Below are 288,358 nucleotides of genomic sequence, written 5' to 3' on the forward strand. Positions count from 1 at the left end.
AAATGGCGGCTAATGTAAAAATTCAAAGTGTCATAACTTTGCTAAATGAAATCCTACTGAAAAATGTCTAATGCAAAAAGTGTTTGGAATTTTAATTTGCATATAAAAGCAATTTTTAATTATTTTTTTTTTAATAAAAACCGAGTCTTACCATATATTGACCGAGACCTCGAACGAGCTTTTATGCGACTCTGCATACAGTTAACGCTCGTATGAGGTTTCTATTTAAGAAATCGACTTGAATTTTTTTAACAAAACAGAGCTTTCAACTATACTTACGATACTATAAAAAAAAATTAAAAATTAAAAAATAAAAGTATTTTTTTTTCAAAACACGTTTAGTGTGATGAGTCGATCGACCCACCATACATACGCTTATAAGATTTTCAATATTGTTAAGGTCAGTGTGAGCTTATTAATACATATTTGAATTTTAATTTTTGTGACAGTATAGAATTCTTAAGCATCCTGTGTATGTTTGTTAGCAAAATCCATTTTGTCAATTTTTTGCAAAATTGCGACAAGTATTAAAATTCAATCACTTATAACTCAGTAGTGTTGAATTTCGTCAAAAAAGTCTCTATACATGAAATGTTCAGAAGCCTAAAGTTCATCAGAATAAAATATAAAAAATATATATTTTTGCTTGAAAACAAGCGATGTATCAGTTCGATCGTACCCCCATACTAGCCATTTTGAGACTTTCGGAAGAGTTAACGCTCTTAACTGTTTGGTTTCGAAGATAAAAATTTAAATTTTGAGTATCGCATAGAACTAACGTGCAGCCCCTATACGTTATGTTTAAAAAAAATATATAAAATTTTTTTTCAAAATGGCGGCTAATGTAAAAATTCAAAGTGTCATAACTTTGCTAAATGAAATCCTACTGAAAAATGTCTAATGCAAAAAGTGTTTGGAATTTTAATTTGCATATAAAAGCAATTTTTAATTATTTTTTTTTTAATAAAAACCGAGTCTTACCATATATTGACCGAGACCTCGAACGAGCTTTTATGCGACTCTGCATACAGTTAACGCTCGTATGAGGTTTCTATTTAAGAAATCGACTTGAATTTTTTAAACAAAACAGAGCTTTCAACTATAGTTACGATACTATAAAACAAAATTAAAAATTAAAAAATAAAAGTATTTTTTTTTCAAAACACGTTTAGTGTGATGAGTCGATCGACCCACCATACATACGCTCATAAGATTTTCAATATAGTTAAGGTCAGTGTAAGCTTATTTATACATATTTGAATTTTAATTTTTGTGACAGTATAGAATTCTTAAGCATCCTGTGTATGTTTGTTAGCAAAATCCATTTTGTCAATTTTTTGCAAAATTGCGACAAGTATTAAAATTCAATCACTTATAACTCAGTAGTGTTGAATTTCGTCAAAAAAGTCTCTATACATGAAATGTTCAGAAGCCTAAAGTTCATCAGAATAAAATATAAAAAATATATATTTTTGCTTGAAAACAAGCGATGTATCAGTTCGATCGTACCCCCATACTAGCCATTTTGAGACTTTCGGAAAAGTTAACGCTCTTAACTGTTTGGTTTCGAAGATAAAAATTTAAATTATGAGTATCGCATAGAACTAACGTGCAGCCCCTATACGTTATGTTTAAAAAAAATATATAAAATTTTTTTTCAAAATGGCGGCTAATGTAAAAATTCAAAGTGTCATAACTTTGCTAAATAAAATCCAACTGAAAAATGTCTAATGCAAAAAGTGTTTGGAATTTTAATTTGCATATAAAAGCAATTTTTAATTATTTTTTTTTTAATAAAAACCGAGTCTTACCATATATTGACCGAGACCTCGAACGAGCTTTTATGCGACTCTGCATACAGTTAACGCTCGTATGAGGTTTCTATTTAAGAAATCGACTTGAATTTTTTAAACAAAACAGAGCTTTCAACTATACTTACGATACTATAAAAAAAAATTAAAAATTAAAAAATAAAAGTATTTTTTTTTCAAAACACGTTTAGTGTGATGAGTCGATCGACCCACCATACATACGCTCATAAGATTTTCAATATAGTTAAGGTCAGTGTGAGCTTATTTATACATATTTGAATTTTAATTTTTGTGACAGTATAGAATTCTTAAGCATCCTGTGTATGTTTGTTAGCAAAATCCATTTTGTCAATTTTTTGCAAAATTGCGACAAGTATTAAAATTCAATCACTTATAACTCAGTAGTGTTGAATTTCGTCAAAAAAGTCTCTATTCATGAAATGTTCAGAAGCCTAAAGTTCATCAGAATAAAATATAAAAAATATATATTTTTGCTTGAAAACAAGCGATGTATCAGTTCGATCGTACCCCCATACTAGCCATTTTGAGACTTTCGGAAGAGTTAACGCTCTTAACTGTTTGGTTTCGAAGATAAAAATTTAAATTTTGAGTATCGCATAGAACTAACGTGCAGCCCCTATACGTTATGTTTAAAAAAAATATATAAAATTTTTTTTCAAAATGGCGGCTAATGTAAAAATTCAAAGTGTCATAACTTTGCTAAATGAAATCCTACTGAAAAATGTCTAATGCAAAAAGTGTTTGGAATTTTAATTTGCATATAAAAGCAATTTTTAATTATTTTTTTTTTAATAAAAACCGAGTCTTACCATATATTGACCGAGACCTCGAACGAGCTTTTATGCGACTCTGCATACAGTTAACGCTCGTATGAGGTTTCTATTTAAGAAATCGACTTGAATTTTTTAAACAAAACAGAGCTTTCAACTATACTTACGATACTATAAAAAAAAATTAAAAATTAAAAAATAAAAGTATTTTTTTTTCAAAACACGTTTAGTGTGATGAGTCGATCGACCCACCATACATACGCTCATAAGATTTTCAATATAGTTAAGGTCAGTGTGAGCTTATTTATACATATTTGAATTTTAATTTTTGTGACAGTATAGAATTCTTAAGCATCCTGTGTATGTTTGTTAGCAAAATCCATTTTGTCAATTTTTTGCAAAATTGCGACAAGTATTAAAATTCAATCACTTATAACTCAGTAGTGTTGAATTTCGTCAAAAAAGTCTCTATACATGAAATGTTCAGAAGCCTAAAGTTCATCAGAATAAAATATAAAAAATATATATTTTTGCTTGAAAACAAGCGATGTATCAGTTCGATCGTACCCCCATACTAGCCATTTTGAGACTTTCGGAAGAGTTAACGCTCTTAACTGTTTGGTTTCGAAGATAAAAATTTAAATTTTGAGTATCGCATAGAACTAACGTGCAGCCCCTATACGTTATGTTTAAAAAAAATATATAAAATTTTTTTTCAAAATGGCGGCTAATGTAAAAATTCAAAGTGTCATAACTTTGCTAAATGAAATCCTACTGAAAAATGTCTAATGCAAAAAGTGTTTGGAATTTTAATTTGCATATAAAAGCAATTTTTAATTATTTTTTTTTTAATAAAAACCGAGTCTTACCATATATTGACCGAGACCTCGAACGAGCTTTTATGCGACTCTGCATACAGTTAACGCTCGTATGAGGTTTCTATTTAAGAAATCGACTTGAATTTTTTAAACAAAACAGAGCTTTCAACTATAGTTACGATACTATAAAACAAAATTAAAAATTAAAAAATAAAAGTATTTTTTTTTCAAAACACGTTTAGTGTGATGAGTCGATCGACCCACCATACATACGCTCATAAGATTTTCAATATAGTTAAGGTCAGTGTAAGCTTATTTATACATATTTGAATTTTAATTTTTGTGACAGTATAGAATTCTTAAGCATCCTGTGTATGTTTGTTAGCAAAATCCATTTTGTCAATTTTTTGCAAAATTGCGACAAGTATTAAAATTCAATCACTTATAACTCAGTAGTGTTGAATTTCGTCAAAAAAGTCTCTATACATGAAATGTTCAGAAGCCTAAAGTTCATCAGAATAAAATATAAAAAATATATATTTTTGCTTGAAAACAAGCGATGTATCAGTTCGATCGTACCCCCATACTAGCCATTTTGAGACTTTCGGAAAAGTTAACGCTCTTAACTGTTTGGTTTCGAAGATAAAAATTTAAATTATGAGTATCGCATAGAACTAACGTGCAGCCCCTATACGTTATGTTTAAAAAAAATATATAAAATTTTTTTTCAAAATGGCGGCTAATGTAAAAATTCAAAGTGTCATAACTTTGCTAAATGAAATCCAACTGAAAAATGTCTAATGCAAAAAGTGTTTGGAATTTTAATTTGCATATAAAAGCAATTTTTAATTATTTTTTTTTAATAAAAACCGAGTCTTACCATATATTGACCGAGACCTCGAACGAGCTTTTATGCGACTCTGCATACAGTTAACGCTCGTATGAGGTTTCTATTTAAGAAATCGACTTGAATTTTTTAAACAAAACAGAGCTTTCAACTATACTTACGATACTATAAAAAAAAATTAAAAATTAAAAAATAAAAGTATTTTTTTTTCAAAACACGTTTAGTGTGATGAGTCGATCGACCCACCATACATACGCTCATAAGATTTTCAATATAGTTAAGGTCAGTGTGAGCTTATTTATACATATTTGAATTTTAATTTTTGTGACAGTATAGAATTCTTAAGCATCCTGTGTATGTTTGTTAGCAAAATCCATTTTGTCAATTTTTTGCAAAATTGCGACAAGTATTAAAATTCAATCACTTATAACTCAGTAGTGTTGAATTTCGTCAAAAAAGTCTCTATTCATGAAATGTTCAGAAGCCTAAAGTTCATCAGAATAAAATATAAAAAATATATATTTTTGCTTGAAAACAAGCGATGTATCAGTTCGATCGTACCCCCATACTAGCCATTTTGAGACTTTCGGAAGAGTTAACGCTCTTAACTGTTTGGTTTCGAAGATAAAAATTTAAATTTGGAGTATCGCATAGAACTAACGTGCAGCCCCTATACGTTATGTTTAAAAAAAATATATAAAATTTTTTTTCAAAATGGCGGCTAATGTAAAAATTCAAAGTGTCATAACTTTGCTTAATAAATTCCTACTGAAAAACGTTTAATGCAAAAAGTGTTTGGAATTTTAATTTGCATATAAAAGCAATTTTTAATTATTTTTTTTTTAATAAAAACCGAGTCTTACCATATATTGACCGAGACCTCGAACGAGCTTTTATGCGACTCTGCATACAGTTAACGCTCGTATGAGGTTTCTATTTAAGAAATCGACTTGAATTTTTTAAACAAAACAGAGCTTTCAACTATACTTACGATACTATAAAAAAAAATTAAAAATTAAAAAATAAAAGTATTTTTTTTTCAAAACACGTTTAGTGTGATGAGTCGATCGACCCACCATACATACGCTCATAAGATTTTCAATATAGTTAAGGTCAGTGTGAGCTTATTTATACATATTTGAATTTTAATTTTTGTGACAGTATAGAATTCTTAAGCATCCTGTGTATGTTTGTTAGCAAAATCCATTTTGTCAATTTTTTGCAAAATTGCGACAAGTATTAAAATTCAATCACTTATAACTCAGTAGTGTTGAATTTCGTCAAAAAAGTCTCTATACATGAAATGTTCAGAAGCCTAAAGTTCATCAGAATAAAATATAAAAAATATATATTTTTGCTTGAAAACAAGCGATGTATCAGTTCGATCGTACCCCCATACTAGCCATTTTGAGACTTTCGGAAGAGTTAACGCTCTTAACTGTTTGGTTTCGAAGATAAAAATTTAAATTTTGAGTATCGCATAGAACTAACGTGCAGCCCCTATACGTTATGTTTAAAAAAAATATATAAAATTTTTTTTCAAAATGGCGGCTAATGTAAAAATTCAAAGTGTCATAACTTTGCTAAATGAAATCCTACTGAAAAATGTCTAATGCAAAAAGTGTTTGGAATTTTAATTTGCATATAAAAGCAATTTTTAATTATTTTTTTTTTAATAAAAACCGAGTCTTACCATATATTGACCGAGACCTCGAACGAGCTTTTATGCGACTCTGCATACAGTTAACGCTCGTATGAGGTTTCTATTTAAGAAATCGACTTGAATTTTTTAAACAAAACAGAGCTTTCAACTATACTTACGATACTATAAAAAAAAATTAAAAATTAAAAAATAAAAGTATTTTTTTTTCAAAACACGTTTAGTGTGATGAGTCGATCGACCCACCATACATACGCTCATAAGATTTTCAATATAGTTAAGGTCAGTGTGAGCTTATTTATACATATTTGAATTTTAATTTTTGTGACAGTATAGAATTCTTAAGCATCCTGTGTATGTTTGTTAGCAAAATCCATTTTGTCAATTTTTTGCAAAATTGCGACAAGTATTAAAATTCAATCACTTATAACTCAGTAGTGTTGAATTTCGTCAAAAAAGTTTCTATACATGAAATGTTTAGAAGCCTAAAGTTCATCAGAATAAAATATAAAAAATATATATTTTTGCTTGAAAACAAGCGATGTATCAGTTCGATCGTACCCCCATACTAGCCATTTTGAGACTTTCGGAAGAGTTAACGCTCTTAACTGTTTGGTTTCGAAGATAAAAATTTAAATTTTGAGTATCGCATAGAACTAACGTGCAGCCCCTATACGTTATGTTTAAAAAAAATATATAAAATTTTTTTTCAAAATGGCGGCTAATGTAAAAATTCAAAGTGTCATAACTTTGCTAAATGAAATCCTACTGAAAAATGTCTAATGCAAAAAGTGTTTGGAATTTTAATTTGCATATAAAAGCAATTTTTAATTATTTTTTTTTTAATAAAAACCGAGTCTTACCATATATTGACCGAGACCTCGAACGAGCTTTTATGCGACTCTGCATACAGTTAACGCTCGTATGAGGTTTCTATTTAAGAAATCGACTTGAATTTTTTAAACAAAACAGAGCTTTCAACTATACTTACGATACTATAAAACAAAATTAAAAATTAAAAAATAAAAGTATTTTTTTTTCAAAACACGTTTAGTGTGATGAGTCGATCGACCCACCATACATACGCTCATAAGATTTTCAATATAGTTAAGGTCAGTGTGAGCTTATTTATACATATTTGAATTTTAATTTTTGTGACAGTATAGAATTCTTAAGCATCCTGTGTATGTTTGTTAGCAAAATCCATTTTGTCAATTTTTTGCAAAATTGCGACAAGTATTAAAATTCAATCACTTATAACTCAGTAGTGTTGAATTTCGTCAAAAAAGTCTCTATACATGAAATGTTCAGAAGCCTAAAGTTCATCAGAATAAAATATAAAAAATATATATTTTTGCTTGAAAACAAGCGATGTATCAGTTCGATCGTACCCCCATACTAGCCATTTTGAGACTTTCGGAAGAGTTAACGCTCTTAACTGTTTGGTTTCGAAAATAAAAATTTAAATTTTGAGTATCGCATAGAACTAACGTGCAGCCCCTATACGTTATGTTTAAAAAAAATATATAAAAATTTTTTTCAAAATGGCGGCTAATGTAAAAATTCAAAGTGTCATAACTTTGCTAAATGAAATCCTACTTAAAAATGTCTAATGCAAAAAGTGTTTGGAATTTTAATTTGCATATAAAAGCAATTTTTAATTATTTTTTTTTTAATAAAAACCGAGTCTTACCATATATTGACCGAGACCTCGAACGAGCTTTTATGCGACTCTGCATACAGTTAACGCTCGTATGAGGTTTCTATTTAAGAAATCGACTTGAATTTTTTAAACAAAACAGAGCTTTCAACTATACTTACGATACTATAAAAAAAAATTAAAAATTAAAAAATAAAAGTATTTTTTTTTCAAAACACGTTTAGTGTGATGAGTCGATCGACCCACCATACATACGCTCATAAGATTTTCAATATAGTTAAGGTCAGTGTGAGCTTATTTATACATATTTGAATTTTAATTTTTGTGACAGTATAGAATTCTTAAGCATCCTGTGTATGTTTGTTAGCAAAATCCATTTTGTCAATTTTTTGCAAAATTGCGACAAGTATTAAAATTCAATCACTTATAACTCAGTAGTGTTGAATTTCGTCAAAAAAGTCTCTATACATGAAATGTTCAGAAGCCTAAAGTTCATCAGAATAAAATATAAAAAATATATATTTTTGCTTGAAAACAAGCGATGTATCAGTTCGATCGTACCCCCATACTAGCCATTTTGAGACTTTCGGAAGAGTTAACGCTCTTAACTGTTTGGTTTCGAAGATAAAAATTTAAATTTTGAGTATCGCATAGAACTAACGTGCAGCCCCTATACGTTATGTTTAAAAAAAATATATAAAATTTTTTTTCAAAATGGCGGCTAATGTAAAAATTCAAAGTGTCATAACTTTGCTAAATGAAATCCTACTTAAAAATGTCTAATGCAAAAAGTGTTTGGAATTTTAATTTGCATATAAAAGCAATTTTTAATTATTTTTTTTTTAATAAAAACCGAGTCTTACCATATATTGACCGAGACCTCGAACGAGCTTTTATGCGACTCTGCATACAGTTAACGCTCGTATGAGGTTTCTATTTAAGAAATCGACTTGAATTTTTTAAACAAAACAGAGCTTTCAACTATACTTACGATACTATAAAAAAAAATTAAAAATTAAAAAATAAAAGTATTTTTTTTTCAAAACACGTTTAGTGTGATGAGTCGATCGACCCACCACACATACGCTCATAAGATTTTCAATATAGTTAAGGTCAGTGTGAGCTTATTTATACATATTTGAATTTTAATTTTTGTGACAGTATAGAATTCTTAAGCATCCTGTGTATGTTTGTTAGCAAAATCCATTTTGTCAATTTTTTGCAAAATTGCGACAAGTATTAAAATTCAATCACTTATAACTCAGTAGTGTTGAATTTCGTCAAAAAAGTCTCTATACATGAAATGTTCAGAAGCCTAAAGTTCATCAGAATAAAATATAAAAAATATATATTTTTGCTTGAAAACAAGCGATGTATCAGTTCGATCGTACCCCCATACTAGCCATTTTGAGACTTTCGGAAGAGTTAACGCTCTTAACTGTTTGGTTTCGAAGATAAAAATTTAAATTTTGAGTATCGCATAGAACTAACGTGCAGCCCCTATACGTTATGTTTAAAAAAAATATATAAAATTTTTTTTCAAAATGGCGGCTAATGTAAAAATTCAAAGTGTCATAACTTTGCTAAATGAAATCCTACTGAAAAATGTCTAATGCAAAAAGTGTTTGGAATTTTAATTTGCATATAAAAGCAATTTTTAATTATTTTTTTTTTAATAAAAACCGAGTCTTACCATATATTGACCGAGACCTCGAACGAGCTTTTATGCGACTCTGCATACAGTTAACGCTCGTATGAGGTTTCTATTTAAGAAATCGACTTGAATTTTTTAAACAAAACAGAGCTTTCAACTATACTTACGATACTATAAAAAAAAATTAAAAATTAAAAAATAAAAGTATTTTTTTTTCAAAACACGTTTAGTGTGATGAGTCGATCGACCCACCATACATACGCTCATAAGATTTTCAATATAGTTAAGGTCAGTGTGAGCTTATTTATACATATTTGAATTTTAATTTTTGTGACAGTATAGAATTCTTAAGCATCCTGTGTATGTTTGTTAGCAAAATCCATTTTGTCAATTTTTTGCAAAATTGCGACAAGTATTAAAATTCAATCACTTATAACTCAGTAGTGTTGAATTTCGTCAAAAAAGTCTCTATACATGAAATGTTCAGAAGCCTAAAGTTCATCAGAATAAAATATAAAAAATATATATTTTTGCTTGAAAACAAGCGATGTATCAGTTCGATCGTACCCCCATACTAGCCATTTTGAGACTTTCGGAAGAGTTAACGCTCTTAACTGTTTGGTTTCGAAGATAAAAATTTAAATTTTGAGTATCGCATAGAACTAACGTGCAGCCCCTATACGTTATGTTTAAAAAAAATATATAAAATTTTTTTTCAAAATGGCGGCTAATGTAAAAATTCAAAGTGTCATAACTTTGCTAAATGAAATCCAACTGAGTAATGTCTAATGCAAAACGTGTTTGGAATTTTAATTTGCATATAAAAGCAATTTTTAATTATTTTTTTTTAATAAAAACCGAGTCTTACCATATATTGACCGAGACCTCGAACGAGCTTTTATGCGACTCTGCATACAGTTAACGCTCGTATGAGGTTTCTATTTAAGAAATCGACTTGAATTTTTTAAACAAAACAGAGCTTTCAACTATACTTACGATACTATAAAAAAAAATTAAAAATTAAAAAATAAAAGTATTTTTTTTTCAAAACACGTTTAGTGTGATGAGTCGATCGACCCACCATACATACGCTCATAAGATTTTCAATATAGTTAAGGTCAGTGTGAGCTTATTTATACATATTTGAATTTAAATTTTTGTGACAGTATAGAATTCTTAAGCATCCTGTGTATGTTTGTTAGCAAAATCCATTTTGTCAATTTTTTGCAAAATTGCGACAAGTATTAAAATTCAATCACTTATAACTCAGTAGTGTTGAATTTCGTCAAAAAAGTTTCTATACATGAAATGTTCAGAAGCCTAAAGTTCATCAGAATAAAATATAAAAAATATATATTTTTGCTTGAAAACAAGCGATGTATCAGTTCGATCGTACCCCCATACTAGCCATTTTGAGACTTTCGGAAGAGTTAACGCTCTTAACTGTTTGGTTTCGAAGATAAAAATTTAAATTTTGAGTATCGCATAGAACTAACGTGCAGCCCCTATACGTTATGTTTAAAAAAAATATATAAAATTTTTTTTCAAAATGGCGGCTAATGTAAAAATTCAAAGTGTCATAACTTTGCTAAATGAAATCCTACTGAAAAATGTCTAATGCAAAAAGTGTTTGGAATTTTAATTTGCATATAAAAGCAATTTTTAATTTTTTTTTTTTTAATAAAAACCGAGTCTTACTTATATATTGACCGAGACCTCGAACGAGCTTTTATGCGACTCTGCATACAGTTAACGCTCGTATGAGGTTTCTATTTAAGAAATCGACTTGAATTTTTTAAACAAAACAGAGCTTTCAACTATACTTACGATACTATAAAAAAAAATTAAAAAATAAAAGTATTTTTTTTTCAAAACACGTTTAGTGTGATGAGTCGATCGACCCACCATACATACGCTCATAAGATTTTCAATATAGTTAAGGTCAGTGTGAGCTTATTTATACATATTTGAATTTTAATTTTTGTGACAGTATAGAATTCTTAAGCATCCTGTGTATGTTTGTTAGCAAAATCCATTTTGTCAATTTTTTGCAAAATTGCGACAAGTATTAAAATTCAATCACTTATAACTCGGTAGTGTTGAATTTCGTCAAAAAAGTCTCTATACATGAAATGTTCAGAAGCCTAAAGTTCATCAGAATAAAATATAAAAAATATATATTTTTGCTTGAAAACAAGCGATGTATCAGTTCGATCGTACCCCCATACTAGCCATTTTGAGACTTTCGGAAGAGTTAACGCTCTTAACTGTTTGGTTTCGAAGATAAAAATTTAAATTTTGAGTATCGCATAGAACTAACGTGCAGCCCCTATACGTTATGTTTAAAAAAAATATATAAAATTTTTTTTCAAAATGGCGGCTAATGTAAAAATTCAAAGTGTCATAACTTTGCTAAATGAAATCCTACTGAAAAATGTCTAATGCAAAAAGTGTTTGGAATTTTAATTTGCATATAAAAGCAATTTTTAATTATTTTTTTTTTAATAAAAACCGAGTCTTACCATATATTGACCGAGACCTCGAACGAGCTTTTATGCGACTCTGCATACAGTTAACGCTCGTATGAGGTTTCTATTTAAGAAATCGACTTGAATTTTTTAAACAAAACAGAGCTTTCAACTATACTTACGATACTATAAAAAAAAATTAAAAATTAAAAAATAAAAGTATTTTTTTTTCAAAACACGTTTAGTGTGATGAGTCGATCGACCCACCATACATACGCTCATAAGATTTTCAATATAGTTAAGGTCAGTGTGAGCTTATTTATACATATTTGAATTTTAATTTTTGTGACAGTATAGAATTCTTAAGCATCCTGTGTATGTTTGTTAGCAAAATCCATTTTGTCAATTTTTTGCAAAATTGCGACAAGTATTAAAATTCAATCACTTATAACTCAGTAGTGTTGAATTTCGTCAAAAAAGTTTCTATACATGAAATGTTTAGAAGCCTAAAGTTCATCAGAATAAAATATAAAAAATATATATTTTTGCTTGAAAACAAGCGATGTATCAGTTCGATCGTACCCCCATACTAGCCATTTTGAGACTTTCGGAAGAGTTAACGCTCTTAACTGTTTGGTTTCGAAGATAAAAATTTAAATTTTGAGTATCGCATAGAACTAACGTGCAGCCCCTATACGTTATGTTTAAAAAAAATATATAAAATTTTTTTTCAAAATGGCGGCTAATGTAAAAATTCAAAGTGTCATAACTTTGCTAAATGAAATCCTACTGAAAAATGTCTAATGCAAAAAGTGTTTGGAATTTTAATTTGCATATAAAAGCAATTTTTAATTATTTTTTTTTTAATAAAAACCGAGTCTTACCATATATTGACCGAGACCTCGAACGAGCTTTTATGCGACTCTGCATACAGTTAACGCTCGTATGAGGTTTCTATTTAAGAAATCGACTTGAATTTTTTAAACAAAACAGAGCTTTCAACTATACTTACGATACTATAAAACAAAATTAAAAATTAAAAAATAAAAGTATTTTTTTTTCAAAACACGTTTAGTGTGATGAGTCGATCGACCCACCATACATACGCTCATAAGATTTTCAATATAGTTAAGGTCAGTGTGAGCTTATTTATACATATTTGAATTTTAATTTTTGTGACAGTATAGAATTCTTAAGCATCCTGTGTATGTTTGTTAGCAAAATCCATTTTGTCAATTTTTTGCAAAATTGCGACAAGTATTAAAATTCAATCACTTATAACTCAGTAGTGTTGAATTTCGTCAAAAAAGTCTCTATACATGAAATGTTCAGAAGCCTAAAGTTCATCAGAATAAAATATAAAAAATATATATTTTTGCTTGAAAACAAGCGATGTATCAGTTCGATCGTACCCCCATACTAGCCATTTTGAGACTTTCGGAAGAGTTAACGCTCTTAACTGTTTGGTTTCGAAAATAAAAATTTAAATTTTGAGTATCGCATAGAACTAACGTGCAGCCCCTATACGTTATGTTTAAAAAAAATATATAAAAATTTTTTTCAAAATGGCGGCTAATGTAAAAATTCAAAGTGTCATAACTTTGCTAAATGAAATCCTACTGAAAAATGTCTAATGCAAAAAGTGTTTGGAATTTTAATTTGCATATAAAAGCAATTTTTAATTATTTTTTTTTTAATAAAAACCGAGTCTTACCATATATTGACCGAGACCTCGAACGAGCTTTTATGCGACTCTGCATACAGTTAACGCTCGTATGAGGTTTCTATTTAAGAAATCGACTTGAATTTTTTAAACAAAACAGAGCTTTCAACTATACTTACGATACTATAAAAAAAAATTAAAAATTAAAAAATAAAAGTATTTTTTTTTCAAAACACGTTTAGTGTGATGAGTCGATCGACACACCATACATACGTTCATAAGATTTTCAATATAGTTAAGGTCAGTGTGAGCTTATTTATACATATTTGAATTTTAATTTTTGTGACAGTATAGAATTCTTAAGCATCCTGTGTATGTTTGTTAGCAAAATCCATTTTGTCAATTTTTTGCAAAATTGCGACAAGTATTAAAATTCAATCACTTATAACTCAGTAGTGTTGAATTTCGTCAAAAAAGTCTCTATACATGAAATGTTCAGAAGCCTAAAGTTCATCAGAATAAAATATAAAAAATATATATTTTTGCTTGAAAACAAGCGATGTATCAGTTCGATCGTACCCCCATACTAGCCATTTTGAGACTTTCGGAAGAGTTAACGCTCTTAACTGTTTGGTTTCGAAGATAAAAATTTAAATTTTGAGTATCGCATAGAACTAACGTGCAGCCCCTATACGTTATGTTTAAAAAAAATATATAAAATTTTTTTTCAAAATGGCGGCTAATGTAAAAATTCAAAGTGTCATAACTTTGCTAAATGAAATCCTACTTAAAAATGTCTAATGCAAAAAGTGTTTGGAATTTTAATTTGCATATAAAAGCAATTTTTAATTATTTTTTTTTTAATAAAAACCGAGTCTTACCATATATTGACCGAGACCTCGAACGAGCTTTTATGCGACTCTGCATACAGTTAACGCTCGTATGAGGTTTCTATTTAAGAAATCGACTTGAATTTTTTAAACAAAACAGAGCTTTCAACTATACTTACGATACTATAAAAAAAAATTAAAAATTAAAAAATAAAAGTATTTTTTTTTCAAAACACGTTTAGTGTGATGAGTCGATCGACCCACCACACATACGCTCATAAGATTTTCAATATAGTTAAGGTCAGTGTGAGCTTATTTATACATATTTGAATTTTAATTTTTGTGACAGTATAGAATTCTTAAGCATCCTGTGTATGTTTGTTAGCAAAATCCATTTTGTCAATTTTTTGCAAAATTGCGACAAGTATTAAAATTCAATCACTTATAACTCAGTAGTGTTGAATTTCGTCAAAAAAGTCTCTATACATGAAATGTTCAGAAGCCTAAAGTTCATCAGAATAAAATATAAAAAATATATATTTTTGCTTGAAAACAAGCGATGTATCAGTTCGATCGTACCCCCATACTAGCCATTTTGAGACTTTCGGAAGAGTTAACGCTCTTAACTGTTTGGTTTCGAAGATAAAAATTTAAATTTTGAGTATCGCATAGAACTAACGTGCAGCCCCTATACGTTATGTTTAAAAAAAATATATAAATTTTTTTTTCAAAATGGCGGCTAATGTAAAAATTCAAAGTGTCATAACTTTGCTAAATGAAATCCTACTGAAAAATGTCTAATGCAAAAAGTGTTTGGAATTTTAATTTGCATATAAAAGCAATTTTTAATTATTTTTTTTTTAATAAAAACCGAGTCTTACCATATATTGACCGAGACCTCGAACGAGCTTTTATGCGACTCTGCATACAGTTAACGCTCGTATGAGGTTTCTATTTAAGAAATCGACTTGAATTTTTTAAACAAAACAGAGCTTTCAACTATACTTACGATACTATAAAAAAAAATTAAAAATTAAAAAATAAAAGTATTTTTTTTTCAAAACACGTTTAGTGTGATGAGTCGATCGACCCACCATACATACGCTCATAAGATTTTCAATATAGTTAAGGTCAGTGTGAGCTTATTTATACATATTTGAATTTTAATTTTTGTGACAGTATAGAATTCTTAAGCATCCTGTGTATGTTTGTTAGCAAAATCCATTTTGTCAATTTTTTGCAAAATTGCGACAAGTATTAAAATTCAATCACTTATAACTCAGTAGTGTTGAATTTCGTCAAAAAAGTCTCTATACATGAAATGTTCAGAAGCCTAAAGTTCATCAGAATAAAATATAAAAAATATATATTTTTGCTTGAAAACAAGCGATGTATCAGTTCGATCGTACCCCCATACTAGCCATTTTGAGACTTTCGGAAGAGTTAACGCTCTTAACTGTTTGGTTTCGAAGATAAAAATTTAAATTTTGAGTATCGCATAGAACTAACGTGCAGCCCCTATACGTTATGTTTAAAAAAAATATATAAAATTTTTTTTCAAAATGGCGGCTAATGTAAAAATTCAAAGTGTCATAACTTTGCTAAATGAAATCCTACTGAAAAATGTCTAATGCAAAAAGTGTTTGGAATTTTAATTTGCATATAAAAGCAATTTTTAATTATTTTTTTTTTAATAAAAACCGAGTCTTACCATATATTGACCGAGACCTCGAACGAGCTTTTATGCGACTCTGCATACAGTTAACGCTCGTATGAGGTTTCTATTTAAGAAATCGACTTGAATTTTTTAAACAAAACAGAGCTTTCAACTATAGTTACGATACTATAAAACAAAATTAAAAATTAAAAAATAAAAGTATTTTTTTTTCAAAACACGTTTAGTGTGATGAGTCGATCGACCCACCATACATACGCTCATAAGATTTTCAATATAGTTAAGGTCAGTGTAAGCTTATTTATACATATTTGAATTTTAATTTTTGTGACAGTATAGAATTCTTAAGCATCCTGTGTATGTTTGTTAGCAAAATCCATTTTGTCAATTTTTTGCAAAATTGCGACAAGTATTAAAATTCAATCACTTATAACTCAGTAGTGTTGAATTTCGTCAAAAAAGTCTCTATACATGAAATGTTCAGAAGCCTAAAGTTCATCAGAATAAAATATAAAAAATATATATTTTTGCTTGAAAACAAGCGATGTATCAGTTCGATCGTACCCCCATACTAGCCATTTTGAGACTTTCGGAAAAGTTAACGCTCTTAACTGTTTGGTTTCGAAGATAAAAATTTAAATTATGAGTATCGCATAGAACTAACGTGCAGCCCCTATACGTTATGTTTAAAAAAAATATATAAAATTTTTTTTCAAAATGGCGGCTAATGTAAAAATTCAAAGTGTCATAACTTTGCTAAATGAAATCCAACTGAGTAATGTCTAATGCAAAACGTGTTTGGAATTTTAATTTGCATATAAAAGCAATTTTTAATTATTTTTTTTTAATAAAAACCGAGTCTTACCATATATTGACCGAGACCTCGAACGAGCTTTTATGCGACTCTGCATACAGTTAACGCTCGTATGAGGTTTCTATTTAAGAAATCGACTTGAATTTTTTAAACAAAACAGAGCTTTCAACTATACTTACGATACTATAAAAAAAAATTAAAAATTAAAAAATAAAAGTATTTTTTTTTCAAAACACGTTTAGTGTGATGAGTCGATCGACCCACCATACATACGCTCATAAGATTTTCAATATAGTTAAGGTCAGTGTGAGCTTATTTATACATATTTGAATTTAAATTTTTGTGACAGTATAGAATTCTTAAGCATCCTGTGTATGTTTGTTAGCAAAATCCATTTTGTCAATTTTTTGCAAAATTGCGACAAGTATTAAAATTCAATCACTTATAACTCAGTAGTGTTGAATTTCGTCAAAAAAGTTTCTATACATGAAATGTTCAGAAGCCTAAAGTTCATCAGAATAAAATATAAAAAATATATATTTTTGCTTGAAAACAAGCGATGTATCAGTTCGATCGTACCCCCATACTAGCCATTTTGAGACTTTCGGAAGAGTTAACGCTCTTAACTGTTTGGTTTCGAAGATAAAAATTTAAATTTTGAGTATCGCATAGAACTAACGTGCAGCCCCTATACGTTATGTTTAAAAAAAATATATAAAATTTTTTTTCAAAATGGCGGCTAATGTAAAAATTCAAAGTGTCATAACTTTGCTAAATGAAATCCTACTGAAAAATGTCTAATGCAAAAAGTGTTTGGAATTTTAATTTGCATATAAAAGCAATTTTTAATTTTTTTTTTTTTAATAAAAACCGAGTCTTACTTATATATTGACCGAGACCTCGAACGAGCTTTTATGCGACTCTGCATACAGTTAACGCTCGTATGAGGTTTCTATTTAAGAAATCGACTTGAATTTTTTAAACAAAACAGAGCTTTCAACTATACTTACGATACTATAAAAAAAAATTAAAAAATAAAAGTATTTTTTTTTCAAAACACGTTTAGTGTGATGAGTCGATCGACCCACCATACATACGCTCATAAGATTTTCAATATAGTTAAGGTCAGTGTGAGCTTATTTATACATATTTGAATTTTAATTTTTGTGACAGTATAGAATTCTTAAGCATCCTGTGTATGTTTGTTAGCAAAATCCATTTTGTCAATTTTTTGCAAAATTGCGACAAGTATTAAAATTCAATCACTTATAACTCGGTAGTGTTGAATTTCGTCAAAAAAGTCTCTATACATGAAATGTTCAGAAGCCTAAAGTTCATCAGAATAAAATATAAAAAATATATATTTTTGCTTGAAAACAAGCGATGTATCAGTTCGATCGTACCCCCATACTAGCCATTTTGAGACTTTCGGAAGAGTTAACGCTCTTAACTGTTTGGTTTCGAAGATAAAAATTTAAATTTTGAGTATCGCATAGAACTAACGTGCAGCCCCTATACGTTATGTTTAAAAAAAATATATAAAATTTTTTTTCAAAATGGCGGCTAATGTAAAAATTCAAAGTGTCATAACTTTGCTAAATGAAATCCTACTGAAAAATGTCTAATGCAAAAAGTGTTTGGAATTTTAATTTGCATATAAAAGCAATTTTTAATTATTTTTTTTTTAATAAAAACCGAGTCTTACCATATATTGACCGAGACCTCGAACGAGCTTTTATGCGACTCTGCATACAGTTAACGCTCGTATGAGGTTTCTATTCAAGAAATCTACTTGAATTTTTTAAACAAAACAGAGCTTTCAACTATACTTACGATACTATAGAAAAAAATTAAAAATTAAAAAATAAAAGTATTTTTTTTTCAAAACACGTTTAGTGTGATGAGTCGATCGACCCACCATACATACGCTCATAAGATTTTCAATATAGTTAAGGTCAGTGTGAGCTTATTTATACATATTTGAATTTTAATTTTTGTGACAGTATAGAATTCTTAAGCATCCTGTGTATGTTTGTTAGCAAAATCCATTTTGTCAATTTTTTGCAAAATTGCGACAAGTATTAAAATTCAATCACTTATAACTCAGTAGTGTTGAATTTCGTCAAAAAAGTCTCTATACATGAAATGTTTAGAAGCCTAAAGTTCATCAGAATAAAATATAAAAAATATATATTTTTGCTTGAAAACAAGCGATGTATCAGTTCGATCGTACCCCCATACTAGCCATTTTGAGACTTTCGGAAGAGTTAACGCTCTTAACTGTTTGGTTTCGAAGATAAAAATTTAAATTTTGAGTATCGCATAGAACTAACGTGCAGCCCCTATACGTTATGTTTAAAAAAAATATATAAAATTTTTTTTCAAAATGGCGGCTAATGTAAAAATTCAAAGTGTCATAACTTTGCTAAATAAAATCCTACTGAAAAATGTCTAATGCAAAAAGTGTTTGGAATTTTAATTTGCATATAAAAGCAATTTTTAATTATTTTTTTTAATAAAAACCGAGTCTTACCATATATTGACCGAGACCTCGAACGAGCTTTTTTGCGACTCTGCATACAGTTAACGCTCGTATGAGGTTTCTATTTAAGAAATCGACTTGAATTTTTTAAACAAAACAGAGCTTTCAACTATACTTACGATACTATAAAAAAAAATTAAAAATTAAAAAATAAAAGTATTTTTTTTTCAAAACACGTTTAGTGTGATGAGTCGATCGACCCACCATACATACGTTCATAAGATTTTCAATATAGTTAAGGTCAGTGTGAGCTTATTTATACATATTTGAATTTTAATTTTTGTGACAGTATAGAATTCTTAAGCATCCTGTGTATGTTTGTTAGCAAAATCCATTTTGTCAATTTTTTGCAAAATTGCGACAAGTATTAAAATTCAATCACTTATAACTCAGTAGTGTTGAATTTCGTCCTAAAAGTCTCTATACATGAAATGTTCAGAAGCCTAAAGTTCATCAGAATAAAATATAAAAAATATATATTTTTGCTTGAAAACAAGCGATGTATCAGTTCGATCGTACCCCCATACTAGCCATTTTGAGACTTTCGGAAGAGTTAACGCTCTTAACTGTTTGGTTTCGAAGATAAAAATTTAAATTTTGAGTATCGCATAGAACTAACGTGCAGCCCCTATACGTTATGTTTAAAAAAAATATATAAAATTTTTTTTCAAAATGGCGGCTAATGTAAAAATTCAAAGTGTCATAACTTTGCTAAATGAAATCCTACTGAAAAATGTCTAATGCAAAAAGTGTTTGGAATTTTAATTTGCATATAAAAGCAATTTTTAATTATTTTTTTTTTAATAAAAACCGAGTCTTACCATATATTGACCGAGACCTCGAACGAGCTTTTATGCGACTCTGCATACAGTTAACGCTCGTATGAGGTTTCTATTTAAGAAATCGACTTGAATTTTTTAAACAAAACAGAGCTTTCAACTATACTTACGATACTATAAAAAAAAATTAAAAATTAAAAAATAAAAGTATTTTTTTTTCAAAACACGTTTAGTGTGATGAGTCGATCGACCCACCATACATACGCTCATAAGATTTTCAATATAGTTAAGGTCAGTGTGAGCTTATTTATACATATTTGAATTTTAATTTTTGTGACAGTATAGAATTCTTAAGCATCCTGTGTATGTTTGTTAGCAAAATCCATTTTGTCAATTTTTTGCAAAATTGCGACAAGTATTAAAATTCAATCACTTATAACTCAGTAGTGTTGAATTTCGTCAAAAAAGTCTCTATACATGAAATGTTCAGAAGCCTAAAGTTCATCAGAATAAAATATAAAAAATATATATTTTTGCTTGAAAACAAGCGATGTATCAGTTCGATCGTACCCCCATACTAGCCATTTTGAGACTTTCGGAAGAGTTAACGCTCTTAACTGTTTGGTTTCGAAGATAAAAATTTAAATTTTGAGTATCGCATAGAACTAACGTGCAGCCCCTATACGTTATGTTTAAAAAAAATATATAAAATTTTTTTTCAAAATGGCGGCTAATGTAAAAATTCAAAGTGTCATAACTTTGCTAAATGAAATCCTACTGAAAAATGTCTAATGCAAAAAGTGTTTGGAATTTTAATTTGCATATAAAAGCAATTTTTAATTATTTTTTTTTTAATAAAAACCGAGTCTTACCATATATTGACCGAGACCTCGAACGAGCTTTTATGCGACTCTGCATACAGTTAACGCTCGTATGAGGTTTCTATTTAAGAAATCGACTTGAATTTTTTAAACAAAACAGAGCTTTCAACTATACTTACGATACTATAAAAAAAAATTAAAAATTAAAAAATAAAAGTATTTTTTTTTCAAAACACGTTTAGTGTGATGAGTCGATCGACCCACCACACATACGCTCATAAGATTTTCAATATAGTTAAGGTCAGTGTGAGCTTATTTATACATATTTGAATTTTAATTTTTGTGACAGTATAGAATTCTTAAGCATCCTGTGTATGTTTGTTAGCAAAATCCATTTTGTCAATTTTTTGCAAAATTGCGACAAGTATTAAAATTCAATCACTTATAACTCAGTAGTGTTGAATTTCGTCCTAAAAGTCTCTATACATGAAATGTTCAGAAGCCTAAAGTTCATCAGAATAAAATATAAAAAATATATATTTTTGCTTGAAAACAAGCGATGTATCAGTTCGATCGTACCCCCATACTAGCCATTTTGAGACTTTCGGAAGAGTTAACGCTCTTAACTGTTTGGTTTCGAAGATAAAAATTTAAATTTTGAGTATCGCATAGAACTAACGTGCAGCCCCTATACGTTATGTTTAAAAAAAATATATAAAATTTTTTTTCAAAATGGCGGCTAATGTAAAAATTCAAAGTGTCATAACTTTGCTAAATGAAATCCTACTGAAAAATGTCTAATGCAAAAAGTGTTTGGAATTTTAATTTGCATATAAAAGCAATTTTTAATTATTTTTTTTTTAATAAAAACCGAGTCTTACCATATATTGACCGAGACCTCGAACGAGCTTTTATGCGACTCTGCATACAGTTAACGCTCGTATGAGGTTTCTATTTAAGAAATCGACTTGAATTTTTTAAACAAAACAGAGCTTTCAACTATACTTACGATACTATAAAAAAAAATTAAAAATTAAAAAATAAAAGTATTTTTTTTTCAAAACACGTTTAGTGTGATGAGTCGATCGACCCACCACACATACGCTCATAAGATTTTCAATATAGTTAAGGTCAGTGTGAGCTTATTTATACATATTTGAATTTTAATTTTTGTGACAGTATAGAATTCTTAAGCATCCTGTGTATGTTTGTTAGCAAAATCCATTTTGTCAATTTTTTGCAAAATTGCGACAAGTATTAAAATTCAATCACTTATAACTCAGTAGTGTTGAATTTCGTCAAAAAAGTCTCTATACATGAAATGTTCAGAAGCCTAAAGTTCATCAGAATAAAATATAAAAAATATATATTTTTGCTTGAAAACAAGCGATGTATCAGTTCGATCGTACCCCCATACTAGCCATTTTGAGACTTTCGGAAGAGTTAACGCTCTTAACTGTTTGGTTTCGAAGATAAAAATTTAAATTTTGAGTATCGCATAGAACTAACGTGCAGCCCCTATACGTTATGTTTAAAAAAAATATATAAAATTTTTTTTCAAAATGGCGGCTAATGTAAAAATTCAAAGTGTCATAACTTTGCTAAATGAAATCCTACTGAAAAATGTCTAATGCAAAAAGTGTTTGGAATTTTAATTTGCATATAAAAGCAATTTTTAATTATTTTTTTTTTAATAAAAACCGAGTCTTACCATATATTGACCGAGACCTCGAACGAGCTTTTATGCGACTCTGCATACAGTTAACGCTCGTATGAGGTTTCTATTTAAGAAATCGACTTGAATTTTTTAAACAAAACAGAGCTTTCAACTATACTTACGATACTATAAAAAAAAATTAAAAATTAAAAAATAAAAGTATTTTTTTTTCAAAACACGTTTAGTGTGATGAGTCGATCGACCCACCATACATACGCTCATAAGATTTTCAATATAGTTAAGGTCAGTGTGAGCTTATTTATACATATTTGAATTTTAATTTTTGTGACAGTATAGAATTCTTAAGCATCCTGTGTATGTTTGTTAGCAAAATCCATTTTGTCAATTTTTTGCAAAATTGCGACAAGTATTAAAATTCAATCACTTATAACTCAGTAGTGTTGAATTTCGTCAAAAAAGTCTCTATACATGAAATGTTCAGAAGCCTAAAGTTCATCAGAATAAAATATAAAAAATATATATTTTTGCTTGAAAACAAGCGATGTATCAGTTCGATCGTACCCCCATACTAGCCATTTTGAGACTTTCGGAAGAGTTAACGCTCTTAACTAATTGGTTTCGAAGATAAAAATTTAAATTTTGAGTATCGCATAGAACTAACGTGCAGCCCCTATACGTTATGTTTAAAAAAAATATATAAATTTTTTTTTCAAAATGGCGGCTAATGTAAAAATTCAAAGTGTCATAACTTTGCTAAATGAAATCCTACTGAAAAATGTCTAATGCAAAAAGTGTTTGGAATTTTAATTTGCATATAAAAGCAATTTTTAATTATTTTTTTTTTAATAAAAACCGAGTCTTACCATATATTGACCGAGACCTCGAACGAGCTTTTATGCGACTCTGCATACAGTTAACGCTCGTATGAGGTTTCTATTTAAGAAATCGACTTGAATTTTTTAAACAAAACAGAGCTTTCAACTATACTTACGATACTATAAAAAAAAATTAAAAATTAAAAAATAAAAGTATTTTTTTTTCAAAACACGTTTAGTGTGATGAGTCGATCGACCCACCACACATACGCTCATAAGATTTTCAATATAGTTAAGGTCAGTGTGAGCTTATTTATACATATTTGAATTTTAATTTTTGTGACAGTATAGAATTCTTAAGCATCCTGTGTATGTTTGTTAGCAAAATCCATTTTGTCAATTTTTTGCAAAATTGCGACAAGTATTAAAATTCAATCACTTATAACTCAGTAGTGTTGAATTTCGTCAAAAAAGTCTCTATACATGAAATGTTCAGAAGCCTAAAGTTCATCAGAATAAAATATAAAAAATATATATTTTTGCTTGAAAACAAGCGATGTATCAGTTCGATCGTACCCCCATACTAGCCATTTTGAGACTTTCGGAAGAGTTAACGCTCTTAACTGTTTGGTTTCGAAGATAAAAATTTAAATTTTGAGTATCGCATAGAACTAACGTGCAGCCCCTATACGTTATGTTTAAAAAAAATATATAAAATTTTTTTTCAAAATGGCGGCTAATGTAAAAATTCAAAGTGTCATAACTTTGCTAAATGAAATCCTACTGAAAAATGTCTAATGCAAAAAGTGTTTGGAATTTTAATTTGCATATAAAAGCAATTTTTAATTATTTTTTTTTTAATAAAAACCGAGTCTTACCATATATTGACCGAGACCTCGAACGAGCTTTTATGCGACTCTGCATACAGTTAACGCTCGTATGAGGTTTCTATTTAAGAAATCGACTTGAATTTTTTAAACAAAACAGAGCTTTCAACTATACTTACGATACTATAAAAAAAAATTAAAAATTAAAAAATAAAAGTATTTTTTTTTCAAAACACGTTTAGTGTGATGAGTCGATCGACCCACCATACATACGCTCATAAGATTTTCAATATAGTTAAGGTCAGTGTGAGCTTATTTATACATATTTGAATTTTAATTTTTGTGACAGTATAGAATTCTTAAGCATCCTGTGTATGTTTGTTAGCAAAATCCATTTTGTCAATTTTTTGCAAAATTGCGACAAGTATTAAAATTCAATCACTTATAACTCAGTAGTGTTGAATTTCGTCAAAAAAGTCTCTATACATGAAATGTTCAGAAGCCTAAAGTTCATCAGAATAAAATATAAAAAATATATATTTTTGCTTGAAAACAAGCGATGTATCAGTTCGATCGTACCCCCATACTAGCCATTTTGAGACTTTCGGAAGAGTTAACGCTCTTAACTGTTTGGTTTCGAAGATAAAAATTTAAATTTTGAGTATCGCATAGAACTAACGTGCAGCCCCTATACGTTATGTTTAAAAAAAATATATAAAATTTTTTTTCAAAATGGCGGCTAATGTAAAAATTCAAAGTGTCATAACTTTGCTAAATGAAATCCTACTGAAAAATGTCTGATGCAAAAAGTGTTTGGAATTTTAATTTGCATATAAAAGCAATTTTTAATTATTTTTTTTTTTAAAAAAACCGAGTCTTACCATATATTGACCGAGACCTCGAACGAGCTTTTATGCGACTCTGCATACAGTTAACGCTCGTATGAGGTTTCTATTTAAGAAATCGACTTGAATTTTTTAAACAAAACAGAGCTTTCAACTATACTTACGATACTATAAAAAAAAATTAAAAATTAAAAAATAAAAGTATTTTTTTTTCAAAACACGTTTAGTGTGATGAGTCGATCGACCCACCATACATACGCTCATAAGATTTTCAATATAGTTAAGGTCAGTGTGAGCTTATTTATACATATTTGAATTTTAATTTTTGTGACAGTATAGAATTCTTAAGCATCCTGTGTATGTTTGTTAGCAAAATCCATTTTGTCAATTTTTTGCAAAATTGCGACAAGTATTAAAATTCAATCACTTATAACTCAGTAGTGTTGAATTTCGTCAAAAAAGTCTCTATACATGAAATGTTCAGAAGCCTAAAGTTCATCAGAATAAAATATAAAAAATATATATTTTTGCTTGAAAACAAGCGATGTATCAGTTCGATCGTACCCCCATACTAGCCATTTTGAGACTTTCGGAAGAGTTAACGCTCTTAACTGTTTGGTTTCGAAGATAAAAATTTAAATTTTAAGTATCGCATAGAACTAACGTGCAGCCCCTATACGTTATGTTTAAAAAAAATATATAAAATTTTTTTTCAAAATGGCGGCTAATGTAAAAATTCAAAGTGTCATAACTTTGCTTAATAAATTCCTACTGAAAAATGTTTAATGCAAAAAGTGTTTGGAATTTTAATTTGCATATAAAAGCAATTTTTAATTATTTTTTTTTTAATAAAAACCGAGTCTTACCATATATTGACCGAGACCTCGAACGAGCTTTTATGCGACTCTGCATACAGTTAACGCTCGTATGAGGTTTCTATTTAAGAAATCGACTTGAATTTTTTAAACAAAACAGAGCTTTCAACTATACTTACGATACTATAAAAAAAAATTAAAAATTAAAAAATAAAAGTATTTTTTTTTCAAAACACGTTTAGTGTGATGAGTCGATCGACCCACCATACATACGCTCATAAGATTTTCAATATAGTTAAGGTCAGTGTGAGCTTATTTATACATATTTGAATTTTAATTTTTGTGACAGTATAGAATTCTTAAGCATCCTGTGTATGTTTGTTAGCAAAATCCATTTTGTCAATTTTTTGCAAAATTGCGACAAGTATTAAAATTCAATCACTTATAACTCAGTAGTGTTGAATTTCGTCAAAAAAGTCTCTATACATGAAATGTTCAGAAGCCTAAAGTTCATCAGAATAAAATATAAAAAATATATATTTTTGCTTGAAAACAAGCGATGTATCAGTTCGATCGTACCCCCATACTAGCCATTTTGAGACTTTCGGAAGAGTTAACGCTCTTAACTGTTTGGTTTCGAAGATAAAAATTTAAATTTTGAGTATCGCATAGAACTAACGTGCAGCCCCTATACGTTATGTTTAAAAAAAATATATAAAATTTTTTTTCAAAATGGCGGCTAATGTAAAAATTCAAAGTGTCATAACTTTGCTAAATGAAATCCTACTGAAAAATGTCTAATGCAAAAAGTGTTTGGAATTTTAATTTGCATATAAAAGCAATTTTTAATTATTTTTTTTTTAATAAAAACCGAGTCTTACCATATATTGACCGAGACCTCGAACGAGCTTTTATGCGACTCTGCATACAGTTAACGCTCGTATGAGGTTTCTATTTAAGAAATCGACTTGAATTTTTTAAACAAAACAGAGCTTTCAACTATACTTACGATACTATAAAAAAAAATTAAAAATTAAAAAATAAAAGTATTTTTTTTTCAAAACACGTTTAGTGTGATGAGTCGATCGACCCACCACACATACGCTCATAAGATTTTCAATATAGTTAAGGTCAGTGTGAGCTTATTTATACATATTTGAATTTTAATTTTTGTGACAGTATAGAATTCTTAAGCATCCTGTGTATGTTTGTTAGCAAAATCCATTTTGTCAATTTTTTGCAAAATTGCGACAAGTATTAAAATTCAATCACTTATAACTCAGTAGTGTTGAATTTCGTCAAAAAAGTCTCTATACATGAAATGTTCAGAAGCCTAAAGTTCATCAGAATAAAATATAAAAAATATATATTTTTGCTTGAAAACAAGCGATGTATCAGTTCGATCGTACCCCCATACTAGCCATTTTGAGACTTTCGGAAGAGTTAACGCTCTTAACTGTTTGGTTTCGAAGATAAAAATTTAAATTTTGAGTATCGCATAGAACTAACGTGCAGCCCCTATACGTTATGTTTAAAAAAAATATATAAAATTTTTTTTCAAAATGGCGGCTAATGTAAAAATTCAAAGTGTCATAACTTTGCTAAATGAAATCCTACTGAAAAATGTCTAATGCAAAAAGTGTTTGGAATTTTAATTTGCATATAAAAGCAATTTTTAATTATTTTTTTTTTAATAAAAACCGAGTCTTACCATATATTGACCGAGACCTCGAACGAGCTTTTATGCGACTCTGCATACAGTTAACGCTCGTATGAGGTTTCTATTTAAGAAATCGACTTGAATTTTTTAAACAAAACAGAGCTTTCAACTATACTTACGATACTATAAAAAAAAATTAAAAATTAAAAAATAAAAGTATTTTTTTTTCAAAACACGTTTAGTGTGATGAGTCGATCGACCCACCATACATACGCTCATAAGATTTTCAATATAGTTAAGGTCAGTGTGAGCTTATTTATACATATTTGAATTTTAATTTTTGTGACAGTATAGAATTCTTAAGCATCCTGTGTATGTTTGTTAGCAAAATCCATTTTGTCAATTTTTTGCAAAATTGCGACAAGTATTAAAATTCAATCACTTATAACTCAGTAGTGTTGAATTTCGTCAAAAAAGTCTCTATACATGAAATGTTCAGAAGCCTAAAGTTCATCAGAATAAAATATAAAAAATATATATTTTTGCTTGAAAACAAGCGATGTATCAGTTCGATCGTACCCCCATACTAGCCATTTTGAGACTTTCGGAAGAGTTAACGCTCTTAACTGTTTGGTTTCGAAGATAAAAATTTAAATTTTGAGTATCGCATAGAACTAACGTGCAGCCCCTATACGTTATGTTTAAAAAAAATATATAAAATTTTTTTTCAAAATGGCGGCTAATGTAAAAATTCAAAGTGTCATAACTTTGCTAAATGAAATCCTACTGAAAAATGTCTGATGCAAAAAGTGTTTGGAATTTTAATTTGCATATAAAAGCAATTTTTAATTATTTTTTTTTTTAAAAAAACCGAGTCTTACCATATATTGACCGAGACCTCGAACGAGCTTTTATGCGACTCTGCATACAGTTAACGCTCGTATGAGGTTTCTATTTAAGAAATCGACTTGAATTTTTTAAACAAAACAGAGCTTTCAACTATACTTACGATACTATAAAAAAAAATTAAAAATTAAAAAATAAAAGTATTTTTTTTTCAAAACACGTTTAGTGTGATGAGTCGATCGACCCACCATACATACGCTCATAAGATTTTCAATATAGTTAAGGTCAGTGTGAGCTTATTTATACATATTTGAATTTTAATTTTTGTGACAGTATAGAATTCTTAAGCATCCTGTGTATGTTTGTTAGCAAAATCCATTTTGTCAATTTTTTGCAAAATTGCGACAAGTATTAAAATTCAATCACTTATAACTCAGTAGTGTTGAATTTCGTCAAAAAAGTCTCTATACATGAAATGTTCAGAAGCCTAAAGTTCATCAGAATAAAATATAAAAAATATATATTTTTGCTTGAAAACAAGCGATGTATCAGTTCGATCGTACCCCCATACTAGCCATTTTGAGACTTTCGGAAGAGTTAACGCTCTTAACTGTTTGGTTTCGAAGATAAAAATTTAAATTTTAAGTATCGCATAGAACTAACGTGCAGCCCCTATACGTTATGTTTAAAAAAAATATATAAAATTTTTTTTCAAAATGGCGGCTAATGTAAAAATTCAAAGTGTCATAACTTTGCTTAATAAATTCCTACTGAAAAATGTTTAATGCAAAAAGTGTTTGGAATTTTAATTTGCATATAAAAGCAATTTTTAATTATTTTTTTTTTAATAAAAACCGAGTCTTACCATATATTGACCGAGACCTCGAACGAGCTTTTATGCGACTCTGCATACAGTTAACGCTCGTATGAGGTTTCTATTTAAGAAATCGACTTGAATTTTTTAAACAAAACAGAGCTTTCAACTATACTTACGATACTATAAAAAAAAATTAAAAATTAAAAAATAAAAGTATTTTTTTTTCAAAACACGTTTAGTGTGATGAGTCGATCGACCCACCATACATACGCTCATAAGATTTTCAATATAGTTAAGGTCAGTGTGAGCTTATTTATACATATTTGAATTTTAATTTTTGTGACAGTATAGAATTCTTAAGCATCCTGTGTATGTTTGTTAGCAAAATCCATTTTGTCAATTTTTTGCAAAATTGCGACAAGTATTAAAATTCAATCACTTATAACTCAGTAGTGTTGAATTTCGTCAAAAAAGTCTCTATACATGAAATGTTCAGAAGCCTAAAGTTCATCAGAATAAAATATAAAAAATATATATTTTTGCTTGAAAACAAGCGATGTATCAGTTCGATCGTACCCCCATACTAGCCATTTTGAGACTTTCGGAAGAGTTAACGCTCTTAACTGTTTGGTTTCGAAGATAAAAATTTAAATTTTGAGTATCGCATAGAACTAACGTGCAGCCCCTATACGTTATGTTTAAAAAAAATATATAAAAATTTTTTTCAAAATGGCGGCTAATGTAAAAATTCAAAGTGTCATAACTTTGCTAAATGAAATCCTACTGAAAAATGTCTAATGCAAAAAGTGTTTGGAATTTTAATTTGCATATAAAAGCAATTTTTAATTATTTTTTTTTTAATAAAAACCGAGTCTTACCATATATTGACCGAGACCTCGAACGAGCTTTTATGCGACTCTGCATACAGTTAACGCTCGTATGAGGTTTCTATTTAAGAAATCGACTTGAATTTTTTAAACAAAACAGAGCTTTCAACTATACTTACGATACTATAAAAAAAAATTAAAAATTAAAAAATAAAAGTATTTTTTTTTCAAAACACGTTTAGTGTGATGAGTCGATCGACCCACCATACATACGCTCATAAGATTTTCAATATAGTTAAGGTCAGTGTGAGCTTATTTATACATATTTGAATTTTAATTTTTGTGACAGTATAGAATTCTTAAGCATCCTGTGTATGTTTGTTAGCAAAATCCATTTTGTCAATTTTTTGCAAAATTGCGACAAGTATTAAAATTCAATCACTTATAACTCAGTAGTGTTGAATTTCGTCAAAAAAGTCTCTATACATGAAATGTTCAGAAGCCTAAAGTTCATCAGAATAAAATATAAAAAATATATATTTTTGCTTGAAAACAAGCGATGTATCAGTTCGATCGTACCCCCATACTAGCCATTTTGAGACTTTCGGAAGAGTTAACGCTCTTAACTGTTTGGTTTCGAAGATAAAAATTTAAATTTTGAGTATCGCATAGAACTAACGTGCAGCCCCTATACGTTATGTTTAAAAAAAATATATAAAATTTTTTTTCAAAATGGCGGCTAATGTAAAAATTCAAAGTGTCATAACTTTGCTAAATGAAATCCTACTGAAAAATGTCTAATGCAAAAAGTGTTTGGAATTTTAATTTGCATATAAAAGCAATTTTTAATTATTTTTTTTTTAATAAAAACCGAGTCTTACCATATATTGACCGAGACCTCGAACGAGCTTTTATGCGACTCTGCATACAGTTAACGCTCGTATGAGGTTTCTATTTAAGAAATCGACTTGAATTTTTTAAACAAAACAGAGCTTTCAACTATACTTACGATACTATAAAAAAAAATTAAAAATTAAAAAATAAAAGTATTTTTTTTTCAAAACACGTTTAGTGTGATGAGTCGATCGACCCACCATACATACGCTCATAAGATTTTCAATATAGTTAAGGTCAGTGTGAGCTTATTTATACATATTTGAATTTTAATTTTTGTGACAGTATAGAATTCTTAAGCATCCTGTGTATGTTTGTTAGCAAAATCCATTTTGTCAATTTTTTGCAAAATTGCGACAAGTATTAAAATTCAATCACTTATAACTCAGTAGTGTTGAATTTCGTCAAAAAAGTTTCTATACATGAAATGTTCAGAAGCCTAAAGTTCATCAGAATAAAATATAAAAAATATATATTTTTGCTTGAAAACAAGCGATGTATCAGTTCGATCGTACCCCCATACTAGCCATTTTGAGACTTTCGGAAGAGTTAACGCTCTTAACTGTTTGGTTTCGAAGATAAAAATTTAAATTTTGAGTATCGCATAGAACTAACGTGCAGCCCCTATACGTTATGTTTAAAAAAAATATATAAAATTTTTTTTCAAAATGGCGGCTAATGTAAAAATTCAAAGTGTCATAACTTTGCTAAATGAAATCCTACTGAAAAATGTCTAATGCAAAAAGTGTTTGGAATTTTAATTTGCATATAAAAGCAATTTTTAATTATTTTTTTTTTAATAAAAACCGAGTCTTACCATATATTGACCGAGACCTCGAACGAGCTTTTATGCGACTCTGCATACAGTTAACGCTCGTATGAGGTTTCTATTTAAGAAATCGACTTGAATTTTTTAAACAAAACAGAGCTTTCAACTATACTTACGATACTATAAAAAAAAATTAAAAATTAAAAAATAAAAGTATTTTTTTTTCAAAACACGTTTAGTGTGATGAGTCGATCGACCCACCATACATACGCTCATAAGATTTTCAATATAGTTAAGGTCAGTGTGAGCTTATTTATACATATTTGAATTTTAATTTTTGTGACAGTATAGAATTCTTAAGCATCCTGTGTATGTTTGTTAGCAAAATCCATTTTGTCAATTTTTTGCAAAATTGCGACAAGTATTAAAATTCAATCACTTATAACTCAGTAGTGTTGAATTTCGTCAAAAAAGTTTCTATACATGAAATGTTCAGAAGCCTAAAGTTCATCAGAATAAAATATAAAAAATATATATTTTTGCTTGAAAACAAGCGATGTATCAGTTCGATCGTACCCCCATACTAGCCATTTTGAGACTTTCGGAAGAGTTAACGCTCTTAACTGTTTGGTTTCGAAGATAAAAATTTAAATTTTGAGTATCGCATAGAACTAACGTGCAGCCCCTATACGTTATGTTTAAAAAAAATATATAAAATTTTTTTTCAAAATGGCGGCTAATGTAAAAATTCAAAGTGTCATAACTTTGCTAAATGAAATCCTACTGAAAAATGTCTAATGCAAAAAGTGTTTGGAATTTTAATTTGCATATAAAAGCAATTTTTAATTATTTTTTTTTTAATAAAAACCGAGTCTTACCATATATTGACCGAGACCTCGAACGAGCTTTTATGCGACTCTGCATACAGTTAACGCTCGTATGAGGTTTCTATTTAAGAAATCGACTTGAATTTTTTAAACAAAACAGAGCTTTCAACTATACTTACGATACTATAAAAAAAAATTAAAAATTAAAAAATAAAAGTATTTTTTTTTCAAAACACGTTTAGTGTGATGAGTCGATCGACACACCATACATACGTTCATAAGATTTTCAATATAGTTAAGGTCAGTGTGAGCTTATTTATACATATTTGAATTTTAATTTTTGTGACAGTATAGAATTCTTAAGCATCCTGTGTATGTTTGTTAGCAAAATCCATTTTGTCAATTTTTTGCAAAATTGCGACAAGTATTAAAATTCAATCACTTATAACTCAGTAGTGTTGAATTTCGTCAAAAAAGTCTCTATACATGAAATGTTCAGAAGCCTAAAGTTCATCAGAATAAAATATAAAAAATATATATTTTTGCTTGAAAACAAGCGATGTATCAGTTCGATCGTACCCCCATACTAGCCATTTTGAGACTTTCGGAAGAGTTAACGCTCTTAACTGTTTGGTTTCGAAGATAAAAATTTAAATTTTGAGTATCGCATAGAACTAACGTGCAGCCCCTATACGTTATGTTTAAAAAAAATATATAAAATTTTTTTTCAAAATGGCGGCTAATGTAAAAATTCAAAGTGTCATAACTTTGCTAAATGAAATCCTACTGAAAAATGTCTAATGCAAAAAGTGTTTGGAATTTTAATTTGCATATAAAAGCAATTTTTAATTATTTTTTTTTTAATAAAAACCGAGTCTTACCATATATTGACCGAGACCTCGAACGAGCTTTTATGCGACTCTGCATACAGTTAACGCTCGTATGAGGTTTCTATTTAAGAAATCGACTTGAATTTTTTAAACAAAACAGAGCTTTCAACTATACTTACGATACTATAAAAAAAAATTAAAAATTAAAAAATAAAAGTATTTTTTTTTCAAAACACGTTTAGTGTGATGAGTCGATCGACCCACCATACATACGCTCATAAGATTTTCAATATAGTTAAGGTCAGTGTGAGCTTATTTATACATATTTGAATTTTAATTTTTGTGACAGTATAGAATTCTTAAGCATCCTGTGTATGTTTGTTAGCAAAATCCATTTTGTCAATTTTTTGCAAAATTGCGACAAGTATTAAAATTCAATCACTTATAACTCAGTAGTGTTGAATTTCGTCAAAAAAGTCTCTATACATGAAATGTTCAGAAGCCTAAAGTTCATCAGAATAAAATATAAAAAATATATATTTTTGCTTGAAAACAAGCGATGTATCAGTTCGATCGTACCCCCATACTAGCCATTTTGAGACTTTCGGAAGAGTTAACGCTCTTAACTGTTTGGTTTCGAAGATAAAAATTTAAATTTTGAGTATCGCATAGAACTAACGTGCAGCCCCTATACGTTATGTTTAAAAAAAATATATAAAAATTTTTTTCAAAATGGCGGCTAATGTAAAAATTCAAAGTGTCATAACTTTGCTAAATGAAATCCTACTAAAAAATGTCTAATGCAAAAAGTGTTTGGAATTTTAAATTGCATATAAAAGCAATTTTTAATTATTTTTTTTTTAATAAAAACCGAGTCTTACCATATATTGACCGAGACCTCGAACGAGCTTTTATGCGACTCTGCATACAGTTAACGCTCGTATGAGGTTTCTATTTAAGAAATCGACTTGAATTTTTTAAACAAAACAGAGCTTTCAACTATACTTACGATACTATAAAAAAAAATTAAAAATTAAAAAATAAAAGTATTTTTTTTTCAAAACACGTTTAGTGTGATGAGTCGATCGACCCACCATACATACGCTCATAAGATTTTCAATATAGTTAAGGTCAGTGTGAGCTTATTTATACATATTTGAATTTTAATTTTTGTGACAGTATAGAATTCTTAAGCATCCTGTGTATGTTTGTTAGCAAAATCCATTTTGTCAATTTTTTGCAAAATTGCGACAAGTATTAAAATTCAATCACTTATAACTCAGTAGTGTTGAATTTCGTCAAAAAAGTCTCTATACATGAAATGTTCAGAAGCCTAAAGTTCATCAGAATAAAATATAAAAAATATATATTTTTGCTTGAAAACAAGCGATGTATCAGTTCGATCGTACCCCCATACTAGCCATTTTGAGACTTTCGGAAGAGTTAACGCTCTTAACTGTTTGGTTTCGAAGATAAAAATTTAAATTTTGAGTATCGCATAGAACCAACGTGCAGCCCCTATACGTTATGTTTAAAAAAAATATATAAAATTTTTTTTCAAAATGGCGGCTAATGTAAAAATTCAAAGTGTCATAACTTTGCTAAATGAAATCCTACTGAAAAATGTCTAATGCAAAAAGTGTTTGGAATTTTAATTTGCATATAAAAGCAATTTTTAATTATTTTTTTTTTAATAAAAACCGAGTCTTACCATATATTGACCGAGACCTCGAACGAGCTTTTATGCGACTCTGCATACAGTTAACGCTCGTATGAGGTTTCTATTTAAGAAATCGACTTGAATTTTTTAAACAAAACAGAGCTTTCAACTATACTTACGATACTATAAAAAAAAATTAAAAATTAAAAAATAAAAGTATTTTTTTTTCAAAACACGTTTAGTGTGATGAGTCGATCGACCCACCATACATACGCTCATAAGATTTTCAATATAGTTAAGGTCAGTGTGAGCTTATTTATACATATTTGAATTTTAATTTTTGTGACAGTATAGAATTCTTAAGCATCCTGTGTATGTTTGTTAGCAAAATCCATTTTGTCAATTTTTTGCAAAATTGCGACAAGTATTAAAATTCAATCACTTATAACTCAGTAGTGTTGAATTTCGTCAAAAAAGTCTCTATACATGAAATGTTCAGAAGCCTAAAGTTCATCAGAATAAAATATAAAAAATATATATTTTTGCTTGAAAACAAGCGATGTATCAGTTCGATCGTACCCCCATACTAGCCATTTTGAGACTTTCGGAAGAGTTAACGCTCTTAACTGTTTGGTTTCGAAGATAAAAATTTAAATTTTGAGTATCGCATAGAACTAACGTGCAGCCCCTATACGTTATGTTTAAAAAAAATATATAAAATTTTTTTTCAAAATGGCGGCTAATGTAAAAATTCAAAGTGTCATAACTTTGCTAAATGAAATCCTACTGAAAAATGTCTAATGCAAAAAGTGTTTGGAATTTTAATTTGCATATAAAAGCAATTTTTAATTATTTTTTTTTTAATAAAAACCGAGTCTTACCATATATTGACCGAGACCTCGAACGAGCTTTTATGCGACTCTGCATACAGTTAACGCTCGTATGAGGTTTCTATTTAAGAAATCGACTTGAATTTTTTAAACAAAACAGAGCTTTCAACTATACTTACGATACTATAAAAAAAAATTAAAAATTAAAAAATAAAAGTATTTTTTTTTCAAAACACGTTTAGTGTGATGAGTCGATCGACCCACCACACATACGCTCATAAGATTTTCAATATAGTTAAGGTCAGTGTGAGCTTATTTATACATATTTGAATTTTAATTTTTGTGACAGTATAGAATTCTTAAGCATCCTGTGTATGTTTGTTAGCAAAATCCATTTTGTCAATTTTTTGCAAAATTGCGACAAGTATTAAAATTCAATCACTTATAACTCAGTAGTGTTGAATTTCGTCAAAAAAGTCTCTATACATGAAATGTTCAGAAGCCTAAAGTTCATCAGAATAAAATATAAAAAATATATATTTTTGCTTGAAAACAAGCGATGTATCAGTTCGATCGTACCCCCATACTAGCTATTTTGAGACTTTCGGAAGAGTTAACGCTCTTAACTGTTTGGTTTCGAAGATAAAAATTTAAATTTTGAGTATCGCATAGAACTAACGTGCAGCCCCTATACGTTATGTTTAAAAAAAATATATAAATTTTTTTTTCAAAATGGCGGCTAATGTAAAAATTCAAAGTGTCATAACTTTGCTAAATGAAATCCTACTGAAAAATGTCTAATGCAAAAAGTGTTTGGAATTTTAATTTGCATATAAAAGCAATTTTTAATTATTTTTTTTTTAATAAAAACCGAGTCTTACCATATATTGACCGAGACCTCGAACGAGCTTTTATGCGACTCTGCATACAGTTAACGCTCGTATGAGGTTTCTATTTAAGAAATCGACTTGAATTTTTTAAACAAAACAGAGCTTTCAACTATACTTACGATACTATAAAAAAAAATTAAAAATTAAAAAATAAAAGTATTTTTTTTTCAAAACACGTTTAGTGTGATGAGTCGATCGACCCACCATACATACGCTCATAAGATTTTCAATATAGTTAAGGTCAGTGTGAGCTTATTTATACATATTTGAATTTTAATTTTTGTGACAGTATAGAATTCTTAAGCATCCTGTGTATGTTTGTTAGCAAAATCCATTTTGTCAATTTTTTGCAAAATTGCGACAAGTATTAAAATTCAATCACTTATAACTCAGTAGTGTTGAATTTCGTCAAAAAAGTCTCTATACATGAAATGTTCAGAAGCCTAAAGTTCATCAGAATAAAATATAAAAAATATATATTTTTGCTTGAAAACAAGCGATGTATCAGTTCGATCGTACCCCCATACTAGCCATTTTGAGACTTTCGGAAGAGTTAACGCTCTTAACTGTTTGGTTTCGAAGATAAAAATTTAAATTTTGAGTATCGCATAGAACTAACGTGCAGCCCCTATACGTTATGTTTAAAAAAAATATATAAAATTTTTTTTCAAAATGGCGGCTAATGTAAAAATTCAAAGTGTCATAACTTTGCTAAATGAAATCCTACTGAAAAATGTCTAATGCAAAAAGTGTTTGGAATTTTAATTTGCATATAAAAGCAATTTTTAATTATTTTTTTTTTAATAAAAACCGAGTCTTACCATATATTGACCGAGACCTCGAACGAGCTTTTATGCGACTCTGCATACAGTTAACGCTCGTATGAGGTTTCTATTTAAGAAATCGACTTGAATTTTTTAAACAAAACAGAGCTTTCAACTATACTTACGATACTATAAAAAAAAATTAAAAATTAAAAAATAAAAGTATTTTTTTTTCAAAACACGTTTAGTGTGATGAGTCGATCGACCCACCATACATACGCTCATAAGATTTTCAATATAGTTAAGGTCAGTGTGAGCTTATTTATACATATTTGAATTTTAATTTTTGTGACAGTATAGAATTCTTAAGCATCCTGTGTATGTTTGTTAGCAAAATCCATTTTGTCAATTTTTTGCAAAATTGCGACAAGTATTAAAATTCAATCACTTATAACTCAGTAGTGTTGAATTTCGTCAAAAAAGTCTCTATACATGAAATGTTCAGAAGCCTAAAGTTCATCAGAATAAAATATAAAAAATATATATTTTTGCTTGAAAACAAGCGATGTATCAGTTCGATCGTACCCCCATACTAGCCATTTTGAGACTTTCGGAAGAGTTAACGCTCTTAACTGTTTGGTTTCGAAGATAAAAATTTAAATTTTGAGTATCGCATAGAACTAACGTGCAGCCCCTATACGTTATGTTTAAAAAAAATATATAAAATTTTTTTTCAAAATGGCGGCTAATGTAAAAATTCAAAGTGTCATAACTTTGCTAAATGAAATCCTACTGAAAAATGTCTAATGCAAAAAGTGTTTGGAATTTTAATTTGCATATAAAAGCAATTTTTAATTATTTTTTTTTTAATAAAAACCGAGTCTTACCATATATTGACCGAGACCTCGAACGAGCTTTTATGCGACTCTGCATACAGTTAACGCTCGTATGAGGTTTCTATTTAAGAAATCGACTTGAATTTTTTAAACAAAACAGAGCTTTCAACTATACTTACGATACTATAAAAAAAAATTAAAAATTAAAAAATAAAAGTATTTTTTTTTCAAAACACGTTTAGTGTGATGAGTCGATCGACCCACCACACATACGCTCATAAGATTTTCAATATAGTTAAGGTCAGTGTGAGCTTATTTATACATATTTGAATTTTAATTTTTGTGACAGTATAGAATTCTTAAGCATCCTGTGTATGTTTGTTAGCAAAATCCATTTTGTCAATTTTTTGCAAAATTGCGACAAGTATTAAAATTCAATCACTTATAACTCAGTAGTGTTGAATTTCGTCAAAAAAGTCTCTATACATGAAATGTTCAGAAGCCTAAAGTTCATCAGAATAAAATATAAAAAATATATATTTTTGCTTGAAAACAAGCGATGTATCAGTTCGATCGTACCCCCATACTAGCTATTTTGAGACTTTCGGAAGAGTTAACGCTCTTAACTGTTTGGTTTCGAAGATAAAAATTTAAATTTTGAGTATCGCATAGAACTAACGTGCAGCCCCTATACGTTATGTTTAAAAAAAATATATAAATTTTTTTTTCAAAATGGCGGCTAATGTAAAAATTCAAAGTGTCATAACTTTGCTAAATGAAATCCTACTGAAAAATGTCTAATGCAAAAAGTGTTTGGAATTTTAATTTGCATATAAAAGCAATTTTTAATTATTTTTTTTTTAATAAAAACCGAGTCTTACCATATATTGACCGAGACCTCGAACGAGCTTTTATGCGACTCTGCATACAGTTAACGCTCGTATGAGGTTTCTATTTAAGAAATCGACTTGAATTTTTTAAACAAAACAGAGCTTTCAACTATACTTACGATACTATAAAAAAAAATTAAAAATTAAAAAATAAAAGTATTTTTTTTTCAAAACACGTTTAGTGTGATGAGTCGATCGACCCACCATACATACGCTCATAAGATTTTCAATATAGTTAAGGTCAGTGTGAGCTTATTTATACATATTTGAATTTTAATTTTTGTGACAGTATAGAATTCTTAAGCATCCTGTGTATGTTTGTTAGCAAAATCCATTTTGTCAATTTTTTGCAAAATTGCGACAAGTATTAAAATTCAATCACTTATAACTCAGTAGTGTTGAATTTCGTCAAAAAAGTCTCTATACATGAAATGTTCAGAAGCCTAAAGTTCATCAGAATAAAATATAAAAAATATATATTTTTGCTTGAAAACAAGCGATGTATCAGTTCGATCGTACCCCCATACTAGCCATTTTGAGACTTTCGGAAGAGTTAACGCTCTTAACTGTTTGGTTTCGAAGATAAAAATTTAAATTTTGAGTATCGCATAGAACTAACGTGCAGCCCCTATACGTTATGTTTAAAAAAAATATATAAAATTTTTTTTCAAAATGGCGGCTAATGTAAAAATTCAAAGTGTCATAACTTTGCTAAATGAAATCCTACTGAAAAATGTCTAATGCAAAAAGTGTTTGGAATTTTAATTTGCATATAAAAGCAATTTTTAATTATTTTTTTTTTAATAAAAACCGAGTCTTACCATATATTGACCGAGACCTCGAACGAGCTTTTATGCGACTCTGCATACAGTTAACGCTCGTATGAGGTTTCTATTTAAGAAATCGACTTGAATTTTTTAAACAAAACAGAGCTTTCAACTATACTTACGATACTATAAAAAAAAATTAAAAATTAAAAAATAAAAGTATTTTTTTTTCAAAACACGTTTAGTGTGATGAGTCGATCGACCCACCATACATACGCTCATAAGATTTTCAATATAGTTAAGGTCAGTGTGAGCTTATTTATACATATTTGAATTTTAATTTTTGTGACAGTATAGAATTCTTAAGCATCCTGTGTATGTTTGTTAGCAAAATCCATTTTGTCAATTTTTTGCAAAATTGCGACAAGTATTAAAATTCAATCACTTATAACTCAGTAGTGTTGAATTTCGTCAAAAAAGTTTCTATACATGAAATGTTCAGAAGCCTAAAGTTCATCAGAATAAAATATAAAAAATATATATTTTTGCTTGAAAACAAGCGATGTATCAGTTCGATCGTACCCCCATACTAGCCATTTTGAGACTTTCGGAAGAGTTAACGCTCTTAACTGTTTGGTTTCGAAGATAAAAATTTAAATTTTGAGTATCGCATAGAACTAACGTGCAGCCCCTATACGTTATGTTTAAAAAAAATATATAAAATTTTTTTTCAAAATGGCGGCTAATGTAAAAATTCAAAGTGTCATAACTTTGCTAAATGAAATCCTACTGAAAAATGTCTAATGCAAAAAGTGTTTGGAATTTTAATTTGCATATAAAAGCAATTTTTAATTATTTTTTTTTTAATAAAAACCGAGTCTTACCATATATTGACCGAGACCTCGAACGAGCTTTTATGCGACTCTGCATACAGTTAACGCTCGTATGAGGTTTCTATTTAAGAAATCGACTTGAATTTTTTAAACAAAACAGAGCTTTCAACTATACTTACGATACTATAAAAAAAAATTAAAAATTAAAAAATAAAAGTATTTTTTTTTCAAAACACGTTTAGTGTGATGAGTCGATCGACCCACCATACATACGCTCATAAGATTTTCAATATAGTTAAGGTCAGTGTGAGCTTATTTATACATATTTGAATTTTAATTTTTGTGACAGTATAGAATTCTTAAGCATCCTGTGTATGTTTGTTAGCAAAATCCATTTTGTCAATTTTTTGCAAAATTGCGACAAGTATTAAAATTCAATCACTTATAACTCAGTAGTGTTGAATTTCGTCAAAAAAGTTTCTATACATGAAATGTTCAGAAGCCTAAAGTTCATCAGAATAAAATATAAAAAATATATATTTTTGCTTGAAAACAAGCGATGTATCAGTTCGATCGTACCCCCATACTAGCCATTTTGAGACTTTCGGAAGAGTTAACGCTCTTAACTGTTTGGTTTCGAAGATAAAAATTTAAATTTTGAGTATCGCATAGAACTAACGTGCAGCCCCTATACGTTATGTTTAAAAAAAATATATAAAATTTTTTTTCAAAATGGCGGCTAATGTAAAAATTCAAAGTGTCATAACTTTGCTAAATGAAATCCTACTGAAAAATGTCTGATGCAAAAAGTGTTTGGAATTTTAATTTGCATATAAAAGCAATTTTTAATTATTTTTTTTTTAATAAAAACCGAGTCTTACCATATATTGACCGAGACCTCGAACGAGCTTTTATGCGACTCTGCATACAGTTAACGCTCGTATGAGGTTTCTATTTAAGAAATCGACTTGAATTTTTTAAACAAAACAGAGCTTTCAACTATACTTACGATACTATAAAAAAAAATTAAAAATTAAAAAATAAAAGTATTTTTTTTTCAAAACACGTTTAGTGTGATGAGTCGATCGACCCACCATACATACGCTCATAAGATTTTCAATATAGTTAAGGTCAGTGTGAGCTTATTTATACATATTTGAATTTTAATTTTTGTGACAGTATAGAATTCTTAAGCATCCTGTGTATGTTTGTTAGCAAAATCCATTTTGTCAATTTTTTGCAAAATTGCGACAAGTATTAAAATTCAATCACTTATAACTCGGTAGTGTTGAATTTCGTCAAAAAAGTCTCTATACATGAAATGTTCAGAAGCCTAAAGTTCATCAGAATAAAATATAAAAAATATATATTTTTGCTTGAAAACAAGCGATGTATCAGTTCGATCGTACCCCCATACTAGCCATTTTGAGACTTTCGGAAGAGTTAACGCTCTTAACTGTTTGGTTTCGAAGATAAAAATTTAAATTTTGAGTATCGCATAGAACTAACGTGCAGCCCCTATACGTTATGTTTAAAAAAAATATATAAAATTTTTTTTCAAAATGGCGGCTAATGTAAAAATTCAAAGTGTCATAACTTTGCTAAATGAAATCCTACTGAAAAATGTCTAATGCAAAAAGTGTTTGGAATTTTAATTTGCATATAAAAGCAATTTTTAATTATTTTTTTTTTAATAAAAACCGAGTCTTACCATATATTGACCGAGACCTCGAACGAGCTTTTATGCGACTCTGCATACAGTTAACGCTCGTATGAGGTTTCTATTCAAGAAATCGACTTGAATTTTTTAAACAAAACAGAGCTTTCAACTATACTTACGATACTATAAAAAAAAATTAAAAATTAAAAAATAAAAGTATTTTTTTTTCAAAACACGTTTAGTGTGATGAGTCGATCGACCCACCATACATACGCTCATAAGATTTTCAATATAGTTAAGGTCAGTGTGAGCTTATTTATACATATTTGAATTTTAATTTTTGTGACAGTATAGAATTCTTAAGCATCCTGTGTATGTTTGTTAGCAAAATCCATTTTGTCAATTTTTTGCAAAATTGCGACAAGTATTAAAATTCAATCACTTATAACTCAGTAGTGTTGAATTTCGTCAAAAAAGTCTCTATACATGAAATGTTCAGAAGCCTAAAGTTCATCAGAATAAAATATAAAAAATATATATTTTTGCTTGAAAACAAGCGATGTATCAGTTCGATCGTACCCCCATACTAGCCATTTTGAGACTTTCGGAAGAGTTAACGCTCTTAACTGTTTGGTTTCGAAGATAAAAATTTAAATTTTGAGTATCGCATAGAACTAACGTGCAGCCCCTATACGTTATGTTTAAAAAAAATATATAAAATTTTTTTTCAAAATGGCGGCTAATGTAAAAATTCAAAGTGTCATAACTTTGCTAAATGAAATCCTACTGAAAAATGTCTAATGCAAAAAGTGTTTGGAATTTTAATTTGCATATAAAAGCAATTTTTAATTATTTTTTTTTTAATAAAAACCGAGTCTTACCATATATTGACCGAGACCTCGAACGAGCTTTTATGCGACTCTGCATACAGTTAACGCTCGTATGAGGTTTCTATTTAAGAAATCGACTTGAATTTTTTAAACAAAACAGAGCTTTCAACTATACTTACGATACTATAAAAAAAAATTAAAAATTAAAAAATAAAAGTATTTTTTTTTCAAAACACGTTTAGTGTGATGAGTCGATCGACACACCATACATACGTTCATAAGATTTTCAATATAGTTAAGGTCAGTGTGAGCTTATTTATACATATTTGAATTTTAATTTTTGTGACAGTATAGAATTCTTAAGCATCCTGTGTATGTTTGTTAGCAAAATCCATTTTGTCAATTTTTTGCAAAATTGCGACAAGTATTAAAATTCAATCACTTATAACTCAGTAGTGTTGAATTTCGTCAAAAAAGTCTCTATACATGAAATGTTCAGAAGCCTAAAGTTCATCAGAATAAAATATAAAAAATATATATTTTTGCTTGAAAACAAGCGATGTATCAGTTCGATCGTACCCCCATACTAGCCATTTTGAGACTTTCGGAAGAGTTAACGCTCTTAACTGTTTGGTTTCGAAGATAAAAATTTAAATTTTGAGTATCGCATAGAACTAACGTGCAGCCCCTATACGTTATGTTTAAAAAAAATATATAAAATTTTTTTTCAAAATGGCGGCTAATGTAAAAATTCAAAGTGTCATAACTTTGCTAAATGAAATCCTACTGAAAAATGTCTAATGCAAAAAGTGTTTGGAATTTTAATTTGCATATAAAAGCAATTTTTAATTATTTTTTTTTTAATAAAAACCGAGTCTTACCATATATTGACCGAGACCTCGAACGAGCTTTTATGCGACTCTGCATACAGTTAACGCTCGTATGAGGTTTCTATTTAAGAAATCGACTTGAATTTTTTAAACAAAACAGAGCTTTCAACTATACTTACGATACTATAAAAAAAAATTAAAAATTAAAAAATAAAAGTATTTTTTTTTCAAAACACGTTTAGTGTGATGAGTCGATCGACCCACCATACATACGCTCATAAGATTTTCAATATAGTTAAGGTCAGTGTGAGCTTATTTATACATATTTGAATTTTAATTTTTGTGACAGTATAGAATTCTTAAGCATCCTGTGTATGTTTGTTAGCAAAATCCATTTTGTCAATTTTTTGCAAAATTGCGACAAGTATTAAAATTCAATCACTTATAACTCAGTAGTGTTGAATTTCGTCAAAAAAGTCTCTATACATGAAATGTTTAGAAGCCTAAAGTTCATCAGAATAAAATATAAAAAATATATATTTTTGCTTGAAAACAAGCGATGTATCAGTTCGATCGTACCCCCATACTAGCCATTTTGAGACTTTCGGAAGAGTTAACGCTCTTAACTGTTTGGTTTCGAAGATAAAAATTTAAATTTTGAGTATCGCATAGAACTAACGTGCAGCCCCTATACGTTATGTTTAAAAAAAATATATAAAAATTTTTTTCAAAATGGCGGCTAATGTAAAAATTCAAAGTGTCATAACTTTGCTAAATGAAATCCTACTAAAAAATGTCTAATGCAAAAAGTGTTTGGAATTTTAAATTGCATATAAAAGCAATTTTTAATTATTTTTTTTTTAATAAAAACCGAGTCTTACCATATATTGACCGAGACCTCGAACGAGCTTTTATGCGACTCTGCATACAGTTAACGCTCGTATGAGGTTTCTATTTAAGAAATCGACTTGAATTTTTTAAACAAAACAGAGCTTTCAACTATACTTACGATACTATAAAAAAAAATTAAAAATTAAAAAATAAAAGTATTTTTTTTTCAAAACACGTTTAGTGTGATGAGTCGATCGACCCACCATACATACGCTCATAAGATTTTCAATATAGTTAAGGTCAGTGTGAGCTTATTTATACATATTTGAATTTTAATTTTTGTGACAGTATAGAATTCTTAAGCATCCTGTGTATGTTTGTTAGCAAAATCCATTTTGTCAATTTTTTGCAAAATTGCGACAAGTATTAAAATTCAATCACTTATAACTCAGTAGTGTTGAATTTCGTCAAAAAAGTCTCTATACATGAAATGTTCAGAAGCCTAAAGTTCATCAGAATAAAATATAAAAAATATATATTTTTGCTTGAAAACAAGCGATGTATCAGTTCGATCGTACCCCCATACTAGCCATTTTGAGACTTTCGGAAGAGTTAACGCTCTTAACTGTTTGGTTTCGAAGATAAAAATTTAAATTTTGAGTATCGCATAGAACCAACGTGCAGCCCCTATACGTTATGTTTAAAAAAAATATATAAAATTTTTTTTCAAAATGGCGGCTAATGTAAAAATTCAAAGTGTCATAACTTTGCTAAATGAAATCCTACTGAAAAATGTCTAATGCAAAAAGTGTTTGGAATTTTAATTTGCATATAAAAGCAATTTTTAATTATTTTTTTTTTAATAAAAACCGAGTCTTACCATATATTGACCGAGACCTCGAACGAGCTTTTATGCGACTCTGCATACAGTTAACGCTCGTATGAGGTTTCTATTTAAGAAATCGACTTGAATTTTTTAAACAAAACAGAGCTTTCAACTATACTTACGATACTATAAAAAAAAATTAAAAATTAAAAAATAAAAGTATTTTTTTTTCAAAACACGTTTAGTGTGATGAGTCGATCGACCCACCATACATACGCTCATAAGATTTTCAATATAGTTAAGGTCAGTGTGAGCTTATTTATACATATTTGAATTTTAATTTTTGTGACAGTATAGAATTCTTAAGCATCCTGTGTATGTTTGTTAGCAAAATCCATTTTGTCAATTTTTTGCAAAATTGCGACAAGTATTAAAATTCAATCACTTATAACTCAGTAGTGTTGAATTTCGTCAAAAAAGTCTCTATACATGAAATGTTCAGAAGCCTAAAGTTCATCAGAATAAAATATAAAAAATATATATTTTTGCTTGAAAACAAGCGATGTATCAGTTCGATCGTACCCCCATACTAGCCATTTTGAGACTTTCGGAAGAGTTAACGCTCTTAACTGTTTGGTTTCGAAGATAAAAATTTAAATTTTGAGTATCGCATAGAACTAACGTGCAGCCCCTATACGTTATGTTTAAAAAAAATATATAAAAATTTTTTTCAAAATGGCGGCTAATGTAAAAATTCAAAGTGTCATAACTTTGCTAAATGAAATCCTACTGAAAAATGTCTAATGCAAAAAGTGTTTGGAATTTTAATTTGCATATAAAAGCAATTTTTAATTATTTTTTTTTTAATAAAAACCGAGTCTTACCATATATTGACCGAGACCTCGAACGAGCTTTTATGCGACTCTGCATACAGTTAACGCTCGTATGAGGTTTCTATTTAAGAAATCGACTTGAATTTTTTAAACAAAACAGAGCTTTCAACTATACTTACGATACTATAAAAAAAAATTAAAAATTAAAAAATAAAAGTATTTTTTTTTCAAAACACGTTTAGTGTGATGAGTCGATCGACCCACCACACATACGCTCATAAGATTTTCAATATAGTTAAGGTCAGTGTGAGCTTATTTATACATATTTGAATTTTAATTTTTGTGACAGTATAGAATTCTTAAGCATCCTGTGTATGTTTGTTAGCAAAATCCATTTTGTCAATTTTTTGCAAAATTGCGACAAGTATTAAAATTCAATCACTTATAACTCAGTAGTGTTGAATTTCGTCAAAAAAGTCTCTATACATGAAATGTTCAGAAGCCTAAAGTTCATCAGAATAAAATATAAAAAATATATATTTTTGCTTGAAAACAAGCGATGTATCAGTTCGATCGTACCCCCATACTAGCTATTTTGAGACTTTCGGAAGAGTTAACGCTCTTAACTGTTTGGTTTCGAAGATAAAAATTTAAATTTTGAGTATCGCATAGAACTAACGTGCAGCCCCTATACGTTATGTTTAAAAAAAATATATAAATTTTTTTTTCAAAATGGCGGCTAATGTAAAAATTCAAAGTGTCATAACTTTGCTAAATGAAATCCTACTGAAAAATGTCTAATGCAAAAAGTGTTTGGAATTTTAATTTGCATATAAAAGCAATTTTTAATTATTTTTTTTTTAATAAAAACCGAGTCTTACCATATATTGACCGAGACCTCGAACGAGCTTTTATGCGACTCTGCATACAGTTAACGCTCGTATGAGGTTTCTATTTAAGAAATCGACTTGAATTTTTTAAACAAAACAGAGCTTTCAACTATACTTACGATACTATAAAAAAAAATTAAAAATTAAAAAATAAAAGTATTTTTTTTTCAAAACACGTTTAGTGTGATGAGTCGATCGACCCACCATACATACGCTCATAAGATTTTCAATATAGTTAAGGTCAGTGTGAGCTTATTTATACATATTTGAATTTTAATTTTTGTGACAGTATAGAATTCTTAAGCATCCTGTGTATGTTTGTTAGCAAAATCCATTTTGTCAATTTTTTGCAAAATTGCGACAAGTATTAAAATTCAATCACTTATAACTCAGTAGTGTTGAATTTCGTCAAAAAAGTCTCTATACATGAAATGTTTAGAAGCCTAAAGTTCATCAGAATAAAATATAAAAAATATATATTTTTGCTTGAAAACAAGCGATGTATCAGTTCGATCGTACCCCCATACTAGCCATTTTGAGACTTTCGGAAGAGTTAACGCTCTTAACTGTTTGGTTTCGAAGATAAAAATTTAAATTTTGAGTATCGCATAGAACTAACGTGCAGCCCCTATACGTTATGTTTAAAAAAAATATATAAAATTTTTTTTCAAAATGGCGGCTAATGTAAAAATTCAAAGTGTCATAACTTTGCTAAATGAAATCCTACTGAAAAATGTCTAATGCAAAAAGTGTTTGGAATTTTAATTTGCATATAAAAGCAATTTTTAATTATTTTTTTTTTAATAAAAACCGAGTCTTACCATATATTGACCGAGACCTCGAACGAGCTTTTATGCGACTCTGCATACAGTTAACGCTCGTATGAGGTTTCTATTTAAGAAATCGACTTGAATTTTTTAAACAAAACAGAGCTTTCAACTATACTTACGATACTATAAAAAAAAATTAAAAATTAAAAAATAAAAGTATTTTTTTTTCAAAACACGTTTAGTGTGATGAGTCGATCGACCCACCATACATACGCTCATAAGATTTTCAATATAGTTAAGGTCAGTGTGAGCTTATTTATACATATTTGAATTTTAATTTTTGTGACAGTATAGAATTCTTAAGCATCCTGTGTATGTTTGTTAGCAAAATCCATTTTGTCAATTTTTTGCAAAATTGCGACAAGTATTAAAATTCAATCACTTATAACTCAGTAGTGTTGAATTTCGTCAAAAAAGTCTCTATACATGAAATGTTCAGAAGCCTAAAGTTCATCAGAATAAAATATAAAAAATATATATTTTTGCTTGAAAACAAGCGATGTATCAGTTCGATCGTACCCCCATACTAGCCATTTTGAGACTTTCGGAAGAGTTAACGCTCTTAACTGTTTGGTTTCGAAGATAAAAATTTAAATTTTGAATATCGCATAGAACTAACGTGCAGCCCCTATACGTTATGTTTAAAAAAAATATATAAAAATTTTTTTCAAAATGGCGGCTAATGTAAAAATTCAAAGTGTCATAACTTTGCTAAATGAAATCCTACTGAAAAATGTCTAATGCAAAAAGTGTTTGGAATTTTAATTTGCATATAAAAGCAATTTTTAATTATTTTTTTTTTAATAAAAACCGAGTCTTACCATATATTGACCGAGACCTCGAACGAGCTTTTATGCGACTCTGCATACAGTTAACGCTCGTATGAGGTTTCTATTTAAGAAATCGACTTGAATTTTTTAAACAAAACAGAGCTTTCAACTATACTTACGATACTATAAAAAAAAATTAAAAATTAAAAAATAAAAGTATTTTTTTTTCAAAACACGTTTAGTGTGATGAGTCGATCGACCCACCACACATACGCTCATAAGATTTTCAATATAGTTAAGGTCAGTGTGAGCTTATTTATACATATTTGAATTTTAATTTTTGTGACAGTATAGAATTCTTAAGCATCCTGTGTATGTTTGTTAGCAAAATCCATTTTGTCAATTTTTTGCAAAATTGCGACAAGTATTAAAATTCAATCACTTATAACTCAGTAGTGTTGAATTTCGTCAAAAAAGTCTCTATACATGAAATGTTCAGAAGCCTAAAGTTCATCAGAATAAAATATAAAAAATATATATTTTTGCTTGAAAACAAGCGATGTATCAGTTCGATCGTACCCCCATACTAGCCATTTTGAGACTTTCGGAAGAGTTAACGCTCTTAACTGTTTGGTTTCGAAGATAAAAATTTAAATTTTGAGTATCGCATAGAACTAACGTGCAGCCCCTATACGTTATGTTTAAAAAAAATATATAAATTTTTTTTTCAAAATGGCGGCTAATGTAAAAATTCAAAGTGTCATAACTTTGCTAAATGAAATCCTACTGAAAAATGTCTAATGCAAAAAGTGTTTGGAATTTTAATTTGCATATAAAAGCAATTTTTAATTATTTTTTTTTTAATAAAAACCGAGTCTTACCATATATTGACCGAGACCTCGAACGAGCTTTTATGCGACTCTGCATACAGTTAACGCTCGTATGAGGTTTCTATTTAAGAAATCGACTTGAATTTTTTAAACAAAACAGAGCTTTCAACTATACTTACGATACTATAAAAAAAAATTAAAAATTAAAAAATAAAAGTATTTTTTTTTCAAAACACGTTTAGTGTGATGAGTCGATCGACCCACCATACATACGCTCATAAGATTTTCAATATAGTTAAGGTCAGTGTGAGCTTATTTATACATATTTGAATTTTAATTTTTGTGACAGTATAGAATTCTTAAGCATCCTGTGTATGTTTGTTAGCAAAATCCATTTTGTCAATTTTTTGCAAAATTGCGACAAGTATTAAAATTCAATCACTTATAACTCAGTAGTGTTGAATTTCGTCAAAAAAGTCTCTATACATGAAATGTTCAGAAGCCTAAAGTTCATCAGAATAAAATATAAAAAATATATATTTTTGCTTGAAAACAAGCGATGTATCAGTTCGATCGTACCCCCATACTAGCCATTTTTAAACTTTCGGAAGAGTTAACGCTCTTAACTGTTTGGTTTCGAAGATAAAAATTTAAATTTTGAGTATCGCATAGAACTAACGTGCAGCCCCTATACGTTATGTTTAAAAAAAATATATAAAATTTTTTTTCAAAATGGCGGCTAATGTAAAAATTCAAAGTGTCATAACTTTGCTAAATGAAATCCTACTGAAAAATGTCTAATGCAAAAAGTGTTTGGAATTTTAATTTGCATATAAAAGCAATTTTTAATTATTTTTTTTTAATAAAAACCGAGTCTTACCATATATTGACCGAGACCTCGAACGAGCTTTTATGCGACTCTGCATACAGTTAACGCTCGTATGAGGTTTCTATTTAAGAAATCGACTTGAATTTTTTAAACAAAACAGAGCTTTCAACTATACTTACGATACTATAAAAAAAAATTAAAAATTAAAAAATAAAAGTATTTTTTTTTCAAAACACGTTTAGTGTGATGAGTCGATCGACCCACCATACATACGCTCATAAGATTTTCAATATAGTTAAGGTCAGTGTGAGCTTATTTATACATATTTGAATTTTAATTTTTGTGACAGTATAGAATTCTTAAGCATCCTGTGTATGTTTGTTAGCAAAATCCATTTTGTCAATTTTTTGCAAAATTGCGACAAGTATTAAAATTCAATCACTTATAACTCAGTAGTGTTGAATTTCGTCAAAAAAGTCTCTATACATGAAATGTTCAGAAGCCTAAAGTTCATCAGAATAAAATATAAAAAATATATATTTTTGCTTGAAAACAAGCGATGTATCAGTTCGATCGTACCCCCATACTAGCCATTTTGAGACTTTCGGAAGAGTTAACGCTCTTAACTGTTTGGTTTCGAAGATAAAAATTTAAATTTTGAGTATCGCATAGAACTAACGTGCAGCCCCTATACGTTATGTTTAAAAAAAATATATAAAATTTTTTTTCAAAATGGCGGCTAATGTAAAAATTCAAAGTGTCATAACTTTGCTAAATGAAATCCTACTGAAAAATGTCTAATGCAAAAAGTGTTTGGAATTTTAATTTGCATATAAAAGCAATTTTTAATTATTTTTTTTTTAATAAAAACCGAGTCTTACCATATATTGACCGAGACCTCGAACGAGCTTTTATGCGACTCTGCATACAGTTAACGCTCGTATGAGGTTTCTATTTAAGAAATCGACTTGAATTTTTTAAACAAAACAGAGCTTTCAACTATACTTACGATACTATAAAAAAAAATTAAAAATTAAAAAATAAAAGTATTTTTTTTTCAAAACACGTTTAGTGTGATGAGTCGATCGACCCACCATACATACGCTCATAAGATTTTCAATATAGTTAAGGTCAGTGTGAGCTTATTTATACATATTTGAATTTTAATTTTTGTGACAGTATAGAATTCTTAAGCATCCTGTGTATGTTTGTTAGCAAAATCCATTTTGTCAATTTTTTGCAAAATTGCGACAAGTATTAAAATTCAATCACTTATAACTCAGTAGTGTTGAATTTCGTCAAAAAAGTCTCTATACATGAAATGTTCAGAAGCCTAAAGTTCATCAGAATAAAATATAAAAAATATATATTTTTGCTTGAAAACAAGCGATGTATCAGTTCGATCGTACCCCCATACTAGCCATTTTGAGACTTTCGGAAGAGTTAACGCTCTTAACTGTTTGGTTTCAAAGATAAAAATTTAAATTTTGAGTATCGCATAGAACTAACGTGCAGCCCCTATACGTTATGTTTAAAAAAAATATATAAAATTTTTTTTCAAAATGGCGGCTAATGTAAAAATTCAAAGTGTCATAACTTTGCTAAATGAAATCCTACTGAAAAATGTCTAATGCAAAAAGTGTTTGGAATTTTAATTTGCATATAAAAGCAATTTTTAATTATTTTTTTTTTAATAAAAACCGAGTCTTACCATATATTGACCGAGACCTCGAACGAGCTTTTATGCGACTCTGCATACAGTTAACGCTCGTATGAGGTTTCTATTTAAGAAATCGACTTGAATTTTTTAAACAAAACAGAGCTTTCAACTATACTTACGATACTATAAAAAAAAATTAAAAATTAAAAAATAAAAGTATTTTTTTTTCAAAACACGTTTAGTGTGATGAGTCGATCGACCCACCATACATACGCTCATAAGATTTTCAATATAGTTAAGGTCAGTGTGAGCTTATTTATACATATTTGAATTTTAATTTTTGTGACAGTATAGAATTCTTAAGCATCCTGTGTATGTTTGTTAGCAAAATCCATTTTGTCAATTTTTTGCAAAATTGCGACAAGTATTAAAATTCAATCACTTATAACTCAGTAGTGTTGAATTTCGTCAAAAAAGTCTCTATACATGAAATGTTCAGAAGCCTAAAGTTCATCAGAATAAAATATAAAAAATATATATTTTTGCTTGAAAACAAGCGATGTATCAGTTCGATCGTACCCCCATACTAGCCATTTTGAGACTTTCGGAAGAGTTAACGCTCTTAACTGTTTGGTTTCAAAGATAAAAATTTAAATTTTGAGTATCGCATAGAACTAACGTGCAGCCCCTATACGTTATGTTTAAAAAAAATATATAAAATTTTTTTTCAAAATGGCGGCTAATGTAAAAATTCAAAGTGTCATAACTTTGCTAAATGAAATCCTACTGAAAAATGTCTAATGCAAAAAGTGTTTGGAATTTTAATTTGCATATAAAAGCAATTTTTAATTATTTTTTTTTTAATAAAAACCGAGTCTTACCATATATTGACCGAGACCTCGAACGAGCTTTTATGCGACTCTGCATACAGTTAACGCTCGTATGAGGTTTCTATTTAAGAAATCGACTTGAATTTTTTAAACAAAACAGAGCTTTCAACTATACTTACGATACTATAAAAAAAAATTAAAAATTAAAAAATAAAAGTATTTTTTTTTCAAAACACGTTTAGTGTGATGAGTCGATCGACCCACCATACATACGCTCATAAGATTTTCAATATAGTTAAGGTCAGTGTGAGCTTATTTATACATATTTGAATTTTAATTTTTGTGACAGTATAGAATTCTTAAGCATCCTGTGTATGTTTGTTAGCAAAATCCATTTTGTCAATTTTTTGCAAAATTGCGACAAGTATTAAAATTCAATCACTTATAACTCAGTAGTGTTGAATTTCGTCAAAAAAGTCTCTATACATGAAATGTTCAGAAGCCTAAAGTTCATCAGAATAAAATATAAAAAATATATATTTTTGCTTGAAAACAAGCGATGTATCAGTTCGATCGTACCCCCATACTAGCCATTTTGAGACTTTCGGAAGAGTTAACGCTCTTAACTGTTTGGTTTCGAAGATAAAAATTTAAATTTTGAGTATCGCATAGAACTAACGTGCAGCCCCTATACGTTATGTTTAAAAAAAATATATAAAATTTTTTTTCAAAATGGCGGCTAATGTAAAAATTCAAAGTGTCATAACTTTGCTAAATGAAATCCTACTGAAAAATGTCTAATGCAAAAAGTGTTTGGAATTTTAATTTGCATATAAAAGCAATTTTTAATTATTTTTTTTTTAATAAAAACCGAGTCTTACCATATATTGACCGAGACCTCGAACGAGCTTTTATGCGACTCTGCATACAGTTAACGCTCGTATGAGGTTTCTATTTAAGAAATCGACTTGAATTTTTTAAACAAAACAGAGCTTTCAACTATACTTACGATACTATAAAAAAAAATTAAAAATTAAAAAATAAAAGTATTTTTTTTTCAAAACACGTTTAGTGTGATGAGTCGATCGACCCACCATACATACGCTCATAAGATTTTCAATATAGTTAAGGTCAGTGTGAGCTTATTTATACATATTTGAATTTTAATTTTTGTGACAGTATAGAATTCTTAAGCATCCTGTGTATGTTTGTTAGCAAAATCCATTTTGTCAATTTTTTGCAAAATTGCGACAAGTATTAAAATTCAATCACTTATAACTCAGTAGTGTTGAATTTCGTCAAAAAAGTCTCTATACATGAAATGTTCAGAAGCCTAAAGTTCATCAGAATAAAATATAAAAAATATATATTTTTGCTTGAAAACAAGCGATGTATCAGTTCGATCGTACCCCCATACTAGCCATTTTTAAACTTTCGGAAGAGTTAACGCTCTTAACTGTTTGGTTTCGAAGATAAAAATTTAAATTTTGAGTATCGCATAGAACTAACGTGCAGCCCCTATACGTTATGTTTAAAAAAAATATATAAAATTTTTTTTCAAAATGGCGGCTAATGTAAAAATTCAAAGTGTCATAACTTTGCTAAATGAAATCCTACTGAAAAATGTCTAATGCAAAAAGTGTTTGGAATTTTAATTTGCATATAAAAGCAATTTTTAATTATTTTTTTTTAATAAAAACCGAGTCTTACCATATATTGACCGAGACCTCGAACGAGCTTTTATGCGACTCTGCATACAGTTAACGCTCGTATGAGGTTTCTATTTAAGAAATCGACTTGAATTTTTTAAACAAAACAGAGCTTTCAACTATACTTACGATACTATAAAAAAAAATTAAAAATTAAAAAATAAAAGTATTTTTTTTTCAAAACACGTTTAGTGTGATGAGTCGATCGACCCACCATACATACGCTCATAAGATTTTCAATATAGTTAAGGTCAGTGTGAGCTTATTTATACATATTTGAATTTTAATTTTTGTGACAGTATAGAATTCTTAAGCATCCTGTGTATGTTTGTTAGCAAAATCCATTTTGTCAATTTTTTGCAAAATTGCGACAAGTATTAAAATTCAATCACTTATAACTCAGTAGTGTTGAATTTCGTCAAAAAAGTCTCTATACATGAAATGTTCAGAAGCCTAAAGTTCATCAGAATAAAATATAAAAAATATATATTTTTGCTTGAAAACAAGCGATGTATCAGTTCGATCGTACCCCCATACTAGCCATTTTGAGACTTTCGGAAGAGTTAACGCTCTTAACTGTTTGGTTTCGAAGATAAAAATTTAAATTTTGAGTATCGCATAGAACTAACGTGCAGCCCCTATACGTTATGTTTAAAAAAAATATATAAAATTTTTTTTCAAAATGGCGGCTAATGTAAAAATTCAAAGTGTCATAACTTTGCTAAATGAAATCCTACTGAAAAATGTCTAATGCAAAAAGTGTTTGGAATTTTAATTTGCATATAAAAGCAATTTTTAATTATTTTTTTTTTAATAAAAACCGAGTCTTACCATATATTGACCGAGACCTCGAACGAGCTTTTATGCGACTCTGCATACAGTTAACGCTCGTATGAGGTTTCTATTTAAGAAATCGACTTGAATTTTTTAAACAAAACAGAGCTTTCAACTATACTTACGATACTATAAAAAAAAATTAAAAATTAAAAAATAAAAGTATTTTTTTTTCAAAACACGTTTAGTGTGATGAGTCGATCGACCCACCATACATACGCTCATAAGATTTTCAATATAGTTAAGGTCAGTGTGAGCTTATTTATACATATTTGAATTTTAATTTTTGTGACAGTATAGAATTCTTAAGCATCCTGTGTATGTTTGTTAGCAAAATCCATTTTGTCAATTTTTTGCAAAATTGCGACAAGTATTAAAATTCAATCACTTATAACTCAGTAGTGTTGAATTTCGTCAAAAAAGTCTCTATACATGAAATGTTCAGAAGCCTAAAGTTCATCAGAATAAAATATAAAAAATATATATTTTTGCTTGAAAACAAGCGATGTATCAGTTCGATCGTACCCCCATACTAGCCATTTTGAGACTTTCGGAAGAGTTAACGCTCTTAACTGTTTGGTTTCAAAGATAAAAATTTAAATTTTGAGTATCGCATAGAACTAACGTGCAGCCCCTATACGTTATGTTTAAAAAAAATATATAAAATTTTTTTTCAAAATGGCGGCTAATGTAAAAATTCAAAGTGTCATAACTTTGCTAAATGAAATCCTACTGAAAAATGTCTAATGCAAAAAGTGTTTGGAATTTTAATTTGCATATAAAAGCAATTTTTAATTATTTTTTTTTTAATAAAAACCGAGTCTTACCATATATTGACCGAGACCTCGAACGAGCTTTTATGCGACTCTGCATACAGTTAACGCTCGTATGAGGTTTCTATTTAAGAAATCGACTTGAATTTTTTAAACAAAACAGAGCTTTCAACTATACTTACGATACTATAAAAAAAAATTAAAAATTAAAAAATAAAAGTATTTTTTTTTCAAAACACGTTTAGTGTGATGAGTCGATCGACCCACCATACATACGCTCATAAGATTTTCAATATAGTTAAGGTCAGTGTGAGCTTATTTATACATATTTAAATTTTAATTTTTGTGACAGTATAGAATTCTTAAGCATCCTGTGTATGTTTGTTAGCAAAATCCATTTTGTTAATTTTTTGCAAAATTGCGACAAGTATTAAAATTCAATCACTTATAACTCAGTAGTGTTGAATTTCGTCAAAAAAGTCTCTATACATGAAATGTTCAGAAGCCTAAAGTTCATCAGAATAAAATATAAAAAATATATATTTTTGCTTGAAAACAAGCGATGTATCAGTTCGATCGTACCCCCATACTAGCCATTTTGAGACTTTCGGAAGAGTTAACGCTATTAACTGTTTGGTTTCGAAGATAAAAATTTAAATTTTGAGTATCGCATAGAACCAACGTGCAGCCCCTATACGTTATGTTTAAAAATATTATATAAAATTTTTTTTCAAAATGGCGGCTAATGTAAAAATTCAAAGTGTCATAACTTTGCTAAATGAAATCCTACTGAAAAATGTCTAATGCAAAAAGTGTTTGGAATTTTAATTTGCATATAAAAGCAATTTTTAATTATTTTTTTTTTAATAAAAACCGAGTCTTACCATATATTGACCGAGACCTCGAACGAGCTTTTATGCGACTCTGCATACAGTTAACGCTCGTATGAGGTTTCTATTTAAGAAATCGACTTGAATTTTTTAAACAAAACAGAGCTTTCAACTATACTTACGATACTATAAAAAAAAATTAAAAATTAAAAAATAAAAGTATTTTTTTTTCAAAACACGTTTAGTGTGATGAGTCGATCGACCCACCATACATACGCTCATAAGATTTTCAATATAGTTAAGGTCAGTGTGAGCTTATTTATACATATTTGAATTTTAATTTTTGTGACAGTATAGAATTCTTAAGCATCCTGTGTATGTTTGTTAGCAAAATCCATTTTGTCAATTTTTTGCAAAATTGCGACAAGTATTAAAATTCAATCACTTATAACTCAGTAGTGTTGAATTTCGTCAAAAAAGTCTCTATACATGAAATGTTCAGAAGCCTAAAGTTCATCAGAATAAAATATAAAAAATATATATTTTTGCTTGAAAACAAGCGATGTATCAGTTCGATCGTACCCCCATACTAGCCATTTTGAGACTTTCGGAAGAGTTAACGCTCTTAACTGTTTGGTTTCGAAGATAAAAATTTAAATTTTGAGTATCGCATAGAACTAACGTGCAGCCCCTATACGTTATGTTTAAAAAAAATATATAAAATTTTTTTTCAAAATGGCGGCTAATGTAAAAATTCAAAGTGTCATAACTTTGCTAAATGAAATCCTACTGAAAAATGTCTAATGCAAAAAGTGTTTGGAATTTTAATTTGCATATAAAAGCAATTTTTAATTATTTTTTTTTTAATAAAAACCGAGTCTTACCATATATTGACCGAGACCTCGAACGAGCTTTTATGCGACTCTGCATACAGTTAACGCTCGTATGAGGTTTCTATTTAAGAAATCGACTTGAATTTTTTAAACAAAACAGAGCTTTCAACTATACTTACGATACTATAAAAAAAAATTAAAAATTAAAAAATAAAAGTATTTTTTTTTCAAAACACGTTTAGTGTGATGAGTCGATCGACCCACCATACATACGCTCATAAGATTTTCAATATAGTTAAGGTCAGTGTGAGCTTATTTATACATATTTGAATTTTAATTTTTGTGACAGTATAGAATTCTTAAGCATCCTGTGTATGTTTGTTAGCAAAATCCATTTTGTCAATTTTTTGCAAAATTGCGACAAGTATTAAAATTCAATCACTTATAACTCAGTAGTGTTGAATTTCGTCAAAAAAGTCTCTATACATGAAATGTTCAGAAGCCTAAAGTTCATCAGAATAAAATATAAAAAATATATATTTTTGCTTGAAAACAAGCGATGTATCAGTTCGATCGTACCCCCATACTAGCCATTTTGAGACTTTCGGAAGAGTTAACGCTCTTAACTGTTTGGTTTCGAAGATAAAAATTTAAATTTTAAGTATCGCATAGAACTAACGTGCAGCCCCTATACGTTATGTTTAAAAAAAATATATAAATTTTTTTTTCAAAATGGCGGCTAATGTAAAAATTCAAAGTGTCATAACTTTGCTAAATAAATTCCTACTGAAAAATGTTTAATGCAAAAAGTGTTTGGAATTTTAATTTGCATATAAAAGCAATTTTTTATTATTTTTTTTTTAATAAAAACCGAGTCTTACCATATATTGACCGAGACCTCGAACGAGCTTTTATGCGACTCTGCATACAGTTAACGCTCGTATGAGGTTTCTATTTAAGAAATCGACTTGAATTTTTTAAACAAAACAGAGCTTTCAACTATACTTACGATACTATAAAAAAAAATTAAAAATTAAAAAATAAAAGTATTTTTTTTTCAAAACACGTTTAGTGTGATGAGTCGATCGACCCACCATACATACGCTCATAAGATTTTCAATATAGTTAAGGTCAGTGTGAGCTTATTTATACATATTTGAATTTTAATTTTTGTGACAGTATAGAATTCTTAAGCATCCTGTGTATGTTTGTTAGCAAAATCCATTTTGTCAATTTTTTGCAAAATTGCGACAAGTATTAAAATTCAATCACTTATAACTCAGTAGTGTTGAATTTCGTCAAAAAAGTCTCTATACATGAAATGTTCAGAAGCCTAAAGTTCATCAGAATAAAATATAAAAAATATATATTTTTGCTTGAAAACAAGCGATGTATCAGTTCGATCGTACCCCCATACTAGCCATTTTGAGACTTTCGGAAGAGTTAACGCTCTTAACTGTTTGGTTTCGAAGATAAAAATTTAAATTTTGAGTATCGCATAGAACTAACGTGCAGCCCCTATACGTTATGTTTAAAAAAAATATATAAAATTTTTTTTCAAAATGGCGGCTAATGTAAAAATTCAAAGTGTCATAACTTTGCTAAATGAAATCCTACTGAAAAATGTCTAATGCAAAAAGTGTTTGGAATTTTAATTTGCATATAAAAGCAATTTTTAATAATTTTTTTTAATAAAAACCGAGTCTTACCATATATTGACCGAGACCTCGAACGAGCTTTTATGCGACTCTGCATACAGTTAACGCTCGTATGAGGTTTCTATTTAAGAAATCGACTTGAATTTTTTAAACAAAACAGAGCTTTCAACTATACTTACGATACTATAAAAAAAAATTAAAAATTAAAAAATAAAAGTATTTTTTTTTCAAAACACGTTTAGTGTGATGAGTCGATCGACCCACCATACATACGCTCATAAGATTTTCAATATAGTTAAGGTCAGTGTGAGCTTATTTATACATATTTGAATTTTAATTTTTGTGACAGTATAGAATTCTTAAGCATCCTGTGTATGTTTGTTAGCAAAATCCATTTTGTCAATTTTTTGCAAAATTGCGACAAGTATTAAAATTCAATCACTTATAACTCAGTAGTGTTGAATTTCGTCAAAAAAGTCTCTATACATGAAATGTTCAGAAGCCTAAAGTTCATCAGAATAAAATATAAAAAATATATATTTTTGCTTGAAAACAAGCGATGTATCAGTTCGATCGTACCCCCATACTAGCCATTTTGAGACTTTCGGAAGAGTTAACGCTCTTAACTGTTTGGTTTCGAAGATAAAACTTTAAATTTTGAGTATCGCATAGAACTAACGTGCAGCCCCTATACGTTATGTTTAAAAAAAATATATAAAAATTTTTTTCAAAATGGCGGCTAATGTAAAAATTCAAAGTGTCATAACTTTGCTAAATGAAATCCTACTAAAAAATGTCTAATGCAAAAAGTGTTTGGAATTTTAATTTGCATATAAAAGCAATTTTTAATTATTTTTTTTTTAATAAAAACCGAGTCTTACCATATATTGACCGAGACCTCGAACGAGCTTTTATGCGACTCTGCATACAGTTAACGCTCGTATGAGGTTTCTATTTAAGAAATCGACTTGAATTTTTTAAACAAAACAGAGCTTTCAACTATACTTACGATACTATAAAAAAAAATTAAAAATTAAAAAATAAAAGTATTTTTTTTTCAAAACACGTTTAGTGTGATGAGTCGATCGACCCACCATACATACGCTCATAAGATTTTCAATATAGTTAAGGTCAGTGTGAGCTTATTTATACATATTTGAATTTTAATTTTTGTGACAGTATAGAATTCTTAAGCATCCTGTGTATGTTTGTTAGCAAAATCCATTTTGTCAATTTTTTGCAAAATTGCGACAAGTATTAAAATTCAATCACTTATAACTCAGTAGTGTTGAATTTCGTCAAAAAAGTCTCTATACATGAAATGTTCAAAAGCCTAAAGTTCATCAGAATAAAATATAAAAAATATATATTTTTGCTTGAAAACAAGCGATGTATCAGTTCGATCGTACCCCCATACTAGCCATTTTGAGACTTTCGGAAGAGTTAACGCTCCTAACTGTTTGGTTTCGAAGATAAAAATTTAAATTTTGAGTATCGCATAGAACTAACGTGCAGCCCCTATACGTTATGTTTAAAAAAAATATATAAATTTTTTTTTCAAAATGGCGGCTAATGTAAAAATTCAAAGTGTCATAACTTTGCTAAATAAATTCCTACTGAAAAATGTTTAATGCAAAAAGTGTTTGGAATTTTAATTTGCATATAAAAGCAATTTTTAATTATTTTTTTTTTAATAAAAACCGAGTCTTACCATATATTGACCGAGACCTCGAACGAGCTTTTATGCGACTCTGCATACAGTTAACGCTCGTATGAGGTTTCTATTTAAGAAATCGACTTGAATTTTTTAAACAAAACAGAGCTTTCAACTATACTTACGATACTATAAAAAAAAATTAAAAATTAAAAAATAAAAGTATTTTTTTTTCAAAACACGTTTAGTGTGATGAGTCGATCGACCCACCATACATACGCTCATAAGATTTTCAATATAGTTAAGGTCAGTGTGAGCTTATTTATACATATTTGAATTTTAATTTTTGTGACAGTATAGAATTCTTAAGCATCCTGTGTATGTTTGTTAGCAAAATCCATTTTGTCAATTTTTTGCAAAATTGCGACAAGTATTAAAATTCAATCACTTATAACTCAGTAGTGTTGAATTTCGTCAAAAAAGTCTCTATACATGAAATGTTCAGAAGCCTAAAGTTCATCAGAATAAAATATAAAAAATATATATTTTTGCTTGAAAACAAGCGATGTATCAGTTCGATCGTACCCCCATACTAGCCATTTTGAGACTTTCGGAAGAGTTAACGCTCTTAACTGTTTGGTTTCGAAGATAAAAATTTAAATTTTGAGTATCGCATAGAACTAACGTGCAGCCCCTATACGTTATGTTTAAAAAAAATATATAAAATTTTTTTTCAAAATGGCGGCTAATGTAAAAATTCAAAGTGTCATAACTTTGCTAAATGAAATCCTACTGAAAAATGTCTAATGCAAAAAGTGTTTGGAATTTTAATTTGCATATAAAAGCAATTTTTAATTATTTTTTTTTTAATAAAAACCGAGTCTTACCATATATTGACCGAGACCTCGAACGAGCTTTTATGCGACTCTGCATACAGTTAACGCTCGTATGAGGTTTCTATTTAAGAAATCGACTTGAATTTTTTAAACAAAACAGAGCTTTCAACTATACTTACGATACTATAAAAAAAAATTAAAAATTAAAAAATAAAAGTATTTTTTTTTCAAAACACGTTTAGTGTGATGAGTCGATCGACCCACCATACATACGCTCATAAGATTTTCAATATAGTTAAGGTCAGTGTGAGCTTATTTATACATATTTGAATTTTAATTTTTGTGACAGTATAGAATTCTTAAGCATCCTGTGTATGTTTGTTAGCAAAATCCATTTTGTCAATTTTTTGCAAAATTGCGACAAGTATTAAAATTCAATCACTTATAACTCAGTAGTGTTGAATTTCGTCAAAAAAGTCTCTATACATGAAATGTTCAGAAGCCTAAAGTTCATCAGAATAAAATATAAAAAATATATATTTTTGCTTGAAAACAAGCGATGTATCAGTTCGATCGTACCCCCATACTAGCCATTTTGAGACTTTCGGAAGAGTTAACGCTCTTAACTGTTTGGTTTCGAAGATAAAACTTTAAATTTTGAGTATCGCATAGAACTAACGTGCAGCCCCTATACGTTATGTTTAAAAAAAATATATAAAATTTTTTTTCAAAATGGCGGCTAATGTAAAAATTCAAAGTGTCATAACTTTGCTAAATGAAATCCTACTAAAAAATGTCTAATGCAAAAAGTGTTTGGAATTTTAATTTGCATATAAAAGCAATTTTTAATTATTTTTTTTTTAATAAAAACCGAGTCTTACCATATATTGACCGAGACCTCGAACGAGCTTTTATGCGACTCTGCATACAGTTAACGCTCGTATGAGGTTTCTATTTAAGAAATCGACTTGAATTTTTTAAACAAAACAGAGCTTTCAACTATACTTACGATACTATAAAAAAAAATTAAAAATTAAAAAATAAAAGTATTTTTTTTTCAAAACACGTTTAGTGTGATGAGTCGATCGACCCACCATAAATACGCTCATAAGATTTTCAATATAGTTAAGGTCAGTGTGAGCTTATTTATACATATTTGAATTTTAATTTTTGTGACAGTATAGAATTCTTAAGCATCCTGTGTATGTTTGTTAGCAAAATCCATTTTGTCAATTTTTTGCAAAATTGCGACAAGTATTAAAATTCAATCACTTATAACTCAGTAGTGTTGAATTTCGTCAAAAAAGTCTCTATACATGAAATGTTCAGAAGCCTAAAGTTCATCAGAATAAAATATAAAAAATATATATTTTTGCTTGAAAACAAGCGATGTATCAGTTCGATCGTACCCCCATACTAGCCATTTTGAGACTTTCGGAAGAGTTAACGCTCTTAACTGTTTGGTTTCGAAGATAAAACTTTAAATTTTGAGTATCGCATAGAACTAACGTGCAGCCCCTATACGTTATGTTTAAAAAAAATATATAAAAATTTTTTTCAAAATGGCGGCTAATGTAAAACTTCAAAGTGTCATAACTTTGCTAAATGAAATCCTACTAAAAAATGTCTAATGCAAAAAGTGTTTGGAATTTTAATTTGCATATAAAAGCAATTTTTAATTATTTTTTTTTTAATAAAAACCGAGTCTTACCATATATTGACCGAGACCTCGAACGAGCTTTTATGCGACTCTGCATACAGTTAACGCTCGTATGAGGTTTCTATTTAAGAAATCGACTTGAATTTTTTAAACAAAACAGAGCTTTCAACTATACTTACGATACTATAAAAAAAAATTAAAAATTAAAAAATAAAAGTATTTTTTTTTCAAAACACGTTTAGTGTGATGAGTCGATCGACCCACCATACATACGCTCATAAGATTTTCAATATAGTTAAGGTCAGTGTGAGCTTATTTATACATATTTGAATTTTAATTTTTGTGACAGTATAGAATTCTTAAGCATCCTGTGTATGTTTGTTAGCAAAATCCATTTTGTCAATTTTTTGCAAAATTGCGACAAGTATTAAAATTCAATCACTTATAACTCAGTAGTGTTGAATTTCGTCAAAAAAGTCTCTATACATGAAATGTTCAGAAGCCTAAAGTTCATCAGAATAAAATATAAAAAATATATATTTTTGCTTGAAAACAAGCGATGTATCAGTTCGATCGTACCCCCATACTAGCCATTTTGAGACTTTCGGAAGAGTTAACGCTCTTAACTGTTTGGTTTCGAAGATAAAAATTTAAATTTTGAGTATCGCATAGAACTAACGTGCAGCCCCTATACGTTATGTTTAAAAAAAATATATAAAATTTTTTTTCAAAATGGCGGCTAATGTAAAAATTCAAAGTGTCATAACTTTGCTAAATGAAATCCTACTGAAAAATGTCTAATGCAAAAAGTGTTTGGAATTTTAATTTGCATATAAAAGCAATTTTTAATTATTTTTTTTTTAATAAAAACCGAGTCTTACCATATATTGACCGAGACCTCGAACGAGCTTTTATGCGACTCTGCATACAGTTAACGCTCGTATGAGGTTTCTATTTAAGAAATCGACTTGAATTTTTTAAACAAAACAGAGCTTTCAACTATACTTACGATACTATAAAAAAAAATTAAAAATTAAAAAATAAAAGTATTTTTTTTTCAAAACACGTTTAGTGTGATGAGTCGATCGACCCACCATACATACGCTCATAAGATTTTCAATATAGTTAAGGTCAGTGTGAGCTTATTTATACATATTTGAATTTTAATTTTTGTGACAGTATAGAATTCTTAAGCATCCTGTGTATGTTTGTTAGCAAAATCCATTTTGTCAATTTTTTGCAAAATTGCGACAAGTATTAAAATTCAATCACTTATAACTCAGTAGTGTTGAATTTCGTCAAAAAAGTCTCTATACATGAAATGTTCAGAAGCCTAAAGTTCATCAGAATAAAATATAAAAAATATATATTTTTGCTTGAAAACAAGCGATGTATCAGTTCGATCGTACCCCCATACTAGCCATTTTGAGACTTTCGGAAGATTTAACGCTCTTAACTGTTTGGTTTCGAAGATAAAAATTTAAATTTTGAGTATCGCATAGAACTAACGTGCAGCCCCTATACGTTATGTTTAAAAAAAATATATAAATTTTTTTTTCAAAATGGCGGCTAATGTAAAAATTCAAAGTGTCATAACTTTGCTAAATGAAATCCTACTGAAAAATGTCGTATGCAAAAAGTGTTTGGAATTTTAATTTGCATATAAAAACAATTTTTAATTATTTTTTTTTTAATAAAAACCGAGTCTTACCATATATTGACCGAGACCTCGAACGAGCTTTTATGCGACTCTGCATACAGTTAACGCTCGTATGAGGTTTCTATTTAAGAAATCGACTTGAATTTTTTAAACAAAACAGAGCTTTCAACTATACTTACGATACTATAAAAAAAAATTAAAAATTAAAAAATAAAAGTATTTTTTTTTCAAAACACGTTTAGTGTGATGAGTCGATCGACCCACCATACATACGTTCATAAGATTTTCAATATAGTTAAGGTCAGTGTGAGCTTATTTATACATATTTGAATTTTAATTTTTGTGACAGTATAGAATTCTTAAGCATCCTGTGTATGTTTGTTAGCAAAATCCATTTTGTCAATTTTTTGCAAAATTGCGACAAGTATTAAAATTCAATCACTTATAACTCAGTAGTGTTGAATTTCGTCAAAAAAGTCTCTATACATGAAATGTTCAGAAGCCTAAAGTTCATCAGAATAAAATATAAAAAATATATATTTTTGCTTGAAAACAAGCGATGTATCAGTTCGATCGTACCCCCATACTAGCCATTTTGAGACTTTCGGAAGAGTTAACGCTCTTAACTGTTTGGTTTCGAAGATAAAACTTTAAATTTTGAGTATCGCATAGAACTAACGTGCAGCCCCTATACGTTATGTTTAAAAAAAATATATAAAATTTTTTTTCAAAATGGCGGCTAATGTAAAAATTCAAAGTGTCATAACTTTGCTAAATGAAATCCTACTAAAAAATGTCTAATGCAAAAAGTGTTTGGAATTTTAATTTGCATATAAAAGCAATTTTTAATTATTTTTTTTTTAATAAAAACCGAGTCTTACCATATATTGACCGAGACCTCGAACGAGCTTTTATGCGACTCTGCATACAGTTAACGCTCGTATGAGGTTTCTATTTAAGAAATCGACTTGAATTTTTTAAACAAAACAGAGCTTTCAACTATACTTACGATACTATAAAAAAAAATTAAAAATTAAAAAATAAAAGTATTTTTTTTTCAAAACACGTTTAGTGTGATGAGTCGATCGACCCACCATACATACGCTCATAAGATTTTCAATATAGTTTAGGTCAGTGTGAGCTTATTTATACATATTTGAATTTTAATTTTTGTGACAGTATAGAATTCTTAAGCATCCTGTGTATGTTTGTTAGCAAAATCCATTTTGTCAATTTTTTGCAAAATTGCGACAAGTATTAAAATTCAATCACTTATAACTCAGTAGTGTTGAATTTCGTCAAAAAAGTCTCTATACATGAAATGTTCAGAAGCCTAAAGTTCATCAGAATAAAATATAAAAAATATATATTTTTGCTTGAAAACAAGCGATGTATCAGTTCGATCGTACCCCCATACTAGCCATTTTGAGACTTTCGGAAGAGTTAACGCTCTTAACTGTTTGGTTTCGAAGATAAAAATTTAAATTTTGAGTATCGCATAGAACTAACGTGCAGCCCCTATACGTTATGTTTAAAAAAAATATATAAAATTTTTTTTTAAAATGGCGGCTAATGTAAAAATTCAAAGTGTCATAACTTTGCTAAATGAAATCCTACTGAAAAATGTCTAATGCAAAAAGTGTTTGGAATTTTAATTTGCATATAAAAGCAATTTTTAATTATTTTTTTTTTAATAAAAACCGAGTCTTACCATATATTCACCGAGACCTCGAACGAGCTTTTATGCGACTCTGCATACAGTTAACGCTCGTATGAGGTTTCTATTTAAGAAATCGACTTGAATTTTTTAAACAAAACAGAGCTTTCAACTATACTTACGATACTATAAAAAAAAATTAAAAATTAAAAAATAAAAGTATTTTTTTTTCAAAACACGTTTAGTGTGATGAGTCGATCGACCCACCATACATACGCTCATAAGATTTTCAATATAGTTAAGGTCAGTGTGAGCTTATTTATACATATTTGAATTTTAATTTTTGTGACAGTATAGAATTCTTAAGCATCCTGTGTATGTTTGTTAGCAAAATCCATTTTGTCAATTTTTTGCAAAATTGCGACAAGTATTAAAATTCAATCACTTATAACTCAGTAGTGTTGAATTTCGTCAAAAAAGTCTCTATACATGAAATGTTCAGAAGCCTAAAGTTCATCAGAATAAAATATAAAAAATATATATTTTTGCTTGAAAACAAGCGATGTATCAGTTCGATCGTACCCCCATACTAGCCATTTTGAGACTTTCGGAAGAGTTAACGCTCTTAACTGTTTGGTTTCGAAGATAAAAATTTAAATTTTGAGTATCGCATAGAACTAACGTGCAGCCCCTATACGTTATGTTTAAAAAAAATATATAAAATTTTTTTTCAAAATGGCGGCTAATGTAAAAATTCAAAGTGTCATAACTTTGCTAAATGAAATCCTACTGAAAAATGTCTAATGCAAAAAGTGTTTGGAATTTTAATTTGCATATAAAAGCAATTTTTAATTATTTTTTTTTTAATAAAAACCGAGTCTTACCATATATTGACCGAGACCTCGAACGAGCTTTTATGCGACTCTGCATACAGTTAACGCTCGTATGAGGTTTCTATTTAAGAAATCGACTTGAATTTTTTAAACAAAACAGAGCTTTCAACTATACTTACGATACTATAAAAAAAAATTAAAAATTAAAAAATAAAAGTATTTTTTTTTCAAAACACGTTTAGTGTGATGAGTCGATCGACCCACCATACATACGCTCATAAGATTTTCAATATAGTTAAGGTCAGTGTGAGCTTATTTATACATATTTGAATTTTAATTTTTGTGACAGTATAGAATTCTTAAGCATCCTGTGTATGTTTGTTAGCAAAATCCATTTTGTCAATTTTTTGCAAAATTGCGACAAGTATTAAAATTCAATCACTTATAACTCAGTAGTGTTGAATTTCGTCAAAAAAGTCTCTATACATGAAATGTTCAGAAGCCTAAAGTTCATCAGAATAAAATATAAAAAATATATATTTTTGCTTGAAAACAAGCGATGTATCAGTTCGATCGTACCCCCATACTAGCCATTTTGAGACTTTCGGAAGAGTTAACGCTCTTAACTGTTTGGTTTCGAAGATAAAAATTTAAATTTTGAGTATCGCATAGAACTAACGTGCAGCCCCTATACGTTATGTTTAAAAAAAATATATAAATTTTTTTTTCAAAATGGCGGCTAATGTAAAAATTCAAAGTGTCATAACTTTGCTAAATGAAATCCTACTGAAAAATGTCTAATGCAAAAAGTGTTTGGAATTTTAATTTGCATATAAAAGCAATTTTTAATTATTTTTTTTTTAATAAAAACCGAGTCTTACCATATATTGACCGAGACCTCGAACGAGCTTTTATGCGACTCTGCATACAGTTAACGCTCGTATGAGGTTTCTATTTAAGAAATCGACTTAAATTTTTTAAACAAAACAGAGCTTTCAACTATACTTACGATACTATAAAAAAAAATTAAAAATCAAAAAATAAAAGTATTTTTTTTTCAAAACACGTTTAGTGTGATGAGTCGATCGACCCACCATACATACGCTCATAAGATTTTCAATATAGTTAAGGTCAGTGTGAGCTTATTTATACATATTTGAATTTTAATTTTTGTGACAGTATAGAATTCTTAAGCATCCTGTGTATGTTTGTTAGCAAAATCCATTTTGTCAATTTTTTGCAAAATTGCGACAAGTATTAAAATTCAATCACTTATAACTCAGTAGTGTTGAATTTCGTCAAAAAAGTCTCTATACATGAAATGTTCAGAAGCCTAAAGTTCATCAGAATAAAATATAAAAAATATATATTTTTGCTTGAAAACAAGCGATGTATCAGTTCGATCGTACCCCCATACTAGCCATTTTGAGACTTTCGGAAGAGTTAACGCTCTTAACTGTTTGGTTTCGAAGATAAAAATTTAAATTTTGAGTATCGCATAGAACTAACGTGCAGCCCCTATACGTTATGTTTAAAAAAAATATATAAAATTTTTTTTCAAAATGGCGGCTAATGTAAAAATTCAAAGTGTCATAACTTTGCTAAATGAAATCCTACTGAAAAATGTCTAATGCAAAAAGTGTTTGGAATTTTAATTTGCATATAAAAGCAATTTTTAATTATTTTTTTTTTAATAAAAACCGAGTCTTACCATATATTGACCGAGACCTCGAACGAGCTTTTATGCGACTCTGCATACAGTTAACGCTCGTATGAGGTTTCTATTTAAGAAATCGACTTGAATTTTTTAAACAAAACAGAGCTTTCAACTATACTTACGATACTATAAAAAAAAATTAAAAATTAAAAAATAAAAGTATTTTTTTTTCAAAACACGTTTAGTGTGATGAGTCGATCGACCCACCATACATACGCTCATAAGATTTTCAATATAGTTAAGGTCAGTGTGAGCTTATTTATACATATTTGAATTTTAATTTTTGTGACAGTATAGAATTCTTAAGCATCCTGTGTATGTTTGTTAGCAAAATCCATTTTGTCAATTTTTTGCAAAATTGCGACAAGTATTAAAATTCAATCACTTATAACTCAGTAGTGTTGAATTTCGTTAAAAAAGTCTCTATACATGAAATGTTCAGAAGCCTAAAGTTCATCAGAATAAAATATAAAAAATATATATTTTTGCTTGAAAACAAGCGATGTATCAGTTCGATCGTACCCCCATACTAGCCATTTTGAGACTTTCGGAAGAGTTAACGCTCTTAACTGTTTGGTTTCGAAGATAAAAATTTAAATTTTGAGTATCGCATAGAACTAACGTGCAGCCCCTATACGTTATGTTTAAAAAAAATATATAAAATTTTTTTTCAAAATGGCGGCTAATGTAAAAATTCAAAGTGTCATAACTTTGCTAAATAAAATCCTACTGAAAAATGTCTAATGCAAAAAGTGTTTGGAATTTTAATTTGCATATAAAAGCAATTTTTAATTTTTTTTTTTTTAATAAAAACCGAGTCTTACCATATATTGACCGAGACCTCGAACGAGCTTTTATGCGACTCTGCATACAGTTAACGCTCGTATGAGGTTTCTATTTAAGAAATCGACTTGAATTTTTTAAACAAAACAGAGCTTTCAACTATACTTACGATACTATAAAAAAAAATTAAAAATTAAAAAATAAAAGTATTTTTTTTTCAAAACACGTTTAGTGTGATGAGTCGATCGACCCACCATACATACGCTCATAAGATTTTCAATATAGTTAAGGTCAGTGTGAGCTTATTTATACATATTTGAATTTTAATTTTTGTGACAGTATAGAATTCTTAAGCATCCTGTGTATGTTTGTTAGCAAAATCCATTTTGTCAATTTTTTGCAAAATTGCGACAAGTATTAAAATTCAATCACTTATAACTCAGTAGTGTTGAATTTCGTCAAAAAAGTCTCTATACATGAAATGTTCAGAAGCCTAAAGTTCATCAGAATAAAATATAAAAAATATATATTTTTGCTTGAAAACAAGCGATGTATCAGTTCGATCGTACCCCCATACTAGCCATTTTGAGACTTTCGGAAGAGTTAACGCTCTTAACTGTTTGGTTTCGAAGATAAAAATTTAAATTTTGAGTATCGCATAGAACTAACGTGCAGCCCCTATACGTTATGTTTAAAAAAAATATATAAATTTTTTTTTCAAAATGGCGGCTAATGTAAAAATTTAAAGTGTCATAACTTTGCTAAATGAAATCCTACTGAAAAATGTCTAATGCAAAAAGTGTTTGGAATTTTAATTTGCATATAAAAGCAATTTTTAATTATTTTTTTTTTAATAAAAACCGAGTCTTACCATATATTGACCGAGACCTCGAACGAGCTTTTATGCGACTCTGCATACAGTTAACGCTCGTATGAGGTTTCTATTTAAGAAATCGACTTGAATTTTTTAAACAAAACAGAGCTTTCAACTATACTTACGATACTATAAAAAAAAATTAAAAATTAAAAAATAAAAGTATTTTTTTTTCAAAACACGTTTAGTGTGATGAGTCGATCGACCCACCATACATACGCTCATAAGATTTTCAATATAGTTAAGGTCAGTGTGAGCTTATTTATACATATTTGAATTTTAATTTTTGTGACAGTATAGAATTCTTAAGCATCCTGTGTATGTTTGTTAGCAAAATCCATTTTGTCAATTTTTTGCAAAATTGCGACAAGTATTAAAATTCAATCACTTATAACTCAGTAGTGTTGAATTTCGTCAAAAAAGTCTCTATACATAAAATGTTCAGAAGCCTAAAGTTCATCAGAATAAAATATAAAAAATATATATTTTTGCTTGAAAACAAGCGATGTATCAGTTCGATCGTACCCCCATACTAGCCATTTTGAGACTTTCGGAAGAGTTAACGCTCTTAACTGTTTGGTTTCGAAGATAAAACTTTAAATTTTGAGTATCGCATAGAACTAACGTGCAGCCCCTATACGTTATGTTTAAAAAAAATATATAAAAATTTTTTTCAAAATGGCGGCTAATGTAAAAATTCAAAGTGTCATAACTTTGCTAAATGAAATCCTACTAAAAAATGTCTAATGCAAAAAGTGTTTGGAATTTTAATTTGCATATAAAAGCAATTTTTAATTATTTTTTTTTAATAAAAACCGAGTCTTACCATATATTGACCGAGACCTCGAACGAGCTTTTATGCGACTCTGCATACAGTTAACGCTCGTATGAGGTTTCTATTTAAGAAATCGACTTGAATTTTTTAAACAAAACAGAGCTTTCAACTATACTTACGATACTATAAAAAAAAATTAAAAATTAAAAAATAAAAGTATTTTTTTTTCAAAACACGTTTAGTGTGATGAGTCGATCGACCCACCATACATACGCTCATAAGATTTTCAATATAGTTAAGGTCAGTGTGAGCTTATTTATACATATTTGAATTTTAATTTTTGTGACAGTATAGAATTCTTAAGCATCCTGTGTATGTTTGTTAGCAAAATCCATTTTGTCAATTTTTTGCAAAATTGCGACAAGTATTAAAATTCAATCACTTATAACTCAGTAGTGTTGAATTTCGTCAAAAAAGTCTCTATACATGAAATGTTCAGAAGCCTAAAGTTCATCAGAATAAAATATAAAAAATATATATTTTTGCTTGAAAACAAGCGATGTATCAGTTCGATCGTACCCCCATACTAGCCATTTTGAGACTTTCGGAAGAGTTAACGCTCTTAACTGTTAGGTTTCGAAGATAAAAATTTAAATTTTGAGTATCGCATAGAACTAACGTGCAGCCCCTATACGTTATGTTTAAAAAAAATATATAAAATTTTTTTTCAAAATGGCGGCTAATGTAAAAATTCAAAGTGTCATAACTTTGCTAAATGAAATCCTACTGAAAAATGTCTAATGCAAAAAGTGTTTGGAATTTTAATTTGCATATAAAAGCAATTTTTAATTATTTTTTTTTTAATAAAAACCGAGTCTTACCATATATTGACCGAGACCTCGAACGAGCTTTTATGCGACTCTGCATACAGTTAACGCTCGTATGAGGTTTCTATTTAAGAAATCGACTTGAATTTTTTAAACAAAACAGAGCTTTCAACTATACTTACGATACTATAAAAAAAAATTAAAAATTAAAAAATAAAAGTATTTTTTTTTCAAAACACGTTTAGTGTGATGAGTCGATCGACCCACCATACATACGCTCATAAGATTTTCAATATAGTTAAGGTCAGTGTGAGCTTATTTATACATATTTGAATTTTAATTTTTGTGACAGTATAGAATTCTTAAGCATCCTGTGTATGTTTGTTAGCAAAATCCATTTTGTCAATTTTTTGCAAAATTGCGACAAGTATTAAAATTCAATCACTTATAACTCAGTAGTGTTGAATTTCGTCAAAAAAGTCTCTATACATGAAATGTTCAGAAGCCTAAAGTTCATCAGAATAAAATATAAAAAATATATATTTTTGCTTGAAAACAAGCGATGTATCAGTTCGATCGTACCCCCATACTAGCCATTTTGAGACTTTCGGAAGAGTTAACGCTCTTAACTGTTTGGTTTCGAAGATAAAAATTTAAATTTTGAGTATCGCATAGAACTAACGTGCAGCCCCTATACGTTATGTTTAAAAAAAATATATAAATTTTTTTTTCAAAATGGCGGCTAATGTAAAAATTCAAAGTGTCATAACTTTGCTAAATGAAATCCTACTGAAAAATGTCGTATGCAAAAAGTGTTTGGAATTTTAATTTGCATATAAAAGCAATTTTTAATTATTTTTTTTTTAATAAAAACCGAGTCTTACCATATATTGACCGAGACCTCGAACGAGCTTTTATGCGACTCTGCATACAGTTAACGCTCGTATGAGGTTTCTATTTAAGAAATCGACTTGAATTTTTTAAACAAAACAGAGCTTTCAACTATACTTACGATACTATAAAAAAAAATTAAAAATTAAAAAATAAAAGTATTTTTTTTTCAAAACACGTTTAGTGTGATGAGTCGATCGACCCACCATACATACGTTCATAAGATTTTCAATATAGTTAAGGTCAGTGTGAGCTTATTTATACATATTTGAATTTTAATTTTTGTGACAGTATAGAATTCTTAAGCATCCTGTGTATGTTTGTTAGCAAAATCCATTTTGTCAATTTTTTGCAAAATTGCGACAAGTATTAAAATTCAATCACTTATAACTCAGTAGTGTTGAATTTCGTCAAAAAAGTCTCTATACATGAAATGTTCAGAAGCCTAAAGTTCATCAGAATAAAATATAAAAAATATATATTTTTGCTTGAAAACAAGCGATGTATCAGTTCGATCGTACCCCCATACTAGCCATTTTGAGACTTTCGGAAGAGTTAACGCTCTTAACTGTTTGGTTTCGAAGATAAAACTTTAAATTTTGAGTATCGCATAGAACTAACGTGCAGCCCCTATACGTTATGTTTAAAAAAAATATATAAAAAATTTTTTCAAAATGGCGGCTAATGTAAAAATTCAAAGTGTCATAACTTTGCTAAATGAAATCCTACTAAAAAATGTCTAATGCAAAAAGTGTTTGGAATTTTAATTTGCATATAAAAGCAATTTTTAATTATTTTTTTTTTAATAAAAACCGAGTCTTACCATATATTGACCGAGACCTCGAACGAGCTTTTATGCGACTCTGCATACAGTTAACGCTCGTATGAGGTTTCTATTTAAGAAATCGACTTGAATTTTTTAAACAAAACAGAGCTTTCAACTATACTTACGATACTATAAAAAAAAATTAAAAATTAAAAAATAAAAGTATTTTTTTTTCAAAACACGTTTAGTGTGATGAGTCGATCGACCCACCATACATACGCTCATAAGATTTTCAATATAGTTAAGGTCAGTGTGAGCTTATTTATACATATTTGAATTTTAATTTTTGTGACAGTATAGAATTCTTAAGCATCCTGTGTATGTTTGTTAGCAAAATCCATTTTGTCAATTTTTTGCAAAATTGCGACAAGTATTAAAATTCAATCACTTATAACTCAGTAGTGTTGAATTTCGTCAAAAAAGTCTCTATACATGAAATGTTCAGAAGCCTAAAGTTCATCAGAATAAAATATAAAAAATATATATTTTTGCTTGAAAACAAGCGATGTATCAGTTCGATCGTACCCCCATACTAGCCATTTTGAGACTTTCGGAAGAGTTAACGCTCTTAACTGTTTGGTTTCGAAGATAAAAATTTAAATTTTGAGTATCGCATAGAACTAACGTGCAGCCCCTATACGTTATGTTTAAAAAAAATATATAAAATTTTTTTTCAAAATGGCGGCTAATGTAAAAATTCAAAGTGTCATAACTTTGCTAAATGAAATCCTACTGAAAAATGTCTAATGCAAAAAGTGTTTGGAATTTTAATTTGCATATAAAAGCAATTTTTAATTATTTTTTTTTTAATAAAAACCGAGTCTTACCATATATTGACCGAGACCTCGAACGAGCTTTTATGCGACTCTGCATACAGTTAACGCTCGTATGAGGTTTCTATTTAAGAAATCGACAAGAATTTTTTAAACAAAACAGAGCTTTCAACTATACTTACGATACTATAAAAAAAAATTAAAAATTAAAAAATAAAAGTATTTTTTTTTCAAAACACGTTTAGTGTGATGAGTCGATCGACCCACCATACATACGCTCATAAGATTTTCAATATAGTTAAGGTCAGTGTGAGCTTATTTATACATATTTGAATTTTAATTTTTGTGACAGTATAGAATTCTTAAGCATCCTGTGTATGTTTGTTAGCAAAATCCATTTTGTCAATTTTTTGCAAAATTGCGACAAGTATTAAAATTCAATCACTTATAACTCAGTAGTGTTGAATTTCGTCAAAAAAGTCTCTATACATGAAATGTTCAGAAGCCTAAAGTTCATCAGAATAAAATATAAAAAATATATATTTTTGCTTGAAAACAAGCGATGTATCAGTTCGATCGTACCCCCATACTAGCCATTTTGAGACTTTCGGAAGAGTTAACGCTCTTAACTGTTTGGTTTCGAAGATAAAAATTTAAATTTTGAGTATCGCATAGAACTAACGTGCAGCCCCTATACGTTATGTTTAAAAAAAATATATAAAATTTTTTTTCAAAATGGCGGCTAATGTAAAAATTCAAAGTGTCATAACTTTGCTAAATGAAAGTCTACTGAAAAATGTCTAATGCAAAAAGTGTTTGGAATTTTAATTTGCATATAAAAGCAATTTTTAATTATTTTTTTTTTAATAAAAACCGAGTCTTACCATATATTGACCGAGACCTCGAACGAGCTTTTATGCGACTCTGCATACAGTTAACGCTCGTATGAGGTTTCTATTTAAGAAATCGACTTGAATTTTTTAAACAAAACAGAGCTTTCAACTATACTTACGATACTATAAAAAAAAATTAAAAATTAAAAAATAAAAGTATTTTTTTTTCAAAACACGTTTAGTGTGATGAGTCGATCGACCCACCATACATACGCTCATAAGATTTTCAATATAGTTAAGGTCAGTGTGAGCTTATTTATACATATTTGAATTTTAATTTTTGTGACAGTATAGAATTCTTAAGCATCCTGTGTATGTTTGTTAGCAAAATCCATTTTGTCAATTTTTTGCAAAATTGCGACAAGTATTAAAATTCAATCACTTATAACTCAGTAGTGTTGAATTTCGTCAAAAAAGTCTCTATACATGAAATGTTCAGAAGCCTAAAGTTCATCAGAATAAAATATAAAAAATATATATTTTTGCTTGAAAACAAGCGATGTATCAGTTCGATCGTACCCCCATACTAGCCATTTTGAGACTTTCGGAAGAGTTAACGCTCTTAACTGTTTGGTTTCGAAGATAAAAATTTAAATTTTGAGTATCGCATAGAACTAACGTGCAGCCCCTATACGTTATGTTTAAAAAAAATATATAAAATTTTTTTTCAAAATGGCGGCTAATGTAAAAATTCAAAGTGTCATAACTTTGCTAAATGAAATCCTACTGAAAAATGTCTAATGCAAAAAGTGTTTGGAATTTTAATTTGCATATAAAAGCAATTTTTAATTATTTTTTTTTTAATAAAAACCGAGTCTTACCATATATTGACCGAGACCTCGAACGAGCTTTTATGCGACTCTGCATACAGTTAACGCTCGTATGAGGTTTCTATTTAAGAAATCGACTTGAATTTTTTAAACAAAACAGAGCTTTCAACTATACTTACGATACTATAAAAAAAAATTAAAAATTAAAAAATAAAAGTATTTTTTTTTCAAAACACGTTTAGTGTGATGAGTCGATCGACCCACCATACATACGCTCATAAGATTTTCAATATAGTTAAGGTCAGTGTGAGCTTATTTATACATATTTGAATTTTAATTTTTGTGACAGTATAGAATTCTTAAGCATCCTGTGTATGTTTGTTAGCAAAATCCATTTTGTCAATTTTTTGCAAAATTGCGACAAGTATTAAAATTCAATCACTTATAACTCAGTAGTGTTGAATTTCGTCAAAAAAGTCTCTATACATGAAATGTTCAGAAGCCTAAAGTTCATCAGAATAAAATATAAAAAATATATATTTTTGCTTGAAAACAAGCGATGTATCAGTTCGATCGTACCCCCATACTAGCCATTTTGAGACTTTCGGAAGAGTTAACGCTCTTAACTGTTTGGTTTCGAAGATAAAAATTTAAATTTTGAGTATCGCATAGAACTAACGTGCAGCCCCTATACGTTATGTTTAAAAAAAATATATAAAATTTTTTTTCAAAATGGCGGCTAATGTAAAAATTCAAAGTGTCATAACTTTGCTAAATGAAATCCTACTGAAAAATGTCTAATGCAAAAAGTGTTTGGAATTTTAATTTGCATATAAAAGCAATTTTTAATTATTTTTTTTTTAATAAAAACCGAGTCTTACCATATATTGACCGAGACCTCGAACGAGCTTTTATGCGACTCTGCATACAGTTAACGCTCGTATGAGGTTTCTATTTAAGAAATCGACTTGAATTTTTTAAACAAAACAGAGCTTTCAACTATACTTACGATACTATAAAAAAAAATTAAAAATTAAAAAATAAAAGTATTTTTTTTTCAAAACACGTTTAGTGTGATGAGTCGATCGACCCACCATACATACGCTCATAAGATTTTCAATATAGTTAAGGTCAGTGTGAGCTTATTTATACATATTTGAATTTTAATTTTTGTGACAGTATAGAATTCTTAAGCATCCTGTGTATGTTTGTTAGCAAAATCCATTTTGTCAATTTTTTGCAAAATTGCGACAAGTATTAAAATTCAATCACTTATAACTCAGTAGTGTTGAATTTCGTCAAAAAAGTCTCTATACATGAAATGTTCAGAAGCCTAAAGTTCATCAGAATAAAATATAAAAAATATATATTTTTGCTTGAAAACAAGCGATGTATCAGTTCGATCGTACCCCCATACTAGCCATTTTGAGACTTTCGGAAGAGTTAACGCTCTTAACTGTTTGGTTTCGAAGATAAAAATTTAAATTTTGAGTATCGCATAGAACTAACGTGCAGCCCCTATACGTTATGTTTAAAAAAAATATATAAAATTTTTTTTCAAAATGGCGGCTAATGTAAAAATTCAAAGTGTCATAACTTTGCTAAATGAAATCCTACTGAAAAATGTCTAATGCAAAAAGTGTTTGGAATTTTAATTTGCATATAAAAGCAATTTTTAATTATTTTTTTTTTAATAAAAACCGAGTCTTACCATATATTGACCGAGACCTCGAACGAGCTTTTATGCGACTCTGCATACAGTTAACGCTCGTATAAGGTTTCTATTTAAGAAATCGACTTGAATTTTTTAAACAAAACAGAGCTTTCAACTATACTTACGATACTATAAAAAAAAATTAAAAATTAAAAAATAAAAGTATTTTTTTTTCAAAACACGTTTAGTGTGATGAGTCGATCGACCCACCATACATACGCTCATAAGATTTTCAATATAGTTAAGGTCAGTGTGAGCTTATTTATACATATTTGAATTTTAATTTTTGTGACAGTATAGAATTCTTAAGCATCCTGTGTATGTTTGTTAGCAAAATCCATTTTGTCAATTTTTTGCAAAATTGCGACAAGTATTAAAATTCAATCACTTATAACTCAGTAGTGTTGAATTTCGTCAAAAAAGTCTCTATACATGAAATGTTCAGAAGCCTAAAGTTCATCAGAATAAAATATAAAAAATATATATTTTTGCTTGAAAACAAGCGATGTATCAGTTCGATCGTACCCCCATACTAGCCATTTTGAGACTTTCGGAAGAGTTAACGCTCTTAACTGTTTGGTTTCGAAGATAAAACTTTAAATTTTGAGTATCGCATAGAACTAACGTGCAGCCCCTATACGTTATGTTTAAAAAAAATATATAAAATTTTTTTTCAAAATGGCGGCTAATGTAAAAATTCAAAGTGTCATAACTTTGCTAAATGAAATCCTACTGAAAAATGTCTAATGCAAAAAGTGTTTGGAATTTTAATTTGCATATAAAAGCAATTTTTAATTATTTTTTTTTTAATAAAAACCGAGTCTTACCATATATTGACCGAGACCTCGAACGAGCTTTTATGCGACTCTGCATACAGTTAACGCTCGTATGAGGTTTCTATTTAAGAAATCGATTTGAATTTTTTAAACAAAACAGAGCTTTCAACTATACTTACGATACTATAAAAAAAAATTAAAAATTAAAAAATAAAAGTATTTTTTTTTCAAAACACGTTTAGTGTGATGAGTCGATCGACCCACCATACATACGCTCATAAGATTTTCAATATAGTTAAGGTCAGTGTGAGCTTATTTATACATATTTGAATTTTAATTTTTGTGACAGTATAGAATTCTTAAGCATCCTGTGTATGTTTGTTAGCAAAATCCATTTTGTCAATTTTTTGCAAAATTGCGACAAGTATTAAAATTCAATCACTTATAACTCAGTAGTGTTGAATTTCGTCAAAAAAGTCTCTATACATGAAATGTTCAGAAGCCTAAAGTTCATCAGAATAAAATATAAAAAATATATATTTTTGCTTGAAAACAAGCGATGTATCAGTTCGATCGTACCCCCATACTAGCCATTTTGAGACTTTCGGAAGAGTTAACGCTCTTAACTGTTTGGTTTCGAAGATAAAAATTTAAATTTTGAGTATCGCATAGAACTAACGTGCAGCCCCTATACGTTATGTTTAAAAAAAATATATAAAATTTTTTTTCAAAATGGCGGCTAATGTAAAAATTCAAAGTGTCATAACTTTGCTAAATGAAATCCTACTGAAAAATGTCTAATGCAAAAAGTGTTTGGAATTTTAATTTGCATATAAAAGCAATTTTTAATTTTTTTTTTTTTAATAAAAACCGAGTCTTACCATATATTGACCGAGACCTCGAACGAGCTTTTATGCGACTCTGCATACAGTTAACGCTCGTATGAGGTTTCTATTTAAGAAATCGACTTGAATTTTTTAAACAAAACAGAGCTTTCAACTATACTTACGATACTATAAAAAAAAATTAAAAATTAAAAAATAAAAGTATTTTTTTTTCAAAACACGTTTAGTGTGATGAGTCGATCGACCCACCATACATACGCTCATAAGATTTTCAATATAGTTAAGGTCAGTGTGAGCTTATTTATACATATTTGAATTTTAATTTTTGTGACAGTATAGAATTCTTAAGCATCCTGTGTATGTTTGTTAGCAAAATCCATTTTGTCAATTTTTTGCAAAATTGCGACAAGTATTAAAATTCAATCACTTATAACTCAGTAGTGTTGAATTTCGTCAAAAAAGTCTCTATACATGAAATGTTCAGAAGCCTAAAGTTCATCAGAATAAAATATAAAAAATATATATTTTTGCTTGAAAACAAGCGATGTATCAGTTCGATCGTACCCCCATACTAGCCATTTTGAGACTTTCGGAAGAGTTAACGCTCTTAACTGTTTGGTTTCGAAGATAAAAATTTAAATTTTGAGTATCGCATAGAACTAACGTGCAGCCCCTATACGTTATGTTTAAAAAAAATATATAAAATTTTTTTTCAAAATGGCGGCTAATGTAAAAATTCAAAGTGTCATAACTTTGCTAAATGAAATCCTACTGAAAAATGTCTAATGCAAAAAGTGTTTGGAATTTTAATTTGCATATAAAAGCAATTTTTAATTATTTTTTTTTTAATAAAAACCGAGTCTTACCATATATTGACCGAGACCTCGAACGAGCTTTTATGCGACTCTGCATACAGTTAACGCTCGTATGAGGTTTCTATTTAAGAAATCGACTTGAATTTTTTAAACAAAACAGAGCTTTCAACTATACTTACGATACTATAAAAAAAAATTAAAAATTAAAAAATAAAAGTATTTTTTTTTCAAAACACGTTTAGTGTGATGAGTCGATCGACCCACCATACATACGCTCATAAGATTTTCAATATAGTTAAGGTCAGTGTGAGCTTATTTATACATATTTGAATTTTAATTTTTGTGACAGTATAGAATTCTTAAGCATCCTGTGTATGTTTGTTAGCAAAATCCATTTTGTCAATTTTTTGCAAAATTGCGACAAGTATTAAAATTCAATCACTTATAACTCAGTAGTGTTGAATTTCGTCAAAAAAGTCTCTATACATGAAATGTTCAGAAGCCTAAAGTTAATCAGAATAAAATATAAAAAATATATATTTTTGCTTGAAAACAAGCGATGTATCAGTTCGATCGTACCCCCATACTAGCCATTTTGAGACTTTCGGAAGAGTTAACGCTCTTAACTGTTTGGTTTCGAAGATAAAAATTTAAATTTTGAGTATCGCATAGAACTAACGTGCAGCCCCTATACGTTATGTTTAAAAAAAATATATAAAATTTTTTTTCAAAATGGCGGCTAATGTAAAAATTCAAAGTGTCATAACTTTGCTAAATGAAATCCTACTGAAAAATGTCTAATGCAAAAAGTGTTTGGAATTTTAATTTGCATATAAAAGCAATTTTTAATTATTTTTTTTTTAATAAAAACCGAGTCTTACCATATATTGACCGAGACCTCGAACGAGCTTTTATGCGACTCTGCATACAGTTAACGCTCGTATGAGGTTTCTATTTAAGAAATCGACTTGAATTTTTTAAACAAAACAGAGCTTTCAACTATACTTACGATACTATAAAAAAAAATTAAAAATTAAAAAATAAAAGTATTTTTTTTTCAAAACACGTTTAGTGTGATGAGTCGATCGACCCACCATACATACGCTCATAAGATTTTCAATATAGTTAAGGTCAGTGTGAGCTTATTTATACATATTTGAATTTTAATTTTTGTGACAGTATAGAATTCTTAAGCATCCTGTGTATGTTTGTTAGCAAAATCCATTTTGTCAATTTTTTGCAAAATTGCGACAAGTATTAAAATTCAATCACTTATAACTCAGTAGTGTTGAATTTCGTCAAAAAAGTCTCTATACATGAAATGTTCAGAAGCCTAAAGTTCATCAGAATAAAATATAAAAAATATATATTTTTGCTTGAAAACAAGCGATGTATCAGTTCGATCGTACCCCCATACTAGCCATTTTGAGACTTTCGGAAGAGTTAACGCTCTTAACTGTTTGGTTTCGAAGATAAAAATTTAAATTTTGAGTATCGCATAGAACTAACGTGCAGCCCCTATACGTTATGTATAAAAAAAATATATAAAATTTTTTTTCAAAATGGCGGCTAATGTAAAAATTCAAAGTGTCATAACTTTGCTAAATGAAATCCTACTGAAAAATGTCTAATGCAAAAAGTGTTTGGAATTTTAATTTGCATATAAAAGCAATTTTTAATTATTTTTTTTTTAATAAAAACCGAGTCTTACCATATATTGACCGAGACCTCGAACGAGCTTTTATGCGACTCTGCATACAGTTAACGCTCGTATGAGGTTTCTATTTAAGAAATCGACTTGAATTTTTTAAACAAAACAGAGCTTTCAACTATACTTACGATACTATAAAAAAAAATTAAAAATTAAAAAATAAAAGTATTTTTTTTTCAAAACACGTTTAGTGTGATGAGTCGATCGACCCACCATACATACGCTCATAAGATTTTCAATATAGTTAAGGTCAGTGTGAGCTTATTTATACATATTTGAATTTTAATTTTTGTGACAGTATAGAATTCTTAAGCATCCTGTGTATGTTTGTTAGCAAAATCCATTTTGTCAATTTTTTGCAAAATTGCGACAAGTATTAAAATTCAATCACTTATAACTCAGTAGTGTTGAATTTCGTCAAAAAAGTCTCTATACATGAAATGTTCAGAAGCCTAAAGTTAATCAGAATAAAATATAAAAAATATATATTTTTGCTTGAAAACAAGCGATGTATCAGTTCGATCGTACCCCCATACTAGCCATTTTGAGACTTTCGGAAGAGTTAACGCTCTTAACTGTTTGGTTTCGAAGATAAAAATTTAAATTTTGAGTATCGCATAGAACTAACGTGCAGCCCCTATACGTTATGTTTAAAAAAAATATATAAAATTTTTTTTCAAAATGGCGGCTAATGTAAAAATTCAAAGTGTCATAACTTTGCTAAATGAAATCCTACTGAAAAATGTCTAATGCAAAAAGTGTTTGGAATTTTAATTTGCATATAAAAGCAATTTTTAATTATTTTTTTTTTAATAAAAACCGAGTCTTACCATATATTGACCGAGACCTCGAACGAGCTTTTATGCGACTCTGCATACAGTTAACGCTCGTATGAGGTTTCTATTTAAGAAATCGACTTGAATTTTTTAAACAAAACAGAGCTTTCAACTATACTTACGATACTATAAAAAAAAATTAAAAATTAAAAAATAAAAGTATTTTTTTTTCAAAACACGTTTAGTGTGATGAGTCGATCGACCCACCATACATACGCTCATAAGATTTTCAATATAGTTAAGGTCAGTGTGAGCTTATTTATACATATTTGAATTTTAATTTTTGTGACAGTATAGAATTCTTAAGCATCCTGTGTATGTTTGTTAGCAAAATCCATTTTGTCAATTTTTTGCAAAATTGCGACAAGTATTAAAATTCAATCACTTATAACTCAGTAGTGTTGAATTTCGTCAAAAAAGTCTCTATACATGAAATGTTCAGAAGCCTAAAGTTCATCAGAATAAAATATAAAAAATATATATTTTTGCTTGAAAACAAGCGATGTATCAGTTCGATCGTACCCCCATACTAGCCATTTTGAGACTTTCGGAAGAGTTAACGCTCTTAACTGTTTGGTTATGAAGATAAAAATTTAAATTTTGAGTATCGCATAGAACTAACGTGCAGCCCCTATACGTTATGTATAAAAAAAATATATAAAATTTTTTTTCAAAATGGCGGCTAATGTAAAAATTCAAAGTGTCATAACTTTGCTAAATGAAATCCTACTGAAAAATGTCTAATGCAAAAAGTGTTTGGAATTTTAATTTGCATATAAAAGCAATTTTTAATTATTTTTTTTTTAATAAAAACCGAGTCTTACCATATATTGACCGAGACCTCGAACGAGCTTTTATGCGACTCTGCATACAGTTAACGCTCGTATGAGGTTTCTATTTAAGAAATCGACTTGAATTTTTTAAACAAAACAGAGCTTTCAACTATACTTACGATACTATAAAAAAAAATTTAAAATTAAAAAATAAAAGTATTTTTTTTTCAAAACACGTTTAGTGTGATGAGTCGATCGACCCACCATACATACGCTCATAAGATTTTCAATATAGTTAAGGTCAGTGTGAGCTTATTTATACATATTTGAATTTTAATTTTTGTGACAGTATAGAATTCTTAAGCATCCTGTGTATGTTTGTTAGCAAAATCCATTTTGTCAATTTTTTGCAAAATTGCGACAAGTATTAAAATTCAATCACTTATAACTCAGTAGTGTTGAATTTCGTCAAAAAAGTCTCTATACATGAAATGTTCAGAAGCCTAAAGTTCATCAGAATAAAATATAAAAAATATATATTTTTGCTTGAAAACAAGCGATGTATCAGTTCGATCGTACCCCCATACTAGCCATTTTGAGACTTTCGGAAGAGTTAACGCTCTTAACTGTTTGGTTTCGAAGATAAAAATTTAAATTTTGAGTATCGCATAGAACTAACGTGCAGCCCCTATACGTTATGTATAAAAAAAATATATAAAATTTTTTTTCAAAATGGCGGCTAATGTAAAAATTCAAAGTGTCATAACTTTGCTAAATGAAATCCTACTGAAAAATGTCTAATGCAAAAAGTGTTTGGAATTTTAATTTGCATATAAAAGCAATTTTTAATTATTTTTTTTTTAATAAAAACCGAGTCTTACCATATATTGACCGAGACCTCGAACGAGCTTTTATGCGACTCTGCATACAGTTAACGCTCGTATGAGGTTTCTATTTAAGAAATCGACTTGAATTTTTTAAACAAAACAGAGCTTTCAACTATACTTACGATACTATAAAAAAAAATTAAAAATTAAAAAATAAAAGTATTTTTTTTTCAAAACACGTTTAGTGTGATGAGTCGATCGACCCACCATACATACGCTCATAAGATTTTCAATATAGTTAAGGTCAGTGTGAGCTTATTTATACATATTTGAATTTTAATTTTTGTGACAGTATAGAATTCTTAAGCATCCTGTGTATGTTTGTTAGCAAAATCCATTTTGTCAATTTTTTGCAAAATTGCGACAAGTATTAAAATTCAATCACTTATAACTCAGTAGTGTTGAATTTCGTCAAAAAAGTCTCTATACATGAAATGTTCAGAAGCCTAAAGTTAATCAGAATAAAATATAAAAAATATATATTTTTGCTTGAAAACAAGCGATGTATCAGTTCGATCGTACCCCCATACTAGCCATTTTGAGACTTTCGGAAGAGTTAACGCTCTTAACTGTTTGGTTTCGAAGATAAAAATTTAAATTTTGAGTATCGCATAGAACTAACGTGCAGCCCCTATACGTTATGTTTAAAAAAAATATATAAAATTTTTTTTCAAAATGGCGGCTAATGTAAAAATTCAAAGTGTCATAACTTTGCTAAATGAAATCCTACTGAAAAATGTCTAATGCAAAAAGTGTTTGGAATTTTAATTTGCATATAAAAGCAATTTTTAATTATTTTTTTTTTAATAAAAACCGAGTCTTACCATATATTGACCGAGACCTCGAACGAGCTTTTATGCGACTCTGCATACAGTTAACGCTCGTATGAGGTTTCTATTTAAGAAATCGACTTGAATTTTTTAAACAAAACAGAGCTTTCAACTATACTTACGATACTATAAAAAAAAATTAAAAATTAAAAAATAAAAGTATTTTTTTTTCAAAACACGTTTAGTGTGATGAGTCGATCGACCCACCATACATACGCTCATAAGATTTTCAATATAGTTAAGGTCAGTGTGAGCTTATTTATACATATTTGAATTTTAATTTTTGTGACAGTATAGAATTCTTAAGCATCCTGTGTATGTTTGTTAGCAAAATCCATTTTGTCAATTTTTTGCAAAATTGCGACAAGTATTAAAATTCAATCACTTATAACTCAGTAGTGTTGAATTTCGTCAAAAAAGTCTCTATACATGAAATGTTCAGAAGCCTAAAGTTCATCAGAATAAAATATAAAAAATATATATTTTTGCTTGAAAACAAGCGATGTATCAGTTCGATCGTACCCCCATACTAGCCATTTTGAGACTTTCGGAAGAGTTAACGCTCTTAACTGTTTGGTTATAAAGATAAAAATTTAAATTTTGAGTATCGCATAGAACTAACGTGCAGCCCCTATACGTTATGTATAAAAAAAATATATAAAATTTTTTTTCAAAATGGCGGCTAATGTAAAAATTCAAAGTGTCATAACTTTGCTAAATGAAATCCTACTGAAAAATGTCTAATGCAAAAAGTGTTTGGAATTTTAATTTGCATATAAAAGCAATTTTTAATTATTTTTTTTTTAATAAAAACCGAGTCTTACCATATATTGACCGAGACCTCGAACGAGCTTTTATGCGACTCTGCATACAGTTAACGCTCGTATGAGGTTTCTATTTAAGAAATCGACTTGAATTTTTTAAACAAAACAGAGCTTTCAACTATACTTACGATACTATAAAAAAAAATTTAAAATTAAAAAATAAAAGTATTTTTTTTTCAAAACACGTTTAGTGTGATGAGTCGATCGACCCACCATACATACGCTCATAAGATTTTCAATATAGTTAAGGTCAGTGTGAGCTTATTTATACATATTTGAATTTTAATTTTTGTGACAGTATAGAATTCTTAAGCATCCTGTGTATGTTTGTTAGCAAAATCCATTTTGTCAATTTTTTGCAAAATTGCGACAAGTATTAAAATTCAATCACTTATAACTCAGTAGTGTTGAATTTCGTCAAAAAAGTCTCTATACATGAAATGTTCAGAAGCCTAAAGTTCATCAGAATAAAATATAAAAAATATATATTTTTGCTTGAAAACAAGCGATGTATCAGTTCGATCGTACCCCCATACTAGCCATTTTGAGACTTTCGGAAGAGTTAACGCTCTTAACTGTTTGGTTTCGAAGATAAAAATTTAAATTTTGAGTATCGCATAGAACTAACGTGCAGCCCCTATACGTTATGTTTAAAAAAAATATATAAAATTTTTTTTCAAAATGGCGGCTAATGTAAAAATTCAAAGTGTCATAACTTTGCTAAATGAAATCCTACTGAAAAATGTCTAATGCAAAAAGTGTTTGGAATTTTAATTTGCATATAAAAGCAATTTTTAATTATTTTTTTTTTAATAAAAACCGAGTCTTACCATATATTGACCGAGACCTCGAACGAGCTTTTATGCGACTCTGCATACAGTTAACGCTCGTATTAGGTTTCTATTTAAGAAATCGACTTGAATTTTTTAAACAAAACAGAGCTTTCAACTATACTTACGATACTATAAAAAAAAATTAAAAATTAAAAAATAAAAGTATTTTTTTTTCAAAACACGTTTAGTGTGATGAGTCGATCGACCCACCATACATACGCTCATAAGATTTTCAATATAGTTAAGGTCAGTGTGAGCTTATTTATACATATTTGAATTTTAATTTTTGTGACAGTATAGAATTCTTAAGCATCCTGTGTATGTTTGTTAGCAAAATCCATTTTGTCAATTTTTTGCAAAATTGCGACAAGTATTAAAATTCAATCACTTATAACTCAGTAGTGTTGAATTTCGTCAAAAAAGTCTCTATACATTAAATGTTCAGAAGCCTAAAGTTCATCAGAATAAAATATAAAAAATATATATTTTTGCTTGAAAACAAGCGATGTATCAGTTCGATCGTACCCCCATACTAGCCATTTTGAGACTTTCGGAAGAGTTAACGCTCTTAACTGTTTGGTTTCGAAGATAAAAATTTAAATTTTGAGTATCGCATAGAACTAACGTGCAGCCCCTATACGTTATGTATAAAAAAAATATATAAAATTTTTTTTCAAAATGGCGGCTAATGTAAAAATTCAAAGTGTCATAACTTTGCTAAATGAAATCCTACTGAAAAATGTCTAATGCAAAAAGTGTTTGGAATTTTAATTTGCATATAAAAGCAATTTTTAATTATTTTTTTTTTAATAAAAACCGAGTCTTACCATATATTGACCGAGACCTCGAACGAGCTTTTATGCGACTCTGCATACAGTTAACGCTCGTATGAGGTTTCTATTTAAGAAATCGACTTGAATTTTTTAAACAAAACAGAGCTTTCAACTATACTTACGATACTATAAAAAAAAATTAAAAATTAAAAAATAAAAGTATTTTTTTTTCAAAACACGTTTAGTGTGATGAGTCGATCGACCCACCATACATACGCTCATAAGATTTTCAATATAGTTAAGGTCAGTGTGAGCTTATTTATACATATTTGAATTTTAATTTTTGTGACAGTATAGAATTCTTAAGCATCCTGTGTATGTTTGTTAGCAAAATCCATTTTGTCAATTTTTTGCAAAATTGCGACAAGTATTAAAATTCAATCACTTATAACTCAGTAGTGTTGAATTTCGTCAAAAAAGTCTCTATACATGAAATGTTCAGAAGCCTAAAGTTCATCAGAATAAAATATAAAAAATATATATTTTTGCTTGAAAACAAGCGATGTATCAGTTCGATCGTACCCCCATACTAGCCATTTTGAGACTTTCGGAAGAGTTAACGCTCTTAACTGTTTGGTTTCGAAGATAAAAATTTAAATTTTGAGTATCGCATAGAACTAACGTGCAGCCCCTATACGTTATGTTTAAAAAAAATATATAAAATTTTTTTTCAAAATGGCGGCTAATGTAAAAATTCAAAGTGTCATAACTTTGCTAAATGAAATCCTACTGAAAAATGTCTAATGCAAAAAGTGTTTGGAATTTTAATTTGCATATAAAAGCAATTTTTAATTATTTTTTTTTTAATAAAAACCGAGTCTTACCATATATTGACCGAGACCTCGAACGAGCTTTTATGCGACTCTGCATACAGTTAACGCTCGTATGCGGTTTCTATTTAAGAAATCGACTTGAATTTTTTAAACAAAACAGAGCTTTCAACTATACTTACAATACTATAAAACAAAATTAAAAATTAAAAAATAAAAGTATTTTTTTTTCAAAACACGTTTAGTGTGATGAGTCGATCGACCCACCATACATACGCTCATAAGATTTTCAATATAGTTAAGGTCAGTGTGAGCTTATTTATACATATTTGAATTTTAATTTTTGTGACAGTATAGAATTCTTAAGCATCCTGTGTATGTTTGTTAGCAAAATCCATTTTGTCAATTTTTTGCAAAATTGCGACAAGTATTAAAATTCAATCACTTATAACTCAGTAGTGTTGAATTTCGTCAAAAAAGTCTCTATACATGAAATGTTCAGAAGCCTAAAGTTCATCAGAATAAAATATAAAAAATATATATTTTTGCTTGAAAACAAGCGATGTATCAGTTCGATCGTACCCCCATACTAGCCATTTTGAGACTTTCGGAAGAGTTAACGCTCTTAACTGTTTGGTTTCGAAGATAAAAATTTAAATTTTGAGTATCGCATAGAACTAACCCTATACGTTATGTTTAAAAAAAATATATAAAATTTTTTTTCAAAATGGCGGCTAATGTAAAAATTCAAAGTGTCATAACTTTGCTAAATGAAATCCTACTAAAAAATGTCTAATGCAAAAAGTGTTTGGAATTTTAATTTGCATATAAAAGCAATTTTTAATTATTTTTTTTTAATAAAAACCGAGTCTTACCATATATTGACCGAGACCTCGAACGAGCTTTTATGCGACTCTGCATACAGTTAACGCTCGTATGAGGTTTCTATTTAAGAAATCGACTTGAATTTTTTAAACAAAACAGAGCTTTCAACTATACTTACGATACTATAAAAAAAAATTAAAAATTAAAAAATAAAAGTATTTTTTTTTCAAAACACGTTTAGTGTGATGAGTCGATCGACCCACCATACATACGCTCATAAGATTTTCAATATAGTTAAGGTCAGTGTGAGCTTATTTATACATATTTGAATTTTAATTTTTGTGACAGTATAGAATTCTTAAGCATCCTGTGTATGTTTGTTAGCAAAATCCATTTTGTCAATTTTTTGCAAAATTGCGACAAGTATTAAAATTCAATCACTTATAACTCAGTAGTGTTGAATTTCGTCAAAAAAGTCTCTATACATGAAATGTTCAGAAGCCTAAAGTTCATCAGAATAAAATATAAAAAATATATATTTTTGCTTGAAAACAAGCGATGTATCAGTTCGATCGTACCCCCATACTAGCCATTTTGAGACTTTCGGAAGAGTTAACGCTCTTAACTGTTTGGTTTCGAAGATAAAAATTTAAATTTTGAGTATCGCATAGAACTAACGTGCAGCCCCTATACGTTATGTATAAAAAAAATATATAAAATTTTTTTTCAAAATGGCGGCTAATGTAAAAATTCAAAGTGTCATAACTTTGCTAAATGAAATCCTACTGAAAAATGTCTAATGCAAAAAGTGTTTGGAATTTTAATTTGCATATAAAAGCAATTTTTAATTATTTTTTTTTTAATAAAAACCGAGTCTTACCATATATTGACCGAGACCTCGAACGAGCTTTTATGCGACTCTGCATACAGTTAACGCTCGTATGAGGTTTCTATTTAAGAAATCGACTTGAATTTTTTAAACAAAACAGAGCTTTCAACTATACTTACGATACTATAAAAAAAAATTAAAAATTAAAAAATAAAAGTATTTTTTTTTCAAAACACGTTTAGTGTGATGAGTCGATCGACCCACCATACATACGCTCATAAGATTTTCAATATAGTTAAGGTCAGTGTGAGCTTATTTATACATATTTGAATTTTAATTTTTGTGACAGTATAGAATTCTTAAGCATCCTGTGTATGTTTGTTAGCAAAATCCATTTTGTCAATTTTTTGCAAAATTGCGACAAGTATTGAAATTCAATCACTTATAACTCAGTAGTGTTGAATTTCGTCAAAAAAGTCTCTATACATGAAATGTTCAGAAGCCTAAAGTTCATCAGAATAAAATATAAAAAATATATATTTTTGCTTGAAAACAAGCGATGTATCAGTTCGATCGTACCCCCATACTAGCCATTTTGAGACTTTCGGAAGAGTTAACGCTCTTAACTGTTTGGTTTCGAAGATAAAAATTTAAATTTTGAGTATCGCATAGAACTAACGTGCAGCCCCTATACGTTATGTATAAAAAAAATATATAAAATTTTTTTTCAAAATGGCGGCTAATGTAAAAATTCAAAGTGTCATAACTTTGCTAAATGAAATCCTACTGAAAAATGTCTAATGCAAAAAGTGTTTGGAATTTTAATTTGCATATAAAAGCAATTTTTAATTATTTTTTTTTTTAAAAAAACCGAGTCTTACCATATATTGACCGAGACCTCGAACGAGCTTTTATGCGACTCTGCATACAGTTAACGCTCGTATGAGGTTTCTATTTAAGAAATCGACTTGAATTTTTTTAACAAAACAGAGCTTTTTGTGACAGTATTGAATTCTTAAGCATCCTGTGTATGTTTGTTAGCAAAATCCATTTTGTCAATTTTTTGCAAAATTGCGACAAGTATTAAAATTCAATCACTTATAACTCAGTAGTGTTGAATTTCGTCAAAAAAGTCTCTATACATGAAATGTTCAGAAGCCTAAAGTTCATCAGAATAAAATATAAAAAATATATATTTTTGCTTGAAAACAAGCGATGTATCAGTTCGATCGTACCCCCATACTAGCCATTTTGAGACTTTCGGAAGAGTTAACGCTCTTAACTGTTTGGTTTCGAAGATAAAAATTTAAATTTTGAGTATCGCATAGAACTAACGTGCAGCCCCTATACGTTATGTTTAAAAAAAATATATAAAATTTTTTTTAAAATGGCGGCTAATGTAAAAATTCAAAGTGTCATAACTTTGCTAAATAAAATCCTACTGAAAAATGTCTAATGCAAAAAGTGTTTGGAATTTTAATTTGCATATAAAAGCAATTTTTAATTATTTTTTTTTTAATAAAAACCGAGTCTTACCATATATTGACCGAGACCTCGAACGAGCTTTTATGCGACTCTGCATACAGTTAACGCTCGTATGAGGTTTCTATTTAAGAAATCGACTTGAATTTTTTAAACAAAACAGAGCTTTCAACTATACTTACGATACTATAAAAAAAAATTAAAAATTAAAAAATAAAAGTATTTTTTTTTCAAAACACGTTTAGTGTGATGAGTCGATCGACCCACCATACATACGCTCATAAGATTTTCAATATAGTTAAGGTCAGTGTGAGCTTATTTATACATATTTGAATTTTAATTTTTGTGACAGTATAGAATTCTTAAGCATCCTGTGTATGTTTGTTAGCAAAATCCATTTTGTCAATTTTTTGCAAAATTGCGACAAGTATTAAAATTCAATCACTTATAACTCAGTAGTGTTGAATTTCGTCAAAAAAGTCTCTATACATGAAATGTTCAGAAGCCTAAAGTTCATCAGAATAAAATATAAAAAATATATATTTTTGCTTGAAAACAAGCGATGTATCAGTTCGATCGTACCCCCATACTAGCCATTTTGAGACTTTCGGAAGAGTTAACGCTCTTAACTGTTTGGTTTCGAAGATAAAAATTTAAATTTTGAGTATCGCATAGAACTAACGTGCAGCCCCTATACGTTATGTTTAAAAAAAATATATAAAATTTTTTTTCAAAATGGCGGCTAATGTAAAAATTCAAAGTGTCATAACTTTGCTAAATAAAATTCTACTGAAAAATGTCTAATGCAAAAAGTGTTTGGAATTTTAATTTGCATATAAAAGCAATTTTTAATTATTTTTTTTTTAATAAAAACCGAGTCTTACCATATATTGACCGAGACCTCGAACGAGCTTTTATGCGACTCTGCATACAGTTAACGCTCGTATGCGGTTTCTATTTAAGAAATCGACTTGAATTTTTTAAACAAAACAGAGCTTTCAACTATACTTACAATACTATAAAACAAAATTAAAAATTAAAAAATAAAAGTATTTTTTTTTCAAAACACGTTTAGTGTGATGAGTCGATCGACCCACCATACATACGCTCATAAGATTTTCAATATAGTTAAGGTCAGTGTGAGCTTATTTATACATATTCGAATTTTAATTTTTGTGACAGTATAGAATTCTTAAGCATCCTGTGTATGTTTGTTAGCAAAATCCATTTTGTCAATTTTTTGCAAAATTGCGACAAGTATTAAAATTCAATCACTTATAACTCAGTAGTGTTGAATTTCGTCAAAAAAGTCTCTATACATGAAATGTTCAGAAGCCTAAAGTTCATCAGAATAAAATATAAAAAATATATATTTTTGCTTGAAAACAAGCGATGTATCAGTTCGATCGTACCCCCATACTAGCCATTTTGAGACTTTCGGAAGAGTTAACGCTCTTAACTGTTTGGTTTCGAAGATAAAAATTTAAATTTTGAGTATCGCATAGAACTAACGTGCAGCCCCTATACGTTATGTTTAAAAAAAATATATAAAATTTTTTTTCAAAATGGCGGCTAATGTAAAAATTCAAAGTGTCATAACTTTGCTAAATAAAATCCTACTGAAAAATGTCTAATGCAAAAAGTGTTAGGAATTTTAATTTGCATATAAAAGCAATTTTTAATTATTTTTTTTTTAATAAAAACCGAGTCTTACCATATATTGACCGAGACCTCGAACGAGCTTTTATGCGACTCTGCATACAGTTAACGCTCGTATGAGGTTTCTATTTAAGAAATCGACTTGAATTTTTTAAACAAAACAGAGCTTTCAACTATACTTACGATACTATAAAAAAAAATTAAAAATTAAAAAATAAAAGTATTTTTTTTTCAAAACACGTTTAGTGTGATGAGTCGATCGACCCACCATACATACGCTCATAAGATTTTCAATATAGTTAAGGTCAGTGTGAGCTTATTTATACATATTTGAATTTTAATTTTTGTGACAGTATAGAATTCTTAAGCATCCTGTGTATGTTTGTTAGCAAAATCCATTTTGTCAATTTTTTGCAAAATTGCGACAAGTATTAAAATTCAATCACTTATAACTCAGTAGTGTTGAATTTCGTCAAAAAAGTCTCTATACATGAAATGTTCAGAAGCCTAAAGTTCATCAGAATAAAATATAAAAAATATATATTTTTGCTTGAAAACAAGCGATGTATCAGTTCGATCGTACCCCCATACTAGCCATTTTGAGACTTTCGGAAGAGTTAACGCTCTTAACTGTTTGGTTTCGAAGATAAAAATTTAAATTTTGAGTATCGCATAGAACTAACGTGCAGCCCCTATACGTTATGTTTAAAAAAAATATATAAAATTTTTTTTCAAAATGGCGGCTAATGTAAAAATTCAAAGTGTCATAACTTTGCTAAATAAAATTCTACTGAAAAATGTCTAATGCAAAAAGTGTTTGGAATTTTAATTTGCATATAAAAGCAATTTTTAATTATTTTTTTTTTAATAAAAACCGAGTCTTACCATATATTGACCGAGACCTCGAACGAGCTTTTATGCGACTCTGCATACAGTTAACGCTCGTATGCGGTTTCTATTTAAGAAATCGACTTGAATTTTTTTAACAAAACAGAGCTTTCAACTATACTTACAATACTATAAAACAAAATTAAAAATTAAAAAATAAAAGTATTTTTTTTTCAAAACACGTTTAGTGTGATGAGTCGATCGACCCACCATACATACGCTCATAAGATTTTCAATATAGTTAAGGTCAGTGTGAGCTTATTTATACATATTCGAATTTTAATTTTTGTGACAGTATAGAATTCTTAAGCATCCTGTGTATGTTTGTTAGCAAAATCCATTTTGTCAATTTTTTGCAAAATTGCGACAAGTATTAAAATTCAATCACTTATAACTCAGTAGTGTTGAATTTCGTCAAAAAAGTCTCTATACATGAAATGTTCAGAAGCCTAAAGTTCATCAGAATAAAATATAAAAAATATATATTTTTGCTTGAAAACAAGCGATGTATCAGTTTGATCGTACCCCCATACTAGCCATTTTGAGACTTTCGGAAGAGTTAACGCTCTTAACTGTTTGGTTTCGAAGATAAAAATTTAAATTTTGAGTATCGCATAGAACTAACGTGCAGCCCCTATACGTTATGTTTAAAAAAAATATATAAAATTTTTTTTCAAAATGGCGGCTAATGTAAAAATTCAAAGTGTCATAACTTTGCTAAATGAAATCCTACTGAAAAATGTCTAATATAAAAAGTGTTTGGAATTTTAATTTGCATATAAAAGCAATTTTTAATTATTTTTTTTTTAATAAAAACCGAGTCTTACCATATATTGACCGAGACCTCGAACGAGCTTTTATGCGACTCTGCATACAGTTAACGCTCGTATGAGGTTTCTATTTAAGAAATCGACTTGAATTTTTTAAACAAAACAGAGCTTTCAACTATACTTACGATACTATAAAAAAAAATTAAAAATTAAAAAATAAAAGTATTTTTTTTTCAAAACACGTTTAGTGTGATGAGTCGATCGACCCACCATACATACGCTCATAAGATTTTCAATATAGTTAAGGTCAGTGTGAGCTTATTTATACATATTTGAATTTTAATTTTTGTGACAGTATAGAATTCTTAAGCATCCTGTGTATGTTTGTTAGCAAAATCCATTTTGTCAATTTTTTGCAAAATTGCGACAAGTATTAAAATTCAATCACTTATAACTCAGTAGTGTTGAATTTCGTCAAAAAAGTCTCTATACATGAAATGTTCAGAAGCCTAAAGTTCATCAGAATAAAATATAAAAAATATATATTTTTGCTTGAAAACAAGCGATGTATCAGTTCGATCGTACCCCCATACTAGCCATTTTGAGACTTTCGGAAGAGTTAACGCTCTTAACTGTTTGGTTTCGAAGATAAAAATTTAAATTTTGAGTATCGCATAGAACTAACGTGCAGCCCCTATACGTTATGTATAAAAAAAATATATAAAATTTTTTTTCGAAATAGCGGCTAATGTAAAAATTCAAAGTGTCATAACTTTGCTAAATGAAATCCTACTGAAAAATGTCTAATGCAAAAAGTGTTTGGAATTTTAATTTGCATATAAAAGCAATTTTTAATTATTTTTTTTTTAATAAAAACCGAGTCTTACCATATATTGACCGAGACCTCGAACGAGCTTTTATGCGACTCTGCATACAGTTAACGCTCGTATGAGGTTTCTATTTAAGAAATCGACTTGAATTTTTTAAACAAAACAGAGCTTTCAACTATACTTACGATACTATAAAAAAAAATTAAAAATTAAAAAATAAAAGTATTTTTTTTTCAAAACACGTTTAGTGTGATGAGTCGATCGACCCACCATACATACGCTCATAAGATTTTCAATATAGTTAAGGTCAGTGTGAGCTTATTTATACATATTTGAATTTTAATTTTTGTGACAGTATAGAATTCTTAAGCATCCTGTGTATGTTTGTTAGCAAAATCCATTTTGTCAATTTTTTGCAAAATTGCGACAAGTATTAAAATTCAATCACTTATAACTCAGTAGTGTTGAATTTCGTCAAAAAAGTCTCTATACATGAAATGTTCAGAAGCCTAAAGTTCATCAGAATAAAATATAAAAAATATATATTTTTGCTTGAAAACAAGCGATGTATCAGTTCGATCGTACCCCCATACTAGCCATTTTGAGACTTTCGGAAGAGTTAACGCTCTTAACTGTTTGGTTTCGAAGATAAAAATTTAAATTTTGAGTATCGCATAGAACTAACGTGCAGCCCCTATACGTTATGTTTAAAAAAAATATATAAAATTTTTTTTAAAATGGCGGCTAATGTAAAAATTCAAAGTGTCATAACTTTGCTAAATAAAATCCTACTGAAAAATGTCTAATGCAAAAAGTGTTTGGAATTTTAATTTGCATATAAAAGCAATTTTTAATTTTTTTTTTTTTAATAAAAACCGAGTCTTACCATATATTGACCGAGACCTCGAACGAGCTTTTATGCGACTCTGCATACAGTTAACGCTCGTATGAGGTTTCTATTTAAGAAATCGACTTGAATTTTTTAAACAAAACAGAGCTTTCAACTATACTTACGATACTATAAAAAAAAATTAAAAATTAAAAAATAAAAGTATTTTTTTTTCAAAACACGTTTAGTGTGATGAGTCGATCGACCCACCATACATACGCTCATAAGATTTTCAATATAGTTAAGGTCAGTGTGAGCTTATTTATACATATTTGAATTTTAATTTTTGTGACAGTATAGAATTCTTAAGCATCCTGTGTATGTTTGTTAGCAAAATCCATTTTGTCAATTTTTTGCAAAATTGCGACAAGTATTAAAATTCAATCACTTATAACTCAGTAGTGTTGAATTTCGTCAAAAAAGTCTCTATACATGAAATGTTCAGAAGCCTAAAGTTCATCAGAATAAAATATAAAAAATATATATTTTTGCTTGAAAACAAGCGATGTATCAGTTCGATCGTACCCCCATACTAGCCATTTTGAGACTTTCGGAAGAGTTAACGCTCTTAACTGTTTGGTTTCGAAGATAAAAATTTAAATTTTGAGTATCACATAGAACTAACGTGCAGCCCCTATACGTTATGTTTAAAAAAAATATATAAAATTTTTTTTCAAAATGGCGGCTAATGTAAAAATTCAAAGTGTCATAACTTTGCTAAATAAAATTCTACTGAAAAATGTCTAATGCAAAAAGTGTTTGGAATTTTAATTTGCATATAAAAGCAATTTTTAATTATTTTTTTTTTAATAAAAACCGAGTCTTACCATATATTGACCGAGACCTCGAACGAGCTTTTATGCGACTCTGCATACAGTTAACGCTCGTATGCGGTTTCTATTTAAGAAATCGACTTGAATTTTTTAAACAAAACAGAGCTTTCAACTATACTTACAATACTATAAAACAAAATTAAAAATTAAAAAATAAAAGTATTTTTTTTTCAAAACACGTTTAGTGTGATGAGTCGATCGACCCACCATACATACGCTCATAAGATTTTCAATATAGTTAAGGTCAGTGTGAGCTTATTTATACATATTCGAATTTTAATTTTTGTGACAGTATAGAATTCTTAAGCATCCTGTGTATGTTTGTTAGCAAAATCCATTTTGTCAATTTTTTGCAAAATTGCGACAAGTATTAAAATTCAATCACTTATAACTCAGTAGTGTTGAATTTCGTCAAAAAAGTCTCTATACATGAAATGTTCAGAAGCCTAAAGTTCATCAGAATAAAATATAAAAAATATATATTTTTGCTTGAAAACAAGCGATGTATCAGTTTGATCGTACCCCCATACTAGCCATTTTGAGACTTTCGGAAGAGTTAACGCTCTTAACTGTTTGGTTTCGAAGATAAAAATTTAAATTTTGAGTATCGCATAGAACTAACGTGCAGCCCCTATACGTTATGTTTAAAAAAAATATATAAAATTTTTTTTCAAAATGGCGGCTAATGTAAAAATTCAAAGTGTCATAACTTTGCTAAATGAAATCCTACTGAAAAATGTCTAATACAAAAAGTGTTTGGAATTTTAATTTGCATATAAAAGCAATTTTTAATTATTTTTTTTTTAATAAAAACCGAGTCTTACCATATATTGACCGAGACCTCGAACGAGCTTTTATGCGACTCTGCATACAGTTAACGCTCGTATGAGGTTTCTATTTAAGAAATCGACTTGAATTTTTTAAACAAAACAGAGCTTTCAACTATACTTACGATACTATAAAAAAAAATTAAAAATTAAAAAATAAAAGTATTTTTTTTTCAAAACACGTTTAGTGTGATGAGTCGATCGACCCACCATACATACGCTCATAAGATTTTCAATATAGTTAAGGTCAGTGTGAGCTTATTTATACATATTTGAATTTTAATTTTTGTGACAGTATAGAATTCTTAAGCATCCTGTGTATGTTTGTTAGCAAAATCCATTTTGTCAATTTTTTGCAAAATTGCGACAAGTATTAAAATTCAATCACTTATAACTCAGTAGTGTTGAATTTCGTCAAAAAAGTCTCTATACATGAAATGTTCAGAAGCCTAAAGTTCATCAGAATAAAATATAAAAAATATATATTTTTGCTTGAAAACAAGCGATGTATCAGTTCGATCGTACCCCCATACTAGCCATTTTGAGACTTTCGGAAGAGTTAACGCTCTTAACTGTTTGGTTTCGAAGATAAAAATTTAAATTTTGAGTATCGCATAGAACTAACGTGCAGCCCCTATACGTTATGTTTAAAAAAAATATATAAAATTTTTTTTCAAAATGGCGGCTAATGTAAAAATTTAAAGTGTCATAACTTTGCTAAATGAAATCCTACTGAAAAATGTCTAATGCAAAAAGTGTTTGGAATTTTAATTTGCATATAAAAGCAATTTTTAATTTTTTTTTTTTTAATAAAAACCGAGTCTTACCATATATTGACCGAGACCTCGAACGAGCTTTTATGCGACTCTGCATACAGTTAACGCTCGTATGAGGTTTCTATTTAAGAAATCGACTTGAATTTTTTAAACAAAACAGAGCTTTCAACTATACTTACGATACTATAAAAAAAAATTAAAAATTAAAAAATAAAAGTATTTTTTTTTCAAAACACGTTTAGTGTGATGAGTCGATCGACCCACCATACATACGCTCATAAGATTTTCAATATAGTTAAGGTCAGTGTGAGCTTATTTATACATATTTGAATTTTAATTTTTGTGACAGTATAGAATTCTTAAGCATCCTGTGTATGTTTGTTAGCAAAATCCATTTTGTCAATTTTTTGCAAAATTGCGACAAGTATTAAAATTCAATCACTTATAACTCAGTAGTGTTGAATTTCGTCAAAAAAGTCTCTATACATGAAATGTTCAGAAGCCTAAAGTTCATCAGAATAAAATATAAAAAATATATATTTTTGCTTGAAAACAAGCGATGTATCAGTTCGATCGTACCCCCATACTAGCCATTTTGAGACTTTCGGAAGAGTTAACGCTCTTAACTGTTTGGTTTCGAAGATAAAAATTTAAATTTTGAGTATCGCATAGAACTAACGTGCAGCCCCTATACGTTATGTTTAAAAAAAATATATAAATTTTTTTTTCAAAATGGCGGCTAATGTAAAAATTCAAAGTGTCATAACTTTGCTAAATGAAATCCTACTGAAAAATGTCTAATGCAAAAAGTGTTTGGAATTTTAATTTGCATATAAAAGCAATTTTTAATTATTTTTTTTTAATAAAAACCGAGTCTTACCATATATTGACCGAGACCTCGAACGAGCTTTTATGCGACTCTGCATACAGTTAACGCTCGTATGAGGTTTCTATTTAAGAAATCGACTTGAATTTTTTAAACAAAACAGAGCTTTCAACTATACTTACGATACTATAAAAAAAAATTAAAAATTAAAAAATAAAAGTATTTTTTTTTCAAAACACGTTTAGTGTGATGAGTCGATCGACCCACCATACATACGCTCATAAGATTTTCAATATAGTTAAGGTCAGTGTGAGCTTATTTATACATATTTGAATTTTAATTTTTGTGACAGTATAGAATTCTTAAGCATCCTGTGTATGTTTGTTAGCAAAATCCATTTTGTCAATTTTTTGCAAAATTGCGACAAGTATTAAAATTCAATCACTTATAACTCAGTAGTGTTGAATTTTGTCAAAAAAGTCTCTATACATGAAATGTTCAGAAGCCTAAAGTTCATCAGAATAAAATATAAAAAATATATATTTTTGCTTGAAAACAAGCGATGTATCAGTTCGATCGTACCCCCATACTAGCCATTTTGAGACTTTCGGAAGAGTTAACGCTCTTAACTGTTTGGTTTCGAAGATAAAAATTTAAATTTTAAGTATCGCATAGAACTAACGTGCAGCCCCTATACGTTATGTATAAAAAAAATATATAAAATTTTTTTTCAAAATGGCGGCTAATGTAAAAATTCAAAGTGTCATAACTTTGCTAAATGAAATCCTACTGAAAAATGTCTTATGCAAAAAGTGTTTGGAATTTTAATTTGCATATAAAAGCAATTTTTAATTATTTTTTTTTTAATAAAAACCGAGTCTTACCATATATTGACCGAGACCTCGAACGAGCTTTTATGCGACTCTGCATACAGTTAACGCTCGTATGAGGTTTCTATTTAAGAAATCGACTTGAATTTTTTAAACAAAACAGAGCTTTCAACTATACTTACGATACTATAAAAAAAAATTAAAAATTAAAAAATAAAAGTATTTTTTTTTCAAAACACGTTTAGTGTGATGAGTCGATCGACCCACCATACATACGCTCATAAGATTTTCAATATAGTTAAGGTCAGTGTGAGCTTATTTATACATATTTGAATTTTAATTTTTGTGACAGTATAGAATTCTTAAGCATCCTGTGTATGTTTGTTAGCAAAATCCATTTTGTCAATTTTTTGCAAAATTGCGACAAGTATTAAAATTCAATCACTTATAACTCAGTAGTGTTGAATTTCGTCAAAAAAGTCTCTATACATGAAATGTTCAGAAGCCTAAAGTTCATCAGAATAAAATATAAAAAATATATATTTTTGCTTGAAAACAAGCGATGTATCAGTTCGATCGTACCCCCATACTAGCCATTTTGAGACTTTCGGAAGAGTTAACGCTCTTAACTGTTTGGTTTCGAAGATAAAAATTTAAATTTTAAGTATCGCATAGAACTAACGTGCAGCCCCTATACGTTATGTTTAAAAAAAATATATAAAATTTTTTTTCAAAATGGCGGCTAATGTAAAAATTCAAAGTGTCATAACTTTGCTAAATGAAATCCTACTGAAAAATGTCTAATGCAAAAAGTGTTTGGAATTTTAATTTGCATATAAAAGCAATTTTTAATTTTTTTTTTTAATAAAAACCGAGTCTTACCATATATTGACCGAGACCTCGAACGAGCTTTTATGCGACTCTGCATACAGTTAACGCTCGTATGAGGTTTCTATTTAAGAAATCGACTTGAATTTTTTAAACAAAACAGAGCTTTCAACTATACTTACGATACTATAAAAAAAAATTAAAAATTAAAAAATAAAAGTATTTTTTTTTCAAAACACGTTTAGTGTGATGAGTCGATCGACCCACCATACATACGCTCATAAGATTTTCAATATAGTTAAGGTCAGTGTGAGCTTATTTATACATATTTGAATTTTAATTTTTGTGACAGTATAGAATTCTTAAGCATCCTGTGTATGTTTGTTAGCAAAATCCATTTTGTCAATTTTTTGCAAAATTGCGATAAGTAATAAAATTCAATCACTTATAACTCAGTAGTGTTGAATTTTGTCAAAAAAGTCTCTATACATGAAATGTTCAGAAGCCTAAAGTTCATCAGAATAAAATATAAAAAATATATATTTTTGCTTGAAAACAAGCGATGTATCAGTTCGATCGTACCCCCATACTAGCCATTTTGAGACTTTCGGAAGAGTTAACGCTCTTAACTGTTTGGTTTCGAAGATAAAAATTTAAATTTTGAGTATCGCATAGAACTAACGTGCAGCCCCTATACGTTATGTATAAAAAAAATATATAAAATTTTTTTTCAAAATGGCGGCTAATGTAAAAATTCAAAGTGTCATAACTTTGCTAAATGAAATCCTACTGAAAAATGTCTAATGCAAAAAGTGTTTGGAATTTTAATTTGCATATAAAAGCAATTTTTAATTATTTTTTTTTTAATAAAAACCGAGTCTTACCATATATTGACCGAGACCTCGAACGAGCTTTTATGCGACTCTGCATACAGTTAACGCTCGTATGAGGTTTCTATTTGAGAAATCGACTTGAATTTTTTAAACAAAACAGAGCTTTCAACTATACTTACGATACTATAAAAAAAAATTAAAAATTAAAAAATAAAAGTATTTTTTTTTCAAAACACGTTTAGTGTGATGAGTCGATCGACCCACCATACATACGCTCATAAGATTTTCAATATAGTTAAGTTCAGTGTGAGCTTATTTATACATATTTGAATTTTAATTTTTGTGACAGTATAGAATTCTTAAGCATCCTGTGTATGTTTGTTAGCAAAATCCATTTTGTCAATTTTTTGCAAAATTGCGACAAGTATTAAAATTCAATCACTTATAACTCAGTAGTGTTGAATTTCGTCAAAAAAGTCTCTATACATGAAATGTTCAGAAGCCTAAAGTTCATCAGAATAAAATATAAAAAATATATATTTTTGCTTGAAAACAAGCGATGTATCAGTTCGATCGTACCCCCATACTAGCCATTTTGAGACTTTCGGAAGAGTTAACGCTCTTAACTGTTTGGTTTCGAAGATAAAAATTTAAATTTTGAGTATCGCATAGAACTAACGTGCAGCCCCTATACGTTATGTTTAAAAAAAATATATAAAATTTTTTTTCAAAATGGCGGCTAATGTAAAAATTCAAAGTGTCATAACTTTGCTAAATGAAATCCTACTGAAAAATGTCTAATGCAAAAAGTGTTTGGAATTTTAATTTGCATATAAAAGCAATTTTTAATTATTTTTTTTTTAATAAAAACCGAGTCTTACCATATATTGACCGAGACCTCGAACGAGCTTTTATGCGACTCTGCATACAGTTAACGCTCGTATGAGGTTTCTATTTAAGAAATCGACTTGAATTTTTTAAACAAAACAGAGCTTTCAACTATACTTACGATACTATAAAAAAAAATTAAAAATTAAAAAATAAAAGTATTTTTTTTTCAAAACACGTTTAGTGTGATGAGTCGATCGACCCACCATACATACGCTCATAAGATTTTCAATATAGTTAAGGTCAGTGTGAGCTTATTTATACATATTTGAATTTTAATTTTTGTGACAGTATAGAATTCTTAAGCATCCTGTGTATGTTTGTTAGCAAAATCCATTTTGTCAATTTTTTGCAAAATTGCGACAAGTATTAAAATTCAATCACTTATAACTCAGTAGTGTTGAATTTCGTCAAAAAAGTCTCTATACATGAAATGTTCAGAAGCCTAAAGTTCATCAGAATAAAATATAAAAAATATATATTTTTGCTTGAAAACAAGCGATGTATCAGTTCGATCGTACCCCCATACTAGCCATTTTGAGACTTTCGGAAGAGTTAACGCTCTTAACTGTTTGGTTTCGAAGATAAAAATTAAAATTTTGAGTATCGCATAGAACTAACGTGCAGCCCCTATACGTTATGTTTAAAAAAAATATATAAAATTTTTTTTCAAAATGGCGGCTAATGTAAAAATTCAAAGTGTCATAACTTTGCTAAATGAAATCCTACTGAAAAATGTCCAATGCAAAAAGTGTTTGGAATTTTAATTTGCATATAAAAGCAATTTTTAATTATTTTTTTTTTAATAAAAACCGAGTCTTACCATATATTGACCGAGACCTCGAACGAGCTTTTATGCGACTCTGCATACAGTTAACGCTCGTATGAGGTTTCTATTTAAGAAATCGACTTGAATTTTTTAAACAAAACAGAGCTTTCAACTATACTTACGATACTATAAAAAAAAATTAAAAATTAAAAAATAAAAGTATTTTTTTTTCAAAACACGTTTAGTGTGATGAGTCGATCGACCCACCATACATACGCTCATAAGATTTTCAATATAGTTAAGGTCAGTGTGAGCTTATTTATACATATTTGAATTTTAATTTTTGTGACAGTATAGAATTCTTAAGCATCCTGTGTATGTTTGTTAGCAAAATCCATTTTGTCAATTTTTTGCAAAATTGCGACAAGTATTAAAATTCAATCACTTATAACTCAGTAGTGTTAAATTTCGTCAAAAAAGTCTCTATACATAAAATGTTCAGAAGCCTAAAGTTCATCAGAATAAAATATAAAAAATATATATTTTTGCTTGAAAACAAGCGATGTATCAGTTCGATCGTACCCCCATACTAGCCATTTTGAGACTTTCGGAAGAGTTAACGCTCTTAACTGTTTGGTTTCGAAGATAAAAATTTAAATTTTGAGTATCGCATAGAACTAACGTGCAGCCCCTATACGTTATGTTTAAAAAAAATATATAAAATTTTTTTTCAAAATGGCGGCTAATGTAAAAATTCAAAGTGTCATAACTTTGCTAAATGAAATCCTACTGAAAAATGTCTAATGCAAAAAGTGTTTGAAATTTTAATTTGCATATAAAAGCAATTTTTAATTATTTTTTTTTTAATAAAAACCGAGTCTTACCATATATTGACCGAGACCTCGAACGAGCTTTTATGCGACTCTGCATACAGTTAACGCTCGTATGAGGTTTCTATTTAAGAAATCGACTTGAATTTTTTAAACAAAACAGAGCTTTCAACTATACTTACGATACTATAAAAAAAAATTAAAAATTAAAAAATAAAAGTATTTTTTTTTCAAAACACGTTTAGTGTGATGAGTCGATCGACCCACCATACATACGCTCATAAGATTTTCAATATAGTTAAGGTCAGTGTGAGCTTATTTATACATATTTGAATTTTAATTTTTGTGACAGTATAGAATTCTTAAGCATCCTGTGTATGTTTGTTAGCAAAATCCATTTTGTCAATTTTTTGCAAAATTGCGACAAGTATTAAAATTCAATCACTTATAACTCAGTAGTGTTGAATTTCGTCAAAAAAGTCTCTATACATGAAATGTTCAGAAGCCTAAAGTTCATCAGAATAAAATATAAAAAATATATATTTTTGCTTGAAAACAAGCGATGTATCAGTTCGATCGTACCCCCATACTAGCCATTTTGAGACTTTCGGAAGAGTTAACGCTCTTAACTGTTTGGTTTCGAAGATAAAAATTTAAATTTTGAGTATCGCATAGAACTAACGTGCAGCCCCTATACGTTATGTTTAAAAAAAATATATAAAATTTTTTTTCAAAATGGCGGCTAATGTAAAAATTCAAAGTGTCATAACTTTGCTAAATGAAATCCTACTTAAAAATGTCTAATGCAAAAAGTGTTTGGAATTTTAATTTGCATATAAAAGCAATTTTTAATTTTTTTTTTTTTAATAAAAACCGAGTCTTACCATATATTGACCGAGACCTCGAACGAGCTTTTATGCGACTCTGCATACAGTTAACGCTCGTATGAGGTTTCTATTTAAGAAATCGACTTGAATTTTTTAAACAAAACAGAGCTTTCAACTATACTTACGATACTATAAAAAAAAATTAAAAATTAAAAAATAAAAGTATTTTTTTTTCAAAACACGTTTAGTGTGATGAGTCGATCGACCCACCATACATACGCTCATAAGATTTTCAATATAGTTAAGGTCAGTGTGAGCTTATTTATACATATTTGAATTTTAATTTTTGTGACAGTATAGAATTCTTAAGCATCCTGTGTATGTTTGTTAGCAAAATCCATTTTGTCAATTTTTTGCAAAATTGCGACAAGTATTAAAATTCAATCACTTATAACTCAGTAGTGTTGAATTTCGTCAAAAAAGTCTCTATACATGAAATGTTCAGAAGCCTAAAGTTCATCAGAATAAAATATAAAAAATATATATTTTTGCTTGAAAACAAGCGATGTATCAGTTCGATCGTACCCCCATACTAGCCATTTTGAGACTTTCGGAAGAGTTAACGCTCTTAACTGTTTGGTTTTGAAGATAAAAATTTAAATTTTGAGTATCGCATAGAACTAACGTGCAGCCCCTATACGTTATGTTTAAAAAAAATATATAAATTTTTTTTTCAAAATGGCGGCTAATGTAAAAATTCAAAGTGTCATAACTTTGCTAAATGAAATCCTACTGAAAAATGTCTAATGCAAAAAGTGTTTGGAATTTTAATTTGCATATAAAAGCAATTTTTAATTATTTTTTTTTTAATAAAAACCGAGTCTTACCATATATTGACCGAGACCTCGAACGAGCTTTTATGCGACTCTGCATACAGTTAACGCTCGTATGCGGTTTCTATTTAAGAAATCGACTTGAATTTTTTAAACAAAACAGAGCTTTCAACTATACTTACAATACTATAAAACAAAATTAAAAATTAAAAAATAAAAGTATTTTTTTTTCAAAACACGTTTAGTGTGATGAGTCGATCGACCCACCATACATACGCTCATAAGATTTTCAATATAGTTAAGGTCAGTGTGAGCTTATTTATACATATTTGAATTTTAATTTTTGTGACAGTATAGAATTCTTAAGCATCCTGTGTATGTTTGTTAGCAAAATCCATTTTGTCAATTTTTTGCAAAATTGCGACAAGTATTAAAATTCAATCACTTATAACTCAGTAGTGTTGAATTTCGTCAAAAAAGTCTCTATACATGAAATGTTCAGAAGCCTAAAGTTCATCAGAATAAAATATAAAAAATATATATTTTTGCTTGAAAACAAGCGATGTATCAGTTCGATCGTACCCCCATACTAGCCATTTTGAGACTTTCGGAAGAGTTAACGCTCTTAACTGTTTGGTTTCGAAGATAAAAATTTAAATTTTGAGTATCGCATAGAACTAACGTGCAGCCCCTATACGTTATGTTTAAAAAAAATATATAAATTTTTTTTTTAAAATGGCGGCTAATGTAAAAATTCAAAGTGTCATAACTTTGCTAAATGAAATCCTACTGAAAAATGTCTAATGCAAAAAGTGTTTGGAATTTTAATTTGCATATAAAAGCAATTTTTAATTATTTTTTTTTTAATAAAAACCGAGTCTTACCATATATTGACCGAGACCTCGAACGAGCTTTTATGCGACTCTGCATACAGTTAACGCTCGTATGAGGTTTCTATGAAAGAAATCGACTTGAATTTTTTAAACAAAACAGAGCTTTCAACTATACTTACGATACTATAAAAAAAAATTAAAAATTAAAAAATAAAAGTATTTTTTTTTCAAAACACGTTTAGTGTGATGAGTCGATCGACCCACCATACATACGCTCATAAGATTTTCAATATAGTTAAGGTCAGTGTGAGCTTATTTATACATATTTGAATTTTAATTTTTGTGACAGTATAGAATTCTTAAGCATCCTGTGTATGTTTGTTAGCAAAATCCATTTTGTCAATTTTTTGCAAAATTGCGACAAGTATTAAAATTCAATCACTTATAACTCAGTAGTGTTGAATTTCGTCAAAAAAGTCTCTATACATGAAATGTTCAGAAGCCTAAAGTTCATCAGAATAAAATATAAAAAATATATATTTTTGCTTGAAAACAAGCGATGTATCAGTTCGATCGTACCCCCATACTAGCCATTTTGAGACTTTCGGAAGAGTTAACGCTCTTAACTGTTTGGTTTCGAAGATAAAAATTTAAATTTTAAGTATCGCATAGAACTAACGTGCAGCCCCTATACGTTATGTATAAAAAAAATATATAAAATTTTTTTTCAAAATGGCGGCTAATGTAAAAATTCAAAGTGTCATAACTTTGCTAAATGAAATCCTACTGAAAAATGTCTAATGCAAAAAGTGTTTGGAATTTTAATTTGCATATAAAAGCAATTTTTAATTATTTTTTTTTTAATAAAAACCGAGTCTTACCATATATTGACCGAGACCTCGAACGAGCTTTTATGCGACTCTGCATACAGTTAACGCTCGTATGAGGTTTCTATTTAAGAAATCGACTTGAATTTTTTAAACAAAACAGAGCTTTCAACTATACTTACGATACTATAAAAAAAAATTAAAAATTAAAAAATAAAAGTATTTTTTTTTCAAAACACGTTTAGTGTGATGAGTCGATCGACCCACCATACATACGCTCATAAGATTTTCAATATAGTTAAGGTCAGTGTGAGCTTATTTATACATATTTGAATTTTAATTTTTGTGACAGTATAGAATTCTTAAGCATCCTGTGTATGTTTGTTAGCAAAATCCATTTTGTCAATTTTTTGCAAAATTGCGACAAGTATTAAAATTCAATCACTTATAACTCGGTAGTGTTGAATTTCGTCAAAAAAGTCTCTATACATGAAATGTTCAGAAGCCTAAAGTTCATCAGAATAAAATATAAAAAATATATATTTTTGCTTGAAAACAAGCGATGTATCAGTTCGATCGTACCCCCATACTAGCCATTTTGAGACTTTCGGAAGAGTTAACGCTCTTAACTGTTTGGTTTCGAAGATAAAAATTTAAATTTTGAGTATCGCATAGAACTAACGTGCAGCCCCTATACGTTATGTTTAAAAAAAATATATAAAATTTTTTTTCAAAATGGCGGCTAATGTAAAAATTCAAAGTGTCATAACTTTGCTAAATGAAATCCTACTGAAAAATGTCTAATGCAAAAAGTGTTTGGAATTTTAATTTGCATATAAAAGCAATTTTTAATTATTTTTTTTTTAATAAAAACCGAGTCTTACCATATATTGACCGAGACCTCGAACGAGCTTTTATGCGACTCTGCATACAGTTAACGCTCGTATGAGGTTTCTATTTAAGAAATCGACTTGAATTTTTTAAACAAAACAGAGCTTTCAACTATACTTACGATACTATAAAAAAAAATTAAAAATTAAAAAATAAAAGTATTTTTTTTTCAAAACACGTTTAGTGTGATGAGTCGATCGACCAACCATACATACGCTCATAAGATTTTCAATATAGTTAAGGTCAGTGTGAGCTTATTTATACATATTTGAATTTTAATTTTTGTGACAGTATAGAATTCTTAAGCATCCTGTGTATGTTTGTTAGCAAAATCCATTTTGTCAATTTTTTGCAAAATTGCGACAAGTATTAAAATTCAATCACTTATAACTCAGTAGTGTTGAATTTCGTCAAAAAAGTCTCTATACATGAAATGTTCAGAAGCCTAAAGTTCATCAGAATAAAATATAAAAAATATATATTTTTGCTTGAAAACAAGCGATGTATCAGTTCGATCGTACCCCCATACTAGCCATTTTGAGACTTTCGGAAGAGTTAACGCTCTTAACTGTTTGGTTTCGAAGATAAAAATTTAAATTTTGAGTATCGCATAGAACTAACGTGCAGCCCCTATACGTTATGTTTAAAAAAAATATATAAAATTTTTTTTCAAAATGGCGGCTAATGTAAAAATTCAAAGTGTCATAACTTTGCTAAATGAAATCCTACTTAAAAATGTCTAATGCAAAAAGTGTTTGGAATTTTAATTTGCATATAAAAGCAATTTTTAATTTTTTTTTTTTTAATAAAAACCGAGTCTTACCATATATTGACCGAGACCTCGAACGAGCTTTTATGCGACTCTGCATACAGTTAACGCTCGTATGAGGTTTCTATTTAAGAAATCGACTTGAATTTTTTAAACAAAACAGAGCTTTCAACTATACTTACGATACTATAAAAAAAAATTAAAAATTAAAAAATAAAAGTATTTTTTTTTCAAAACACGTTTAGTGTGATGAGTCGATCGACCCACCATACATACGCTCATAAGATTTTCAATATAGTTAAGGTCAGTGTGAGCTTATTTATACATATTTGAATTTTAATTTTTGTGACAGTATAGAATTCTTAAGCATCCTGTGTATGTTTGTTAGCAAAATCCATTTTGTCAATTTTTTGCAAAATTGCGACAAGTATTAAAATTCAATCACTTATAACTCAGTAGTGTTGAATTTCGTCAAAAAAGTCTCTATACATGAAATGTTCAGAAGCCTAAAGTTCATCAGAATAAAATATAAAAAATATATATTTTTGCTTGAAAACAAGCGATGTATCAGTTCGATCGTACCCCCATACTAGCCATTTTGAGACTTTCGGAAGAGTTAACGCTCTTAACTGTTTGGTTTTGAAGATAAAAATTTAAATTTTGAGTATCGCATAGAACTAACGTGCAGCCCCTATACGTTATGTTTAAAAAAAATATATAAATTTTTTTTTCAAAATGGCGGCTAATGTAAAAATTCAAAGTGTCATAACTTTGCTAAATGAAATCCTACTGAAAAATGTCTAATGCAAAAAGTGTTTGGAATTTTAATTTGCATATAAAAGCAATTTTTAATTATTTTTTTTTTAATAAAAACCGAGTCTTACCATATATTGACCGAGACCTCGAACGAGCTTTTATGCGACTCTGCATACAGTTAACGCTCGTATGCGGTTTCTATTTAAGAAATCGACTTGAATTTTTTAAACAAAACAGAGCTTTCAACTATACTTACAATACTATAAAACAAAATTAAAAATTAAAAAATAAAAGTATTTTTTTTTCAAAACACGTTTAGTGTGATGAGTCGATCGACCCACCATACATACGCTCATAAGATTTTCAATATAGTTAAGGTCAGTGTGAGCTTATTTATACATATTTGAATTTTAATTTTTGTGACAGTATAGAATTCTTAAGCATCCTGTGTATGTTTGTTAGCAAAATCCATTTTGTCAATTTTTTGCAAAATTGCGACAAGTATTAAAATTCAATCACTTATAACTCAGTAGTGTTGAATTTCGTCAAAAAAGTCTCTATACATGAAATGTTCAGAAGCCTAAAGTTCATCAGAATAAAATATAAAAAATATATATTTTTGCTTGAAAACAAGCGATGTATCAGTTCGATCGTACCCCCATACTAGCCATTTTGAGACTTTCGGAAGAGTTAACGCTCTTAACTGTTTGGTTTCGAAGATAAAAATTTAAATTTTGAGTATCGCATAGAACTAACGTGCAGCCCCTATACGTTATGTTTAAAAAAAATATATAAAATTTTTTTTTAAAAATGGCGGCTAATGTAAAAATTCAAAGTGTCATAACTTTGCTAAATGAAATCCTACTGAAAAATGTCTAATGCAAAAAGTGTTTGGAATTTTAATTTGCATATAAAAGCAATTTTTAATTATTTTTTTTTTAATAAAAACCGAGTCTTACCATATATTGACCGAGACCTCGAACGAGCTTTTATGCGACTCTGCATACAGTTAACGCTCGTATGAGGTTTCTATTTAAGAAATCGACTTAAATTTTTTAAACAAAACAGAGCTTTCAACTATACTTACGATACTTTAAAAAAAAATTAAAAATTAAAAAATAAAAGTATTTTTTTTTCAAAACACGTTTAGTGTGATGAGTCGATCGACCCACCATACATACGCTCATAAGATTTTCAATATAGTTAAGGTCAGTGTGAGCTTATTTATACATATTTGAATTTTAATTTTTGTGACAGTATAGAATTCTTAAGCATCCTGTGTATGTTTGTTAGCAAAATCCATTTTGTCAATTTTTTGCAAAATTGCGACAAGTATTAAAATTCAATCACTTATAACTCAGTAGTGTTGAATTTCGTCAAAAAAGTCTCTATACATGAAATGTTCAGAAGCCTAAAGTTCATCAGAATAAAATGTAAAAAATATATATTTTTGCTTGAAAACAAGCGATGTATCAGTTCGATCGTACCCCCATACTAGCCATTTTGAGACTTTCGGAAGAGTTAACGCTCTTAACTGCTTGGTTTCGAAGATTAAAATTTAAATTTCTAATGTCGCATAGAACTAACGTGCAGCCCCTATACGTTATGTTTAAAAAAAATATATAAAATTTTTTTTCAAAATGGCGGCTATCGTAAAAATTCAAAGTGTCATAACTTTGCTAAATAAAATCCTACTGAAAAATGTCGTATGCAAAAAGTGTTTGGAATTTTAATTTGCATATAAAAGCAATTTTTAATTATTTTTTTTTTAATAAAAACCGAGTATTACCATATATTGACCGAGACCTCGAACGAGCTTTTATGCGACTCTGCATACAGTTAACGCTCGTATGAGGTTTCTATTTAAGAAATCGACTTGAATTTTTTAAACAAAACAGAGCTTTCAACTATACTTACGATACTATAAAAAAAAATTAAAAATTAAAAAATAAAAGTATTTTTTTTTCAAAACACGTTTAGTGTGATGAGTCGATCGACCCACCATACATACGCTCATAAGATTTTCAATATAGTTAAGGTCAGTGTGAGCTTATTTATACATATTTGAATTTTAATTTTTGTGACAGTATAGAATTCTTAAGCATCCTGTGTATGTTTGTTAGCAAAATCCATTTTGTCAATTTTTTGCAAAATTGCGACAAGTATTAAAATTCAATCACTTATAACTCAGTAGTGTTGAATTTCGTCAAAAAAGTCTCTATACATGAAATGTTCAGAAGCCTAAAGTTCATCAGAATAAAATGTAAAAAATATATATTTTTGCTTGAAAACAAGCGATGTATCAGTTCGATCGTACCCCCATACTAGCCATTTTGAGACTTTCGGAAGAGTTAACGCTCTTAACTGCTTGGTTTCGAAGATTAAAATTTAAATTTCTAATGTCGCATAGAACTAACGTGCAGCCCCTATACGTTATGTTTAAAAAAAATATATAAAATTTTTTTTCAAAATGGCGGCTATCGTAAAAATTCAAAGTGTCATAACTTTGCTAAATAAAATCCTACTGAAAAATGTCGTATGCAAAAAGTGTTTGGAATTTTAATTTGCATATAAAAGCAATTTTTAATTATTTTTTTTTTAATAAAAACCGAGTCTTACCATATATTGACCGAGACCTCGAACGAGCTTTTATGCGACTCTGCATACAGTTAACGCTCGTATGAGGTTTCTATTTAAGAAATCGACTTGAATTTTTTAAACAAAACAGAGCTTTCAACTATACTTACGATACTATAAAAAAAAATTAAAAATTAAAAAATAAAAGTATTTTTTTTTCAAAACACGTTTAGTGTGATGAGTCGATCGACCCACCATACATACGCTCATAAGATTTTCAATATAGTTAAGGTCAGTGTGAGCTTATTTATACATATTTGAATTTTAATTTTTGTGACAGTATAGAATTCTTAAGCATCCTGTGTATGTTTGTTAGCAAAATCCATTTTGTCAATTTTTTGCAAAATTGCGACAAGTATTAAAATTCAATCACTTATAACTCAGTAGTGTTGAATTTCGTCAAAAAAGTCTCTATACATGAAATGTTCAGAAGCCTAAAGTTCATCAGAATAAAATATAAAAAATATATATTTTTGCTTGAAAACAAGCGATGTATCAGTTCGATCGTACCCCCATACTAGCCATTTTGAGACTTTCGGAAGAGTTAACGCTCTTAACTGTTTGGTTTCGAAGATAAAAATTTAAATTTTGAGTATCGCATAGAACTAACGTGCAGCCCCTATACGTTATGTTTAAAAAAAATATATAAAATTTTTTTTCAAAATGGCGGCTAATGTAAAAATTCAAAGTGTCATAACTTTGCTAAATGAAATCCTACTTAAAAATGTCTAATGCAAAAAGTGTTTGGAATTTTAATTTGCATATAAAAGCAATTTTTAATTTTTTTTTTTTTAATAAAAACCGAGTCTTACCATATATTGACCGAGACCTCGAACGAGCTTTTATGCGACTCTGCATACAGTTAACGCTCGTATGAGGTTTCTATTTAAGAAATCGACTTGAATTTTTTAAACAAAACAGAGCTTTCAACTATACTTACGATACTATAAAAAAAAATTAAAAATTAAAAAATAAAAGTATTTTTTTTTCAAAACACGTTTAGTGTGATGAGTCGATCGACCCACCATACATACGCTCATAAGATTTTCAATATAGTTAAGGTCAGTGTGAGCTTATTTATACATATTTGAATTTTAATTTTTGTGACAGTATAGAATTCTTAAGCATCCTGTGTATGTTTGTTAGCAAAATCCATTTTGTCAATTTTTTGCAAAATTGCGACAAGTATTAAAATTCAATCACTTATAACTCAGTAGTGTTGAATTTCGTCAAAAAAGTCTCTATACATGAAATGTTCAGAAGCCTAAAGTTCATCAGAATAAAATATAAAAAATATATATTTTTGCTTGAAAACAAGCGATGTATCAGTTCGATCGTACCCCCATACTAGCCATTTTGAGACTTTCGGAAGAGTTAACGCTCTTAACTGTTTGGTTTTGAAGATAAAAATTTAAATTTTGAGTATCGCATAGAACTAACGTGCAGCCCCTATACGTTATGTTTAAAAAAAATATATAAATTTTTTTTTCAAAATGGCGGCTAATGTAAAAATTCAAAGTGTCATAACTTTGCTAAATGAAATCCTACTGAAAAATGTCTAATGCAAAAAGTGTTTGGAATTTTAATTTGCATATAAAAGCAATTTTTAATTATTTTTTTTTTAATAAAAACCGAGTCTTACCATATATTGACCGAGACCTCGAACGAGCTTTTATGCGACTCTGCATACAGTTAACGCTCGTATGCGGTTTCTATTTAAGAAATCGACTTGAATTTTTTAAACAAAACAGAGCTTTCAACTATACTTACAATACTATAAAACAAAATTAAAAATTAAAAAATAAAAGTATTTTTTTTTCAAAACACGTTTAGTGTGATGAGTCGATCGACCCACCATACATACGCTCATAAGATTTTCAATATAGTTAAGGTCAGTGTGAGCTTATTTATACATATTTGAATTTTAATTTTTGTGACAGTATAGAATTCTTAAGCATCCTGTGTATGTTTGTTAGCAAAATCCATTTTGTCAATTTTTTGCAAAATTGCGACAAGTATTAAAATTCAATCACTTATAACTCAGTAGTGTTGAATTTCGTCAAAAAAGTCTCTATACATGAAATGTTCAGAAGCCTAAAGTTCATCAGAATAAAATATAAAAAATATATATTTTTGCTTGAAAACAAGCGATGTATCAGTTCGATCGTACCCCCATACTAGCCATTTTGAGACTTTCGGAAGAGTTAACGCTCTTAACTGTTTGGTTTCGAAGATAAAAATTTAAATTTTGAGTATCGCATAGAACTAACGTGCAGCCCCTATACGTTATGTTTAAAAAAAATATATAAAATTTTTTTTTAAAATGGCGGCTAATGTAAAAATTCAAAGTGTCATAACTTTGCTAAATGAAATCCTACTGAAAAATGTCTAATGCAAAAAGTGTTTGGAATTTTAATTTGCATATAAAAGCAATTTTTAATTATTTTTTTTTTAATAAAAACCGAGTCTTACCATATATTGACCGAGACCTCGAACGAGCTTTTATGCGACTCTGCATACAGTTAACGCTCGTATGAGGTTTCTATGAAAGAAATCGACTTGAATTTTTTAAACAAAACAGAGCTTTCAACTATACTTACGATACTATAAAAAAAAATTAAAAATTAAAAAATAAAAGTATTTTTTTTTCAAAACACGTTTAGTGTGATGAGTCGATCGACCCACCATACATACGCTCATAAGATTTTCAATATAGTTAAGGTCAGTGTGAGCTTATTTATACATATTTGAATTTTAATTTTTGTGACAGTATAGAATTCTTAAGCATCCTGTGTATGTTTGTTAGCAAAATCCATTTTGTCAATTTTTTGCAAAATTGCGACAAGTATTAAAATTCAATCACTTATAACTCAGTAGTGTTGAATTTCGTCAAAAAAGTCTCTATACATGAAATGTTCAGAAGCCTAAAGTTCATCAGAATAAAATATAAAAAATATATATTTTTGCTTGAAAACAAGCGATGTATCAGTTCGATCGTACCCCCATACTAGCCATTTTGAGACTTTCGGAAGAGTTAACGCTCTTAACTGTTTGGTTTCGAAGATAAAAATTTAAATTTTAAGTATCGCATAGAACTAACGTGCAGCCCCTATACGTTATGTATAAAAAAAATATATAAAATTTTTTTTCAAAATGGCGGCTAATGTAAAAATTCAAAGTGTCATAACTTTGCTAAATGAAATCCTACTGAAAAATGTCTAATGCAAAAAGTGTTTGGAATTTTAATTTGCATATAAAAGCAATTTTTAATTATTTTTTTTTTAATAAAAACCGAGTCTTACCATATATTGACCGAGACCTCGAACGAGCTTTTATGCGACTCTGCATACAGTTAACGCTCGTATGAGGTTTCTATTTAAGAAATCGACTTGAATTTTTTAAACAAAACAGAGCTTTCAACTATACTTACGATACTATAAAAAAAAATTAAAAATTAAAAAATAAAAGTATTTTTTTTTCAAAACACGTTTAGTGTGATGAGTCGATCGACCCACCATACATACGCTCATAAGATTTTCAATATAGTTAAGGTCAGTGTGAGCTTATTTATACATATTTGAATTTTAATTTTTGTGACAGTATAGAATTCTTAAGCATCCTGTGTATGTTTGTTAGCAAAATCCATTTTGTCAATTTTTTGCAAAATTGCGACAAGTATTAAAATTCAATCACTTATAACTCGGTAGTGTTGAATTTCGTCAAAAAAGTCTCTATACATGAAATGTTCAGAAGCCTAAAGTTCATCAGAATAAAATATAAAAAATATATATTTTTGCTTGAAAACAAGCGATGTATCAGTTCGATCGTACCCCCATACTAGCCATTTTGAGACTTTCGGAAGAGTTAACGCTCTTAACTGTTTGGTTTCGAAGATAAAAATTTAAATTTTGAGTATCGCATAGAACTAACGTGCAGCCCCTATACGTTATGTTTAAAAAAAATATATAAAATTTTTTTTCAAAATGGCGGCTAATGTAAAAATTCAAAGTGTCATAACTTTGCTAAATGAAATCCTACTGAAAAATGTCTAATGCAAAAAGTGTTTGGAATTTTAATTTGCATATAAAAGCAATTTTTAATTATTTTTTTTTTAATAAAAACCGAGTCTTACCATATATTGACCGAGACCTCGAACGAGCTTTTATGCGACTCTGCATACAGTTAACGCTCGTATGAGGTTTCTATTTAAGAAATCGACTTGAATTTTTTAAACAAAACAGAGCTTTCAACTATACTTACGATACTATAAAAAAAAATTAAAAATTAAAAAATAAAAGTATTTTTTTTTCAAAACACGTTTAGTGTGATGAGTCGATCGACCCACCATACATACGCTCATAAGATTTTCAATATAGTTAAGGTCAGTGTGAGCTTATTTATACATATTTGAATTTTAATTTTTGTGACAGTATAGAATTCTTAAGCATCCTGTGTATGTTTGTTAGCAAAATCCATTTTGTCAATTTTTTGCAAAATTGCGACAAGTATTAAAATTCAATCACTTATAACTCAGTAGTGTTGAATTTCGTCAAAAAAGTCTCTTTACATGAAATGTTCAGAAGCCTAAAGTTCATCAGAATAAAATATAAAAAATATATATTTTTGCTTGAAAACAAGCGATGTATCAGTTCGATCGTACCCCCATACTAGCCATTTTGAGACTTTCGGAAGAGTTAACGCTCTTAACTGTTTGGTTTCGAAGATAAAAATTTAAATTTTGAGTATCGCATAGAACTAACGTGCAGCCCCTATACTTTATGTTTAAAAAAAATATATAAAATTTTTTTTCAAAATGGCGGCTAATGTAAAAATTCAAAGTGTCATAACTTTGCTAAATGAAATCCTACTGAAAAATGTCTAATGCAAAAAGTGTTTGGAATTTTAATTTGCATATAAAAGCAATTTTTAATTATTTTTTTTTTAATAAAAACCGAGTCTTACCATATATTGACCGAGACCTCGAACGAGCTTTTATGCGACTCTGCATACAGTTAACGCTCGTATGAGGTTTCTATTTAAGAAATCGACTTGAATTTTTTAAACAAAACAGAGCTTTCAACTATACTTACGATACTATAAAAAAAAATTAAAAATTAAAAAATAAAAGTATTTTTTTTTCAAAACACGTTTAGTGTGATGAGTCGATCGACCCACCATACATACGCTCATAAGATTTTCAATATAGTTAAGGTCAGTGTGAGCTTATTTATACATATTTGAATTTTAATTTTTGTGACAGTATAGAATTCTTAAGCATCCTGTGTATGTTTGTTAGCAAAATCCATTTTGTCAATTTTTTGCAAAATTGCGACAAGTATTAAAATTCAATCACTTATAACTCAGTAGTGTTGAATTTCGTCAAAAAAGTCTCTATACATGAAATGTTCAGAAGCCTAAAGTTCATCAGAATAAAATATAAAAAATATATATTTTTGCTTGAAAACAAGCGATGTATCAGTTCGATCGTACCCCCATACTAGCCATTTTGAGACTTTCGGAAGAGTTAACGCTCTTAACTGTTTGGTTTCATAGATAAAAATTTAAATTTTGAGTATCGCATAGAACTAACGTGCAGCCCCTATACGTTATGTTTAAAAAAAATATATAAAATTTTTTTTAAAATGGCGGCTAATGTAAAAATTCAAAGTGTCATAACTTTGCTAAATGAAATCCTACTGAAAAATGTCTAATGCAAAAAGTGTTTGGAATTTTAATTTGCATATAAAAGCAATTTTTAATTATTTTTTTTTTAATAAAAACCGAGTCTTACCATATATTGACCGAGACCTCGAACGAGCTTTTATGCGACTCTGCATACAGTTAACGCTCGTATGCGGTTTCTATTTAAGAAATCGACTTGAATTTTTTAAACAAAACAGAGCTTTCAACTATACTTACGATACTATAAAAAAAAATTAAAAATTAAAAAATAAAAGTATTTTTTTTTCAAAACACGTTTAGTGTGATGAGTCGATCGACCCACCATACATACGCTCATAAGATTTTCAATATAGTTAAGGTCAGTGTGAGCTTATTTATACATATTTGAATTTTAATTTTTGTGACAGTATAGAATTCTTAAGCATCCTGTGTATGTTTGTTAGCAAAATCCATTTTGTCAATTTTTTGCAAAATTGCGACAAGTATTAAAATTCAATCACTTATAACTCAGTAGTGTTGAATTTCGTCAAAAAAGTCTCTATACATGAAATGTTCAGAAGCCTAAAGTTCATCAGAATAAAATATAAAAAATATATATTTTTGCTTGAAAACAAGCGATGTATCAGTTCGATCGTACCCCCATACTAGCCATTTTGAGACTTTCGGAAGAGTTAACGCTCTTAACTGTTTGGTTTCGAAGATAAAAATTTAAATTTTGAGTATCGCATAGAACTAACGTGCAGCCCCTATACGTTATGTTTAAAAAAAATATATAAAATTTTTTTTCAAAATGGCGGCTAATGTAAAAATTCAAAGTGTCATAACTTTGCTAAATGAAATCCTACTGAAAAATGTCTAATGCAAAAAGTGTTTGGAATTTTAATTTGCATATAAAAGCAATTTTTAATTATTTTTTTTTTAATAAAAACCGAGTCTTACCATATATTGACCGAGACCTCGAACGAGCTTTTATGCGACTCTGCATACAGTTAACGCTCGTATGAGGTTTCTATTTAAGAAATCGACTTGAATTTTTTAAACAAAACAGAGCTTTAAACTATACTTACGATACTATAAAAAAAAATTAAAAATTAAAAAATAAAAGTATTTTTTTTTCAAAACACGTTTAGTGTGATGAGTCGATCGACCCACCATACATACGCTCATAAGATTTTCAATATAGTTAAGGTCAGTGTGAGCTTATTTATACATATTTGAATTTTAATTTTTGTGACAGTATAGAATTCTTAAGCATCCTGTGTATGTTTGTTAGCAAAATCCATTTTGTCAATTTTTTGCAAAATTGCGACAAGTATTAAAATTCAATCACTTATAACTCAGTAGTGTTGAATTTCGTCAAAAAAGTCTCTATACATGAAATGTTCAGAAGCCTAAAGTTCATCAGAATAAAATATAAAAAATATATATTTTTGCTTGAAAACAAGCGATGTATCAGTTCGATCGTACCCCCATACTAGCCATTTTGAGACTTTCGGAAGAGTTAACGCTCTTAACTGTTTGGTTTCGAAGATAAAAATTTAAATTTTGAGTATCGCATAGAACTAACGTGCAGCCCCTATACGTTATGTTTAAAAAAAATATATAAAATTTTTTTTCAAAATGGCGGCTAATGTAAAAATTCAAAGTGTCATAACTTTGCTAAATGAAATCCTACTTAAAAATGTCTAATGCAAAAAGTGTTTGGAATTTTAATTTGCATATAAAAGCAATTTTTTATTATTTTTTTTTTAATAAAAACCGAGTCTTACCATATATTGACCGAGACCTCGAACGAGCTTTTATGCGACTCTGCATACAGTTAACGCTCGTATGAGGTTTCTATTTAAGAAATCGACTTGAATTTTTTAAACAAAACAGAGCTTTCAACTATACTTACGATACTATAAAAAAAAATTAAAAATTAAAAAATAAAAGTATTTTTTTTTCAAAACACGTTTAGTGTGATGAGTCGATCGACCCACCATACATACGCTCATAAGATTTTCAATATAGTTAAGGTCAGTGTGAGCTTATTTATACATATTTGAATTTTAATTTTTGTGACAGTATAGAATTCTTAAGCATCCTGTGTATGTTTGTTAGCAAAATCCATTTTGTCAATTTTTTGCAAAATTGCGACAAGTATTAAAATTCAATCACTTATAACTCAGTAGTGTTGAATTTCGTCAAAAAAGTCTCTATACATGAAATGTTCAGAAGCCTAAAGTTCATCAGAATAAAATATAAAAAATATATATTTTTGCTTGAAAACAAGCGATGTATCAGTTCGATCGTACCCCCATACTAGCCATTTTGAGACTTTCGGAAGAGTTAACGCTCTTAACTGTTTGGTTTCGAAGATAAAAATTTAAATTTTGAGTATCGCATAGAACTAACGTGCAGCCCCTATACGTTATGTTTAAAAAAAATATATAAAATTTTTTTTCAAAATGGCGGCTAATGTAAAAATTCAAAGTGTCATAACTTTGCTAAATGAAATCCTACTGAAAAATGTCTAATGCAAAAAGTGTTTGGAATTTTAATTTGCATATAAAAGCAATTTTTAATTTTTTTTTTTTTAATAAAAACCGAGTCTTACCATATATTGACCGAGACCTCGAACGAGCTTTTATGCGACTCTGCATACAGTTAACGCTCGTATGAGGTTTCTATTTAAGAAATCGACTTGAATTTTTTAAACAAAACAGAGCTTTCAACTATACTTACGATACTATAAAAAAAAATTAAAAATTAAAAAATAAAAGTATTTTTTTTTCAAAACACGTTTAGTGTGATGAGTCGATCGACCCACCATACATACGCTCATAAGATTTTCAATATAGTTAAGGTCAGTGTGAGCTTATTTATACATATTTGAATTTTAATTTTTGTGACAGTATAGAATTCTTAAGCATCCTGTGTATGTTTGTTAGCAAAATCCATTTTGTCAATTTTTTGCAAAATTGCGACAAGTATTAAAATTCAATCACTTATAACTCAGTAGTGTTGAATTTCGTCAAAAAAGTCTCTATACATGAAATGTTCAGAAGCCTAAAGTTCATCAGAATAAAATATAAAAAATATATATTTTTGCTTGAAAACAAGCGATGTATCAGTTCGATCGTACCCCCATACTAGCCATTTTGAGACTTTCGGAAGAGTTAACGCTCTTAACTGTTTGGTTTCGAAGATAAAAATTTAAATTTTGAGTATCGCATAGAACTAACGTGCAGCCCCTATACGTTATGTTTAAAAAAAATATATAAAATTTTTTTTCAAAATGGCGGCTAATGTAAAAATTCAAAGTGTCATAACTTTGCTAAATGAAATCCTACTGAAAAATGTCTAATGCAAAAAGTGTTTGGAATTTTAATTTGCATATAAAAGCAATTTTTAATTTTTTTTTTTTTAATAAAAACCGAGTCTTACCATATATTGACCGAGACCTCGAACGAGCTTTTATGCGACTCTGCATACAGTTAACGCTCGTATGAGGTTTCTATTTAAGAAATCGACTTGAATTTTTTAAACAAAACAGAGCTTTCAACTATACTTACGATACTATAAAAAAAAATTAAAAATTAAAAAATAAAAGTATTTTTTTTTCAAAACACGTTTAGTGTGATGAGTCGATCGACCCACCATACATACGCTCATAAGATTTTCAATATAGTTAAGGTCAGTGTGAGCTTATTTATACATATTTGAATTTTAATTTTTGTGACAGTATAGAATTCTTAAGCATCCTGTGTATGTTTGTTAGCAAAATCCATTTTGTCAATTTTTTGCAAAATTGCGACAAGTATTAAAATTCAATCACTTATAACTCAGTAGTGTTGAATTTCGTCAAAAAAGTCTCTATACATGAAATGTTCAGAAGCCTAAAGTTCATCAGAATAAAATATAAAAAATATATATTTTTGCTTGAAAACAAGCGATGTATCAGTTCGATCGTACCCCCATACTAGCCATTTTAAGACTTTCGGAAGAGTTAACGCTCTTAACTGTTTGGTTTCGAAGATAAAAATTTAAATTTTGAGTATCGCATAGAACTAACGTGCAGCCCCTATACGTTATGTTTAAAAAAAATATATAAAATTTTTTTTCAAAATGGCGGCTAATGTAAAAATTCAAAGTGTCATAACTTTGCTAAATGAAATCCTACTGAAAAATGTCTAATGCAAAAAGTGTTTGGAATTTTAATTTGCATATAAAAGCAATTTTTAATTATTTTTTTTTTAATAAAAACCGAGTCTTACCATATATTGACCGAGACCTCGAACGAGCTTTTATGCGACTCTGCATACAGTTAACGCTCGTATGAGGTTTCTATTTAAGAAATCGACTTGAATTTTTTAAACAAAACAGAGCTTTCAACTATACTTACGATACTATAAAAAAAAATTAAAAATTAAAAAATAAAAGTATTTTTTTTTCAAAACACGTTTAGTGTGATGAGTCGATCGACCCACCATACATACGCTCATAAGATTTTCAATATAGTTAAGGTCAGTGTGAGCTTATTTATACATATTTGAATTTTAATTTTTGTGACAGTATAGAATTCTTAAGCATCCTGTGTATGTTTGTTAGCAAAATCCATTTTGTCAATTTTTTGCAAAATTGCGACAAGTATTAAAATTCAATCACTTATAACTCAGTAGTGTTGAATTTCGTCAAAAAAGTCTCTATACATGAAATGTTCAGAAGCCTAAAGTTCATCAGAATAAAATATAAAAAATATATATTTTTGCTTGAAAACAAGCGATGTATCAGTTCGATCGTACCCCCATACTAGCCATTTTGAGACTTTCGGAAGAGTTAACGCTCTTAACTGTTTGGTTTCGAAGATAAAAATTTAAATTTTGAGTATCGCATAGAACTAACGTGCAGCCCCTATACGTTATGTTTAAAAAAAATATATAAAATTTTTTTTCAAAATGGCGGCTAATGTAAAAATTCAAAGTGTCATAACTTTGCTAAATGAAATCCTACTGAAAAATGTCTAATGCAAAAAGTGTTTGGAATTTTAATTTGCATATAAAAGCAATTTTTAATTATTTTTTTTAATAAAAACCGAGTCTTACCATATATTGACCGAGACCTCGAACGAGCTTTTATGCGACTCTGCATACAGTTAACGCTCGTATGAGGTTTCTATTTAAGAAATCGACTTGAATTTTTTAAACAAAACAGAGCTTTCAACTATACTTACGATACTATAAAAAAAAATTAAAAATTAAAAAATAAAAGTATTTTTTTTTCAAAACACGTTTAGTGTGATGAGTCGATCGACCCACCATACATACGCTCATAAGATTTTCAATATAGTTAAGGTCAGTGTGAGCTTATTTATACATATTTGAATTTTAATTTTTGTGACAGTATAGAATTCTTAAGCATCCTGTGTATGTTTGTTAGCAAAATCCATTTTGTCAATTTTTTGCAAAATTGCGACAAGTATTAAAATTCAATCACTTATAACTCAGTAGTGTTGAATTTCGTCAAAAAAGTCTCTATACATGAAATGTTCAGAAGCCTAAAGTTCATCAGAATAAAATATAAAAAATATATATTTTTGCTTGAAAACAAGCGATGTATCAGTTCGATCGTACCCCCATACTAGCCATTTTGAGACTTTCGGAAGAGTTAACGCTCTTAACTGTTTGGTTTCGAAGATAAAAATTTAAATTTTGAGTATCGCATAGAACTAACGTGCAGCCCCTATACGTTATGTTTAAAAAAAATATATAAAATTTTTTTTCAAAATGGCGGCTAATGTAAAAATTCAAAGTGTCATAACTTTGCTAAATGAAATCCTACTGAAAAATGTCTAATGCAAAAAGTGTTTGGAATTTTAATTTGCATATAAAAGCAATTTTTAATTTTTTTTTTTTTAATAAAAACCGAGTCTTACCATATATTGACCGAGACCTCGAACGAGCTTTTATGCGACTCTGCATACAGTTAACGCTCGTATGAGGTTTCTATTTAAGAAATCGACTTGAATTTTTTAAACAAAACAGAGCTTTCAACTATACTTACGATACTATAAAAAAAAATTAAAAATTAAAAAATAAAAGTATTTTTTTTTCAAAACACGTTTAGTGTGATGAGTCGATCGACCCACCATACATACGCTCATAAGATTTTCAATATAGTTAAGGTCAGTGTGAGCTTATTTATACATATTTGAATTTTAATTTTTGTGACAGTATAGAATTCTTAAGCATCCTGTGTATGTTTGTTAGCAAAATCCATTTTGTCAATTTTTTGCAAAATTGCGACAAGTATTAAAATTCAATCACTTATAACTCAGTAGTGTTGAATTTCGTCAAAAAAGTCTCTATACATGAAATGTTCAGAAGCCTAAAGTTCATCAGAATAAAATATAAAAAATATATATTTTTGCTTGGAAACAAGCGATGTATCAGTTCGATCGTACCCCCATACTAGCCATTTTGAGACTTTCGGAAGAGTTAACGCTCTTAACTGTTTGGTTTCGAAGATAAAAATTTAAATTTTGAGTATCGCATAGAACTAACGTGCAGCCCCTATACGTTATGTTTAAAAAAAATATATAAAATTTTTTTTCAAAATGGCGGCTAATGTAAAAATTCAAAGTGTCATAACTTTGCTAAATGAAATCCTACTGAAAAATGTCTAATGCAAAAAGTGTTTGGAATTTTAATTTGCATATAAAAGCAATTTTTAATTTTTTTTTTTTTAATAAAAACCGAGTCTTACCATATATTGACCGAGACCTCGAACGAGCTTTTATGCGACTCTGCATACAGTTAACGCTCGTATGAGGTTTCTATTTAAGAAATCGACTTGAATTTTTTAAACAAAACAGAGCTTTCAACTATACTTACGATACTATAAAAAAAAATTAAAAATTAAAAAATAAAAGTATTTTTTTTTCAAAACACGTTTAGTGTGATGAGTCGATCGACCCACCATACATACGCTCATAAGATTTTCAATATAGTTAAGGTCAGTGTGAGCTTATTTATACATATTTGAATTTTAATTTTTGTGACAGTATAGAATTCTTAAGCATCCTGTGTATGTTTGTTAGCAAAATCCATTTTGTCAATTTTTTGCAAAATTGCGACAAGTATTAAAATTCAATCACTTATAACTCAGTAGTGTTGAATTTCGTCAAAAAAGTCTCTATACATGAAATGTTCAGAAGCCTAAAGTTCATCAGAATAAAATATAAAAAATATATATTTTTGCTTGAAAACAAGCGATGTATCAGTTCGATCGTACCCCCATACTAGCCATTTTGAGACTTTCGGAAGAGTTAACGCTCTTAACTGTTTGGTTTCGAAGATAAAAATTTAAATTTTGAGTATCGCATAGAACTAACGTGCAGCCCCTATACGTTATGTTTAAAAAAAATATATAAAATTTTTTTTCAAAATGGCGGCTAATGTAAAAATTCAAAGTGTCATAACTTTGCTAAATGAAATCCTACTGAAAAATGTCTAATGCAAAAAGTGTTTAAAATTTTAATTTGCATATAAAAGCAATTTTTAATTATTTTTTTTTTAATAAAAACCGAGTCTTACCATATATTGACCGAGACCTCGAACGAGCTTTTATGCGACTCTGCATACAGTTAACGCTCGTATGCGGTTTCTATTTAAGAAATCGACTTGAATTTTTAAACAAAACAGAGCTTTCAACTATACTTACAATACTATAAAACAAAATTAAAAATTAAAAAATAAAAGTATTTTTTTTTCAAAACACGTTTAGTGTGATGAGTCGATCGACCCACCATACATACGCTCATAAGATTTTCAATATAGTTAAGGTCAGTGTGAGCTTATTTATACATATTTGAATTTTAATTTTTGTGACAGTATAGAATTCTTAAGCATCCTGTGTATGTTTGTTAGCAAAATCCATTTTGTCAATTTTTTGCAAAATTGCGACAAGTATTAAAATTCAATCACTTATAACTCAGTAGTGTTGAATTTCGTCAAAAAAGTCTCTAAACATGAAATGTTCAGAAGCCTAAAGTTCATCAGAATAAAATATAAAAAATATATATTTTTGCTTGAAAACAAGCGATGTATCAGTTCGATCGTACCCCCATACTAGCCATTTTGAGACTTTCGGAAGAGTTAACGCTCTTAACTGTTTGGTTTCGAAGATAAAAATTTAAATTTTGAATATCGCATATAACTAACGTGCAGCCCCTATACGTTATGTTTAAAAAAAATATATAAAATTTTTTTTCAAAATGGCGGCTATCGTAAAAATTCAAAGTGTCATAACTTTGCTAAATAAAATCCTACTGAAAAATGTCGTATGCAAAAAGTGTTTGGAATTTTAATTTGCATATAAAAGCAATTTTTAATTATTTTTTTTTTAATAAAAACCGAGTCTTACCATATATTGACCGAGACCTCGAACGAGCTTTTATGCGACTCTGCATACAGTTAACGCTCGTATGCGGTTTCTATTTAAGAAATCGACTTGAATTTTTAAACAAAACAACGCTTTCAACTATACTTACGATACTATAAAAAACAATTAAAAATTAAAAAATAAAAGTATTTTTTTTTCAAAACACGTTTAGTGTGATGAGTCGATCGACCCACCATACATACGCTCATAAGATTTTCAATATAGTTAAGGTCAGTGTGAGCTTATTTATACATATTTGAATTTTAATTTTTGTGACAGTATAGAATTCTTAAGCATCCTGTGTATGTTTGTTAGCAAAATCCATTTTGTCAATTTTTTGCAAAATTGCGACAAGTAATAAAATTCAATCACTTATAACTCAGTAGTGTTGAATTTCGTCAAAAAAGTCTCTATACATGAAATGTTCAGAAGCCTAAAGTTCATCAGAATAAAATATAAAAAATATATATTTTTGCTTGAAAACAAGCGATGTATCAGTTCGATCGTACCCCCATACTAGCCATTTTGAGAATTTCGGAAGAGTTAACGCTCTTAACTGCTTGGTTTCGAAGATTAAAATTTAAATTTCTAATATCGCATAGAACTAACGTGCAGCCCCTATACGTTATGTTTAAAAAAAATATATAAATTTTTTTTTCAAAATGGCGGCTATCGTAAAAATTCAAAGTGTTATACCTTTGCTAAATAAAATCCTACTGAAAAATGTCGTATGCAAAAAGTGTTTGGAATTTTAATTTGCATATAAAAGCAATTTTTAATTTTTTTTTTTTTAATAAAAACCGAGTCTTACCATATATTGACCGAGACCTCGAACGAGCTTTTATGCGACTCTGCATACAGTTAACGCTCGTATGAGGTTTCTATTTAAGAAATCGACTTGAATTTTTTAAACAAAACAGAGCTTTCAACTATACTTACGATACTATAAAAAAAAATTCAAAATTAAAAAATAAAAGTATTTTTTTTTCAAAACACGTTTAGTGTGATGAGTCGATCGACCCACCATACATACGCTCATAAGATTTTCAATATAGTTAAGGTCAGTGTGAGCTTATTTATACATATTTGAATTTTAATTTTTGTGACAGTATAGAATTCTTAAGCATCCTGTGTATGTTTGTTAGCAAAATCCATTTTGTCAATTTTTTGCAAAATTGCGACAAGTATTAAAATTCAATCACTTATAACTCAGTAGTGTTGAATTTCGTCAAAAAAGTCTCTATACATGAAATGTTCAGAAGCCTAAAGTTCATCAGAATAAAATATAAAAAATATATATTTTTGCTTGAAAACAAGCGATGTATCAGTTCGATCGTACCCCCATACTAGCCATTTTGAGACTTTCGGAAGAGTTAACGCTCTTAACTGCTTGGTTTCGAAGATTAAAATTTAAATTTCTAATATCGCATAGAACTAACGTGCAGCCCCTATACGTTATGTTTAAAAAAAATATATAAAATTTTTTTTCAAAATGGCGGCTATCGTAAAAATTCAAAGTGTCATAACTTTGCTAAATAAAATCCTACTGAAAAATGTCGTATGCAAAAAGTGTTTGGAATTTTAATTTGCATATAAAAGCAATTTTTAATTATTTTTTTTTTAATAAAAACCGAGTCTTACCATATATTGACCGAGACCTCGAACGAGCTTTTATGCGACTCTGCATACAGTTAACGCTCGTATGAGGTTTCAATTTAAGAAATCGACTTGAATTTTTTAAACAAAACAGAGCTTTCAACTATACTTACGATACTATAAAAAAAAATTAAAAATTAAAAAATAAAAGTATTTTTTTTTCAAAACACGTTTAGTGTGATGAGTCGATCGACCCACCATACATACGCTCATAAGATTTTCAATATAGTTAAGGTCAGTGTGAGCTTATTTATACATATTTGAATTTTAATTTTTGTGACAGTATAGAATTCTTAAGCATCCTGTGTATGTTTGTTAGCAAAATCCATTTTGTCAATTTTTTGCAAAATTGCGACAAGTATTAAAATTCAATCACTTATAACTCAGTAGTGTTGAATTTCGTCAAAAAAGTCTCTATACATGAAATGTTCAGAAGCCTAAAGTTCATCAGAATAAAATATAAAAAATATATATTTTTGCTTGAAAACAAGCGATGTATCAGTTCGATCGTACCCCCATACTAGCCATTTTGAGACTTTCGGAAGAGTTAACGCTCTTAACTGCTTGGTTTCGAAGATTAAAATTTAAATTTTGAATATCGCATAGAACTAACGTGCAGCCCCTATACGTTATGTTTAAAAAAAATATATAAAATTTTTTTTCAAAATGGCGGCTATCGTAAAAATTCAAAGTGTCATAACTTTGCTAAATAAAATCCTACTGAAAAATGTCGTATGCAAAAAGTGTTTGGAATTTTAATTTGCATATAAAAGCAATTTTTAATTATTTTTTTTTTAATAAAAACCGAGTCTTACCATATATTGACCGAGACCTCGAACGAGCTTTTATGCGACTCTGCATACAGTTAACGCTCGTATGAGGTTTCTATTTAAAAAATCGACTTGTATTTTTTAAACAAAACAGAGCTTTCAACTATACTTACGATACTATAAAAAAAAATTAAAAATTAAAAAATAAAAGTATTTTTTTTTCAAAACACGTTTAGTGTGATGAGTCGATCGACCCACCATACATACGCTCATAAGATTTTCAATATAGTTAAGGTCAGTGTGAGCTTATTTATACATATTTGAATTTTAATTTTTGTGACAGTATAGAATTCTTAAGCATCCTGTGTATGTTTGTTAGCAAAATCCATTTTGTCAATTTTTTGCAAAATTGCGACAAGTATTAAAATTCAATCACTTATAACTCAGTAGTGTTGAATTTCGTCAAAAAAGTCTCTATACATGAAATGTTCAGAAGCCTAAAGTTCATCAGAATAAAATATAAAAAATATATATTTTTTCTTGAAAACAAGCGATGTATCAGTTCGATCGTACCCCCATACTAGCCATTTTGAGAATTTCGGAAGGGTTAACGCTCTTAACTGCTTGGTTTCGAAGATTAAAATTTAAATTTCTAATATCGCATAGAACTAACGTGCAGCCCCTATACGTTATACTTAAAAAAATTATATAATTTTTTTTTTCAAAATGGCGGCTATCGTAAAAATTCAAAGTGTCATAACTTTGCTAAATAAAATCCTACTAAAAAATGTCGTAAGCAAAAAGTGTTTGGAATTTTAATTTGCATATAAAAGCAATTTTTAATTATTTTTTTTTTAATAAAAACCGAGTCTTACCATATATTGACCGAGACCTCGAACGAGCTTTTATGCGACTCTGCATACAGTTAACGCTCGTATGAGGTTTCTATTTAAGAAATCGACTTGAATTTTTTAAACAAAACAGAGCTTTCAACTATACTTACGATACTATAAAAAAAAATTAAAAATTAAAAAATAAAAGTATTTTTTTTTCAAAACACGTTTAGTGTGATGAGTCGATCGACCCACCATACATACGCTCATAAGATTTTCAATATAGTTAAGGTCAGTGTGAGCTTATTTATACATATTTGAATTTTAATTTTTGTGACAGTATAGAATTCTTAAGCATCCTGTGTATGTTTGTTAGCAAAATCCATTTTGTCAATTTTTTGCAAAATTGCGACAAGTATTAAAATTCAATCACTTATAACTCAGTAGTGTTGAATTTCGTCAAAAAAGTCTCTATACATGAAATGTTCAGAAGCCTAAAGTTCATCAGAATAAAATGTAAAAAATATATATTTTTGCTTGAAAACAAGCGATGTATCAGTTCGATCGTACCCCCATACTAGCCATTTTGAGACTTTCGGAAGAGTTAACGCTCTTAACTGCTTGGTTTCGAAGATTAAAATTTAAATTTCTAATGTCGCATAGAACTAACGTGCAGCCCCTATACGTTATGTTTAAAAAAAATATATAAAATTTTTTTTCAAAATGGCGGCTATCGTAAAAATTCAAAGTGTCATAACTTTGCTAAATAAAATCCTACTGAAAAATGTCGTATGCAAAAAGTGTTTGGAATTTTAATTTGCATATAAAAGCAATTTTTAAATATTTTTTTTTTAATAAAAACCGAGTATTACCATATATTGACCGAGACCTTGAACGAGCTTTTATGCGACTCTGCATACAGTTAACGCTCGTATGAGGTTTCTATTTAAGAAATCGACTTGAATTTTTTAAACAAAACAGAGCTTTCAACTATACTTACGATACTATAAAAAAAAATTAAAAATTAAAAAATGAAAGTATTTTTTTTTCAAAACTCGTTTAGTGTGATGAGTCGATCGACCCACCATACATACGCTCATAAGATTTTCAATATAGTTAAGGTCAGTGTGAGCTTATTTATACATATTTGAATTTTAATTTTTGTGACAGTATAGAATTCTTAAGCATCCTGTGTATGTTTGTTAGCAAAATCCATTTTGTCAATTTTTTGCAAAATTGCGACAAGTATTAAAATTCAATCACTTATAACTCAGTAGTGTTGAATTTCGTCAAAAAAGTCTCTAAACATGAAATGTTCAGAAGCCTAAAGTTCATCAGAATAAAATATAAAAAATATATATTTTTGCTTGAAAACAAGCGATGTATCAGTTCGATCGTACCCCCATACTAGCCATTTTGAGACTTTCGGAAGAGTTAACGCTCTTAACTGTTTGGTTTCGAAGATACAAATTTAAATTTTGAGTATCGCATAGAACTAACGTGCAGCCCCTATACGTTATGTTTAAAAAAAATATATAAAATTTTTTTTCAAAATGGCGGCTAATGTAAAAATTCAAAGTGTCATAACTTTGCTAAATGAAATCCTACTGAAAAATGTCTAATGCAAAAAGTGTTTGGAATTTTAATTTGCATATAAAAGCAATTTTTAATTATTTTTTTTTTAATAAAAACCGAGTCTTACCATATATTGACCGAGACCTCGAACGAGCTTTTATGCGACTCTGCATACAGTTAACGCTCGTATGAGGTTTCTATTTAAGAAATCGACTTGAATTTTTTAAACAAAACAGAGCTTTCAACTATACTTACGATACTATAAAAAAAAATTAAAAATTAAAAAATAAAAGTATTTTTTTTTCAAAACACGTTTAGTGTGATGAGTCGATCGACCCACCATACATACGCTCATAAGATTTTCAATATAGTTAAGGTCAGTGTGAGCTTATTTATACATATTTGAATTTTAATTTTTGTGACAGTATAGAATTCTTAAGCATCCTGTGTATGTTTGTTAGCAAAATCCATTTTGTCAATTTTTTGCAAAATTGCGACAAGTATTAAAATTTAATCACTTATAACTCAGTAGTGTTGAATTTCGTCAAAAAAGTCTCTATACATGAAATGTTCAGAAGCCTAAAGTTCATCAGAATAAAATATAAAAAATATATATTTTTGCTTGAAAACAAGCGATGTATCAGTTCGATCGTACCCCCATACTAGCCATTTTGAGACTTTCGGAAGAGTTAACGCTCTTAACTGTTTGGTTTCGAAGATAAAAATTTAAATTTTGAGTATCGCATAGAACTAACGTGCAGCCCCTATACGTTATGTTTAAAAAAAATATATAAAATTTTTTTTCAAAATGGCGGCTAATGTAAAAATTCAAAGTGTCATAACTTTGCTAAATGAAATCCTACTGAAAAATGTCTAATGCAAAAAGTGTTTGGAATTTTAATTTGCATATAAAAGCAATTTTTAATTATTTTTTTTTAATAAAAACCGAGTCTTACCATATATTGACCGAGACCTCGAACGAGCTTTTATGCGACTCTGCATACAGTTAACGCTCGTATGAGGTTTCTATTTAAGAAATCGACTTGAATTTTTTAAACAAAACAGAGCTTTCAACTATACTTACGATACTATAAAAAAAAATTAAAAATTAAAAAATAAAAGTATTTTTTTTTCAAAACACGTTTAGTGTGATGAGTCGATCGACCCACCATACATACGCTCATAAGATTTTCAATATAGTTAAGGTCAGTGTGAGCTTATTTATACATATTTGAATTTTAATTTTTGTGACAGTATAGAATTCTTAAGCATCCTGTGTATGTTTGTTAGCAAAATCCATTTTGTCAATTTTTTGCAAAATTGCGACAAGTATTAAAATTCAATCACTTATAACTCAGTAGTGTTGAATTTCGTCAAAAAAGTCTCTATACATGAAATGTTCAGAAGCCTAAAGTTCATCAGAATAAAATATAAAAAATATATATTTTTGCTTGAAAACAAGCGATGTATCAGTTCGATCGTACCCCCATACTAGCCATTTTGAGACTTTCGGAAGAGTTAACGCTCTTAACTGTTTGGTTTCGAAGATAAAAATTTAAATTTTGAGTATCGCATAGAACTAACGTGCAGCCCCTATACGTTATGTTTAAAAAAAATATATAAAAATTTTTTTCAAAATGGCGGCTAATGTAAAAATTCAAAGTGTCATAACTTTGCTAAATGAAATCCTACTGAAAAATGTCTAATGCAAAAAGTGTTTGGAATTTTAATTTGCATATAAAAGCAATTTTTAATTATTTTTTTTTTAATAAAAACCGAGTCTTACCATATATTGACCGAGACCTCGAACGAGCTTTTATGCGACTCTGCATACAGTTAACGCTCGTATTAGGTTTCTATTTAAGAAATCGACTTGAATTTTTTAAACAAAACAGAGCTTTCAACTATACTTACGATACTATAAAAAAAAATTAAAAATTAAAAAATAAAAGTATTTTTTTTTCAAAACACGTTTAGTGTGATGAGTCGATCGACCCACCATACATACGCTCATAAGATTTTCAATATAGTTAAGGTCAGTGTGAGCTTATTTATACATATTTGAATTTTAATTTTTGTGACAGTATAGAATTCTTAAGCATCCTGTGTATGTTTGTTAGCAAAATCCATTTTGTCAATTTTTTGCAAAATTGCGACAAGTATTAAAATTCAATCACTTATAACTCAGTAGTGTTGAATTTCGTCAAAAAAGTCTCTATACATGAAATGTTCAGAAGCCTAAAGTTCATCAGAATAAAATATAAAAAATATATATTTTTGCTTGAAAACAAGCGATGTATCAGTTCGATCGTACCCCCATACTAGCCATTTTGAGACTTTCGGAAGAGTTAACGCTCTTAACTGTTTGGTTTCGAAGATAAAAATTTAAATTTTGAGTATCGCATAGAACTAACGTGCAGCCCCTATACGTTATGTTTAAAAAAAATATATAAAATTTTTTTTCAAAATGGCGGCTAATGTAAAAATTCAAAGTGTCATAACTTTGCTAAATGAAATCCTACTGAAAAATGTCTAATGCAAAAAGTGTTTGGAATTTTAATTTGCATATAAAAGCAATTTTTAATTATTTTTTTTTTAATAAAAACCGAGTCTTACCATATATTGACCGAGACCTCGAACGAGCTTTTATGCGACTCTGCATACAGTTAACGCTCGTATGAGGTTTCTATTTAAAAAATCGACTTGAATTTTTTAAACAAAACAGAGCTTTCAACTATACTTACGATACTATAAAAAAAAATTAAAAATTAAAAAATAAAAGTATTTTTTTTTCAAAACACGTTTAGTGTGATGAGTCGATCGACCCACCATACATACGCTCATAAGATTTTCAATATAGTTAAGGTCAGTGTGAGCTTATTTATACATATTTGAATTTTAATTTTTGTGACAGTATAGAATTCTTAAGCATCCTGTGTATGTTTGTTAGCAAAATCCATTTTGTCAATTTTTTGCAAAATTGCGACAAGTATTAAAATTCAATCACTTATAACTCAGTAGTGTTGAATTTCGTCAAAAAAGTCTCTATACATGAAATGTTCAGAAGCCTAAAGTTCATCAGAATAAAATATAAAAAATATATATTTTTGCTTGAAAACAAGCGATGTATCAGTTCGATCGTACCCCCATACTAGCCATTTTGAGACTTTCGGAAGAGTTAACGCTCTTAACTGCTTGGTTTCGAAGATTAAAATTGAAATTTCTAATGTCGCATAGAAATAACGTGCAGCCCCTATACGTTATGTTTAAAAAAAATATATAAAATTTTTTTTCAAAATGGCGGCTATCGTAAAAATTCAAAGTGTCATAACTTTGCTAAATAAAATCCTACTGAAAAATGTCGTATGCAAAAAGTGTTTGGAATTTTAATTTGCATATAAAAGCAATTTTTAATTATTTTTTTTTTAATAAAAACCGAGTCTTACCATATATTGACCGAGACCTCGAACGAGCTTTTATGCGACTCTGCATACAGTTAACGCTCGTATGAGGTTTCTATTTAAGAAATCGACTTGAATTTTTTAAACAAAACAGAGCTTTCAACTATACTTACGATACTATAAAAAAAAATTAAAAATTAAAAAATAAAAGTATTTTTTTTTCAAAACACGTTTAGTGTGATGAGTCGATCGACCCACCATACATACGCTCATAAGATTTTCAATATAGTTAAGGTCAGTGTGAGCTTATTTATACATATTTGAATTTTAATTTTTGTGACAGTATAGAATTCTTAAGCATCCTGTGTATGTTTGTTAGCAAAATCCATTTTGTCAATTTTTTGCAAAATTGCGACAAGTATTAAAATTCAATCACTTATAACTCAGTAGTGTTGAATTTCGTCAAAAAAGTCTCTATACATGAAATGTTCAGAAGCCTAAAGTTCATCAGAATAAAATATAAAAAATATATATTTTTGCTTGAAAACAAGCGATGTATCAGTTCGATCGTACCCCCATACTAGCCATTTTGAGACTTTCGGAAGAGTTAACGCTCTTAACTGCTTGGTTTCGAAGATTAAAATTTAAATTTCTAATATCGCATAAAACTAACGTGCAGCCCCTATACGTTATGTTTAAAAAAAATATATAAAATTTTTTTTCAAAATGGCGGCTATCGTAAAAATTCAAAGTGTCATAACTTTGCTAAATAAAATCCTACTGAAAAATGTCGTATGCAAAAAGTGTTTGGAATTTTAATTTGCATATAAAAGCAATTTTTAATTATTTTTTTTTTAATAAAAACCGAGTCTTACCATATATTGACCGAGACCTCGAACGAGCTTTTATGCGACTCTGCATACAGTTAACGCTCGTATGAGGTTTCTATTTAAGAAATCGACTTAAATTTTTTAAACAAAACAGAGCTTTCAACTATACTTACGATACTTTAAAAAAAAATTAAAAATTAAAAAATAAAAGTATTTTTTTTTCAAAACACGTTTAGTGTGATGAGTCGATCGACCCACCATACATACGCTCATAAGATTTTCAATATAGTTAAGGTCAGTGTGAGCTTATTTATACATATTTGAATTTTAATTTTTGTGACAGTATAGAATTCTTAAGCATCCTGTGTATGTTTGTTAGCAAAATCCATTTTGTCAATTTTTTGCAAAATTGCGACAAGTATTAAAATTCAATCACTTATAACTCAGTAGTGTTGAATTTCGTCAAAAAAGTCTCTATACATGAAATGTTCAGAAGCCTAAAGTTCATCAGAATAAAATGTAAAAAATATATATTTTTGCTTGAAAACAAGCGATGTATCAGTTCGATCGTACCCCCATACTAGCCATTTTGAGACTTTCGGAAGAGTTAACGCTCTTAACTGCTTGGTTTCGAAGATTAAAATTTAAATTTCTAATGTCGCATAGAACTAACGTGCAGCCCCTATACGTTATGTTTAAAAAAAATATATAAAATTTTTTTTCAAAATGGCGGCTATCGTAAAAATTCAAAGTGTCATAACTTTGCTAAATAAAATCCTACTGAAAAATGTCGTATGCAAAAAGTGTTTGGAATTTTAATTTGCATATAAAAGCAATTTTTAATTATTTTTTTTTTAATAAAAACCGAGTATTACCATATATTGACCGAGACCTCGAACGAGCTTTTATGCGACTCTGCATACAGTTAACGCTCGTATGAGGTTTCTATTTAAGAAATCGACTTGAATTTTTTAAACAAAACAGAGCTTTCAACTATACTTACGATACTATAAAAAAAAATTAAAAATTAAAAAATAAAAGTATTTTTTTTTCAAAACACGTTTAGTGTGATGAGTCGATCGACCCACCATACATACGCTCATAAGATTTTCAATATAGTTAAGGTCAGTGTGAGCTTATTTATACATATTTGAATTTTAATTTTTGTGACAGTATAGAATTCTTAAGCATCCTGTGTATGTTTGTTAGCAAAATCCATTTTGTCAATTTTTTGCAAAATTGCGACAAGTATTAAAATTCAATCACTTATAACTCAGTAGTGTTGAATTTCGTCAAAAAAGTCTCTATACATGAAATGTTCAGAAGCCTAAAGTTCATCAGAATAAAATGTAAAAAATATATATTTTTGCTTGAAAACAAGCGATGTATCAGTTCGATCGTACCCCCATACTAGCCATTTTGAGACTTTCGGAAGAGTTAACGCTCTTAACTGCTTGGTTTCGAAGATTAAAATTTAAATTTCTAATGTCGCATAGAACTAACGTGCAGCCCCTATACGTTATGTTTAAAAAAAATATATAAAATTTTTTTTCAAAATGGCGGCTATCGTAAAAATTCAAAGTGTCATAACTTTGCTAAATAAAATCCTACTGAAAAATGTCGTATGCAAAAAGTGTTTGGAATTTTAATTTGCATATAAAAGCAATTTTTAATTATTTTTTTTTTAATAAAAACCGAGTATTACCATATATTGACCGAGACCTCGAACGAGCTTTTATGCGACTCTGCATACAGTTAACGCTCGTATGAGGTTTCTATTTAAGAAATCGACTTGAATTTTTTAAACAAAACAGAGCTTTCAACTATACTTACGATACTATAAAAAAAAATTAAAAATTAAAAAATAAAAGTATTTTTTTTTCAAAACACGTTTAGTGTGATGAGTCGATCGACCCACCATACATACGCTCATAAGATTTTCAATATAGTTAAGGTCAGTGTGAGCTTATTTATACATATTTGAATTTTAATTTTTGTGACAGTATAGAATTCTTAAGCATCCTGTGTATGTTTGTTAGCAAAATCCATTTTGTCAATTTTTTGCAAAATTGCGACAAGTATTAAAATTCAATCACTTATAACTCAGTAGTGTTGAATTTCGTCAAAAAAGTCTCTATACATGAAATGTTCAGAAGCCTAAAGTTCATCAGAATAAAATATAAAAAATATATATTTTTGCTTGAAAACAAGCGATGTATCAGTTCGATCGTACCCCCATACTAGCCATTTTGAGACTTTCGGAAGAGTTAACGCTCTTAACTGCTTGGTTTCGAAGATTAAAATTTAAATTTCTAATGTCGCATAGAACTAACGTGCAGCCCCTATACGTTATGTTTAAAAAAAATATATAAAATTTTTTTTCAAAATGGCGGCTATCGTAAAAATTCAAAGTGTCATAACTTTGCTAAATAAAATCCTACTGAAAAATGTCGTATGCAAAAAGTGTTTGGAATTTTAATTTGCATATAAAAGCAATTTTTAATTTTTTTTTTTTTAATAAAAACCGAGTCTTACCATATATTGACCGAGACCTCGAACGAGCTTTTATGCGACTCTGCATACAGTTAACGCTCGTATGAGGTTTCTATTTAAGAAATCGACTTGAATTTTTTAAACAAAACAGAGCTTTCAACTATACTTACGATACTATAAAAAAAAATTAAAAATTAAAAAATAAAAGTATTTTTTTTTCAAAACACGTTTAGTGTGATGAGTCGATCGACCCACCATACATACGCTCATAAGATTTTCAATATAGTTAAGGTCAGTGTGAGCTTATTTATACATATTTGAATTTTAATTTTTGTGACAGTATAGAATTCTTAAGCATCCTGTGTATGTTTGTTAGCAAAATCCATTTTGTCAATTTTTTGCAAAATTGCGACAAGTATTAAAATTCAATCACTTATAACTCAGTAGTGTTGAATTTCGTCAAAAAAGTCTCTATACATGAAATGTTCAGAAGCCTAAAGTTCATCAGAATAAAATATAAAAAATATATTTTTGCTTGAAAACAAGCGATGTATCAGTTCGATCGTACCCCCATACTAGCCATTTTGAGACTTTCGGAAGAGTTAACGCTCTTAACTGCTTGGTTTCGAAGATTAAAATTTAAATTTCAAATGTCGCATAGAACTAACGTGCAGCCCCTATACGTTATGTTTAAAAAAAATATATAAAATTTTTTTTCAAAATGGCGGCTATCGTAAAAATTCAAAGTGTCATAACTTTGCTAAATAAAATCCTACAGAAAAATGTCGTATGCAAAAAGTGTTTGGAATTTTAATTTGCATATAAAAGCAATTTTTAATTATTTTTTTTTTAATAAAAACCGAGTCTTACCATATATTGACCGAGACCTCGAACGAGCTTTTATGCGACTCTGCATACAGTTAACGCTCGTATGAGGTTTCTATTTAAGAAATCGACTTGAATTTTTTAAACAAAACAGAGCTTTCAACTATACTTACGATACTATAAAAAAAAATTAAAAATTAAAAAATAAAAGTATTTTTTTTTCAAAACACGTTTAGTGTGATGAGTCGATCGACCCACCATACATACGCTCATAAGATTTTCAATATAGTTAAGGTCAGTGTGAGCTTATTTATACATATTTGAATTTTAATTTTTGTGACAGTATAGAATTCTTAAGCATCCTGTGTATGTTTGTTAGCAAAATCCATTTTGTCAATTTTTTGCAAAATTGCGACAAGTATTAAAATTCAATCACTTATAACTCAGTAGTGTTGAATTTCGTCAAAAAAGTCTCTATACATGAAATGTTCAGAAGCCTAAAGTTCATCAGAATAAAATATAAAAAATATATATTTTTGCTTGAAAACAAGCGATGTATCAGTTCGATCGTACCCCCATACTAGCCATTTTGAGAATTTCGGAAGAGTTAACGCTCTTAACTGCTTGGTTTCGAAGATTAAAATTTAAATTTCCAATATCGCATAGAACTAACGTGCAGCCCCTATACGTTATACTTAAAAAAATTATATAAAATTTTTTTTCAAAATGGCGGCTATCGTAAAAATTCAAAGTGTCATAACTTTGCTAAATAAAATCCTACTGAAAAATGTCGTAAGCAAAAAGTGTTTGGAATTTTAATTTGCATATAAAAGCAATTTTTAATTATTTTTTTTTTAATAAAAACCGAGTCTTACCATATATTGACCGAGACCTCGAACGAGCTTTTATGCGACTCTGCATACAGTTAACGCTCGTATGAGGTTTCTATTTAAGAAATCGACTTGAATTTTTTAAACAAAACAGAGCTTTAAACTATACTTACGATACTATAAAAAAAAATTAAAAATTAAAAAATAAAAGTATTTTTTTTTCAAAACACGTTTAGTGTGATGAGTCGATCGACCCACCATACATACGCTCATAAGATTTTCAATATAGTTAAGGTCAGTGTGAGCTTATTTATACATATTTGAATTTTAATTTTTGTGACAGTATAGAATTCTTAAGCATCCTGTGTATGTTTGTTAGCAAAATCCATTTTGTCAATTTTTTGCAAAATTGCGACAAGTATTAAAATTCAATCACTTATAACTCAGTAGTGTTGAATTTCGTCAAAAAAGTCTCTATACATGAAATGTTCAGAAGCCTAAAGTTCATCAGAATAAAATATAAAAAATATATATTTTTGCTTGAAAACAAGCGATGTATCAGTTCGATCGTACCCCCATACTAGCCATTTTGAGACTTTCGGAAGAGTTAACGCTCTTAACTGTTTGGTTTCGAAGATAAAAATTTAAATTTTGAGTATCGCATAGAACTAACGTGCAGCCCCTATACGTTATGTTTAAAAAAAATATATAAAATTTTTTTTCAAAATGGCGGCTATCGTAAAAATTCAAAGTGTCATAACTTTGCTAAATAAAATCCTACTGAAAAATGTCGTATGCAAAAAGTGTTTGGAATTTTAATTTGCATATAAAAGCAATTTTTAATTATTTTTTTTTAATAAAAACCGAGTCTTACCATATATTGACCGAGACCTCGAACGAGCTTTTATGCGACTCTGCATACAGTTAACGCTCGTATGAGGTTTCTATTTAAGAAATCGACTTGAATTTTTTAAACAAAACAGAGCTTTCAACTATACTTACGATACTATAAAAAAAAATTAAAAATTAAAAAATAAAAGTATTTTTTTTTCAAAACACGTTTAGTGTGATGAGTCGATCGACCCACCATACATACGCTCATAAGATTTTCAATATAGTTAAGGTCAGTGTGAGCTTATTTATACATATTTGAATTTTAATTTTTGTGACAGTATAGAATTCTTAAGCATCCTGTGTATGTTTGTTAGCAAAATCCATTTTGTCAATTTTTTGCAAAATTGCGACAAGTATTAAAATTCAATCACTTATAACTCAGTAGTGTTGAATTTCGTCAAAAAAGTCTCTATACATGAAATGTTCAGAAGCCTACAGTTCATCAGAATAAAATATAAAAAATATATATTTTTGCTTAAAAACAAGCGATGTATCAGTTCGATCGTACCCCCATACTAGCCATTTTGAGACTTTCGGAAGAGTTAACGCTCTTAACTGCTTGGTTTCGAAGATTAAAATTTAAATTTTGAATATCGCATATAACTAACGTGCAGCCCCTATACGTTATGTTTAAAAAAAATATATAAAATTTTTTTTCAAAATGGCGGCTATCGTAAAAATTCAAAGTGTCATAACTTTGCTAAATAAAATCCTACTGAAAAATGTCGAATGCAAAAAGTGTTTGGAATTTTAATTTGCATATAAAAGCAATTTTTAATTATTTTTTTTTTAATAAAAACCGAGTCTTACCATATATTGACCGAGACCTCGAACGAGCTTTTATGCGACTCTGCATACAGTTAACGCTCGTATGAGGTTTCTATTTAAGAAATCGACTTGAATTTTTTAAACAAAACAGAGCTTTCAACTATACTTACGATACTATAAAAAAAAATTAAAAATTAAAAAATAAAAGTATTTTTTTTTCAAAACACGTTTAGTGTGATGAGTCGATCGACCCACCATACATACGCTCATAAGATTTTCAATATAGTTAAGGTCAGTGTGAGCTTATTTATACATATTTGAATTTTAATTTTTGTGACAGTATAGAATTCTTAAGCATCCTGTGTATGTTTGTTAGCAAAATCCATTTTGTCAATTTTTTGCAAAATTGCGACAAGTATTAAAATTCAATCACTTATAACTCAGTAGTGTTGAATTTCGTCAAAAAAGTCTCTATACATGAAATGTTCAGAAGCCTAAAGTTCATCAGAATAAAATATAAAAAATATATATTTTTGCTTGAAAACAAGCGATGTATCAGTTCGATCGTACCCCCATACTAGCCATTTTGAGACTTTCGGAAGAGTTAACGCTCTTAACTGCTTGGTTTCGAAGATTAAAATTTAAATTTCTAATGTCGCATAGAACTAACGTGCAGCCCCTATACGTTATGTTTAAAAAAAATATATAAAATTTTTTTTCAAAATGGCGGCTATCGTAAAAATTCAAAGTGTCATAACTTTGCTAAATAAAATCCTACTGAAAAATGTCGTATGCAAAAAGTGTTTGGAATTTTAATTTGCATATAAAAGCAATTTTTAATTTTTTTTTTTTTAATAAAAACCGAGTCTTACCATATATTGACCGAGACCTCGAACGAGCTTTTATGCGACTCTGCATACAGTTAACGCTCGTATGAGGTTTCTATTTAAGAAATCGACTTGAATTTTTTAAACAAAACAGAGCTTTCAACTATACTTACGATACTATAAAAAAAAATTAAAAATTAAAAAATAAAAGTATTTTTTTTTCAAAACACGTTTAGTGTGATGAGTCGATCGACCCACCATACATACGCTCATAAGATTTTCAATATAGTTAAGGTCAGTGTGAGCTTATTTATACATATTTGAATTTTAATTTTTGTGACAGTATAGAATTCTTAAGCATCCTGTGTATGTTTGTTAGCAAAATCCATTTTGTCAATTTTTTGCAAAATTGCGACAAGTATTAAAATTCAATCACTTATAACTCAGTAGTGTTAAATTTCGTCAAAAAAGTCTCTATACATGAAATGTTCAGAAGCCTAAAGTTTATCAGAATAAAATATAAAAAATATATATTTTTGCTTGAAAACAAGCGATGTATCAGTTCGATCGTACCCCCATACTAGCCATTTTGAGAATTTCGGAAGAGTTAACGCTCTTAACTGCTTGGTTTCGAAGATTAAAATTTAAATTTCTAATATCGCATAGAACTAACGTGCAGCCCCTATACGTTATACTTAAAAAAATTATATAAAATTTTTTTTCAAAATAGCGGCTATCGTAAAAATTCAAAGTGTCATAACTTTGCTAAATAAAATCCTACTGAAAAATGTCGTAAGCAAAAAGTGTTTGGAATTTTAATTTGCATATAAAAGCAATTTTTAATTATTTTTTTTTTAATAAAAACCGAGTCTTACCATATATTGACCGAGACCTCGAACGAGCTTTTATGCGACTCTGCATACAGTTAACGCTCGTATGAGGTTTCTATTTAAGAAATCGACTTGAATTTTTTAAACAAAACAGAGCTTTCAACTATACTTACGATACTATAAAAAAAAATTAAAAATTAAAAAATAAAAGTATTTTTTTTTCAAAACACGTTTAGTGTGATGAGTCGATCGACCCACCATACATACGCTCATAAGATTTTCAATATAGTTAAGGTCAGTGTGAGCTTATTTATACATATTTGAATTTTAATTTTTGTGACAGTATAGAATTCTTAAGCATCCTGTGTATGTTTGTTAGCAAAATCCATTTTGTCAATTTTTTGCAAAATTGCGACAAGTATTAAAATTCAATCACTTATAACTCAGTAGTGTTGAATTTCGTCAAAAAAGTCTCTATACATGAAATGTTCAGAAGCCTAAAGTTCATCAGAATAAAATATAAAAAATATATATTTTTGCTTGAAAACAAGCGATGTATCAGTTCGATCGTACCCCCATACTAGCCATTTTGAGACTTTCGGAAGAGTTAACGCTCTTAACTGCTTGGTTTCGAAGATTAAAATTTAAATTTCTAATGTCGCATAGAACTAACGTGCAGCCCCTATACGTTATGTTTAAAAAAAATATATAAAATTTTTTTTCAAAATGGCGGCTATCGTAAAAATTCAAAGTGTCATAACTTTGCTAAATAAAATCCTACTGAAAAATGTCGTATGCAAAAAGTGTTTGGAATTTTAATTTGCATATAAAAGCAATTTTTAATTATTTTTTTTTTAATAAAAACCGAGTCTTACCATATATTGACCGAGACCTCGAACGAGCTTTTATGCGACTCTGCATACAGTTAACGCTCGTATGAGGTTTCTATTTAAGAAATCGACTTGAATTTTTTAAACAAAACAGAGCTTTCAACTATACTTACGATACTATAAAAAAAAATTAAAAATTAAAAAATAAAAGTATTTTTTTTTCAAAACACGTTTAGTGTGATGAGTCGATCGACCCACCATACATACGCTCATAAGATTTTCAATATAGTTAAGGTCAGTGTGAGCTTATTTATACATATTTGAATTTTAATTTTTGTGACAGTATAGAATTCTTAAGCATCCTGTGTATGTTTGTTAGCAAAATCCATTTTGTCAATTTTTTGCAAAATTGCGACAAGTATTAAAATTCAATCACTTATAACTCAGTAGTGTTGAATTTCGTCAAAAAAGTCTCTATACATGAAATGTTCAGAAGCCTAAAGTTCATCAGAATAAAATATAAAAAATATATATTTTTGCTTAAAAACAAGCGATGTATCAGTTCGATCGTACCCCCATACTAGCCATTTTGAGACTTTCGGAAGAGTTAACGCTCTTAACTGCTTGGTTTCGAAGATTAAAATTTAAATTTTGAATATCGCATATAACTAACGTGCAGCCCCTATACGTTATGTTTAAAAAAAATATATAAAATTTTTTTTCAAAATGGCGGCTATCGTAAAAATTCAAAGTGTCATAACTTTGCTAAATAAAATCCTACTGAAAAATGTCGTATGCAAAAAGTGTTTGGAATTTTAATTTGCATATAAAAGCAATTTTTAATTATTTTTTTTTAATAAAAACCGAGTCTTACCATATATTGACCGAGACCTCGAACGAGCTTTTATGCGACTCTGCATACAGTTAACGCTCGTATGAGGTTTCTATTTAAGAAATCGACTTGAATTTTTTAAACAAAACAGAGCTTTCAACTATACTTACGATACTATAAAAAAAAATTAAAAATTAAAAAATAAAAGTATTTTTTTTTCAAAACACGTTTAGTGTGATGAGTCGATCGACCCACCATACATACGCTCATAAGATTTTCAATATAGTTAAGGTCAGTGTGAGCTTATTTATACATATTTGAAATTTAATTTTTGTGACAGTATAGAATTCTTAAGCATCCTGTGTATGTTTGTTAGCAAAATCCATTTTGTCAATTTTTTGCAAAATTGCGACAAGTATTAAAATTCAATCACTTATAACTCAGTAGTGTTGAATTTCGTCAAAAAAGTCTCTATACATGAAATGTTCAGAAGCCTAAAGTTCATCAGAATAAAATATAAAAAATATATATTTTTGCTTGAAAACAAGCGATGTATCAGTTCGATCGTACCCCCATACTAGCCATTTTGAGACTTTCGGAAGAGTTAACGCTCTTAACTGCTTGGTTTCGAAGATTAAAATTTAAATTTCTAATATCGCATAGAACTAACGTGCAGCCCCTATACGTTATGTTTAAAAAAAATATATAAAATTTTTTTTCAAAATGGCGGCTATCGTAAAAATTTAAAGTGTCATAACTTTGCTAAATAAAATCCTACTGAAAAATGTCGTATGCAAAAAGTGTTTGGAATTTTAATTTGCATATAAAAGCAATTTTTAATTATTTTTTTTTTAATAAAAACCGAGTCTTACCATATATTGACCGAGACCTCGAACGAGCTTTTATGCGACTCTGCATACAGTTAACGCTCGTATGAGGTTTCTATTTAAGAAATCGACTTGAATTTTTTAAACAAAACAGAGCTTTCAACTATACTCACGATACTATAAAAAAAAATTAAAAATTAAAAAATAAAAGTATTTTTTTTTCAAAACACGTTTAGTGTGATGAGTCGATCGACCCACCATACATACGCTCATAAGATTTTCAATATAGTTAAGGTCAGTGTGAGCTTATTTATACATATTTGAATTTTAATTTTTGTGACAGTATAGAATTCTTAAGCATCCTGTGTATGTTTGTTAGCAAAATCCATTTTGTCAATTTTTTGCAAAATTGCGACAAGTATTAAAATTCAATCACTTATAACTCAGTAGTGTTGAATTTCGTCAAAAAAGTCTCTATACATGAAATGTTCAGAAGCCTAAAGTTCATCAGAATAAAATATAAAAAATATATATTTTTGCTTAAAAACAAGCGATGTATCAGTTCGATCGTACCCCCATACTAGCCATTTTGAGACTTTCGGAAGAGTTAACGCTCTTAACTGCTTGGTTTCGAAGATTAAAATTTAAATTTCTAATATCGCATAGAACTAACGTGCAGCCCCTATACGTTATGTTTAAAAAAAATATATAAAATTTTTTTTCAAAATGGCGGCTATCGTAAAAATTCAAAGTGTCATAACTTTGCTAAATAAAATCCTACTGAAAAATGTCGTATGCAAAAAGTGTTTGGAATTTTAATTTGCATATAAAAGCAATTTTTAATTATTTTTTTTTTAATAAAAACCGAGTCTTACCATATATTGACCGAGACCTCGAACGAGCTTTTATGCGACTCTGCATACAGTTAACGCTCGTATGAGGTTTCTATTTAAGAAATCGACTTGAATTTTTTAAACAAAACAGAGCTTTCAACTATACTTACGATACTATAAAAAAAAATTAAAAATTAAAAAATAAAAGTATTTTTTTTTCAAAACACGTTTAGTGTGATGAGTCGATCGACCCACCATACATACGCTCATAAGATTTTCAATATAGTTAAGGTCAGTGTGAGCTTATTTATACATATTTGAATTTTAATTTTTGTGACAGTATAGAATTCTTAAGCATCCTGTGTATGTTTGTTAGCAAAATCCATTTTGTCAATTTTTTGCAAAATTGCGACAAGTATTAAAATTCAATCACTTATAACTCAGTAGTGTTGAATTTCGTCAAAGAAGTCTCTATACATAAAATGTTCAGAAGCCTAAAGTTCATCAGAATAAAATATAAAAAATATATATTTTTGCTTGAAAACAAGCGATGTATCAGTTCGATCGTACCCCCATACTAGCCATTTTGAGACTTTCGGAAGAGTTAACGCTCTTAACTGCTTGGTTTCAAAGATTAAAATTTAAATTTCTAATGTCGCATAGAACTAACGTGCAGCCCCTATACGTTATGTTTAAAAAAAATATATAAAATTTTTTTTCAAAATGGCGGCTATCGTAAAAATTTAAAGTGTCATAACTTTGCTAAATAAAATCCTACTGAAAAATGTCGTATGCAAAAAGTGTTTGGAATTTTAATTTGCATATAAAAGCAATTTTTAATTATTTTTTTTTTAATAAAAACCGAGTCTTACCATATATTGACCGAGACCTCGAACGAGCTTTTATGCGACTCTGCATACAGTTAACGCTCGTATGAGGTTTCTATTTAAGAAATCGACTTGAATTTTTTAAACAAAACAGAGCTTTCAACTATACTTACGATACTATAAAAAAAAATTAAAAATTAAAAAATAAAAGTATTTTTTTTTCAAAACACGTTTAGTGTGATGAGTCGATCGACCCACCATACATACGCTCATAAGATTTTCAATATAGTTAAGGTCAGTGTGAGCTTATTTATACATATTTGAATTTTAATTTTTGTGACAGTATAGAATTCTTAAGCATCCTGTGTATGTTTGTTAGCAAAATCCATTTTGTCAATTTTTTGCAAAATTGCGACAAGTATTAAAATTCAATCACTTATAACTCAGTAGTGTTGAATTTCGTCAAAAAAGTCTCTATACATGAAATGTTCAGAAGCCTAAAGTTCATCAGAATAAAATATAAAAAATATATATTTTTGCTTGAAAACAAGCGATGTATCAGTTCGATCGTACCCCCATACTAGCCATTTTGAGACTTTCGGAAGAGTTAACGCTCTTAACTGCTTGGTTTCGTAGATTAAAATCAAAATTTCTAATGTCGCATAGAACTAACGTGCAGCCCCTATACGTTATGTTTAAAAAAAATATATAAAATTTTTTTTCAAAATGTCGGCTATCGTAAAAATTCAAAGTGTCATAACTTTGCTAAATAAAATCCTACTGAAAAATGTCGTATGCAAAAAGTGTTTGGAATTTTAATTTGCATATAAAAGCAATTTTTAATTATTTTTTTTTTAATAAAAACCGAGTCTTACCATATATTGACCGAGACCTCGAACGAGCTTTTATGCGACTCTGCATACAGTTAACGCTCGTATGAGGTTTCTATTTAAGAAATCGACTTGAATTTTTTAAACAAAACAGAGCTTTCAACTATACTTACGATACTATAAAAAAAAATTAAAAATTAAAAAATAAAAGTATTTTTTTTTCAAAACACGTTTAGTGTGATGAGTCGATCGACCCACCATACATACGCTCATAAGATTTTCAATATAGTTAAGGTCAGTGTGAGCTTATTTATACATATTTGAATTTTAATTTTTGTGACAGTATAGAATTCTTAAGCATCCTGTGTATGTTTGTTAGCAAAATCCATTTTGTCAATTTTTTGCAAAATTGCGACAAGTATTAAAATTCAATCACTTATAACTCAGTAGTGTTGAATTTCGTCAAAAAAGTCTCTATACATGAAATGTTCAGAAGCCTAAAGTTCATCAGAATAAAATATAAAAAATATATATTTTTGCTTGAAAACAAGCGATGTATCAGTTCGATCGTACCCCCATACTAGCCATTTTGAGACTTTCGGAAGAGTTAACGCTCTTAACTGCTTGGTTTCGAAGATTAAAATTTAAATTTCTAATGTCGCATAGAACTAACGTGCAGCCCCTATACGTTATGTTTAAAAAAAATATATAAAATTTTTTTTCAAAATGGCGGCTATCGTAAAAATTTAAAGTGTCATAACTTTGCTAAATAAAATCCTACTGAAAAATGTCGTATGCAAAAAGTGTTTGGAATTTTAATTTGCATATAAAAGCAATTTTTATTTATTTTTTTTTTAATAAAAACCGAGTCTTACCATATATTGACCGAGACCTCGAACGAGCTTTTATGCGACTCTGCATACAGTTAACGCTCGTATGAGGTTTCTATTTAAGAAATCGACTTGAATTTTTTAAACAAAACAGAGCTTTCAACTATACTTACGATACTATAAAAAAAATTAAAAATTAAAAAATAAAAGTATTTTTTTTTCAAAACACGTTTAGTGTGATGAGTCGACCGACCCACCATACATACGCTCATAAGATTTTCAATATAGTTAAGGTCAGTGTGAGCTTATTTATACATATTTTAAATTTAATTTTTGTGACAGTATAGAATTCTTAAGCATCCTGTGTATGTTTGTTAGCAAAATCCATTTTGTCAATTTTTTGCAAAATTGCGACAAGTATTAAAATTCAATCACTTATAACTCAGTAGTGTTGAATTTCGTCAAAAAAGTCTCTATACATGAAATGTTCAGAAGCCTAAAGTTCATCAGAATAAAATATAAAAAATATATATTTTTGCTTGAAAACAAGCGATGTATCAGTTCGATCGTACCCCCATACTAGCCATTTTGAGACTTTCGGAAGAGTTAACGCTCTTAACTGCTTGGTTTCGAAGATTAAAATTTAAATTTCTAATATCGCATAGAACTAACGTGCAGCCCCTATACGTTATGTTTAAAAAAAATATATAAAAATTTTTTTCAAAATGGCGGCTATCGTAAAAATTCAAAGTGTCATAACTTTGCTAAATAAAATCCTACTGAAAAATGTCGTATGCAAAAAGTGTTTGGAATTTTAATTTGCATATAAAAGCAATTTTTAATTATTTTTTTTTTAATAAAAACCGAGTCTTACCATATATTGACCGAGACCTCGAACGAGCTTTTATGCGACTCTGCATACAGTTAACGCTCGTATGAGGTTTCTATTTAAGAAATCGACTTGAATTTTTTAAACAAAACAGAGCTTTCAACTATACTTACGATACTATAAAAAAAAATTAAAAATTAAAAAATAAAAGTATTTTTTTTTCAAAACACGTTTAGTGTGATGAGTCGATCGACCCACCATACATACGCTCATAAGATTTTCAATATAGTTAAGGTCAGTGTGAGCTTATTTATACATATTTGAATTTTAATTTTTGTGACAGTATAGAATTCTTAAGCATCCTGTGTATGTTTGTTAGCAAAATCCATTTTGTCAATTTTTTGCAAAATTGCGACAAGTATTAAAATTCAATCACTTATAACTCAGTAGTGTTGAATTTCGTCAAAAAAGTCTCTATACATGAAATGTTCAGAAGCCTAAAGTTCATCAGAATAAAATATAAAAAATATATATTTTTGCTTAAAAACAAGCGATGTATCAGTTCGATCGTACCCCCATACTAGCCATTTTGAGACTTTCGGAAGAGTTAACGCTCTTAACTGCTTGGTTTCGAAGATTAAAATTTAAATTTTGAATATCGCATATAACTAACGTGCAGCCCCTATACGTTATGTTTAAAAAAAATATATAAAATTTTTTTTCAAAATGGCGGCTATCGTAAAAATTCAAAGTGTCATAACTTTGCTAAATAAAATCCTACTGAAAAATGTCGTATGCAAAAAGTGTTTGGAATTTTAATTTGCATATAAAAGCAATTTTTAATTATTTTTTTTTTAATAAAAACCGAGTCTTACCATATATTGACCGAGACCTCGAACGAGCTTTTATGCGACTCTGCATACAGTTAACGCTCGTATGAGGTTTCTATTTAAGAAATCGACTTGAATTTTTTAAACAAAACAGAGCTTTCAACTATACTTACGATACTATAAAAAAAAATTAAAAATTAAAAAATAAAAGTATTTTTTTTTCAAAACACGTTTAGTGTGATGAGTCGATCGACCCACCATACATACGCTCATAAGATTTTCAATATAGTTAAGGTCAGTGTGAGCTTATTTATACATATTTGAATTTTAATTTTTGTGACAGTATAGAATTCTTAAGCATCCTGTGTATGTTTGTTAGCAAAATCCATTTTGTCAATTTTTTGCAAAATTGCGACAAGTATTAAAATTCAATCACTTATAACTCAGTAGTGTTGAATTTCGTCAAAAAAGTCTCTAAACATGAAATGTTCAGAAGCCTAAAGTTCATCAGAATAAAATATAAAAAATATATATTTTTGCTTGAAAACAAGCGATGTATCAGTTCGATCGTACCCCCATACTAGCCATTTTGAGACTTTCGGAAGAGTTAACGCTCTTAACTGTTTGGTTTCGAAGATACAAATTTAAATTTTGAGTATCGCATAGAACTAACGTGCAGCCCCTATACGTTATGTTTAAAAAAAATATATAAAATTTTTTTTCAAAATGGCGGCTAATGTAAAAATTCAAAGTGTCATAACTTTGCTAAATAAAATCCTACTGAAAAATGTCTAATGCAAAAAGTGTTTGGAATTTTAATTTGCATATAAAAGCAATTTTTAATTATTTTTTTTTTAATAAAAACCGAGTCTTACCATATATTGACCGAGACCTCGAACGAGCTTTTATGCGACTCTGCATACAGTTAACGCTCGTATGAGGTTTCTATTTAAGAAATCGACTTAAATTTTTTAAACAAAACAGAGCTTTCAACTATACTTACGATACTATAAAAAAAAATTAAAAATTAAAAAATAAAAGTATTTTTTTTTCAAAACACGTTTAGTGTGATGAGTCGATCGACCCACCATACATACGCTCATAAGATTTTCAATATAGTTAAGGTCAGTGTGAGCTTATTTATACATATTTGAATTTTAATTTTTGTGACAGTATAGAATTCTTAAGCATCCTGTGTATGTTTGTTAGCAAAATCCATTTTGTCAATTTTTTGCAAAATTGCGACAAGTATTAAAATTCAATCACTTATAACTCAGTAGTGTTGAATTTCGTCAAAAAAGTCTCTATACATTAAATGTTCAGAAGCCTAAAGTTCATCAGAATAAAATATAAAAAATATATATTTTTGCTTGAAAACAAGCGATGTATCAGTTCGATCGTACCCCCATACTAGCCATTTTGAGACTTTCAGAAGAGTTAACGCTCTTAACTGCTTGGTTTCGAAGATTAAAATTTAAATTTCAAATGTCGCATAGAACTAACGTGCAGCCCCTATACGTTATGTTTAAAAAAAATATATAAAATTTTTTTTCAAAATGGCGGCTAATGTAAAAATTCAAAGTGTCATAACTTTGCTAAATGAAATCCTACTGAAAAATGTCTAATGCAAAAAGTGTTTGGAATTTTAATTTGCATATAAAAGCAATTTTTAATTATTTTTTTTTTAATAAAAACCGAGTCTTACCATATATTGACCGAGACCTCGAACGAGCTTTTATGCGACTCTGCATACAGTTAACGCTCGTATGAGGTTTCTATTTAAGAAATCGACTTGAATTTTTTAAACAAAACAGAGCTTTCAACTATACTTACGATACTATAAAAAAAAATTAAAAATTAAAAAATAAAAGTATTTTTTTTTCAAAACACGTTTAGTGTGATGAGTCGATCGACCCACCATACATACGCTCATAAGATTTTCAATATAGTTAAGGTCAGTGTGAGCTTATTTATACATATTTGAATTTTAATTTTTGTGACAGTATAGAATTCTTAAGCATCCTGTGTATGTTTGTTAGCAAAATCCATTTTGTCAATTTTTTGCAAAATTGCGACAAGTATTAAAATTCAATCACTTATAACTCAGTAGTGTTGAATTTCGTCAAAAAAGTCTCTATACATGAAATGTTCAGAAGCCTAAAGTTTATCAGAATAAAATATAAAAAATATATATTTTTGCTTGAAAACAAGCGATGTATCAGTTCGATCGTACCCCCATACTAGCCATTTTGAGAATTTCGGAAGAGTTAACGCTCTTAACTGCTTGGTTTCGAAGATTAAAATTTAAATTTCTAATATCGCATAGAACTAACGTGCAGCCCCTATACGTTATACTTAAAAAAATTATATAAAATTTTTTTTCAAAATAGCGGCTATCGTAAAAATTCAAAGTGTCATAACTTTGCTAAATAAAATCCTACTGAAAAATGTCGTAAGCAAAAAGTGTTTGGAATTTTAATTTGCATATAAAAGCAATTTTTAATTATTTTTTTTTTAATAAAAACCGAGTCTTACCATATATTGACCGAGACCTCGAACGAGCTTTTATGCGACTCTGCATACAGTTAACGCTCGTATGAGGTTTCTATTTAAGAAATCGACTTGAATTTTTTAAACAAAACAGAGCTTTCAACTATACTTACGATACTATAAAAAAAAATTAAAAATTAAAAAATAAAAGTATTTTTTTTTCAAAACACGTTTAGTGTGATGAGTCGATCGACCCACCATACATACGCTCATAAGATTTTCAATATAGTTAAGGTCAGTGTGAGCTTATTTATACATATTTGAATTTTAATTTTTGTGACAGTATAGAATTCTTAAGCATCCTGTGTATGTTTGTTAGCAAAATCCATTTTGTCAATTTTTTGCAAAATTGCGACAAGTATTAAAATTCAATCACTTATAACTCAGTAGTGTTGAATTTCGTCAAAAAAGTCTCTATACATGAAATGTTCAGAAGCCTAAAGTTCATCAGAATAAAATATAAAAAATATATATTTTTGCTTGAAAACAAGCGATGTATCAGTTCGATCGTACCCCCATACTAGCCATTTTGAGACTTTCGGAAGAGTTAACGCTCTTAACTGCTTGGTTTCGAAGATTAAAATTTAAATTTCTAATGTCGCATAGAACTAACGTGCAGCCCCTATACGTTATGTTTAAAAAAAATATATAAAATTTTTTTTCAAAATGGCGGCTATCGTAAAAATTCAAAGTGTCATAACTTTGCTAAATAAAATCCTACTGAAAAATGTCGTATGCAAAAAGTGTTTGGAATTTTAATTTGCATATAAAAGCAATTTTTAATTATTTTTTTTTTAATAAAAACCGAGTCTTACCATATATTGACCGAGACCTCGAACGAGCTTTTATGCGACTCTGCATACAGTTAACGCTCGTATGAGGTTTCTATTTAAGAAATCGACTTGAATTTTTTAAACAAAACAGAGCTTTCAACTATACTTACGATACTATAAAAAAAAATTAAAAATTAAAAAATAAAAGTATTTTTTTTTCAAAACACGTTTAGTGTGATGAGTCGATCGACCCACCATACATACGCTCATAAGATTTTCAATATAGTTAAGGTCAGTGTGAGCTTATTTATACATATTTGAATTTTAATTTTTGTGACAGTATAGAATTCTTAAGCATCCTGTGTATGTTTGTTAGCAAAATCCATTTTGTCAATTTTTTGCAAAATTGCGACAAGTATTAAAATTCAATCACTTATAACTCAGTAGTGTTGAATTTCGTCAAAAAAGTCTCTATACATGAAATGTTCAGAAGCCTAAAGTTCATCAGAATAAAATATAAAAAATATATTTTTTTGCTTGAAAACAAGCGATGTATCAGTTCGATCGTACCCCCATACTAGCCATTTTGAGACTTTCGGAAGAGTTAACGCTCTTAACTGCTTGGTTTCGAAGATTAAAATTTAAATTTCTAATATCGCATAGAACTAACGTGCAGCCCCTATACGTTATGTTTAAAAAAAATATATAAAAATTTGTTTCAAAATGGCGGCTATCGTAAAAATTCAAAGTGTCATAACTTTGCTAAATAAAATCCTACTGAAAAATGTCGTATGCAAAAAGTGTTTGGAATTTTAATTTGCATATAAAAGCAATTTTTAATTATTTTTTTTTTAATAAAAACCGAGTCTTACCATATATTGACCGAGACCTCGAACGAGCTTTTATGCGACTCTGCATACAGTTAACGCTCGTATGAGGTTTCTATTTAAGAAATCGACTTGAATTTTTTAAACAAAACAGAGCTTTCAACTATACTTACGATACTATAAAAAAAAATTAAAAATTAAAAAATAAAAGTATTTTTTTTTCAAAACACGTTTAGTGTGATGAGTCGATCGACCCACCATACATACGCTCATAAGATTTTCAATATAGTTAAGGTCAGTGTGAGCTTATTTATACATATTTTAATTTTAATTTTTGTGACAGTATAGAATTCTTAAGCATCCTGTGTATGTTTGTTAGCAAAATCCATTTTGTCAATTTTTTGCAAAATTGCGACAAGTATTAAAATTCAATCACTTATAACTCAGTAGTGTTGAATTTCGTCAAAAAAGTCTCTATACATGAAATGTTCAGAAGCCTAAAGTTCATCAGAATAAAATATAAAAAATATATATTTTTACTTGAAAACAAGCGATGTATCAGTTCGATCGTACCCCCATACTAGCCATTTTGAGACTTTCGGAAAAGTTAACGCTCTTAACTGCTTGGTTTCGAAGATTAAAATTTAAATTTCTAATATCGCATAGAACTAACGTGCAGCCCCTATACGTTATGTTTAAAAAAAATATATAAAATTTTTTTTCAAAATGGCGGCTATCGTAAAAATTCTAAGTGTCATAACTTTGCTAAATAAAATCCTACTGAAAAATGTCGTATGCAAAAAGTGTTTGGAATTTTAATTTGCATATAAAAGCAATTTTTAATTATTTTTTTTTTAATAAAAACCGAGTCTTACCATATATTGACCGAGACCTCGAACGAGCTTTTATGCGACTCTGCATACAGTTAACGCTCGTATGAGGTTTCTATTTAGGAAATCGACTTGAATTTTTTAAACAAAACAGAGCTTTCAACTATACTTACGATACTATAAAAAAAAATTAAAAATTAAAAAATAAAAGTATTTTTTTTTCAAAACACGTTTAGTGTGATGAGTCGATCGACCCACCATACATACGCTCATAAGATTTTCAATATAGTTAAGGTCAGTGTGAGCTTATTTATACATATTTGAATTTTAATTTTTGTGACAGTATAGAATTCTTAAGCATCCTGTGTATGTTTGTTAGCAAAATCCATTTTGTCAATTTTTTGCAAAATTGCGACAAGTATTAAAATTCAATCACTTATAACTCAGTAGTGTTGAATTTCGTCAAAAAAGTCTCTATACATGAAATGTTCAGAAGCCTAAAGTTCATCAGAATAAAATATAAAAAATATATATTTTTACTTGAAAACAAGCGATGTATCAGTTCGATCGTACCCCCATACTAGCCATTTTGAGACTTTCGGAAGAGTTAACGCTCTTAACTGCTTGGTTTCGAAGATTAAAATTGAAATTTCTAATATCGCATAGAACTAACGTGCAGCCCCTATACGTTATGTTTAAAAAAAATATATAAAATTTTTTTTCAAAATGGCGGCTATCGTAAAAATTCAAAGTGTCATAACTTTGCTAAATAAAATCCTACTGAAAAATGTCGTATGCAAAAAGTGTTTGGAATTTTAATTTGCATATAAAAGCAATTTTTAATTATTTTTTTTTAATAAAAACCGAGTCTTACCATATATTGACCGAGACCTCGAACGAGCTTTTATGCGACTCTGCATACAGTTAACGCTCGTATGAGGTTTCTATTTAAGAAATCGACTTGAATTTTTTTAACAAAACAGAGCTTTCAACTATACTTACGATACTATAAAAAAAAATTAAAAATTAAAAAATAAAAGTATTTTTTTTTCAAAACACGTTTAGTGTGATGAGTCGATCGACCCACCATACATACGCTTATAAGATTTTCAATATAGTTAAGGTCAGTGTGAGCTTATTTATACATATTTGAATTTTAATTTTTGTGACAGTATAGAATTCTTAAGCATCCTGTGTATGTTTGTTAGCAAAATCCATTTTGTCAATTTTTTGCAAAATTGCGACAAGTATTAAAATTCAATCACTTATAACTCAGTAGTGTTGAATTTCGTCAAAAAAGTCTCTATACATGAAATGTTCAAAAGCCTAAAGTTCATCAGAATAAAATATAAAAAATATATATTTTTGCTTGAAAACAAGCGATGTATCAGTTCGATCGTACCCCCATACTAGCCATTTTGAGACTTTCGGAAGAGTTAACGCTCTTAACTGCTTGGTTTCGAAGATTAAAATTTAAATTTCTAATATCGCATAGAACTAACGTGCAGCCCCTATACGTTATGTTTAAAAAAAATATATAAAAATTTTTTTCAAAATGGCGGCTATCGTAAAAATTCAAAGTGTCATAACTTTGCTAAATAAAATCCTACTGAAAAATGTCGTATGCAAAAAGTGTTTGGAATTTTAATTTGCATATAAAAGCAATTTTTAATTATTTTTTTTTTAATAAAAACCGAGTCTTACCATATATTGACCGAGACCTCGAACGAGCTTTTATGCGACTCTGCATACAGTTAACGCTCGTATGAGGTTTCTATTTAAGAAATCGACTTGAATTTTTTAAACAAAACAGAGCTTTCAACTATACTTACGATACTATAAAAAAAAATTAAAAATTAAAAAATAAAAGTATTTTTTTTTCAAAACACGTTTAGTGTGATGAGTCGATCGACCCACCATACATACGCTCATAAGATTTTCAATATAGTTAAGGTCAGTGTGAGCTTATTTATACATATTTTAATTTTAATTTTTGTGACAGTATAGAATTCTTAAGCATCCTGTGTATGTTTGTTAGCAAAATCCATTTTGTCAATTTTTTGCAAAATTGCGACAAGTATTAAAATTCAATCACTTATAACTCAGTAGTGTTGAATTTCGTCAAAAAAGTCTCTATACATGAAATGTTCAGAAGCCTAAAGTTCATCAGAATAAAATATAAAAAATATATATTTTTACTTGAAAACAAGCGATGTATCAGTTCGATCGTACCCCCATACTAGCCATTTTGAGACTTTCGGAAAAGTTAACGCTCTTAACTGCTTGGTTTCGAAGATTAAAATTTAAATTTCTAATATCGCATAGAACTAACGTGCAGCCCCTATACGTTATGTTTAAAAAAAATATATAAAATTTTTTTTCAAAATGGCGGCTATCGTAAAAATTCTAAGTGTCATAACTTTGCTAAATAAAATCCTACTGAAAAATGTCGTATGCAAAAAGTGTTTGGAATTTTAATTTGCATATAAAAGCAATTTTTAATTATTTTTTTTTTAATAAAAACCGAGTCTTACCATATATTGACCGAGACCTCGAACGAGCTTTTATGCGACTCTGCATACAGTTAACGCTCGTATGAGGTTTCTATTTAGGAAATCGACTTGAATTTTTTAAACAAAACAGAGCTTTCAACTATACTTACGATACTATAAAAAAAAATTAAAAATTAAAAAATAAAAGTATTTTTTTTTCAAAACACGTTTAGTGTGATGAGTCGATCGACCCACCATACATACGCTCATAAGATTTTCAATATAGTTAAGGTCAGTGTGAGCTTATTTATACATATTTGAATTTTAATTTTTGTGACAGTATAGAATTCTTAAGCATCCTGTGTATGTTTGTTAGCAAAATCCATTTTGTCAATTTTTTGCAAAATTGCGACAAGTATTAAAATTCAATCACTTATAACTCAGTAGTGTTGAATTTCGTCAAAAAAGTCTCTATACATGAAATGTTCAGAAGCCTAAAGTTCATCAGAATAAAATATAAAAAATATATATTTTTACTTGAAAACAAGCGATGTATCAGTTCGATCGTACCCCCATACTAGCCATTTTGAGACTTTCGGAAGAGTTAACGCTCTTAACTGCTTGGTTTCGAAGATTAAAATTTAAATTTCTAATATCGCATAGAACTAACGTGCAGCCCCTATACGTTATGTTTAAAAAAAATATATAAAATTTTTTTTCAAAATGGCGGCTATCGTAAAAATTCAAAGTGTCATAACTTTGCTAAATAAAATCCTACGGAAAAATGTCGTATGCAAAAAGTGTTTGGAATTTTAATTTGCATATAAAAGCAATTTTTAATTATTTTTTTTTTAATAAAAACCGAGTCTTACCATATATTGACCGAGACCTCGAACGAGCTTTTATGCGACTCTGCATACAGTTAACGCTCGTATGAGGTTTCTATTTAAGAAATCGACTTGAATTTTTTAAACAAAACAGAGCTTTCAACTATACTTACGATACTATAAAAAAAAATTAAAAATTAAAAAATAAAAGTATTTTTTTTTCAAAACACGTTTAGTGTGATGAGTCGATCGACCCACCATACATACGCTCATAAGATTTTCAATATAGTTAAGGTCAGTGTGAGCTTATTTATACATATTTGAATTTTAATTTTTGTGACAGTATAGAATTCTTAAGCATCCTGTGTATGTTTGTTAGCAAAATCCATTTTGTCAATTTTTTGCAAAATTGCGACAAGTATTAAAATTCAATCACTTATAACTCAGTAGTGTTGAATTTCGTCAAAAAAGTCTCTATACATGAAATGTTCAGAAGCCTAAAGTTCATCAGAATAAAATATAAAAAATATATATTTTTGCTTGAAAACAAGCGATGTATCAGTTCGATCGTACCCCCATACTAGCCATTTTGAGACTTTCGGAAGAGTTAACGCTCTTAACTGCTTGGTTTCGAAGATTTAAATTTAAATTTCTAATATCGCATAGAACTAACGTGCAGCCCCTATACGTTATGTTTAAAAAAAATATATAAAATTTTTTTTCAAAATGGCGGCTATCGTAAAAATTCAAAGTGTCATAACTTTGCTAAATAAAATCCTACTGAAAAATGTCGTATGCAAAAAGTGTTTGGAATTTTAATTTGCATATAAAAGCAATTTTTAATTTTTTTTTTTTCAATAAAAACCGAGTCTTACCATATATTGACCGAGACCTCGAACGAGCTTTTATGCGACTCTGCATACAGTTAACGCTCGTATGAGGTTTCTATTTAAGAAATCGACTTGAATTTTTTAAACAAAACAGAGCTTTCAACTATACTTACGATACTATAAAAAAAAATTAAAAATTAAAAAATAAAAGTATTTTTTTTTCAAAACACGTTTAGTGTGATGAGTCGATCGACCCACCATACATACGCTCATAAGATTTTCAATATAGTTAAGGTCAGTGTGAGCTTATTTATACATATTTGAATTTTAATTTTTGTGACAGTATAGAATTCTTAAGCATCCTGTGTATGTTTGTTAGCAAAATCCATTTTGTCAATTTTTTGCAAAATTGCGACAAGTATTTAAATTCAATCACTTATAACTCAGTAGTGTTGAATTTCGTCAAAAAAGTCTTTATACATGAAATGTTCAGAAGCCTAAAGTTCATCAGAATAAAATATAAAAAATATATATTTTTGCTTGAAAACAAGCGATGTATCAGTTCGATCGTACCCCCATACTAGCCATTTTGAGACTTTCGGAAGAGTTTACGCTCTTAACTGCTTGGTTTCGAAGATTAAAATTTAAATTTCTAATATCGCATAGAACTAACGTGCAGCCCCTATACGTTATGTTTAAAAAAAATATATAAAATTTTTTTTCAAAATGGCGGCTATCGTAAAAATTCAAAGTGTCATAACTTTGCTAAATAAAATCCTACTGAAAAATGTCGTATGCAAAAAGTGTTTGGAATTTTAATTTGCATATAAAAGCAATTTTTAATTATTTTTTTTTTAATAAAAACCGAGTCTTACCATATATTGACCGAGACCTCGAACGAGCTTTTATGCGACTCTGCATACAGTTAACGCTCGTATGAGGTTTCTATTTAAGAAATCGACTTGAATTTTTTAATCAAAACAGAGCTTTCAACTATACTTACGATACTATAAAAAAAAATTAAAAATTAAAAAATAAAAGTATTTTTTTTTCAAAACACGTTTAGTGTGATGAGTCGATCGACCCACCATACATACGCTCATAAGATTTTCAATATAGTTAAGGTCAGTGTGAGCTTATTTATACATATTTGAATTTTAATTTTTGTGACAGTATAGAATTCTTAAGCATCCTGTGTATGTTTGTTAGCAAAATCCATTTTGTCAATTTTTTGCAAAATTGCGACAAGTATTAAAATTCAATCACTTATAACTCAGTAGTGTTGAATTTCGTCAAAAAAGTCTCTATACATGAAATGTTCAGAAGCCTAAAGTTCATCAGAATAAAATATAAAAAATATATATTTTTGCTTGAAAACAAGCGATGTATCAGTTCGATCGTACCCCCATACTAGCCATTTTGAGACTTTCGGAAGAGTTAACGCTCTTAACTGCTTGGTTTCCAAGATTAAAATTTAAATTTCTAATGTCGCATAGAACTAACGTGCAGCCCCTATACGTTATGTTTAAAAAAAATATATAAAATTTTTTTTTAAAATGGCGGCTATCGTAAAAATTCAAAGTGTCATAACTTTGCTAAATAAAATCCTACTGAAAAATGTCGTATGCAAAAAGTGTTTGGAATTTTAATTTGCATATAAAAGCAATTTTTAATTATTTTTTTTTTAATAAAAACCGAGTCTTACCATATATTGACCGAGACCTCGAACGAGCTTTTATGCGACTCTGCATACAGTTAACGCTCGTATGAGGTTTCTATTTAAGAAATCGACTTGAATTTTGTAAACAAAACAGAGCTTTCAACTATACTTACGATACTATAAAAAAAAATTAAAAATTAAAAAATAAAAGTATTTTTTTTTCAAAACACGTTTAGTGTGATGAGTCGATCGACCCACCATACATACGCTCATAAGATTTTTAATATAGTTAAGGTCAGTGTGAACTTTTTTATACATATTTGAATTTTAATTTTTGTGACAGTATAGAATTCTTAAGCATCCTGTGTATGTTTGTTAGCAAAATCCATTTTGTCAATTTTTTGCAAAATTGCGACAAGTATTAAAATTCAATCACTTATAACTCAGTAGTGTTGAATTTCGTCAAAAAAGTCTCTATACATGAAATGTTCAGAAGCCTAAAGTTCATCAGAATAAAATATAAAAAATATATATTTTTACTTGAAAACAAGCGATGTATCAGTTCGATCGTACCCCCATACTAGCCATTTTGAGACTTTCGGAAAAGTTAACGCTCTTAACTGCTTGGTTTCGAAGATTAAAATTTAAATTTCTAATATCGCATAGAACTAACGTGCAGCCCCTATACGTTATGTTTAAAAAAAATATATAAAATTTTTTTTCAAAATGGCGGCTATCGTAAAAATTCTAAGTGTCATAACTTTGCTAAATAAAATCCTACTGAAAAATGTCGTATGCTAAAAGTGTTTGGAATTTTAATTTGCATATAAAAGCAATTTTTAATTATTTTTTTTTTAATAAAAACCGAGTCTTACCATATATTGACCGAGACCTCGAACGAGCTTTTATGCGACTCTGCATACAGTAAACGCTCGTATGAGGTTTCTATTTAAGAAATCGACTTGAATTTTTTAAACAAAACAGAGCTTTCAACTATACTTACGATACTATAAAAAAAAATTAAAAATTAAAAAATAAAAGTATTTTTTTTTCAAAACACGTTTAGTGTGATGAGTCGATCGACCCACCATACATACGCTCATAAGATTTTCAATATAGTTAAGGTCAGTGTGAGCTTATTTATACATATTTGAATTTTAATTTTTGTGACAGTATAGAATTCTTAAGCATCCTGTGTATGTTTGTTAGCAAAATCCATTTTGTCAATTTTTTGCAAAATTGCGACAAGTATTAAAATTCAATCACTTATAACTCAGTAGTGTTGAATTTCGTCAAAAAAGTCTATATACATGAAATGTTCAGAAGCCTAAAGTTCATCAGAATAAAATATAAAAAATATATATTTTTACTTGAAAACAAGCGATGTATCAGTTCGATCGTACCCCCATACTAGCCATTTTGAGACTTTCGGAAGAGTTAACGCTCTTAACTGCTTGGTTTCGAAGATTAAAATTGAAATTTCTAATATCGCATAGAACTAACGTGCAGCCCCTATACGTTATGTTTAAAAAAAATATATAAAATTTTTTTTCAAAATGGCGGCTATCGTAAAAATTCAAAGTGTCATAACTTTGCTAAATAAAATCCTACTGAAAAATGTCGTATGCAAAAAGTGTTTGGAATTTTAATTTGCATATAAAAGCAATTTTTAATTATTTTTTTTTAATAAAAACCGAGTCTTACCATATATTGACCGAGACCTCGAACGAGCTTTTATGCGACTCTGCATACAGTTAACGCTCGTATGAGGTTTCTATTTAAGAAATCGACTTGAATTTTTTAAACAAAACAGAGCTTTCAACTATACTTACGATACTATAAAAAAAAATTAAAAATTAAAAAATAAAAGTATTTTTTTTTCAAAACACGTTTAGTGTGATGAGTCGATCGACCCACCATACATACGCTCATAAGATTTTCAATATAGTTAAGGTCAGTGTGAGCTTATTTATACATATTTGAATTTTAATTTTTGTGACAGTATAGAATTCTTAAGCATCCTGTGTATGTTTGTTAGCAAAATCCATTTTGTCAATTTTTTGCAAAATTGCGACAAGTATTAAAATTCAATCACTTATAACTCAGTAGTGTTGAATTTCGTCAAAAAAGTCTCTATACATGAAATGTTCAGAAGCCTAAAGTTCATCAGAATAAAATATAAAAAATATATATTTTTGCTTGAAAACAAGCGATGTATCAGTTCGATCGTACCCCCATACTAGCCATTTTGAGACTTTCGGAAGAGTTAACGCTCTTAACTGTTTGGTTTCGAAGATAAAAATTTAAATTTTGAGTATCGCATAGAACTAACGTGCAGCCCCTATACGTTATGTTTAAAAAAAATATATAAAATTTTTTTTCAAAATGAAGGCTAATGTAAAAATTCAAAGTGTCATAACTTTGCTAAATGAAATCCTACTGAAAAATGTCTAATGCAAAAAGTGTTTGGAATTTTAATTTGCATATAAAAGCAATTTTTAATTATTTTTTTTTTAATAAAAACCGAGTCTTACCATATATTGACCGAGACCTCGAACGAGCTTTTATGCGACTCTTTATACAGTTAACGCCCGTATGAGGTTTCTATTTAAGAAATCGACTTGAATTTTTTAAACAAAACAGAGCTTTCAACTATACTTACGATACTATAAAAAAAAATTAAAAATTAAAAAATAAAAGTATTTTTTTTTCAAAACACGTTTAGTGTGATGAGTCGATCGACCCACCATACATACGCTTATAAGATTTTCAATATAGTTAAGGTCAGTGTGAGCTTATTTATACATATTTGAATTTTAATTTTTGTGACAGTATAGAATTCTTAAGCATCCTGTGTATGTTTGTTAGCTAAATCCATTTTGTCAATTTTTTGCAAAATTGCGACAAGTATTAAAATTCAATCACTTATAACTCAGTAGTGTTGAATTTCGTCAAAAAAGTCTCTATACATGAAATGTTCAGAAGCCTAAAGTTCATCAGAATAAAATATAAAAAATATATATTTTTGCTTGAAAACAAGCGATGTATCAGTTCGATCGTACCCCCATACTAGCCATTTTGAGACTTTCGGAAGAGTTAACGATCTTAACTGTTTGGTTTCGAAGATAAAAATTTAAATTTTGAGTATCGCATTGAACTAACGTGCAGCCCCTATACGTTATGTTTAAAAAAAATATATAAAATTTTTTTTCAAAATGAAGGCTAATGTAAAAATTCAAAGTGTCATAACTTTGCTAAATGAAATCCTACTGAAAAATGTCTAATGCAAAAAGTGTTTGGAATTTTAATTTGCATATAAAAGCAATTTTTAATTATTTTTTTTTTAATAAAAACCGAGTCTTACCATATATTGACCGAGACCTCGAACGAGCTTTTATGCGACTCTTTATACAGTTAACGCCCGTATGAGGTTTCTATTTAAGAAATCGACTTGAATTTTTTAAACAAAACAGAGCTTTCAACTATACTTACGATACTATAAAAAAAAATTAAAAATTAAAAAATAAAAGTATTTTTTTTTCAAAACACGTTTAGTGTGATGAGTCGATCGACCCACCATACATACGCTTATAAGATTTTCAATATAGTTAAGGTCAGTGTGAGCTTATTTATACATATTTGAATTTTAATTTTTGTGACAGTATAGAATTCTTAAGCATCCTGTGTATGTTTGTTAGCAAAATCCATTTTGTCAATTTTTTGCAAAATTGCGACAAGTATTAAAATTCAATCACTTATAACTCAGTAGTGTTGAATTTCGTCAAAAAAGTCTCTATACATGAAATGTTCAGAAGCCTAAAGTTCATCAGAATAAAATATAAAAAATATATATTTTTGCTTGAAAACAAGCGATGTATCAGTTCGATCGTACCCCCATACTAGCCATTTTGAGACTTTCGGAAAAGTTAACGCTCTTAACTGTTTGGTTTCAAAGATAAAAATTTAAATTTTGAGTATCGCATAGAACTAACGTGCCCCTATACGTTATGTTTAAAAAAAATATATAAAATTTTTTTTCAAAATGGCGGCTAATGTAAAAATTCAAAGTGTCATAACTTTGCTAAATGAAATCCTACTGAAAAATGTCTAATGCAAAAAGTGTTTGGAATTTTAATTTGCATATAAAAGCAATTTTTAATTATTTTTTTTTTAATAAAAACCGAGTCTTACCATATATTGACCGAGACCTCGAACGAGCTTTTATGCGACTCTGCATACAGTTAACGCTCGTATGAGGTTTCTATTTAAGAAATCGACTTGAATTTTTTAAACAAAACAGAGCTTTCAACTATACTTACGATACTATAAAAAAAAATTAAAAATTAAAAAATAAAAGTATTTTTTTTTCAAAACACGTTTAGTGTGATGAGTCGATCGACCCACCATACATACGCTCATAAGATTTTCAATATAGTTAAGGTCAGTGTGAGCTTATTTATACATATTTGAATTTTAATTTTTGTGACAGTATAGAATTCTTAAGCATCCTGTGTATGTTTGTTAGCAAAATCCATTTTGTCAATTTTTTGCAAAATTGCGACAAGTATTAAAATTCAATCACTTATAACTCAGTAGTGTTGAATTTCGTCAAAAAAGTCTCTATACATGAAATGTTCAGAAGCCTAAAGTTCATCAGAATAAAATATAAAAAATATATATTTTTGCTTGAAAACAAGCGATGTATCAGTTCGATCGTACCCCCATACTAGCCATTTTGAGACTTTCGGAAGAGTTAACGCTCTTAACTGTTTGGTTTCGAAGATAAAAATTTAAATTTTGAGTATCGCATAGAACTAACGTGCAGCCCCTATACGTTATGTTTAAAAAAAATATATAAAATTTTTTTTCAAAATGAAGGCTAATGTAAAAATTCAAAGTGTCATAACTTTGCTAAATGAAATCCTACTGAAAAATGTCTAATGCAAAAAGTGTTTGGAATTTTAATTTGCATATAAAAGCAATTTTTAATTATTTTTTTTTTAATAAAAACCGAGTCTTACCATATATTGACCGAGACCTCGAACGAGCTTTTATGCGACTCTTTATACAGTTAACGCCCGTATGAGGTTTCTATTTAAGAAATCGACTTGAATTTTTTAAACAAAACAGAGCTTTCAACTATACTTACGATACTATAAAAAAAAATTAAAAATTAAAAAATAAAAGTATTTTTTTTTCAAAACACGTTTAGTGTGATGAGTCGATCGACCCACCATACATACGCTCATAAGATTTTCAATATAGTTAAGGTCAGTGTGAGCTTATTTATACATATTTGAATTTTAATTTTTGTGACAGTATAGGATTCTTAAGCATCCTGTGTATGTTTGTTAGCAAAATCCATTTTGTCAATTTTTTGCAAAATTGCGACAAGTATTAAAATTCAATCACTTATAACTCAGTAGTGTTGAATTTCGTCAAAAAAGTCTCTATACATGAAATGTTCAGAAGCCTAAAGTTCATCAGAATAAAATATAAAAAATATATATTTTTGCTTGAAAACAAGCGATGTATCAGTTCGATCGTACCCCCATACTACCCATTTTGAGACTTTCGGAAAAGTTAACGCTCTTAACTGTTTGGTTTCAAAGATAAAAATTTAAATTTTGAGTATCGCATAAAACTAACGTGCCCCTATACGTTATGTTTAAAAAAAATATATAAAATTTTTTTTCAAAATGGCGGCTAATGTAAAAATTCAAAGTGTCATAACTTTGCTAAATGAAATCCTACTGAAAAATGTCTAATGCAAAAAGTGTTTGGAATTTTAATTTGCATATAAAAGCAATTTTTAATTATTTTTTTTTTAATAAAAACCGAGTCTTACCATATATTGACCGAGACCTCGAACGAGCTTTTATGCGACTCTGCATACAGTTAACGCTCGTATGAGGTTTCTATTTAAGAAATCGACTTGAATTTTTTAAACAAAACAGAGCTTTCAACTATACTTACGATACTATAAAAAAAAATTAAAAATTAAAAAATAAAAGTATTTTTTTTTCAAAACACGTTTAGTGTGATGAGTCGATCGACCCACCATACATACGCTCATAAGATTTTCAATATAGTTAAGGTCAGTGTGAGCTTATTTATACATATTTGAATTTTAATTTTTGTGACAGTATAGAATTCTTAAGCATCCTGTGTATGTTTGTTAGCAAAATCCATTTTGTCAATTTTTTGCAAAATTGCGACAAGTATTAAAATTCAATCACTTATAACTCAGTAGTGTTGAATTTCGTCAAAAAAGTCTCTATACATGAAATGTTCAGAAGCCTAAAGTTCATCAGAATAAAATATAAAAAATATATATTTTTGCTTGAAAACAAGCGATGTATCAGTTCGATCGTACCCCCATACTAGCCATTTTGAGACTTTCGGAAGAGTTAACGCTCTTAACTGTTTGGTTTCGAAGATAAAAATTTAAATTTTGAGTATCGCATAGAACTAACGTGCAGCCCCTATACGTTATGTTTAAAAAAAATATATAAATTTTTTTTTAAAATGGCGGCTAATGTAAAAATTCAAAGTGTCATAACTTTGCTAAATAAAATCCTACTGAAAAATGTCTAATGCAAAAAGTGTTTGGAATTTTAATTTGCATATAAAAGCAATTTTCAATTATTTTTTTTAATAAAAACCGAGTCTTACCATATATTGACCGAGACCTCGAACGAGCTTTTATGCGACTCTTTATACAGTTAACGCCCGTATGAGGTTTCTATTTAAGAAATCGACTTGAATTTTTTAAACAAAACAGAGCTTTCAACTATACTTACGATACTATAAAAAAAAATTAAAAATTAAAAAATAAAAGTATTTTTTTTTCAAAACACGTTTAGTGTGATGAGTCGATCGACCCACCATACATACGCTCATAAGATTTTCAATATAGTTAAGGTCAGTGTGAGCTTATTTATACATATTTGAATTTTAATTTTTGTGACAGTATAGAATTCTTAAGCATCCTGTGTATGTTTGTTAGCAAAATCCATTTTGTCAATTTTTTGCAAAATTGCGACAAGTATTAAAATTCAATCACTTATAACTCAGTAGTGTTGAATTTCGTCAAAAAAGTCTCTATACATGAAATGTTCAGAAGCCTAAAGTTCATCAGAATAAAATATAAAAAATATATATTTTTGCTTGAAAACAAGCGATGTATCAGTTCGATCGTACCCCCATACTAGCCATTTTGAGACTTTCGGAAGAGTTAACGCTCTTAACTGCTTGGTTTCGAAGATTAAAATTTAAATTTCTAATATCGCATAGAACTAACGTGCAGCCCCTATACGTTATGTTTAAAAAAAATATATAAATTTTTTTTTCAAAATGGCGGCTATCGTAAAAATTCAAAGTGTCATAACTTTGCTAAATAAAATCCTACTGAAAAATGTCGTATGCAAAAAGTGTTTGGAATTTTAATTTGCATATAAAAGCAATTTTTAAATTTTTTTTTTTAATAAAAACCGAGTCTTACCATATATTGACCGAGACCTCGAACGAGCTTTTATGCGACTCTGCATACAGTTAACGCTCGTATGAGGTTTCTATTTAAGAAATCGACTTGAATTTTTTAAACAAAACAGAGCTTTCAACTATACTTACGATACTATAAAAAAAAATTAAAAATTAAAAAATAAAAGTATTTTTTTTTCAAAACACGTTTAGTGTGATGAGTCGATCGACCCACCATACATACGCTCATAAGATTTTCAATATAGTTAAGGTCAGTGTGAGCTTATTTATACATATTTGAATTTTAATTTTTGTGACAGTATAGAATTCTTAAGCATCCTGTGTATGTTTGTTAGCAAAATCCATTTTGTCAATTTTTTGCAAAATTGCGACAAGTATTAAAATTCAATCACTTATAACTCAGTAGTGTTGAATTTCGTCAAAAAAGTCTCTATACATGAAATGTTCAGAAGCCTAAAGTTCATCAGAATAAAATATAAAAAATATATATTTTTGCTTGAAAACAAGCGATGTATCAGTTCGATCGTACCCCCATACTAGCCATTTTGAGACTTTCGGAAGAGTTAACGCTCTTAACTGCTTGGTTTCGAAGATTAAAATTTAAATTTCTAATATCGCATAGAACTAACGTGCAGCCCCTATACGTTATGTTTAAAAAAAATATATAAAATTTTTTTTCAAAATGGCGGCTATCGTAAAAATTCAAAGTGTCATAACTTTGCTAAATAAAATCCTACTGAAAAATGTCGTATGCAAAAAGTGTTTGGAATTTTAATTTGCATATAAAAGCAATTTTTAATTATTTTTTTTTTTATAAAAACCGAGTCTTACCATATATTGACCGAGACCTCGAACGAGCTTTTATGCGACTCTGCATACAGTTAACGCTCGTATGAGGTTTCTATTTAAGAAATCGACTTGAATTTTTTAAACAAAACAGAGCTTTCAACTATACTTACGATACTATAAAAAAAAATTAAAAATTAAAAAATAAAAGTATTTTTTTTTCAAAACACGTTTAGTGTGATGAGTCGATCGACCCACCATACATACGCTCATAAGATTTTCAATATAGTTAAGGTCAGTGTGAGCTTATTTATACATATTTGAATTTTAATTTTTGTGACAGTATAGAATTCTTAAGCATCCTGTGTATGTTTGTTAGCAAAATCCATTTTGTCAATTTTTTGCAAAATTGCGACAAGTATTAAAATTCAATCACTTATAACTCAGTAGTGTTGAATTTCGTCAAAAAAGTCTCTATACATGAAATGTTCAGAAGCCTAAAGTTCATCAGAATAAAATATAAAAAATATATATTTTTGCTTGAAAACAAGCGATGTATCAGTTCGATCGTACCCCCATACTAGCCATTTTGAGACTTTCGGAAGAGTTAACGCTCTTAACTGCTTGGTTTCGAAGATTAAAATTTAAATTTCTAATATCGCATAGAACTAACGTGCAGCCCCTATACGTTATGTTTAAAAAAAATATATAAAATTTTTTTTCAAAATGGCGGCTATCGTAAAAATTCAAAGTGTCATAACTTTGCTAAATAAAATCCTACTGAAAAATGTGGTATGCAAAAAGTGTTTGCAATTTTAATTTGCATATAAAAGCAATTTTTAATTATTTTTTTTTTAATAAAAACCGAGTCTTACCATATATTGACCGAGACCTCGAACGAGCTTTTATGCGACTCTGCATACAGTTAACGCTCGTATGAGGTTTCTATTTAAGAAATCGACTTGAATTTTTTAAACAAAACAGAGCTTTCAACTATACTTACGATACTATAAAAAAAAATTAAAAATTAAAAAATAAAAGTATTTTTTTTTCAAAACACGTTTAGTGTGATGAGTCGATCGACCCACCATACATACGCTCATAAGATTTTCAATATAGTTAAGGTCAGTGTGAGCTTATTTATACATATTTGAATTTTAATTTTTGTGACAGTATAGAATTCTTAAGCATCCTGTGTATGTTTGTTAGCAAAATCCATTTTGTCAATTTTTTGCAAAATTGCGACAAGTATTAAAATTCAATCACTTATAACTCAGTAGTGTTGAATTTCGTCAAAAAAGTCTCTATACATGAAATGTTCAGAAGCCTAAAGTTCATCAGAATAAAATATAAAAAATATATATTTTTGCTTGAAAACAAGCGATGTATCAGTTCGATCGTACCCCCATACTAGCCATTTTGAGACTTTCGGAAGAGTTAACGCTCTTAACTGCTTGGTTTCGAAGATTAAAATTTAAATTTCTAATATCGCATAGAACTAACGTGCAGCCCCTATACGTTATGTTTAAAAAAAATATATAAATTTTTTTTTCAAAATGGCGGCTATCGTAAAAATTCAAAGTGTCATAACTTTGCTAAATAAAATCCTACTAAAAAATGTCGTATACAAAAAGTGTTTGGAATTTTAATTTGCATATAAAAGCAATTTTTAATTATTTTTTTTTTAATAAAAACCGAGTCTTACCATATATTGACCGAGACCTCGAACGAGCTTTTATGCGACTCTGCATACAGTTAACGCTCGTATGAGGTTTCTATTTAAGAAATCGACTTGAATTTTTTAAACAAAACAGAGCTTTCAACTATACTTACGATACTATAAAAAAAAATTAAAAATTAAAAAATAAAAGTATTTTTTTTTCAAAACACGTTTAGTGTGATGAGTCGATCGACCCACCATACATACGCTCATAAGATTTTCAATATAGTTAAGGTCAGTGTGAGCTTATTTATACATATTTTAATTTTAATTTTTGTGACAGTATAGAATTCTTAAGCATCCTGTGTATGTTTGTTAGCAAAATCCATTTTGTCAATTTTTTGCAAAATTGCGACAAGTATTAAAATTCAATCACTTATAACTCAGTAGTGTTGAATTTCGTCAAAAAAGTCTCTATACATGAAATGTTCAGAAGCCTAAAGTTTATCAGAATAAAATATAAAAAATATATATTTTTGCTTGAAAACAAGCGATGTATCAGTTCGATCGTACCCCCATACTAGCCATTTTGAGACTTTCGGAAGAGTTAACGCTCTTAACTGTTTGGTTTCGAAGATAAAAATTTAAATTTTGAGTATCGCATAGAACTAACGTGCAGCCCCTATACGTTATGTTTAAAAAAAATATATAAAATTTTTTTTCAAAATGGCGGCTAATGTAAAAATTCAAAGTGTCATAACTTTGCTAAATGAAATCCTACTGAAAAATGTCTAATGCAAAAAGTGTTTGGAATTTTAATATGCATATAAAAGCAATTTTTAATTATTTTTTTTTTAATAAAAACCGAGTCTTACCATATATTGACCGAGACCTCGAACGAGCTTTTATGCGACTCTGCATACAGTTAACGCTCGTATGAGGTTTCTATTTAAGAAATCGACTTGAATTTTTTAAACAAAACAGAGCTTTCAACTATACTTACGATACTATAAAAAAAAATTAAAAATTAAAAAATAAAAGTATTTTTTTTTCAAAACACGTTTAGTGTGATGAGTCGATCGACCCACCATACATACGCTCATAAGATTTTCAATATAGTTAAGGTCAGTGTGAGCTTATTTATACATATTTGAATTTTAATTTTTGTGACAGTATAGAATTCTTAAGCATCCTGTGTATGTTTGTTAGCAAAATCCATTTTGTCAATTTTTTGCAAAATTGCGACAAGTATTAAAATTCAATCACTTATAACTCAGTAGTGTTGAATTTCGTCAAAAAAGTCTTTATACATGAAATGTTCAGAAGCCTAAAGTTCATCAGAATAAAATATAAAAAATATATATTTTTGCTTGAAAACAAGCGATGTATCAGTTCGATCGTACCCCCATACTAGCCATTTTGAGACTTTCGGAAGAGTTAACGCTCTTAACTGTTTGGTTTCGAAGATAAAAATTTAAATTTTGAGTATCGCATAGAACTAACGTGCAGCCCCTATACGTTATGTTTAAAAAAAATATATAAAAATTTTTTTCAAAATGGCGGCTAATGTAAAAATTCAAAGTGTCATAACTTTGCTAAATGAAATCCTACTGAAAAATGTCTAATGCAAAAAGTGTTTGGAATTTTAATTTGCATATAAAAGCAATTTTTAATTATTTTTTTTTTAATAAAAACCGAGTCTTACCATATATTGACCGAGACCTCGAACGAGCTTTTATGCGACTCTGCATACAGTTAACGCTCGTATGAGGTTTCTATTTAAGAAATCGACTTGAATTTTTTAAACAAAACAGAGCTTTCAACTATACTTACGATACTATAAAAAAAAATTAAAAATTAAAAAATAAAAGTATTTTTTTTTCAAAACACGTTTAGTGTGATGAGTCGATCGACCCACCATACATACGCTCATAAGATTTTCAATATAGTTAAGGTCAGTGTGAGCTTATTTATACATATTTGAATTTTAATTTTTGTGACAGTATAGAATTCTTAAGCATCCTGTGTATGTTTGTTAGCAAAATCCATTTTGTCAATTTTTTGCAAAATTGCGACAAGTATTAAAATTCAATCACTTATAACTCAGTAGTGTTGAATTTCGTCAAAAAAGTCTCTATACATGAAATGTTCAGAAGCCTAAAGTTCATCAGAATAAAATATAAAAAATATATATTTTTGCTTGAAAACAAGCGATGTATCAGTTCGATCGTACCCCCATACTAGCCATTTTGAGACTTTCGGAAGAGTTAACGCTCTTAACTGTTTGGTTTTAAAGATAAAAATTTAAATTTTGAGTATCGCATAGAACTAACGTGCAGCCCCTATACGTTATGTTTAAAAAAAATATATAAAATTTTTTTTCAAAATGGCGGCTAATGTAAAAATTCGAAGTGTCATAACTTTGCTAAATGAAATCCTACTGAAAAATGTCTAATGCAAAAAGTGTTTGGAATTTTAATTTGCATATAAAAGCAATTTTTAATTATTTTTTTTCTAATAAAAACCGAGTCTTACCATATATTGACCGAGACCTCGAACGAGCTTTTATGCGACTCTGCATACAGTTAACGCTCGTATGAGGTTTCTATTTAAGAAATCGACTTGAATTTTTTAAACAAAACAGAGCTTTCAACTATACTTACGATACTATAAAAAAAAATTAAAAATTAAAAAATAAAAGTATTTTTTTTTCAAAACACGTTTAGTGTGATGAGTCGATCGACCCACCATACATACGCTCATAAGATTTTCAATATAGTTAAGGTCAGTGTGAGCTTATTTATACATATTTGAATTTTAATTTTTGTGACAGTATAGAATTCTTAAGCATCCTGTGTATGTTTGTTAGCAAAATCCATTTTGTCAATTTTTTGCAAAATTGCGACAAGTATTAAAATTCAATCACTTATAACTCGGTAGTGTTGAATTTCGTCAAAAAAGTCTCTATACATGAAATGTTCAGAAGCCTAAAGTTCATCAGAATAAAATATAAAAAATATATATTTTTGCTTGAAAACAAGCGATGTATCAGTTCGACCGTACCCCCATACTAGCCATTTTGAGACTTTCGGAAGAGTTAACGCTCTTAACTGTTTGGTTTCGAAGATAAAAATTTAAATTTTGAGTATCGCATAGAACTAACGTGCAGCCCCTATATGTTATGTTTAAAAAAAATATATAAAATTTTTTTTCAAAATGGCGGCTAATGTAAAAATTCAAAGTGTCATAACTTTGCTAAATGAAATCCTACTGAAAAATGTCTAATGCAAAAAGTGTTTGGAATTTTAATTTGCATATAAAAGCAATTTTTAATTATTTTTTTTTTAATAAAAACCGAGTCTTACCATATATTGACCGAGACCTCGAACGAGCTTTTATGCGACTCTGCATACAGTTAACGCTCGTATGAGGTTTCTATTTAAGAAATCGACTTGAATTTTTTAAACAAAACAGAGCTTTCAACTATACTTACGATACTATAAAAAAAAATTAAAAATTAAAAAATAAAAGTATTTTTTTTTCAAAACACGTTTAGTGTGATGAGTCGATCGACCCACCATACATACGCTCATAAGATTTTCAATATAGTTAAGGTCAGTGTGAGCTTATTTATACATATTTGAATTTTAATTTTTGTGACAGTATAGAATTCTTAAGCATCCTGTGTATGTTTGTTAGCAAAATCCATTTTGTCAATTTTTTGCAAAATTGCGACAAGTATTAAAATTCAATCACTTATAACTCAGTAGTGTTGAATTTCGTCAAAAAAGTTTCTATACATGAAATGTTCAGAAGCCTAAAGTTCATCAGAATAAAATATAAAAAATATATATTTTTGCTTGAAAACAAGCGATGTATCAGTTCGATCGTACCCCCATACTAGCCATTTTGAGACTTTCGGAAGAGTTAACGCTCTTAACTGTTTGGTTTCGAAGATAAAAATTTAAATTTTGAGTATCGCATAGAACTAACGTGCAGCCCCTATACGTTATGTTTAAAAAAAATATATAAAATTTTTTTTCAAAATGGCGGCTAATGTAAAAATTCAAAGTGTCATAACTTTGCTAAATGAAATCCTACTGAAAAATGTCTAATGCAAAAAGTGTTTGGAATTTTAATTTGCATATAAAAGCAATTTTTAATTATTTTTTTTTTAATAAAAACCGAGTCTTACCATATATTGACCGAGACCTCGAACGAGCTTTTATGCGACTCTGCATACAGTTAACGCTCGTATGAGGTTTCTATTTAAGAAATCGACTTGAATTTTTTAAACAAAACAGAGCTTTCAACTATACTTACGATACTATAAAAAAAAATTTAAAATTAAAAAATAAAAGTATTTTTTTTTCAAAACACGTTTAGTGTGATGAGTCGATCGACCCACCATACATACGCTCATAAGATTTTCAATATAGTTAAGGTCAGTGTGAGCTTATTTATACATATTTGAATTTTAATTTTTGTGACAGTATAGAATTCTTAAGCAGCCTGTGTATGTTTGTTAGCAAAATCCATTTTGTCAATTTTTTGCAAAATTGCGACAAGTATTAAAATTCAATCACTTATAACTCAGTAGTGTTGAATTTCGTCAAAAAAGTCTCTATACATGAAATGTTCAGAAGCCTAAAGTTCATCAGAATAAAATATAAAAAATATATATTTTTGTTTGAAAACAAGCGATGTATCAGTTCGATCGTACCCCCATACTAGCCATTTTGAGACTTTCGGAAGAGTTAACGCTCTTAACTGCTTGGTTTCGAAGATTTAAATTTAAATTTCTAATATCGCATAGAACTAACGTGCAGCCCCTATACGTTATGTTTAAAAAAAATATATAAATTTTTTTTTCAAAATGGCGGCTATCGTAAAAATTCAAAGTGTCATAACTTTGCTAAATAAAATCCTACTGAAAAATGTCGTATGCAAAAAGTGTTTGGAATTTTAATTTGCATATAAAAGCAATTTTTAATTATTTTTTTTTTAATAAAAACCGAGTCTTACCATATATTGACCGAGACCTCGAACGAGCTTTTATGCGACTCTGCATACAGTTAACGCTCGTATGAGGTTTCTATTTAAGAAATCGACTTGAATTTTTTAAACAAAACAGAGCTTTCAACTATACTTACGATACTATAAAAAAAAATTAAAAATTAAAAAATAAAAGTATTTTTTTTTCAAAACACGTTTAGTGTGATGAGTCGATCGACCCACCATACATACGCTCATAAGATTTTCAATATAGTTAAGGTCAGTGTGAGCTTATTTATACATATTTGAATTTTAATTTTTGTGACAGTATAGAATTCTTAAGCATCCTGTGTATGTTTGTTAGCAAAATCCATTTTGTCAATTTTTTGCAAAATTGCGACAAGTATTAAAATTCAATCACTTATAACTCAGTAGTGTTGAATTTCGTCTAAAAAGTCTCTATACATGAAATGTTCAGAAGCCTAAAGTTCATCAGAATAAAATATAAAAAATATATATTTTTGCTTGAAAACAAGCGATGTATCAGTTCGATCGTACCCCCATACTAGCCATTTTGAGACTTTCGGAAGAGTTAACGCTCTTAACTGCTTGGTTTCGAAGATTAAAATTTAAATTTCTAATATCGCATAGAACTAACGTGCAGCCCCTATACGTTATGTTTAAAAAAAATATATAAAATTTTTTTTCAAAATGGCGGCTATCGTAAAAATTCAAAGTGTCATAACTTTGCTAAATAAAATCCTACTGAAAAATGTCGTATGCAAAAAGTGTTTGGAATTTTAATTTGCATATAAAAGCAATTTTTAATTATTTTTTTTTTAATAAAAACCGAGTCTTACCATATATTGACCGAGACCTCGAACGAGCTTTTATGCGACTCTGCATACAGTTAACGCTCGTATGAGGTTTCTATTTAAGAAATCGACTTGAATTTTTTAAACAAAACAGAGCTTTCAACTATACTTACGATACTATAAAAAAAAATTAAAAATTAAAAAATAAAAGTATTTTTTTTTCAAAACACGTTTAGTGTGATGAGTCGATCGACCCACCATACATACGCTCATAAGATTTTCAATATAGTTAAGGTCAGTGTGAGCTTATTTATACATATTTGAATTTTAATTTTTGTGACAGTATAGAATTCTTAAGCATCCTGTGTATGTTTGTTAGCAAAATCCATTTTGTCAATTTTTTGCAAAATTGCGACAAGTATTAAAATTCAATCACTTATAACTCAGTAGTGTTAAATTTCGTCAAAAAAGTCTCTATACATGAAATGTTCAGAAGCCTAAAGTTCATCAGAATAAAATATAAAAAATATATATTTTTGCTTGAAAACAAGCGATGTATCAGTTCGATCGTACCCCCATACTAGCCATTTTGAGACTTTCGGAAGAGTTAACGCTCTTAACTGCTTGGTTTCGAAGATTAAAATTTAAATTTCTAATATCGCATAGAACTAACGTGCAGCCCCTATACGTTATGTTTAAAAAAAATATATAAATTTTTTTTTCAAAATGGCGGCTATCGTAAAAATTCAAAGTGTCATAACTTTGCTAAATAAAATCCTACTGAAAAATGTGGTATGCAAAAAGTGTTTGCAATTTTAATTTGCATATAAAAGCAATTTTTAATTATTTTTTTTTTAATAAAAACCGAGTCTTACCATATATTGACCGAGACCTCGAACGAGCTTTTATGCGACTCTGCATACAGTTAACGCTCGTATGAGGTTTCTATTTAAGAAATCGACTTGAATTTTTTAAACAAAACAGAGCTTTCAACTATACTTACGATACTATAAAAAAAAATTAAAAATTAAAAAATAAAAGTATTTTTTTTTCAAAACACGTTTAGTGTGATGAGTCGATCGACCCACCATACATACGCTCATAAGATTTTCAATATAGTTAAGGTCAGTGTGAGCTTATTTATACATATTTTAATTTTAATTTTTGTGACAGTATAGAATTCTTAAGCATCCTGTGTATGTTTGTTAGCAAAATCCATTTTGTCAATTTTTTGCAAAATTGCGACAAGTATTAAAATTCAATCACTTATAACTCAGTAGTGTTGAATTTCGTCAAAAAAGTCTCTATACATGAAATGTTCAGAAGCCTAAAGTTCATCAGAATAAAATATAAAAAATATATATTTTTGCTTGAAAACAAGCGATGTATCAGTTCGATCGTACCCCCATACTAGCCATTTTGAGACTTTCGGAAGAGTTAACGCTCTTAACTGCTTGGTTTCGAAGATTAAAATTTAAATTTCTAATATCGCATAGAACTAACGTGCAGCCCCTATACGTTATGTTTAAAAAAAATATATAAAATTTTTTTTCAAAATGGCGGCTATCGTAAAAATTCAAAGTGTCATAACTTTGCTAAATAAAATCCTACGGAAAAATGTCGTATGCAAAAAGTGTTTGGAATTTTAATTTGCATATAAAAGCAATTTTTAATTATTTTTTTTTTAATAAAAACCGAGTCTTACCATATATTGACCGAGACCTCGAACGAGCTTTTATGCGACTCTGCATACAGTTAACGCTCGTATGAGGTTTCTATTTAAGAAATCGACTTGAATTTTTTAAACAAAACAGAGCTTTCAACTATACTTACGATACTATAAAAAAAAATTAAAAATTAAAAAATAAAAGTATTTTTTTTTCAAAACACGTTTAGTGTGATGAGTCGATCGACCCACCATACATACGCTCATAAGATTTTCAATATAGTTAAGGTCAGTGTGAGCTTATTTATACATATTTGAATTTTAATTTTTGTGACAGTATAGAATTCTTAAGCATCCTGTGTATGTTTGTTAGCAAAATCCATTTTGTCAATTTTTTGCAAAATTGCGACAAGTATTAAAATTCAATCACTTATAACTCAGTAGTGTTGAATTTCGTCAAAAAAGTCTTTATACATGAAATGTTCAGAAGCCTAAAGTTCATCAGAATAAAATATAAAAAATATATATTTTTGCTTGAAAACAAGCGATGTATCAGTTCGATCGTACCCCCATACTAGCCATTTTGAGACTTTCGGAAGAGTTAACGCTCTTAACTGTTTGGTTTCGAAGATAAAAATTTAAATTTTGAGTATCGCATAGAACTAACGTGCAGCCCCTATACGTTATGTTTAAAAAAAATATATAAAATTTTTTTTCAAAATGGCGGCTAATGTAAAAATTCAAAGTGTCATAACTTTGCTAAATGAAATCCTACTGAAAAATGTCTAATGCAAAAAGTGTTTGGAATTTTAATTTGCATATAAAAGCAATTTTTAATTATTTTTTTTTTAATAAAAACCGAGTCTTACCATATATTGACCGAGACCTCGAACGAGCTTTTATGCGACTCTGCATACAGTTAACGCTCGTATGAGGTTTCTATTTAAGAAATCGACTTGAATTTTTTAAACAAAACAGAGCTTTCAACTATACTTACGATACTATAAAAAAAAATTAAAAATTAAAAAATAAAAGTATTTTTTTTTCAAAACACGTTTAGTGTGATGAGTCGATCGACCCACCATACATACGCTCATAAGATTTTCAATATAGTTAAGGTCAGTGTGAGCTTATTTATACATATTTGAATTTTAATTTTTGTGACAGTATAGAATTCTTAAGCATCCTGTGTATGTTTGTTAGCAAAATCCATTTTGTCAATTTTTTGCAAAATTGCGACAAGTATTAAAATTCAATCACTTATAACTCAGTAGTGTTGAATTTCGTCAAAAAAGTCTCTATACATGAAATGTTCAGAAGCCTAAAGTTCATCAGAATAAAATATAAAAAATATATATTTTTGCTTGAAAACAAGCGATGTATCAGTTCGATCGTACCCCCATACTAGCCATTTTGAGACTTTCGGAAGAGTTAACGCTCTTAACTGTTTGGTTTCGAAGATAAAAATTTAAATTTTGAGTATCGCATAGAACTAACGTGCAGCCCCTATACGTTATGTTTAAAAAAAATATATAAAATTTTTTTTCAAAATGGCGGCTAATGTAAAAATTCAAAGTGTCATAACTTTGCTAAATGAAATCCTACTGAAAAATGTCTAATGCAAAAAGTGTTTGGAATTTTAATTTGCATATAAAAGCAATTTTTAATTATTTTTTTTTTAATAAAAACCGAGTCTTACCATATATTGACCGAGACCTCGAACGAGCTTTTATGCGACTCTGCATACAGTTAACGCTCGTATGAGGTTTCTATTTAAGAAATCGACTTGAATTTTTTAAACAAAACAGAGCTTTCAACTATACTTACGATACTATAAAAAAAAATTTAAAATTAAAAAATAAAAGTATTTTTTTTTCAAAACACGTTTAGTGTGATGAGTCGATCGACCCACCATACATACGCTCATAAGATTTTCAATATAGTTAAGGTCAGTGTGAGCTTATTTATACATATTTGAATTTTAATTTTTGTGACAGTATAGAATTCTTAAGCATCCTGTGTATGTTTGTTAGCAAAATCCATTTTGTCAATTTTTTGCAAAATTGCGACAAGTATTAAAATTCAATCACTTATAACTCAGTAGTGTTGAATTTCGTCAAAAAAGTCTCTATACATGAAATGTTCAGAAGCCTAAAGTTCATCAGAATAAAATATAAAAAATATATATTTTTGCTTGAAAACAAGCGATGTATCAGTTCGATCGTACCCCCATACTAGCCATTTTGAGACTTTCGGAAGAGTTAACGCTCTTAACTGCTTGGTTTCGAAGATTAAAATTTAAATTTCTAATATCGCATAGAACTAACGTGCAGCCCCTATACGTTATGTTTAAAAAAAATATATAAATTTTTTTTTCAAAATGGCGGCTATCGTAAAAATTCAAAGTGTCATAACTTTGCTAAATAAAATCCTACTGAAAAATGTCGTATGCAAAAAGTGTTTGGAATTTTAATTTGCATATAAAAGCAATTTTTAATTATTTTTTTTTTAATAAAAACCGAGTCTTACCATATATTGACCGAGACCTCGAACGAGCTTTTATGCGACTCTGCATACAGTTAACGCTCGTATGAGGTTTCTATTTAAGAAATCGACTTGAATTTTTTAAACAAAACAGAGCTTTCAACTATACTTACGATACTATAAAAAAAAATTAAAAATTAAAAAATAAAAGTATTTTTTTTTCAAAACACGTTTAGTGTGATGAGTCGATCGACCCACCATACATACGCTCATAAGATTTTCAATATAGTTAAGGTCAGTGTGAGCTTATTTATACATATTTGAATTTTAATTTTTGTGACAGTATAGAATTCTTAAGCATCCTGTGTATGTTTGTTAGCAAAATCCATTTTGTCAATTTTTTGCAAAATTGCGACAAGTATTAAAATTCAATCACTTATAACTCAGTAGTGTTGAATTTCGTCAAAAAAGTCTCTATACATGAAATGTTCAGAAGCCTAAAGTTCATCAGAATAAAATATAAAAAATATATATTTTTGCTTGAAAACAAGCGATGTATCAGTTCGATCGTACCCCCATACTAGCCATTTTGAGACTTTCGGAAGAGTTAACGCTCTTAACTGCTTGGTTTCGAAGATTAAAATTTAAATTTCTAATATCGCATAGAACTAACGTGCAGCCCCTATACGTTATGTTTAAAAAAAATATATAAAATTTTTTTTCAAAATGGCGGCTATCGTAAAAATTCAAAGTGTCATAACTTTGCTAAATAAAATCCTACTGAAAAATGTCGTATGCAAAAAGTGTTTGGAATTTTAATTTGCATATAAAAGCAATTTTTAATTATTTTGTTTTTAATAAAAACCGAGTCTTACCATATATTGACCGAGACCTCGAACGAGCTTTTATGCGACTCTGCATACAGTTAACGCTCGTATGAGGTTTCTATTTAAGAAATCGACTTGAATTTTTTAAACAAAACAGAGCTTTCAACTATACTTACGATACTATAAAAAAAAATTAAAAATTAAAAAATAAAAGTATTTTTTTTTCAAAACACGTTTAGTGTGATGAGTCGATCGACCCACCATACATACGCTCATAAGATTTTCAATATAGTTAAGGTCAGTGTGAGCTTATTTATACATATTTGAATTTTAATTTTTGTGACAGTATAGAATTCTTAAGCATCCTGTGTATGTTTGTTAGCAAAATCCATTTTGTCAATTTTTTGCAAAATTGCGACAAGTATTAAAATTCAATCACTTATAACTCAGTAGTGTTAAATTTCGTCAAAAAAGTCTCTATACATGAAATGTTCAGAAGCCTAAAGTTCATCAGAATAAAATATAAAAAATATATATTTTTGCTTGAAAACAAGCGATGTATCAGTTCGATCGTACCCCCATACTAGCCATTTTGAGACTTTCGGAAGAGTTAACGCTCTTAACTGCTTGGTTTCGAAGATTAAAATTTAAATTTCTAATATCGCATAGAACTAACGTGCAGCCCCTATACGTTATGTTTAAAAAAAATATATAAAATTTTTTTTCAAAATGGCGGCTATCGTAAAAATTCAAAGTGTCATAACTTTGCTAAATAAAATCCTACTGAAAAATGTGGTATGCAAAAAGTGTTTGCAATTTTAATTTGCATATAAAAGCAATTTTTAATTATTTTTTTTTTAATAAAAACCGAGTCTTACCATATATTGACCGAGACCTCGAACGAGCTTTTATGCGACTCTGCATACAGTTAACGCTCGTATGAGGTTTCTATTTAAGAAATCGACTTGAATTTTTTAAACAAAACAGAGCTTTCAACTATACTTACGATACTATAAAAAAAAATTAAAAATTAAAAAATAAAAGTATTTTTTTTTCAAAACACGTTTAGTGTGATGAGTCGATCGACCCACCATACATACGCTCATAAGATTTTCAATATAGTTAAGGTCAGTGTGAGCTTATTTATACATATTTTAATTTTAATTTTTGTGACAGTATAGAATTCTTAAGCATCCTGTGTATGTTTGTTAGCAAAATCCATTTTGTCAATTTTTTGCAAAATTGCGACAAGTATTAAAATTCAATCACTTATAACTCAGTAGTGTTGAATTTCGTCAAAAAAGTCTCTATACATGAAATGTTCAGAAGCCTAAAGTTCATCAGAATAAAATATAAAAAATATATATTTTTGCTTGAAAACAAGCGATGTATCAGTTCGATCGTACCCCCATACTAGCCATTTTGAGACTTTCGGAAGAGTTAACGCTCTTAACTGCTTGGTTTCGAAGATTAAAATTTAAATTTCTAATATCGCATAGAACTAACGTGCAGCCCCTATACGTTATGTTTAAAAAAAATATATAAAATTTTTTTTCAAAATGGCGGCTATCGTAAAAATTCAAAGTGTCATAACTTTGCTAAATAAAATCCTACGGAAAAATGTCGTATGCAAAAAGTGTTTGGAATTTTAATTTGCATATAAAAGCAATTTTTAATTATTTTTTTTTTAATAAAAACCGAGTCTTACCATATATTGACCGAGACCTCGAACGAGCTTTTATGCGACTCTGCATACAGTTAACGCTCGTATGAGGTTTCTATTTAAGAAATCGACTTGAATTTTTTAAACAAAACAGAGCTTTCAACTATACTTACGATACTATAAAAAAAAATTAAAAATTAAAAAATAAAAGTATTTTTTTTTCAAAACACGTTTAGTGTGATGAGTCGATCGACCCACCATACATACGCTCATAAGATTTTCAATATAGTTAAGGTCAGTGTGAGCTTATTTATACATATTTGAATTTTAATTTTTGTGACAGTATAGAATTCTTAAGCATCCTGTGTATGTTTGTTAGCAAAATCCATTTTGTCAATTTTTTGCAAAATTGCGACAAGTATTAAAATTCAATCACTTAGAACTCAGTAGTGTTGAATTTCGTCAAAAAAGTCTCTATACATGAAATGTTCAGAAGCCTAAAGTTCATCAGAATAAAATATAAAAAATATATATTTTTGCTTGAAAACAAGCGATGTATCAGTTCGATCGTACCCCCATACTAGCCATTTTGAGACTTTCGGAAGAGTTAACGCTCTTAACTGTTTGGTTTCGAAGATAAAAATTTAAATTTCTAATATCGCATAGAACTAACGTGCAGCCCCTATACGTTATGTTTAAAAAAAATATATAAATTTTTTTTTCAAAATGGCGGCTATCGTAAAAATTCAAAGTGTCATAACTTTGCTAAATAAAATCCTACTGAAAAATGTCGTATGCAAAAAGTGTTTGGAATTTTAATTTGCATATAAAAGCAATTTTTAATTATTTTTTTTTTAATAAAAACCGAGTCTTACCATATATTGACCGAGACCTCGAACGAGCTTTTATGCGACTCTGCATACAGTTAACGCTCGTATGAGGTTTCTATTTAAGAAATCGACTTAAATTTTTTAAACAAAACAGAGCTTTCAACTATACTTACGATACTATAAAAAAAAATTAAAAATTAAAAAATAAAAGTATTTTTTTTTCAAAACACGTTTAGTGTGATGAGTCGATCGACCCACCATACATACGCTCATAAGATTTTCAATATAGTTAAGGTCAGTGTGAGCTTATTTATACATATTTGAATTTTAATTTTTGTGACAGTATAGAATTCTTAAGCATCCTGTGTATGTTTGTTAGCAAAATCCATTTTGTCAATTTTTTGCAAAATTGCGACAAGTATTAAAATTCAATCACTTATAACTCGGTAGTGTTGAATTTCGTCAAAAAAGTCTCTATACATGAAATGTACAGAAGCCTAAAGTTCATCAGAATAAAATATAAAAAATATATATTTTTGCTTGAAAACAAGCGATGTATCAGTTCGATCGTACCCCCATACTAGCCATTTTGAGACTTTCGGAAGAGTTAACGCTCTTAACTGTTTGGTTTCGAAGATAAAAATTTAAATTTTGAGTATCGCATAGAACTAACGTGCAGCCCCTATACGTTATGTTTAAAAAAAATATATAAAATTTTTTTTCAAAATGGCGGCTAATGTAAAAATTCAAAGTGTCATAACTTTGCTAAATGAAATCCTACTGAAAAATGTCTAATGCAAAAAGTGTTTGGAATTTTAATTTGCATATAAAAGCAATTTTTAATTATTTTTTTTTTAATAAAAACCGAGTCTTACCATATATTGACCGAGACCTCGAACGAGCTTTTATGCGACTCTGCATACAGTTAACGCTCGTATGAGGTTTCTATTTAAGAAATCGACTTGAATTTTTTAAACAAAACAGAGCTTTCAACTATACTTACGATACTATAAAAAAAAATTAAAAATTAAAAAATAAAAGTATTTTTTTTTCAAAACACGTTTAGTGTGATGAGTCGATCGACCCACCATACATACGCTCATAAGATTTTCAATATAGTTAAGGTCAGTGTGAGCTTATTTATACATATTTGAATTTTAATTTTTGTGACAGTATAGAATTCTTAAGCATCCTGTGTATGTTTGTTAGCAAAATCCATTTTGTCAATTTTTTGCAAAATTGCGACAAGTATTAAAATTCAATCACTTAGAACTCAGTAGTGTTGAATTTCGTCAAAAAAGTCTCTATACATGAAATGTTCAGAAGCCTAAAGTTCATCAGAATAAAATATAAAAAATATATATTTTTGCTTGAAAACAAGCGATGTATCAGTTCGATCGTACCCCCATACTAGCCATTTTGAGACTTTCGGAAGAGTTAACGCTCTTAACTGTTTGGTTTCGAAGATAAAAATTTAAATTTTGAGTATCGCATAGAACTAACGTGCAGCCCCTATACGTTATGTTTAAAAAAAATATATAAAATTTTTTTTCAAAATGGCGGCTAATGTAAAAATTCAAAGTGTCATAACTTTGCTAAATGAAATCCTACTGAAAAATGTCTAATGCAAAAAGTGTTTGGAATTTTAATTTGCATATAAAAGCAATTTTTAATTATTTTTTTTTTAATAAAAACCGAGTCTTACCATATATTGACCGAGACCTCGAACGAGCTTTTATGCGACTCTGCATACAGTTAACGCTCGTATGAGGTTTCTATTTAAGAAATCGACTTGAATTTTTTAAACAAAACAGAGCTTTCAACTATACTTACGATACTATAAAAAAAAATTAAAAATTAAAAAATAAAAGTATTTTTTTTTCAAAACACGTTTAGTGTGATGAGTCGATCGACCCACCATACATACGCTCATAAGATTTTCAATATAGTTAAGGTCAGTGTGAGCTTATTTATACATATTTGAATTTTAATTTTTGTGACAGTATAGAATTCTTAAGCATCCTGTGTATGTTTGTTAGCAAAATCCATTTTGTCAATTTTTTGCAAAATTGCGACAAGTATTAAAATTCAATCACTTATAACTCAGTAGTGTTGAATTTCGTCAAAAAAGTCTCTATACATGAAATGTTCAGAAGCCTAAAGTTCATCAGAATAAAATATAAAAAATATATATTTTTGCTTGAAAACAAGCGATGTATCAGTTCGATCGTACCCCCATACTAGCCATTTTGAGACTTTCGGAAGAGTTAACGCTCTTAACTGTTTGGTTTCGAAGATAAAAATTTAAATTTTGAGTATCGCATAGAACTAACGTGCAGCCCCTATACGTTATGTTTAAAAAAAATATATAAAATTTTTTTTCAAAATGGCGGCTAATGTAAAAATTCAAAGTGTCATAACTTTGCTAAATGAAATCCTACTGAAAAATGTCTAATGCAAAAAGTGTTTGGAATTTTAATTTGCATATAAAAGCAATTTTTAATTATTTTTTTTTTAATAAAAACCGAGTCTTACCATATATTGACCGAGACCTCGAACGAGCTTTTATGCGACTCTGCATACAGTTAACGCTCGTATGAGGTTTCTATTTAAGAAATCGACTTGAATTTTTTAAACAAAACAGAGCTTTCAACTATACTTACGATACTATAAAAAAAAATTAAAAATTAAAAAATAAAAGTATTTTTTTTTCAAAACACGTTTAGTGTGATGAGTCGATCGACCCACCATACATACGCTCATAAGATTTTCAATATAGTTAAGGTCAGTGTGAGCTTATTTATACATATTTGAATTTTAATTTTTGTGACAGTATAGAATTCTTAAGCATCCTGTGTATGTTTGTTAGCAAAATCCATTTTGTCAATTTTTTGCAAAATTGCGACAAGTATTAAAATTCAATCACTTATAACTCAGTAGTGTTGAATTTCGTCAAAAAAGTCTCTATACATGAAATGTTCAGAAGCCTAAAGTTCATCAGAATAAAATATAAAAAATATATATTTTTGCTTGAAAACAAGCGATGTATCAGTTCGATCGTACCCCCATACTAGCCATTTTGAGACTTTCGGAAGAGTTAACGCTCTTAACTGTTTGGTTTCGAAGATAAAAATTTAAATTTTGAGTATCGCATAGAACTAACGTGCAGCCCCTATACGTTATGTTTAAAAAAAATATATAAATTTTTTTTTCAAAATGGCGGCTAATGTAAAAATTCAAAGTGTCATAACTTTGCTAAATGAAATCCTACTGAAAAATGTCTAATGCAAAAAGTGTTTGGAATTTTAATTTGCATATAAAAGCAATTTTTAATTATTTTTTTTTTTAATAAAAACCGAGTCTTACCATATATTGACCGAGACCTCGAACGAGCTTTTATGCGACTCTGCATACAGTTAACGCTCGTATGAGGTTTCTATTTAAGAAATCGACTTGAATTTGTTAAACAAAACAGAGCTTTTAACTATACTTACGATACTATAAAAAAAAATCGAAAATTAAAAAATAAAAGTATTTTTTTTTCAAAACACGTTTAGTGTGATGAGTCGATCGACCCACCATACATACGCTTATAAGATTTTCAATATAGTTAAGGTCAGTGTGAGCTTATTTATACATATTTGAATTTTAATTTTTGTGACAGTATAGAATTCTTAAGCATCCTGTGTATGTTTGTTAGCAAAATCCATTTTGTCAATTTTTTGCAAAATTGCGACAAGTATTAAAATTCAATCACTTATAACTCAGTAGTGTTGAATTTCGTCAAAAAAGTCTCTATACATGAAATGTACAGAAGCCTAAAGTTCATCAGAATAAAATATAAAAAATATATATTTTTGCTTGAAAACAAGCGATGTATCAGTTCGATCGTACCCCCATACTAGCCATTTTGAGACTTTCGGAAGAGTTAACGCTCTTAACTGTTTGGTTTCGAAGATAAAAATTTAAATTTTGAGTATCGCATAGAACTAACGTGCAGCCCCTATACGTTATGTTTAAAAAAAATATATAAAATTTTTTTTCAAAATGGCGGCTAATGTAAAAATTCAAAGTGTCATAACTTTGCTAAATGAAATCCTACTGAAAAATGTCTAATGCAAAAAGTGTTTGGAATTTTAATTTGCATATAAAAGCAATTTTTAATTATTTTTTTTTTAATAAAAACCGAGTCTTACCATATATTGACCGAGACCTCGAACGAGCTTTTATGCGACTCTGCATACAGTTAACGCTCGTATGAGGTTTCTATTTAAGAAATCGACTTGAATTTTTTAAACAAAACAGAGCTTTCAACTATACTTACGATACTATAAAAAAAAATTAAAAATTAAAAAATAAAAGTATTTTTTTTTCAAAACACGTTTAGTGTGATGAGTCGATCGACCCACCATACATACGCTCATAAGATTTTCAATATAGTTAAGGTCAGTGTGAGCTTATTTATACATATTTGAATTTTAATTTTTGTGACAGTATAGAATTCTTAAGCATCCTGTGTATGTTTGTTAGCAAAATCCATTTTGTCAATTTTTTGCAAAATTGCGACAAGTATTAAAATTCAATCACTTATAACTCAGTAGTGTTGAATTTCGTCAAAAAAGTCTCTATACATGAAATGTTCAGAAGCCTAAAGTTCATCAGAATAAAATATAAAAAATATATATTTTTGCTTGAAAACAAGCGATGTATCAGTTCGATCGTACCCCCATACTAGCCATTTTGAGACTTTCGGAAGAGTTAACGCTCTTAACTGTTTGGTTTCGAAGATAAAAATTTAAATTTTGAGTATCGCATAGAACTAACGTGCAGCCCCTATACGTTATGTTTAAAAAAAATATATAAAATTTTTTTTCAAAATGGCGGCTAATGTAAAAATTCAAAGTGTCATAACTTTGCTAAATGAAATCCTACTGAAAAATGTCTAATGCAAAAAGTGTTTGGAATTTTAATTTGCATATAAAAGCAATTTTTAATTATTTTTTTTTTAATAAAAACCGAGTCTTACCATATATTGACCGAGACCTCGAACGAGCTTTTATGCGACTCTGCATACAGTTAACGCTCGTATGAGGTTTCTATTTAAGAAATCGACTTGAATTTTTTAAACAAAACAGAGCTTTCAACTATACTTACGATACTATAAAAAAAAATTAAAAATTAAAAAATAAAAGTATTTTTTTTTCAAAACACGTTTAGTGTGATGAGTCGATCGACCCACCATACATACGCTCATAAGATTTTCAATATAGTTAAGGTCAGTGTGAGCTTATTTATACATATTTGAATTTTAATTTTTGTGACAGTATAGAATTCTTAAGCATCCTGTGTATGTTTGTTAGCAAAATCCATTTTGTCAATTTTTTGCAAAATTGCGACAAGTATTAAAATTCAATCACTTATAACTCAGTAGTGTTGAATTTCGTCAAAAAAGTCTCTATACATGAAATGTTCAGAAGCCTAAAGTTCATCAGAATAAAATATAAAAAATATATATTTTTGCTTGAAAACAAGCGATGTATCAGTTCGATCGTACCCCCATACTAGCCATTTTGAGACTTTCGGAAGAGTTAACGCTCTTAACTGTTTGGTTTCGAAGATAAAAATTTAAATTTTGAGTATCGCATAGAACTAACGTGCAGCCCCTATACGTTATGTTTAAAAAAAATATATAAATTTTTTTTTCAAAATGGCGGCTAATGTAAAAATTCAAAGTGTCATAACTTTGCTAAATGAAATCCTACTGAAAAATGTCTAATGCAAAAAGTGTTTGGAATTTTAATTTGCATATAAAAGCAATTTTTAATTATTTTTTTTTTTAATAAAAACCGAGTCTTACCATATATTGACCGAGACCTCGAACGAGCTTTTATGCGACTCTGCATACAGTTAACGCTCGTATGCGGTTTCTATTTAAGAAATCGACTTGAATTTTTAAACAAAACAGAGCTTTCAACTATACTTACGATACTATAAAAAAAAATTAAAAATTAAAAAATAAAAGTATTTTTTTTTCAAAACACGTTTAGTGTGATGAGTCGATCGACCCACCATACATACGCTCATAAGATTTTCAATATAGTTAAGGTCAGTGTGAGCTTATTTATACATATTTGAATTTTAATTTTTGTGACAGTATAGAATTCTTAAGCATCCTGTGTATGTTTGTTAGCAAAATCCATTTTGTCAATTTTTTGCAAAATTGCGACAAGTATTAAAATTCAATCACTTATAACTCAGTAGTGTTGAATTTCGTCAAAAAAGTCTCTATACATGAAATGTTCAGAAGCCTAAAGTTCATCAGAATAAAATATAAAAAATATATATTTTTGCTTGAAAACAAGCGATGTATCAGTTCGATCGTACCCCCATACTAGCCATTTTGAGACTTTCGGAAGAGTTAACGCTCTTAACTGTTTGGTTTCGAAGATAAAAATTTAAATTTTGAGTATCGCATAGAACTAACGTGCAGCCCCTATACGTTATGTTTAAAAAAAATATATAAAATTTTTTTTCAAAATGGCGGCTAATGTAAAAATTCAAAGTGTCATAACTTTGCTAAATGAAATCCTACTGAAAAATGTCTAATGCAAAAAGTGTTTGGAATTTTAATTTGCATATAAAAGCAATTTTTAATTATTTTTTTTTTAATAAAAACCGAGTCTTACCATATATTGACCGAGACCTCGAACGAGCTTTTATGCGACTCTGCATACAGTTAACGCTCGTATGAGGTTTCAATTTAAGAAATCGACTTGAATTTTTTAAACAAAACAGAGCTTTCAACTATACTTACGATACTATAAAAAAAAATTAAAAATTAAAAAATAAAAGTATTTTTTTTTCAAAACACGTTTAGTATGATGAGTCGATCGACCCACCATACATACGCTCATAAGATTTTCAATATAGTTAAGGTCAGTGTGAGCTTATTTATACATATTTGAATTTTAATTTTTGTGACAGTATAGAATTCTTAAGCATCCTGTGTATGTTTGTTAGCAAAATCCATTTTGTCAATTTTTTGCAAAATTGCGACAAGTATTAAAATTCAATCACTTATAACTCAGTAGTGTTGAATTTCGTCAAAAAAGTCTCTATACATGAAATGTTCAGAAGCCTAAAGTTCATCAGAATAAAATATAAAAAATATATATTTTTGCTTGAAAACAAGCGATGTATCAGTTCGATCGTACCCCCATACTAGCCATTTTGAGACTTTCGGAAGAGTTAACGCTCTTAACTGTTTGGTTTCGAAGATAAAAATTTAAATTTTGAGTATCGCATAGAACTAACGTGCAGCCCCTATACGTTATGTTTAAAAAAAATATATAAAATTTTTTTTGAAAATGGCGGCTAATGTAAAAATTCAAAGTGTCATAACTTTGCTAAATGAAATCCTACGGAAAAATGTCGTATGCAAAAAGTGTTTGGAATTTTAATTTGCATATAAAAGCAATTTTTAATTATTTTTTTTTTAATAAAAACCGAGTCTTACCATATATTGACCGAGACCTCGAACGAGCTTTTATGCGACTCTGCATACAGTTAACGCTCGTATGAGGTTTCTATTTAAGAAATCGACTTGAATTTTTTAAACAAAACAGAGCTTTCAACTATACTTACGATACTATAAAAAAAAATTAAAAATTAAAAAATAAAAGTATTTTTTTTTCAAAACACGTTTAGTGTGATGAGTCGATCGACCCACCATACATACGCTCATAAGATTTTCAATATAGTTAAGGTCAGTGTGAGCTTATTTATACATATTTGAATTTTAATTTTTGTGACAGTATAGAATTCTTAAGCATCCTGTGTATGTTTGTTAGCAAAATCCATTTTGTCAATTTTTTGCAAAATTGCGACAAGTATTAAAATTCAATCACTTATAACTCAGTAGTGTTGAATTTCGTCTAAAAAGTCTCTATACATGAAATGTTCAGAAGCCTAAAGTTCATCAGAATAAAATATAAAAAATATATATTTTTGCTTGAAAACAAGCGATGTATCAGTTCGATCGTACCCCCATACTAGCCATTTTGAGACTTTCGGAAGAGTTAACGCTCTTAACTGTTTGGTTTCGAAGATTAAAATTTAAATTTCTAATATCGCATAGAACTAACGTGCAGCCCCTATACGTTATGTTTAAAAAAAATATATAAAATTTTTTTTCAAAATGGCGGCTAATGTAAAAATTCAAAGTGTCATAACTTTGCTAAATGAAATCCTACTGAAAAATGTCGTATGCAAAAAGTGTTTGGAATTTTAATTTGCATATAAAAGCAATTTTTAATTATTTTTTTTTTAATAAAAACCGAGTCTTACCATATATTGACCGAGACCTCGAACGAGCTTTTATGCGACTCTGCATACAGTTAACGCTCGTATGCGGTTTCTATTTAAGAAATCGACTTGAATTTTTAAACAAAACAGAGCTTTCAACTATACTTACAATACTATAAAACAAAATTAAAAATTAAAAAATAAAAGTATTTTTTTTTCAAAACACGTTTAGTGTGATGAGTCGATCGACCCACCATACATACGCTCATAAGATTTTCAATATAGTTAAGGTCAGTGTGAGCTTATTTATACATATTTGAATTTTAATTTTTGTGACAGTATAGAATTCTTAAGCATCCTGTGTATGTTTGTTAGCAAAATCCATTTTGTCAATTTTTTGCAAAATTGCGACAAGTATTAAAATTCAATCACTTATAACTCAGTAGTGTTGAATTTCGTCAAAAAAGTCTCTATACATGAAATGTTCAGAAGCCTAAAGTTCATCAGAATAAAATATAAAAAATATATATTTTTGCTTGAAAACAAGCGATGTATCAGTTCGATCGTACCCCCATACTAGCCATTTTGAGACTTTCGGAAGAGTTAACGCTCTTAACTGTTTGGTTTCGAAGATAAAAATTTAAATTTTGAGTATCGCATAGAACTAACGTGCAGCCCCTATACGTTATGTTTAAAAAAAATATATAAAATTTTTTTTCAAAATGGCGGCTAATGTAAAAATTCAAAGTGTCATAACTTTGCTAAAAGAAATCCTACTGAAAAATGTCTAATGCAAAAAGTGTTTGGAATTTTAATTTGCATATAAAAGCAATTTTTAATTATTTTTTTTTTAATAAAAACCGAGTCTTACCATATATTGACCGAGACCTCGAACGAGCTTTTATGCGACTCTGCATACAGTTAACGCTCGTATGAGGTTTCTATTTAAGAAATCGACTTGAATTTTTTAAACAAAACAGAGCTTTCAACTATACTTACGATACTATAAAAAAAAATTAAAAATTAAAAAATAAAAGTATTTTTTTTTCAAAACACGTTTAGTGTGATGAGTCGATCGACCCACCATACATACGCTCATAAGATTTTCAATATAGTTAAGGTCAGTGTGAGCTTATTTATACATATTTGAATTTTAATTTTTGTGACAGTATAGAATTCTTAAGCATCCTGTGTATGTTTGTTAGCAAAATCCATTTTGTCAATTTTTTGCAAAATTGCGACAAGTATTAAAATTCAATCACTTATAACTCAGTAGTGTTGAATTTCGTCAAAAAAGTCTCTATACATGAAATGTTCAGAAGCCTAAAGTTCATCAGAATAAAATATAAAAAATATATATTTTTGCTTGAAAACAAGCGATGTATCAGTTCGATCGTACCCCCATACTAGCCATTTTGAGACTTTCGGAAGAGTTAACGCTCTTAACTGTTTGGTTTCGAAGATAAAAATTTAAATTTTGAGTATCGCATAGAACTAACGTGCAGCCCCTATACGTTATGTTTAAAAAAAATATATAAAATTTTTTTTCAAAATGGCGGCTAATGTAAAAATTCAAAGTGTCATAACTTTGCTAAATAAAATCCTACTGAAAAATGTCTAATGCAAAAAGTGTTTGGAATTTTAATTTGCATATAAAAGCAATTTTTAATTATTTTTTTTTTAATAAAAACCGAGTCTTACCATATATTGACCGAGACCTCGAACGAGCTTTTATGCGACTCTGCATACAGTTAACGCTCGTATGAGGTTTCAATTTAAGAAATCGACTTGAATTTTTAAACAAAACAGAGCTTTCAACTATACTTACAATACTATAAAACAAAATTAAAAATTAAAAAATAAAAGTATTTTTTTTTCAAAACACGTTTAGTGTGATGAGTCGATCGACCCACCATACATACGCTCATAAGATTTTCAATATAGTTAAGGTCAGTGTGAGCTTATTTATACATATTTGAATTTTAATTTTTGTGACAGTATAGAATTCTTAAGCATCCTGTGTATGTTTGTTAGCAAAATCCATTTTGTCAATTTTTTGCAAAATTGCGACAAGTATTAAAATTCAATCACTTATAACTCAGTAGTGTTGAATTTCGTCAAAAAAGTCTCTAAACATGAAATGTTCAGAAGCCTAAAGTTCATCAGAATAAAATATAAAAAATATATATTTTTGCTTGAAAACAAGCGATGTATCAGTTCGATCGTACCCCCATACTAGCCATTTTGAGACTTTCGGAAGAGTTAACGCTCTTAACTGTTTGGTTTCGAAGATACAAATTTAAATTTTGAGTATCGCATAGAACTAACGTGCAGCCCCTATACGTTATGTTTAAAAAAAATATATAAAAATTTTTTTCAAAATTGCGGCTAATATAAAAATTCAAAGTGTCATAACTTTGCTAAATGAAATCCTACTGAAAAATGTCTAATGCAAAAAGTGTTTGGAATTTTAATTTGCATATAAAAGCAATTTTTAATTATTTTTTTTTTAATAAAAACCGAGTCTTACCATATATTGACCGAGACCTCGAACGAGCTTTTATGCGACTCTGCATACAGTTAACGCTCGTATGCGGTTTCTATTTAAGAAATCGACTTGAATTTTTAAACAAAACAGAGCTTTCAACTATACTTACAATACTATAAAACAAAATTAAAAATTAAAAAATAAAAGTATTTTTTTTTCAAAACACGTTTAGTGTGATGAGTCGATCGACCCACCATACATACGCTCATAAGATTTTCAATATAGTTAAGGTCAGTGTGAGCTTATTTATACATATTTGAATTTTAATTTTTGTGACAGTATAGAATTCTTAAGCATCCTGTGTATGTTTGTTAGCAAAATCCATTTTGTCAATTTTTTGCAAAATTGCGACAAGTATTAAAATTCAATCACTTATAACTCAGTAGTGTTGAATTTCGTCAAAAAAGTCTCTATACATGAAATGTTCAGAAGCCTAAAGTTCATCAGAATAAAATATAAAAAATATATATTTTTGCTTGAAAACAAGCGATGTATCAGTTCGATCGTACCCCCATACTAGCCATTTTGAGACTTTCGGAAGAGTTAACGCTCTTAACTGTTTGGTTTCGAAGATAAAAATTTAAATTTTGAGTATCGCATAGAACTAACGTGCAGCCCCTATACGTTATGTTTAAAAAAAATATATAAATTTTTTTTTCAAAATGGCGGCTAATGTAAAAATTCAAAGTGTCATAACTTTGCTAAAAGAAATCCTACTGAAAAATGTCTAATGCAAAAAGTGTTTGGAATTTTAATTTGCATATAAAAGCAATTTTTAATTATTTTTTTTTTAATAAAAACCGAGTCTTACCATATATTGACCGAGACCTCGAACGAGCTTTTATGCGACTCTGCATACAGTTAACGCTCGTATGAGGTTTCTATTTAAGAAATCGACTTGAATTTTTTAAACAAAACAGAGCTTTCAACTATACTTACGATACTATAAAAAAAAATTAAAAATTAAAAAATAAAAGTATTTTTTTTTCAAAACACGTTTAGTGTGATGAGTCGATCGACCCACCATACATACGCTCATAAGATTTTCAATATAGTTAAGGTCAGTGTGAGCTTATTTATACATATTTGAATTTTAATTTTTGTGACAGTATAGAATTCTTAAGCATCCTGTGTATGTTTGTTAGCAAAATCCATTTTGTCAATTTTTTGCAAAATTGCGACAAGTATTAAAATTCAATCACTTATAACTCAGTAGTGTTGAATTTCGTCAAAAAAGTCTCTATACATGAAATGTTCAGAAGCCTAAAGTTCATCAGAATAAAATATAAAAAATATATATTTTTGCTTGAAAACAAGCGATGTATCAGTTCGATCGTACCCCCATACTAGCCATTTTGAGACTTTCGGAAGAGTTAACGCTCTTAACTGTTTGGTTTCGAAGATAAAAATTTAAATTTTGAGTATCGCATAGAACTAACGTGCAGCCCCTATACGTTATGTTTAAAAAAAATATATAAAAATTTTTTTCAAAATGGCGGCTAATGTAAAAATTCAAAGTGTCATAACTTTGCTAAATGAAATCCTACTGAAAAATGTCTAATGCAAAAAGTGTTTGGAATTTTAATTTGCATATAAAAGCAATTTTTAATTATTTTTTTTTTAATAAAAACCGAGTCTTACCATATATTGACCGAGACCTCGAACGAGCTTTTATGCGACTCTGCATACAGTTAACGCTCGTATGAGGTTTCAATTTAAGAAATCGACTTGAATTTTTAAACAAAACAGAGCTTTCAACTATACTTACAATACTATAAAACAAAATTAAAAATTAAAAAATAAAAGTATTTTTTTTTCAAAACACGTTTAGTGTGATGAGTCGATCGACCCACCATACATACGCTCATAAGATTTTCAATATAGTTAAGGTCAGTGTGAGCTTATTTATACATATTTGAATTTTAATTTTTGTGACAGTATAGAATTCTTAAGCATCCTGTGTATGTTTGTTAGCAAAATCCATTTTGTCAATTTTTTGCAAAATTGCGACAAGTATTAAAATTCAATCACTTATAACTCAGTAGTGTTGAATTTCGTCAAAAAAGTCTCTAAACATGAAATGTTCAGAAGCCTAAAGTTCATCAGAATAAAATATAAAAAATATATATTTTTGCTTGAAAACAAGCGATGTATCAGTTCGATCGTACCCCCATACTAGCCATTTTGAGACTTTCGGAAGAGTTAACGCTCTTAACTGTTTGGTTTCGAAGATACAAATTTAAATTTTGAGTATCGCATAGAACTAACGTGCAGCCCCTATACGTTATGTTTAAAAAAAATATATAAAAATTTTTTTCAAAATGGCGGCTAATGTAAAAATTCAAAGTGTCATAACTTTGCTAAATGAAATCCTACTGAAAAATATCTAATGCAAAAAGTGTTTGGAATTTTAATTTGCATATAAAAGCAATTTTTAATTATTTTTTTTTTAATAAAAACCGAGTCTTACCATATATTGACCGAGACCTCGAACGAGCTTTTATGCGACTCTGCATACAGTTAACGCTCGTATGAGGTTTCTATTTAAGAAATCGACTTGAATTTTTTAAACAAAACAGAGCTTTCAACTATACTTACGATACTATAAAAAAAAATTAAAAATTAAAAAATAAAAGTATTTTTTTTTCAAAACACGTTTAGTGTGATGAGTCGATCGACCCACCATACATACGCTCATAAGATTTTCAATATAGTTAAGGTCAGTGTGAGCTTATTTATACATATTTGAATTTTAATTTTTGTGACAGTATAGAATTCTTAAGCATCCTGTGTATGTTTGTTAGCAAAATCCATTTTGTCAATTTTTTGCAAAATTGCGACAAGTATTAAAATTCAATCACTTATAACTCAGTAGTGTTGAATTTCGTCAAAAAAGTCTCTATACATGAAATGTTCAGAAGCCTAAAGTTCATCAGAATAAAATATAAAAAATATATATTTTTGCTTGAAAACAAGCGATGTATCAGTTCGATCGTACCCCCATACTAGCCATTTTGAGACTTTCGGAAGAGTTAACGCTCTTAACTGTTTGGTTTCGAAGATAAAAATTTAAATTTTGAGTATCGCATAGAACTAACGTGCAGCCCCTATACTTTATGTTTAAAAAAAATATATAAAATTTTTTTTCAAAATGGCGGCTAATGTAAAAATTCAAAGTGTCATAACTTTGCTAAATGAAATCCTACTGAAAAATGTCTAATGCAAAAAGTGTTTGGAATTTTAATTTGCATATAAAAGCAATTTTTAATTATTTTTTTTTTAATAAAAACCGAGTCTTACCATATATTGACCGAGACCTCGAACGAGCTTTTATGCGACTCTGCATACAGTTAACGCTCGTATGAGGTTTCTATTTAAGAAATCGACTTGAATTTTTTAAACAAAACAGAGCTTTCAACTATACTTACGATACTATAAAAAAAAATTAAAAATTAAAAAATAAAAGTATTTTTTTTTCAAAACACGTTTAGTGTGATGAGTCGATCGACCCACCATACATACGCTCATAAGATTTTCAATATAGTTAAGGTCAGTGTGAGCTTATTTATACATATTTGAATTTTAATTTTTGTGACAGTATAGAATTCTTAAGCATCCTGTGTATGTTTGTTAGCAAAATCCATTTTGTCAATTTTTTGCAAAATTGCGACAAGTATTAAAATTCAATCACTTATAACTCAGTAGTGTTGAATTTCGTCAAAAAAGTCTCTATACATGAAATGTTCAGAAGCCTAAAGTTCATCAGAATAAAATATAAAAAATATATATTTTTGCTTGAAAACAAGCGATGTATCAGTTCGATCGTACCCCCATACTAGCCATTTTGAGACTTTCGGAAGAGTTAACGCTCTTAACTGTTTGGTTTCGAAGATTAAAATTTAAATTTCTAATGTCGCATAGAACTAACGTGCAGCCCCTATACGTTATGTTTAAAAAAAATATATAAAATTTTTTTTCAAAATGGCGGCTATCGTAAAAATTCAAAGTGTCATAACTTTGCTAAATAAAATCCTACTGAAAAATGTCGTATGCAAAAAGTGTTTGGAATTTTAATTTGCATATAAAAGCAATTTTTTATTATTTTTTTTTTAATAAAAACCGAGTCTTACCATATATTGACCGAGACCTCGAACGAGCTTTTATGCGACTCTGCATACAGTTAACGCTCGTATGAGGTTTCTATTTAAGAAATCGACTTGAATTTTTTAAACAAAACAGAGCTTTCAACTATACTTACGATACTATAAAAAAAAATTAAAAATTAAAAAATAAAAGTATTTTTTTTTCAAAACACGTTTAGTGTGATGAGTCGATCGACCCACCATACATACGCTCATAAGATTTTCAATATAGTTAAGGTCAGTGTGAGCTTATTTATACATATTTGAATTTTAATTTTTGTGACAGTATAGAATTCTTAAGCATCCTGTGTATGTTTGTTAGCAAAATCCATTTTGTCAATTTTTTGCAAAATTGCGACAAGTATTAAAATTCAATCACTTATAACTCAGTAGTGTTGAATTTCGTCAAAAAAGTCTCTATACATGAAATGTTCAGAAGCCCAAAGTTCATCAGAATAAAATATAAAAAATATATATTTTTGCTTGAAAACAAGCGATGTATCAGTTCGATCGTACCCCCATACTAGCCATTTTGAGAATTTCGGAAGAGTTAACGCTCTTAACTGCTTGGTTTCGAAGATTAAAATTTAAATTTCTAATATCGCATAGAACTAACGTGCAGCCCCTATACGTTATGTTTAAAAAAAATATATAAATTTTTTTTTCAAAATGGCGGCTATCGTAAAAATTCAAAGTGTTATAACTTTGCTAAATAAAATCCTACTGAAAAATGTCGTATGCAAAAAGTGTTTGGAATTTTAATTTGCATATAAAAGCAATTTTTAATTTTTTTTTTTTTAATAAAAACCGAGTCTTACCATATATTGACCGAGACCTCGAACGAGCTTTTATGCGACTCTGCATACAGTTAACGCTCGTATGAGGTTTCTATTTAAGAAATCGACTTGAATTTTTCAAACAAAACAGAGCTTTCAACTATACTTACGATACTATAAAAAAAAATTCAAAATTAAAAAATAAAAGTATTTTTTTTTCAAAACACGTTTAGTGTGATGAGTCGATCGACCCACCATACATACGCTCATAAGATTTTCAATATAGTTAAGGTCAGTGTGAGCTTATTTATACATATTTGAATTTTAATTTTTGTGACAGTATAGAATTCTTAAGCATCCTGTGTATGTTTGTTAGCAAAATCCATTTTGTCAATTTTTTGCAAAATTGCGACAAGTATTAAAATTCAATCACTTATAACTCAGTAGTGTTGAATTTCGTCAAAAAAGTCTCTATACATGAAATGTTCAGAAGCCTAAAGTTCATCAGAATAAAATATAAAAAATATATATTTTTGCTTGAAAACAAGCGATGTATCAGTTCGATCGTACCCCCATACTAGCCATTTTGAGACTTTCGGAAGAGTTAACGCTCTTAACTGCTTGGTTTCGAAGATTAAAATTTAAATTTCTAATATCGCATAGAACTAACGTGCAGCCCCTATACGTTATGTTTAAAAAAAATATATAAAATTTTTTTTCAAAATGGCGGCTATCGTAAAAATTCAAAGTGTCATAACTTTGCTAAATAAAATCCTACTGAAAAATGTCGTATGCAAAAAGTGTTTGGAATTTTAATTTGCATATAAAAGCAATTTTTAATTATTTTTTTTTTAATAAAAACCGAGTCTTACCATATATTGACCGAGACCTCGAACGAGCTTTTATGCGACTCTGCATACAGTTAACGCTCGTATGAGGTTTCTATTTAAGAAATCGACTTGAATTTTTTAAACAAAACAGAGCTTTCAACTATACTTACGATACTATAAAAAAAAATTAAAAATTAAAAAATAAAAGTATTTTTTTTTCAAAACACGTTTAGTGTGATGAGTCGATCGACCCACCATACATACGCTCATAAGATTTTCAATATAGTTAAGGTCAGTGTGAGCTTATTTATACATATTTGAATTTTAATTTTTGTGACAGTATAGAATTCTTAAGCATCCTGTGTATGTTTGTTAGCAAAATCCATTTTGTCAATTTTTTGCAAAATTGCGACAAGTATTAAAATTCAATCACTTATAACTCAGTAGTGTTGAATTTCGTCAAAAAAGTCTCTATACATGAAATGTTCAGAAGCCTAAAGTTCATCAGAATAAAATATAAAAAATATATATTTTTGCTTGAAAACAAGCGATGTATCAGTTCGATCGTACCCCCATACTAGCCATTTTGAGACTTTCGGAAGAGTTAACGCTCTTAACTGCTTGGTTTCGAAGATTAAAATTTAAATTTCTAATGTCGCATAGAACTAACGTGCAGCCCCTATACGTTATGTTTAAAAAAAATATATAAAATTTTTTTTCAAAATGGCGGCTATCGTAAAAATTCAAAGTGTCATAACTTTGCTAAATAAAATCCTACTGAAAAATGTCGTATGCAAAAAGTGTTTGGAATTTTAATTTGCATATAAAAGCAATTTTTAATTATTTTTTTTTTAATAAAAACCGAGTCTTACCATATATTGACCGAGACCTCGAACGAGCTTTTATGCGACTCTGCATACAGTTAACGCTCGTATGAGGTTTCTATTTAAAAAATCGACTTGAATTTTTTAAACAAAACAGAGCTTTCAACTATACTTACGATACTATAAAAAAAAATTAAAAATTAAAAAATAAAAGTATTTTTTTTTCAAAACACGTTTAGTGTGATGAGTCGATCGACCCACCATACATACGCTCATAAGATTTTCAATATAGTTAAGGTCAGTGTGAGCTTATTTATACATATTTAAATTTTAATTTTTGTGACAGTATAGAATTCTTAAGCATCCTGTGTATGTTTGTTAGCAAAATCCATTTTGTCAATTTTTTGCAAAATTGCGACAAGTATTAAAATTCAATCACTTATAACTCAGTAGTGTTGAATTTCGTCAAAAAAGTCTCTATACATGAAATGTTCAGAAGCCTAAAGTTCATCAGAATAAAATATAAAAAATATATATTTTTGCTTGAAAACAAGCGATGTATCAGTTCGATCGTACCCCCATACTAGCCATTTTGAGACTTTCGGAAGAGTTAACGCTCTTAACTGCTTGGTTTCGAAGATTAAAATTTAAATTTCTAATATCGCATAGAACTAACGTGCAGCCCCTATACGTTATGTTTAAAAAAAATATATAAAATTTTTTTTCAAAATGGCGGCTATCGTAAAAATTCAAAGTGTCATAACTTTGCTAAATAAAATCCTACTGAAAAATGTCGTATGCAAAAAGTGTTTGGAATTTTAATTTGCATATAAAAGCAATTTTTAATTATTTTTTTTTTAATAAAAACCGAGTCTTACCATATATTGACCGAGACCTCGAACGAGCTTTTATGCGACTCTGCATACAGTTAACGCTCGTATGAGGTTTCTATTTAAGAAATCGACTTGAATTTTTTAAACAAAACAGAGCTTTCAACTATACTTACGATACTTTAAAAAAAAATTAAAAATTAAAAAATAAAAGTATTTTTTTTTCAAAACACGTTTAGTGTGATGAGTCGATCGACCCACCATACATACGCTCATAAGATTTTCAATATAGTTAAGGTCAGTGTGAGCTTATTTATACATATTTGAATTTTAATTTTTGTGACAGTATAGAATTCTTAAGCATCCTGTGTATGTTTGTTAGCAAAATCCATTTTGTCAATTTTTTGCAAAATTGCGACAAGTATTAAAATTCAATTACTTATAACTCAGTAGTGTTGAATTTCGTCAAAAAAGTCTCTATACATGAAATGTTCAGAAGCCTAAAGTTCATCAGAATAAAATGTAAAAAATATATATTTTTGCTTGAAAACAAGCGATGTATCAGTTCGATCGTACCCCCATACTAGCCATTTTGAGACTTTCGGAAGAGTTAACGCTCTTAACTGCTTGGTTTCGAAGATTAAAATTTAAATTTCTAATGTCGCATAGAACTAACGTGCAGCCCCTATACGTTATGTTTAAAAAAAATATATAAAATTTTTTTTCAAAATGGCGGCTATCGTAAAAATTCAAAGTGTCATAACTTTGCTAAATAAAATCCTACTGAAAAATGTCGTATGCAAAAAGTGTTTGGAATTTTAATTTGCATATAAAAGCAATTTTTAATTATTTTTTTTTTAATAAAAACCGAGTATTACCATATATTGACCGAGACCTTGAACGAGCTTTTATGCGACTCTGCATACAGTTAACGCTCGTATGAGGTTTCTATTTAAGAAATCGACTTGAATTTTTTAAACAAAACAGAGCTTTCAAATATACTTACGATACTATAAAAAAAAATTAAAAATTAAAAAATAAAAGTATTTTTTTTTCAAAACACGTTTAGTGTGATGAGTCGATCGACCCACCATACATACGCTCATAAGATTTTCAATATAGTTAAGGTCAGTGTGAGCTTATTTATACATATTTGAATTTTAATTTTTGTGACAGTATAGAATTCTTAAGCATCCTGTGTATGTTTGTTAGCAAAATCCATTTTGTCAATTTTTTGCAAAATTGCGACAAGTATTAAAATTCAATCACTTATAACTCAGTAGTGTTGAATTTCGTCAAAAAAGTCTCTATACATGAAATGTTCAGAAGCCTAAAGTTCATCAGAATAAAATATAAAAAATATATATTTTTGCTTGAAAACAAGCGATGTATCAGTTCGATCGTACCCCCATACTAGCCATTTTGAGACTTTCGGAAGAGTTAACGCTCCTAACTGCTTGGTTTCGAAGATTAAAATTTAAATTTCTAATGTCGCATAGAACTAACGTGCAGCCCCTATACGTTATGTTTAAAAAAAATATATAAAATTTTTTTTCAAAATGGCGGCTATCGTAAAAATTCAAAGTGTCATAACTTTGCTAAATAAAATCCTACTAAAAAATGTCGTATCCAAAAAGTGTTTGGAATTTTAATTTGCATATAAAAGCAATTTTTTATTATTTTTTTTTTAATAAAAACCGAGTCTTACCATATATTGACCGAGACCTCGAACGAGCTTTTATGCGACTCTGCATACAGTTAACGCTCGTATGAGGTTTCTATTTAAGAAATCGACTTGAATTTTTTAAACAAAACAGAGCTTTCAACTATACTTACGATACTATAAAAAAAAATTTAAAATTAAAAAATAAAAGTATTTTTTTTTCAAAACACGTTTAGTGTGATGAGTCGATCGACCCACCATACATACGCTCATAAGATTTTCAATATAGTTAAGGTCAGTGTGAGCTTATTTATACATATTTGAATTTTAATTTTTGTGACAGTATAGAATTCTTAAGCATCCTGTGTATGTTTGTTAGCAAAATCCATTTTGTCAATTTTTTGCAAAATTGCGACAAGTATTAAAATTCAATCACTTATAACTCGGTAGTGTTGAATTTCGTCAAAAAAGTCTCTATACATGAAATGTTCAGAAGCCTAAAGTTCATCAGAATAAAATATAAAAAATATATATTTTTGCTTGAAAACAAGCGATGTATCAGTTCGATCGTACCCCCATACTAGCCATTTTGAGACTTTCGGAAGAGTTAACGCTCTTAACTGTTTGGTTTCGAAGATAAAAATTTAAATTTTGAGTATCGCATAGAACTAACGTGCAGCCCCTATACGTTATGTTTAAAAAAAATATATAAAATTTTTTTTCAAAATGGCGGCTAATGTAAAAATTCAAAGTGTCATAACTTTGCTAAATGAAATCCTACTGAAAAATGTCTAATGCAAAAAGTGTTTGGAATTTTAATTTGCATATAAAAGCAATTTTTAATTATTTTTTTTTAATAAAAACCGAGTCTTACCATATATTGACCGAGACCTCGAACGAGCTTTTATGCGACTCTGCATACAGTTAACGCTCGTATGAGGTTTCTATTTAAGAAATCGACTTGAATTTTTTAAACAAAACAGAGCTTTCAACTATACTTACGATACTATAAAAAAAAATTAAAAATTAAAAAATAAAAGTATTTTTTTTTCAAAACACGTTTAGTGTGATGAGTCGATCGACCCACCATACATACGCTCATAAGATTTTCAATATAGTTAAGGTCAGTGTGAGCTTATTTATACATATTTGAATTTTAATTTTTGTGACAGTATAGAATTCTTAAGCATCCTGTGTATGTTTGTTAGCAAAATCCATTTTGTCAATTTTTTGCAAAATTGCGACAAGTATTAAAATTCAATCACTTATAACTCAGTAGTGTTGAATTTCGTCAAAAAAGTCTCTATACATGAAATGTTCAGAAGCCTAAAGTTCATCAGAATAAAATATAAAAAATATATATTTTTGCTTGAAAACAAGCGATGTATCAGTTCGATCGTACCCCCATACTAGCCATTTTGAGACTTTCGGAAGAGTTAACGCTCTTAACTGTTTGGTTTCGAAGATAAAAATTTAAATTTTGAGTATCGCATAGAACTAACGTGCAGCCCCTATACGTTATGTTTAAAAAAAATATATAAAATTTTTTTATAAAATGGCGGCTAATGTAAAAATTCAAAGTGTCATAACTTTGCTAAATGAAATCCTACTGAAAAATGTCTAATGCAAAAAGTGTTTGGAATTTTAATTTGCATATAAAAGCAATTTTTAATTATTTTTTTTTTAATAAAAACCGAGTCTTACCATATATTGACCGAGACCTCGAACGAGCTTTTATGCGACTCTGCATACAGTTAACGCTCGTATTAGGTTTCTATTTAAGAAATCGACTTGAATTTTTTAAACAAAACAGAGCTTTCAACTATACTTACGATACTATAAAAAAAAATTAAAAATTAAAAAATAAAAGTATTTTTTTTTCAAAACACGTTTAGTGTGATGAGTCGATCGACCCACCATACATACGCTCATAAGATTTTCAATATAGTTAAGGTCAGTGTGAGCTTATTTATACATATTTGAATTTTAATTTTTGTGACAGTATAGAATTCTTAAGCATCCTGTGTATGTTTGTTAGCAAAATCCATTTTGTCAATTTTTTGCAAAATTGCGACAAGTATTAAAATTCAATCACTTATAACTCAGTAGTGTTGAATTTCGTCAAAAAAGTCTCTATACATGAAATGTTCAGAAGCCTAAAGTTCATCAGAATAAAATATAAAAAATATATATTTTTGCTTGAAAACAAGCGATGTATCAGTTCGATCGTACCCCCATACTAGCCATTTTGAGACTTTCGGAAGAGTTAACGCTCTTAACTGTTTGGTTTCGAAGATAAAAATTTAAATTTTGAGTATCGCATAGAACTAACGTGCAGCCCCTATACGTTATGTTTAAAAAAAATATATAAAATTTTTTTTCAAAATGGCGGCTAATGTAAAAATTCAAAGTGTCATAACTTTGCTAAATAAAATCCTACTGAAAAATGTCTAATGCAAAAAGTGTTTGGAATTTTAATTTGCATATAAAAGCAATTTTTAATTATTTTTTTTTTAATAAAAACCGAGTCTTACCATATATTGACCGAGACCTCGAACGAGCTTTTATGCGACTCTGCATACAGTTAACGCTCGTATGAGGTTTCTATTTAAGAAATCGACTTGAATTTTTTAAACAAAACAGAGCTTTCAACTATACTTACGATACTATAAAAAAAAATTAAAAATTAAAAAATAAAAGTATTTTTTTTTCAAAACACGTTTAGTGTGATGAGTCGATCGACCCACCATACATACGCTCATAAGATTTTCAATATAGTTAAGGTCAGTGTGAGCTTATTTATACATATTTGAATTTTAATTTTTGTGACAGTATAGAATTCTTAAGCATCCTGTGTATGTTTGTTAGCAAAATCCATTTTGTCAATTTTTTGCAAAATTGCGACAAGTATTAAAATTCAATCACTTATAACTCAGTAGTGTTGAATTTCGTCAAAAAAGTCTCTATACATGAAATGTTCAGAAGCCTAAAGTTCATCAGAATAAAATGTAAAAAATATATATTTTTGCTTGAAAACAAGCGATGTATCAGTTCGATCGTACCCCCATACTAGCCATTTTGAGACTTTCGGAAGAGTTAACGCTCTTAACTGCTTGGTTTCGAAGATTAAAATTTAAATTTCTAATGTCGCATAGAACTAACGTGCAGCCCCTATACGTTATGTTTAAAAAAAATATATAAAATTTTTTTTCAAAATGGCGGCTATCGTAAAAATTCAAAGTGTCATAACTTTGCTAAATAAAATCCTACTAAAAAATGTCGTATGCAAAAAGTGTTTGGAATTTTAATTTGCATATAAAAGCAATTTTAAATTTTTTTTTTTTTAATAAAAACCGAGTCTTACCATATATTGACCGAGACCTCGAACGAGCTTTTATGCGACTCTGCATACAGTTAACGCTCGTATGAGGTTTCTATTTAAGAAATCGACTTGAATTTTTTAAACAAAACAGAGCTTTCAACTATACTTACGATACTATAAAAAAAAATTAAAAATTAAAAAATAAAAGTATTTTTTTTTCAAAACACGTTTAGTGTGATGAGTCGATCGACCCACCATACATACGCTCATAAGATTTTCAATATAGTTAAGGTCAGTGTGAGCTTATTTATACATATTTGAATTTTAATTTTTGTGACAGTATAGAATTCTTAAGCATCCTGTGTATGTTTGTTAGCAAAATCAATTTTGTCAATTTTTTGCAAAATTGCGACAAGTATTAAAATTCAATCACTTATAACTCAGTAGTGTTGAATTTCGTCAAAAAAGTCTCTATACATGAAATGTTCAGAAGCCTAAAGTTCATCAGAATAAAATATAAAAAATATATATTTTTGCTTGAAAACAAGCGATGTATCAGTTCGATCGTACCCCCATACTAGCCATTTTGAGACTTTCGGAAGAGTTAACGCTCTTAACTGCTTGGTTTCGAAGATTAAAATTTAAATTTCAAATGTCGCATAGAACTAACGTGCAGCCCCTATACTTTATGTTTAAAAAAAATATATAAAATTTTTTTTCAAAATGGCGGCTATCGTAAAAATTCAAAGTGTCATAACTTTGCTAAATAAAATCCTACGGAAAAATGTCGTATGCAAAAAGTGTTTGGAATTTTAATTTGCATATAAAAGCAATTTTTAATTATTTTTTTTTTAATAAAAACCGAGTCTTACCATATATTGACCGAGACCTCGAACGAGCTTTTATGCGACTCTGCATACAGTTAACGCTCGTATGAGGTTTCTATTTAAGAAATCGACTTGAATTTTTTAAACAAAACAGAGCTTTTAACTATACTTACGATACTATAAAAAAAAATTAAAAATTAAAAAATAAAAGTATTTTTTTTTCAAAACACGTTTAGTGTGATGAGTCGATCGACCCACCATACATACGCTCATAAGATTTTCAATATAGTTAAGGTCAGTGTGAGCTTATTTATACATATTTGAATTTTAATTTTTGTGACAGTATAGAATTCTTAAGCATCCTGTGTATGTTTGTTAGCAAAATCCATTTTGTCAATTTTTTGCAAAATTGCGACAAGTATTAAAATTCAATCACTTATAACTCAGTAGTGTTGAATTTCGTCAAAAAAGTCTCTATACATGAAATGTTCAGAAGCCTAAAGTTCATCAGAATAAAATATAAAAAATATATATTTTTGCTTGAAAACAAGCGATGTATCAGTTCGATCGTACCCCCATACTAGCCATTTTGAGAATTTCGGAAGAGTTAACGCTCTTAACTGCTTGGTTTCGAAGATTAAAATTTAAATTTCTAATATCGCATAGAACTAACGTGCAGCCCCTATACGTTATACTTAAAAAAATTATATAAAATTTTTTTTCAAAATGGCGGCTATCGTAAAAATTCAAAGTGTCATAACTTTGCTAAATAAAATCCTACTGAAAAATGTCGTAAGCAAAAAGTGTTTGGAATTTTAATTTGCATATAAAAGCAATTTTTAATTATTTTTTTTTTAATAAAAACCGAGTCTTACCATATATTGACCGAGACCTCGAACGAGCTTTTATGCGACTCTGCATACAGTTAACGCTCGTATGAGGTTTCTATTTAAGAAATCGACTTGAATTTTTTAAACAAAACAGAGCTTTCAACTATACTTACGATACTATAAAAAAAAATTAAAAATTAAAAAATAAAAGTATTTTTTTTTCAAAACACGTTTAGTGTGATGAGTCGATCGACCCACCATACATACGCTCATAAGATTTTCAATATAGTTAAGGTCAGTGTGAGCTTATTTATACATATTTGAATTTTAATTTTTGTGACAGTATAGAATTCTTAAGCATCCTGTGTATGTTTGTTAGCAAAATCCATTTTGTCAATTTTTTGCAAAATTGCGACAAGTATTAAAATTCAATCACTTATAACTCAGTAGTGTTGAATTTCGTCAAAAAAGTCTCTATACATGAAATGTTCAGAAGCCTAAAGTTCATCAGAATAAAATATAAAAAATATATATTTTTGCTTAAAAACAAGCGATGTATCAGTTCGATCGTACCCCCATACTAGCCATTTTGAGACTTTCGGAAGAGTTAACGCTCTTAACTGCTTGGTTTCGAAGATTAAAATTTAAATTTTGAATATCGCATATAACTAACGTGCAGCCCCTATACGTTATGTTTAAAAAAAATATATAAAATTTTTTTTCAAAATGGCGGCTATCGTAAAAATTCAAAGTGTCATAACTTTGCTAAATAAAATCCTACTGAAAAATGTCGTATGCAAAAAGTGTTTGGAATTTTAATTTGCATATAAAAGCAATTTTTAATTATTTTTTTTTTAATAAAAACCGAGTCTTACCATATATTGACCGAGACCTCGAACGAGCTTTTATGCGACTCTGCATACAGTTAACGCTCGTATGAGGTTTCTATTTAAGAAATCGACTTAAATTTTTTAAACAAAACAGAGCTTTCAACTATACTTACGATACTATAAAAAAAAATTAAAAATTAAAAAATAAAAGTATTTTTTTTTCAAAACACGTTTAGTGTGATGAGTCGATCGACCCACCATACATACGCTCATAAGATTTTCAATATAGTTAAGGTCAGTGTGAGCTTATTTATACATATTTGAATTTTAATTTTTGTGACAGTATAGAATTCTTAAGCATCCTGTGTATGTTTGTTAGCAAAATCCATTTTGTCAATTTTTTGCAAAATTGCGACAAGTATTAAAATTCAATCACTTATAACTCAGTAGTGTTGAATTTCGTCAAAAAAGTCTCTATACATGAAATGTTTAGAAGCCTAAAGTTCATCAGAATAAAATATAAAAAATATATATTTTTGCTTGAAAACAAGCGATGTATCAGTTCGATCGTACCCCCATACTAGCCATTTTGAGACTTTCGGAAGAGTTAACGCTCTTAACTGCTTGGTTTCGAAGATTAAAATTTAAATTTCAAATGTCGCATAGAACTAACGTGCAGCCCCTATACGTTATGTTTAAAAAAAATATATAAAATTTTTTTTCAAAATGGCGGCTATCGTAAAAATTCAAAGTGTCATAACTTTGCTAAATAAAATCCTACTGAAAAATGTCGTATGCAAAAAGTGTTTGGAATTTTAATTTGCATATAAAAGCAATTTTTAATTATTTTTTTTTTAATAAAAACCGAGTCTTACCATATATTGACCGAGACCTCGAACGAGCTTTTATGCGACTCTGCATACAGTTAACGCTCGTATGAGGTTTCTATTTAAGAAATCGACTTGAATTTTTTAAACAAAACAGAGCTTTCAACTATACTTACGATACTATAAAAAAAAATTAAAAATTAAAAAATAAAAGTATTTTTTTTTCAAAACACGTTTAGTGTGATGAGTCGATCGACCCACCATACATACGCTCATAAGATTTTCAATATAGTTAAGGTCAGTGTGAGCTTATTTATACATATTTGAATTTTAATTTTTGTGACAGTATAGAATTCTTAAGCATCCTGTGTATGTTTGTTAGCAAAATCCATTTTGTCAATTTTTTGCAAAATTGCGACAAGTATTAAAATTCAATCACTTATAACTCAGTAGTGTTGAATTTTGTCAAAAAAGTCTCTATACATGAAATGTTCAGAAGCCTAAAGTTTATCAGAATAAAATATAAAAAATATATATTTTTGCTTGAAAACAAGCGATGTATCAGTTCGATCGTACCCCCATACTAGCCATTTTGAGAATTTCGGAAGAGTTAACGCTCTTAACTGCTTGGTTTCGAAGAATTAAATTTAAATTTCTAATATCGCATAGAACTAACGTGCAGCCCCTATACGTTATACTTAAAAAAATTATATAAAATTTTTTTTCAAAATAGCGGCTATCGTAAAAATTCAAAGTGTCATAACTTTGCTAAATAAAATCCTACTGAAAAATGTCGTAAGCAAAAAGTGTTTGGAATTTTAATTTGCATATAAAAGCAATTTTTAATTATTTTTTTTTTAATAAAAACCGAGTCTTACCATATATTGACCGAGACCTCGAACGAGCTTTTATGCGACTCTGCATACAGTTAACGCTCGTATGAGGTTTCTATTTAAGAAATCGACTTGAATTTTTTAAACAAAACAGAGCTTTCAACTATACTTACGATACTATAAAAAAAAATTAAAAATTAAAAAATAAAAGTATTTTTTTTTCAAAACACGTTTAGTGTGATGAGTCGATCGACCCACCATACATACGCTCATAAGATTTTCAATATAGTTAAGGTCAGTGTGAGCTTATTTATACATATTTGAATTTTAATTTTTGTGACAGTATAGAATTCTTAAGCATCCTGTGTATGTTTGTTAGCAAAATCCATTTTGTCAATTTTTTGCAAAATTGCGACAAGTATTAAAATTCAATCACTTATAACTCAGTAGTGTTGAATTTCGTCAAAAAAGTCTCTATACATGAAATGTTCAGAAGCCTAAAGTTCATCAGAATAAAATATAAAAAATATATATTTTTGCTTAAAAACAAGCGATGTATCAGTTCGATCGTACCCCCATACTAGCCATTTTGAGACTTTCGGAAGAGTTAACGCTCTTAACTGCTTGGTTTCGAAGATTTAAATTTAAATTTCTAATATCGCATAGAACTAACGTGCAGCCCCTATACGTTATGTTTAAAAAAAATATATAAAATTTTTTTTCAAAATGGCGGCTATCGTAAAAATTCAAAGTGTCATAACTTTGCTAAATAAAATCCTACTGAAAAATGTCGTATGCAAAAAGTGTTTGGAATTTTAATTTGCATATAAAAGCAATTTTTAATTATTTTTTTTTTAATAAAAACCGAGTCTTACCATATATTGACCGAGACCTCGAACGAGCTTTTATGCGACTCTGCATACAGTTAACGCTCGTATGAGGTTTCTATTTAAGAAATCGACTTGAATTTTTTAAACAAAACAGAGCTTTCAACTATACTTACGATACTATAAAAAAAAATTAAAAATTAAAAAATAAAAGTATTTTTTTTTCAAAACACGTTTAGTGTGATGAGTCGATCGACCCACCATACATACGCTCATAAGATTTTCAATATAGTTAAGGTCAGTGTGAGCTTATTTATACATATTTGAATTTTAATTTTTGTGACAGTATAGAATTCTTAAGCATCCTGTGTATGTTTGTTAGCAAAATCCATTTTGTCAATTTTTTGCAAAATTGCGACAAGTATTAAAATTCAATCACTTATAACTCAGTAGTGTTGAATTTCGTCAAAAAAGTCTCTATAAATAAAATGTTCAAAAGCCTAAAGTTCATCAGAATAAAATATAAAAAATATATATTTTTGCTTGAAAACAAGCGATGTATCAGTTCGATCGTACCCCCATACTAGCCATTTTGAGACTTTCGGAAGAGTTAACGCTCTTAACTGCTTGGTTTCGAAGATTAAAATTTAAATTTCTAATGTCGCATAGAACTAACGTGCAGCCCCTATACGTTATGTTTAAAAAAAATATATAAAATTTTTTTTCAAAATGGCGGCTATCGTAAAAATTTAAAGTGTCATAACTTTGCTAAATAAAATCCTACTGAAAAATGTCGTATGCAAAAAGTGTTTGGAATTTTAATTTGCATATAAAAGCAATTTTTAATTATTTTTTTTTTAATAAAAACCGAGTCTTACCATATATTGACCGAGACCTCGAACGAGCTTTTATGCGACTCTGCATACAGTTAACGCTCGTATGAGGTTTCTATTTAAGAAATCGACTTGAATTTTTTAAACAAAACAGAGCTTTCAACTATACTTACGATACTATAAAAAAAAATTAAAAATTAAAAAATAAAAGTATTTTTTTTTCAAAACACGTTTAGTGTGATGAGTCGATCGACCCACCATACATACGCTCATAAGATTTTCAATATAGTTAAGGTCAGTGTGAGCTTATTTATACATATTTGAAATTTAATTTTTGTGACAGTATAGAATTCTTAAGCATCCTGTGTATGTTTGTTAGCAAAATCCATTTTGTCAATTTTTTGCAAAATTGCGACAAGTATTAAAATTCAATCACTTATAACTCAGTAGTGTTGAATTTCGTCAAAAAAGTCTCTATACATGAAATGTTCAGAAGCCTAAAGTTCATCAGAATAAAATATAAAAAATATATATTTTTGCTTGAAAACAAGCGATGTATCAGTTCGATCGTACCCCCATACTAGCCATTTTGAGACTTTCGGAAGAGTTAACGCTCTTAACTGCTTGGTTTCGTAGATTAAAATTAAAATTTCTAATGTCGCATAGAACTAACGTGCAGCCCCTATACGTTATGTTTAAAAAAAATATATAAAATTTTTTTTCAAAATGGCGGCTATCGTAAAAATTCAAAGTGTCATAACTTTGCTAAATAAAATCCTACTGAAAAATGTCGTATGCAAAAAGTGTTTGGAATTTTAATTTGCATATAAAAGCAATTTTTAATTATTTTTTTTTTAATAAAAACCGAGTCTTACCATATATTGACCGAGACCTCGAACGAGCTTTTATGCGACTCTGCATACAGTTAACGCTCGTATGAGGTTTCTATTTAAGAAATCGACTTGAATTTTTTAAACAAAACAGAGCTTTCAACTATACTTACGATACTATAAAAAAAAATTAAAAATTAAAAAATAAAAGTATTTTTTTTTCAAAACACGTTTAGTGTGATGAGTCGATCGACCCACCATACATACGCTCATAAGATTTTCAATATAGTTAAGGTCAGTGTGAGCTTATTTATACATATTTGAATTTTAATTTTTGTGACAGTATAGAATTCTTAAGCATCCTGTGTATGTTTGTTAGCAAAATCCATTTTGTCAATTTTTTGCAAAATTGCGACAAGTATTAAAATTCAATCACTTATAACTCAGTAGTGTTGAATTTCGTCAAAAAAGTCTCTATACATGAAATGTTCAGAAGCCTAAAGTTCATCAGAATAAAATATAAAAAATATATATTTTTGCTTGAAAACAAGCGATGTATCAGTTCGATCGTACCCCCATACTAGCCATTTTGAGACTTTCGGAAGATTTAACGCTCTTAACTGCTTGGTTTCGAAGATTAAAATTTAAATTTCTAATGTCGCATAGAACTAACGTGCAGCCCCTATACGTTATGTTTAAAAAAAATATATAAAATTTTTTTTCAAAATGGCGGCTATCGTAAAAATTTAAAGTGTCATAACTTTGCTAAATAAAATCCTACTGAAAAATGTCGTATGCAAAAAGTGTTTGGAATTTTAATTTGCATATAAAAGCAATTTTTATTTATTTTTTTTTTAATAAAAACCGAGTCTTACCATATATTGACCGAGACCTCGAACGAGCTTTTATGCGACTCTGCATACAGTTAACGCTCGTATGAGGTTTCTATTTAAGAAATCGACTTGAATTTTTTAAACAAAACAGAGCTTTCAACTATACTTACGATACTATAAAAAAAATTAACAATTAAAAAATAAAAGTATTTTTTTTTCAAAACACGTTTAGTGTGATGAGTCGATCGACCCACCATACATACGCTCATAAGATTTTCAATATAGTTAAGGTCAGTGTGAGCTTATTTATACATATTTTAAATTTAATTTTTGTGACAGTATAGAATTCTTAAGCATCCTGTGTATGTTTGTTAGCAAAATCCATTTTGTCAATTTTTTGCAAAATTGCGACAAGTATTAAAATTCAATCACTTATAACTCAGTAGTGTTGAATTTCGTCAAAAAAGTCTCTATACATGAAATGTTCAGAAGCCTAAAGTTCATCAGAATAAAATATAAAAAATATATATTTTTGCTTGAAAACAAGCGATGTATCAGTTCGATCGTACCCCCATACTAGCCATTTTGAGACTTTCGGAAGAGTTAACGCTCTTAACTGCTTGGTTTCGAAGATTAAAATTTAAATTTCTAATATCGCATAGAACTAACGTGCAGCCCCTATACGTTATGTTTAAAAAAAATATATAAAAATTTTTTTCAAAATGGCGGCTATCGTAAAAATTCAAAGTGTCATAACTTTGCTAAATAAAATCCTACTGAAAAATGTCGTATGCAAAAAGTGTTTGGAATTTTAATTTGCATATAAAAGCAATTTTTAATTATTTTTTTTTTAATAAAAACCGAGTCTTACCATATATTGACCGAGACCTCGAACGAGCTTTTATGCGACTCTGCATACAGTTAACGCTCGTATGAGGTTTCTATTTAAGAAATCGACTTGAATTTTTTAAACAAAACAGAGCTTTCAACTATACTTACGATACTATAAAAAAAAATTAAAAATTAAAAAATAAAAGTATTTTTTTTTCAAAACACGTTTAGTGTGATGAGTCGATCGACCCACCATACATACGCTCATAAGATTTTCAATATAGTTAAGGTCAGTGTGAGCTTATTTATACATATTTTAATTTTAATTTTTGTGACAGTATAGAATTCTTAAGCATCCTGTGTATGTTTGTTAGCAAAATCCATTTTGTCAATTTTTTGCAAAATTGCGACAAGTATTAAAATTCAATCACTTATAACTCAGTAGTGTTGAATTTCGTCAAAAAAGTCTCTATACATGAAATGTTCAGAAGCCTAAAGTTCATCAGAATAAAATATAAAAAATATATATTTTTACTTGAAAACAAGCGATGTATCAGTTCGATCGTACCCCCATACTAGCCATTTTGAGACTTTCGGAAAAGTTAACGCTCTTAACTGCTTGGTTTCGAAGATTAAAATTTAAATTTCTAATATCGCATAGAACTAACGTGCAGCCCCTATACGTTATGTTTAAAAAAAATATATAAAATTTTTTTTCAAAATGGCGGCTATCGTAAAAATTCTAAGTGTCATAACTTTGCTAAATAAAATCCTACTGAAAAATGTCGTATGCAAAAAGTGTTTGGAATTTTAATTTGCATATAAAAGCAATTTTTAATTATTTTTTTTTTAATAAAAACCGAGTCTTACCATATATTGACCGAGACCTCGAACGAGCTTTTATGCGACTCTGCATACAGTTAACGCTCGTATGAGGTTTCTATTTAGGAAATCGACTTGAATTTTTTAAACAAAACAGAGCTTTCAACTATACTTACGATACTATAAAAAAAAATTAAAAATTAAAAAATAAAAGTATTTTTTTTTCAAAACACGTTTAGTGTGATGAGTCGATCGACCCACCATACATACGCTCATAAGATTTTCAATATAGTTAAGGTCAGTGTGAGCTTATTTATACATATTTGAATTTTAATTTTTGTGACAGTATAGAATTCTTAAGCATCCTGTGTATGTTTGTTAGCAAAATCCATTTTGTCAATTTTTTGCAAAATTGCGACAAGTATTAAAATTCAATCACTTATAACTCAGTAGTGTTGAATTTCGTCAAAAAAGTCTCTATACATGAAATGTTCAGAAGCCTAAAGTTCATCAGAATAAAATATAAAAAATATATATTTTTACTTGAAAACAAGCGATGTATCAGTTCGATCGTACCCCCATACTAGCCATTTTGAGACTTTCGGAAGAGTTAACGCTCTTAACTGCTTGGTTTCGAAGATTAAAATTAAAATTTCTAATATCGCATAGAACTAACGTGCAGCCCCTATACGTTATGTTTAAAAAAAATATATAAAATTTTTTTTCAAAATGGCGGCTATCGTAAAAATTCAAAGTGTCATAACTTTGCTAAATAAAATCCTACTGAAAAATGTCGTATGCAAAAAGTGTTTGGAATTTTAATTTGCATATAAAAGCAATTTTTAATTATTTTTTTTTAATAAAAACCGAGTCTTACCATATATTGACCGAGACCTCGAACGAGCTTTTATGCGACTCTGCATACAGTTAACGCTCGTATGAGGTTTCTATTTAAGAAATCGACTTGAATTTTTTTAACAAAACAGAGCTTTCAACTATACTTACGATACTATAAAAAAAAATTTAAAATTAAAAAATAAAAGTATTTTTTTTTCAAAACACGTTTAGTGTGATGAGTCGATCGACCCACCATACATACGCTTATAAGATTTTCAATATAGTTAAGGTCAGTGTGAGCTTATTTATACATATTTGAATTTTAATTTTTGTGACAGTATAGAATTCTTAAGCATCCTGTGTATGTTTGTTAGCAAAATCCATTTTGTCAATTTTTTGCAAAATTGCGACAAGTATTAAAATTCAATCACTTATAACTCAGTAGTGTTGAATTTCGTCAAAAAAGTCTCTATACATGAAATGTTCAAAAGCCTAAAGTTCATCAGAATAAAATATAAAAAATATATATTTTTGCTTGAAAACAAGCGATGTATCAGTTCGATCGTACCCCCATACTAGCCATTTTGAGACTTTCGGAAGAGTTAACGCTCTTAACTGCTTGGTTTCGAAGATTAAAATTTAAATTTCTAATATCGCATAGAACTAACGTGCAGCCCCTATACGTTATGTTTAAAAAAAATATATAAAATTTTTTTTCAAAATGGCGGCTATCGTAAAAATTCAAAGTGTCATAACTTTGCTAAATAAAATCCTACGGAAAAATGTCGTATGCAAAAAGTGTTTGGAATTTTAATTTGCATATAAAAGCAATTTTTAATTATTTTTTTTTTAATAAAAACCGAGTCTTACCATATATTGACCGAGACCTCGAACGAGCTTTTATGCGACTCTGCATACAGTTAACGCTCGTATGAGGTTTCTATTTAAGAAATCGACTTGAATTTTTTAAACAAAACAGAGCTTTCAACTATACTTACGATACTATAAAAAAAAATTAAAAATTAAAAAATAAAAGTATTTTTTTTTCAAAACACGTTTAGTGTGATGAGTCGATCGACCCACCATACATACGCTCATAAGATTTTCAATATAGTTAAGGTCAGTGTGAGCTTATTTATACATATTTGAATTTTAATTTTTGTGACAGTATAGAATTCTTAAGCATCCTGTGTATGTTTGTTAGCAAAATCCATTTTGTCAATTTTTTGCAAAATTGCGACAAGTATTAAAATTCAATCACTTATAACTCAGTAGTGTTGAATTTCGTCAAAAAAGTCTCTATACATGAAATGTTCAGAAGCCTAAAGTTCATCAGAATAAAATATAAAAAATATATATTTTTGCTTGAAAACAAGCGATGTATCAGTTCGATCGTACCCCCATACTAGCCATTTTGAGACTTTCGGAAGAGTTAACGCTCTTAACTGCTTGGTTTCGAAGATTTAAATTTCAATTTCTAATATCGCATAGAACTAACGTGCAGCCCCTATACGTTATGTTTAAAAAAAATATATAAAATTTTTTTTCAAAATGGCGGCTATCGTAAAAATTCAAAGTGTCATAACTTTGCTAAATAAAATCCTACTGAAAAATGTCGTATGCAAAAAGTGTTTGGAATTTTAATTTGCATATAAAAGCAATTTTTAATTTTTTTTTTTTTAATAAAAACCGAGTCTTACCATATATTGACCGAGACCTCGAACGAGCTTTTATGCGACTCTGCATACAGTTAACGCTCGTATGAAGTTTCTATTTAAGAAATCGACTTGAATTTTTTAAACAAAACAGAGCTTTCAACTATACTTACGATACTATAAAAAAAAATTAAAAATTAAAAAATAAAAGTATTTTTTTTTCAAAACACGTTTAGTGTGATGAGTCGATCGACCCACCATACATACGCTCATAAGATTTTCAATATAGTTAAGGTCAGTGTGAGCTTATTTATACATATTTGAATTTTAATTTTTGTGACAGTATAGAATTCTTAAGCATCCTGTGTATGTTTGTTAGCAAAATCCATTTTGTCAATTTTTTGCAAAATTGCGACAAGTATTTAAATTCAATCACTTATAACTCAGTAGTGTTGAATTTCGTCAAAAAAGTCTTTATACATGAAATGTTCAGAAGCCTAAAGTTCATCAGAATAAAATATAAAAAATATATATTTTTGCTTGAAAACAAGCGATGTATCAGTTCGATCGTACCCCCATACTAGCCATTTTGAGACTTTCGGAAGAGTTTACGCTCTTAACTGCTTGGTTTCGAAGATTAAAATTTAAATTTCTAATATCGCATAGAACTAACGTGCAGCCCCTATACGTTATGTTTAAAAAAAATATATAAAATTTTTTTTCAAAATGGCGGCTATCGTAAAAATTCAAAGTGTCATAACTTTGCTAAATAAAATCCTACTGAAAAATGTCGTATGCAAAAAGTGTTTGGAATTTTAATTTGCATATAAAAGCAATTTTTAATTATTTTTTTTTTAATAAAAACCGAGTCTTACCATATATTGACCGAGACCTCGAACGAGCTTTTATGCGACTCTGCATACAGTTAACGCTCGTATGAGGTTTCTATTTAAGAAATCGACTTGAATTTTTTAATCAAAACAGAGCTTTCAACTATACTTACGATACTATAAAAAAAAATTAAAAATTAAAAAATAAAAGTATTTTTTTTTCAAAACACGTTTAGTGTGATGAGTCGATCGACCCACCATACATACGCTCATAAGATTTTCAATATAGTTAAGGTCAGTGTGAGCTTATTTATACATATTTGAATTTTAATTTTTGTGACAGTATAGAATTCTTAAGCATCCTGTGTATGTTTGTTAGCAAAATCCATTTTGTCAATTTTTTGCAAAATTGCGACAAGTATTAAAATTCAATCACTTATAACTCAGTAGTGTTGAATTTCGTCAAAAAATTCTCTATACATGAAATGTTCAGAAGCCTAAAGTTCATCAGAATAAAATATAAAAAATATATATTTTTGCTTGAAAACAAGCGATGTATCAGTTCGATCGTACCCCCATACTAGCCATTTTGAGACTTTCGGAAGAGTTAACGCTCTTAACTGCTTGGTTTCGAAGATTAAAATTTAAATTTCTAATATCGCATAGAACTAACGTGCAGCCCCTATACGTTATGTTTAAAAAAAATATATAAAATTTTTTTTCAAAATGGCGGCTATCGTAAAAATTCAAAGTGTCATAACTTTGCTAAATAAAATCCTACTGAAAAATGTCGTATGCAAAAAGTGTTTGGAATTTTAATTTGCATATAAAAGCAATTTTTAATTATTTTTTTTTTAATAAAAACCGAGTCTTACCATATATTGACCGAGACCTCGAACGAGCTTTTATGCGACTCTGCATACAGTTAACGCTCGTATGAGGTTTCTATTTAAGAAATCGACTTGAATTTTTTAAACAAAACAGAGCTTTCAACTATACTTACGATACTATAAAAAAAAATTAAAAATTAAAAAATAAAAGTATTTTTTTTTCAAAACACGTTTAGTGTGATGAGTCGATCGACCCACCATACATACGCTCATAAGATTTTCAATATAGTTAAGGTCAGTGTGAGCTTATTTATACATATTTGAATTTTAATTTTTGTGACAGTATAGAATTCTTAAGCATCCTGTGTATGTTTGTTAGCAAAATCCATTTTGTCAATTTTTTGCAAAATTGCGACAAGTATTAAAATTCAATCACTTATAACTCAGTAGTGTTGAATTTCGTCAAAAAAGTCTCTATACATGAAATGTTCAGAAGCCTAAAGTTCATCAGAATAAAATATAAAAAATATATATTTTTACTTGAAAACAAGCGATGTATCAGTTCGATCGTACCCCCATACTAGCCATTTTGAGACTTTCGGAAAAGTTAACGCTCTTAACTGCTTGGTTTCGAAGATTAAAATTTAAATTTCTAATATCGCATAGAACTAACGTGCAGCCCCTATACGTTATGTTTAAAAAAAATATATAAAATTTTTTTTCAAAATGGCGGCTATCGTAAAAATTCTAAGTGTCATAACTTTGCTAAATAAAATCCTACTGAAAAATGTCGTATGCAAAAAGTGTTTGGAATTTTAATTTGCATATAAAAGCAATTTTTAATTATTTTTTTTTTAATAAAAACCGAGTCTTACCATATATTGACCGAGACCTCGAACGAGCTTTTATGCGACTCTGCATACAGTTAACGCTCGTATGAGGTTTCTATTTAAGAAATCGACTTGAATTTTTTAAACAAAACAGAGCTTTCAACTATACTTACGATACTATAAAAAAAAATTAAAAATTAAAAAATAAAAGTATTTTTTTTTCAAAACACGTTTAGTGTGATGAGTCGATCGACCCACCATACATACGCTCATAAGATTTTCAATATAGTTAAGGTCAGTGTGAGCTTATTTATACATATTTGAATTTTAATTTTTGTGACAGTATAGAATTCTTAAGCATCCTGTGTATGTTTGTTAGCAAAATCCATTTTGTCAATTTTTTGCAAAATTGCGACAAGTATTAAAATTCAATCACTTATAACTCAGTAGTGTTGAATTTCGTCAAAAAAGTCTATATACATGAAATGTTCAGAAGCCTAAAGTTCATCAGAATAAAATATAAAAAATATATATTTTTACTTGAAAACAAGCGATGTATCAGTTCGATCGTACCCCCATACTAGCCATTTTGAGACTTTCGGAAGAGTTAACGCTCTTAACTGCTTGGTTTCGAAGATTAAAATTGAAATTTCTAATATCGCATAGAACTAACGTGCAGCCCCTATACGTTATGTTTAAAAAAAATATATAAAATTTTTTTTCAAAATGGCGGCTATCGTAAAAATTCAAAGTGTCATAACTTTGCTAAATAAAATCCTACTGAAAAATGTCGTATGCAAAAAGTGTTTGGAATTTTAATTTGCATATAAAAGCAATTTTTAATTATTTTTTTTTTAATAAAAACCGAGTCTTACCATATATTGACCGAGACCTCGAACGAGCTTTTATGCGACTCTGCATACAGTTAACGCTCGTATGAGGTTTCTATTTAAGAAATCGACTTGAATTTTTTAAACAAAACAGAGCTTTCAACTATACTTACGATACTATAAAAAAAAATTAAAAATTAAAAAATAAAAGTATTTTTTTTTCAAAACACGTTTAGTGTGATGAGTCGATCGACCCACCATACATACGCTCATAAGATTTTCAATATAGTTAAGGTCAGTGTGAGCTTATTTATACATATTTGAATTTTAATTTTTGTGACAGTATAGAATTCTTAAGCATCCTGTGTATGTTTGTTAGCAAAATCCATTTTGTCAATTTTTTGCAAAATTGCGACAAGTATTAAAATTCAATCACTTATAACTCAGTAGTGTTGAATTTCGTCAAAAAAGTCTCTATACATGAAATGTTCAGAAGCCTAAAGTTCATCAGAATAAAATATAAAAAATATATATTTTTACTTGAAAACAAGCGATGTATCAGTTCGATCGTACCCCCATACTAGCCATTTTGAGACTTTCGGAAAAGTTAACGCTCTTAACTGCTTGGTTTCGAAGATTAAAATTTAAATTTCTAATATCGCATAGAACTAACGTGCAGCCCCTATACGTTATGTTTAAAAAAAATATATAAAATTTTTTTTCAAAATGGCGGCTATCGTAAAAATTCTAAGTGTCATAACTTTGCTAAATAAAATCCTACTGAAAAATGTCGTATGCAAAAAGTGTTTGGAATTTTAATTTGCATATAAAAGCAATTTTTAATTATTTTTTTTTTAATAAAAACCGAGTCTTACCATATATTGACCGAGACCTCGAACGAGCTTTTATGCGACTCTGCATACAGTTAACGCTCGTATGAGGTTTCTATTTAAGAAATCGACTTGAATTTTTTAAACAAAACAGAGCTTTCAACTATACTTACGATACTATAAAAAAAAATTAAAAATTAAAAAATAAAAGTATTTTTTTTTCAAAACACGTTTAGTGTGATGAGTCGATCGACCCACCATACATACGCTCATAAGATTTTCAATATAGTTAAGGTCAGTGTGAGCTTATTTATACATATTTGAATTTTAATTTTTGTGACAGTATAGAATTCTTAAGCATCCTGTGTATGTTTGTTAGCAAAATCCATTTTGTCAATTTTTTGCAAAATTGCGACAAGTATTAAAATTCAATCACTTATAACTCAGTAGTGTTGAATTTCGTCAAAAAAGTCTATATACATGAAATGTTCAGAAGCCTAAAGTTCATCAGAATAAAATATAAAAAATATATATTTTTACTTGAAAACAAGCGATGTATCAGTTCGATCGTACCCCCATACTAGCCATTTTGAGACTTTCGGAAGAGTTAACGCTCTTAACTGCTTGGTTTCGAAGATTAAAATTGAAATTTCTAATATCGCATAGAACTAACGTGCAGCCCCTATACGTTATGTTTAAAAAAAATATATAAAATTTTTTTTCAAAATGGCGGCTATCGTAAAAATTCAAAGTGTCATAACTTTGCTAAATAAAATCCTACTGAAAAATGTCGTATGCAAAAAGTGTTTGGAATTTTAATTTGCATATAAAAGCAATTTTTAATTATTTTTTTTTAATAAAAACCGAGTCTTACCATATATTGACCGAGACCTCGAACGAGCTTTTATGCGACTCTGCATACAGTTAACGCTCGTATGAGGTTTCTATTTAAGAAATCGACTTGAATTTTTTAAACAAAACAGAGCTTTCAACTATACTTACGATACTATAAAAAAAAATTAAAAATTAAAAAATAAAAGTATTTTTTTTTCAAAACACGTTTAGTGTGATGAGTCGATCGACCCACCATACATACGCTCATAAGATTTTCAATATAGTTAAGGTCAGTGTGAGCTTATTTATACATATTTGAATTTTAATTTTTGTGACAGTATAGAATTCTTAAGCATCCTGTGTATGTTTGTTAGCAAAATCCATTTTGTCAATTTTTTGCAAAATTGCGACAAGTATTAAAATTCAATCACTTATAACTCAGTAGTGTTGAATTTCGTCAAAAAAGTCTCTATACATGAAATGTTCAGAAGCCTAAAGTTCATCAGAATAAAATATAAAAAATATATATTTTTGCTTGAAAACAAGCGATGTATCAGTTCGATCGTACCCCCATACTAGCCATTTTGAGACTTTCGGAAGAGTTAACGCTCTTAACTGCTTGGTTTTTAAGATTAAAATTTAAATTTCTAATATCGCATAGAACTAACGTGCAGCCCCTATACGTTATGTTTAAAAAAAATATATAAAATTTTTTTTCAAAATGGCGGCTATCGTAAAAATTCAAAGTGTCATAACTTTGCTAAATAAAATCCTACGGAAAAATGTCGTATGCAAAAAGTGTTTGGAATTTTAATTTGCATATAAAAGCAATTTTTAATTATTTTTTTTTTAATAAAAACCGAGTCTTACCATATATTGACCGAGACCTCGAACGAGCTTTTATGCGACTCTGCATACAGTTAACGCTCGTATGAGGTTTCTATTTAAGAAATCGACTTGAATTTTTTAAACAAAACAGAGCTTTCAACTATACTTACGATACTATAAAAAAAAATTAAAAATTAAAAAATAAAAGTATTTTTTTTTCAAAACACGTTTAGTGTGATGAGTCGATCGACCCACCATACATACGCTCATAAGATTTTCAATATAGTTAAGGTCAGTGTGAGCTTATTTATACATATTTGAATTTTAATTTTTGTGACAGTATAGAATTCTTAAGCATCCTGTGTATGTTTGTTAGCAAAATCCATTTTGTCAATTTTTTGCAAAATTGCGACAAGTATTAAAATTCAATCACTTATAACTCAGTAGTGTTGAATTTCGTCAAAAAAGTCTCTATACATGAAATGTTCAGAAGCCTAAAGTTCATCAGAATAAAATATAAAAAATATATATTTTTGCTTGAAAACAAGCGATGTATCAGTTCGATCGTACCCCCATACTAGCCATTTTGAGACTTTCGGAAGAGTTAACGCTCTTAACTGCTTGGTTTTTAAGAATAAAATTTAAATTTCTAATATCGCATAGAACTAACGTGCAGCCCCTATACGTTATGTTTAAAAAAAATATATAAAATTTTTTTTCAAAATGGCGGCTATCGTAAAAATTCAAAGTGTCATAACTTTGCTAAATAAAATCCTACGGAAAAATGTCGTATGCAAAAAGTGTTTGGAATTTTAATTTGCATATAAAAGCAATTTTTAATTATTTTTTTTTTAATAAAAACCGAGTCTTACCATATATTGACCGAGACCTCGAACGAGCTTTTATGCGACTCTGCATACAGTTAACGCTCGTATGAGGTTTCTATTTAAGAAATCGACTTGAATTTTTTAAACAAAACAGAGCTTTCAACTATACTTACGATACTATAAAAAAAAATTAAAAATTAAAAAATAAAAGTATTTTTTTTTCAAAACACGTTTAGTGTGATGAGTCGATCGACCCACCATACATACGCTCATAAGATTTTCAATATAGTTAAGGTCAGTGTGAGCTTATTTATACATATTTGAATTTTAATTTTTGTGACAGTATAGAATTCTTAAGCATCCTGTGTATGTTTGTTAGCAAAATCCATTTTGTCAATTTTTTGCAAAATTGCGACAAGTATTAAAATTCAATCACTTATAACTCAGTAGTGTTGAATTTCGTCAAAAAAGTCTCTATACATGAAATGTTCAGAAGCCTAAAGTTCATCAGAATAAAATATAAAAAATATATATTTTTGCTTGAAAACAAGCGATGTATCAGTTCGATCGTACCCCCATACTAGCCATTTTGAGACTTTCGGAAGAGTTAACGCTCTTAACTGCTTGGTTTCGAAGATTAAAATTTAAATTTCTAATATCGCATAGAACTAACGTGCAGCCCCTATACGTTATGTTTAAAAAAAATATATAAAATTTTTTTTCAAAATGGCGGCTATCGTAAAAATTCAAAGTGTCATAACTTTGCTAAATAAAATCCTACGGAAAAATGTCGTATGCAAAAAGTGTTTGGAATTTTAATTTGCATATAAAAGCAATTTTTAATTATTTTTTTTTTAATAAAAACCGAGTCTTACCATATATTGACCGAGACCTCGAACGAGCTTTTATGCGACTCTGCATACAGTTAACGCTCGTATGAGGTTTCTATTTAAGAAATCGACTTGAATTTTTTAAACAAAACAGAGCTTTCAACTATACTTACGATACTATAAAAAAAAATTAAAAATTAAAAAATAAAAGTATTTTTTTTTCAAAACACGTTTAGTGTGATGAGTCGATCGACCCACCATACATACGCTCATAAGATTTTCAATATAGTTAAGGTCAGTGTGAGCTTATTTATACATATTTGAATTTTAATTTTTGTGACAGTATAGAATTCTTAAGCATCCTGTGTATGTTTGTTAGCAAAATCCATTTTGTCAATTTTTTGCAAAATTGCGACAAGTATTAAAATTCAATCACTTATAACTCAGTAGTGTTGAATTTCGTCAAAAAAGTCTCTATACATGAAATGTTCAGAAGCCTAAAGTTCATCAGAATAAAATATAAAAAATATATATTTTTGCTTGAAAACAAGCGATGTATCAGTTCGATCGTACCCCCATACTAGCCATTTTGAGACTTTCGGAAGAGTTAACGCTCTTAACTGCTTGGTTTCGAAGATTAAAATTTAAATTTCTAATATCGCATAGAACTAACGTGCAGCCCCTATACGTTATGTTTAAAAAAAATATATAAAATTTTTTTTCAAAATGGCGGCTATCGTAAAAATTCAAAGTGTCATAACTTTGCTAAATAAAATCCTACTGAAAAATGTCGTATGCAAAAAGTGTTTGGAATTTTAATTTGCATATAAAAGCAATTTTTAATTATTTGTTTTTTAATAAAAACCGAGTCTTACCATATATTGACCGAGACCTCGAACGAGCTTTTATGCGACTCTGCATACAGTTAACGCTCGTATGAGGTTTCTATTTAAGAAATCGACTTGAATTTTTTAAACAAAACAGAGCTTTCAACTATACTTACGATACTATAAAAAAAAATTAAAAATTAAAAAATAAAAGTATTTTTTTTTCAAAACACGTTTAGTGTGATGAGTCGATCGACCCACCATACATACGCTTATAAGATTTTCAATATAGTTAAGGTCAGTGTGAGCTTATTTATACATATTTGAATTTTAATTTTTGTGACAGTATAGAATTCTTAAGCATCCTGTGTATGTTTGTTAGCAAAATCCATTTTGTCAATTTTTTGCAAAATTGCGACAAGTATTAAAATTCAATCACTTATAACTCAGTAGTGTTGAATTTCGTCAAAAAAGTCTCTATACATGAAATGTTCAGAAGCCTAAAGTTCATCAGAATAAAATATAAAAAATATATATTTTTGCTTGAAAACAAGCGATGTATCAGTTCGATCGTACCCCCATACTAGCCATTTTGAGACTTTCGGAAAAGTTAACGCTCTTAACTGTTTGGTTTCGAAGATAAAAATTTAAATTTTGAGTATCGCATAGAACTAACGTGCCCCTATACGTTATGTTTAAAAAAAATATATAAAATTTTTTTTCAAAATGGCGGCTAATGTAAAAATTCAAAGTGTCATAACTTTGCTAAATGAAATCCTACTGAAAAATGTCTAATGCAAAAAGTGTTTGGAATTTTAATTTGCATATAAAAGCAATTTTTAATTATTTTTTTTTTAATAAAAACCGAGTCTTACCATATATTGACCGAGACCTCGAACGAGCTTTTATGCGACTCTGCATACAGTTAACGCTCGTATGAGGTTTCTATTTAAGAAATCGACTTGAATTTTTTAAACAAAACAGAGCTTTCAACTATACTTACGATACTATAAAAAAAAATTAAAAATTAAAAAATAAAAGTATTTTTTTTTCAAAACACGTTTAGTGTGATGAGTCGATCGACCCACCATACATACGCTTATAAGATTTTCAATATAGTTAAGGTCAGTGTGAGCTTATTTATACATATTTGAATTTTAATTTTTGTGACAGTATAGAATTCTTAAGCAACCTGTGTATGTTTGTTAGCAAAATCCATTTTGTCAATTTTTTGCAAAATTGCGACAAGTATTAAAATTCAATCACTTATAACTCAGTAGTGTTGAATTTCGTCAAAAAAGTCTCTATACATGAAATGTTCAGAAGCCTAAAGTTCATCAGAATAAAATATAAAAAATATATATTTTTGCTTGAAAACAAGCGATGTATCAGTTCGATCGTACCCCCATACTAGCCATTTTGAGACTTTCGGAAGAGTTAACGCTCTTAACTGTTTGGTTTCGAAGATAAAAATTTAAATTTTGAGTATCGCATAGAACTAACGTGCCCCTATACGTTATGTTTAAAAAAAATATATAAAATTTTTTTTCAAAATGGCGGCTAATGTAAAAATTCAAAGTGTCATAACTTTGCTAAATAAAATCCTACTGAAAAATGTTGTATGCAAAAAGTGTTTGGAATTTTAATTTGCATATAAAAGCAATTTTTAATTATTTTTTTTTTAATAAAAACCGAGTCTTACCATATATTGACCGAGACCTCGAACGAGCTTTTATGCGACTCTGCATACAGTTAACGCTCGTATGAGGTTTCTATTTAAGAAATCGACTTGAATTTTTTAAACAAAACAGAGCTTTCAACTATACTTACGATACTATAAAAAAAAATTAAAAATTAAAAAATAAAAGTATTTTTTTTTCAAAACACGTTTAGTGTGATGAGTCGATCGACCCACCATACATACGCTCATAAGATTTTCAATATAGTTAAGGTCAGTGTGAGCTTATTTATACATATTTGAATTTTAATTTTTGTGACAGTATAGGATTCTTAAGCATCCTGTGTATGTTTGTTAGCAAAATCCACTTTGTCAATTTTTTGCAAAATTGCGACAAGTATTAAAATTCAATCACTTATAACTCAGTAGTGTTGAATTTCGTCAAAAAAGTCTCTTTACATGAAATGTTCAGAAGCCTAAAGTTCATCAGAATAAAATATAAAAAATATATATTTTTGCTTGAAAACAAGCGATGTATCAGTTCGATCGTACCCCCATACTAGCCATTTTGAGACTTTCGGAAGAGTTAACGCTCTTAACTGTTTGGTTTCGAAGATAAAAATTTAAATTTTGAGTATCGCATAGAACTAACGTGCAGCCCCTATACGTTATGTTTAAAAAAAATATATAAAATTTTTTTTCAAAATGAAGGCTAATGTAAAAATTCAAAGTGTCATAACTTTGCTAAATGAAATCCTACTGAAAAATGTCTAATGCAAAAAGTGTTTGGAATTTTAATTTGCATATAAAAGCAATTTTTAATTATTTTTTTTTTAATAAAAACCGAGTCTTACCATATATTGACCGAGACCTCGAACGAGCTTTTATGCGACTCTTTATACAGTTAACGCCCGTATGAGGTTTCTATTTAAGAAATCGACTTGAATTTTTTAAACAAAACAGAGCTTTCAACTATACTTACGATACTATAAAAAAAAATTAAAAATTAAAAAATAAAAGTATTTTTTTTTCAAAACACGTTTAGTGTGATGAGTCGATCGACCCACCATACATACGCTTATAAGATTTTCAATATAGTTAAGGTCAGTGTGAGCTTATTTATACATATTTGAATTTTAATTTTTGTGACAGTATAGAATTCTTAAGCATCCTGTGTATGTTTGTTAGCAAAATCCATTTTGTCAATTTTTTGCAAAATTGCGACAAGTATTAAAATTCAATCACTTATAACTCAGTAGTGTTGAATTTCGTCAAAAAAGTCTCTATACATGAAATGTTCAGAAGCCTAAAGTTCATCAGAATAAAATATAAAAAATATATATTTTTGCTTGAAAACAAGCGATGTATCAGTTCGATCGTACCCCCATACTAGCCATTTTGAGACTTTCGGAAAAGTTAACGCTCTTAACTGTTTGGTTTCGAAGATAAAAATTTAAATTTTGAGTATCGCATAGAACTAACGTGCCCCTATACGTTATGTTTAAAAAAAATATATAAAATTTTTTTTCAAAATGGCGGCTAATGTAAAAATTCAAAGTGTCATAACTTTGCTAAATGAAATCCTACTGAAAAATGTCTAATGCAAAAAGTGTTTGGAATTTTAATTTGCATATAAAAGCAATTTTTAATTATTTTTTTTTTAATAAAAACCGAGTCTTACCATATATTGACCGAGACCTCGAACGAGCTTTTATGCGACTCTGCATACAGTTAACGCTCGTATGAGGTTTCTATTTAAGAAATCGACTTGAATTTTTTAAACAAAACAGAGCTTTCAACTATACTTACGATACTATAAAAAAAAATTAAAAATTAAAAAATAAAAGTATTTTTTTTTCAAAACACGTTTAGTGTGATGAGTCGATCGACCCACCATACATACGCTCATAAGATTTTCAATATAGTTAAGGTCAGTGTGAGCTTATTTATACATATTTGAATTTTAATTTTTGTGACAGTATAGGATTCTTAAGCATCCTGTGTATGTTTGTTAGCAAAATCCATTTTGTCAATTTTTTGCAAAATTGCGACAAGTATTAAAATTCAATCACTTATAACTCAGTAGTGTTGAATTTCGTCAAAAAAGTCTCTTTACATGAAATGTTCAGAAGCCTAAAGTTCATCAGAATAAAATATAAAAAATATATATTTTTGCTTGAAAACAAGCGATGTATCAGTTCGATCGTACCCCCATACTAGCCATTTTGAGACTTTCGGAAGAGTTAACGCTCTTAACTGTTTGGTTTCGAAGATAAAAATTTAAATTTTGAGTATCGCATAGAACTAACGTGCAGCCCCTATACGTTATGTTTAAAAAAAATATATAAAATTTTTTTTCAAAATGAAGGCTAATGTAAAAATTCAAAGTGTCATAACTTTGCTAAATAAAATCCTACTGAAAAATGTCTGATGCAAAAAGTGTTTGGAATTTTAATTTGCATATAAAAGCAATTTTTAATTATTTTTTTTTTAATAAAAACCGAGTCTTACCATATATTGACCGAGACCTCGAACGAGCTTTTATGCGACTCTGCATACAGTTAACGCTCGTATGAGGTTTCTATTTAAGAAATCGACTTGAATTTTTTAAACAAAACAGAGCTTTCAACTATACTTACGATACTATAAAAAAAAATTAAAAATTAAAAAATAAAAGTATTTTTTTTTCAAAACACGTTTAGTGTGATGAGTCGATCGACCCACCATACATACGCTCATAAGATTTTCAATATAGTTAAGGTCAGTGTGAGCTTATTTATACATATTTGAATTTTAATTTTTGTGACAGTATAGAATTCTTAAGCATCCTGTGTATGTTTGTTAGCAAAATCCATTTTGTCAATTTTTTGCAAAATTGCGACAAGTATTAAAATTCAATCACTTATAACTCAGTAGTGTTGAATTTCGTCAAAAAAGTCTCTATACATGAAATGTTCAGAAGCCTAAAGTTCATCAGAATAAAATATAAAAAATATATATTTTTGCTTGAAAACAAGCGATGTATCAGTTCGATCGTACCCCCATACTAGCCATTTTGAGACTTTCGGAAGAGTTAACGCTCTTAACTGCTTGGTTTCGAAGATTAAAATTTAAATTTCTAATATCGCATAGAACTAACGTGCAGCCCCTATACGTTATGTTTAAAAAAAATATATAAAATTATTTTTCAAAATGGCGGCTATCGTAAAAATTCAAAGTGTCATAACTTTGCTAAATAAAATCCTACTGAAAAATGTCGTATGCAAAAAGTGTTTGGAATTTTAATTTGCATATAAAAGCAATTTTTAATAATTTTTTTTTTAATAAAAACCGAGTCTTACCATATATTGACCGAGACCTCGAACGAGCTTTTATGCGACTCTGCATACAGTTAACGCTCGTATGAGGTTTCTATTTAAGAAATCGACTTGAATTTTTTAAACAAAACAGAGCTTTCAACTATACTTACGATACTATAAAAAAAAATTAAAAATTAAAAAATAAAAGTATTTTTTTTTCAAAACACGTTTAGTGTGATGAGTCGATCGACCCACCATACATACGCTCATAAGATTTTCAATATAGTTAAGGTCAGTGTGAGCTTATTTATACATATTTGAATTTTAATTTTTGTGACAGTATAGAATTCTTAAGCATCCTGTGTATGTTTGTTAGCAAAATCCATTTTGTCAATTTTTTGCAAAATTGCGACAAGTATTAAAATTCAATCACTTATAACTCAGTAGTGTTGAATTTCGTCAAAAAAGTCTCTATACATGAAATGTTCAGAAGCCTAAAGTTCATCAGAATAAAATATAAAAAATATATATTTTTGCTTGAAAACAAGCGATGTATCAGTTCGATCGTACCCCCATACTAGCCATTTTGAGACTTTCGGAAGAGTTAACGCTCTTAACTGCTTGGTTTCGAAGATTAAAATTTAAATTTCTAATATCGCATAGAACTAACGTGCAGCCCCTATACGTTATGTTTAAAAAAAATATATAAATTTTTTTTTCAAAATGGCGGCTATCGTAAAAATTCAAAGTGTCATAACTTTGCTAAATAAAATCCTACGGAAAAATGTCGTATGCAAAAAGTGTTTGGAATTTTAATTTGCATATAAAAGCAATTTTTAATTATTTTTTTTTTAATAAAAACCGAGTCTTACCATATATTGACCGAGACCTCGAACGAGCTTTTATGCGACTCTGCATACAGTTAACGCTCGTATGAGGTTTCTATTTAAGAAATCGACTTGAATTTTTTAAACAAAACAGAGCTTTCAACTATACTTACGATACTATAAAAAAAAATTAAAAATTAAAAAATAAAAGTATTTTTTTTTCAAAACACGTTTAGTGTGATGAGTCGATCGACCCACCATACATACGCTCATAAGATTTTCAATATAGTTAAGGTCAGTGTGAGCTTATTTATACATATTTGAATTTTAATTTTTGTGACAGTATAGAATTCTTAAGCATCCTGTGTATGTTTGTTAGCAAAATCCATTTTGTCAATTTTTTGCAAAATTGCGACAAGTATTAAAATTCAATCACTTATAACTCAGTAGTGTTGAATTTCGTCAAAAAAGTCTCTATACATGAAATGTTCAGAAGCCTAAAGTTCATCAGAATAAAATATAAAAAATATATATTTTTGCTTGAAAACAAGCGATGTATCAGTTCGATCGTACCCCCATACTAGCCATTTTGAGACTTTCGGAAGAGTTAACGCTCTTAACTGCTTGGTTTCGAAGATTAAAATTAAAATTTCTAATATCGCATAGAACTAACGTGCAGCCCCTATACGTTATGTTTAAAAAAAATATATAAATTTTTTTTTCAAAATGGCGGCTATCGTAAAAATTCAAAGTGTCATAACTTTGCTAAATAAAATCCTACTGAAAAATGTCGTATGCAAAAAGTGTTTGGAATTTTAATTTGCATATAAAAGCAATTTTTAATTATTTTTTTTTTAATAAAAACCGAGTCTTACCATATATTGACCGAGACCTCGAACGAGCTTTTATGCGACTCTGCATACAGTTAACGCTCGTATGAGGTTTCTATTTAAGAAATCGACTTGAATTTTTTAAACAAAACAGAGCTTTCAACTATACTTACGATACTATAAAAAAAAATTAAAAATTAAAAAATAAAAGTATTTTTTTTTCAAAACACGTTTAGTGTGATGAGTCGATCGACCCACCATACATACGCTCATAAGATTTTCAATATAGTTAAGGTCAGTGTGAGCTTATTTATACATATTTTAATTTTAATTTTTGTGACAGTATAGAATTCTTAAGCATCCTGTGTATGTTTGTTAGCAAAATCCATTTTGTCAATTTTTTGGAAAATTGCGACAAGTATTAAAATTCAATCACTTATAACTCAGTAGTGTTGAATTTCGTCAAAAAAGTCTCTATACATGAAATGTTCAGAAGCCTAAAGTTCATCAGAATAAAATATAAAAAATATATATTTTTGCTTGAAAACAAGCGATGTATCAGTTCGATCGTACCCCCATACTAGCCATTTTGAGACTTTCGGAAGAGTTAACGCTCTTAACTGTTTGGTTTCGAAGATAAAAATTTAAATTTTGAGTATCGCATAGAACTAACGTGCAGCCCCTATACGTTATGTTTAAAAAAAATATATAAAATTTTTTTTCAAAATGAAGGCTAATGTAAAAATTCAAAGTGTCATAACTTTGCTAAATGAAATCCTACTGAAAAATGTCTAATGCAAAAAGTGTTTGGAATTTTAATTTGCATATAAAAGCAATTTTTAATTATTTTTTTTTTAATAAAAACCGAGTCTTACCATATATTGACCGAGACCTCGAACGAGCTTTTATGCGACTCTTTATACAGTTAACGCCCGTATGAGGTTTCTATTTAAGAAATCGACTTGAATTTTTTAAACAAAACAGAGCTTTCAACTATACTTACGATACTATAAAAAAAAATAAAAAATTAAAAAATAAAAGTATTTTTTTTTCAAAACACGTTTAGTGTGATGAGTCGATCGACCCACCATACATACGCTTATAAGATTTTCAATATAGTTAAGGTCAGTGTGAGCTTATTTATACATATTTGAATTTTAATTTTTGTGACAGTATAGAATTCTTAAGCATCCTGTGTATGCTTGTTAGCAAAATCCATTTTGTCAATTTTTTGCAAAATTGCGACAAGTATTAAAATTCAATCACTTATAACTCAGTAGTGTTGAATTTCGTCAAAAAAGTCTCTATACATGAAATGTTCAGAAGCCTAAAGTTCATCAGAATAAAATATAAAAAATATATATTTTTGCTTGAAAACAAGCGATGTATCAGTTCGATCGTACCCCCATACTAGCCATTTTGAGACTTTCGGAAGAGTTAACGCTCTTAACTGCTTGGTTTCGAAGATTAAAATTTAAATTTCTAATATCGCATAGAACTAACGTGCAGCCCCTATACGTTATGTTTAAAAAAAATATATAAAATTTTTTTTCAAAATGGCGGCTATCGTAAAAATTCAAAGTGTCATAACTTTGCTAAATAAAATCCTACTGAAAAATGTGGTATGCAAAAAGTGTTTGGAATTTTAATTTGCATATAAAAGCAATTTTTAATTATTTTTTTTTTAATAAAAACCGAGTCTTACCATATATTGACCGAGACCTCGAACGAGCTTTTATGCGACTCTGCATACAGTTAACGCTCGTATGAGGTTTCTATTTAAGAAATCGACTTGAATTTTTTAAACAAAACAGAGCTTTCAACTATACTTACGATACTATAAAAAAAAATTAAAAATTAAAAAATAAAAGTATTTTTTTTTCAAAACACGTTTAGTGTGATGAGTCGATCGACCCACCATACATACGCTCATAAGATTTTCAATATAGTTAAGGTCAGTGTGAGCTTATTTATACATATTTTAATTTTAATTTTTGTGACAGTATAGAATTCTTAAGCATCCTGTGTATGTTTGTTAGCAAAATCCATTTTGTCAATTTTTTGCAAAATTGCGACAAGTATTAAAATTCAATCACTTATAACTCAGTAGTGTTGAATTTCGTCAAAAAAGTCTCTATACATGAAATGTTCAGAAGCCTAAAGTTCATCAGAATAAAATATAAAAAATATATATTTTTGCTTGAAAACAAGCGATGTATCAGTTTGATCGTACCCCCATACTAGCCATTTTGAGACTTTCGGAAGAGTTAACGCTCTTAACTGCTTGGTTTCGAAGATTAAAATTTAAATTTCTAATATCGCATAGAACTAACGTGCAGCCCCTATACGTTATGTTTAAAAAAAATATATAAAATTTTTTTTCAAAATGGCGGCTATCGTAAAAATTCAAAGTGTCATAACTTTGCTAAATAAAATCCTACGGAAAAATGTCGTATGCAAAAAGTGTTTGGAATTTTAATTTGCATATAAAAGCAATTTTTAATTATTTTTTTTTTAATAAAAACCGAGTCTTACCATATATTGACCGAGACCTCGAACGAGCTTTTATGCGACTCTGCATACAGTTAACGCTCGTATGAGGTTTCTATTTAAGAAATCGACTTGAATTTTTTAAACAAAACAGAGCTTTCAACTATACTTACGATACTATAAAAAAAAATTAAAAATTAAAAAATAAAAGTATTTTTTTTTCAAAACACGTTTAGTGTGATGAGTCGATCGACCCACCATACATACGCTCATAAGATTTTCAATATAGTTAAGGTCAGTGTGAGCTTATTTATACATATTTGAATTTTAATTTTTGTGACAGTATAGAATTCTTAAGCATCCTGTGTATGTTTGTTAGCAAAATCCATTTTGTCAATTTTTTGCAAAATTGCGACAAGTATTAAAATTCAATCACTTATAACTCAGTAGTGTTGAATTTCGTCAAAAAAGTCTCTATACATGAAATGTTCAGAAGCCTAAAGTTCATCAGAATAAAATATAAAAAATATATATTTTTGCTTGAAAACAAGCGATGTATCAGTTCGATCGTACCCCCATACTAGCCATTTTGAGACTTTCGGAAGAGTTAACGCTCTTAACTGCTTGGTTTCGAAGATTAAAATTTAAATTTCTAATATCGCATAGAACTAACGTGCAGCCCCTATACGTTATGTTTAAAAAAAATATATAAAATTTTTTTTCAAAATGGCGGCTATCGTAAAAATTCAAAGTGTCATAACTTTGCTAAATAAAATCCTACTGAAAAATGTCGTATGCAAAAAGTGTTTGGAATTTTAATTTGCATATAAAAGCAATTTTTAATTATTTTTTTTTTAATAAAAACCGAGTCTTACCATATATTGACCGAGACCTCGAACGAGCTTTTATGCGACTCTGCATACAGTTAACGCTCGTATGAGGTTTCTATTTAAGAAATCGACTTGAATTTTGTAAACAAAACAGAGCTTTCAACTATACTTACGATACTATAAAAAAAAATTAAAAATTAAAAAATAAAAGTATTTTTTTTTCAAAACACGTTTAGTGTGATGAGTCGATCGACCCACCATACATACGCTCATAAGATTTTCAATATAGTTAAGGTCAGTGTGAGCTTATTTATACATATTTGAATTTTAATTTTTGTGACAGTATAGAATTCTTAAGCATCCTGTGTATGTTTGTTAGCAAAATCCATTTTGTCAATTTTTTGCAAAATTGCGACAAGTATTAAAATTCAATCACTTATAACTCAGTAGTGTTGAATTTCGTCAAAAAAGTCTCTATACATCAAATGTTCAGAAGCCTAAAGTTCATCAGAATAAAATATAAAAAATATATATTTTTGCTTGAAAACAAGCGATGTATCAGTTCGATCGTACCCCCATACTAGCCATTTTGAGACTTTCGGAAGAGTTAACGCTCTTAACTGCTTGGTTTCGAAGATTAAAATTTAAATTTCTAATATCGCATAGAACTAACGTGCAGCCCCTATACGTTATGTTTAAAAAAAATATATAAAATTTTTTTTCAAAATGGCGGCTATCGTAAAAATTCAAAGTGTCATAACTTTGCTAAATAAAATCCTACTGAAAAATGTGGTATGCAAAAAGTGTTTGGAATTTTAATTTGCATATAAAAGCAATTTTTAATTATTTTTTTTTTAATAAAAACCGAGTCTTACCATATATTGACCGAGACCTCGAACGAGCTTTTATGCGACTCTGCATACAGTTAACGCTCGTATGAGGTTTCTATTTAAGAAATCGACTTGAATTTTTTAAACAAAACAGAGCTTTCAACTATACTTACGATACTATAAAAAAAAATTAAAAATTAAAAAATAAAAGTATTTTTTTTTCAAAACACGTTTAGTGTGATGAGTCGATCGACCCACCATACATACGCTCATAAGATTTTCAATATAGTTAAGGTCAGTGTGAGCTTATTTATACATATTTGAATTTTAATTTTTGTGACAGTATAGAATTCTTAAGCATCCTGTGTATGTTTGTTAGCAAAATCCATTTTGTCAATTTTTTGCAAAATTGCGACAAGTATTAAAATTCAATCACTTATAACTCAGTAGTGTTGAATTTCGTCAAAAAAGTCTCTATACATGAAATGTTCAGAAGCCTAAAGTTCATCAGAATAAAATATAAAAAATATATATTTTTGCTTGAAAACAAGCGATGTATCAGTTCGATCGTACCCCCATACTAGCCATTTTGAGACTTTCGGAAGAGTTAACGCTCTTAACTGCTTGGTTTCCAAGATTAAAATTTAAATTTCTAATATCGCATAGAACCAACGTGCAGCCCCTATACGTTATGTTTAAAAAAAATATATAAATTTTTTTTTCAAAATGGCGGCTATCGTAAAAATTCAAAGTGTCATAACTTTGCTAAATAAAATCCTACTGAAAAATGTCGTATGCAAAAAGTGTTTGGAATTTTAATTTGCATATAAAAGCAATTTTTAATTATTTTTTTTTTAATAAAAACCGAGTCTTACCATATATTGACCGAGACCTCGAACGAGCTTTTATGCGACTCTGCATACAGTTAACGCTCGTATGAGGTTTCTATTTAAGAAATCGACTTGAATTTTGTAAACAAAACAGAGCTTTCAACTATACTTACGATACTATAAAAAAAAATTAAAAATTAAAAAATAAAAGTATTTTTTTTTCAAAACACGTTTAGTGTGATGAGTCGATCGACCCACCATACATACGCTCATAAGATTTTCAATATAGTTAAGGTCAGTGTGAGCTTATTTATACATATTTGAATTTTAATTTTTGTGACAGTATAGAATTCTTAAGCATCCTGTGTATGTTTGTTAGCAAAATCCATTTTGTCAATTTTTTGCAAAATTGCGACAAGTATTAAAATTCAATCACTTATAACTCAGTAGTGTTGAATTTCGTCAAAAAAGTCTCTATACATGAAATGTTCAGAAGCCTAAAGTTCATCAGAATAATATATAAAAAATATATATTTTTGCTTGAAAACAAGCGATGTATCAGTTCGATCGTACCCCCATACTAGCCATTTTGAGACTTTCGGAAGAGTTAACGCTCTTAACTGCTTGGTTTCGAAGATTAAAATTTAAATTTCTAATATCGCATAGAACTAACGTGCAGCCCCTATACGTTATGTTTAAAAAAAATATATAAAATTTTTTTTCAAAATGGCGGCTATCGTAAAAATTCAAAGTGTCATAACTTTGCTAAATAAAATCCTACGAAAAAATGTCGTATGCAAAAAGTGTTTGGAATTTTAATTTGCATATAAAAGCAATTTTTAATTATTTTTTTTTTAATAAAAACCGAGTCTTACCATATATTGACCGAGACCTCGAACGAGCTTTTATGCGACTCTGCATACAGTTAACGCTCGTATGAGGTTTCTATTTAAGAAATCGACTTGAATTTTTTAAACAAAACAGAGCTTTCAACTATACTTACGATACTATAAAAAAAAATTAAAAATTAAAAAATAAAAGTATTTTTTTTTCAAAACACGTTTAGTGTGATGAGTCGATCGACCCACCATACATACGCTCATAAGATTTTCAATATAGTTAAGGTCAGTGTGAGCTTATTTATACATATTTGAATTTTAATTTTTGTGACAGTATAGAATTCTTAAGCATCCTGTGTATGTTTGTTAGCAAAATCCATTTTGTCAATTTTTTGCAAAATTGCGACAAGTATTAAAATTCAATCACTTATAACTCAGTAGTGTTGAATTTCGTCAAAAAAGTCTCTATACATGAAATGTTCAGAAGCCTAAAGTTCATCAGAATAAAATATAAAAAATATATATTTTTGCTTGAAAACAAGCGATGTATCAGTTCGATCGTACCCCCATACTAGCCATTTTGAGACTTTCGGAAGAGTTAACGCTCTTAACTGCTTGGTTTCGAAGATTAAAATTTAAATTTCTAATATCGCATAGAACTAACGTGCAGCCCCTATACGTTATGTTTAAAAAAAATATATAAAATTTTTTTTCAAAATGGCGGCTATCGTAAAAATTCAAAGTGTCATAACTTTGCTAAATAAAATCCTACGGAAAAATGTCGTATGCAAAAAGTGTTTGGAATTTTAATTTGCATATAAAAGCAATTTTTAATTATTTTTTTTTTAATAAAAACCGAGTCTTACCATATATTGACCGAGACCTCGAACGAGCTTTTATGCGACTCTGCATACAGTTAACGCTCGTATGAGGTTTCTATTTAAGAAATCGACTTGAATTTTGTAAACAAAACAGAGCTTTCAACTATACTTACGATACTATAAAAAAAAATTAAAAATTAAAAAATAAAAGTATTTTTTTTTCAAAACACGTTTAGTGTGATGAGTCGATCGACCCACCATACATACGCTCATAAGATTTTCAATATAGTTAAGGTCAGTGTGAGCTTATTTATACATATTTGAATTTTAATTTTTGTGACAGTATAGAATTCTTAAGCATCCTGTGTATGTTTGTTAGCAAAATCCATTTTGTCAATTTTTTGCAAAATTGCGACAAGTATTAAAATTCAATCACTTATAACTCAGTAGTGTTGAATTTCGTCAAAAAAGTCTCTATACATGAAATGTTCAGAAGCCTAAAGTTCATCAGAATAATATATAAAAAATATATATTTTTGCTTGAAAACAAGCGATGTATCAGTTCGATCGTACCCCCATACTAGCCATTTTGAGACTTTCGGAAGAGTTAACGCTCTTAACTGCTTGGTTTCGAAGATTAAAATTTAAATTTCTAATATCGCATAGAACTAACGTGCAGCCCCTATACGTTATGTTTAAAAAAAATATATAAATTTTTTTTTCAAAATGGCGGCTATCGTAAAAATTCAAAGTGTCATAACTTTGCTAAATAAAATCCTACTGAAAAATGTCGTATGCAAAAAGTGTTTGGAATTTTAATTTGCATATAAAAGCAATTTTTAATTATTTTTTTTTTAATAAAAACCGAGTCTTACCATATATTGACCGAGACCTCGAACGAGCTTTTATGCGACTCTGCATACAGTTAACGCTCGTATGAGGTTTCTTTTTAAAAATCGACTTGAATTTTTTAAACAAAACAGAGCTTTCAACTATACTTACGATACTATAAAAAAAAATTAAAAATTAAAAAATAAAAGTATTTTTTTTTCAAAACACGTTTAGTGTGATGAGTCGATCGACCCACCATACATACGCTCATAAGATTTTCAATATAGTTAAGGTCAGTGTGAGCTTATTTATACATATTTTAATTTTAATTTTTGTGACAGTATAGAATTCTTAAGCATCCTGTGTATGTTTGTTAGCAAAATCCATTTTGTCAATTTTTTGCAAAATTGCGACAAGTATTAAAATTCAATCACTTATAACTCAGTAGTGTTGAATTTCGTCAAAAAAGTCTCTATACATGAAATGTTCAGAAGCCTAAAGTTCATCAGAATAAAATATAAAAAATATATATTTTTGCTTGAAAACAAGCGATGTATCAGTTCGATCGTACCCCCATACTAGCCATTTTGAGACTTTCGGAAGAGTTAACGCTCTTAACTGCTTGGTTTCGAAGATTAAAATTTAAATTTCTAATATCGCATAGAACTAACGTGCAGCCCCTATACGTTATGTTTAAAAAAAATATATAAATTTTTTTTTCAAAATGGCGGCTATCGTAAAAATTCAAAGTGTCATAACTTTGCTAAATAAAATCCTACTGAAAAATGTCGTATGCAAAAAGTGTTTGGAATTTTAATTTGCATATAAAAGCAATTTTTAATTATTTTTTTTTTAATAAAAACCGAGTCTTACCATATATTGACCGAGACCTCGAACGAGCTTTTATGCGACTCTGCATACAGTTAACGCTCGTATGAGGTTTCTATTTAAGAAATCGACTTGAATTTTTTAAACAAAACAGAGCTTTCAACTATACTTACGATACTATAAAAAAAAATTAAAAATTAAAAAATAAAAGTATTTTTTTTTCAAAACACGTTTAGTGTGATGAGTCGATCGACCCACCATACATACGCTCATAAGATTTTCAATATAGTTAAGGTCAGTGTGAGCTTATTTATACATATTTGAATTTTAATTTTTGTGACAGTATAGAATTCTTAAGCATCCTGTGTATGTTTGTTAGCAAAATCCATTTTGTCAATTTTTTGCAAAATTGCGACAAGTATTAAAATTCAATCACTTATAACTCAGTAGTGTTGAATTTCGTCAAAAAAGTCTCTATACATGAAATGTTCAGAAGCCTAAAGTTCATCAGAATAAAATATAAAAAATATATATTTTTGCTTGAAAACAAGCGATGTATCAGTTCGATCGTACCCCCATACTAGCCATTTTGGGACTTTCGGAAGAGTTAACGCTCTTAACTGCTTGGTTTCGAAGATTAAAATTTAAATTTCTAATGTCGCATAGAACTTACGTGCAGCCCCTATACGTTATGTTTAAAAAAAATATATAAAATTTTTTTTCAAAATAGCGGCTATCGTAAAAATTCAAAGTGTCATAACTTTGCTAAATAAAATCCTACTGAAAAATGTCGTATGCAAAAAGTGTTTGGAATTTTAATTTGCATATAAAAGCAATTTTTAATTATTTTTTTTTTAATAAAAACCGAGTCTTACCATATATTGACCGAGACCTCGAACGAGCTTTTATGCGACTCTGCATACAGTTAACGCTCGTATGAGGTTTCTATTTAAGAAATCGACTTGAATTTTTTAAACAAAACAGAGCTTTCAACTATACTTACGATACTATAAAAAAAAATTAAAAATTAAAAAATAAAAGTATTTTTTTTTCAAAACACGTTTAGTGTGATGAGTCGATCGACCCACCATACATACGCTCATAAGATTTTCAATATAGTTAAGGTCAGTGTGAGCTTATTTATACATATTTGAATTTTAATTTTTGTGACAGTATAGAATTCTTAAGCATCCTGTGTATGTTTGTTAGCAAAATCCATTTTGTCAATTTTTTGCAAAATTGCGACAAGTATTAAAATTCAATCACTTATAACTCAGTAGTGTTGAATTTCGTCAAAAAAGTCTCTATACATGAAATGTTCAGAAGCCTAAAGTTCATCAGAATAAAATATAAAAAATATATATTTTTGCTTAAAAACAAGCGATGTATCAGTTCGATCGTACCCCCATACTAGCCATTTTGAGACTTTCGGAAGAGTTAACGCTCTTAACTGCTTCGTTTCGAAGATTAAAATTTAAATTTCTAATATCGCATAGAACTAACGTGCAGCCCCTATACGTTATGTTTAAAAAAAATATATAAAATTTTTTTTCAAAATGGCGGCTATCGTAAAAATTCAAAGTGTCATAACTTTGCTAAATAAAATCCTACGGAAAAATGTCGTATGCAAAAAGTGTTTGGAATTTTAATTTGCATATAAAAGCAATTTTTAATTATTTTTTTTTTAATAAAAACCGAGTCTTACCATATATTGACCGAGACCTCGAACGAGCTTTTATGCGACTCTGCATACAGTTAACGCTCGTATGAGGTTTCTATTTAAGAAATCGACTTGAATTTTTTAAACAAAACAGAGCTTTCAACTATACTTACGATACTATAAAAAAAAATTAAAAATTAAAAAATAAAAGTATTTTTTTTTCAAAACACGTTTAGTGTGATGAGTCGATCGACCCACCATACATACGCTCATAAGATTTTCAATATAGTTAAGGTCAGTGTGAGCTTATTTATACATATTTGAATTTTAATTTTTGTGACAGTATAGAATTCTTAAGCATCCTGTGTATGTTTGTTAGCAAAATCCATTTTGTCAATTTTTTGCAAAATTGCGACAAGTATTAAAATTCAATCACTTATAACTCAGTAGTGTTGAATTTCGTCAAAAAAGTCTCTATACATGAAATGTTCAGAAGCCTAAAGTTCATCAGAATAAAATATAAAAAATATATATTTTTGCTTGAAAACAAGCGATGTATCAGTTCGATCGTACCCCCATACTAGCCATTTTGAGACTTTCGGAAGAGTTAACGCTCTTAACTGCTTGGTTTCTAAGATTAAAATTTAAATTTCTAATATCGCATAGAACTAACGTGCAGCCCCTATACGTTATGTTTAAAAAAAATATATAAAATTTTTTTTCAAAATGGCGGCTATCGTAAAAATTCAAAGTGTCATAACTTTGCTAAATAAAATCCTACTGAAAAATGTCGTATGCAAAAAGTGTTTGGAATTTTAATTTGCATATAAAAGCAATTTTTAATTATTTTTTTTTTAATAAAAACCGAGTCTTATAATATATTGACCGAGACCTCGAACGAGCTTTTATGCGACTCTGCATACAGTTAACGCTCGTATGAGGTTTCTATTTAAGAAATCGACTTGAATTTTTTAAACAAAACAGAGCTTTCAACTATACTTACGATACTATAAAAAAAAATTAAAAATTAAAAAATAAAAGTATTTTTTTTTCAAAACACGTTTAGTGTGATGAGTCGATCGACCCACCATACATACGCTCATAGGATTTTCAATATAGTTAAGGTCAGTGTGAGCTTATTTATACATATTTGAATTTTAATTTTTGTGACAGTATAGAATTCTTAAGCATCCTGTGTATGTTTGTTAGCAAAATCCATTTTGTCAATTTTTTGCAAAATTGCGACAAGTATTAAAATTCAATCACTTATAACTCAGTAGTGTTGAATTTCGTCAAAAAAGTCTCTATACATGAAATGTTCAGAAGCCTAAAGTTCATCAGAATAAAATATAAAAAATATATATTTTTGCTTGAAAACAAGCGATGTATCAGTTCGATCGTACCCCCATACTAGCCATTTTGAGACTTTCGGAAGAGTTAACGCTCTTAACTGCTTGGTTTCGAAGATTAAAATTTAAATTTCTAATATCGCATAGAACTAACGTGCAGCCCCTATACGTTATGTTTAAAAAAAATATATAAAATTTTTTTTCAAAATGGCGACTATCGTAAAAATTCAAAGTGTCATAACTTTGCTAAATAAAATCCTACTGAAAAATGTCGTATGCAAAAAGTGTTTGGAATTTTAATTTGCATATAAAAGCAATTTTTAATTATTTTTTTTTTAATAAAAACCGAGTCTTATTATATATTGACCGAGACCTCGAACGAGCTTTTATGCGACTCTGCATACAGTTAACGCTCGTATGAGGTTTCTATTTAAGAAATCGACTTGAATTTTTTAAACAAAACAGAGCTTTCAACTATACTTACGATACTATAAAAAAAAATTAAAAATTAAAAAATAAAAGTATTTTTTTTTCAAAACACGTTTAGTGTGATGAGTCGATCGACCCACCATACATACGCTCATAAGATTTTCAATATAGTTAAGGTCAGTGTGAGCTTATTTATACATATTTGAATTTTAATTTTTGTGACAGTATAGAATTCTTAAGCATCCTGTGTATGTTTGTTAGCAAAATCCATTTTGTCAATTTTTTGCAAAATTGCGACAAGTATTAAAATTCAATCACTTATAACTCAGTAGTGTTGAATTTCGTCAAAAAAGTCTCTATACATGAAATGTTCAGAAGCCTAAAGTTCATCAGAATAAAATATAAAAAATATATATTTTTGCTTGAAAACAAGCGATGTATCAGTTCGATCGTACCCCCATACTAGCCATTTTGAGACTTTCGGAAGAGTTAACGCTCCTAACTGCTTGGTTTCGAAGATTAAAATTTAAATTTCTAATGTCGCATAGAACTAACGTGCAGCCCCTATACGTTATGTTTAAAAAAAATATATAAAATTTTTTTTCAAAATAGCGGCTATCGTAAAAATTCAAAGTGTCATAACTTTGCTAAATAAAATCCTACTGAAAAATGTCGTATGCAAAAAGTGTTTGGAATTTTAATTTGCATATAAAAGCAATTTTTAATTATTTTTTTTTTAATAAAAACCGAGTCTTACCATATATTGACCGAGACCTCGAACGAGCTTTTATGCGACTCTGCATACAGTTAACGCTCGTATGAGGTTTCTATTTAAGAAATCGACTTGAATTTTTTAAACAAAACAGAGCTTTCAACTATACTTACGATACTATAAAAAAAAATTAAAAATTAAAAAATAAAAGTATTTTTTTTTCAAAACACGTTTAGTGTGATGAGTCGATCGACCCACCATACATACGCTCATAAGATTTTCAATATAGTTAAGGTCAGTGTGAGCTTATTTATACATATTTGAATTTTAATTTTTGTGACAGTATAGAATTCTTAAGCATCCTGTGTATGTTTGTTAGCAAAATCCATTTTGTCAATTTTTTGCAAAATTGCGACAAGTATTAAAATTCAATCACTTATAACTCAGTAGTGTTGAATTTCGTCAAAAAAGTCTCTTTACATGAAATGTTCAGAAGCCTAAAGTTCATCAGAATAAAATATAAAAAATATATATTTTTGCTTGAAAACAAGCGATGTATCAGTTCGATCGTACCCCCATACTAGCCATTTTGAGACTTTCGGAAGAGTTAACGCTCTTAACTGCTTCGTTTCGAAGATTAAAATTTAAATTTCTAATATCGCATAGAACTAACGTGCAGCCCCTATACGTTATGTTTAAAAAAAATATATAAAATTTTTTTTCAAAATGGCGGCTATCGTAAAAATTCAAAGTGTCATAACTTTGCTAAATAAAATCCTACGGAAAAATGTCGTATGCAAAAAGTGTTTGGAATTTTAATTTGCATATAAAAGCAATTTTTAATTATTTTTTTTTTAATAAAAACCGAGTCTTACCATATATTGACCGAGACCTCGAACGAGCTTTTATGCGACTCTGCATACAGTTAACGCTCGTATGAGGTTTCTATTTAAGAAATCGACTTGAATTTTTTAAACAAAACAGAGCTTTCAACTATACTTACGATACTATAAAAAAAAATTAAAAATTAAAAAATAAAAGTATTTTTTTTTCAAAACACGTTTAGTGTGATGAGTCGATCGACCCACCATACATACGCTCATAAGATTTTCAATATAGTTAAGGTCAGTGTGAGCTTATTTATACATATTTGAATTTTAATTTTTGTGACAGTATAGAATTCTTAAGCATCCTGTGTATGTTTGTTAGCAAAATCCATTTTGTCAATTTTTTGCAAAATTGCGACAAGTATTAAAATTCAATCACTTATAACTCAGTAGTGTTGAATTTCGTCAAAAAAGTCTCTATACATGAAATGTTCAGAAGCCTAAAGTTCATCAGAATAAAATATAAAAAATATATATTTTTGCTTGAAAACAAGCGATGTATCAGTTCAATCGTACCCCCATACTAGCCATTTTGAGACTTTCGGAAGAGTTAACGCTCTTAACTGCTTGGTTTCGAAGATTAAAATTTAAATTTCTAATGTCGCATAGAACTAACGTGCAGCCCCTATACGTTATGTTTAAAAAAAATATATAAAATTTTTTTTCAAAATAGCGGCTATCGTAAAAATTCAAAGTGTCATAACTTTGCTAAATAAAATCCTACTGAAAAATGTCGTATGCAAAAAGTGTTTGGAATTTTAATTTGCATATAAAAGCAATTTTTAATTATTTTTTTTTTAATAAAAACCGAGTCTTACCATATATTGACCGAGACCTCGAACGAGCTTTTATGCGACTCTGCATACAGTTAACGCTCGTATGAGGTTTCTATTTAAGAAATCGACTTGAATTTTTTAAACAAAACAGAGCTTTCAACTATACTTACGATACTATAAAAAAAAATTAAAAATTAAAAAATAAAAGTATTTTTTTTTCAAAACACGTTTAGTGTGATGAGTCGATCGACCCACCATACATACGCTCATAAGATTTTCAATATAGTTAAGGTCAGTGTGAGCTTATTTATACATATTTGAATTTTAATTTTTGTGACAGTATAGAATTCTTAAGCATCCTGTGTATGTTTGTTAGCAAAATCCATTTTGTCAATTTTTTGCAAAATTGCGACAAGTATTAAAATTCAATCACTTATAACTCAGTAGTGTTGAATTTCGTCAAAAAAGTCTCTATACATGAAATGTTCAGAAGCCTAAAGTTCATCAGAATAAAATATAAAAAATATATATTTTTGCTTGAAAACAAGCGATGTATCAGTTCGATCGTACCCCCATACTAGCCATTTTGAGACTTTCGGAAGAGTTAACGCTCTTAACTGCTTGGTTTCGAAGATTAAAATTTAAATTTCTAATATCGCATAGAACTAACGTGCAGCCCCTATACGTTATGTTTAAAAAAAATATATAAAATTTTTTTTCAAAATGGCGGCTATCGTAAAAATTCAAAGTGTCATAACTTTGCTAAATAAAATCCTACTGAAAAATGTTGTATGCAAAAAGTGTTTGGAATTTCAATTTGCATATAAAAGCAATTTTTAATTATTTTTTTTTTAATAAAAACCGAGTCTTACCATATATTGACCGAGACCTCGAACGAGCTTTTATGCGACTCTGCATACAGTTAACGCTCGTATGAGGTTTCTATTTAAGAAATCGACTTGAATTTTTTAAACAAAACAGAGCTTTCAACTATACTTACGATACTATAAAAAAAAATTAAAAATTAAAAAATAAAAGTATTTTTTTTTCAAAACACGTTTAGTGTGATGAGTCGATCGACCCACCATACATACGCTCATAAGATTTTCAATATAGTTAAGGTCAGTGTGAGCTTATTTATACATATTTTAATTTTAATTTTTGTGACAGTATAGAATTCTTAAGCATCCTGTGTATGTTTGTTAGCAAAATCCATTTTGTCAATTTTTTGCAAAATTGCGACAAGTATTAAAATTCAATCACTTATAACTCAGTAGTGTTGAATTTCGTCAAAAAAGTCTCTATACATGAAATGTTCAGAAGCCTAAAGTTCATCAGAATAAAATATAAAAAATATATATTTTTGCTTGAAAACAAGCGATGTATCAGTTCGATCGTACCCCCATACTAGCCATTTTGAGACTTTCGGAAGAGTTAACGCTCTTAACTGCTTGGTTTCGAAGATTAAAATTTAAATTTCTAATATCGCATAGAACTAACGTGCAGCCCCTATACGTTATGTTTAAAAAAAATATATAAAATTTTTTTTCAAAATGGCGGCTATCGTAAAAATTCAAAGTGTCATAACTTTGCTAAATAAAATCCTACTAAAAAATGTCGTATGCAAAAAGTGTTTGGAATTTCAATTTGCATATAAAAGCAATTTTTAATTATTTTTTTTTTAATAAAAACCGAGTCTTACCATATATTGACCGAGACCTCGAACGAGCTTTTATGCGACTCTGCATACAGTTAACGCTCGTATGAGGTTTCTATTTAAGAAATCGACTTGAATTTTTTAAACAAAACAGAGCTTTCAACTATACTTACGATACTATAAAAAAAAATTAAAAATTAAAAAATAAAAGTATTTTTTTTTCAAAACACGTTTAGTGTGATGAGTCGATCGACCCACCATACATACGCTCATAAGATTTTCAATATAGTTAAGGTCAGTGTGAGCTTATTTATACATATTTGAATTTTAATTTTTGTGACAGTATAGAATTCTTAAGCATCCTGTGTATGTTTGTTAGCAAAATCCATTTTGTCAATTTTTTGCAAAATTGCGACAAGTATTAAAATTCAATCACTTATAACTCAGTAGTGTTGAATTTCGTCAAAAAAGTCTCTATACATGAAATGTTCAGAAGCCTAAAGTTCATCAGAATAAAATATAAAAAATATATATTTTTGCTTGAAAACAAGCGATGTATCAGTTCGATCGTACCCCCATACTAGCCATTTTGAGACTTTCGGAAGAGTTAACGCTCTTAACTGCTTGGTTTCCAAGATTAAAATTTAAATTTCTAATATCGCATAGAACCAACGTGCAGCCCCTATACGTTATGTTTAAAAAAAATATATAAATTTTTTTTTCAAAATGGCGGCTATCGTAAAAATTCAAAGTGTCATAACTTTGCTAAATAAAATCCTACTGAAAAATGTCGTATGCAAAAAGTGTTTGGAATTTTAATTTGCATATAAAAGCAATTTTTAATTATTTTTTTTTAATAAAAACCGAGTCTTATAATATATTGACCGAGACCTCGAACGAGCTTTTATGCGACTCTGCATACAGTTAACGCTTGTATGAGGTTTCTATTTAAGAAATCGACTTGAATTTTTTAAACAAAACAGAGCTTTCAACTATACTTACGATACTATAAAAAAAAATTAAAAATTAAAAAATAAAAGTATTTTTTTTTCAAAACACGTTTAGTGTGATGAGTCGATCGACCCACCATACATACGCTCATAAGATTTTCAATATAGTTAAGGTCAGTGTGAGCTTATTTATACATATTTGAATTTTAATTTTTGTGACAGTATAGAATTCTTAAGCATCCTGTGTATGTTTGTTAGCAAAATCCATTTTGTCAATTTTTTGCAAAATTGCGACAAGTATTAAAATTCAATCACTTATAACTCAGTAGTGTTGAATTTCGTCAAAAAAGTCTCTATACATGAAATGTTCAGAAGCCTAAAGTTCATCAGAATAAAATATAAAAAATATATATTTTTGCTTGAAAACAAGCGATGTATCAGTTCGATCGTACCCCCATACTAGCCATTTTGAGACTTTCGGAAGAGTTAACGCTCTTAACTGCTTGGTTTCGAAGATTAAAATTTAAATTTCTAATATCGCATAGAACTAACGTGCAGCCCCTATACGTTATGTTTAAAAAAAATATATAAAATTTTTTTTCAAAATGGCGGCTATCGTAAAAATTCAAAGTGTCATAACTTTGCTAAATAAAATCCTACTGAAAAATGTCGTATGCAAAAAGTGTTTGGAATTTTAATATGCATATAAAAGCAATTTTTAATTATTTTTTTTTTAATAAAAACCGAGTCTTACCATATATTGACCGAGACCTCGAACGAGCTTTTATGCCACTCTGCATACAGTTAACGCTCGTATGAGGTTTCTATTTAAGAAATCGACTTGAATTTTTTAAACAAAACAGAGCTTTCAACTATACTTACGATACTATAAAAAAAAATTAAAAATTAAAAAATAAAAGTATTTTTTTTTCAAAACACGTTTAGTGTGATGAGTCGATCGACCCACCATACATACGCTCATAAGATTTTCAATATAGTTAAGGTCAGTGTGAGCTTATTTATACATATTTGAATTTTAATTTTTGTGACAGTATAGAATTCTTAAGCATCCTGTGTATGTTTGTTAGCAAAATCCATTTTGTCAATTTTTTGCAAAATTGCGACAAGTATTAAAATTCAATCACTTATAACTCAGTAGTGTTGAATTTCGTCAAAAAAGTCTCTATACATGAAATGTTCAGAACCCTAAAGTTCATCAGAATAAAATATAAAAAATATATATTTTTGCTTGAAAACAAGCGATGTATCAGTTCGATCGTACCCCCATACTAGCCATTTTGAGACTTTCGGAAGAGTTAACGCTCTTAACTGCTTGGTTTCGAAGATTAAAATTTAAATTTCTAATATCGCATAGAACTAACGTGCAGCCCCTATACGTTATGTTTAAAAAAAATATATAAATTTTTTTTTCAAAATGGCGGCTATCGTAAAAATTCAAAGTGTCATAACTTTGCTAAATAAAATCCTACTGAAAAATGTCGTATGCAAAAAGTGTTTGGAATTTTAATTTGCATATAAAAGCAATTTTTAATTTTTTTTTTTTTAATAAAAACCGAGTCTTACCATATATTGACCGAGACCTCGAACGAGCTTTTATGCGACTCTGCATACAGTTAACGCTCGTATGAGGTTTCTATTTAAGAAATCGACTTGAATTTTTTAAACAAAACAGAGCTTTCAACTATACTTACGATACTATAAAAAAAAATTAAAAATCAAAAAATAAAAGTATTTTTTTTTCAAAACACGTTTAGTGTGATGAGTCGATCGACCCACCATACATACGCTCATAAGATTTTCAATATAGTTAAGGTCAGTGTGAGCTTATTTATACATATTTGAATTTTAATTTTTGTGACAGTATAGAATTCTTAAGCATCCTGTGTATGTTTGTTAGCAAAATCCATTTTGTCAATTTTTTGCAAAATTGCGACAAGTATTAAAATTCAATCACTTATAACTCAGTAGTGTTGAATTTCGTCAAAAAAGTCTCTATACATGAAATGTTCAGAAGCCTAAAGTTCATCAGAATAAAATATAAAAAATATATATTTTTGCTTGAAAACAAGCGATGTATCAGTTCGATCGTACCCCCATACTAGCCATTTTGAGACTTTCGGAAGAGTTAACGCTCTTAACTGCTTGGTTTCGAAGATTAAAATTTAAATTTCTAATATCGCATAGAACTAACGTGCAGCCCCTATACGTTATGTTTAAAAAAAATATATAAAATTTTTTTTCAAAATGGCGGCTATCGTAAAAATTCAAAGTGTCATAACTTTGCTAAATAAAATCCTACTAAAAAATGTCGTATGCAAAAAGTGTTTGGAATTTCAATTTGCATATAAAAGCAATTTTTAATTATTTTTTTTTTAATAAAAACCGAGTCTTACCATATATTGACCGAGACCTCGAACGAGCTTTTATGCGACTCTGCATACAGTTAACGCTCGTATGAGGTTTCTATTTAAGAAATCGACTTGAATTTTTTAAACAAAACAGAGCTTTCAACTATACTTACGATACTATAAAAAAAAATTAAAAATTAAAAAATAAAAGTATTTTTTTTTCAAAACACGTTTAGTGTGATGAGTCGATCGACCCACCATACATACGCTCATAAGATTTTCAATATAGTTAAGGTCAGTGTGAGCTTATTTATACATATTTGAATTTTAATTTTTGTGACAGTATAGAATTCTTAAGCATCCTGTGTATGTTTGTTAGCAAAATCCATTTTGTCAATTTTTTGCAAAATTGCGACAAGTATTAAAATTCAATCACTTATAACTCAGTAGTGTTGAATTTCGTCAAAAAAGTCTCTATACATGAAATGTTCAGAAGCCTAAAGTTCATCAGAATAAAATATAAAAAATATATATTTTTGCTTGAAAACAAGCGATGTATCAGTTCGATCGTACCCCCATACTAGCCATTTTGAGACTTTCGGAAGAGTTAACGCTCTTAACTGCTTGGTTTCGAAGATTAAAATTTAAATTTCTAATATCGCATAGAACTAACGTGCAGCCCCTATACGTTATGTTTAAAAAAAATATATAAAATTTTTTTTCAAAATGGCGGCTATCGTAAAAATTCAAAGTGTCATAACTTTGCTAAATAAAATCCTACTGAAAAATGTTGTATGCAAAAAGTGTTTGGAATTTCAATTTGCATATAAAAGCAATTTTTAATTATTTTTTTTTTAATAAAAACCGAGTCTTACCATATATTGACCGAGACCTCGAACGAGCTTTTATGCGACTCTGCATACAGTTAACGCTCGTATGAGGTTTCTATTTAAGAAATCGACTTGAATTTTTTAAACAAAACAGAGCTTTCAACTATACTTACGATACTATAAAAAAAAATTAAAAAATAAAAGTATTTTTTTTTCAAAACACGTTTAGTGTGATGAGTCGATCGACCCACCATACATACGCTCATAAGATTTTCAATATAGTTAAGGTCAGTGTGAGCTTATTTATACATATTTTAATTTTAATTTTTGTGACAGTATAGAATTCTTAAGCATCCTGTGTATGTTTGTTAGCAAAATCCATTTTGTCAATTTTTTGCAAAATTGCGACAAGTATTAAAATTCAATCACTTATAACTCAGTAGTGTTGAATTTCGTCAAAAAAGTCTCTATACATGAAATGTTCAGAAGCCTAAAGTTCATCAGAATAAAATATAAAAAATATATATTTTTGCTTGAAAACAAGCGATGTATCAGTTCGATCGTACCCCCATACTAGCCATTTTGAGACTTTCGGAAGAGTTAACGCTCTTAACTGCTTGGTTTCGAAGATTAAAATTTAAATTTCTAATATCGCATAGAACTAACGTGCAGCCCCTATACGTTATGTTTAAAAAAAATATATAAAATTTTTTTTCAAAATGGCGGCTATCGTAAAAATTCAAAGTGTCATAACTTTGCTAAATAAAATCCTACTAAAAAATGTCGTATGCAAAAAGTGTTTGGAATTTCAATTTGCATATAAAAGCAATTTTTAATTATTTTTTTTTTAATAAAAACCGAGTCTTACCATATATTGACCGAGACCTCGAACGAGCTTTTATGCGACTCTGCATACAGTTAACGCTCGTATGAGGTTTCTATTTAAGAAATCGACTTGAATTTTTTAAACAAAACAGAGCTTTCAACTATACTTACGATACTATAAAAAAAAATTAAAAATTAAAAAATAAAAGTATTTTTTTTTCAAAACACGTTTAGTGTGATGAGTCGATCGACCCACCATACATACGCTCATAAGATTTTCAATATAGTTAAGGTCAGTGTGAGCTTATTTATACATATTTGAATTTTAATTTTTGTGACAGTATAGAATTCTTAAGCATCCTGTGTATGTTTGTTAGCAAAATCCATTTTGTCAATTTTTTGCAAAATTGCGACAAGTATTAAAATTCAATCACTTATAACTCAGTAGTGTTGAATTTCGTCAAAAAAGTCTCTATACATGAAATGTTCAGAAGCCTAAAGTTCATCAGAATAAAATATAAAAAATATATATTTTTGCTTGAAAACAAGCGATGTATCAGTTCGATCGTACCCCCATACTAGCCATTTTGAGACTTTCGGAAGAGTTAACGCTCTTAACTGCTTGGTTTCGAAGATTAAAATTTAAATTTCTAATGTCGCATAGAACTAACGTGCAGCCCCTATACGTTATGTTTAAAAAAAATATATAAAATTTTTTTTCAAAATGGCGGCTATCGTAAAAATTCAAAGTGTCATAACTTTGCTAAATAAAATCCTACTGAAAAATGTCGTATGCAAAAAGTGTTTGGAATTTTAATTTGCATATAAAAGCAATTTTTAATTATTTTTTTTTTAATAAAAACCGAGTCTTACCATATATTGACCGAGACCTCGAACGAGCTTTTATGCGACTCTGCATACAGTTAACGCTCGTATGAGGTTTCTATTTAAGAAATCGACTTGAATTTTTTAAACAAAACAGAGCTTTTAACTATACTTACGATACTATAAAAAAAAATTAAAAATTAAAAAATAAAAGTATTTTTTTTTCAAAACACGTTTAGTGTGATGAGTCGATCGACCCACCATACATACGCTCATAAGATTTTCAATATAGTTAAGGTCAGTGTGAGCTTATTTATACATATTTGAATTTTAATTTTTGTGACAGTATAGAATTCTTAAGCATCCTGTGTATGTTTGTTAGCAAAATCCATTTTGTCAATTTTTTGCAAAATTGCGACAAGTATTAAAATTCAATCACTTATAACTCAGTAGTGTTGAATTTCGTCAAAAAAGTCTCTATACATGAAATGTTCAGAAGCCTAAAGTTCATCAGAATAAAATATAAAAAATATATATTTTTGCTTGAAAACAAGCGATGTATCAGTTCGATCGTACCCCCATACTAGCCATTTTGAGACTTTCGGAAGAGTTAACGCTCTTAACTGCTTGGTTTCGAAGATTAAAATTTAAATTTCTAATATCGCATAGAACTAACGTGCAGCCCCTATACGTTATGTTTAAAAAAAATATATAAATTTTTTTTTCAAAATGGCGGCTATCGTAAAAATTCAAAGTGTCATAACTTTGCTAAATAAAATCCTACTGAAAAATGTCGTATGCAAAAAGTGTTTGGAATTTTAATTTGCATATAAAAGCAATTTTTAATTATTTTTTTTTAATAAAAACCGAGTCTTTTAATATATTGACCGAGACCTCGAACGAGCTTTTATGCGACTCTGCATACAGTTAACGCTCGTATGAGGTTTCTATTTAAGAAATCGACTTGAATTTTTTAAACAAAACAGAGCTTTCAACTATACTTACGATACTATAAAAAAAAATTAAAAATTAAAAAATAAAAGTATTTTTTTTTCAAAACACGTTTAGTGTGATGAGTCGATCGACCCACCATACATACGCTCATAAGATTTTCAATATAGTTAAGGTCAGTGTGAGCTTATTTATACATATTTGAATTTTAATTTTTGTGACAGTATAGAATTCTTAAGCATCCTGTGTATGTTTGTTAGCAAAATCCATTTTGTCAATTTTTTGCAAAATTGCGACAAGTATTAAAATTCAATCACTTATAACTCAGTAGTGTTGAATTTCGTCAAAAAAGTCTCTATACATGAAATGTTCAGAAGCCTAAAGTTCATCAGAATAAAATATAAAAAATATATATTTTTGCTTGAAAACAAGCGATGTATCAGTTCGATCGTACCCCCATACTAGCCATTTTGAGACTTTCGGAAGAGTTAACGCTCTTAACTGCTTGGTTTCATAGATTAAAATTTAAATTTCTAATGTCGCATAGAACTAACGTGCAGCCCCTATACGTTATGTTTAAAAAAAATATATAAAATTTTTTTTCAAAATGGCGGCTATCGTAAAAATTCAAAGTGTCATAACTTTGCTAAATAAAATCCTACTGAAAAATGTCGTATGCAAAAAGTGTTTGGAATTTTAATTTGCATATAAAAGCAATTTTTAATTATTTTTTTTTTAATAAAAACCGAGTCTTACCATATATTGACCGAGACCTCGAACGAGCTTTTATGCGACTCTGCATACAGTTAACGCTCGTATGAGGTTTCTATTTAAGAAATCGACTTGAATTTTTTAAACAAAACAGAGCTTTTAACTATACTTACGATACTATAAAAAAAAATTAAAAATTAAAAAATAAAAGTATTTTTTTTTCAAAACACGTTTAGTGTGATGAGTCGATCGACCCACCATACATACGCTCATAAGATTTTCAATATAGTTAAGGTCAGTGTGAGCTTATTTATACATATTTGAATTTTAATTTTTGTGACATTATAGAATTCTTAAGCATCCTGTGTATGTTTGTTAGCAAAATCCATTTTGTCAATTTTTTGCAAAATTGCGACAAGTATTAAAATTCAATCACTTATAACTCAGTAGTGTTGAATTTCGTCAAAAAAGTCTCTATACATGAAATGTTCAGAAGCCTAAAGTTCATCAGAATAAAATATAAAAAATATATATTTTTGCTTGAAAACAAGCGATGTATCAGTTCGATCGTACCCCCATACTAGCCATTTTGAGACTTTCGGAAGAGTTAACGCTCTTAACTGCTTGGTTTCGAAGATTAAAATTTAAATTTCTAATATCGCATAGAACTAACGTGCAGCCCCTATACGTTATGTTTAAAAAAAATATATAAATTTTTTTTTCAAAATGGCGGCTATCGTAAAAATTCAAAGTGTCATAACTTTGCTAAATAAAATCCTACTGAAAAATGTCGTATGCAAAAAGTGTTTGGAATTTTAATTTGCATATAAAAGCAATTTTTAATTATTTTTTTTTAATAAAAACCGAGTCTTTTAATATATTGACCGAGACCTCGAACGAGCTTTTATGCGACTCTGCATACAGTTAACGCTCGTATGAGGTTTCTATTTAAGAAATCGACTTGAATTTTTTAAACAAAACAGAGCTTTCAACTATACTTACGATACTATAAAAAAAAATTAAAAATTAAAAAATAAAAGTATTTTTTTTTCAAAACACGTTTAGTGTGATGAGTCGATCGACCCACCATACATACGCTCATAAGATTTTCAATATAGTTAAGGTCAGTGTGAGCTTATTTATACATATTTGAATTTTAATTTTTGTGACAGTATAGAATTCTTAAGCATCCTGTGTATGTTTGTTAGCAAAATCCATTTTGTCAATTTTTTGCAAAATTGCGACAAGTATTAAAATTCAATCACTTATAACTCAGCAGTGTTGAATTTCGTCAAAAAAGTCTCTATACATGAAATGTTCAGAAGCCTAAAGTTCATCAGAATAAAATATAAAAAATATATATTTTTGCTTGAAAACAAGCGATGTATCAGTTCGATCGTACCCCCATACTAGCCATTTTGAGACTTTCGGAAGAGTTAACGCTCTTAACTGCTTGGTTTCGAAGATTAAAATTTAAATTTCTAATATCGCATAGAACTAACGTGCAGCCCCTATACGTTATGTTTAAAAAAAATATATAAAATTTTTTTTCAAAATGGCGGCTATCGTAAAAATTCAAAGTGTCATAACTTTGCTAAATAAAATCCTACTAAAAAATGTTGTATGCAAAAAGTGTTTGGAATTTTAATTTGCATATAAAAGCAATTTTTAATTATTTTTTTTTTAATAAAAACCGAGTCTTACCATATATTGACCGAGACCTCGAACGAGCTTTTATGCGACTCTGCATACAGTTAACGCTCGTATGAGGTTTCTATTTAAGAAATCGACTTGAATTTTTTAAACAAAACAGAGCTTTCAACTATACTTACGATACTATAAAAAAAAATTAAAAATTAAAAAATAAAAGTATTTTTTTTTCAAAACACGTTTAGTGTGATGAGTCGATCGACCCACCATACATACGCTCATAAGATTTTCAATATAGTTAAGGTCAGTGTAAGCTTATTTATACATATTTTAATTTTAATTTTTGTGACAGTATAGAATTCTTAAGCATCCTGTGTATGTTTGTTAGCAAAATCCATTTTGTCAATTTTTTGCAAAATTGCGACAAGTATTAAAATTCAATCACTTATAACTCAGTAGTGTTGAATTTTGTCAAAAAAGTCTCTATACATGAAATGTTCAGAAGCCTAAAGTTCATCAGAATAAAATATAAAAAATATATATTTTTGCTTGAAAACAAGCGATGTATCAGTTCGATCGTACCCCCATACTAGCCATTTTGAGACTTTCGGAAGAGTTAACGCTCTTAACTGCTTGGTTTCGAAGATTAAAATTTAAATTTCTAATATCGCATAGAACTAACGTGCAGCCCCTATACGTTATGTTTAAAAAAAATATATAAAATTTTTTTTCAAAATATCGGCTATCGTAAAAATTCAAAGTGTCATAACTTTGCTAAATAAAATCCTACTGAAAAATGTCGTATGCAAAAAGTGTTTGGAATTTTAATTTGCATATAAAAGCAATTTTTAATTATTTTTTTTTTAATAAAAACCGAGTCTTACCATATATTGACCGAGACCTCGAACGAGCTTTTATGCGACTCTGCATACAGTTACCGCTCGTATGAGGTTTCTATTTAAGAAATCGACTTGAATTTTTTAAACAAAACAGAGCTTTCAACTATACTTACGATACTATAAAAAAAAATTAAAAATTAAAAAATAAAAGTATTTTTTTTTCAAAACACGTTTAGTGTGATGAGTCGATCGACCCACCATACATACGCTCATAAGATTTTCAATATAGTTAAGGTCAGTGTGAGCTTATTTATACATATTTGAATTTTAATTTTTGTGACAGTATAGAATTCTTAAGCATCCTGTGTATGTTTGTTAGCAAAATCCATTTTGTCAATTTTTTGCAAAATTGCGACAAGTATTAAAATTCAATCACTTATAACTCAGTAGTGTTGAATTTCGTCAAAAAAGTCTCTATACATGAAATGTTCAGAAGCCTAAAGTTCATCAGAATAAAATATAAAAAATATATATTTTTGCTTGAAAACAAGCGATGTATCAGTTCGATCGTACCCCCATACTAGCCATTTTGAGACTTTCGGAAGAGTTAACGCTCTTAACTGCTTCGTTTCGAAGATTAAAATTTAAATTTCTAATATCGCATAGAACTAACGTGCAGCCCCTATACGTTATGTTTAAAAAAAATATATAAAATTTTTTTTCAAAATGGCGGCTATCGTAAAAATTCAAAGTGTCATAACTTTGCTAAATAAAATCCTACGGAAAAATGTCGTATGCAAAAAGTGTTTGGAATTTTAATTTGCATATAAAAGCAATTTTTAATTATTTTTTTTTTAATAAAAACCGAGTCTTACCATATATTGACCGAGACCTCGAACGAGCTTTTATGCGACTCTGCATACAGTTAACGCTCGTATGAGGTTTCTATTTAAGAAATCGACTTGAATTTTTTAAACAAAACAGAGCTTTCAACTATACTTACGATACTATAAAAAAAAATTAAAAATTAAAAAATAAAAGTATTTTTTTTTCAAAACACGTTTAGTGTGATGAGTCGATCGACCCACCATACATACGCTCATAAGATTTTCAATATAGTTAAGGTCAGTGTGAGCTTATTTATACATATTTGAATTTTAATTTTTGTGACAGTATAGAATTCTTAAGCATCCTGTGTATGTTTGTTAGCAAAATCCATTTTGTCAATTTTTTGCAAAATTGCGACAAGTATTAAAATTCAATCACTTATAACTCAGTAGTGTTGAATTTCGTCAAAAAAGTCTCTATACATGAAATGTTCAGAAGCCTAAAGTTCATCAGAATAAAATATAAAAAATATATATTTTTGCTTGAAAACAAGCGATGTATCAGTTCGATCGTACCCCCATACTAGCCATTTTGAGACTTTCGGAAGAGTTAACGCTCTTAACTGCTTGGTTTCCAAGATTAAAATTTAAATTTCTAATATCGCATAGAACCAACGTGCAGCCCCTATACGTTATGTTTAAAAAAAATATATAAAATTTTTTTTCAAAATGGCGGCTATCGTAAAAATTCAAAGTGTCATAACTTTGCTAAATAAAATCCTACTGAAAAATGTCGTATGCAAAAAGTGTTTGGAATTTTAATTTGCATATAAAAGCAATTTTTAATTATTTTTTTTTAATAAAAACCGAGTCTTATAATATATTGACCGAGACCTCGAACGAGCTTTTATGCGACTCTGCATACAGTTAACGCTCGTATGAGGTTTCTATTTAAGAAATCGACTTGAATTTTTTAAACAAAACAGAGCTTTCAACTATACTTACGATACTATAAAAAAAAATTAAAAATTAAAAAATAAAAGTATTTTTTTTTCAAAACACGTTTAGTGTGATGAGTCGATCGACCCACCATACATACGCTCATAAGATTTTCAATATAGTTAAGGTCAGTGTGAGCTTATTTATACATATTTGAATTTTAATTTTTGTGACAGTATAGAATTCTTAAGCATCCTGTGTATGTTTGTTAGCAAAATCCATTTTGTCAATTTTTTGCAAAATTGCGACAAGTATTAAAATTCAATCACTTATAACTCAGTAGTGTTGAATTTCGTCAAAAAAGTCTCTATACATGAAATGTTCAAAAGCCTAAAGTTCATCAGAATAAAATATAAAAAATATATATTTTTGCTTGAAAACAAGCGATGTATCAGTTCGATCGTACCCCCATACTAGCCATTTTGAGACTTTCGGAAGAGTTAACGCTCTTAACTGCTTGGTTTCGAAGATTAAAATTTAAATTTCTAATGTCGCATAGAACTAACGTGCAGCCCCTATACGTTATGCTTAAAAAAAATATATAAAATTTTTTTTCAAAATGGCGGCTATCGTAAAAATTCAAAGTGTCATAACTTTGCTAAATAAAATCCTACTGAAAAATGTCGTATGCAAAAAGTGTTTGGAATTTTAATTTGCATATAAAAGCAATTTTTAATTATTTTTTTTTTAATAAAAACCGAGTCTTACCATATATTGACCGAGACCTCGAACGAGCTTTTATGCGACTCTGCATACAGTTAACGCTCGTATGAGGTTTCTTTTTAAAAATCGACTTGAATTTTTTAAACAAAACAGAGCTTTCAACTATACTTACGATACTATAAAAAAAAATTAAAAATTAAAAAATAAAAGTATTTTTTTTTCAAAACACGTTTAGTGTGATGAGTCGATCGACCCACCATACATACGCTCATAAGATTTTCAATATAGTTAAGGTCAGTGTGAGCTTATTTATACATATTTTAATTTTAATTTTTGTGACAGTATAGAATTCTTAAGCATCCTGTGTATGTTTGTTAGCAAAATCCATTTTGTCAATTTTTTGCAAAATTGCGACAAGTATTAAAATTAAATCACTTATAACTCAGCAGTGTTGAATTTCGTCAAAAAAGTCTCTATACATGAAATGTTCAGAAGCCTAAAGTTCATCAGAATAAAATATAAAAAATATATATTTTTGCTTGAAAACAAGCGATGTATCAGTTCGATCGTACCCCCATACTAGCCATTTTGAGACTTTCGGAAGAGTTAACGCTCTTAACTGCTTGGTTTCGAAGATTAAAATTTAAATTTCTAATATCGCATAGAACTAACGTGCAGCCCCTATACGTTATGTTTAAAAAAAATATATAAAAATTTTTTTCAAAATGGCGGCTATCGTAAAAATTCAAAGTGTCATAACTTTGCTAAATAAAATCCTACTGAAAAATGTCGTATGCAAAAAGTGTTTGGAATTTTAATTTGCATATAAAAGCAATTTTTAATTATTTTTTTTTTAATAAAAACCGAGTCTTACCATATATTGACCGAGACCTCGAACGAGCTTTTATGCGACTCTGCATACAGTTAACGCTCGTATGAGGTTTCTATTTAAGAAATCGACTTGAATTTTTTAAACAAAACAGAGCTTTCAACTATACTTACGATACTATAAAAAAAAATTAAAAATTAAAAAATAAAAGTATTTTTTTTTCAAAACACGTTTAGTGTGATGAGTCGATCGACCCACCATACATACGCTCATAAGATTTTCAATATAGTTAAGGTCAGTGTAAGCTTATTTATACATATTTTAATTTTAATTTTTGTGACAGTATAGAATTCTTAAGCATCCTGTGTATGTTTGTTAGCAAAATCCATTTTGTCAATTTTTTGCAAAATTGCGACAAGTATTAAAATTCAATCACTTATAACTCAGTAGTGTTGAATTTTGTCAAAAAAGTCTCTATACATGAAATGTTCAGAAGCCTAAAGTTCATCAGAATAAAATATAAAAAATATATATTTTTGCTTGAAAACAAGCGATGTATCAGTTCGATCGTACCCCCATACTAGCCATTTTGAGACTTTCGGAAGAGTTAACGCTCTTAACTGCTTGGTTTCGAAGATTAAAATTTAAATTTCTAATATCGCATAGAACTAACGTGCAGCCCCTATACGTTATGTTTAAAAAAAATATATAAAATTTTTTTTCAAAATATCGGCTATCGTAAAAATTCAAAGTGTCATAACTTTGCTAAATAAAATCCTACTGAAAAATGTCGTATGCAAAAAGTGTTTGGAATTTTAATTTGCATATAAAAGCAATTTTTAATTATTTTTTTTTTAATAAAAACCGAGTCTTACCATATATTGACCGAGACCTCGAACGAGCTTTTATGCGACTCTGCATACAGTTACCGCTCGTATGAGGTTTCTATTTAAGAAATCGACTTGAATTTTTTAAACAAAACAGAGCTTTCAACTATACTTACGATACTATAAAAAAAAATTAAAAATTAAAAAATAAAAGTATTTTTTTTTCAAAACACGTTTAGTGTGATGAGTCGATCGACCCACCATACATACGCTCATAAGATTTTCAATATAGTTAAGGTCAGTGTGAGCTTATTTATACATATTTGAATTTTAATTTTTGTGACAGTATAGAATTCTTAAGCATCCTGTGTATGTTTGTTAGCAAAATCCATTTTGTCAATTTTTTGCAAAATTGCGACAAGTATTAAAATTCAATCACTTATAACTCAGTAGTGTTGAATTTCGTCAAAAAAGTCTCTATACATGAAATGTTCAGAAGCCTAAAGTTCATCAGAATAAAATATAAAAAATATATATTTTTGCTTGAAAACAAGCGATGTATCAGTTCGATCGTACCCCCATACTAGCCATTTTGAGACTTTCGGAAGAGTTAACGCTCTTAACTGCTTCGTTTCGAAGATTAAAATTTAAATTTCTAATATCGCATAGAACTAACGTGCAGCCCCTATACGTTATGTTTAAAAAAAATATATAAAATTTTTTTTCAAAATGGCGGCTATCGTAAAAATTCAAAGTGTCATAACTTTGCTAAATAAAATCCTACGGAAAAATGTCGTATGCAAAAAGTGTTTGGAATTTTAATTTGCATATAAAAGCAATTTTTAATTATTTTTTTTTTAATAAAAACCGAGTCTTATAATATATTGACCGAGACCTCGAACGAGCTTTTATGCGACTCTGCATACAGTTAACGCTCGTATGAGGTTTCTATTTAAGAAATCGACTTGAATTTTTTAAACAAAACAGAGCTTTCAACTATACTTACGATACTATAAAAAAAAATTAAAAATTAAAAAATAAAAGTATTTTTTTTTCAAAACACGTTTAGTGTGATGAGTCGATCGACCCACCATACATACGCTCATAAGATTTTCAATATAGTTAAGGTCAGTGTGAGCTTATTTATACATATTTGAATTTTAATTTTTGTGACAGTATAGAATTCTTAAGCATCCTGTGTATGTTTGTTAGCAAAATCCATTTTGTCAATTTTTTGCAAAATTGCGACAAGTATTAAAATTCAATCACTTATAACTCAGTAGTGTTGAATTTCGTCAAAAAAGTCTCTATACATGAAATGTTCAAAAGCCTAAAGTTCATCAGAATAAAATATAAAAAATATATATTTTTGCTTGAAAACAAGCGATGTATCAGTTCGATCGTACCCCCATACTAGCCATTTTGAGACTTTCGGAAGAGTTAACGCTCTTAACTGCTTGGTTTCGAAGATTAAAATTTAAATTTCTAATGTCGCATAGAACTAACGTGCAGCCCCTATACGTTATGCTTAAAAAAAATATATAAAATTTTTTTTCAAAATGGCGGCTATCGTAAAAATTCAAAGTGTCATAACTTTGCTAAATAAAATCCTACTGAAAAATGTCGTATGCAAAAAGTGTTTGGAATTTTAATTTGCATATAAAAGCAATTTTTAATTCTTTTTTTTTTAATAAAAACCGAGTCTTACCATATATTGACCGAGACCTCGAACGAGCTTTTATGCGACTCTGCATACAGTTAACGCTCGTATGAGGTTTCTATTTAAAAATCGACTTGAATTTTTTAAACAAAACAGAGCTTTCAACTATACTTACGATACTATAAAAAAAAATTAAAAATTAAAAAATAAAAGTATTTTTTTTTCAAAACACGTTTAGTGTGATGAGTCGATCGACCCACCATACATACGCTCATAAGATTTTCAATATAGTTAAGGTCAGTGTGAGCTTATTTATACATATTTTAATTTTAATTTTTGTGACAGTATAGAATTCTTAAGCATCCTGTGTATGTTTGTTAGCAAAATCCATTTTGTCAATTTTTTGCAAAATTGCGACAAGTATTAAAATTCAATCACTTATAACTCAGTAGTGTTGAATTTCGTCAAAAAAGTCTCTATACATGAAATGTTCAGAAGCCTAAAGTTCATCAGAATAAAATATAAAAAATATATATTTTTGCTTGAAAACAAGCGATGTATCAGTTCGATCGTACCCCCATACTAGCCATTTTGAGACTTTCGGAAGAGTTAACGCTCTTAACTGCTTGGTTTCGAAGATTAAAATTTAAATTTCTAATATCGCATAGAACTAACGTGCAGCCCCTATACGTTATGTTTAAAAAAAATATATAAAATTTTTTTTCAAAATGGCGGCTATCGTAAAAATTCAAAGTGTCATAACTTTGCTAAATAAAATCCTACTGAAAAATGTTGTATGCAAAAAGTGTTTGGAATTTCAATTTGCATATAAAAGCAATTTTTAATTATTTTTTTTTTAATAAAAACCGAGTCTTACCATATATTGACCGAGACCTCGAACGAGCTTTTATGCGACTCTGCATACAGTTAACGCTCGTATGAGGTTTCTATTTAAGAAATCGACTTGAATTTTTTAAACAAAACAGAGCTTTCAACTATACTTACGATACTATAAAAAAAAATTAAAAATTAAAAAATAAAAGTATTTTTTTTTCAAAACACGTTTAGTGTGATGAGTCGATCGACCCACCATACATACGCTCATAAGATTTTCAATATAGTTAAGGTCAGTGTGAGCTTATTTATACATATTTTAATTTTAATTTTTGTGACAGTATAGAATTCTTAAGCATCCTGTGTATGTTTGTTAGCAAAATCCATTTTGTCAATTTTTTGCAAAATTGCGACAAGTATTAAAATTCAATCACTTATAACTCAGTAGTGTTGAATTTCGTCAAAAAAGTCTCTATACATGAAATGTTCAGAAGCCTAAAGTTCATCAGAATAAAATATAAAAAATATATATTTTTGCTTGAAAACAAGCGATGTATCAGTTCGATCGTACCCCCATACTAGCCATTTTGAGACTTTCGGAAGAGTTAACGCTCTTAACTGCTTGGTTTCTAAGATTAAAATTTAAATTTCTAATATCGCATAGAACTAACGTGCAGCCCCTATACGTTATGTTTAAAAAAAATATATAAAATTTTTTTTCAAAATGGCGGCTATCGTAAAAATTCAAAGTGTCATAACTTTGCTAAATAAAATCCTACTGAAAAATGTCGTATGCAAAAAGTGTTTGGAATTTTAATTTGCATATAAAAGCAATTTTTAATTATTTTTTTTAATAAAAACCGAGTCTTACCATATATTGACCGAGACCTCGAACGAGCTTTTATGCGACTCTGCATACAGTTAACGCTCGTATGAGGTTTCTATTTAAGAAATCGACTTGAATTTTTTAAACAAAACAGAGCTTTCAACTATACTTACGATACTATAAAAAAAAATTAAAAATTAAAAAATAAAAGTATTTTTTTTTCAAAACACGTTTAGTGTGATGAGTCGATCGACCCACCATACATACGCTCATAAGATTTTCAATATAGTTAAGGTCAGTGTGAGCTTATTTATACATATTTGAATTTTAATTTTTGTGACAGTATAGAATTCTTAAGCATCCTGTGTATGTTTGTTAGCAAAATCCATTTTGTCAATTTTTTGCAAAATTGCGACAAGTATTAAAATTCAATCACTTATAACTCAGTAGTGTTGAATTTCGTCAAAAAAGTCTCTATACATGAAATGTTCAGAAGCCTAAAGTTCATCAGAATAAAATATAAAAAATATATATTTTTGCTTGAAAACAAGCGATGTATCAGTTCGATCGTACCCCCATACTAGCCATTTTGAGACTTTCGGAAGAGTTAACGCTCTTAACTGCTTGGTTTCAAAGATTAAAATTTAAATTTCTAATGTCGCATAGAACTAACGTGCAGCCCCTATACGTTATGTTTAAAAAAAATATATAAAATTTTTTTTCAAAATGGCGGCTATCGTAAAAATTCAAAGTGTCATAACTTTGCTAAATAAAATCCTACTGAAAAATGTCGTATGCAAAAAGTGTTTGGAATTTTAATTTGCATATAAAAGCAATTTTTAATTATTTTTTTTTTAATAAAAACCGAGTCTTACCATATATTGACCGAGACCTCGAACGAGCTTTTATGCGACTCTGCATACAGTTAACGCTCGTATGAGGTTTCTATTTAAGAAATCGACTTGAATTTTTTAAACAAAACAGAGCTTTTAACTATACTTACGATACTATAAAAAAAAATTAAAAATTAAAAAATAAAATTATTTTTTTTTCAAAACACGTTTAGTGTGATGAGTCGATCGACCCACCATACATACGCTCATAAGATTTTCAATATAGTTAAGGTCAGTGTGAGCTTATTTATACATATTTGAATTTTAATTTTTGTGACAGTATAGAATTCTTAAGCATCCTGTGTATGTTTGTTAGCAAAATCCATTTTGTCAATTTTTTGCAAAATTGCGACAAGTATTAAAATTCAATCACTTATAACTCAGTAGTGTTGAATTTCGTCAAAAAAGTCTCTATACATGAAATGTTCAGAAGCCTAAAGTTCATCAGAATAAAATATAAAAAATATATATTTTTGCTTGAAAACAAGCGATGTATCAGTTCGATCGTACCCCCATACTAGCCATTTTGAGACTTTCGGAAGAGTTAACGCTCTTAACTGCTTGGTTTCGAAGATTAAAATTTAAATTTCTAATATCGCATAGAACTAACGTGCAGCCCCTATACGTTATGTTTAAAAAAAATATATAAATTTTTTTTTCAAAATGGCGGCTATCGTAAAAATTCAAAGTGTCATAACTTTGCTAAATAAAATCCTACTGAAAAATGTCGTATGCAAAAAGTGTTTGGAATTTTAATTTGCATATAAAAGCAATTTTTAATTATTTTTTTTTAATAAAAACCGAGTCTTTTAATATATTGACCGAGACCTCGAACGAGCTTTTATGCGACTCTGCATACAGTTAACGCTCGTATGAGGTTTCTATTTAAGAAATCGACTTGAATTTTTTAAACAAAACAGAGCTTTCAACTATACTTACGATACTATAAAAAAAAATTAAAAATTAAAAAATAAAAGTATTTTTTTTTCAAAACACGTTTAGTGTGATGAGTCGATCGACCCACCATACATACGCTCATAAGATTTTCAATATAGTTAAGGTCAGTGTGAGCTTATTTATACATATTTGAATTTTAATTTTTGTGACAGTATAGAATTCTTAAGCATCCTGTGTATGTTTGTTAGCAAAATCCATTTTGTCAATTTTTTGCAAAATTGCGACAAGTATTAAAATTCAATCACTTATAACTCAGTAGTGTTGAATTTCGTCAAAAAAGTCTCTATACATGAAATGTTCAAAAGCCTAAAGTTCATCAGAATAAAATATAAAAAATATATATTTTTGCTTGAAAACAAGCGATGTATCAGTTCGATCGTACCCCCATACTAGCCATTTTGAGACTTTCGGAAGAGTTAACGCTCTTAACTGCTTGGTTTCGAAGATTAAAATTTAAATTTCTAATGTCGCATAGAACTAACGTGCAGCCCCTATACGTTATGCTTAAAAAAAATATATAAATTTTTTTTTCAAAATGGCGGCTATCGTAAAAATTCAAAGTGTCATAACTTTGCTAAATAAAATCCTACTGAAAAATGTCGTATGCAAAAAGTGTTTGGAATTTTAATTTGCATATAAAAGCAATTTTTAATTATTTTTTTTTTAATAAAAACCGAGTCTTACCATATATTGACCGAGACCTCGAACGAGCTTTTATGCGACTCTGCATACAGTTAACGCTCGTATGAGGTTTCTTTTTAAAAATCGACTTGAATTTTTTAAACAAAACAGAGCTTTCAACTATACTTACGATACTATAAAAAAAAATTAAAAATTAAAAAATAAAAGTATTTTTTTTTCAAAACACGTTTAGTGTGATGAGTCGATCGACCCACCATACATACGCTCATAAGATTTTCAATATAGTTAAGGTCAGTGTGAGCTTATTTATACATATTTGAATTTTAATTTTTGTGACAGTATAGAATTCTTAAGCATCCTGTGTATGTTTGTTAGCAAAATCCATTTTGTCAATTTTTTGCAAAATTGCGACAAGTATTAAAATTCAATCACTTATAACTCAGTAGTGTTGAATTTCGTCAAAAAAGTCTCTATACATGAAATGTTCAGAAGCCTAAAGTTCATCAGAATAAAATATAAAAAATATATATTTTTGCTTGAAAACAAGCGATGTATCAGTTCGATCGTACCCCCATACTAGCCATTTTGAGACTTTCGGAAGAGTTAACGCTCTTAACTGCTTGGTTTCGAAGATTAAAATTTAAATTTCTAATATCGCATAGAACTAACGTGCAGCCCCTATACGTTATGTTTAAAAAAAATATATAAAATTTTTTTTCAAAATGGCGGCTATCGTAAAAATTCAAAGTGTCATAACTTTGCTAAATAAAATCCTACTGAAAAATGTTGTATGCAAAAAGTGTTTGGAATTTTAATTTGCATATAAAAGCAATTTTTAATTATTTTTTTTTTAATAAAAACCGAGTCTTACCATATATTGACCGAGACCTCGAACGAGCTTTTATGCGACTCTGCATACAGTTAACGCTCGTATGAGGTTTCTATTTAAGAAATCGACTTGAATTTTTTAAACAAAACAGAGCTTTCAACTATACTTACGATACTATAAAAAAAAATTAAAAATTAAAAAATAAAAGTATTTTTTTTTCAAAACACGTTTAGTGTGATGAGTCGATCGACCCACCATACATACGCTCATAAGATTTTCAATATAGTTAAGGTCAGTGTAAGCTTATTTATACATATTTTAATTTTAATTTTTGTGACAGTATAGAATTCTTAAGCATCCTGTGTATGTTTGTTAGCAAAATCCATTTTGTCAATTTTTTGCAAAATTGCGACAAGTATTAAAATTCAATCACTTATAACTCAGTAGTGTTGAATTTTGTCAAAAAAGTCTCTATACATGAAATGTTCAGAAGCCTAAAGTTCATCAGAATAAAATATAAAAAATATATATTTTTGCTTGAAAACAAGCGATGTATCAGTTCGATCGTACCCCCATACTAGCCATTTTGAGACTTTCGGAAGAGTTAACGCTCTTAACTGCTTGGTTTCGAAGATTAAAATTTAAATTTCTAATATCGCATAGAACTAACGTGCAGCCCCTATACGTTATGTTTAAAAAAAATATATAAAATTTTTTTTCAAAATATCGGCTATCGTAAAAATTCAAAGTGTCATAACTTTGCTAAATAAAATCCTACTGAAAAATGTCGTATGCAAAAAGTGTTTGGAATTTTAATTTGCATATAAAAGCAATTTTTAATTATTTTTTTTTTAATAAAAACCGAGTCTTACCATATATTGACCGAGACCTCGAACGAGCTTTTATGCGACTCTGCATACAGTTACCGCTCGTATGAGGTTTCTATTTAAGAAATCGACTTGAATTTTTTAAACAAAACAGAGCTTTCAACTATACTTACGATACTATAAAAAAAAATTAAAAATTAAAAAATAAAAGTATTTTTTTTTCAAAACACGTTTAGTGTGATGAGTCGATCGACCCACCATACATACGCTCATAAGATTTTCAATATAGTTAAGGTCAGTGTGAGCTTATTTATACATATTTGAATTTTAATTTTTGTGACAGTATAGAATTCTTAAGCATCCTGTGTATGTTTGTTAGCAAAATCCATTTTGTCAATTTTTTGCAAAATTGCGACAAGTATTAAAATTCAATCACTTATAACTCAGTAGTGTTGAATTTCGTCAAAAAAGTCTCTATACATGAAATGTTCAGAAGCCTAAAGTTCATCAGAATAAAATATAAAAAATATATATTTTTGCTTGAAAACAAGCGATGTATCAGTTCGATCGTACCCCCATACTAGCCATTTTGAGACTTTCGGAAGAGTTAACGCTCTTAACTGCTTGGTTTCGAAGATTAAAATTTAAATTTCTAATATCGCATAGAACTAACGTGCAGCCCCTATACGTTATGTTTAAAAAAAATATATAAAATTTTTTTTCAAAATGGCGGCTATCGTAAAAATTCAAAGTGTCATAACTTTGCTAAATAAAATCCTACTGAAAAATGTCGTATGCAAAAAGTGTTTGGAATTTTAATTTGCATATAAAAGCAATTTTTAATTATTTTTTTTTTAATAAAAACCGAGTCTTACCATATATTGACCGAGACCTCGAACGAGCTTTTATGCGACTCTGCATACAGTTAACGCTCGTATGAGGTTTCTATTTAAGAAATCGACTTGAATTTTTTAAACAAAACAGAGCTTTCAACTATACTTACGATACTATAAAAAAAAATTAAAAATTAAAAAATAAAAGTATTTTTTTTTCAAAACACGTTTAGTGTGATGAGTCGATCGACCCACCATACATACGCTCATAAGATTTTCAATATAGTTAAGGTCAGTGTGAGCTTATTTATACATATTTGAATTTTAATTTTTGTGACAGTATAGAATTCTTAAGCATCCTGTGTATGTTTGTTAGCAAAATCCATTTTGTCAATTTTTTGCAAAATTGCGACAAGTATTAAAATTCAATCACTTATAACTCAGTAGTGTTGAATTTCGTCAAAAAAGTCTCTATACATGAAATGTTCAGAAGCCTAAAGTTCATCAGAATAAAATATAAAAAATATATATTTTTGCTTGAAAACAAGCGATGTATCAGTTCGATCGTACCCCCATACTAGCCATTTTGAGACTTTCGGAAGAGTTAACGCTCTTAACTGCTTGGTTTCGAAGATTAAAATTTAAATTTCTAATATCGCATAGAACTAACGTGCAGCCCCTATACGTTATGTTTAAAAAAAATATATAAAATTTTTTTTCAAAATGGCGGCTATCGTAAAAATTCAAAGTGTCATAACTTTGCTAAATAAAATCCTACTGAAAAATGTCGTATGCAAAAAGTGTTTGGAATTTTAATTTGCATATAAAAGCAATTTTTAATTATTTTTTTTTTAATAAAAACCGAGTCTTACCATATATTGACCGAGACCTCGAACGAGCTTTTATGCGACTCTGCATACAGTTAACGCTCGTATGAGGTTTCTATTTAAGAAATCGACTTGAATTTTTTAAACAAAACAGAGCTTTCAACTATACTTACGATACTATAAAAAAAAATTAAAAATTAAAAAATAAAAGTATTTTTTTTTCAAAACACGTTTAGTGTGATGAGTCGATCGACCCACCATACATACGCTCATAAGATTTTCAATATAGTTAAGGTCAGTGTGAGCTTATTTATACATATTTGAATTTTAATTTTTGTGACAGTATAGAATTCTTAAGCATCCTGTGTATGTTTGTTAGCAAAATCCATTTTGTCAATTTTTTGCAAAATTGCGACAAGTATTAAAATTCAATCACTTATAACTCAGTAGTGTTAAATTTCGTCAAAAAAGTCTCTATACATGAAATGTTCAGAAGCCTAAAGTTCATCAGAATAAAATATAAAAAATATATATTTTTGCTTGAAAACAAGCGATGTATCAGTTCGATCGTACCCCCATACTAGCCATTTTGAGACTTTCGGAAGAGTTAACGCTCTTAACTGCTTGGTTTCGAAGATTAAAATTTAAATTTCTATTATCGCATAGAACTAACGTGCAGCCCCTATACGTTATGTTTAAAAAAAATATATAAAATTTTTTTTCAAAATGGCGGCTATCGTAAAAATTCAAAGTGTCATAACTTTGCTAAATAAAATCCTACTGAAAAATGTCGTATGCAAAAAGTGTTTGGAATTTTAATTTGCATATAAAAGCAATTTTTAATTATTTTTTTTTTAATAAAAACCGAGTCTTACCATATATTGACCGAGACCTCGAACGAGCTTTTATGCGACTCTGCATACAGTTAACGCTCGTATGAGGTTTCTATTTAAGAAATCGACTTGAATTTTTTAAACAAAACAGAGCTTTCAACTATACTTACGATACTATAAAAAAAAATTAAAAATTAAAAAATAAAAGTATTTTTTTTTCAAAACACGTTTAGTGTGATGAGTCGATCGACCCACCATACATACGCTCATAAGATTTTCAATATAGTTAAGGTCAGTGTGAGCTTATTTATACATATTTGAATTTTAATTTTTGTGACAGTATAGAATTCTTAAGCATCCTGTGTATGTTTGTTAGCAAAATCCATTTTGTCAATTTTTTGCAAAATTGCGACAAGTATTAAAATTCAATCACTTATAACTCAGTAGTGTTGAATTTCGTCAAAAAAGTCTCTATACATGAAATGTTCAGAAGCCTAAAGTTCATCAGAATAAAATATAAAAAATATATATTTTTGCTTGAAAACAAGCGATGTATCAGTTCGATCGTACCCCCATACTAGCCATTTTGAGACTTTCGGAAGAGTTAACGCTCTTAACTGCTTGGTTTCGAAGATTAAAATTTAAATTTCTAATATCGCATAGAACTAACGTGCAGCCCCTATACGTTATGTTTAAAAAAAATATATAAAATTTTTTTTCAAAATGGCGGCTATCGTAAAAATTCAAAGTGTCATAACTTTGCTAAATAAAATCCTACTGAAAAATGTCGTATGCAAAAAGTGTTTGGAATTTTAATTTGCATATAAAAGCAATTTTTAATTATTTTTTTTTTAATAAAAACCGAGTCTTACCATATATTGACCGAGACCTCGAACGAGCTTTTATGCGACTCTGCATACAGTTAACGCTCGTATGAGGTTTCTATTTAAGAAATCGACTTGAATTTTTTAAACAAAACAGAGCTTTCAACTATACTTACGATACTATAAAAAAAAATTAAAAATTAAAAAATAAAAGTATTTTTTTTTCAAAACACGTTTAGTGTGATGAGTCGATCGACCCACCATACATACGCTCATAAGATTTTCAATATAGTTAAGGTCAGTGTGAGCTTATTTATACATATTTGAATTTTAATTTTTGTGACAGTATAGAATTCTTAAGCATCCTGTGTATGTTTGTTAGCAAAATCCATTTTGTCAATTTTTTGCAAAATTGCGACAAGTATTAAAATTCAATCACTTATAACTCAGTAGTGTTAAATTTCGTCAAAAAAGTCTCTATACATGAAATGTTCAGAAGCCTAAAGTTCATCAGAATAAAATATAAAAAATATATATTTTTGCTTGAAAACAAGCGATGTATCAGTTCGATCGTACCCCCATACTAGCCATTTTGAGACTTTCGGAAGAGTTAACGCTCTTAACTGCTTGGTTTCGAAGATTAAAATTTAAATTTCTATTATCGCATAGAACTAACGTGCAGCCCCTATACGTTATGTTTAAAAAAAATATATAAAATTTTTTTTCAAAATGGCGGCTATCGTAAAAATTCAAAGTGTCATAACTTTGCTAAATAAAATCCTACTGAAAAATGTCGTATGCAAAAAGTGTTTGGAATTTTAATTTGCATATAAAAGCAATTTTTAATTATTTTTTTTTTAATAAAAACCGAGTCTTACCATATATTGACCGAGACCTCGAACGAGCTTTTATGCGACTCTGCATACAGTTAACGCTCGTATGAGGTTTCTATTTAAGAAATCGACTTGAATTTTTTAAACAAAACAGAGCTTTCAACTATACTTACGATACTATAAAAAAAAATTAAAAATTAAAAAATAAAAGTATTTTTTTTTCAAAACACGTTTAGTGTGATGAGTCGATCGACCCACCATACATACGCTCATAAGATTTTCAATATAGTTAAGGTCAGTGTGAGCTTATTTATACATATTTGAATTTTAATTTTTGTGACAGTATAGAATTCTTAAGCATCCTGTGTATGTTTGTTAGCAAAATCCATTTTGTCAATTTTTTGCAAAATTGCGACAAGTATTAAAATTTAATCACTTATAACTCAGTAGTGTTGAATTTCGTCAAAAAAGTCTCTATACATTAAATGTTCAGAAGCCTAAAGTTCATCAGAATAAAATATAAAAAATATATATTTTTGCTTGAAAACAAGCGATGTATCAGTTCGATCGTACCCCCATACTAGCCATTTTGAGACTTTCGGAAGAGTTAACGCTCTTAACTGCTTGGTTTCGAAGATTAAAATTTAAATTTCTTATATCGCATAGAACTAACGTGCAGCCCCTATACGTTATGTTTAAAAAAAATATATAAAATTTTTTTTCAAAATGGCGGCTATCGTAAAAATTCAAAGTGTCATAACTTTGCTAAATAAAATCCTACTGAAAAATGTCGTATGCAAAAAGTGTTTGGAATTTTAATTTGCATATAAAAGCAATTTTTAATTATTTTTTTTTTAATAAAAACCGAGTCTTACCATATATTGACCGAGACCTCGAACGAGCTTTTATGCGACTCTGCATACAGTTAACGCTCGTATGAGGTTTCTATTTAAGAAATCGACTTGAATTTTTTAAACAAAACAGAGCTTTCAACTATACTTACGATACTATAAAAAAAAATTTAAAATTAAAAAATAAAAGTATTTTTTTTTCAAAACACGTTTAGTGTGATGAGTCGATCGACCCACCATACATACGCTCATAAGATTTTCAATATAGTTAAGGTCAGTGTGAGCTTATTTATACATATTTGAATTTTAATTTTTGTGACAGTATAGAATTCTTAAGCATCCTGTGTATGTTTGTTAGCAAAATCCATTTTGTCAATTTTTTGCAAAATTGCGACAAGTATTAAAATTCAATCACTTATAACTCAGTAGTGTTGAATTTCGTCAAAAAAGTCTCTATACATGAAATGTTCAGAAGCCTAAAGTTCATCAGAATAAAATATAAAAAATATATATTTTTGCTTGAAAACAAGCGATGTATCAGTTCGATCGTACCCCCATACTAGCCATTTTGAGACTTTCGGAAGAGTTAACGCTCTTAACTGCTTGGTTTCAAAGATTAAAATTTAAATTTCTAATATCGCATAGAACTAACGTGCAGCCCCTATACGTTATGTTTAAAAAAAATATATAAAATTTTTTTTCAAAATGGCGGCTATCGTAAAAATTCAAAGTGTCATAACTTTGCTAAATAAAATCCTACTGAAAAATGTCGTATGCAAAAAGTGTTTGGAATTTTAATTTGCATATAAAAGCAATTTTTAATTATTTTTTTTTTAATAAAAACCGAGTCTTACCATATATTGACCGAGACCTCGAACGAGCTTTTATGCGACTCTGCATACAGTTAACGCTCGTATGAGGTTTCTATTTAAGAAATCGACTTGAATTTTTTAAACAAAACAGAGCTTTCAACTATACTTACGATACTATAAAAAAAAATTAAAAATTAAAAAATAAAAGTATTTTTTTTTCAAAACACGTTTAGTGTGATGAGTCGATCGACCCACCATACATACGCTCATAAGATTTTCAATATAGTTAAGGTCAGTGTGAGCTTATTTATACATATTTGAATTTTAATTTTTGTGACAGTATAGAATTCTTAAGCATCCTGTGTATGTTTGTTAGCAAAATCCATTTTGTCAATTTTTTGCAAAATTGCGACAAGTATTAAAATTTAATCACTTATAACTCAGTAGTGTTGAATTTCGTCAAAAAAGTCTCTATACATGAAATGTTCAGAAGCCTAAAGTTCATCAGAATAAAATATAAAAAATATATATTTTTGCTTGAAAACAAGCGATGTATCAGTTCGATCGTACCCCCATACTAGCCATTTTGAGACTTTCGGAAGAGTTAACGCTCTTAACTGCTTGGTTTCGAAGATTAAAATTTAAATTTCTAATGTCGCATAGAACTAACGTGCAGCCCCTATACGTTATGTTTAAAAAAAATATATAAAATTTTTTTTCAAAATGGCGGCTATCGTAAAAATTCAAAGTGTCATAACTTTGCTAAATAAAATCCTACTGAAAAATGTCGTATGCAAAAAGTGTTTGGAATTTTAAATTGCATATAAAAGCAATTTTTAATTATTTTTTTTTTAATAAAAACCGAGTCTTACCATATATTGACCGAGACCTCGAACGAGCTTTTATGCGACTCTGCATACAGTTAACGCTCGTATGAGGTTTCTATTTAAGAAATCGACTTGAATTTTTTAAACAAAACAGAGCTTTCAACTATACTTACGATACTATAAAAAAAAATTAAAAATTAAAAAATAAAAGTATTTTTTTTTCAAAACACGTTTAGTGTGATGAGTCGATCGACCCACCATATATACGCTCATAAGATTTTCAATATAGTTAAGGTCAGTGTGAGCTTATTTATACATATTGGAATTTTAATTTTTGTGACAGTATAGAATTCTTAAGCACCCTGTGTATGTTTGTTAGCAAAATCCATTTTGTCAATTTTTTGCAAAATTGCGACAAGTATTAAAATTCAATCACTTATAACTCAGTAGTGTTGAATTTCGTCAAAAAAGTCTCTATACATGAAATGTTCAGAAGCCTAAAGTTCATCAGAATAAAATATAAAAAATATATATTTTTGCTTGAAAACAAGCGATGTATCAGTTCGATCGTACCCCCATACTAGCCATTTTGAGACTTTCGGAAGAGTTAACGCTCTTAACTGCTTGGTTTCGAAGATTAAAATTAAAATTTCTAATATCGCATAGAACTAACGTGCAGCCCCTATACGTTATGTTTAAAAAAAATATATAAAATTTTTTTTCAAAATGGCGGCTATCGTAAAAATTCAAAGTGTCATAACTTTGCTAAATAAAATCCTACTGAAAAATGTCGTATGCAAAAAGTGTTTGGAATTTTAATTTGCATAAAAAAGCAATTTTTAATTATTTTTTTTTTAATAAAAACCGAGTCTTACCATATATTGACCGAGACCTCGAACGAGCTTTTATGCGACTCTGCATACAGTTAACGCTCGTATGAGGTTTCTATTTGAGAAATCGACTTGAATTTTTTAAACAAAACAGAGCTTTCAACTATACTTACGATACTATAAAAAAAAATTAAAAATTAAAAAATAAAAGTATTTTTTTTTCAAAACACGTTTAGTGTGATGAGTCGATCGACCCACCATACATACGCTCATAAGATTTTCAATATAGTTAAGGTCAGTGTGAGCTTATTTATACATATTTTAATTTTAATTTTTGTGACAGTATAGAATTCTTAAGCATCCTGTGTATGTTTGTTAGCAAAATCCATTTTGTCAATTTTTTGCAAAATTGCGACAAGTATTAAAATTCAATCATTTATAACTCAGTAGTGTTGAATTTCGTCAAAAAAGTCTCTATACATGAAATGTTCAGAAGCCTAAAGTTCATCAGAATAAAATATAAAAAATATATATTTTTGCTTGAAAACAAGCGATTTATCAGTTCGATCGTACCCCCATACTAGCCATTTTGAGACTTTCGGAAGAGTTAACGCTCTTAACTGCTTGGTTTCGAAGATTAAAATTTAAATTTCTAATATCGCATAGAACTAACGTGCAGCCCCTATACGTTATGTTTAAAAAAATATATATAAAATTTTTTTTCAAAATGGCGGCTATCGTAAAAATTCAAAGTGTCATAACTTTGCTAAATAAAATCCTACTGAAAAATGTCGTATGCAAAAAGTGTTTGGAATTTTAATTTGCATATAAAAGCAATTTTTAATTATTTTTTTTTTAATAAAAACCGAGTCTTACCATATATTGACCGAGACCTCGAACGAGCTTTTATGCGACTCTGCATACAGTTAACGCTCGTATGAGGTTTCTATTTAAGAAATCGACTTGAATTTTTTAAACAAAACAGAGCTTTCAACTATACTTACGATACTATAAAAAAAAATTAAAAATTAAAAAATAAAAGTATTTTTTTTTCAAAACACGTTTAGTGTGATGAGTCGATCGACCCACCATACATACGCTCATAAGATTTTCAATATAGTTAAGGTCAGTGTGAGCTTATTTATACATATTTGAATTTTAATTTTTGTGACAGTATAGAATTCTTAAGCATCCTGTGTATGTTTGTTAGCAAAATCCATTTTGTCAATTTTTTGCAAAATTGCGACAAGTATTAAAATTCAATCACTTATAACTCAGTAGTGTTGAATTTCGTCAAAAAAGTCTCTATACATGAAATGTTCAGAAGCCTAAAGTTCATCAGAATAAAATATAAAAAATATATATTTTTGCTTGAAAACAAGCGATGTATCAGTTCGATCGTACCCCCATACTAGCCATTTTGAGACTTTCGGAAGAGTTAACGCTCTTAACTGCTTGGTTACGAAGATTAAAATTTAAATTTCTAATATCGCATAGAACTAACGTGCAGCCCCTATACGTTATGTTTAAAAAAAATATATAAAATTTTTTTTCAAAATGGCGGCTATCGTAAAAATTCAAAGTGTCATAACTTTGCTAAATAAAATCCTACTGAAAAATGTCGTATGCAAAAAGTGTTTGGAATTTTAATTTGCATATAAAAGCAATTTTTAATTATTTTTTTTTTAATAAAAACCGAGTCTTACCATATATTGACCGAGACCTCGAACGAGCTTTTATGCGACTCTGCATACAGTTAACGCTCGTATGAGGTTTCTATTTAAGAAATCGACTTGAATTTTTAAAACAAAACAGAGCTTTCAACTATACTTACGATACTATAAAAAAAAATTAAAAATTAAAAAATAAAAGTATTTTTTTTTCAAAACACGTTTAGTGTGATGAGTCGATCGACCCACCATACATACGCTCATAAGATTTTCAATATAGTTAAGGTCAGTGTGAGCTTATTTATACATATTTGAATTTTAATTTTTGTGACAGTATAGAATTCTTAAGCATCCTGTGTATGTTTGTTAGCAAAATCCATTTTGTCAATTTTTTGCAAAATTGCGACAAGTATTAAAATTCAATCACTTATAACTCAGTAGTGTTGAATTTCGTCAAAAAAGTCTCTATACATGAAATGTTCAGAAGCCTAAAGTTCATCAGAATAAAATATAAAAAATATATATTTTTGCTTGAAAACAAGCGATGTATCAGTTCGATCGTACCCCCATACTAGCCATTTTGAGACTTTCGAAAGAGTTAACGCTCTTAACTGCTTGGTTTCGAAGATTAAAATTTAAATTTCTATTATCGCATAGAACTAACGTGCAGCCCCTATACGTTATGTTTAAAAAAAATATATAAAATTTTTTTTCAAAATGGCGGCTATCGTAAAAATTCAAAGTGTCATAACTTTGCTAAATAAAATCCTACTGAAAAATGTCGTATGCAAAAAGTGTTTGGAATTTTAATTTGCATATAAAAGCAATTTTTAATTATTTTTTTTTTAATAAAAACCGAGTCTTACCATATATTGACCGAGACCTCGAACGAGCTTTTATGCGACTCTGCATACAGTTAACGCTCGTATGAGGTTTCTATTTAAGAAATCGACTTGAATTTTTTAAACAAAACAGAGCTTTCAACTATACTTACGATACTATAAAAAAAAATTAAAAATTAAAAAATAAAAGTATTTTTTTTTCAAAACACGTTTAGTGTGATGAGTCGATCGACCCACCATACATACGCTCATAAGATTTTCAATATAGTTAAGGTCAGTGTGAGCTTATTTATACATATTTGAATTTTAATTTTTGTGACAGTATAGAATTCTTAAGCATCCTGTGTATGTTTGTTAGCAAAATCCATTTTGTCAATTTTTTGCAAAATTGCGACAAGTATTAAAATTCAATCACTTATAACTCAGTAGTGTTAAATTTCGTCAAAAAAGTCTCTATACATGAAATGTTCAGAAGCCTAAAGTTCATCAGAATAAAATATAAAAAATATATATTTTTGCTTGAAAACAAGCGATGTATCAGTTCGATCGTACCCCCATACTAGCCATTTTGAGACTTTCGGAAGAGTTAACGCTCTTAACTGCTTGGTTTCTAAGATTAAAATTTAAATTTCTAATATCGCATAGAACTAACGTGCAGCCCCTATACGTTATGTTTAAAAAAAATATATAAAATTTTTTTTCAAAATGGCGGCTATCGTAAAAATTCAAAGTGTCATAACTTTGCTAAATAAAATCCTACTGAAAAATGTCGTATGCAAAAAGTGTTTGGAATTTTAATTTGCATATAAAAGCAATTTTTAATTATTTTTTTTAATAAAAACCGAGTCTTACCATATATTGACCGAGACCTCGAACGAGCTTTTATGCGACTCTGCATACAGTTAACGCTCGTATGAGGTTTCTATTTAAGAAATCGACTTGAATTTTTTAAACAAAACAGAGCTTTCAACTATACTTACGATACTATAAAAAAAAATTAAAAATTAAAAAATAAAAGTATTTTTTTTTCAAAACACGTTTAGTGTGATGAGTCGATCGACCCACCATACATACGCTCATAAGATTTTCAATATAGTTAAGGTCAGTGTGAGCTTATTTATACATATTTGAATTTTAATTTTTGTGACAGTATAGAATTCTTAAGCATCCTGTGAATGTTTGTTAGCAAAATCCATTTTGTCAATTTTTTGCAAAATTGCGACAAGTATTAAAATTCAATCACTTATAACTCAGTAGTGTTGAATTTCGTCAAAAAAGTCTCTATACATGAAATGTTCAGAAGCCTAAAGTTCATCAGAATAAAATATAAAAAATATATATTTTTGCTTGAAAACAAGCGATGTATCAGTTCGATCGTACCCCCATACTAGCCATTTTGAGACTTTCGGAAGAGTTAACGCTCTTAACTGCTTGGTTTCGAAGATTAAAATTTAAATTTCTAATATCGCATAGAACTAACGTGCAGCCCCTATACGTTATGTTTAAAAAAAATATATAAAATTTTTTTTCAAAATGGCGGCTATCGTAAAAATTCAAAGTGTCATAACTTTGCTAAATAAAATCCTACTGAAAAATGTCGTATGCAAAAAGTGTTTGGAATTTTAATTTGCATATAAAAGCAATTTTTAATTATTTTTTTTTTAATAAAAACCGAGTCTTACCATATATTGACCGAGACCTCGAACGAGCTTTTATGCGACTCTGCATACAGTTAACGCTCGTATGAGGTTTCTATTTAAGAAATCGACTTGAATTTTTAAAACAAAACAGAGCTTTCAACTATACTTACGATACTATAAAAAAAAATTAAAAATTAAAAAATAAAAGTATTTTTTTTTCAAAACACGTTTAGTGTGATGAGTCGATCGACCCACCATACATACGCTCATAAGATTTTCAATATAGTTAAGGTCAGTGTGAGCTTATTTATACATATTTGAATTTTAATTTTTGTGACAGTATAGAATTCTTAAGCATCCTGTGTATGTTTGTTAGCAAAATCCATTTTGTCAATTTTTTGCAAAATTGCGACAAGTATTAAAATTCAATCACTTATAACTCAGTAGTGTTGAATTTCGTCAAAAAAGTCTCTATTCATGAAATGTTCAGAAGCCTAAAGTTCATCAGAATAAAATATAAAAAATATATATTTTTGCTTGAAAACAAGCGATGTATCAGTTCGATCGTACCCCCATACTAGCCATTTTGAGACTTTCGGAAGAGTTAACGCTCTAAACTGCTTGGTTTCGAAGATTAAAATTTAAATTTCTAATATCGCATAGAACTAACGTGCAGCCCCTATACGTTATGTTTAAAAAAAATATATAAAATTTTTTTTCAAAATGGCGGCTATCGTAAAAATTCAAAGTGTCATAACTTTGCTAAATAAAATCCTACTGAAAAATGTCGTATGCAAAAAGTGTTTGGAATTTTAATTTGCATATAAAAGCAATTTTTAATTATTTTTTTTTTAATAAAAACCGAGTCTTACCATATATTGACCGAGACCTCGAACGAGCTTTTATGCGACTCTGCATACAGTTAACGCTCGTATGAGGTTTCTATTTAAGAAATCGACTTGAATTTTTTAAACAAAACAGAGCTTTCAACTATACTTACGATACTATAAAAAAAAATTAAAAATTAAAAAATAAAAGTATTTTTTTTTCAAAACACGTTTAGTGTGATGAGTCGATCGACCCACCATACATACGCTCATAAGATTTTCAATATAGTTAAGGTCAGTGTGAGCTTATTTATACATATTTATATTTTAATTTTTGTGACAGTATAGAATTCTTAAGCATCCTGTGTATGTTTGTTAGCAAAATCCATTTTGTCAATTTTTTGCAAAATTGCGACAAGTATTAAAATTCAATCACTTATAACTCAGTAGTGTTGAATTTCGTCAAAAAAGTCTCTATACATGAAATGTTCAGAAGCCTAAAGTTCATCAGAATAAAATATAAAAAATATATATTTTTGCTTGAAAACAAGCGATGTATCAGTTCGATCGTACCCCCATACTAGCCATTTTGAGACTTTCGGAAGAGTTAACGCTCTTAACTGCTTGGTTTCTAAGATTAAAATTTAAATTTCTAATATCGCATAGAACTAACGTGCAGCCCCTATACGTTATGTTTAAAAAAAATATATAAAATTTTTTTTCAAAATGGCGGCTATCGTAAAAATTCAAAGTGTCATAACTTTGCTAAATAAAATCCTACTGAAAAATGTCGTATGCAAAAAGTGTTTGGAATTTTAATTTGCATATAAAAGCAATTTTTAATTATTTTTTTTAATAAAAACCGAGTCTTACCATATATTGACCGAGACCTCGAACGAGCTTTTATGCGACTCTGCATACAGTTAACGCTCGTATGAGGTTTCTATTTAAGAAATCGACTTGAATTTTTTAAACAAAACAGAGCTTTCAACTATACTTACGATACTATAAAAAAAAATTAAAAATTAAAAAATAAAAGTATTTTTTTTTCAAAACACGTTAAGTGTGATGAGTCGATCGACCCACCATACATACGCTCATAAGATTTTCAATATAGTTAAGGTCAGTGTGAGCTTATTTATACATATTTGAATTTTAATTTTTGTGACAGTATAGAATTCTTAAGCATCCTGTGTATGTTTGTTAGCAAAATCCATTTTGTCAATTTTTTGCAAAATTGCGACAAGTATTAAAATTCAATCACTTATAACTCAGTAGTGTTGAATTTCGTCAAAAAAGTCTCTATTCATGAAATGTTCAGAAGCCTAAAGTTTATCAGAATAAAATATAAAAAATATATATTTTTGCTTGAAAACAAGCGATGTATCAGTTCGATCGTACCCCCATACTAGCCATTTTGAGACTTTCGGAAGAGTTAACGCTCTTAACTGCTTGGTTTCGAAGATTAAAATTTAAATTTCTAATATCGCATAGAACTAACGTGCAGCCCCTATACGTTATGTTTAAAAAAAATATATAAAATTTTTTTCAAAATGGCGGCTATCGTAAAAATTCAAAGTGTCATAACTTTGCTAAATAAAATCCTACTGAAAAATGTCGTATGCAAAAAGTGTTTGGAATTTTAATTTGCATATAAAAGCAATTTTTAATTATTTTTTTTTTAATAAAAACCGAGTCTTACCATATATTGACCGAGACCTCGAACGAGCTTTTATGCGACTCTGCATACAGTTAACGCTCGTATGAGGTTTCTATTTAAGAAATCGACTTGAATTTTTTAAACAAAACAGAGCTTTCAACTATACTTACGATACTATAAAAAAAAATTAAAAATTAAAAAATAAAAGTATTTTTTTTTCAAAACACGTTTAGTGTGATGAGTCGATCGACCCACCATACATACGCTCATAAGATTTTCAATATAGTTAAAGTCAGTGTGAGCTTATTTATACATATTTGAATTTTAATTTTTGTGACAGTATAGAATTCTTAAGCATCCTGTGTATGTTTGTTAGCAAAATCCATTTTGTCAATTTTTTGCAAAATTGCGACAAGTATTAAAATTCAATCACTTATAACTCAGTAGTGTTGAATTTCGTCAAAAAAGTTTTTATACATGAAATGTTCAGAAGCCTAAAGTTCATCAGA

Source organism: Plectrocnemia conspersa, unplaced genomic scaffold, assembly GCF_051122295.1.
Source record: "Plectrocnemia conspersa isolate PC_06_02 unplaced genomic scaffold, ASM5112229v1 ptg000007l, whole genome shotgun sequence".
Lineage (NCBI taxonomy): Eukaryota > Metazoa > Arthropoda > Insecta > Trichoptera > Polycentropodidae > Plectrocnemia > Plectrocnemia conspersa.